General features: G+C 43.6%; 3 protein-coding genes and 1 long non-coding RNA gene across 16 annotated transcripts; 1 reads left to right on the forward strand and 3 right to left on the reverse strand.

The window, feature by feature from the left end:
- The first annotated feature begins 2,688 nt into the window (after positions 1–2,688).
- Positions 2,689–207,160, forward strand: PITPNM2 (phosphatidylinositol transfer protein membrane associated 2). Of its 7 annotated transcripts, none has more exons than XM_079956393.1 (27): positions 2,689–2,848; positions 8,375–8,477; positions 88,025–88,201; positions 115,808–116,022; positions 116,721–116,842; positions 119,893–120,126; positions 121,098–121,424; positions 132,658–132,753; positions 139,028–139,132; positions 141,324–141,394; positions 143,495–143,739; positions 149,681–149,870; positions 151,318–151,437; positions 153,718–153,929; positions 167,116–167,291; positions 168,717–168,887; positions 172,739–172,888; positions 180,237–180,401; positions 181,882–182,091; positions 186,970–187,118; positions 189,794–189,910; positions 191,400–191,516; positions 193,747–193,895; positions 194,053–194,202; positions 196,419–196,602; positions 199,725–199,853; positions 201,462–207,160. In XM_079956393.1, exons 3-27 carry the CDS (start codon positions 88,124–88,126, stop codon positions 201,807–201,809), a joined length of 4,230 nt encoding a protein of 1,409 aa, XP_079812519.1. In that variant the 5' UTR covers positions 2,689–2,848; positions 8,375–8,477; positions 88,025–88,123; the 3' UTR covers positions 201,810–207,160. The 7 variants fall into 7 exon arrangements, with proteins under 7 accessions (XP_079812519.1, XP_079812521.1, XP_079812522.1 ...); XM_079956395.1 differs by having other exon boundaries at positions 172,739–172,864; XM_079956396.1 differs by lacking the exon at positions 172,739–172,888 and having other exon boundaries at positions 2,692–2,848.
- LOC307204622 lies at positions 74,141–79,958 on the reverse strand. Its single transcript, XR_013833758.1, has 3 exons — positions 79,685–79,958; positions 77,287–77,396; positions 74,141–74,246 (listed from the first exon to the last, which is right to left on the reverse strand). It is a non-coding gene; the product is annotated as an uncharacterized lncRNA (long non-coding RNA).
- A 1,343-nt stretch (positions 207,161–208,503) lies between the features above and the next one.
- ARL6IP4 (ARF like GTPase 6 interacting protein 4) lies at positions 208,504–216,179 on the reverse strand. Of its 4 annotated transcripts, XM_079957158.1 has the most exons (6): positions 215,332–216,179; positions 213,872–214,100; positions 212,779–213,121; positions 212,342–212,459; positions 211,271–211,340; positions 208,504–210,706 (listed from the first exon to the last, which is right to left on the reverse strand). In XM_079957158.1, the coding sequence occupies exons 2-6, from the start codon at positions 214,085–214,087 to the stop codon at positions 210,650–210,652; spliced, it is 804 nt and encodes a 267-aa protein (XP_079813284.1). In that variant the 5' UTR covers positions 214,088–214,100; positions 215,332–216,179; the 3' UTR covers positions 208,504–210,649. The 4 variants fall into 4 exon arrangements, with proteins under 4 accessions (XP_079813284.1, XP_079813286.1, XP_079813283.1 ...); XM_079957160.1 differs by lacking the exon at positions 215,332–216,179 and having other exon boundaries at positions 213,884–215,041; XM_079957157.1 differs by lacking the exon at positions 215,332–216,179 and having other exon boundaries at positions 213,872–215,041.
- A 2,136-nt stretch (positions 216,180–218,315) lies between these two features.
- Positions 218,316–229,747, reverse strand: OGFOD2 (2-oxoglutarate and iron dependent oxygenase domain containing 2). 4 transcript variants are annotated; one of them, XM_079956913.1, is made up of 8 exons: positions 229,647–229,668; positions 228,321–228,556; positions 227,243–227,299; positions 226,001–226,111; positions 224,998–225,097; positions 223,904–224,028; positions 222,195–222,452; positions 218,316–220,385 (listed from the first exon to the last, which is right to left on the reverse strand). In XM_079956913.1, the coding sequence occupies exons 1-8, from the start codon at positions 229,651–229,653 to the stop codon at positions 220,110–220,112; spliced, it is 1,170 nt and encodes a 389-aa protein (XP_079813039.1). In that variant the 5' UTR covers positions 229,654–229,668; the 3' UTR covers positions 218,316–220,109. The 4 variants fall into 4 exon arrangements, with proteins under 4 accessions (XP_079813039.1, XP_079813042.1, XP_079813040.1 ...); XM_079956915.1 differs by having other exon boundaries at positions 220,210–220,380; positions 229,647–229,746; XM_079956916.1 differs by lacking the exon at positions 222,195–222,452 and having other exon boundaries at positions 229,647–229,747.
- Positions 229,748–239,901: the final 10,154 nt, after the last annotated feature.

Here is a 239,901-nt window from a genome sequence, read left to right on the forward strand (position 1 = left end):
TGTGCTAGTCCCAGGGGGAAGGTTACCGTTGGCGTAGTCAAAGTCTGGTCCTGGGTCACTGGTCTGGAAACAGTTCACAAGGAGCGAGGCGAGGTCTGAAGCAGGAAGCCGGGCGGGGACAGGAACACTGGAAGGTCAGGTCTGGGTCTGGGCAAGTGCAGGTACTCAATGACGTTGCTCCCGCAACCTGGGACCGGGCTGACTGGCCTTTATCTTCTCTGAGGCCAGGGGTGGTCCCGGCCCCCAGGAGCCCCGCCTCCTCTGGCCTTAAGGTGAGCACTCCTCCTGGGAGAAACCAGTTCCCTTCGCCTCTCTGCCCTTCGCCTCTGCAGTTCAGGAGAGGCTGAAGGGTTACTGGACCCAGGGGGAGACTCACCTGCAGGCACTGAGTCCTCAACCACCTCTGGAGCCAGAGCGGATTCACCTGGTGCCTGCTCCTGAGGATCCGGCACAGGTGCAGGCACTTCAGAATCAAGGCCCTGCCCCAGTTCAGCCGGCCCTGGAGGCGGGGACTCCTGTGCAGGCTGGGATTCCTCCGGTTCAGCCTCTGAATCGGATTCCCAGGCCATCACAATGTGTGTGTGTCTTATGCAAAAATCACGATGTGGGGAAAACCGTGAAGCCAGCCAATGCTTCTTTCGATTCCTGCAGCCGCTGTTAACTCTGCCAGCTCAGCTCTCCCCTGCCGCATGAAGGGGGCAGCGAATCACAAGAGAAGGCGCTGCAAAAATCACGATGTGGGGAAAACTGTGAAGCCAGCCAGTGCCTCTACATAGCTCCATCCTTATTTCAAGCACCATGATATATCGGTATATTGTGATGTGTTGCTGGTGATATATCACAATGTTGAATACCAGGTATCACCCAGCCCCAGTGGCGTAGCGTGGGGGGTGCAGGGGGGGCCGGCCGCACCGGGCGCAACATCTGGGGGTTAGGGAAATCCATGGGTTAGGGGGCGCAAATCCATGGGTTAGGGGGCGCAAATTACTTGCCTTGCCCCGGGTGCTGATAACCCACGCTACGCCACTGCCCAGCCCTGCTCCCTACTTGTAATTCCCAAGTGGAGGAGGAAGCTCTCTCTAATCTGTTGTTGAATCATAGAATTATAGAATAGAGCTGGAGGGTTCCCCAGGGTCATTAATCCAACCACCTTCAATGCTGGAGTCTCACCACTACTGATCTTGTCAGCCTGTGATAAACTGAGGAACCTCGTGGTACTCCAGAACACCCTTTGAAAGTCTCTAGACTGCCACCAAGTCTTGAGTAAAGGCTTCTTCAGACAACTTATTTATTCAGCCATCATTCTGATTTGCTTGTACAGAGCTTACACGGTGGTTAGACTGTGTTTAACTTTTACTGAGCATTAATTTTGTTTTGTTTATGGGGAGGTTATGTAACAATGAGAATCTCTTCAGATTTGCTTGCAATGTGTTTACACTTCCTGTTAATCATTAATTCACCCTACAATTTTAAGTGCATTTATTAAAAAGTGAATTTGTTACACTAGGGCAACAGAGTACTTTAATCCACTTTTTAAAAAAAATCATTGATTTTCCACTTGCAAATGAATTAGATATCTTAAAAAAGGAAAGAGAAAGAATAATATCAACAGTAACAACAAATTGGAGTACAGAGCCATCACAAAAAGAGGTGAAAATATAACCTGAAACCACCCCGTTGTGGTTCATTGCATGTATGGTAGTCAGATGAAAGTGTCATTCCACAGTGTTCCAACTGGCGGTTGGAAGCCATGCTCAATAGTTTGTGCATATTCAGTACAGGAAATCATTTTGCATTAAAAATTGTGTTTTTCTTCCCAAAGTGGTGCTCCCACATCTCATGACTGCCACTCTTGGTTCCTCTACTCCTCAATTCACTTTGCATTTAAAAGTGAACCTACCTAATTCATATTTTCCGAAACAGTGTGTGAACTGAAACTGCCATCTTTCAAAATTCACAATCTTGTGAATTTTACAACAGAATGCTCCCGTCAAGTTATATGTTCATAACTTTTAAATAAAAAAGCATAACCTATAATGATGTGTGCATATAGATGCACATATTAGTGAATATGGCATGCAAAACGTGTTATATTAGGGAAAATCACTTTGCAAAAATGTGCATGTAAACTAAAACTGCATACAAAATCGGTGTTTTAGGAGAAATTCACCCTAAAATGCTAATAAATGTTCTGAGGACTTTAAAAAAATAAACTAATATGGAAACCTAGAAAACTGAATTTAAGATTGAGAAACTGAGAGAAACCAAAACTTCCAGATTCACCTATACCTGACTTTAATCCATTAACTCACTTCATTAGAATCTCTACTTCATTTCAAAATGGTAGAATTGGAGGTTGGCAGGAGACTTGGTCTAAGCCCGGCCTGGTTGAATGTTCTTAGCTGAATGTTCTTTCAGACTGGCTCTGAATAAACAAAGCAATGTTGTGTAAGGGTAATGGAACAGAAGTGCATCACTTCAGCGCAGGAATTTTTAGTATACAGTTGAAAAGATTAAAACCTTTTCTGCAAGCTGTTGGTGAATCTAAAGAGCCAACAGAGATCTCTACAAATGTGAAGTGTCACCGGGCACAATCCACTGAGAACTTGAAGAGGAGCCGCTGTGAAGTGGCCGAGCACATGCTCTGCATGCAGAATCCCTGGCGTCTTCAGATAGAACAGGGGAATTAATACCTTTGTCTGAAACCCTGGAGAGCTGCTTTGACGCTTGGTGTGGGGATGACTGAACTGGAGGGATCATTGATCTGATCTGGCCTTGGGGAGCTTCCTGTGTTGCCTGGGTGCACGACCGCGAAAGGAATGGAAGCACATAGCTGATTTCAGTAGAGGTAGGAAAGTGTTATTTTTATGGTTTGTGACAAAGGATCTGCAAACTGCTCTGGCTGTTAATATGCAATCGGACACAGTTCAGGCTTTTGCTTTTAGCACTTTAAGTGCTAGAAAAACTTGAGATCAGGGTATCTAAGGGGCTGCCTCGCCCACCGTATCCCTGCCTGGCAACTGCGCTCCTCAGATGGTGCATGGCGGAGAGTACCGTATGCTCCAGAGATGAGCTTAGCCTGTGTTGAGAGTTCCTTCTCCAGCTCTCTGGAATCAGTTACCAGCCGAAATGAGACCAGTGTCTAGTGTGGTGATGTTTAGGCACCCACTGAAGACATTGTTTAACTTAGGAAGGCTTTCCTTGCAGTGTAACCCAGTCATTTGTGGGTTACATCTATTTTATATCTGATGAAATTGCTTTGTTGTTTTTAGAATTTGTATGGATGCCTTTTTGGTTTCTAGCATTTGTTGAACTGATTTTATTGTTCTTAGAGTTTCTGTTTGTGTGTTTTATTCTGTTTTTATTGTGTGCATTGCTTTGGTGGCTTTATGTTGTGAAGCAGACTATAAATTTGTGTACTGTTAATAATAATTAATAATAATAACAACTGCCACAACTTGAGAAGGAAAGGAGGACAGGCAATAGAAAGTGAGAAAATATCTGAGGTGCACTGACAGTGGTTTATTGGCCAATGTGTTTCCAAGCTTTGCAACTTTTCTTTAGTGGCAAGGAATACAATCTTTAATGCTATCTCAACCTTTAAAATAAGTATGGGATCAGCATGGGGTGCCCTTGGTCAGTAGGACCCACCCCTCTTGCCTCTACTAGCCCACCACTATATTATTATTTTTTCTGATGTTCAAATCAGTGGCTGCTTCTGGAGAGTTCAGTTTTAGTTTCTCACAATACCCCCTGACATAATGTTACAGAGGGACGCGGGTGGTGCTGGGGTCTAAACCACTAAGCCTCATGGGCTTGCAGTTCGGAAGGTCAGCTGTTCGAATATGCATGATGGGGTGAGCTCCCATTGCTCTGTCCCAGCTTCTGCCAACCTAGCAGTTCAAAAGCATGCCAGTGCAAGTAGATAAATGGGTGGCAGGAGGAAGGTAAGCGGTGTTTCCATACGCTCTGGCTTCCGTCATGGTGTTCTGTTGTGCCGGAAGCAGTTTAGCCACATGACCTGGAAAGCTGTCTGCAGACAAACACCGGCTCCCTCAGCCTGAAGTGAGATGTGCGCCGCAACTCCATAGTCACCTTTGACTGGACGTAACTGTCCAGGGGTCCTTTACCTTTTACCTTTACACCAGCGCATTATGTTAAATTTAAAATGGAGGCTTCACCAGATGCTAATCAGAGGACAGTTGGTAAAGACCATTGCTGCAACGGGGGCATTTTCCCCATGGTGCTCTCAACTTTTGAGTTGGCTTTGCTTTGAAATAATCTATAAACCAAGGAAGGAGGAAGGGCCAGAGAAGATTCTTTTCACTTCTTTAAAATTTATGCTGAAATTTGATTGATTTCCCATCACTCACTCACGTAAAACAAGGCCCTATTTACCCCTTACATGCCCTTCCTTCAAGTCACCTCCTACCTACACATGACGCACACATCATGCTTAACGTAGATTACTTTGGAGCAAGTTGCCATTGATCAATCATCACACTCCCACTCTACCGCCATGCCTCTCTGGTTTGGAAAGTCCCATTCAAGGTAGGGCAGATTAGTTCTCCCGTAGCGCAAGAGTGGGTAACCTGTAGTCCTTCAAACTCTCTTGGGCTCCAGCTTCCATTTGACACAGCCAACGTGGCCAGTGGTGAGGAGTAATGGGCACTGTAGCCCACCACTAACTGGGGGCCAACTGTTCCATATCCCCCACTATACCACATTTAAAACCCAGCCTTGCAGGTGAGTCCATAAACAGTTCTGACCTAGGGAGGGGCAAGAAAAAGAGCCCATTCTCTCCTAGTTTACCAAATCACACACGCCTGGTTTCCTTTAGCTCGCCACAGGCGATTGGGAGGGCGGTTATTTACATGTCTGCTTTAACGGCACAGTAGTCAGCACTAATTTGTTAAATCCCTTCCAGGACTTGGTTCTTTTGGAGTAAAATGTAATGTGGGGGGGAGGGGGAAACACATTAAAGCACTTTTCCCCCCCCAGAGAAGCAGGAGGCAGAACATGTTGGGAAACAGGTGGAGTTTATCACAAATGAGATAAAATTGGCACATTAACGCAGAAATAATCAGAGGTGCAAATAAAAGGTCTTAAACGGGAGCAGACTGGGAAGGAGGACTGTTTGCTGAGATCTGGGACTTTCACTGCAGCGCTTGATTATGCAATTTCTGTAGTACATAGAAGTTTGCTAGTTTACTTGTTGAGTTCAGAACATATAATTTTTATTGCAGAAGAGCAAAGAAAACGGGTTAGCCTTCAAAAATTTCCAAAACCGATGAACTTTTCTGGACAACTTAAGTCCTATTGACAAGGCATGATGTGAAACAAGATGCCAGTGGTGTCCCTTGTGTCTAAACCAATTTTGTGTGGCCTTCTGTGCAACCCAGTATGTTCCTTTCTTGAGAAGGGAAGATAGAACCTTGCTGGTGTCCAACTCTCATCAGCCCCAGTCAGCATGGGCAGTAGTCAGGAATGACGAGATTTCTAATCCCAACAACTGTGGCCTGTGACTAGTTTGACTTCATATTGATCAGCTAGTTACTACTGCTTTTGAATATAAAAACCCTCAAACTCTCAACTTCTAGTATATATTTTGGAAAGCTGTTGTCCTCTACGCATTTGGACACATTTTCAGATATTGAAACCCAATTTTTGCATTCAAGTTGTTGAGATCAAGGAGCAGGTTTTCATCTGTGTTTGGATAAAATTGGGCACCATTTTGAATCAAGATGGTGGACGGAACCTTTCCAAACTTCACTGATTTTTTTCGGGGGGGGGGCGTTTTTTATAATTCATGATCAACAGCAGGCACTTTCACACTAGTACTTGATACATGCATTTATCTTTCTGCAGTCCTGGAATTCTCAAATAAAATGTTAGTCAGTTTATTACTAAATTCTGCCAGCTACAGCCCTTCCCCAGACAAAATCTCTTTGTTTCTTTCTTCTCAAATTATACACCATATTTTTTGGTTCCCTCAGTGAAGTGTTATCAATATTTCCCCCCCCTCCCCTCTCTGGACTCCATCTGTACTATCTGAGTGGCTTTGCTAACAGGAAAAACACCCTTGCACTGACTTTGACTTGCAAAATATGACGCTTATGGGCGGGGCGGGGCAAGAACTCTCTTTTCCTGGTCTGTGTCCAAAGTCAGTTATTGTTATTTAGACCCTGTAGTATTGAATCACTCTTTCACTTTCAAAACAATCTGAAACATTTAGACAAAGGTATCAGACATGCATTGAACATAGTATTTGGACTTAGGCAAACCAGACTCTTTCTGCCTCTGCTACCCCTCCCCATGTCACAACACCAGTCATTGGAAGCTAGAATGAATAATACTAGCGTATCTTGCCTTTTTCAGAAAAACCACACAGGCATCATGCATTTGCAATGTTTCAAACATTCTCTAAACAGCAATATACAGATACTGTCTGTTGTCAATAAATATTTTTCAAACAGAAATCAGCATTCAGTCCTTCCTCGTGAATTGTTTACATTGTGGATTTTAAAAATCTTTCAGTTTGCACATTTACTCAGAACTCATTTTAAATAAAGCAGCATTAAAATCCAATAAACAACAAGCAGGCATAGGTAAAAAAAAGGGGACCAAAGTGCATGGTCTTTCCATGTATGTTTTTTTAAACTTGGTTCTTTGTTCTCTTATATACCGTACAGAGAAAAAAAAATAACCAATCAGAATTTGCACCGCTGGTCTGAAATAACTGCAATGTGCTTGTGTGGATGAGCTTTCTACACCCCCCCCCACTTCTAGAACAGGTGGTTCATCAATCTGCTGTAAACATAACTCCGTGTTTTTAAATTTCTGATTTCCTTTTTAATTCCTTCTTGTTGTTGTGTATTTTTTTTAAAGATGAACTTCATATACTTATGCCTTCAATTCACTGGGCTCTTTGTTTGCCAGGGGACCATGCAATGATTTAGTTTTTGAAATTGCAGGAGAGTTTTTATCATGTGCTAGGCTAACAGTGCAAATCCTCTACTCAGCAGTAAACCCCACTGAGTTCAGTGGGACTTGCTCCTCCGTATATGCATATAGGATTGAGGCTAAGGGCTCAAATTTTCCATAGTAAAATTGGGAGTCCTCGCAGTATCAATCTACACCAGCTGTAAAAATGTTTTATTGTCAGTGAAACAGCTGGGAAAACCAGACACACACACACAGTCACTCCCGTGTTTATGGCCTCAATATTGATTTGTTTCTGAAATATGTCATATATGGCAATGGAAATGTTAGGGTTTGGTTTTTAATTTTTTTTAAGACTATCTTTTTATTTAAATTTAATTTTGCTACATTAAATGCATCTCTCATGTAACAGTCTCATCTCTCATGTATCAGGTTGCATGCTACTGGTTTCAAATCCAGTTGCAAGGTGTCCTCCCAGACCAGTTTATATACATTCCACACAATCATATGGAAGGGCTGGCTGATGTTGCATGGGTGCAGGATCCCACCCTCATCTGTGGCTGACCCAGGGGACTGAGCCCATGTGCAGACCAGCTCTTACTGCAGGCTTGTATGAGTTGCATCTAGGTGACCTGTCAGAGAGGCTCCACAAAAATCAATCGTGAGTAGCCTGAGAGACAGAGAACACATACAGTTGGATAGGCAGAAATTACTATGGGCTACTTAGTTTGATGGACTTATTTGCATGGCTACCTTGGTTACCACCATTTGGTGTAGCAGCAGCAGCAGGTTTCTGGAACCCACCTTACTTTCTAGGGTTGTAAGTTTAAAATTTCTCTTACTACTGTGTTGCAACCTGCCCTGGGACCTTAGGATGAAGGGGAGGTAATAATAAATAATAGATGCACTGGAAAGCTAGTGACCGTGTGTGTGTGTGTGTGTGTGTGTGTGTGTGGTGGGGTATGTGGAGAATGACCAGGCATGGAGGTAGCCAGTCTATCTAACTTAACAGCTGCATGTTTAAAATGGTCTCTGCCGTGGAAGTGCGTTGGAGAAGTTTGTGTGGATGGAGACTGTCTGTTGATGTTGGACAGGGAGAAAGGAGCATGTGAGGGTGGCCACTGCCCTCTGCTGTCCCTTGCCTCCCCCCTCCCCGGTTAAATTTCCATGAGTTAGAGCGATGACGATGTTTCACAGCTTGGAGCGAGCCGAAATCCCCAAAGCACTCCTTTGGCCGCCTGCTGTCACGTATTGAATTTCTAACATACCAGGGGGAAGTCTGCCGAGCCTCTTGGATGATGCAGAGTTCAAAAGCCTCCCTAGCAGCCTCCTGCTTGTTTGTACAGGGGTGATTAGCCAATGCATTTGCTGCCTGCTCCTGATTTCCCTCCTGCTTGCTTGTTAAGCCCATGTTGCTTTGGCTTCCCTCTAGGAGATTGATGTTCAGGGACTGGTGCTGACATTCTCCACTGCCAATGCTGCCCTGAGCTCCTCCAGCATACGGACACATCAGGTGGTTGTCTTGTGCCCCCGAGGTAAGTTATGTGGCCGTACCTCAAGAAAGAGAAGATGTACATTCTCTGCCATCTGATTCCTTTGTTTCCCTCTCCCTCCAAATTCTAGCAAGGCTGTATTTCTGGCTGCATATTGTTTGTGCTTGGGGGGGGGGGGTTTACTTTCTGTACCCAGCTACAAGGATATACGAACTTTGTGACTGCATTAATCAGGTAAGGTAAACAAAATACTTACAATTTCTCCTTGTGTCATTTATTCAGCTTTTGCTGCTTGCAGGTCAGGACAGATTGTGACAAAGATTTTTTGTTGGCCCTCCTCCCCCTGATCACTGGAAATGTAATTTGGCTACCTTTCTGGCTTTTGAGACCTCAGCCCACCTGCTTTCATATTTTTACAGTCATAAGGGCGGGAAACGTTTTTTTTTAAAAGAATGAAAACGAAAGCTTTTACATCATGAAACTGTTCTGGGAACGCATTTTGGATTCTCCACTCATAAATTGCAGCATATGGACAGCCTTGCATGTATGAAAACAATATTCTGCTGTGTATAGTGCGGAAAAAGGTGGAATTATGCAACTGAGATGGGGCCTTTTCAGTAGTGGGCCATGCTTGTTGAATGTTATTTCCAGGGAGGCACGCCTGGTGCTGTTTTTAGGTTCCAGGCAAAGGCTTTTCTCTCTTTTGGGGCTTTTAGACCTCAATTTGAAAGGTGACATTGGGGCCTCGTTTAGTGTGATAGGATCTGTAAGTCCTGATCTGTTCAGCTGTGTTTTTAGAACTTCATTGGATGTTCTTATTTGGTTTCAGTGTGAGTCACTTTGGGTTGCTCTGTGAGAAAAGAGACCAAAAAAACAGAATAAGCAATTTCATTTAAATAAATACAATCCATATAAATTATGAAAATGTTATTTGTATATCTTGTTTTGTTTCTGCTGATTGTGGCAGGGGACAAAGATCTATGCAACACCTAGTTAGTTACCTTTATGCAAGAATTCCTATCCATCTATCTTCCTTAACCTCCTCTACCACTCCAGGGCTTCTGAGATTTCACTGGGAATAATAGAAGAGCTAGAAGGTTCTAGCAACACTTCCTATGGAGGGAGAGAGGGAGGAGGAATTTGATCTGCTTTTCACAGCAGGCTGATTCAATCAGATGCCCCCCAAACGTGCAAATCGCAACACAGCAACTACCTCTGCACTGCAAACTTATGTGGGTTTTGTGATGCAGCTTCAGTGCACAAGAAGTCTGCGCATAAATATGTATTATACTTGAAAGATGTGTATTTTGGGGCATGTTCTATGTTCTAAACATATGCATTTACATAAAATACATGTACAATTCAGATGTGGACTTTTCAGGTGTGTCTTCCCAAAAGATTAACAAATGCAGAGGATAGTTTTGGATGGAAAGGACATAAAACTGAGTGCCTTTGAAACTGAAATGGGATGGGATTACTTGCACGATCCATTCCCTCTTACGAGGTCCAGCATTCATATAGTCCCAGAGAGCCTTGGCAGGCACTTCTCCATGGCCCAGCCCCACAGAAACACTGTAACACCCATAGAAAGGAAACTTCAGGGCGGATGGACGGCACAATTCCTTGCCACCTCCAAGTTACCCCTCTGCTGGAGGCCAGCAGCACCCAGGGCAGAAGGAGTCTCTCAGTTTGTCTGAACCTCTCTACAAATGTCTGAACTCTGTGGAACTTGTCTGTCTGTGACGAAGTGGCTCTTTCTGCCATTCCAGCAACATGTGAAGTACTGTAGGTCTAAATATATCTCCCGAATGTGGTTAGTTTGGGGTTGCTTCCTTATCTGTCTCCTTTCTAGTGAAAACTCCTAGCTCTGCACATGATTCAGGCACCTCATGGGTAGAACTAAGGAGGAAAGAGTGGGTTGATGCCTGTGGGCTCCCAGCGCAGGGTTGACTGACTGCGTACTTCCTGTTATCAACAGAAGGCTCCAACTAACTTTGCTGGTTTTAAATTTATTCTTTTGCTCTTAATCTGGGATTCTCTTCTGTCTTTGAAAGCAGACGTCTGAAATGCCTCCCATGCTTGTAGTGGGTTGTTCATAGGAGAGAACAAATGCACTGTAGAAATGGTTATACAACTAAACATTAGAAAAAACATTTTGCCCCATCTGGGCTAGTGCTAAGAAGAAGATTCCCAAAGGATCTGTTTCCTCCTTCTTCTAAACCTTGAAGCTCCATTTCCCAAACAGATTTGTATGCTGTGAGAAGTTCTGGTGATTTTGCAAAAGATAGTCATGACAGGATTCAGTTGCTCAAAATGATTAGAGATGGGGATAAATTTGATTCAGTTTTCTTTGAAAGCTGAATTTATCAAATTGGCCCTTTCTGAAATAATATGAGAACCAAAACACAGCCATCCATCAAAATTGGCACTTATCTATGTGCCCTAATGGTGGCCAAGAGACTGATACTGATGAACTGGAAGAATAAAGATAGGATACCCTTTAATCAATGGACTGACAATATGACAACACTTGCAACTTAGGAATGGACTGCTTACAGATGTAGACTTTGTTTGGATAAATATGACAACATTTGCAATGAGTAGGATATTAATATCTATCTACATACATATTGGGACGTGGGTGGTGCTGTGGGTTAAACCACAGAGCCTAGGACTTGCCGATCAGAAGTTCATCGGTTCGAATCCCCGCGACGGGGTGAACTCCCATTGCTCGGTCCCTGCTCCTGCCAACCTAGCAGTTCGAAAGCACGTCAAAGTGCAAGTAGATAAAGAGGTACCACTCCGGTGGGAAGGTAAACGGTGTTTCCGTGCACTGCTCTGGCTCACCAGAAGCGGTTTAGTCATGCTGGCCACATGACCCAGAAGCTGTATGCCGGCTTCCTTGGCCAATAAAGTGAGATGAGCACCACAACCCCAGAGTCGGTCATGACCGGACCTAATGGTCAGGGGTCCCTTTACCCTCTACCTTTACATACATATTAGGTTAATAACACTATCAATTCATATTAGAATGTATGGGAGGATATTACATTTTGTGTGTGTGTGTGTGTGCGCACACACACACAGAGACACACACATCTTCGTTCTTTTTTCCCCTCTCACTTCCCCCTTTCCCCCCTGTATTTCTTTATAATTTAAATTATTTCAATAAAATATTAATATTATAGGAGAGCCACTCCATTCCCTTGATCATTTCAGCTGCCCTTTTCTGAACCTTATCCAACTCTAAATTGCATTCCACATGCACATTAGGCAAGCCTTGCCTTTTTTTTAACCTTTTGGTTTATATATAAGCATTAGGGAGGATATCAGCAGATTACCCATTCACACAGATTTGGCAAGAGATTTTGAGGCCAACAATCCGACCCTGCTGATTTAGAAAATGTCATACTGGTACATGTGGCCATCTGACTCACTGAATTTGGTGATTTGGTAGTTCATAACTACGTTCTCTGTGGGTTAAAGCCTCAGCGCCTAGGACTTGCCGATCGAAAGGTCGGCGGTTTGAATCCCTGCGGCGGGGTGCGCTCCCGCTGCTCGGTCCCAGCGCCTGCCAACCTAGCAGTTTGAAAGCACCTCCGGGTGCAAGTAGATAAATAGGGACCGCTTACCAGCGGGAAGGTAAACGGCGTTTCCGTGTGCGGCTCTGGCTTGCCAGAGCAGCGATGTCACGCTGGCCACGTGACCCGGAAGTGTCTCCGGACAGCGCTGGCCCCTGGCCTCTTAAGTGAGATGGGCGCACAACCCCAGAGTCTGTCAAGACTGGCCCGTACGGGCAGGGGTACCTTTACCTTTACCTTTAACTACGTTCTCTTAGGTATGTAATGGCTCCTTTCCTGATTCCAGGGTGGGTGGTGGTTGTGGCCTGTTGCGGGCTTTCCCTCTTTCCCTGGGGGCCAAAAGGCTCCCTGTGACGGCTGGCCCTTGGGTCCTCCCCTGGCTGACCACTGTGGATGGTGGGATAGCCCACCAACACCAAAATCTGAACTGCCCACTCAGGGGCATGCAAGGGAGGTGAAACTTAGGTGGTGGGCCAGAATGCAGATGCCTTCACTCTGGTCCTCTGCCTGACAATAAAAGCCAGCTGCACTCAAATCTCACATACCAAGAGCACTGACATGTCTTTTTGAATCACCTGGAAACAGAAAGCTACCGATACCTTCACTAGCCTTTGAGGTAAAGGTAAAGGTAAAGGTACCCCTGCCCGTACGGGCCAGTCTTGACAGACTCTGGGGTTGTGCGCCCATCTCACTTAAGAGGCCAGGGGCCAGCGCTGTCCGGAGACACTTCCGGGTCACGTGGCCAGCGTGACATCGCTGCTCTGGCGAGCCAGAGCCGCACACGGAAACGCCGTTTACCTTCCCGCTGGTAAGCGGTCCCTATTTATCTACTTGCACCCGGAGGTGCTTTCGAACTGCTAGGTTGGCAGGCGCTGGGACCGAGCAGCGGGAGCGCACCCCGCCGCAGGGATTCGAACCGCCGACCTTTCGATCGGCAAGCCCTAGGCGCTGAGGCTTTAACCCACAGCGCCACCTGCGTCCCCAGCCTTTGAGGTAAGCAACACAATTCTGACAACTCTTTGGGAAGTTCCAGGCATTGTCCTAAAAAGGGCTTTTGTGAAAAACATAAACTCCAAAGTCACTCTCATAAGGGTTATGTAACTGAGCAGAAGAGAGCCCTGGGCTCTGACATCACTACGGAGTGCCCCTCCACCCCCCCTCCCAGCAATGTGTAAAATATCACGGCCTCCGGATGTAAGAGCACGTTCTCTCTTGCTATTCCTGATCCAACAGGAAAACTTGGACAGCTCCTTCCCTTGCGGTTTGCTATGTTGTAAATAATATCTTGGCCGGGTCACACGTCCTGCCGCCCTTCGGATGTGGCGTCTCCAAGAAAGGGGGGGGGGGAAGGAATGTAAACAAAACAGTTTTTGGTTGTTGTGAAGGAAAAATGTCTCTCAGTATTGTGGAAAATTAGCGCTGGGATGGTTCTACCCTTATAGGGCTTAAAAAAAAAAAAAGCTACGGACTCATAAAGTTTGTGAAATTTTTGTTTTAAATAAAACTAATTGAATTTGAAAAGTACATAAGCCTACAAAGTTGCTAGTGCACATCATTTTCTTCTAATTGAGCCAGCCTGCAACAAGCTAAGTTGTGGTACTTCAGTCGTCTGCACATGAAAAGGATAGTCTTCTAAATTACAAAATATTTTTTGGGGTCTCCTTGTCAATTACAGGCCTATTTATAATCATTCAGGTTTTAGTAGCATCCAGATAGAGTTGTTGCATGGGTACTGATCAGGGACAATAGGCATTGTAGTCCGACAACTTCTGGATGGCCACAGGTGAGCTAACTTTGATTCTGTCCAGCATCCTGTATCTCACTGGTAGCCCACAGCAAAGGCATGAGAGCAGTCACCCTCTCTTGCCGATGCCTTTGAACATCAGTGACGTACTCCTTCTAAAAGTGGGCTTAAAGAAAGGATTTTTCAGGGGGTGGTGGGGAATAATTTTGGGAGAAAAACCAAACTGTTATAATAATTCCTCCAGAATGCAATCCTTCTCCTTAATAAAAATCAGAATACAGTGGTTCCTCAGGTTACATACGCTTCAGGTTACATACACTTCAGGTTACAGACTCTGCTAACCCATAAATCGTGCTTCAGGTTAAGAACTTTGCTTCAGGATGAGAACAGAAATCGTGCTCTGGCGGTGCGGTGGCAGCAGGAGGCCCCATTAGCTAAAGTGGTGCTTCAGGTTAAGAACAGTTTCAGGTTAAGTACAGACCTCCGGAATGAATTAAGTACTTAACCCGAGGGACCACTGTATCTTTGGAAATTTAAAAAAAGATTACAGAAGATTATTATCAGCATGAGCTAAAGAAGTCTGCCCTGTAGTCCTTGGTTGTTGACCAAAGGGGAGAAATGGTGACCCAGACCCACCCTGGCTAATTTCTATCAGCCATGAAAGGTTGATTGGATGGAGCCAGAGTGAGGTAAATGCTTTGTTATGTGATCCCGGGTGCCTTGAAGGATACGGTGATGTAGTCACTCTTGGGAAAAGCCATCGCCCTGAACCCAGAGATTTTATATTGACTAATGCCTGGCCTCCGGTTTTGAGGGCAGGAGGATTGAGAAGATGGGAGCAGTTCAGCTGCATATGCTCTAGGATTAAACTGATAGACCTAGTTTTGAGACAGTATCTGGCTTGTTTGCCCCAGTGGATGACCTTAGTCAAACATATTACATCAATGTTGAAAGATCTGCACTGGTTGCCCATTAGCTGCTGAACCAGTTGCCTTCTTTTTAAGGAATCATAGAAGGGTAGAGTTGGAAGGGATCCAAGGGTCATCTAGGCCAACCCCCTGCCATGTAGGAATCTCGGCTAAAGACTCCATGACAGATGGCCATCCAATCTCTGCTTGAAAACCTCCAAGGAAGGAGAATTCACAACCTCCCAAGGGAGACCGTTCCACTGTCCAACAGCTCTTACTGTCGGAATGTTTTTCAGTATATTTAGTCAGAATCTCATTTCTTGTAAGATTCATATCCTCCAGAGCAGGAGAAAACAAGCTTGCTCCATCTTCCATGTGAAGGCCCTTGAGATATTTGAAGATAGCTATCATATCTCTTCTCAGTCTCCTCTTTTGTAGGCTAAACATACCCAGTGCCTTCAACCATTCCTCATAAGGCTTGATTTCCAGAGCCTTAATCAGCTTGGTTGCCCTCCTCTGCACACCTTCCAGCTTGTCAACATTTTATTGAGAGCAGTACTTTTATTGTTTTCATGTGAACCGCTTGGAGCATTCTTTCAACCGTAAGCTGTGTAATAAGTAAGTAAAACAATCTTTTGTTTCTATAGAAACTCTCAAAGCCATTATTGCTTACTTCTTAATGTGGCCTCCGTAGTTCAAAGAAATTCATGACTTTCTCCTTTTTTGGTTCCTGGAAATGGGAGAGTCTTGGATTGATTACCTTCAGGTTTCGGAAACAGTTTGACCCCTGATGGCTATATATCAAATAAACAAAAATTCAAAATAGTGGGAATGATTGGTGAAAATAAGCTATTTTGTTGTAAGGAGGAAAGGTAGAGCAACTGCTTTTAAAATGAGAAGTGTTTTTTTGGGGAGGGGAACACTTTGACATTTTAAAGTTAGTTTCTAACCAGGGATAGGATTAGGATATGTCTCTAAATGGTATTCAAGCACACTGTAGTTTAAATGTCTGGGCTTTCTCCACCCTCCCCTAATCCTGATTCCTTAGAATTTAACCCCTCTGAAGGAAGCAAGGATGATGAACAGAGAATTTGCAAGACCCCAAGCAATAAATAAATCTACAGTTCCCAGTTTTCCTTTGGGAACAGCCATGAAGCCTTTCCAGCTAAGCCAGTTTTAAAAACTAGTTTGAAATGCAGAGATATCTTCAGATGGACACTATGTTGATACTGGTTGAGGGAACAGGAAAATGGAGCTCCCAGTTGCCAATAGTTTTGGGGTTTTATCTTGGCTTTTAGTTTTCTTTTGGTGGGTACAGTCAAATGTTGGGATTGTTGTGTTAGTTGTCCTGGTTATAATACTTCCCTTTACACTGCTGCTATGGAACCGTGGCTTTTTGCTCGCTATACTGCCTTGGCATGCTAAATTTCACCCAGGCCAGTGGGTTGTGGTGTGACACAACAGCAGATGTCACTAGGCATGTCACCCTCCCAAACCCTTTATGCCCACGTGAGGTTCCGTTCCCCCATTTTTCACGCATGAAAATGGCAGGAAGGAGCTGTATACTGGAGTACCACCCTGTGATTTGGGGGGGGGGCACGCGGTGGGGTGGTAAACAAAACAGATTTCGCCCCCCCTGAAGCAGTTAGTGTGACCATGAATGCTAAACTTGCACTAGATTTACCAGAGCTTCTTGTGTTGTATGAAAGATCACATAAAGCATGAAAATTATAATTTAAGGAAACATCATGAAAATGAAATTAATTGCTGTCAAAGTGGCTTCCTCTTCTACCTCTCCTCACGCACTGCTGTGCCCAAGTGGGCTTATCTGGCAGCTTTGCCGTTCATGCCACAGACCTGGGCCTGAGCTGCCATGATGTTTTCTCATGATGCCTCGGAACAACAATGCACTGGTAAAGGTAAAGGTAAAGGTACCCCTGCCCGTACGGGCCAGTCTTGACAGACTCTGGGGTTGTGCGCCCATCTCACTTAAGAGGCCAGGGGCCAGCGCTGTCCGGAGACACTTCCGGGTCACGTGGTAGGAGTGTGGAAAATTCAAATGGCAGCTTCGACCCAGCGACCTGGCACAGAGGGTCCAGGGCAGGTCTCAGTGCCATGGCAAACTACCAGTGCTTCAGAAGGTGCCAGAAGTATGGAGCTGGTATTTTATTTTTATTTTTTAAATTTCTATCCTGCCCTTCTCCCCAAAAGAGTCTAGGGCAGCAAACCACCAAGCAGCAAAAACCACACAATCAAATAAATAAACAAAAAGATCAAAAACATTTGAAAAAACATTAGCAATGTATTTAAAACATTAAGAATATAAGAAATGTTTAAAAAGAGTAGCATATCCTCACAGCTAATAATTTCAGTATTGCCAGGAACATGAACTCATGAGAGAGACTGCATCTGTCCCTACAGACTCTCTTGGGTGTTCAAATCAACAAAGAGGGGGCCCCTCGTGGTAGTTCTTCCTTCCTCAAAAGGTTTTTTTTTGGGGGGGGGGATCTGGAGGAAAGTCTTCTTTGTGGCAGCACCTAAACTGGGAATCCTCTGCCTACCAGAGAGTTGCCCATCTGGTAACTTCGTGATACAGCTGAAGACACATCTCTTTACCCTGGTCCTTGCCACGTGAGATATATATTTTTAGGGCCCACCCTATTTTTGTGGTTGTATTTTTTTGTAAGTTTTTAAACAGTTTTTAACGTTGCTGAAACCCACACTGAGACCTTAGGATGAAGGGCAAGTAATAAATGAAGATAGTAAAATAATAATAATAATGATGATGATGATTATTCTTGGGTGAACAAGAATGTTTCAAAATCCTATTTATTGATAAGTAATACTTAATATAGTTCAAACCAATGTTAGTGTTTTTTATACATTGTAAGTTTCGTTTTGGGTTGAATCCTTTTTCAATTTATCGTGTTGTTGACTTCCTTCTACCTCATTACGGTTTCAAAATCCCCCCCCCCCCCGTGTTAATAAGGGTTAGGGTTAATTTGTAAGGGAACTCTTGGCATCGAAACGAACACAAAAATGAACAAGTTGAGTCAGCTGTCACAGGATGCAGGTTCACCTCCACTGGCCTGCTTTCAGAGCTTCAGGTCTTTGCTTTGGAATGAAACAGTTTTTCTGAAGCAGCCTACAAGATTGAGTTGGACAACCAGTGTTGAAGGGTCAGTGTTTCCCGGCAGAAGGCATGGCTTCCAAGTATTGGGCCCCAGTACCATTATGTGGTGTATAAATTAATTCCTGATGGTGATGGGTATTTCAGAGGAGAGGTCCTCAGTCTCACATGCCCATCGGGTTCAAACAAAATGACACTCATCTATTTCCCCGCCTCTTGCATTCCACTCTTTAAATTCTGTTAAGGCAAGGAGAACCTGAAAATTGTGCATCCATCATTTTAAGTCATCTGGAAGCTGTTTGATTAAATAAATTCTTATTAAAAATAAAGAAATAAAAGAAATGATCTGTTCACTTTCTTCCAGCACACAGATGCTTTCAGGAAAATAAATTTCCTGAACGAGCCATTTGGACAGTCTCTGTGGACTTCAAGATCCACATCATTAATTTAATTTTGCTGCTTTCATTAAAATTATCTACAGTTTTTTATATATTATTGTTACAACATACAGTACAGGTGCACTTAAAGTAGGAAACCAAGGCCATCTGAAAAGCATTTGGGGAAAGTAATTTTGAGGAGACTCACTAATGGTTTTGAAAGACTCTTGGAAACGCGATATAAGGCAGGTCTGCATCAGCAGATGAAAAATGGAATGAGAGGAAAGAGCCCAATATTATCCCCAATCCCTCAATACTGTATGTCTGTAGCTGAGCAGCAGGAAGAAGAGGCATTAATTTTTAAGGAAAATCTTAAAATGAACAAGAACCTTGTATATAAACAATAATGGGGATGATGCATAAGCAAAATGCTTTTATCAGCTGCTAGCTCTTGAGTGCCCACTGCCTGTTTGCTGAAGGCCGGAGGCATAGCTTGGTATTTAAAAGATTTGTGGCATGATTCCATAGTCACAAATCTGCAAAAAATTGCATTTGCCAATTAATATGTATACAGGCAAATTTAGAATCTGACTCTGACCAAAGGCAAACCACCTAATTTCCCATTCAAAATTACCCCATAGTAGAATTTATATTTGCTTCCACCCCATACCAGATCATCCCAAACCAATTCCTATTCAGTTCAGTTAATTTCTCAACAGATCATCCTACTCCAAGACAATTCAATGACGCTTTGGTTAGCCCCATTCATTACTCCTAAAATTATCTCTAGATAAAGTCATGTTTACCCAGTAACTAAAGTCACTTCCACCCCGGTCTGTTCCCCACAAATTTAGTCTACAAAAGAACCTGGCAATAAAAATCACATTTAAGTCTTGTATTGGGAACAGAAGTAACATGGTGTTCCTGTGGTGTTTAAAGAAGAGCCATAGCTAAGTACTAGAGCATGTGCTTTGCACGCAACAGTCCCAGGTTCAATCCCCAGCACCTCTAGGTAAGGTAAAAGGTAAAGGACCCCTGGACGGTTCAGTCCAGTCAAAGGTGACTATGGAGTTGTGGCGCTCATCTCGCTTTCAGGCCGAGGGAGCCGGCGTTTGTCCACAGACAGCTTTCCGGGTCATGTGGCCAGCTGGACTAAACCGCTACTGGCGCAATGGAACACCGTGATGGAAACCAGAGTGCATGGAAACGCTGTTTACCTTCCTGCTGCAGTGGTACCTATTTATCTACTTGCACTGGGTTGCTTTTGAACTAGGTCGGGCTAGGAAAGAGTCCCTTTCTGAAACTCTGGAGAACTGCTGCCAATCTTCCTAGATGTTGCCCATTGGCCTCTGCCTGCTAGACAGCAGCTCCCACTGAGGACTTAGTAGGCGAGGGAGGTCCACTGAACTGCGGGAACCGTCTCAGCTTACAATGCTTGCTGTTTCATTCAAATGGCCAAACTGTGGCTTGTACCTGGAAAACCATGGTTTGATTGCTTTGGACCAAACAGCAAAATATGGTTTTCTCTAAATTTAGGATTAGTAGGAAGGAGCACATTAGCCAAAGACTCATTTAGATGGTCCTAAAATTTAGTTTGGTATTGCTTCTGAACAAGCTCATGGTATCTGTGACATGTGGATTGCAGGGGCTGGACTACATGGCACTTGGGGTTCCTTCCATCTCTAGAATTCAATGGTTCTATGAAGTGGGAAGGAGTGAAGTCTCTCTTAGATGTTAAGCACAAATCAGGACTCCTGCATCAGAAACAGAACAATCCCATTTGGTTACTGAAATGAGGCATGCAGCAAGGTTTTTTGAATCCTAGCCAAGCTAAATAGGCAGTCATTATAAGAGCAGGAAAGCACCCAAAATCTCGTTTAGATTCTTGCTCATCTTCATCTAAAAAGGAAATTAAGTGAATTTTGCAAAATTGAATATAATAAAGCAGTGAGGGGGCGTCTGCAGGATTCAGCTGCCCTTTTGGCTGTTGCTATTTAAGCCCATTTCTGCTTCTACCACATCCAGTGAACCATCTCCTTCTCCAATCCTCTCATGGCTTGTTTTGCTACAGCACCGACCACAATTACAAGATGTGCAGAAGATACTTCAGCATAAAAATTGAAATAAGCAGGGCTTGTGGATTTATTTTTTCCACATAAAAACACATTTGTGTGTGTGTCTGCAATTAGTCAAAATGCATTTTCTTTGCATTATTTATTGCCTGTGTTCCAGAAGCAGCAACAGTATATCTGTCCACAAGCAGACTGAGGAGATAAGTTCACCTCTTTAAATAAAAATTTTAACGACTAAACAATGTAATTTGCCTCCCACTGAAGTCAATAGCAAAACTACCATTAGCCATAATGGGGCTAAATTACACTCTAAATATATTTAATGAGCATTAAAGAAACCCATTCTCTATTCCCAGAGACTAGGGGAAAGTAACAATATTTTTAAAATTATAATGCAGCATTTATGCATAACAATGTCAACCTTTGGCTCTGTAGGTCAAAACTGCTTTGGAAGTGCTGTGCTGCCGGCTCTCATATTGCTGCCCTCCAGACCTCTCATGGATGAGGCACACAAAGAAGGGCCTCCGATGATGAACGAAGGGTCTGGGTCAGTTCATGTGGGGAGAAGTGGTCCTTGAGGTTCTGCGGTCCTGAGCTGTTTAAGGCTTTCTAGGTCAAAACCAGCATTTTGAATTGTGCTAGGAAACTAATTGGCAGCCAGTGAAGTCGGGTCAGGATTGGTGTTATATGCTCAAACCGTCTTGCCCCGGTGAGTAGTTTGGCCGCCGAATTCTTCACCAAGTTTAGGATCAGAGTTTTCCTTCTCCTAGAACACCTCCATAGTTGAACGTTTCGGAACTCGAACACCGAAAACCCGGAAGTAAATGCCTCAGTTTTTGAACACACCTCAGAAGTCGAACAGGAAACGTGACTTCCGTTTTGAATATTCCGTTTTGAGGCTTCCGCTTTCAGTTTTCGGTTTTTGAACGTTTCGGAACTCGAACGGACTTCATGGAACAAATTACATTCAAAAACCGAGGTACCAGTGTACCTTCCCAGGTTGTTGAGCCCCACCTGCCGCTCACTTCCCTCTACGGAAAGTGCAGAAACTGCCTTCTTGACCATTGGAGCCAATCTTGGTCTCGTCTTCTCTATCTGCCAGAGCCTGCCTTCACATGCAGGGAAGTCCTGCTTGCAGACTTCTCAAGCATCTCGTTGGCTGGTGTGAGAACAGGATCCTGGACTAGATGGGCTACTGGCCTGATCCTGCACACTCTTCCTATGTTCTTATGTCAGATATTTTGAGGTAGATCCTTACTCCAGTTTCCTTTTTGTAATATAAAAGATAAGTACGTTCAGACTTTTTGTTTAGAAACAGCGATCACATAAATGTTGGTTAAATTATTTCTCCCTGTTGCCACCCCCTCCCCTGTACTTCCAAACTCTTTTAAAAACTGTGTCGTGTCCAAATTTCATCCTCAAGCATATCTGATTTTCCATCAGTTGCCTGGGTAGAACTCCCATGAGGATGTTGGGGTTGTGAGGGCAAAGGAAGCAATAAAAGTCTTTTAATGGGAAGCGGGGAAAAACAGCAAGAGAAACAATATTGCTTTTTATTTCTGTCTGGTGAGGAGCGGATCGTTTCAGACTGTAGTCTATATGAGTGGAGATGGTGCACACCTGCCTGCCTCAGTTTTTAGTTTGATTGAAATTTTGTTCTGGCCTGCCCAATTTATGACCCACCAAGCCACTGACAAACTGTGGATGGTGTTAGGCTTCCAAGGGCTGAATCAACCAGTTTGTGTTATCCTGACTGGGGATAATAAAGGCAGATTTTCATGACTGAGCATAAAACAGACAAGTGAGTTTGGCTTGATGGATTGCACAAGCTGCCCATTTGTGTTTCGGCTAGTGGTAGAGAGGGTGGCATAGTGCAATGGGTAGGAGCTGTAGCCCCCACCGGCACTGTAAATAAAGCAGGATTATACCACTTTAAACAGTCACAGCACTATCCAAGGAATCCTGGGGACTGTGGTATGTAAAGTGTGCTGGGATTTGTTAGGAGACATCCCCCTCTACAATTCTAACCAATCCCTCTTCCTAAGGAACTTTGGGAATTGTAGTTCTGTGAGGGGGATAGGGATCTAACAACTCTCAGCATCCTTTACAAACTACACTTCCCAAAATTCTTTCTCATGATTGCTTACAGTGGCCTGGTGCTACTTTAAGTGTATAGTGCACCTGGCGCCTTAGAAACCTACTTGTGTGACAGGCCTGGCTCATATGCCATGGTAAGCCAAACTGTGTGTTATTGCAGATTAACATCATGGTTAAGGCAGAGACACCTTACTCACAGTCTCAGCTACCACCATGTTCGTTGCAGGGGGTTGGACTAGATGACCCTTGGGTCCCTTCCAATTCTGCTCTTGCCATGGAGGAGCAAAGTGGCCATGAGATTCTCTCTGGGAGCCTGCACATTCACACTCTTCCAGTAAGCCTTGGTTTGTACTACTGTGCTGTATGAACCAAGCCATATTGTGACTTTTGACTGTGACCCTAATGTTAACCCTAATGAAACTTCTATTTTAAAGCTATTTGTTTTATTATTATCTGCCCTCTTTCCCAGCAGTTTGGGGCTGTGGATGTGGTTCTCTCCCACCCCCCAGTTTATCTTTGGAACCACCGAATGGTCAAAGGCCTGGAAACAATGCCTTATGAGGAACGGCTAAGGGAGCTGGGCATGTTTAGCCTGGAGAAGAGGAGGTTAAGGGGTGATATGATAGCCATGTTCAAATATATAAAAGGATGTCACATAGAGGAGGGAGAAAGGTTGTTTTCTGCTGCTCCAGAGAAGCGGACACGGAGCAATGGTTCCAAACTACAAGAAAGAAGATTCCACCTAAACATTAGGAAGAACTTCCTGACAGTAAGAGCTGTTTGACAGTGGAATTTGCTGCCAAGGAGTGTGGTGGAGTCTCCTTCTTTGGAGGTCTTTAAGCAGAGGCTTGACAACCATATGTCAGGAGTGCTCTGATGGTGTTCCCTGCTTGGCAGGGGGTTGGACTCGATGGCCCTTGTGGTCTCTTCCAACTCTATGATTCTATGATTCTATGATTCTATGAGTGAGGTAGGCTTGGCTGACAAATGTGGGTGGGAAGCCAAGGTCACTCAGAGAGCTCTAGGGCTGAGTGAAAGTGGAAGCTGACACTATCGGGGTGCTGTATTCTCCACCCAATGAGTTCAAATCCCACACTTGTGGGGTGCTAGCTTCATGGTAAGATCAGAGTGAGAATCGTAGGCCTGATTCATACGCACCTTAGGACAAGCAGCTGCCTGTCTCTCTCTTCCAAGGCTTCGTTTCTCTCAGCTAAAGGTCACAATCTGCTTCTGGATTGCAGCCCAAAAAAGGTCTCTCCTTCTTTTGTTTGCAAACTGTGGTTGTTGGAGCTTGTCCAGCGTGATCTCAGTCCCTGCACCCACCCTGTTTCTGTCGCATGTACCAAGGGTTTCTTTTTCTGCTGAGTAAAGACATTAACCGCCCTGTTCCATTAGCGACAGAAGGAGGCTGGACTGTTGTCATTGTTTGAGCAGGAAGTACTGCTTCTTGGGTCTAATTCTCTCCTGCTCTGTCGGGGCTTCAACATTCTGTAATTCATGGCCTGAGGCAAGCGACACAGCCCGTTAAATTCATAGGAACAGAGGAAGTTGCCGTATACCGAGTCAGACTATTGTCCACTTCAGTATTGGCTACACTGGCTGGCAGCAGCTCTCCCATGTGCCATGCAGGGATCTCTCCCAGCCCTCTCTAGAAGGGCCAGAGAAGGAATCTGCATACTCGCCAACATTTTTTTCTGATGAAAATAGGGACAACCTAAGGAAAAGTGGGGCATTCTGGGATCAAATCAGAAACTGGCAGGGCCTCTGTAAATTCAGGACTGTCCCTGGAAAGTAGGGGCACTTGGGGGGTCTGAATCTGTGACCTCCTGCATTCAAGGCAGATGCCTTACTACTGAGCCACAGCCATTAGAATCATAGAACTGTAGAGTTGGACCACTTTTCTCAGGGAGGTGGAAGGGTTTTCCCAGGGATGGGGAGCTTTTGGCCCTCCAGATGTTGATGGACTTCAGCTTCCAACATCCCTGACCTTTAGTCATGCTGGCTGGAGCTGATGGGAGTTGAAGTCCAACAGCATCTGAAAGGCTACAAGTTCCTCATCACGGGATTGTTCTCTCTGCTCTCCCCTCCATCTATGCCATGGTCCCCACATGGGGGCACTTCCAGACTGTTGCAGTTTTTGGGTGGGATTCAATCACAAACTCACAAATTGGTGGGGATACAGGAGAGGGCCTTCTCCGTGGTGGCTGCTCCCAGACTCTGAAACCCTAGAGAAGCTAGACCGACTCCCTCCTTGTCCTTCCACTGACAGATGCAGACTTTCTTGTTCCAAAAGGCTTTGGGGAACTGACTACTTCTAATGAACGGGCTGGTGATGTGGCTGTTTTTATTGTCATTATTGGTATTTTTTTAATAGATTTTATATAGAGTACAGTGTTCCACAGGGCCTCTTTTAAAAGACTCGCCCTGTATATGTATATAGTTTTAATTCCATCAATTTTTAGTTGTTTTTTAAATGATTGTTTTTTCTACATTTTAGTGGTTCTTATTTTCATCTGTATCAGGGACGCAGGTGGCGCTGTGGGTTAAAGCCTCAGCGCCTAGGACTTGCCGATCGAAAGGTCGGCGGTTCGAATCCCTGCGGCGGGGTGCGCTCCCGCTGCTCGGTCCCAGCGCCTGCCAACCTAGCAGTTCAAAAGCACCTCCGGGTGCAAGTAGATAAATAGGGACCGCTTACCAGCGGGAAGGTAAACGGCGTTTCCGTGTGCGGCTCTGGCTCGCCAGAGCAGCGATGTCACGCTGGCCACGTGACCCGGAAGTGTCTCCAGACAGCGCTGGCCCCTGGCCTCTTAAGTGAGATGGGCGCACAACCCCAGAGTCTGTCAAGACTGGCCCGTACAGGCAGGGGTACCTTTACCTTTACCTTTATTTTCATCTGTAGATTGCCTTGAGTCCTGTCAGGGGGAAAAAGGCAGGGTATAAGTAGTAGTAGTAGTAGTAGTAGTAATAATAATAATAATAATAATAATAATAATAATAATATAAAACATGCACAAAGGTGGGAGTTTTTGTGATAAAGAAAGTGTTGGGAACTTGCATTGGAAAGTGTGGGGTAACAATTGCTTGACACTTCGTTGTCTAACTTCACTGGAAACAAATCAGGATGAATGCCCAATACGCAAGCTGTCTGGAAGAGATGTGAGAGTGAGTGTGCTGACGCCTCGGGACCTTTTCAGGCACTGAAGGGAATCCTTTCCCAGGAATGAGCTGACAACAGGAAACCTTGGGATTGACCAGGCCTAGCAGAAATGTTTTGACCCTCTCCTTCTCTCTTCTGCTGGCTAGCAGAGCCTCTGCTGTGTTTCAGTTTCAAGTGGAAACACTTACCGTAGATCCATCTCAATGCCCTTTGGTCTCTCTTGACTTTAAACTGTAAGCTGCTTGGGGCAGAACTCTGTGTCTTTTTGTGCTTGTACTGCAGAGCGCCATGCATGACATTGGCACGTTGTAAAATAACATCTGTGAAATCAATCATTTGTTATTTAAAGAGGGAAGTTTAAAACAACAACACCACCCGGGTAAAATAACCTTCCCATATACTTGAATTTTTCATTCTTATGTTCCAGTTTTGCTACTCTTTTCCTTTTCCCCCTTTTAATTTTTTTACTTTGTCCTCCCCATCCCTGTTTTTTTAATTGCGCTAGGAAATTCTTTAATTAAAAGTTTCATTCCCATTCTGGAACAATTTGATATTAATAATGCATAGCCTATTGAGAGTATGTAATTGCTCATGGTTTTATATCTATTGTTCCTTGAATTTTATATATATTTCCTCCAGAATTTTAGGAATTTTATCACTAAAGTCTTGCTCTCTGCTTCAGTGGGTCGGGTGCAGAAGTTATGCTAGCTTTTGGAAAATACTAACTTGTAACCTTGGGAATGCACACCCCTTCACCTTTCTGAGCCACACATCACCCTCTCTTTTCCCTTTTTGCCTTTTCAGTGGTGTTTGATTCAGTGCAAATCACGCTTAATGCTAACCATGACAGAGGGACTGGGTCAGGGCCTTAGTGCTGCATCAGTATGGAGAATAGGCTTGACATTAATCCCGCCCAAGAAGAACGTAAGGGTGTCGTAACCATATGTGGGTTTCAGTATTGTTGAGTAAGAGTGGGAGGTAGAGGTACTGGGTTGTGTCCAACTAACATTTATTCTGAAACAGACCTAAGTTATTTATGTCCATTAATGTCAATTTGTCTACTCTTAATATGAAGTGGTGAATGCGGTGGTCATGTGGGATGGTGAGCTGGGTGGTTGTGTGAATAGTGGGTTTTATGTTGGTTGGAAGTTTGTATCATGCTGCCTAATAGTTTTCACTAACCATGTGTTATTATGGTTATTGTGTATTTATATGATTAGATTTACCTTAATGTAAATTATCTGAAATTGTGGTTATTGCATCTCCGTGTATTTTAATTTTCCTTCCCGTAAACCATTTTGAAATTTCTGTGTTGCAAGTAGCCTATAATCGACTAGATGAGGATGACAATGCCTCTGAATGCTGAGAATCCCAAGAGGGTAGAATCATAGAATCATAGAGTTGGAAGAGACCACAAGGGCCATCGAGTCCAACCCCCTGCCAAGCAGGGAACACCATCAGAGCACTCCTGACATATGGTTGTCAAGCCTCTGCTTAAAGACCTCCAAAGAAGGAGACTCCACCACACTCCTTGGCAGCAAATTCCACTGTCAAACAGCTCTTACTGTCAGGAAGTTCTTCCTAATGTTTAATATTAATATTAATGTTTAATATTAAGATCTCAAAAAAAGGGTTACAAAAGTAATAAAAAGAGAAAAAAAAAGAAAAAGAAAAAAAGATACAAAATACAGAAAAAATGAAGACAATTAAAAATAAATCCCTCTTTCTATGTCTTACTTTTCATTTACTTGTTTCCTGACCTCCTCACACCTCCCTTTTTTGTAATCCAGTTCTAATGGTTAATTCAGCAAATCCTTTCCCTCTTTGTTTTTATCTTATTTCTTTATCTTAACATATTATAGCCTTATGTTTTCATCTATTATCAATCCATTTTTACATATACCTTTTTAACATTATTGCTAAAACCGCTTCTTTTCATTCCGACATCATTTTAACGCTCATTAATTTTACAATGTTTCTGTAGATAGTCTTTAAATTTCTCTTCTTTCTTGTAGTTTGGATCCATTGCTCCGTGTCCGCTTCTCTGGAGCAGCAGAAAACAACCTTTCTCCCTCCTCTATGTGACATCCTTTTATATATTTGAACATGGCTATCTCTTCACTGTGCAGCGAAGTGCTTGTCACGAGACAGGTGTTTACATTCCACAGTCTGTGCTGTTGGAGTTTCTCACGGGAAAGGAGACTGGATGTGACGTACACTGGTTTCCTGTTTTTCACTGTTCTCAGTGAGTGCTTCTCTCCGTGCTTTAGAGGAGAGAGGATGCTTTCTCTGCTCCGGCAGAGGCAAGATGTTTTTCTGTAATCTACCTGCTTTGAAATGTAAATAAAGCAATATAGAGTATGTGCACGTATTCCTCATCATTCCGCTGTGCACGGGACACTGCAAATATAACAATTTTTACATATTCCTTTTTAACATTATTGCTAAAACCGCTTCTTTTCATTCCGACATCATTTTAACGCTCATTAATTTTACAATGTTTCTGTAGATAGTCTTTAAATTTCTCTTCTTTCTTGTAGTTTGGATCCATTGCTCCGTGTCCGCTTCTCTGGAGCAGCAGAAAACAACCTTTCTCCCTCCTCTATGTGACATCCTTTTATATATTTGAACATGGCTATCATATCACCCCTTAACCTCCTCTTCTCCAGGCTAAACATGCCCAGCTCCCTTAGCCGTTCCTCATAAGGCATCGTTTCCAGGCCTTTGACCATTTTGGTTGCCCTCCTCTGGACACGTTCCAGTTTGTCAGTGTCCTTCTTGAACTGTGGTGCCCAGAACTGGACACAGTACTCCAGGTGAGGTCTGACCAGAGCAGAATACAGTGGCACTATTACTTCCCTTGATCTAGATGCTATACTCCTATTGATGCAGCCCAGAATTGCATTGGCTTTTTTAGCTGCCGCGTCACATTGTTGGCTCATGTCAAGTTTGTGGTCAACCAAGACTCCTAGATCCTTTTCACATGTACTGCTCTCAAGCCAGGTGTTTTGAACAGAGAGGCTGTTCTGCTCAGATCCTGCTTTCAGGCTTCTCAGAGGCATCTCGTCAGCCACTGTGAGAACAGGATACTGCACTATGATGGGCCAGGGGCTTGATCCAGCAAGCTCTTCTGATGTTCTTAGTAGTAGTAATAGTAAACAATATGCTGCTTTGGGATTGGCATTCACAGAGTGGCATTGCAGTGTGTGTGCGTGTGCGTGCGTGTGCATGTGCATGTGCACACGTATGTGTGAAAGGACAGACCTCTTCCAGCCCCCACCCACTACAATCCAATGCAAATCACCAATTGCAGAGATCTGATCTTGCGTCTGCAGCAGGGCTTGCTGTGGCCCAGAGGTGAGGGGTGGGGGGTGGGAGTTTGGGCTCAGAACCCTGCCTCTGATGAAACTTTAAAACACAGGCCCCGTGCTCCAAAATGTCATTTTTAAATTGCCCATGCATGTAAGAGAATTTTTGGGTTCAGAGCTGTCACTTCTGGAGGATGGAGAATATGAATATAGCTGCACTGCCACATCTGACGGAGGTAGAGGGGGAAGACCATCTGCGTGTTGTTGATCTGGTTATATATATCCCCCCCCCTTCCCCAACCTATTGTAATTAGCAGCACATTTGGGCTGAAGATGTTCTGAGCCGTGCACAGGCTGTTGAAGATGTTACACCTCCCTGCATCTTGCTAGCCCTAATCTTAGCTGCAGATGGCACAACGCATGCTAACATTCACCCACTCGGGTTTGCAGCTTCTGAAGGAATTGGCAGATCTGAAATCTTTCACACACGTATCCAGCTTGTCGTGCTGCTCAGCTTGGTGTACATGCTTGCAGGTGGCCCCGTGTCCTGCTGGCCTAGGACAATTTTTTGCACTGCTAGGCGTTTAATATTTAAGCAGTATCCTGCCATATTGGACAAGCCCCGACCCTCAGCTTTTTCAGAATACTGAGCTAAATTTATTATTGAACAGTTCATTAATTCTTTCTGTTTTTTATTGTAAATAAAGATCCTTTCTGTCTGGTAAGCTCTGACAAGAATCATTTCCAGTGAAAGAAAAGTGTTTACAGATGTTTAATCCCCCCCCCCAATGCAACAACCATTAGTGCAGATACTGGTAGGCAAGTGAGCTAGGAACTTTAGCGTTATTAATTTTAGTTGTAAAACTGCTTTAGGTGTGAGGAGGTAAAAAATTACAAGTGTTGCATTTACATTGATTGAATTCAAATCCTAATCCAATACTTTTAGTTCAGATGTCTATACTCCAAAACATGATTTCTGTTTCTGCCATCCAGGCAGATCATGGTTGGCTTCACTCCTTCCCTGCCAAATGATAGTCTCCAAGGGTGCCAACACCCCAAATTGTGATTTGTTGGTTCAGTTGCATCATCAAAGTACAGTTGGCCTGTACTGTATTATACAAGGCAGCTGAAAATCATGGTTGCAGAACCTTGTTTCATAGCCACTCACAAAGTATGGTGGTTTGGATGATGATGGTTCAGACATTATGACAGACCGTTTGGCATCATATCTGAACCATATTAATGGTTTTTCTGGTGTAAACTTGGACGGTTCACTAGTTCTGCTCACATGTCAAACCAAACCATGAACCATGGTTTATGAAGCTTGACCATGGTTTGGCAAGACATCCCAACTGACAAACCATAGCTTGTGGTTGCTTCATAACTAAGAATGGACAGGTGCATATTTCTGGACTGTGCCATTTTTATACGTGTTTCCTCCTGTTTCTGCATTAAGCTGCATTTTTAATTTATTTAATATATATTTTAAACCTATTTTCTCTTAAAGCACCCATTTCAAAAACTGCATTTTGATACCTTTTTTTGAGCTTAGAATTGGGTCAGAAAATTCAGAAAGCACTAAAGCCACTGGATAACTAAATTCTGACCTGTGCATTAGTCTGGGAAGTACAGGTCAGGTCAATTAATGTTGAAATTTGCAAATATCAAATTCTCCAAACACCCCTAATCTGAAGTGGGATTTGCAAACAGCACTTTGTGATACATATGGTTTGCTGTGATATTTATGTTGGCCAATTATTTCTCTCAGCCCTAGTTCCTTGTTGCAAAATGAGAACCAAAATAGGTACCCAGTTATAACTGAGGACATTTTTTTGCAGCTTTAATTAATGGGGGAAATACAGAATTTCAGCCTGTGTAACTTTCCTTCCCTCTGTGGTGCCTTGACATGGTAAGCTACACTGGCTGAAACTGCTGTTCTCCATGACTTTTCAAAGGCACAGCTGGCAGGGAGGCTGGACTTGCATAGTTGCTGTGAGACTGAAATACCGTATATAGTGGTTGAAATGGACTTTGTACTTAAAGCACTGCAGTCCTTATGGGGAGTCAAGAGACTGAACTGATGTAAAGGCCCCCTCCCCTTTGTAATCCCAGGGTGTCAAATCAAGAAAAACCAGTCCTAGTCGCCTTCTGTTTTATGTTCCAATTTTGTGTGCGTGTGCGAAGACAGCTCGTTTATTTTATTTAAGGCCTGAGTGTGTAGTCAGTTCTTAAAATTAACTAATGGGCTGTTGACTTGTCACCCTGTGAATAAAACCTCATTGCTTTGTAATTTGCTTGACAGGGTTCTGTCCTGTTGACAGTGTGCTCATTACAGGGAGAATATAACCCAGATGTTGGATCCCTGTTCTCTGTTTTGCATGTAGCTTTCTTTCATTTGTTCATCCTCTCTGTCTGTTAATCTGTTTATGGTGCAAATTGGTTCCCAGCCGCAGAGTCCCCCTTCCTGGCATGCCTAACTGCTGAGTGGAAAATGAATGGATACAACAACTGTCTGGGATTTAAATGGGCACAATTTTATTGATTTCAGATGTAGGAAGGTTTGGCATAGGCACTGGGCGTGTGTCCCTCTCAGCCCCCCTGCTGGAGGATCGAGGCATGACAGGTTCTGTTCAGGGGTGGACCCATCACAAAAGCAGGCTTTGGCTTTATGGACAGAGACTTCACTCCAGACCCCTCTAATGGGGTACCCTTTTAATGTCGCCACAGGGAACACGGGGTGGATGAAAGGCTATAGGATTCCACCCAAGGCCTAAACCGCCAGAGTTCTGACTAGTGCTGTGGAGAAGGCGAAACCTGCAGAGCTGGGAAATTCCTTCCCGGCTCCGAATATGGTAACCGCCAAAAGACCTCAGCAAAGTGCTCCTAGCTAAAAAGGAAAGGGTTAGAGCAGTACAGTGGTACCTCGGGTTACAGACGCTTCAGGTTACAGACTTGGCTAACCCAGAAATAGTTGCTGCTGTTGTTTAGTCGTGCCCGACTCTTCGTGACCCCCTGGACCAGAGCACGCCAGGCACTCCTGTCTTCCACTGCCTCCCGCAGTTTGGTCAAACTCATGCTGGTCGCTTCGAGAACACTGTCCAACCATCTCGTCCTCTGTCGTCTCCTTCTCCTTGTGCCCTCCATCTTTCCCAACATCAGGGTCTTTTCCAGGGAGTCTTCTCTTCTCCTGAGGTGGCCAAAGTCTTGGAGCCTCAGCTTCAGGATCTGTCCTTCCAGTGAGCACTCAGGGCTGATTTCCTTCAGAATGGATACGTTTGATCTTCTTGCAGTCCACGGGACTCTCAAGAGTCTCCTCCAGCACCATAATTCAAAACCAGAAATAGTACCTCAGATTAAGAACTTTGCTTCAGGATGAGAACAGAAATTGCATGGCGGCAGCGGGAAGCCCCATTAGCTAAAGTGGTACCTCAGGTTAAGAACAGTTTCAGGTTAAGAACGGACCTACAGAACAAATTAAGTTCTTAACCCGAGGTATCACTGTGATCAAGTATGAATGAAGGGAGGGGAAGGGTGGGTGACGCTCCCCACCGACTGGATGCTGTGCAGAGTGTTTGGCTGGGCTAAGTAAATGGCCAAGGCCCGTCCCCTCCAGGGCCGCTGCAGATTTGGCAGGAACCCGTGAGCCTCCGTGTCAGCTGGAGTGGTGGAAAGAACATTCCTTTTAAATATATATATATATATATATATATATATTAAGACTTACAAAAAAGAAAAAGAAGAAAAAAGAAAAAAAGAAAAAAACCAAGAAAGGGAAAAAATACAATACAATACAATATATGAACAATACAAAACACAACATTGACACATTAAACTAAACAAAACAAAGCAAAAACAATTTAAAAACATACATCATACCATTTCAGTACTCTATCTTTCATTCCCTTGTTTCATCGACCTCCTCTCACCTCCCTTTTTGTATTCCACTTCTATTAATTGTTTCAGCAATTCCTTTCCATCTTTCTCTATTTTCTATCATATAAATATCTTAACATATTTTTACCCTTATTTTCCATTAATACTATAATGCTTATTTATGCTTAACTCCTTATAACATTTCTACTAAAGCCACAAGATTTCATTCCAACATTTTCTAACACTCAATAATTTTACAATATTTCTATTTCTAAAAATAAACTTTAAACTTTTTCCAATCTTCTTCCACCATCTCTTCTCCCTGGTCTCGGATTCTGCCAGTCATTCGTCAATTCCATATAGTCCATCAACCTGGTGATCTTCTGTCCGAGGCTCTTAACTCTTTTCCAAGTCCCTTCTGCAAGTCTTCTTCATATTTATACATGCACTTTACTTTGTCTTCTACTGATCTTGTTCTTATTTTCCTTCCTTTGATTCTGAAGAGCAGATCTCGGGGAAGCTCCAACCTAGCAATGCTTTTATTCCTTCTCGACAGGTCAGCCAAATCTCCATGGTTAAATCTAAAATCCATAAGGTATTTCAGGACATGTTTCAAAATTCCTCCAAATCTAAAGGCCCCCACAGCTCCAATCTCCTCACGACCCAAGTCCAAATCCCAAAGGTCAGTAAATCCCTGCATGAAGGGATCTATCCAACTTTCCTTCTCCAGTCCAGGCAGGGCTCCGATCCTCAAAATCTGACTTTTTCTAAATTCAATCATAAAAGGCCTCAACTTATAGTCCTCAATTTGCCTCTGTAAGGCTGGGGCTCCTACTTGTATTACTTTAGGTTCAACAACAACAATTTTCTCCTTCGCCTTCTCGACAATTTGCCCTGTCAAAGTAGATGGAAAGAACATTCCTAAAATGGCACCATGCGTCCGGGTGAAAGGGGAGGTGTTGGGCTGCAACAGCCGCTCACTGGCAAGATGGTAAGCGGCCATTCCCAGCTCTGCTTTTGTTGAACAGATAACAAAATGTTTTATTAATATTGGGGGGGGGGCTTTGTATACTATCTCTGTGTCAAGATATGGCCACAGTCAATAAGTATCCAAAAGAACAAAAGAAACTATAAAATATCTACAATATATTTTGAAAAGCTTTTTGCCCTCTATGTATTGGACACCTCTTAAGATATTGTAACCAAAATATTCATGATAGTTCCCAAAGTCTAGGAGGAGCTTTTCATCTCTCTTTGGGAACTGTTGGACACCATTTTTAATAGAGATGGAGGACAGAACTTTTCAAAACTGCACTAATTTCAGGGGCAGACGGTCCCATTTCTGTCCTGAAGAGAAATGGGAAGCTGCTGCCCCCCGCCCCCCGCCCCCCGCCACGGAAGCTTTCCTTGCCTGGGTCTAGCAGCCGACAAAATGGTGGTGGCAGGTTCTCACGAGATCTCACTGGATGCCACTGCCACACCTTTTTTTCTGGCGGCAGAAGTGGCAGGGTGGGTGAGGCATCCGTGGGGCACCACCTCTTGTGGTTCCACTGGCCAAGGCAGCTACCTCATCCTGCCCTAAGGTGCAGGCCGGCCCTGACTGATTTTAATCACTGATTCCAAAAATTTTGAAAGTAATTTTTTGGTTTTGTAGAATTCGTAGAATTCCTGAGCAATGCTGGGATGTTATAAACAAAGGCATTACAGACAAATGTCGTGGCTTAAAACAGTTTAAATCCCCTCTAGTCATATTAAAACAGCAGCAATAGTTAATAAAGCAGCAGTAACTCAGGGTAAGAGGCAAGTTCCAAAAATCTGCTTGAAAGGTTCCTTCTTAGCTGTCAACTGAAAAGTGAGGAAAGATGGGGCCAGGTAGGTTTTGCTAGAAAAGCCGTTGCAAAGTCTGGTTGCCACAGCAGAAAAGGCCCTAACTTTCCTAGGGAGGCTGCCTTATCCCAGGTCAAACTATTTGTCCACCCAGTCGAGCATGGTCTACTCTGAGTCAGAGCAGCTCCATGAGGGCATTTTACTATTCTGTAAATTCAGTTCTCCCTGTATCATTTTGAGATTGTGCTCCCAGGAGCCTTCCTGTGTATGCCATCCAAGTTGTTGTTTTGCACAAATTTTGATCTTGTTTATTTTTTCTGCTGTTTTGATGTGTCATTTAGTCGTTGACCAGTTATGATTGTTGGATGCCACCCTGGGAAGTCATTTAATTGACTGAACCAACCAATATTCATCTTCCCCCTTCATTACACAAACACAGGGGATTGTTGTGGTGTCGAATGGGAGTCTGCACACTCTAGAATATGTCACAGAGTCCTCTGAATTGGAGCACAGCGTGACCTGCTTATTGAGCATTGATGCCGACTTGTTTGCAGGGAGGATAAATGCTGTTGGTTCAAAACCAGTATTACCTCACACTTCTGGGTTTTCCTGCGTCGCTTTCCTCACTGCGAAAAGTCAGATCTTTTGGGGAAGCAGGTTTGTTGCTCAAGACTTCTCAATCATGCATGCAAAACGCTGCTCTGCCACTGCGCCTTGGCCCTTTCCCAAGTGTGCAAGGGTTCTGCAAAAGACGCTTGGGGTTTATTGGCTGAGGGATTCATAGGGTTTCCTGGGGTTAGGAAGTTTGCCCTGTGGGAGAGCAGGAGTTACTGAAACTGCCACAAAGATAAGCTATGGCTGCAAGTATTAATTGAAGATCACACAGCAATTGCCTTTTCATTAGCTTACTTATTTGGCCTGGAGGAACAAGAATGGTCTGACGTCATTGTATGGAAACCTAAAATGCAATTTTGTGTTTCATTCTTTGTGATTCAAACGCAGGAGTGTGCAGGCAGTGTGTTTTGTCAAATATAACCATGCAAGCATGAAGTGGCCCACCCCAGGCTCCCTGCAGCATGCCTGTTCTTCCAGACCCTTCAAGTGTGCCTCCATTTTCCAGGGACAGTCCTGGATTTACAGAAGCCATCCCGGTTTCTGATTTTATCCTGAAATGTCCTGTTTTTCCTTAGGCAGTCCGTATTTTAATAGGAGAAATGTTGGAGGATATAGAGTTATGTGACCCCCAAGCCAAGGAAATAAGTAACTATACAACCTCTAGAAGACATTGGAAGGTAGCCCTGGATAGTTTTACTATGATTTATATATGTCGGAAGCTGCCCAGAGTGGCAGGGGCAACCCAGTCAGATGGGCAAGGTATTATTATTATTATTATTATTAATAATAATAATAATAATAATAGTAGTAGTAGTAGTAGTAGAAGAAGAAGAAGAAGAAATAATAATAGAATAGGACATTCCTATTTTCATCGGAGAAATGTTGGACAGAATGTTCTTCATTTTTGTGGTTGACTGCTTTGAGAAGGGAGAAGGAAGCCGTCCTCCACACCTATGCTTAGCAGCTTGCCAGCAAGTCTGCAGCTGCCCCAAAATTCAGTTCTGATGTGGCAGCTGGGGAAGGCTGGCTGATTCTCTTCATAAAGCCACTGGCCTCCCATGGACATGGAGCTGGCCACTGTGAGAATGGGATGTTGGACTCAATGGGCCACTGTGAGAACGGGATGTTGGACTCAATGGGCCACTGTGAGAACGGGATGCTGGCCTTTGGTCCAGTTTTCTTAAGCTCTGGAAGACGTAGACCTGTCTGCAGTTCGGTGGGTAGGGAGAAGAGCAAGTGACTCTTAGCTCTGGAAAATCAGATCCGTGCCCTTGGGTAAGGCTTCCCTGTGTCTGAGAGAGGCTGGGCTGGGCCTTGGCTGCTTAGGTATTCTCAGATTTCTGCTCTCCCTGCAGTGTGCTTATCTATCCCTCAGTGCCTCCCTTCCTCCTCCAGTTTGGTCCTTCTTAAGTTCTGCTGCAGTAGTTCCTTAAGCACACAGGATTCATTTGTGGGTATCACCACCTTTTTCAAAACAAAAAAAGATTCCTTCCAGTAGCACCTTAAAGACCAACTAAGTTAGTTCTTGGTATGAGCTTTCGCGTGCATGCACACTTCTTCAGATACACAGTTTATCAATTACCTTTTTCAGTTTATCAATTAGTACTGGGCTCCACCTTAGTACACTACCTGCCTGACCCTGGGGTGTTAAAAAAGGGTGGAGCAGGAGTGGTGGGGGCTGCCCCTTCTTGACTCTCCCCCAGTAAGATTAGGCTCCCACAGTGGATCAGAAATGAGCACCCTGATGTCTGGCTGTACCAAGAACAAACCTCCAATCTTTTTTTTTTTAAAAAAAGCTGGGTTATGTTTTGCTGTTGCTGATTTTATTTATTTAGTTATTTTACTTTAATACTGTGGTTGTTTTGCTCTATTTTTTAACCTTTTCACGCACTGGCTCGTTTTTAGTGGTTTATAACTTTTTATTATTAGCTGCCTAGAGACGTTGTTAAATGGAAGGTACGCAAATAAATAAAATAAAGCAATACCCACTTTCTTCCACACTATGTCTGATTGTAGAAATTTTGCCCTCCCTTTGTCATCTCCCCACTCCCACCATTTGCAAACTAGTAAAAAGTCCCATAGGTGAAAAAGCAAAAGGCGTCCTTTTGTCACGGGCAGTGCCAGTGCTCCAGACCTTTGCACCATTTGGGGCACTGTTTCATCCTTCCGGCCTCTTGTTCTTGCAGTCTGGGACTCTTTTTGTTTCTGACATTGCCTCTTTTGCTGCTGCAGAGTGGTGCCTTTGCAAGCCGCCTCAGAGTCTCGCTCTCCAAGGAGTACCTCTGTTCATTTTTTACAGCTCCCCGCTTCTCCATGGCAACATAGCTTAGTGTTCCCTGCAGAGCAGAGAATCCGTTTTATTTCCCGTGTCTTCCCCCCTTCCTTCCCTTCTTCCCTTCCCCTCCCTTCCCTTCCCTTCCCTTCCCCATCCCTTCTCTTCAACTGGGCTTTACTGTCCACGGACATGGATGTTTTGCTGGGCTTTGTCTGTCACCAGAGTGTGCAGTGATGAGACCGGTGGCCACAGCAGTTCAGCAAGGCTTCTTAGTGAAGGATGGCAGAACGAGGGAACGCTTTGGGAGCCAGGGTGAAAAAGAAACACGATCAAACACCGCTCTCAGGTTTTTTCCAAAAGGTAATTTGCAAATGCAGGGTGACAACACGGTTGGTTTTTGTCAGCTGGTAAAACTAAGCATCAGGGGTGGCACCCTTGCTTTCTCTCTTAAACCACTAGCAATTTTGATAATAAATATCTACACACCTGATTCAGAGGTGGAACAATAGGGAGGCAGGTTGGCCTTTCCAAGAGGAAATTTTTAATGGGCTAGTATTGTTCCAACCTGTCCGGCAGGTGAGTCATTGGTAACCAAGTGACTTGTACGTATTTTACTTCTCACTTATTGCTGCCTCGTAACAAAGGTGGCTCTTATTTGAACAGTTTATGGGGAAGACTGTGAAAATATAATATGGCTTAGGGCAAAAAAGTATTTTTACATGTTGGAGTAATTTGATAGCAACGTTGCTACCCTTGTAGTACAGGTTAGGTGTATATTGTTCATCCTGAGGGTTTGTTTTTCAGTAAGTGGGGATGGATGGATTTGCAGGTTTTTGACACAGTTGAGTATCAACTTGGGAGCAGCTAGCTGCAAAGAGCACCTATTGGGCAATGCCTCTAATATCACCAGTCCCTGGGGCCATGTTTAATGGTTTATATATGCTTGTGATTTCTCCTCTCCCCCAGGAAGGTGAAAATGGTAATGAATATGTGCCACTTGTAATACATTTATTATTATTTTATTTAGCTATAAATTTATTTATGGGCCTTATTTTTGGGTATATGCCTTAGAAGGCACTTAAATATAATAAGACACAAAATTGCATGTTACAAACAAGAAAAATGTACAAAAAAAGTTAGATAACAGTGTTGTTGTTTTAAAAACTGGCCAGTTAATCCAAGCATTAACAAAACAGCAAAGTGTCTAAAATATAATGAATTATATTAAAACATTTTAAAAACATTTTTAAAAAAAGCCTTCCACAGGTGGTTTGGGGGCGGCCATGGGAGAATGGGCCTTTTCTCTCCCATGTTAGGCCCATCAGGCATCAACCTTATACTCATTTTGATGCCAAGCAAATACATATTTTCCTGGATTGCATTGTTAAAACCATTTTTAATATGTTGATGTGATTTTATTGTATTTCTTACTTGGTTGTAAATAGCTGGAGGAATTTCATAAAGGTAAAGGTAAAGGTACCCCTGCCCGTACGGGCTAGTCTTGCCAGACTCTAGGGTTGTGCGCTCATCTCACTCTATAGGCCGGGAGCCAGCGCTGTCCGCAGACACTTCCGGGTCACGTGGCCAGCGTGACAAGCTGCATCTGGTGAGCCAGCGCAGCACACGGAACGCCGTTTACCTTCCCGCTGGTAAGCGGTTCCTATTTATCTACTTGCACCCGGGGGTGCTTTCGAACTGCTAGGTTGGCAGGCGCTGGGACTGAACGACAGGAGCGCACCCCACCGCAGGGATTCGAACCGCCGACCATGCGATCGGCAAGTCCTAGGCGCTGAGGTTTTACCCCCAGCGCCACCTGCGTCCCCGGAGGAATTTCATAATGGGATGCAATACATACATTCGATGAACCTAACCTAACCTCTGGATGACTTATTGCCCCATGGCTTATCGCTTGCTAATGTGTGTATAGCAACCTAGTGCATCTCACGCTGCTGTTCTGGTTGTTGTTGTTGGTAGTTTTTATTATTATGTGTCTCCAGGCCTTACTCTCTCAAAGGGGTTGTCAACATATTGCCCTCCAGTCGTTGTGGACTACAACTCCCATCAGCCCTGGGCCACTGGCCTTGCTGGGGTTGCTGGAAGTTGTGTTCCCCAGTATCTGAAGGGCATTGTGTTGGCTTCCCATGATATAGATGAAGAGGTCTTGCCACTTAGGTTAACCTTGAACCTAATTGGCCCTGTAAGTGCCTTTCCACAATGTGTCTGCCTTGGAGAAGTTTGTAGTAGCAATTCTCTTTGGCGGTGCTGTGGAATTGGGGTTTGTGACTTGCAGATGGGGAATGAGTAGTTGCGAGGAATCACAGTAGTCAGCCATCAATCAGGGTTGCCACTCACTTGGGTCTGCTGTAATTTTTCAGATGCCAGTGTATGACACAAGGGAGCGTGTTTGGGATGTATGGGAGTGGTGCTTGCAACTGAGATCTCTGGAACCAGGGAAGAAGCTTTGATGTTGATTGCACTGAGTAATATGAGTCATTTGTAATCTGGGTTGCTCAAAGAGTGTGGTTGGAACACAAGGCTGTTTGCTTCAGTCAAAACCCGGGAAGATCCAAAGGCCCTCTGATGTTTGACAGATGAGAACAGGAAAACAAGCTTGCAGAACCTCTCTTTTTGCACCGAACCAACTTCATCAGCACCCGCCCCCCAGCACTGCCGCCACACTCACACTTGCCTCTACTCAGTAGCAGTTTGCCATCTGTTGATTTAAGAGCCACAAAGAGTGTGTGTTTGTTTTTAGGGTTAAAGATGAATTGGGGGGGGGGGGGGGGGGAGCAAGTTTTCCTTTCTTAGCAACAGTTCAAAGCAGGCCTTTGAAAAGTAGTTCAAAGTATTTGCAGTGAGAGATGGGGGAATCCATCAGTTTTGGTTTCTCTCTCTTACTCACTTTGCCAGCCTTAAGTTCAGCACAATAGATTTTGCACATCAGTTTGTAACTTTTTTTAAAAAAAGAAGTCCTCATGAAAATTCATCAGCATTTTAGTATGCATTTTGTCTAATGTATGCATTTTTGTAAGCTATTTGCTCAGCTATAATCTGTATATTTATATGTTACTTTCACTAATATATTCTCGAAATTTACTATTTGTTTTTATCTTGCTCTTCAGCCAAAAGGCTCCCAGAGCAGCTTACTGACCAATAAAGAAAAAGAGCAGTTCCTCTCTCAAGGTTTTGGTCTAAAATACATGACACAAAAGTGATTGAAGGGATAGCTCAAGTTGGTAGAGCATCTTAGTATTGTGAGTTTGAGCCCCACTTTGGGTAAAAGTTTCCTGCCTTGCAGGGGGTTGGACTAGATGACCCTTGTGGTCCCTTCCGACTCTACAGTTCTATGAAGAGGAAAATGCTCCCTCTTTCCTCCCATCCCCTTTTCCTGATCAAGCCTGACTTGCCTGAAATCACTTGGCGCTCCTCATTGACTTACCTTACTCCTCCCAGTTTCACAAGTAGAGCTCAAAATACCCAGTTGCCTTTTTGGTCTGTTCATCTTCTAAGATAGTAATCTTCCAAGACATGAATTTGAAAGCATGGCCCTATAGTCATGGTGTTACTATTTTTTGTTTAGTTTCAGATAGAATTTTTAACTAACCCTTTCCTTTTACCTTTGCCTTTTTAAACCCTTTTTAAACCCTTCCACAGTGTGTGAAATACTGTATCCTTAAGTGTTTTTGGTTTTTTGTTAAGGTGGGGATTATTGCCCCTTCCCATCACAGGTGTATGCATGGGGGGGGGTGGCTGGGCCCGGGCCAAACCTAATATCTACGGTAAATAATAAAAAGTGGCTTTGCAGGTCCCTGCCCATGCTCAGTTGTAGCAGTGCATCGTGGTTAACAGGCTGCTTCTCTGCACCTTCCAGTCAGCTGCACCCTGTACCCCCAGCCATGCCCACCTCTATCCACAAGGCTGGCCCACCAGTGGGTAGGGGTGGCACCTTCCCAGTTTGCCTCAAGTGGCAAAATGGGATAGACTGCCTTGTTTGTCCAAGCCATGAGCATCGTGGTGCATACAGGCAGAAGAGGCATGGGAAAGCTGTTCTTGCAAGAATGGGAGCGCACTTTAGCTGGCTTGTGAGAACTGCCCACCACTTTTTGTGCAGAGAAGGGCTGCATTTATGGTGCGCTTGCATGTGGCAGCCCTGCATTGCTCATCACCTCGAGCAACAGGGCTCACCCCTCCAAGCAGACTTAAGGATGTGCTTGATTTGACGCACCTGAGCACCCCACAAGCCGTACACCCTGAGTGTTTTTGCCAGATTCCCTGGGTTTCACACCCTAATGGAATGTGCTGCTTATGCCTATGCTAACTATATAGCTTTGTATGAAAAAGGTAACATTGAGCAAGGTGGACCAGTGGTTTGACTCAGCATAAGGCCGTTTGTTCTTATCTATTCTCCTTCCACCGCAATCAGGTTTATTAGAACAAAAGCTTGAGAGGTGGAGACAGGAGAGCTGGCATAAAGCCCTTTGACCATTAAGTCCAGCTCTTGGGAAAACTCGCTTGGAGTGCTTTAATGCTCCAAGCACTCAAGTGTAGTTTGGTGCTCACCCAATTCCTTCCTTTAGGATTTTTTAAAAACCCACACAGAAAATTTGGCCTTTTCTTCAGTTGTAGCAAAATGAGGTGGGAATGAGGTGGTAGAAATTGTAGTATTTTAGACTGGAGATGGAAGGATTGCATTTTGCAAAACTCCCTTGTGGAAAAAAACTCTGGGATGTTAAAAAAGGCTAGCAGAGCAGGGAGCTGGCTGATTTAGGACTTTTCTCCTTGATAGACTAGTTCTGTATTTTCCAGGGTGACCTTGATTTTGCTTCTTGCTTTACCCGAGGAATATACAAAAATGGGGTCACTCACCAGCAGCCTGAAGTTTTACCATCCATCTTACCATCTCAGGGTTCTGTCTCTACATTTTGAAGCATGTGTATAAAACAACAAGTGCACCAAATGTCAGCTTCCTTGTCTGCATGAGGGTAGCTTAGCTGCTTCAGAGCACAATTAGAACCCACTTTTTAATTGATGTTGTTGTTGATGATTTACTATTTATATTCCGCTTTTCCAAAACAACAAAATGTTGCGCTCAGAGCAGTTGATAACGGCAGCGTTTAAAATTAACAAACATTACAGCCACCATAATACTTTTGAACATGCGCTAGCATATAAATAAAGCAAAAAGCAAATGCATCAATGCAATTCAATACAAACTCATAGTGATTTAAGGTATCAGAAATAGCTGCTGAGCAGCAGCCCTGTTCCAGTTGACATAAACCGGGAAGAGGCTTTTGCTCCAGTGCATCAGCACCAAGACCTTTCCTAGCAAGAATATAAGAAGAGCCTGCTTGCCAACCGGTTGGCATGCATATGTTTGGTATGACAAGGTTAAAGTGTATAAGGGTTTTAAAAATCATATTGTTAGGAAAGCACTATACAATGTTTGGATTCGGTATAAGGATTTATTGGAAAATAAAACTCCCAGGTGGCTTTCACCAATGGAGGCCAAGGAGGTAAAGAAACTTAATATGAGAACTAATTGGCCGAAATATTCTGAAATTTTAGAACAAGAAGGTGGTGAATTTAAACTACAAAGTTTTGAGAAAATAAAGTCCAAGGTACGGGATTGGCTCCATTATTTTCAAATAATGGAGGCCTACAAACAAGACAGGAAAATCGGTTTCCAGGTGGAGAAATCGAAATTAGAAACAGAACTGCTAGAACCCAATACTAAGAATGTATCAAGAATGTATCAAGAATGTATCAAGAATGTATAACTTGCTGTTGAAGTGGAATACAATAGATGAGACAGTGAAGCCAGCTATGATTAGATGGGCACAAGACATAGGTCATGACATTATGTTTGCTGACTGGGAGAAGTTATGGACCACTGGTATTAAATTTACGGCATGCAATGCCTTAAGAGAAAACATTATGAAAATGATTTATAGGTGGTACATGACTCCAGTCAAGCTTGCGAAGTTTTATCATCTGCCCAATAATAAATGTTGGAAGTGTAAAGAGACTGAAGGTACCTTCTTCCACCTTTGGTGGACCTGCCCAAAGATTAAGGCCTTCTGGGAAATGATTTATAATGAGATTAAGGAAGTACTTAAATGCACCTTTCATAAAAAACCAGAGGCATTTCTCTTGGGTATGGTCGGCCAATTGGTGCCGAGGAAGGACAAAAACTTTTTTTTGTACGCTACTACGGCAGCAAGGATTCTTCTAGCAAAGTATTGGAAGACACAAGAGCTACCCACGCTGGAGGAATGGCAGGCGAAAGTGATCGACTTTATGGGACTGGCAGAAATGACCGGCAGAATCCGTGACCAAGAGAAAGAGACTGTGGAGGAAGATTGGAAGAAGTTTAAAACATATCTTAAGAACTACCATAAAATTGAGGAGTGCTAAAATGTTAAGGGAGAGGAAGACGTAGAATTACAGCGGTAAATTTTGTTTGATTTAGGGTGAAAGTGAAAAGGGGAATGAATTTAAATTTAATTGGTTAAAAGGGTTGTTGAAAAATTGTTAAAAAAAAAAAAGGATGCAAAAAGGGGAAGGTATGGGGAAGTCCGAGAAAAGAGGCTTATGAAAATAAGGTTAAGAAATTATGATTTTATGTGTTTGTTTGTATGTTGTTTTTGTTGTGTTTTATAAAATTGGAAAACTAATAAAAATTTATATATTAAAAAAAAATATAAGAAGAGCCTGCTGGATAAGGCCAAAGGCCTATCTTGCCCAGGATCCAGTTCTCATAGTGGCTATCCAGAAGCCCAAAAGGAAACCTTCAAGCAGGATCCAAGAACAAGAGTTCTCTTCCCTCCTGTGGCTTCTTTGCAACTGGCATTCAGAAGCATTGCTGCCTCTGACAGTGAAAGTAGAACATAGCCATCCTGGCTAGTAGCCATTGATAGCCCTCTCCTCCTCCAAAGGTTTGTCTAATCCCCTTTAAAGCCGTCCAAGTTGGTGGCCATCACTGCCTCCTGTGGGAACGAGTTCGTAGTTTTACTATACCCTGAATGGGGGGATTATGGGGTTGTCTTTGTTTTTATTATGTATTTTGTGTTTTTTATATTGTGATTTTATGTTGTGAACTGCCCTGAGAGCTACAGGTATAGGGCGGTATATAAATTTAATAAACAATGTCTTTTCTCTAGTCTGTCCTGAATCTTCAACATTCAGTGTCACTGGAGGTCCACAAGTTCTATCCACTCTCTACCCAGCATGCATCATCTTACAAACTTCTGCCAAGTCACTTCTTGCACACCTTTTTTCTAAACTAAAAAAAAAAGTCTCAGATGCTTTAACCTTTCCTCAAAGGATAGGTTTTAGTCTTAGTTTTTAGTATTGATTTCTTTTTCACTTTTGAAGAGAGGAATCAAATCATTTCTATGTTGTTTTCAGAGGAGTGGGTCAACAGGTTCCATAAATGGGAGGAGAATTATTGTTGTTGTTTTTTAAAGTTTTTCTCTGATTTTTCCAATAATTGGTTGCACATTTAACTATTTGTTTATCATTTCCATACTCCAGTGGACTGTCATTTGAGGCCAAAGTGTCTGAAGCTGTTGCATGCTTCTATCACATTTTGTTAGTATGCAAACCCTCTTTTATGGTGATATTTCCATACTTAAGGCAGGGCCAGTGCAGTAAGGCATTGACATCCCCCTTTTGTCAACAGAGGTTGAGTAGGACAGAAGCAACTGGGTGGCAGGCTGTGGACTTAGTGGCTAAAACACGGTTTTCATGTAGACCTCCTGCTGAGTTAACTTGAACTCATTCATACAAAAACAGGGTATTTCCAGACAGGTGTTTATAGTGGGACAAATGCCTCAGGCATGAAAGGGTGTTTTTTGGGGGGTATTTTTTTGGTCACCCATATTCTGCTTCCCCCTTAATGCAGATTTATCCTATCCAGGGAAACTCAGACAAGTAAAAGAAAAAACTTCTGTTGCCAGTGACCTTCTTGCAAATATCTCAATAACCCGTTTGGAAAATCAGCCCTCCATGTGGAAGCACACTTGTAGACACATATAAAAATCATTCATGGGTTGCCTCCAGACTGTTAGCCTTTTCAGGAGTGATTCAAGTGCCCACTGGAAAAGTAAGGTAAAGGTAAAGGTACCCCTGCCCGTACGGGCCAGTCTTGACAGACTCTGGGGTTGTGCGCCCATCTCACTTAAGAGGCCAGGGGCCAGCGCTGTCCGGAGACACTTCCGGGTCACGTGGCCAGCGTGACATCGCTGCTCTGGCGAGCCAGAGCCGCACACGGAAACGCCGTTTACCTTCCCACTGGTAAGCGGTCCCTATTTATCTACTTGCACCCGGAGGTGCTTTCGAACTGCTAGGTTGGCAGGCGCTGGGACCGAGCAGCAGGAGCGCACCCCGCCGCAGGGATTCGAACCGCCGACCTTTCGATCGGCAAGCCCTAGGCGCTGAGGCTTTAACCCACAGCGCCACCTGCGTCCACTGGAAAAGTAGGTTTGTGCAATTAAAGTGGATTGAAGTGCTCTGTTGCCCTGGCACAACAATGTTTATTTTTTTTTAAAAAAAAAAAAACAGTCTGGCTTCTTGTGGTTGGGCAAGTGATGGGGAAACACTGAAATGTGTAGGATGAACAATGTATTAATGGGAAGGCACATAAACACCCCAGAGGCAAATCAGGATGAGTGCTCATTGTTACATAACGCCCCCTGCAAACAAATCAAATGCATTCTCAGTAAAGACCATATGAAGTCTGTCTTATTCTCTGCATAACATTTGTGCAAACAAATCAAGATAAATATCCAATAAACAGATTGTTGTTGTTTGCTTGTTATTATCTAAATTTCAATACTGCCCTTCACCCAAGGACCACAGGGAGGTTTACAGTATACAAACACAAAATGCATACCATAGTAAGAAACAAAAACAATACCCCACCATAATTTAAAAGGCCATAGATTGTTTAATTAGCCAAAGGCCTGGGTGAAGTTTTTGCTTGTTGCCTAATGATATTGATCATCTGGAGATGCCCATGGCCAGCCATTCCTGCCCATGCCTTTGTTTTGTTAGGGAGATAGAATAATAGAATCGCAGAGTATGAAGGGACCACAAGGATCATCTAGTCCAATGCTCTGCAGTGCAGGAATCTTTTCTCCAACGTGTTGCTCAGACACATGACCCTGAGATTAAGAGCCTCATGCTCTACTGACTGAGCTATTGGCTGGTGGTTTCTAAGTGGAAAAGGCTGCGGGAAAGACAATGCAGCTTCCACCCAGCTAAGGGGTGGGAACTGATCCTAAGGTATTAGTGTGAAAGAAATTGTATTTTTAAGTGGGGAGTAAAAGTTCTGGGAGCATCTGGTATATTTCTTTGTTTAACAAATGCTTTTCTAGCTGAGAGAGTGTCATACTTTGGTCCAATGTGCACGGAAGCAAGTGGTAAAACTGATCAAATGCCGAAAAGTTAGCCGGTGCCTAAATCTGAGGCCTTCTTTGAGCTTGGGGCGGTGGATCAGCCAACTGCTAGAAGTGTGGTTGCTGGTGGCCTGCAGCTCTGCTCTGCTCTTTTTGCTTTCTAAGTATACTGAGCGCTTCAAAATGCCAACTCAATACTGCTGCCCCTTGAACTTCTCACTGCTCATGCGATGATAACATGGTCCACAGGGGAGGAACGAGGGAGGTACTAGAATGGTGTGGTACCCATTTGCTGTGAGGGCTGCTTTAGAGAGAATCTTCCACTGGAGAGATGCTGGATCGTTCGCAGAGTTACCTGGCAGTTCAGTAAGAGAACTGGAGGAGGATCCTTTTGTAATGTGGGTTTTAAAAAAACCCAGCTGTCTTCTTGTAGATCCTTAAATGACTTGTTGCTTGGGAAAAGTAAATATAGCCAGGAGAGCAGATGGAGAGCTTTTTGCTGCAGCTTGAGAGTCGAGGTTTGTTAACAGACGTTTGTAACATGTTTTTTACTCTCTTTTTTGTATTTTTAAGTACTGATAAAGAAATGTTTGCTTTTTCATCTATTGTCACAATTTTTCTCTTCTTTTTAAATGTCTCTGCTAGATTGCAGTCTTAATACAGTCCCCCAACCCACCCCCAGAAATATAGAAAGCTGTTTTGTACCAATTGCTTCTTGCTCCATATTGCCAACACAGACTGGCAGTGACTCTCCCGGGTTTCAGACAGGGAGCCTCTCCCAGCCCTACCTGGAGACGCCAGCGGGGGACTGAACCCGGGACCTTCTGCATGCATTCAGGTCACATGTCCTACAGCTGAGCTACAGACCTCCCCGCTCTCCCATTCCCCCCCCCCTATTTCGATGGTAGAGTGCTTTCATTTTGGAAAGAGCATGTCTTCCAGTTTGCTTTCAGAAGCAAAGCAGGATTTGCGACCTCCCTCCTCCTGCCCCATGCACTTTCCTCTCACATCTGGCTTTTAAAACATACTTTTCTGATAAGTCATAAGTGAAATACTGTAAAGAGGTGTATTTGACAGTGATTTCAATTTAATGTCCAAAAGAAAATTGCATTAAATATTATGGTTCATAGTACAGGGGAACAATTATGCAGGGCTGATGTCAGGCTTCTCTTAATGGCCGCCGCGGTAATTCCTATGGGGCCCTTTGCTCATGTCCCCCCACCTTCAACTGAGAATTCTCTCAGAATCACGATTCTTTAAAAAAGGAGGAGAGAATGATAGACCTTCCTAGCTAGATTTACTGTCTGAACAGCTTTTCTGTGATTTTTTTCACCACATGTCCTGTCCCCCCCTTAGACCTACGGCACGTTGAGTGTTCAGTGTTATCAGCTGTCTCCTCTTCCATTAAGTGGGGTCTCACCAACCCCAATGCTTTTTTAGTGAAACTAACAATAAAAAGGAGAGGGAGGAGAAGCACTGCAGAAAAACCAATCTTTTTATGGTAGGAGAATCTGTGGAATAAGAAGCAGCACAGCACGTGGCTGAGCAAGATTTGTTTTTATATTTAAACACATTAAACATCAGTTTGGGGTCAGCTTGTGTGAGGGAAGTCTAAACAGAATATATGTCAGCAAAGGTTAAACTTCTGTGATGTTTTGAAGGTGGTTTGGGGGGCAGCGAACGACCAATTCCTGGAACCCATTGTTTAAAATGTATTTGTCATTATCAAGTTTTGTGGAAAGAAGCAGGTTTGATTAAATGAAATCTTCCCCCACCCCCAGTACTTATTTAACATTGAATAGCATGTCTGGCCATATGGGTTTTTAAAGGTCAGCTCTGAGGCTTCTGCTTCTGTGGTTCTCATTGTATCACTTCCCCAGTAGGGCAAATGCATGCATTGTAATTAGTTTCCTTCCTTTTCAGAGTTTTTCTCATACACACACAGGCACAGAGAAAAACATGCAGACTGCATGCACTGCAATAATCCATTGCTCTCTTTTTTTGGAGGGATTCTGTTTCACTTCTGCTGTTGAAAGTGTCAAAAAATCAAGGAAAATATGGGGTTCTTAGACAAACTGTTTCCTTTTAGCTGGTTTTTTGGTGGGTAAAATATTAAATGCATTCTTGCAACAGTTCTGCAAAGGGGATAAGCGCATTTTTCTAAAACTCCTTATTCACTTTTAGAACATGAGCCAGCCCAGAGATGAGTTAATAATGTCTCCCACTGGTGTTTCCCTGTTTCTGTGGATTAGAATTGTGGAAAGAATATCTACCTTAATAACTAATGACAGGAAGACAGGACTGTTTCTTCACTACGGGGTTTGGGGAGGGTCATCACTCTTCCTCAGCAGATTGAAGGAGGTTTATTACTGGAAGTCTGTCGGGTTGCAAATGGGCTGAGGGCTGCAAGCCTGGGCGTGTGTTAATGATTTTTTGGTTGTCTCTCCTTCTGCCCGGCAGTATTTTGGCTGGTGCTGTTCAGTCAGCCAGCAGGAAATGACCCTTCCTAGGACTGCATGAGCCACAGGGATGCAGTTCAGAATGCTGTCTTGCGTTACTTGGATATGGGTTTTAAAAAAAACATTGCTTCAGAAACCGGCAAAGGGCTTTCAGTAGTCAGTTGGATGGCAACTTGGTTGGATATTTAGCCTTGCATCTTCCAGGGAAGTTAATCAGAGTTAAAACAAGAAAGACTGTTGGGGGTTAAGGTGAGTAAACCAGATTTCTTTCTTGTCTGAATATGATCTAAAATGTATTGTGGTTGTTGTTTCTGCCATCCAGGTACAAATATAATGAAACAATGCAGGATACTGCCCCAAGGAACCTACAGTCTGAATTTTAGCAGTAAGAGAGACAAGGCTAAGAAAGTGTTGAATATCAGGGTTTCGCTGGGGATGGGTACTGTGGGGTTAAAGACTTGGGTTCTTCTTTTTTGAAATTCACCTCCCTTCTGAATTTTCACTTGCACTACCTTCTAGGCAGCAACTATTGGTTCCCTAGATGAACAGGCAGAGATTCTTGCATAGGCAGCTGTCTCTTGTGAATACTGTCTGTTGTTGCACGCAAAGATCTGTGGATTTTGATAGTAAATCCTACATCAGGATTAGGAGAGCAGGATGTCTGATTCTGCTCTGAAGAGTGATGTAGAGGGAAACAGGGAGAATGCAAAGCAAAACAAAACAGATGTTCTTCCTGAGCTCTCTTTCCCCTTTATGACATGGTCACAGGGCAACTTGCAAACTAAAAACACCATAAATGCATAAAAACACCAAACTAAACATTGGGGTGATGGGGGCAGTGATGGTGCAGTAAGAAACCCTTCTGGAGGGTCAGTGAGGGTTTCCTTCCAGGGTCTAGCCAAGTTTTTGGGTGGCAGAGAAGAAAGATATCTGCTTCCAGAATGAATTCTCCCTGGAAGTATGTTTCCCTCTCCAGATGCACCACATGGTTTAAGTCAAAAGCTTAATAAAAAGGGGGAGCTTTGAGAAGGGATGCAAAGGAGAGGGGGCTTTAACCAGTGCTATTTTTTTAGAAAAAGAGGTGCCAGAACTCACCATGAACGCCTCTCTTGTTCTCTTGTAATGGCAAAGGGCCCACCTGAGAAGTGCCGGAACTGAGTTCTGGGCTGTTCTGTCTAATGAAAAGCCCTTGTATTAACCTTTGTCAGTGCCTGTCTCTTTCCCCATTTGGCTCTCACAGCCAAACATCAGGAATTTTTAAACAAAGGATTGAGGATTGAAGTGATCATTTTGTGATATTATGGCAGTGGACAAAGCTGTATTGTAATTTTTGAATAAACGTTTTAATAAAAAACAAAGGAAAGGGGTGCATCAGGATGTTTTTGAAAACAATGAAGAGCTTGGTGGCACCTGAAACACTAGCTGAATTTTTGTGGTAGAAACTTTTGTAAATACCCTGAAGCGCCATAATATTCTTTATTCATTCTTTGCTCTGGCAAATTAATTTAGCTAACCCTCTGAAAACAGAGCATTGGATTACTACTTCAGAAGACTTAGATTAGTTTCTTTCTCTGCCACTGACTTCCTGCATGTGGACTTGGGCAAATCACTTACTGGTTTGTTAAGTGGCAAAACAAGGGAAGACGGGATTTAAAGCAGATTTCGGACCAGTGACTAACCATAGCCCTTGGCTTGAAAGGGTGGTGGGTCATAGTGCTTGCTGCACCGACAACTGTTGACTTTAGAGTCAGGTATATTAATTTTTTCAGCTAGGTTTTTTTGGGGTGGGAAATCAACACAAAATGGATAGTCTGGTCATCTCCGATAACTGACCTGTTTCCTTGCTTCAAAGGAAAGAACTGCGTTGTCTAAATAGATTTCTGATCTTCCATTTGGGAAGATGCCCAGAATTATTGATGGTATATATAGATGGTACATGACCCCAGTTAAACTTGCCAAAATATATCATGTGTCTGATAACAAATGCTGGAAGTGTAAAGGAAATGAAGGAACATTCTTTCACCTCTGGTGGACTTGCCCTAGAGTGAAGGTTTTCTGGGAAATGATTTATAATGAACTGAAAAAGGTATTTAAGTATACCTTCCTTAAGAAACCAGAGGCCTTTCTCTTGGGCATTGTTGGTCATAGTGTGCAAAAGAAGGATCGAACCTTTTTTATGTACGCTACAACAGCAGCAAGGATACTCATCGCTAAAAGCTGGAAAACTCAAGAATTACCCACACTGGAAGAATGGCAGATGCAACTGATAGACTATATGGAACTGGCGGAGATGACGGGCAGAATCCGAGACCTGGGAGAAGAACTGGTGGAGGAAGACTGGAAGAAATTCAAGGACTATCTACAAAAATATTGTAAATTGTATGATTGTTAAGAAAGATGTAAGATTAGCAAAAACATGGCTTCAACAAACTAGTTATAAAGAATATAAATTTAAATTCAATTGGAAGATGAAAAGATAAATTTGGGATAAGTAATATTTTATGATTAAGCTTCAATAAGAGTATGTTAAACCCCAAAATTTGAGATATCAAATATTGGAAAATTATATTATATGAATTAAATCAAGTTAATAATTTGCTGGTAAAATTTATGTTTAGAAAGCAGGAACAAGAGATGTGAGGAAGTCCAAAGTTGAGAATGAAATGTGGATAATGGAAAATATTATGTTATTATGTATGTTTTTTATTGGTTATACAAAATTTAATAAATATTATCAGAATTATTGATGGAAGGTCCCTTGTTACTGCCATAGAACTACGATTTCCCTGGGAGTAGGAAGAGCTATATAGGTGCTGCAGAAGACCAATCACATGAGGTCTGAAAAATAGGAAGGGGTGGGCTGAGCAGCCCTTCCCTAAATGAAGCTGCTGGTTATAAAGCTGATAGTTTAAAAATTAAGCAAGCTTTTGAGTTAAGCAGGACTCATGAGATTTGTGTTTCCTGGAAGAAGAGTTCAGTTGAGCTCCAAAGCTTGCAACCTATTAGTTAGTCCCAATAAATGAAGCAGCTGGGTTTCCAGCCTGACGTCATTGTTCTCGTAAGGGCAGCTTTTGCATAGAGAGCAGAGTGATGGCAGCGAAGGGCGACTGGCAGAAGTTCATAACTGCTACATTGCTTTGATCGGGGGAAAATTCTGGTCCGGCCTTTGCGATACAAGGGATAGTAAAAATATCTCTCGCAGCTAGAAGCGTATCTCTTGCTTATGACACATGATGGTTATTTTCGGCTCACTGGGGCTATTTTTATGCCTGATGCTTCTCCGTTTGAGTTTCTATGGAAACAGTGTTATTGGTATGGGTGCAGAACAGTGACCCTGGCAGATGTTGACTAAAGTGGAGGTCCCCCCCTTTCTTCGTCTCCCCCCCCCCCCCCGGGCATCTATTTGGGCTTGCGAGTTGCACAAAGCAACAGCTTCTTGTTGAATGCCTGTGGGGTGGGGGGGGGGGAGATGGGGACGTGGAACTGAGTCATTGCTGCATGTGCGGAGATGTTAATTTTTTATAGCAACTGCTGCCATAGCAACAAGGTGCTTCAATTATCAAAATTAAAATCATGAAAAGTTACCTGCGTCTCCATGAGACCTATTGTTGCATGTATTAATTATGTGAGCGATAATAATAGCAAAACACAATGATATTGTTGCTCTCTTCACACACCCTGAATTACAATGCTTAACACCTGGGGCATTTCAAGAGTACGGGGTCTGGGATCAAGACTAAAGTCCTTTATCTGAAGCTGCGCTTCAAGAGCGTGCTGGGAGTAGGGTGGGGCAGATCTGCTCATGTTGGTTTCTCTCACTTTCTAATTTTTTCCATTTCCACAGCAGTTTCAGAATATATCCCATTAAATCTATCAGCATTTTACTGTACATTTCTCCCAATTCATATGTTTTGTGCATAATACAACACATTTTTATAAATTGCTTCCCCCCCTAATTCAGTGGTGTATTTTTGTATGTTGTATGTCCCCCACCAATACGTGAGTTTTTATGCACACTTTACCCTCTTAAATGCATTTTTGTTCATGGAACTTGGCTGGAGATCAGCACTGGAAGGTTTGGAAAAGTCTGAATTTCAAAGGAGGCCTGCGTTTCTATTCATGTGCTGTTTCAGAAAGTGCAAATTCAGTAGGTTCGCTTTTAAACAGGAAAGAATTGAATTCATCTTCCATCCCAGCTGGGAGTCTCACTTGCCTAATACAGGTTAACTGGGTAGGGTTGAAGCCAGTTTGCTGTAAAGCTATTAAGAGCTTTTGGAAGAGAAGAGTGTCTGGATCTTGTTATTCCAAGAGCTCGTTGCGGTTTGGCTTTTCCTGTACCACTCTTACGGCTTCTCGACCCTGTACTTCCTTCTGCATCCCAGAACAGCAACCAGGCCCTGGGGAGAAAACAGGTGCCCTCATTTGCGTGAGCCTTGCACAAGAGAATTCCTGACACGTTGCCCTCAAATGTCTTCTCCTGACTAAATGGAACCTCATTGTACCAGAACAGGGTACCCCTAAATGCCAGTAGCTGGAGGACAATGAGGTGCGCCATGCTTGCACACTGCTAACACAACGTGATCGTTCAAATCTGCCGTGTGACTGACTGCGCTTGGGAGTACTGTGTACAGTTCTGGTCACCTCGCCTCAAAAAAGATACTGCAGAGCTGGAAAAGGTCCAGAAAAGGGCCACCAAAATGATAAAGAGGTTGGAGCAACTCCCTTTTGAGGAAAGGCTGAATCATTGGAGGCTTTTTAGTTTAGAGAAAAGCCAAGAGGAGACAATATAGATACCTATAAAGTTGTGTGTGGGGACATGGGTGGCGCTGTGGGTTAAACCACAGAACCTAGGGCTTGCCGATCAGAAGGTTGGCGGTTCGAATCCCTGCAACGGGGTGAGCTCCCGTTGCTCGGTCCCTGCTCCTGCCAACCTAGCAGTTCGAAAGCGCATCAAAGTGCAAGTAGATCAATAGGTACAGCTCCGGCGGGAAGGTAAACGGCGTTTCCGTGCGCTTCTCTGGTTCGCCAGAAGTGGCTTAGTCATGCTGGCCACATGACCCGGAAGCTGTACACCGGCTCCCTCGGCCAATAAAGCGAGATGGGCGCCACAACCCCAGAGTCGGCCACGACTGGACCTAATGGTCAGGGGTCCCTTTACCTTTACCTTAAAGTTGTGTGTGGTGTGTTGAAAGCTGTCAGAGAAAAGTGTTTCTCCCTTTCATAATGCTAGAACTCGAGGGCGTCTAGGGAAGCTGGAGGTTGGGAGAATTCAGGGCAGGTAAAAGGAAGCGAGAGATAAATGCAGTTATCCAGCCAAGTAAGAAAAGTAGTAGACAGTGGCGTAGCAAGGCCAGGTGGTACCCGGTGCGGAATTTTTTTTGTCACCCCCCACTCAATTGAAATTGAAATCTGTCAAAGAGAGCTGCGCAGGCGGTCGCAATGCAGATCCCACCTTCTCCCCCTCCCTCCCTCCACCCCCCCCGTCAAAGAGAGCCGTAAGATCTGGAGGGTGACAAAGGGAGAATGGACCTTTTCAGTGGTGACTCCCTGTTTGTGGGATGTTCTGGCACCATCATGATATAAAAATCATTTTTAACCAGGGCTTTGCCTCTTAATTATCTTTGGCCTTGAGTGGGTGGAATGTTTTAATCCTGCCTTTTAAAAATAGGATTTTCCTTTAGGGTCTTTATTTTTTCTTTTATGCTGGTTTCAATGTATGTGTTTGTATGTACATATATTGAAAGTTGCTTTGAATTACCTTGGTAAAAAAAGACCAATAAATTTTAATAATAATAATAGTAGTAGTAGTAGTATAAAATCACTATGTCTTTTTGAACAGAATGATACAGAGCACACTTAAATACTGTGCTAAGCTAACTATCCCAGAACCATGTACTCCCTCAAACTGGATTGTATGAAAATAAACTGAACATAACCTCATATGGGCCTGTTCTAAGAGCTGCATTGACTGCCAGTTCATTTCTGGGTCCAATTTATAGTACTCATGTTAGTGTTTTATTTTATTTTTTAATGAATATTTATTAGTATTTTTAAAAACAAGACAAAAACAAAAATAGACAAAAGGTAACAAAAAATACAAAAATCCAAAACTTACAGACAATTAAAAACACATAAAGTTTCAATTACTTATTTTCATTTAACTTGTTTCTCAGACCTCCTCACACCTCCCCTTCTTGTATTCCAATTTAAATTGTTAGCTCAGCAAGTCCTTATTGCTTATTTCTCAACTTTAACTTAATAATTTATTTTAACATGTTGTTATTTCACTTTTCCTCTTTTCTTCCATATTCTCAATTTATTTTTGCAAACCTTATTTTCATTTAATTTAAACCATTTTAAAAACCAATTTTTGGTTATCCAAACTTAAACATCAATATTTATACATCATCACTCATTCTTAAACATTTTTCTAAGGTCGACCAAAATTTCCCTTCCACGGCTTTCCCCATTTTCATACAAATAGCAAAACAAAAATAAAAACAGAACAAATTATAATTATATACCCTTTGGATTCCCAAACTCCACCCTCCCCCTTCCCGGTTTCAGTCCCCAACAAGTGTCCATCAGTCCCAATATACTGTTTAGCCTGGAGATCTCACATCCAAGGCTCTTAATTCTCTCTCAGTTCCTCTCTGCCGGTCTTTTTGATAGTCCTTAATGTTGGACCCCAAATCTCGGAGAGGCTCCGGCCCAAGAGGATCCATGTTTCTTCCAGCCAGGCCTCCATATTTAAAAGTAAGGCCTATGGGGTACTCCAAATCTTGTTTCATACTCCTATCAAGTCCAAATGTCCCCAAAGCTCCAACTTCCTTAACCAAATTTCTAATCCTTCGGTCTTCAGATCTCCACATAAGAAGATCTCTCAATTTTCCACTCTCCAATCCAGGCCAGACTTTCCACATCAGGTTTTTGTTTTGCTTTGTTTCCGTCATGTCAGGCCTCAAGTTGCAGTTCTCCTTTAACATCTGCGAAATTACTGCTCCTCCTTCCTTTTGTTCAGGGGCAGCATATGCCTCCTTCTCCATAATCTTCTCCATAATCTCAAAGCTCTCAAGTTTCTCTGTTGGTCCAATTGAATAGGCTTCCTGTTTCAAATCCTTATCAGTTTCAACAAGGTTGTTTACTGTTAAGTCCAGAGTTGTAACATTTGCAGCCAAAACATTGATTTGGCCTTGTAACTTTCCCAAGAGAATGAAAGCTCTGTCCAATTCAACCTGGATTTTCCCTCCTCCAGCCATTCTTGTAGTGTCCCTAAACCCCCTCTAGAGGGATTTTAGTTCCTTACTATTCCTTTCAACTCAAATCCAAAAATCAAGTTAGTTTGTTTCAGCCCTTCCTTATTTTCAACAAATTGTAACAAATTGTAACAAATATAACTAACAGAAGCAACAAAAACAAGTTCTCTTTTTCCGTCTTGACAGCTAACTTGACAGCTGTCAAACTCTTCAGAACTTCAACAACAGGCTCTCTCGCGGGACGCTCCCGGATCCGGGGTGTGTGTGTGAAACTTCAGCTCCCAAAATTAATTTTTTATCCTCCAGTAAAATTTCTTATAATGTCAAACCATGAAGTTAAAATCTTTTTACAAAAAGAAAAGAAAAGGTTCTCTCGACCTTAGTTAGCAGGTCCTTTGCTTTAAATTATTTACAAAGAGGGGGGGGCGACTTCCTTTTTAAACCTTCCCCGCTCGTTCCTAGTTCATCAAAAAATTTTCTTTAAAGTTCCAATTTCCGTACTACTCACGGGTTGTTGCTTTTAAGTCCAATTGTTCAAAGGAGAAAGTCAGCGCTCTCCAACAATGGCTTGCGGCTTCACTCCACAGGAGAAGCGGTCTACTCTCAGCACCGTGCCGCACCCTGTCCCCGTTTCGGAGCCTTTAAAAAGGCTCCTTCGCAGATTGGGGGGGGCGCAAATGGTGCCCGCCGAGTCACCAAGCTCACATGCTTCCGCGCCTGTGATTTTTAAAGGTCCCCGAGTCGCCACAACGGCAAGACCCGATCCTGCAGAGCCGATTCCCTCCGGAGCTCGGAGGGAATCCGCCATTAGCCAATGGTGCTAACCCGGAAGTCCCTCACGTTAGTGTTTTAAGCTCTAAATAACTTAGGACCCACATAGCTGAAAGATCTCCTTTTTCCCTGCAGAACTCACAGGTGTTAAGATCAGCAGAGGGGAAGCTCTTGGGAGTTTCACAGCCCTTGGAATTTTTTTTTTTTGGGGGGGGAGGCAGAAGATTGTATTCTCTGTAGAACCCCCTAAATTGTGGAATTCCCTCCTCACAGACTATTGAAGAACCTTTTCCCTTCCCTGCATCTTCCACGGTTGGATTTACATGGTTTGGCAGCTTACAGAGAACATCTTACGGAAGACGCTTTGGTGTATAAATGTGGGTGGCTGTTATGGAAGCTTCTTTCTCCTGCTCAAGGCAGGGCTGAACTTTCTGAGAAGCCTGGGCACAATAACTGCTAGGGGTGCACCCAGACGTAACATTTCTCTTCCTTCTAGGAAGTGAGCATGTTGAAACCCTTCAGGCCCAGAGCTGAGACCTGCAATTTGTAAGCAGAAAAGGTCCACCTGGCTTACCTGTAACTGGGCCAGACTATTTCAGGCTGCAGGACAAAGTTCCTGTGTTTGCGTCAATGCAAATATTTCCTCCACAGACAAATGTGGAGGGGGAAGCCTAGCTTAATATTCTCTCCTTTACATGCTGTTTTTGCAAGACTGCAACATTTTGATCTGCTTGATTGATTAAACGCTGCTTCTTCTTTTACTTAAAACGCCTCCCCAATTCATTAGTAACATTTTATTTGGAAAAAGAAATATATTTTCAATATAAGCACTGAATATGCCATGCACCTTCTCATTTGTTTGTTTGTTTGTTCAGTGGTCCTTGCCTGACACAGGACAGGATTTTCTGAAAGATGTTAAGAAGGCTTCCAGATCCTTCTGAAATTCTGCCCCTGTGGCACCTAATCCCCTTAGGCTCTTTTGAGAATCTCTGCTTTTAATTGGTAGGAGGCAAAACTAGGTCAGCTCCTGAGCTAAAGAAGTCAGACCTAAAATAGGTTTTGTACTGTTTCCCTTCCCCCTCTCCCTACCCCTTGAAGGTGACTTAAAGGCCCCAGCTGCACTGCTGGAGAACTTGGTTCAGTAGCGTGGGGTGGGTTGATCAAGAACCACAACTCATTTGTACCTTACTGCTTTTCTTTCTAAAGCCACAGCCCGCGCCAGCCCAGCTCTGCCTGCCAATTGCGTGGTTTTGCCTGGCTGGAATGGGTCTGTGGCCTGTGATGCTATCTCTTGCTGGCCTGGGTGCTGAATGGAGAGATGCTTGTGATGTGTGCATTCAGAAATCCCTGACTTTTGTGTGGCTGGAGTGTAACCTGCTTGCTCTACCTGCTTTTGTATTTGGCTTCACCCACCATTGTGACCCCAGAAGGTTGCCAATACGTGAATGAAGCCCTTGTTCTTCAAAAATTTCCCTATTCCTGATTTGTAGTATACTAGAAGCAAGCTCATCCTCCAGTTCTAGATCTCATGTTGTCATCCAAGCAGAAAAGGGGAAGAATTAGCAGGTTTGGGGAAATTTTCAAGGTTTGCTGATGTACTTAAAAATAAATAAAAATAAAAATAAATAAATTGGGGGTAACCCCCACTCCACCCCAAACAGCTCAGTGAGGGGACTGTGTATTCAGTGACTCTCTCTCTCTCTGTGTGTGTGTGTTTTGAAATGAAACAGAGTATGCTGAAAGATGACATGTCTGGCTAGCTGGCTGGAATCTTTGACAGGAACACTCCAAACTGCAACATTTTGTTGCAGGTCCCAACTATCACATAAAATTTATATAACCTACATTATAGAAAACCTGACTGCTGACTGTTCACTAACCTGGGCTGGATCTAGACCAGGCATAGGCAAACTCGTCCCTCCAGATGTTTTGGGACTACAACTCCCACCATCCCTAGCTAACAGGACCAGTGGTTAGGGATGATGGGAACTGTAGTCCCAAAACATCTGGAGGGCTGAGTTTGCCTATGCCTGATCTGAACACATCAAAGAAGTGTTTCAGTTTAAAGCGTTGTAAATTTAAACAGGGAAAACAGGTAGAGAAAAACAGGACTCCATGTCGCCATCTGGTGTCACAATGCTATACGGGTTAAGAACTTAATTCGTTCTGGAGGTCTGTTCTTAACCTGAAACTGTTCTTAACCTGAGGTACCACTTTAGCTAATGGGGCCTCCCACTGCTGCTGCGCTGCTTGAGCACAATTTCTGTTCTCATCCTGAAGCAAAGTTTTTAGCCCGAGGTATTATTTCTGGGTTAGCGGAGTCAGTAACCTGAAGTGTATGTAACCTGAAGTGTATGTAACCCGAGGTACCACTGGGGGATCTGCTGGAGGTTCCCGCTCCTCTGAAATGTGATAGAACTGCTGCCTTGATCTCGTGGTGTTCAGAAATCTTCAAGAGCCTTGGATCACAGATCTTGGACATTAAAATAAGACTCAAAATGAGCCCTGTCAAGGACTGTGCGAAAGTGCCCTCAAGGACGGGCAGAAATGAAGGGTGCAGTGATGGGTTCTTGACATCCAATGAAGCAAAATGACAGAAAATTTGGGACATAGACAGACAAGTGCACAAAAGTATGAATTTGTCTACTACGAAATGTAATGATGGCTGCTAGTATAGATGGCTTTAAAGGGGGGTTGGACAAATTCATGGAGGATAAAACTATCAGTGGCTATGTGTCATGATGGCTGTTTGGGGTAGGATCAGCAGGCTTTCTGCCCAACCTGGTTAATCAGGAGGCTTCCTTATAAAGGTAAAGGTAAAGGGACCCCTGACCATTAGATCCAGTCATGACCGACTCTGGGGTTGCGGCGCTCATCTTGCTTTATTGGCTGAGGGAGTCAGTGTACAGCTTCCGGGTCATGTGGCCAGCATGACTAAGCCGCTTCTGGCGAACCAGAACAGCACACGGAAACGCTGTTTACCTTCCTGCCTGAGCGGTACCTATTGATCTACTTGCACTTTGACGTGCTTTCGAACTGCTAGGTTGGCAGGAGCTGGGACCAAGCAACGGGAGCTCACCCCGTCACAGGGATTCGAACCGCCGACCTTCTGATCGGCAAGTCCTAGGTTCTGTGGTTTAACCCACAGCGCCACCTGCGTCCCTCTAGGCTTTCTTATACTGCTTGCCAATTGCAAAGACCATGCTGCATACCTGTATAGATTCTTTTTGTCTGTGAGGATGCACAGTTCATGGTAGGTCATTCCAGTACAGTCTTAGTCCCATCACGGGATCCCAGGTCAAATCCACAGTCCCTGAGAGCTGCTTTTTTGAAAGGCAAGGATGAAAAGCACTCAAGAAACAGTCCCTGGTGCGTTCCTTTTTTTCCAGCTGTTCAAATACCTCAGCTGTGACGCCAGCTGCTTCAGGTGGGTTAGGATCAGTGCACGGGATTTTCACCCGACGGCAGGAAGAAACAATTACCATGTCTTACTTGCCTGCCATCTTTCAGTGTGATGAAATTAAATTAATTATGGATGGAGTCTTAAACTGACACAGTTCAATGAGTGTACTGTGGAGATAAGATTATTGTAAATGGCAACTACTATATTATCTGATCTTGGCTGTACTGAACTGCATGCTTCAGAACTGCTTGTGAGTTTGCTCTCAAAGAGGTGATGGTGGCCAACTTGATGGAACACTATCACTGGATTAATTAACTCTCTCCTTTCTACATGCATTTATTTTATATACAGTATTTGAGTGCCTGCCCATAATATAAAATTCTCTGGGGAGTCTTAAAATAATTGAATATAAAACCTACGTGAATACAAATAAGATAAAACCGCAGCAGGTGTTGGGCTGGTGACCTCACAGCTTGACATGCGCCTCAGGAAGCTCTGGCTTTGGCAGGTAACGGCAAAGGAAGCCAATAGTCTAGGATCAGGTTGGGTGATTATCCCTGAACACCCCCCCCCCCATAAAAGCTTCCTGGTCAGGATTTCCCTACTAAAAATGGAGATCTGCTCTTGTGTGCTACAAGCTACCCTTCCTTGCCTCCTTTCTTCTGTCCTGGATTTAGCTGTGCAGGAGGAGTGGGCTGGGGTCGTTGTACAAGGCCTTTGCAGCGTTTGCTCCCAGAAAGAATACAGTATTTCTCTGGATGGAACGAGGCTGAAGAACAAAACGTTGCTTCCTGTTTTCTCTTTCTTAGTCTACTTGGCAGAAAATTAAGAGCAACTGTAAAGCTATCCTTTAAACACACACACACACACACACACACACACACAGAGAGAGAGAGAGAGAGCTAATTAAAAGCGGAGGGGGATATCCCATCAACAATCAACTGCTGAAATCAAGGCAAATGCATCTGATAGAAGCAGCCTTTATAACGCGCAACACTTCTAGAATATACTGCTAGGAACCTTTTTTTATATGCTCTGAGCTGTTGCTCTAGCAATTTTTCAATTTTATGTTGTGCAATTAAGCTGCAAAGTCAAATGAATGCTAGATTGATGACTTGCTGGCTCATGTTTATCCTCCCATAGCCGTCTTCATTTCATTCTTAGTCTTCCCCCTCCTGTGCTTCTCGCATGCAGCTCTGACAGCTCTGAATACTGGAACTCAACCACTCACAGCTCAAACACTTTTGGAAAGACCATTTCTTTTGCGATGCTGTAGACAGGCGGTGAGGCAGTGAGCCAGCTTGGCAGCAAAAGGAGCTACTGGAAGCCTGTTCAGCCGGGAAGGTTCAAGTCTCCACCCTGGATCCGACTCATGGTCCACCCAGCTCCATCTGCAAGAGTATCTGGCAAGGCCAAATGGCCCCAGAGCTCATGGGAACTGGGTCCTGACCCACGTTTCAAAACCTGTGGGTGTTGTGGGCTCTGAACACACACTAAAATTTCTTCCTCTGAACATGGCCCGCCCAAGTGTGTCTCCAACAGTCGCAAACCAGAAATGCACAAGCATAGCATGATCATTATTTTTATTTACAAAATCACGTTTGTATTGCTTTTCTGCCCTGCCAAAGCCCCCAAAGCAGCTTACATAAAAGAAGAAAGCCAAACATTGCCAAGCAGCAAAATTTAAAAATAAATTACTGAAATGAAAAAAGGAGTAGGGTTAGTTTTTCCTTTTAAAAAAGATTTCAATCATATATTAACAACCATCAAAAGCCATGCATAATAATTATGCTTTCACAGCCTGCCCTAAATGTCATCAGGGAAAGGTCTAATATCACGTCAAAGACCGGCAGGGCTCTGAGGAGTGGGTGGAAGAGGTAGTAGACCGAGGGGAAGCAGGTAGCAATTTATGAGTCAGGAGTTGGAGGATGGGGAGGGGTCTGAGCATTGGAGATGGGGGGGGGGAGTGCAGGATGCAGGGGAGAAGCCGGAGTTGGAGAAGGGACAGGATGTGCCGGGAGCAGAGGAAGAGACGCTGCCTGAAGGGAGGGAGCTGGCAGAATCTCCTCCCCCCGCTGCCCCCCAGGACCAGGAGGGGCTTGAAGAGGCAAGCACAGCAAGAACATTTGGGTAGGAGAAGTCACAGGTTGCTTGCGTCGTGCCTTCAGGCGAGGGTACTCAAGCTTGTGTTTGGGCGTGGCCACACCATTGCTGCAACCATCTGGCACAGAGCGCAAGGCCGGGGAAGGGGCGACAGCTATCTAGCCATCAGAAGTACATGTGTGCGTATTTAGGGCACCTCAGGAGCTACAGTATGTTTGTGCTTTGTCAATAATTACCGGCTGTTTGTCCTCCCTCGGCTGTGCTCAGAACACCTCTTTTGGGAGGCAATTGTGGAACTGGGATGCAGCCGCGGAAAAGGCCCTGTCTCCTGTTCCCATCACCCAATGCTTTTGAATCAGTCTTATCTCTTTATTGCAGCCAGTGGCCAATATTCAGAAAGAATATATAAAATAATGCCATGCCAGCCAAAGCAGAATACTATAGCAATAAAAAGAACTAATATCATACTATAAAATGCCAGGCATAGGAAGCAAAATTTTAAGTTTGCTAAATTTAACCCCTGGTGAGTTTTACATGCAGCAGCACAATATTCAGCTGCCCTGGAAGAAAGAGATGGATGTGTATTAGCATAGCAGGCATTCAGCTGTCCTGGGAATTACCGTAAAAAAGGTGGTGGTCTTTTAGATATCCTGCAGCTTCTGACATGGAGGTTCCATTTAGCCCTGGTGACTGATGGGCACTTGCTGCGTTTTATATCACTTTGCCTAGTCATAAATGCTTGCTTTCCATAGGCGTTATGTGGCAGGAGACCACACACTACTGGTGGGGATGGATGCTAAGTGTGGTCAATGGATGTGCAAATTGCATAAGAGGATCCTCCTGTTTGAGCAGGTCAAAGGCACCTTCCTCCTGACAGTGGTCAGCCTGGTGTCCCTGGAAAGCTCTCAGACAGGCCATGAAGGCAACATTTTGGTCCCCCTCAGCAACTGGTGTGCTGTGGTATATTGCCTCTGAACCTGGAGGCTCCATTGGGCTCTCTTCCTCCTCCTCCTTGAATGTGTCTGAGGTGATGGCCACTGGCATGCCTCAGGAGGGTGAGTTCCACAAAGGGATGTTGTGTTATGTGAAGAAGGCTATTCCCTTGTTCATCTTGAATCTCTGCCGGTAGATTCCCATAAAGTTCTGGCCTTATGAAAGAGGAAGAAAAACTTCTCTCCATCCAGCTTCCCAACACAATATGTCAATTATATAAATCTCCATCAGCCCTTCGCCTCTGAACTAATAAGTCCCCGAAGCATTAGCCTTTCCTCACAGAGAAGAGGCTTCAATTCCCCCACTTCGTCATTTTGCACAGCTTTCCAGCTCTGAAATTTCCTTCAGGAAATGGGGATGAGGTTGTCATAAAGCCAGAGGGTTGATTTACCTCTTTTTTTGCAGCCCCTATATACCCCGGCCTCGGCTCCAGTGCCTGACGTGACCAATTTTGTCTAGACTTCAACTCTCAGTAGTGACATTTCACAAAACTGCAAGATAATGACCATGTGCCTACTATCTATATCTGCACAGCTCTCCTTGAACAAAATAAATAAATTATTTGTCTTCTGTTAAGGCATGTGATAAAAGCCTGGCTTGGATGCTCTCACTTTAGGGTTGAACCACATGAACCTCAAACAGGACTAGAGTCAGCACCCAGAATCCTCAAGCCCCAGCATCCTAAGTCTTCCCCCGTGGCTCCCTTTGATGGGCAACTACAAACCACCATTTTAAATTTCCTAGAGTGCCTGGCAGCATGCAGTGTGGTATTGCTCTGGGTATTCTGGGAAATTTAAATTGGCAGTTGTCTGGTGCCAAATGACCCCTTGGTACCCAGGAAAGAGTGTTGCAGCCACTGTGCTAGGAGTTCTGTTGTCATGCCAGGCACCAACCCCACCAGATTTTAACATGATCCAATCCTCAAACACTTCTGTGATTGTGTGTGCATATGATTATGCATCTGCCTTGAACCAATGTGCAACGATGGACAGACTATGCAAGTCGCTTAAACAAAGTGCCTCTTTCAGCTTTCCTGCTGGCTCAGTCATTTCAAAGGCTTCCCCTCAGGCAGGAAATTTGGGGTGAGGGGACAGCGGAGGGGTGGAATATCTTGGACAACTGCCCAAGTCATGCTGCTCTTTGGTCCTCACCACCATCAAGCTCAATGGCAAGTATTAGGGCCTTCCAAAATGGCTACCAGAAGATCAGGTTTCCTAGAGCTGTTCCCTCTGGCAGGCACCATTTTGTTTTCTTTGGCTGTTCAGGATTTGGAGGTTGGACACAGGTGGGGATGTGAAGCTGCTGGTGCTGGTGTTGAATGAGCCTTTTCTCTCCAGGCAGCTCACAGAGCCAAAGGCTGGCCACGCTGGGCAGGATTCAGAATAATTGGGTGACTGACAACCCTGATCTGAAAGGGAGAGAAGAATGCCTTGAGGGCCAGGAAAAGAAAAGAAGGAATAAATAATCTCAGGCAAAACCCTTCCACAATCAAATAACACCAAGCGCCTGTCTGCTAATACGTTTACGGCATCTCTGCAAATGCTGACTGGCTGCTGTGTCTCTCTCTGGGGGGCTGTTGGTGCCGCTGCCTTGTCTTTCGCTTGCCGTCATCACCCTCCTAAAAGAAAGCTGGTGGAGCTAGACAGCTGTGCCTCCCAGATGTCAGGCCAATGGAGAAGAATACGTAGATGGCGTGCAGCAGTCTAATTACTGGATTTCTTGCTGATCTCCCTCCACCCTGCCTCCCCCCCCATAAGGATCCAGAATAACTTCTGGCAGATGGGAACCTGGCAAACTGTTCCACCCCTGCTCCCCTGTTTCCTCTTTATTTCAGGCAGATTGTAGCATGCCTTGGAAGATTATTGAAGGGGTATGTTAGCAACTCCATGTTCTTTCTCTGAGTGGACAGGCTAATACATCTTGTTTTTTCCTTTTTTGTAGCATGAACATAGGAAGAAGTCCGCTCACCTTCATCGGTGGGCGGTGTTGCGGCCAGGCCTCTGATCACATAAGTGATACGGTGAGTGGCTGGCCAGATAGCTCGGTTGCCGGTTGATTGACCATAGCTGGCAGTCTTTCATGGGCATTTCGCTGGCGGTGGGCCCAACTGGCCAATGGGAACACTTGGTCCCACTCCCAGGCATAGATATATGGTGGCCTGCCCATCAGCCTTCCTTGCTTTTCTTCCCCATATCTTCCACCATCCCTCCCTTGATTTTATGCCTTTTACTTGCTTCGACCTTGCTATGGACCAAGTCGGCCACCATTTTGGGGGCTTTTTCCGTTTGGCAAATTGGCACCAGCTATTTGGTTTTCTCCTACCTCGTAGCAATCGTCACAACTTTGTAAGATGGTTAGGCATTGGGAAACATAGCCCTTGGCTTGGGGCCAATTTGATTCCCTCCCCCTTTCTTTTTTCTTTTTCCTTTCTCCTCCTATGATGAGGCTGCATTTTAATATTTTATTGTTTCAATATTTTAATGTTGTATTTTAATCTTGTTTTTAAGTTGTATTCATTCTTTTTTTTTATAAATAATTTTTATTAATAACATCAGCAGACAAAATAAAACATAACCAAATACATTGATTCACATCATTTTCATAACTTATTTCTCTTTTGGACTTCCCTCAGCTGTCCCGTAAATCATCCATAATCATAATTTTAGTTACACATTTCTCAAATTCATATTGACATTATTTATCTCTTTTTTTTTTCCTAATCCCTTTAGACAATATTTCTTACTTTTTTACAGAGCTTCTTTAAATCCCTTAAGCGTCATCTGTCCTTCACTTAAATGTTCCAGATATTCCACAAATTTCCCCCAGTCCTCGATGAACTTTTGGTCTCTTAAGTATCTGATCTTCCCTGTCAATTTATCTAACTCTGCGTAATCTAGCAATTTCATTCTCCACTCTTCCACGGTCGGTATTTCTTGCTGTTTCCATTTCTGGGCCAGTAACACTCTTGCAGCTGTGATTGCATATCGATAGAATTTACAATCTTTCCTTTTTATCTCCTTTCCTACTATCCCTAACAGAAAGACTTCTGGCTTCTTTACAAATGTGTATTTTAAGATCTTCTTTAACTCGTTGTATATTTTTTCCCAGAAGTCTTTCACTTTCTTACATTCCCACCACATGTGGTAGAAAGTACCCTCCTTATCCCTACACTTCCAGGAAGTGGAAGTGGAAGTTTAAGTTGTATTCATTCAACTTGTTTTTATTATTGCTTGTTAGCTGCCCTGAGCCCGGCCTTGGCTGGGGAGGGCGGGGTATAAATAATAATAATTTTTATTATTATTGGTCAGAGGGGAGGCTGTAGCCTCTGCCTGCCCCTCCTTGGAAAAGGGTATCCTGTTAAAAGGATCTGGGAGGCGTGGCTTCTGTCCGATGCCCAGACAGGGGCTGGTGCCATACCACTCCTCCAACAGGGAACCCACGGAGGGGTACCCCTAATTGATACAGGACATAGGGCATCCTCCCAAGATGTGTTTTACCCTTACGTGCACTCCCAGCAGATGGACTGGAGTGACATAGCAACACTCTACCCCCACCAAACCATTTTCTACTGTAACCGATAAAAGTTGTGGCCATATTCAAGTCAAAGACCCAATATGCTGTTGTCCAGTGTGGTTATTCATTTTCCTAGGGAACTGTGGAGTCATGGGGTCTTGGCATGCAACCTGCGGCATCCTTTTCCCAAAGTGGCCAACCACATGTTCTTCAAAGGCAGAGCAGGAGCTGAGTGCCACAACCCCTTCCCACAGTTGTTCCACAGAGACTGGTATTCTGTATGCCTCTGATCCTGGAGGCGGAATACAGCCATCTCAACTTGTAGCCGTCTCTCCACCTCCTTGGTCTTCGGGGTCATGGAGTCCAAGGTCAGGTGCTTGATTTGCTAGGTGATCTCAGAGCGTTCTGTGGCAGCCACTTTCTTATCGTGGTTCACCTCGATCAGCTCTGCCCAGTTCCCAGTATCCCTTGTTAATTGATGTTAATTAAAACCCTTTCAAAGCTGCCCAAAATAGTGGCCCTTGCTACATCTCGAGGTTTAACTGCAGTTTAACCATGTGCTATTTTGTGTGACCCTTATAGTATGATGAAAGAGGGAAATCCACTTTCTCTGCATTATGCATAATTTTATACACCTATGTCATTTCCCCCATTTTACCTGCCTTTTCCCCTAAACTAAAAAAGCCCCAAATGAGGCGTTTGCTGTGTGTTCCTCTTTAATGGAGAATTTGCTTCTCTGCCTCCAAAAACTGGACACGGAGCCCTATCTGGGGTAGCCCCCTCACTCCTCAGCAGGATCTTGCCCTCTGGTTGTACTTTATGCATTCCAAACCCCAACGACTATGTTCCTGTCGTTGGATGGGAATTGCATATGATGAGATGCAGGGAGAGTTGGTAGGGAAAAGCAGGGAGGCGAGTGTGTTTGTACTCCCAGTTTGTTTAATAAATTTCTACGTCTAGTTCATTCTACCCCCCCCCCCCCGCCTCCCACACAATACTTTGTTAGACCACCCTCACATTCTTGAGCAGGTGGCTTGAATATTCCTCCTTTTCCTTTTATTTTAAATAGAAAGGGGAAATGCATTGTAGTATATTTGTTTTGAGAGCTCTATAAACTAGAGGGATTACACAGGTTTTGCCAACCCCCAAAATTGCCAGAACCTATTTTAAGCAAAACTTGTGCTCTTGTTTTGACATTCAATGTAGCATTATTAATGTGGGGCCTGACTTATTTTGCAAGGGTCTTGGGGGTTGGAAACTGGCACAGTGGTTTCCTAATCCCAAGAAGGGCTGTAATCAAACTATAGTCTCCTTTCCCTCAAGTTCTGAACCCCCCCCCCCTTTTAGCATTAGCCAGCCAAAAATAACACACACACACACACACACACACACACACACACACCCCACAGCTGCCAATTTGTTCCTAAACTGGGGTTTGAGGATTTGATGTCTTAAGAATTCATGCTGACTTGCTTGGGTTACTAATGCTAAGCGACTGGCCTGGATTTCAAGTTAATTACATTTGATATCATGCTATGATTTGCAAGGAGCACACATCACAAATCTGTCTCTGGTGGAGGCTGCCTAGTTCTGGGGGAACAATCCCAGCTCTTGCCAGGTCTGAATTTTAAACAAAAAATGGGCATCTAGACCTTTGCAACTGTTGTGTGGTTGCTGAAGAAAGTGACAGAACTACATTTCCCTCTCATAACATTTAGTAATACTAATATAAATTGTGTATCAGGCTGTCACCTGAATGAAAAAAATCAATTTAATTGATTGATTAAGCCTGCATACATTTACATATGATGAAAACAATAATTTTGAAGTGGGGGAAGCATACTTTGAGTTTGGAGGTGCTGGGTTCGTCCCTTAGGTGGGAATGACTCTTCTGTGTGAATAGGGAGGCTGGAGAAATTTGATTTTTGGCATTCAAAGGCAACCCTACCTAATTTTCACTTTGCAAAACAATAAATGAACTGAAACACAGCCACCCTTTGAAGTTCTCACCTCTCTGAATTTTGCAGAGCAGTTCTCCAGCCAAGTAAGGTTTACAAAAATGCACATACTATGGTAAAATCTGCATTAAAATGCATATAGTAGTGAAAAAGCATACAAAAATGAAATGGCTTTGCAAAAATGTGTATTTGGGACAAAATTGTGCTACCAAAATGTTTATATTTGGAAAAATTCACATTAAGTTGCTGATGAATTTTCATGAAGTATTTGTACTAATTTGCTTTTTGAAAGTGTGATGTCCAACTTAACCAAGGATACCTTCAAACCTTTCCTTGAAATCTGTCTGGCCCAGGCTCAAAAGCAACAATCACCTCTGGGCAAGGAGGCAGGAAACCTTTTACAAAGTATGCCCCCCCCACCCACTGCTGCCCATCCAACTGCTCCACTCACTTTTGTGTGGCTTATAGGCTCTGTTTTGGTGTCCTCAAATTGCCTCACTTTCCTGTGGTTCCCTAGTCCAGTAATAGGGCTGCTTTGCTTTGGGTGCAGTCATTTGCATCTACAGTTTCTATATTTGGATTCTTTTCTCTTTCTGATTCGTCACTGTGCATGTGCCTTTCCCCTCCAGACAGTTTGTTTATGCAAAAAGAAAAGGAAAAAGGAATATACACAGCCAGTACTTCACTAGATGTCCAGAATAGTTCTACCTTTGTGTTTCCTCATCATGCAAAGCTGAACTATTTTTTAAATTGGGATGGGGAAGTAGGAGAGTCCTTTAGCGAATACAAGTCTAATGGAGAGGGGAATGCTCTGCTTGTGTGTAAAAACCAGTTTTGTCGAAGGTGTAGGCAGCTCAGTGATGCATCATGGACAGTCCCTGCTTTTTAACACAACTCAGCTTTTTTTGTAGTCAATTATTAGTCATGTGGGTAAAATTAATCTGTTGGGTTGGCCTGCTTCATTCTGCTGCGACTCATCCCTTCCCAGACCTTCAAGATGAGCTCTCTCCCAGTCTCCAGCCTTCCTGTACTGGGGAAATAGACCCTTCTGTGGCCATTTGCTTCTTCCAGCAACATTGCTCAGCACCAGTGTTTGGGGGGCTCTTTGATGACTCATGTTGATAAAGCAGTTGCATTTTTTAAAATACTTGTGAATAATCCAACTATTAGGGCAGATGGTAAAGTCAAGGCAGCTACCTAAATGTGCTTTGAAAAAACTGCTTGCTGCTTGCTTCTGTATAAAGTGAATTTCCAGCATTGAAAGAGCTTTCTGCAAATTTATATTCCACTGGGAAGACAGATGATATTTTTGAAGAGACTTGAGAATGGTTTGGGAGTAAGAGAGATGTCGCTTCCCACTTCTGCACATATTCATCACATTTGGTCAAACAAATTTTGCAGGTTTTTTCAAAGAAAGTATAAACCTACAATGCCTGTTTGTGCAATGCGTCAGTAGGATGAATATACACACTATGGGCAGAGATTTGTTTCAGCTCTCTAAAACACCTCCAGCCTATATAAATCATAGACTGCATCTGCACTATATAGCACTCTCCCAAAGCATCCTGGGCAGTGTAGTTTGTTAAGGGTGGTGAGAGTTGCTAGGAGACCCCCTATTCTATTCACTGAGCTATAGTTCCCAGAATTCCCTGGGAAGAGGGATTGACTATTAAACTATTCTGACTGTCTTGGGTATAATAGTGGTATAATAGTGCTTTCAATATGAGGTGCACATGTGGCCATAGTGTCTTGTCCAGCCTTTGCATACCTGGTGATGTTCTGAACTATAATTTCCATCAGTCCCAGCCAGTAAGGAAAGCTAAAAAATGGCAGACTGTGTCTCCTTTGTCCTTTTCACCACCATCACACATGCATATCTAGGTCCCATCATCCTTAGTGGGGTGAGGTGGGGTGTTGCCCCCCCCCCTTTCTTGGATCAGTTTTTACTAGTCAGAATATTCCGACTGCAGGACATGATTCATGTAAATCAGAGCTGACATGTCTTCCTTTAGAAATAAGCAAACTTGCTTCTAAACACAATACTTTCTCTTGTGTTTAGTTAAAGGCCGACTTTCTGCCTGCTTTTCAGTCTATGCTGTTGTTGATAGTCTGTCTGGAGAGTCAGATGGGAAAATACTTTTTGTTGAGACAACGCTGTTTGGCATCAGTCACCAGCCGTGGCTAGGCAGGGGGAAGAACCAGGCTGCAGTTGTGTGCTCAAGTCATTGCCACAGCTCTGTCAACAGTACCCTGCTAGGCATAGAGATCGTTTCGAGATAAATGAACGAAAGTCCCTCACAGCCAGCCAGCCAGCCGTTTTTGATTAAACCCCTCCCCTGCGCTCATCATTAATGGGGAACGAAACTAGTTGAGACCTTGTCAAACCTCTGAGGATGGTTTTGGATGTACCACCTTTCTTCATCTAGGCACGTTTTAAAGGATTTTTGGTTTGGCAGAGAGCCTGCAGAATTTCTATTACCTGCTAAGTCCGCTTGGTTTGTTATCCAGTGATTAATGGAGAGAGGCCGTTGGAAGAGGAGGTTTTCCCAAGGCTGCGTCCAGATCAATGTTCTCATTGTGTGTGGTTTTATTTATTTCTTTTTCACCTCTGTACTAATTTATAAGCCTATCCTTGTTCATCCTTCCTTCCGCAAATAATCAAGACACAACCCCCCAAACTATATTAAAAAATACAGGCATAATTAAATGACAAATACAAACAGCAGATAAAAACTCATTAAAAAGCACAGTTCACTAAAATTAACCAAATGCAGGTTGAAATAAAGAAGTCCTTAAAGTCTTCCTAAAAGCCTGCAAAGAGGAAGCCATATGTACTTGTCGGGGGAGGTTATTCCAGAGATGTGGAGCCACCACAGTAAAGGCCCTGTGCCTTGTTCTCTCTCATCTACAAGAAAGAAGATTCCACCTAAACATTAGGAAGATCTTCCTGACAGTAAGAACTGTTCGACAGTGAAATTTGCTGCCAAGGAGTGTGGTGGAGTCTCCTTCTTTGGAGGTCTTTAAGCAGAGGCTTGACAACCATATGTCAGGAGTGCTCTGATGGTGTTTCCTGCTTGGCAGGGGGTTGGACTCGATGGCCCTTGTGGTCTCTTCCAACTCTATGATTCTATGATTCTATGATCTGGCGGCTCTCAATGATGGACCAGAGAGCAGGATCACTGATGCTGAACTTTAAGTTGAGCAGGCTTGTATGGGTGGCGGCAGATAACCTGGTCCCAAATGGTTTAGAGGTTTAAAGGCTAATATGAGCATCTTCAGTGAATGAAAGAAAGAAGGATGAGCTCACCCTAATGGGGAGGGGAGGGTGCGCTGTGTATCTGTACAGATTCTTCATAACCTCTTCCATGTTTCAGCTGAGCTTAGATGCACCAATTTCAGGCAGAACTAGATGTTCCTAGAAAGATAGAGCTACTCCTGCTCTGTGTCTCTAGTCACGTCCAGTCTGGCCCTGGAGCCATGCTGGTTCCTTAGCCATTTGCATGCCTGATAGGGCAACAGTGAAACTGTCTGAGACTTAAATAAAAAATACAGGTTTTTGGGTGGGAGAGAAGCGCTGTTTCTTAATTTCGAGCAAGGCAGAAGACAAGCAGACACACCCTTGCAGATGCATGCTTTGACCTCTCTGCATCTATGTTTTCAGATGAATGTGCCTTGTTTTGTACAGCAACCAGAAGCAGAGCGTCATGTTGTCTCAGTCCTCACAATGCCTCTTGCCTTGCTTCACAGCCTGAACATATTCTGGAATCCTATAAATTATTTAGAAGCTATTAGAGTCTGGATTTCATGCCAGTGCTGGTGTAGATAGTGATTTGCAGCAGTGGTGACACCAAATCATGGTTTACAAAACAAAGAAAGCGGGGGGGGGGGGGGGGGAGAGAGAGAGAGAGAGAGAGAGAGAGAGAGAGAGAGAGAGAGAGAAAGAGAGAAGTTGAACACACCGTTGAAAAGGAAATGAGGAATCTGCAGGATCTGAAACCATATTAGAAACTGATTTGGAAGTCTGGTCTCAGTTGCTACGAGATGCTTCTTTTCGTTTTCACTTGATCATTTTTGAATGCTTTTATTCTCAATAGTTCTTCTTGAGACAAACTGGGAGAAGTGTTGTGTTGCTAATCTGTTAATGTCAGGCATGAAGACACAGATATTAAACATTTAGACCACTGCAGCGAAATTGGGCCCTTGCATTGAAGCACCAATTAAATTATGTGAGCATTCATTACCCTCAGTGATTTAATAATTGGAGCGGTCTCTTCCCCACATTTATTTTGCCTAGCTGAGAAATCAGTCTTGAAGGGTGCTGGGCAAAGCAAATTAAACAAACAAACAAAGAAACACCACCCTCTAAATCAGAGTTAGCCAACTCAGTGTCATCCAGATGTTTTGCAAATCCCAGCACCCCTGACCATTAGCCATGTTGGCTGGAGGGCACCACGTTGACTACTCCTGCTATAAACCTCCAGAAGCATATTTCTGAAGATTCTAATTCATACAAAGCCTTTCACGTGATACTGTTGACAGAAAGCTTTACCTAGTGAAGATTCAAAAGTTATTACAGGCTTGTACAGTGGTATCTCAGGTTACATACGCTTCAGGTTACAAATGCTTCAGGTTACACACTCCGCTAACCCAGAAATAGTACCTTGGGTTAAGAACTTTACTTCAGGATGAGAACAGTAATAGTGCAGCAGTAGGAGGCCCCATTAGCTAAAGTGGTGCTTCAGGTTAAGAACAGTTTCAGGTTAAGAACGGACCTCCGGAACGAATTAAGTACTTAACCCGAGGTACCACTGTAAACAGACACTTTCCTGGGTGAGTAATAACTTCCTCAAGGTGACCACATAGGGATGAGAATTGATCCCTTTAAAACTCTGGTCTTTTCCTGAAAACTTTGATCAGCCTCGGAATCTACAGAATTCTCTTATCTGTGTTCCGTGCACATCCATTTTTCTTCTTAGTGCTTTTTCAGAGCAACCTCAGACAAAGGGAAATAATAGGTATAATAAGTAGTCACTTTGCACCTGTTGACAATTAAAAGGCTATTATTGGCTGCATAATGCTTTTCTGTCTTGCATCTCCAAGAGAAAAGACAGCCAAAATATCCTTTCCCTATTATATATAGAGACAGAAGGGAAAACATATGTTATAGTATGTACTTTCTTTTTCTAATTGTACACCATTTGCACTGTTACAAGACATGTTTTTAGCAGTGTGCTATTGCTTCTTTTGGCTTTCTTGACTAAAAAAATAAACTCAACACGATAAGTTTTGCCACCAAACTGAAGTTTTTAGAAGTGTTTGTTTGGGAGAAACAACACAACAACATTTCCATGCCTATGATCTTGAAAAAATGGTAGCAGTGTCAATCAGTGTCCTCTTTACTTTACACTCTAAGCCAAACTTTGCCTTAACAAGACCATGCAAGCTGAGCTAAGTGTGTTGTCCGAACCAAGACCTGTGGTTAAGCTTTCTCCCCAGTATCCATGAGCCAAAGCCAAGGTTTGCTCATGGTAGGCTATGGTTCCTAGGTTGCTAAAAGGGTTTTCTTTTTCTTTTTCAGAGAAAAATAATTACATGATGAAGGTTTCCTAAACAAAGCCATATACAGCACAAGTTTCTCTATGTGGTGTTTTTGGGACATCAGAATAGTTTGGACAACAAGAGTTCATATAAAAAGAGAATGATATTAGTGAAGAAGAAGAGCAGAGAGCCACAAACATCTTTCTTCTTTTCAAAGACTGGGAAGTGTCAAGTGATAGCTTGACAGCCCTTTTCAAATGCCCACAATGGACACAGAACAGGTGGACCATGGAGGGTGTTCAGCATTTTGGTGGTGTTCAGACTGATCGCTTACCCAAATATAATGCATCAAAGTATACAGTTTTCACAAATATGTGGATTTCTGTGCAGACCATACCCCCAGTATATGCATTTCTGTAGTTATTTGCTTGGCTGGTGAACTGCATTGCAAAATTCAGAGAAGGGCGAATTTCAAAGGATGGGTGTGTTTTGATTTGCATATTGTTTTGGAAAGTGCTGCCTCCCCAAAGATACCTTTGGCAGGTGTGTGGATGGTGGTGATAGAGGAGAAACAATGGACGTAATAATGGGGTTGGCTGAGGAAACCCCTAGACAGAACGTTTCCTGTTATTTCAGGAACAATTAATCTTGTTTAAAAGTCTACCAAAGGCCAAACTCATAACACCGAAGCCTCAGTTATAAATTGGCGTTTCTGAGAAATTCATATATCTTTCCAGTTCTCCACAGCTGGCCCTTGAAAAATCTAATCTTCCAAGGATCCATTATTGTATAACAGTAATTTTGGCAATTATTTGATTGTCAGGCTCGCCATCTCATAGCTGCCAACGCACCCTCTTCAAATATGTCCTTTTGAGTTTTTGCAGTGTCTATTTCCAGCAGATTCCTTCCCTGCTGCTTTGTTGTGGACTATTTTCAGCTCTCCCTACCTTCCTTCTTTTTCAGTGTTGTTCACGTATATATTTAACTAGGTATTTTTAGCTTCATGTTTCAGAAGGGCGTGGGTCAGGAGTACGATAGAGAAAGAGAATGATGGAGAGAAAAGAGAAGAGGAAGGTGGAGACAGGGAAGTTCAAAGGGAAAGAATTAGGGCATGTGAACAGATTCTAAGACCCTCCAGACTGTGTGGTTTTTTAAAAAAACATGGTGTATTCTGCAACATGTTCCTGACCCCTAACAGTGTGTTAGTATTGGATTTATAATGGACCACACATAATTCTGTTTTATTAGTTGTTCTGAGATGCTTCCCCAGTGTTACTGCATTACTGCCGCCTGGAATGCTGTAACAGAACAAAAGCAGGACAAAAAAGCACCAACAACCCCAGCACATTTGCCATATGAAAAGTTACACAATTTCAGCAGGAAGCTGCGGAATGTGTGATTTTTCTAAACATTACTTGACTGGAGAACGCAGAGAAGTGAACAGTTTGAAGGATGGCTGCATTTCGGTTTGCATACTGTTTCCAAAAGTGCAGATTGGGTGCGTTTGTCATTAAACGTCAACTGACTATGTCACAGGCAGCAAAAAGGTTTGGATTGGCTATGCTACTAGTGCATCCCATTCCCGTTGTAGGAAAATGTGTGGACTTCTTTAAAGCAGCTATTCTGTGTGGAGATTAAATCTTATTTGATTATCCTCACTGCTCACCAACCCGATTCGTGACTGTGTCGCTTATATAAAGCAGGCTTGGAACACCCATCACTCGGTTTTTGTTTCATTTCTTTTCTCAGGCATGGAATAACTCTCTCTGTTAATTTTCTAGTGGCTATTTAGCTGCAACGTTTGCTGCCATTAAAGTTTTAAAATGCCAATGTGGAGCTGGGAACATTACAAGGGGAGTGTGTGCGGCTGCCACATTTAATATGGCAGAAAAGGCCAAAATTCAATATTCTTTTTCCATTAATGTTGGTGGAAGAAATAAGAGTCTTGTTTGTGGGTTTCAATTAAAAACTGGTTTTTAGGAATGTATTTCTTTTTCTCTTCTGCTGCAAGTAGGTATTTGACTGCCCTGTGACCTGTAGCGAGATTTAATAGCTACAGCATGGCTGTATGGCATATGGCCCGTGTCCATCCTTCTGCTGTAATTGATGTTGGCCTCCTAATGAGCTCTTAAATTCAGAAGGTGACGTCAGACTTCATCTAACAGCACAAAAAAGATTAAGACCCATAAATGCATTTGCTTCTTTTAGTGTTCTCTTGAAGCAGTGATTCTTGTGTCTAACCAATTGCACTTTGTAGGTTTCAGTCTCTTTGTGTAGTTTTTCAATGTTTTCTCCTGTTATTAGACCTCCCTACAATTTCCTAATTCTCTGTGCAGGGGTTACTAATTGGATTGAGAAAATGTTCCTGGATGGTGACGTTGGATTCACACAGATTGCTGTGAAACAGTGCAAAGCATCGGGGCCAAGTCAAATGGCGTTGTTCCCTTCTGTACCTTAATGGCCCAGAGTTTTTCCTCAGCTGGACATGTGCTCACCCTGCCTCACCCTTTGCTGGCTTTCGCTAAAATTCTTTGCAACTCAGAGAAACATCTTCACATTTTTGATAGCAGATTCAGAGATCAGGGGCCACATACCAGTACTACATCTGTAATGCATTTCATCACTTCTTTTGAGTCAAACAAGGGTTTTTGTTTTTAATACAGAGTGAGTTTTCAGTAACGCAACACAATGCAAATGTAACAGCTCCAGCCTCCAACTGTTTTTCAAACACCAGCCCCTCAGCCTGTTCCATTCTAATTTCATAGCAGGGTTGACAATGAAACACACCATTCTACAGTGCAGGGCAGTGTGTATACTCCCTCTCTCTCTCTCGTGTGTGTGTGTGTGTGTGTGTGTGTGTGTGTGCGCATGCATTTCGGTACACATGATTTGACTGGAGAACTGCATGGCAGAGTTTGAAGGATTTTGAAAGACAATCAATCGCCCTTTGGTTCATGTACTTGTTTTGTAAAGTGCAAATTTAGGAAGTTTGCCTTTAAATGTGAACTGAATTGAATTTATCCCCCATCGCCAACACAGAAACACCTCTCACCATCTGCAGAGCCTTATGCTAGGACCAAGAATGCCACCAAGGGCACTCAGAAGGATTATACCAAGGCAGCACTAAAAATTCAGGTTGGCACCCCCACACATCATGATTCACAATATAGTGCCAGATCAAAAATTATGAAACCAATATCACAATATGCACGTCAAACCAGTTTGGGGTGATATATTGATATATATCCCAACCCTAAACATTCACCATCTTCCAATCTTTGAAAAGCAGACAGCTGTTTATGGCTCTCCGTTCTTCTTCTTCTTCTTGATGAACTCTTGATTATCCAAACTACTCTGATGTCCCAACAGCAACATATACAGGCAACAACACATTAATGCGTGTTCAAATCATACGTGACTGCGCGCGCACACACACACACAAACACACACACATCACTGCGAATCTGGAAGTGGCACTTAAAGGGGCAAAAACAGTCCCAAAAGAGCATGGAAACAGCAAAAATGGTGTGAAAACAGCGCCTAGCAATCCCACAAGTCATTGCAAGTGCAATCCCAGGAGCCTTTGAGGCCTGTTGAAAGTTGGGAGTTTGAGCAAGGAAGTTTGGAGGGAGTCTGGTAAGTGCTGCTGGTTTTTAAAAGGGGTTTTCAAGCATTTGCAGGCTTTCTGCAGGCTTTTTCAAGGGTGTTTGCAATATATATATGCTATTTCACTTAAATGTGTGGTGCCTCGGAACGTAACCCCTGCCTAAATGGGGAGTTTTTTGTTTTGCCTTGTTTAGGAAACCTTCATAATGTATTGTTTTTTCTCTGTTAATTATTACACCATCTCTTCCAATAGTGCTGATAGTTGCGCTTCTTGTGTGCATGTAAGGGAAAGAGAAAGACTGTAAAATGCTTCATCCTCTCTTCCTGTACTTTCTCTTCTCCTGTACTAGAATCTGTTTGCTAAGTTTGAAAAAGTGGTTATAATCCTTGTGATTCATCAACTTGCTCCTTTGAAATTTGACTCTTCTGTCTGTTACAATCAATGAGCTTTCATAATAAAAATATTCAATATTAATTTGATTATTCAAAGGACTCCACATACATTAAGTCAGCAATCCTTAAAACATATTCCCCAGGTAGGAGGAGAAAAGCTGCTACTAGTAATGATGCTGAGCTAGCTGGACCAAGGGCCTGATTCTATCTACTGTATGAATTTGTGGCAGAGGTGAGAAATGAACCAGGGACTTGTTGACTCATAGATTTCAGATGTGGAAGCTCTATGCCCAGTTAGAACATACTGAGAAACAATGATTTAATGTTATGCGCACAGACCTCAGGCTTGTGCTGTCTCCCATCTTTTCCTCTGATCAAGCCTGTTTCACCATAGTTTATGAAGCTGGCTTGTTTCAATGCATAATAGCTAAGATTAACCAGAGCTTAGGGCTGTGACACAATGCTTAACTTTAGTTGACAGAAATGGGAAGTGAAATCTTCTATTCAATTTAACTGTAGTTAAAACTAACCACAGTTTATCCAGGTTCAAGCGCAATGCTTAACTGCTGTTATTCTAAACTAGAAAAAAATGGTTCTTGGCCACACCGGAGGAGGAGAGGGGAGAAGAGGGTGCTGACATGTAAAGCTTGCTGCAGCTCATTCCTGGAACGACAAACCACCAAATGGTTTATTGCCTGAATAAAGCTATTGTCATGAGTGCTAAAATATATGAATAAAGTGTTAAAATAGAACTAGGGATCGGGGATAAATTAATTCAGTTAATATTTTAATGCAAACCTGTGTAAAAGAGCTATGTAGAGAAGCCAAAATGGACAGAAACAAAAAATGACAAATCCAGCTATTTGTATGGACAACATAGCATTATATACATACATGTATTGAATATACAAGGCTGGTCTGTACATCTTGTGTGATAAAATGCAGTTCACCTCTTGTGCAGAGCAGCTCAGCAAAAGGGTTGGTGAATGTTATGATTTTGCTGTCTGCTTGAGACTGCAGAATCAGGGAGGTTGTCAAAATCTTGGCAGATTGCAGCTGGTCACTGATGGGCTGCATTTGACTTGGTAGATAACAACTTGTGCAGGCCTGGCTTGAATCAAGGTTAATCCCTGGCCACTTTAAGTGAAGTGCCTCTGTCTGCAAGGGTGACTTTCATACCTGGTATGATCTTTTGTGTCAGACTTGGGAATGTTGGTGCCCGATTGTGCTGATTCACGTAATTGAACATTGGGCATAGCCAAGAACTATAAATTACTAATTTGGCAGTAATGGAAGTATTTGGAAGTCCTAGTTGTCCTATTGGCAGCTTTCCTATTAATGTATATTACTTAGGGTTTATTGCTGAGTACTGTTGTTTCCAGCTTTTATTTCGTCTTAATCATTTGTGTGATGCTATTTTGAGAGAAATCAATGATTTCATGAGTTAGGAACACTAATGTAGCTAACAGACTTAGGGCCCTCTGATGCCGCTGAGGTATTGTTTTTCCACAGGTCAGCTGCACTCATAATTTAAAGGGTTATTTCACTTAATGTAGCATTATGTTCCCCTTAAAAATGCCTGCCCTCGTAACACACTACTGCATTTACTCAGAGTAAAGGAAATTTACTTACAAGACCCTATGTCTCCATGACAGTCCCTTTAATGAGTAGTTTCCCTCTGCCCATTACTTTTAGAGGGGATTATGCCTCTTTAGTTAGTGGCTTCCTGTTTACTTTTGTGATTGTGGCATTTATGAATTGGCCTTTAATTTGTCAGTTCCTGCTCCCTGTGAGAGTTGTTGGTGGCAGGGATTTTAGTCTTAGTTTCTTGCAGCCAGAGCACAATTTCTCATTAATTTTATCTTTTAAGATTGCAAAATGAAGATGGACGCTCCTGAATTTCTGTGGGGAATATAGTATTATATTAAGTGTGATATGCAGCCACTGTCTTAATTCTGTTACCAGCTGATTGTGGAAAAGCAACTCCTGAGCTTGGGTAAGCTGTGGTGAGGAAGCAGCTGCAAACAACTCATTCCAGGGCAGGCTTCCTCAACCTCGGCCCTCCAGATGTTTTGAGACTATAACTCCTCTGTCATCTCTGACCACTGGTCCTACTAGCTAGAGATGATGGGAACTGTAGTCCAACAACACCTGGGGACCCAGGTTTGAGAAACATTGATAAAGCCTTATGATCAGTATGAGGAGAAGTTAATTGAATTGAATTGCTGTAGATTGCTGCAATCTGCTGCCTGTTTTGGTGCAAATTTCTTTTCAATTTTTTTAGCACCCTCTCTACCAAAGCTAATACAGAATCCCACTTCTCTTGCTTCCACAAGTTGTGCTCATTGCAGGGTTTCCCCCCTCTAAGTCAAAAGCTTAGCCTTTTTTTGCTATTGAAAATGGGTACAATAAAAGCTGTTGGACTAGTTCATGAGTAATGGCAAGCCATGGTTTGACTGACCTTGAGCTTGTGTCTTCCCCTCTTCCTCTTGTGTGTTTCGATTCTCTCCCTGATCTCCAAACCATGGTTTGCTGTTATATTCCAACTCACCAAACTATGGGAGCCCTCTAAAGCAGAATTGGAAGTTGTGCTTTGGAGGATGAGTTCAAACTGTAGTTTGCTGATTGAGACGGGATTGCAAGCTGTGGTTTGTCCAAACCTAGGAGTCAGAAAGGGAATTGGGGCAGAGATAGAGAAGATGTGTGAATTTAAGACCCAACAGCCAAATAAGGCCACGGTCAGGCTGAAAACAAACCATGTTTTGCCTGCATTGGTGTTTTGAAAGTGATGTGATGGAGGTGAGTACATGTAGTTCTTTTGTCTCGGTCTTGTCTGTAGTTGCACAGGAGATTAAGTTTTTTTTAAAACACTACAAAAAAACCTAGCCCAACCTGATGTGGTGGGCAGAAGGTGGATCTTGATGATTTGCAGTACATCAGCAAGGGTTTCTGAATCCCAATTGTTTAACAGCAACATATTTTTTTTCTAAATTAGGATGTTGGAATCCCTGGCCTGCTGCAACTCAGTTGTAGATTTGTGCTTTTTTGTACATCCCGTTAACTCAGGAGGGCAATAGACTCTGCCTCCTGGGCCTTTGTTGCACTTCCCCTTGGCTGGTGGGTCTCAGGATCCTAATGAGAAAACAAAGTACCCGGTAGATTTCACAAGCCTGACATTCTGCTATTGTCTGTGATTGTGAGTTGAGCAGCACACCCTATCAACGTGCACCTTAAACATTCTGGAAAAAACCCTTCTAATATTAGCCTGACCTTTGAATTACACAGGTGAGAGAATTATATATAGAGCTTTTATTTTCCCCCTTCAGTACTTCCCTCTCTCAGCTTGGCCTCTTGGTCTTACATTTAAGACTTTGTTAGTGCCTTTTATGATCGTTAACTTCTTATTCTCTAATTATAGGATTTCATTCCAAGCTTCCCGCAAGCTTTCTTTTACAGCCCCTAAAGGGGCTCCATTTATACACACCCTAAATGGTGGGGGGTTTAACGCCTGTTTTCATTCTGAAGCACAATTTAGCACTTTGGTTCACCATGTCTGTCTGAGAAATTACCTGTGTCACTTCATTATAAGTGTAATATTTTTCCTGCCCCAGACCCATGGTTCCTGTGGCTTTTATTGCTTTTAAGTTGATGGCCTATTGTTCTTTCCTCCACTTTTTTTTAAATGCCCTTTAAAGGTCCAAATGCCCCCCTGCCCCCAAAAGAAAATGTTTGAATTGCTTCCATAGTAGGATGAGACCACTTTAATTAAATCTTCAGAAATACAGTAAACATATTTCCTAAGGGCTGTAAACTATTTCCCCCCCGTTTGGGCTTGTGGGCCCACAATGTGTGAGGAATTTGATTCATGCCCATTTTGCCTACAAATATTATTGGTATGTTTGAGAATATTAATTAAGAGCATCTTAATGAGATTATCCTTACCCTGTTCTGGAATGTTCTCTTGGTGGATTAGCCTGTCAAATAAATTATGTGGGTCAGCGTGGAAGGTTATAAACATATTCTGACATGTATTTTTCCTGTTATTTTTTAGGATTTTTATTGCTTAATTGTATGCATATTTTTGGTGGTGACTGTATTTTTTTATAGTTTTGATATGGTCTGTGGACTAATTCTATTCTATTCCTGGAGGTTTAGTCTGTCAGATAAATTCTGTGGGTCAGTTTGTCAGGGGAAGGAAGTTGCTCTGAGAGACCTGCTTTCCTGGCGGGTCAGTCACACCAGGGAAATTTCCTCTGGGATTTCTGATGGTAGGTAGAACAGCAATTTAAAAGCAGTAAAAAGGCACGAAACAAGGTCTTGAAAACAAGAGGGGAAGAGTTGTTTATCATGCAGTGCTAGACAGCTAATTTATTTAGAGCTTCTGAGGGAGACAAGATAGGCTTGTTTTATTACCACTTTAATGAAAAAGACTTGGAGCCAGTGTTACGGTTGCCACGGGGATGCCACTAAAAATGGCGTCTCCCTGGTGTGCAAACTCTGTCCAGCGGTGACATTGGTCAAGTACTCCCCACACACTCCTCTTCAGTTTGATACCCCACAGTCGAGACAGCACACCTGATTATTTGCAACTATTACCACAGAGTTGGTTTGGGCGGCATCCATGGAGCAACGATAATACATACTCCAGCCCTTGGAGTGTTTATAATACTGGAAGAAGTTCCTTACTGATGATCCTGTTCTGTTTTATTCTGTTGTTGGCTTTTACTGTGTTTTAGCTGACTTTCATTTTTTTTTTGCGAGTCAGTTTGAGAGCTTTTCTGGGGACCAAAAACATGCCCTGTAAACAAACAAACAAACAAACACAAACGTAAAACCTTAGCCCTCAGCTCTTCAAATATGAAAAACTGAGGTGGGAAAAAAGTTTTGCTTTGCTTTGCGCTCTCATCTCAAAAATGGTCAAGGGCCTGCACACTTCCCTATGTACACCATTTTCCACCTGACCTTGTTTTCTTTTCTTGTGGGAGTGACCACATAGTGACTTCCCCCCTTCCAGTTTTCATGCCATAAATACTTTTGGTGGATTAGGCAGCGGGATGTATTGGTTTATCTTTATGTGAACTGTTGGCTCCTTTCCTGGACAGCCAATTCTGAGGGTGGTGGAACTACCATTAGAGCCCCCAGGAAGGTCCATAAGGACGGAGGTGTTATCTACAGTGGTGCCCCGCAAGACAAATGCCTTGCAAGACGAAAAACCCGCTAGACGAAAGGGTTTTCCGTTTTGGAGGTGCTTCGCAAGACGAATTTCCCTATGGGCTTGTTTCGCAAGACGAAAACGTCTTGCGAGTTTTTTCGACTTCCCCCCTTTCCCCCCCTTTTTCTAAGCCACTAAGCCGCTTATCCGCTAAGCCGCTTATCCGCTACGCCGCTAAAAGCCGCTAATCCGCTAATCCGCTAAGCCGCTAATGGGCTTGCTTCGCAAGACAAAAAAACCGCTAGACGAAGAGACTCGCGGAACGGATTCTTTTCGTCTTGCGAGACACCACCGTATATCTGTCTGTCTGTCTGTCTGTCTGTCTGTCTGTCTGTCTGTCAATAACCAGTAGAGAAGAAGGAAGGAGGAGGTCTTCCAGATACTTTGGGTAATTTCCTCTGCCTTCTTGCTCAGAATCAAGGCCCTGTGTTCCTATGAAGTACTGTGAGCTGTCAGCAAGTGCTGGTTTCTTCTGTGAGCTGCAAGTACTTAGCACTTGGCAAAGGTGCTGAAACAAATGGGGGTAGGGAAGAGGGTGGGGGGAAGGAGAGGCGAACACTTTTCTCCCCAGATGATGCGCTCCATTACTGACTTGTCACTTTGAGTGGGATTGTAGCCTTCTGAGGCTAATGCGATTAACCGTGAAGGCTGGTGTGTAACAATCTGATCTTTGCCTATTTCATGGCTGCTACTGTGACATGGAAAGTTATGAAGGAACTATACTTGGGAACAGATCAAATGGCATAGGACAAAAGCACAGGGCTATACTGAGACTTTTGTTTATGCAGTTACATCATGTACATCTCGCACCCTAACAGAGGGCCCCTCCAGGCATCCTTTTCATTGTTCGTTCATGATTATTTCTTCTCACGATCCTTTCAACATTGTTTGCAAAGGCTGGGGTTGGACGCACTGTTTTATTTTCAATCAGTGCATGCCCTATAGCTTCTTGCTGAAATCCTGTAACATCATACCACAAATGTTTGAGAGGATGGGTTCCTTCTCCCACTTTTCTTAAGTCCTTAAGCACATTCTCCTGTCCTGCAGATTATATAAGCATGCCCAACAACATTTGATTAATCCACTAATGGCAAATCTACCAGCTAAATCTGCTCAATTCTATGCCAAGTTTCTACTAGACAATAAGATTCAAGTTGTGATTTTGGCCGTTGCCAAGTTTCTGTCTGAGGTGGTCAGGATCAATTTGTATTAGACAAAAGTCAGAAACTAGCATAGTCTTATGATCTGTCCTAGTAGTTTGTGTGCTTTTAATGTATTTTAAATGCACTGAATTTCGTACTGTTGGTCCTTGGAATGCAATAAAGAATTGTTGTTGATAATGAATAGTCAGGTGGATTGTAGATGTTACAGTGTAATGTGAAAACAGACGTGTGGAATTTGATTCACTTTGTGACTTCCCAAAAGCTGAAGCTGTTGCTTTGCACACCTCAGCTTACCCTTCATTCCTCAAACAGGTGACCTCCTTAAGAGAGAGGATGCCATTATCAAGCATAACACTTTGATAAAAGCTTTCAGGGATTTAATTTTTTAAAAAGCCTTTTCACACCATCTACCAAGAGGAGATGCACAGAAAACCCTTTACAGCTAAGCCTGTGAAGTTCAGTGAGGCGATTGATCATTGATCATTGTTTTGGTGGTGCATCAAGGCACCTCTGCAGTGACGAACCATGGCTTTGGGTAAGCTGGTCTATGGCAGTGGTTTTCAAACTTTCTGCCATTGTGAGACCCTTTTAAAATCAAATATAATCAGCATTTGCTGCTTTTGTTTTCAGTCCTCAAACTAAACTTAACAATATGTAATTGACGATTCCCCCTCCCCATTTGCACTGACATGAATGGTTCAGAATAATGCAATTAATTACATAGCATTATGCCACAGCAGACAATTATTTGACATTATGCGAAACAAACAATGCTGTTTTTGTTGGAAGATGCCCTGCAGTGGAATAGAAACAGTGCTCTGCATGTGATGAATATGGGGCAGAATGGAAATCAATGCTTTCTTACATTTCAGCATACGTTTCAAGTGGAATACTAACCAAACCTATTGGGTCTCTTCCTCACCCCTCATGAACTGAGGATGTACGCTGCAAAATTTCAGCATTAATCTACAGGTGTGCATTGCAGGGAAAGATTGATGGTGGTGGGTGAGTTACTTTATTGGAAAAGCTTGACCACCACTACTGAGTCTCTCAAAAAGATTCCAAGGAATCCTGGTGTTGCCTGCTACTAACTTCCCTCCAGGTTACCCCAAACTCCATGCCTTTTTACATGAGGGTTGGACAGAAGAAAGCACTCAGGAGTTGCTTAGTACTGAGGCCACATACCTCTAAATCTTTTAAGTTGTGTATGGGTCTCTGTACAGTGGTACCTCTGGTTACGTACTTATTTCTTTCCGGAGGTCCGTTCTTAACCTGAAACTGTTCTTAACCTGAGGTACCACTTTAGCTAATGGGGCTTCCTGCTGCTGCTGCCGCACTGCCAGAACACGATTTCTGTTCTCATCCTGAAGCAAAGTTCTTAACCCGAAGTACTATTTCTGGGTTAGCAGACTCTGTAACCTGAAGCGAATGTAACCTGAGGTACCACTGTATATGATGTGCTGGAAGAGAGTGAACCCAAACAAAATTAATCTAGATTATACACATTTGCACGCTTCTGCTTCAGCTGTCCAAGGGGAGGAAAAAGGAACTATGAATAAAAGTACTGCTTAGTTCTTCTCCTTTTCTCACCAGCAGCTTCTACATGTTTTGAGGTTTTAATTCATATCCGTAAGGACTAGAAACTTGCAGAGGAAAGCTAAAAATTTGAGAATTTGATTTCCCCCCACACACAAACAATTTATGGATTGGCCTGCCCAGGACAGCGCCAGACTCTTTTTTTTTTTAAAGTTTTTATTAAGAGTTTTGTTAATACAATAGAGAAAAGACAGAATAAACAGATGATAGACAAAAAACAACAACAAACAAACAAACATAAAATTTAACATCTTGTAGTACCCATCTTTTCTTCATCCTTTGGACTTCCTCACATCTCCCGCTCTTGCGTTCCACATTTATAAAATTTTAGCCAGCAACTTATCACCATGTTTCAATTCTTATTATACACATTTCTAATGTTTTGTCCCTAACTTTGAATATTTTTATCTAGGTCTTAAAACCTAATTTTAACACAATATTTATTCAAAATTTATTTTTCTCATGAAGTTCACTCATTCTCATAGTCTTATCAACTAACTTTATGGGCCCTGTTATTTTCAAATCTCTCATCCTTCTTAACACTCATATAATTTACAATGTTTTTGCAGATAGTCCTTAAATTTCTTCCAATCCTCTTCCACGTCTTGCTCTCCCAGGTGACAGCGCCAGACTCTAAATACATAGATCCCCCTTTAATGGTGTTCGGTGGTTTCCTTCCCTCTATTTTGACTTCTCAACAACATTATGAAGTGGGTTAGGCTGAGAGTGAGGGACCAGTAAGCTTCGTGGGTGAGTGGGTCTACCAAGACCTAGTCCAACATCTTAACCTGTGAGTAGCCAATATCGTGTCTTCCAAATGTTGCTGAACTACATCTCCCAGCATCCCCATCCATTGGTTATGTTGACTGGGACTGATGGGAGTTAGTGTCTAAGAAGCACTGAACAGGCTATCCCTGTTCTAACATTTTACACCACACTGGCTCTCACTGTGCACTTCTCTCCCCACAACACAAATTTACTTTCTTGCATTGTGACTAAGGACTGATGAGATCTGATCTTGTGTGTGTGTGTGTGTGTGTGTGTCCCTACTTTGGGAAACACGTAATTTGGAATTTATCTCAGATCTCTGTCAGTGTTGTGTAATGGTTCTAGCCCTGTGATTTATTAGGAAATAAATCTGTTGTTTTGGGCTGCATTCCAAAGTGTAATTCAGGAAGTACTTACCCTTTGATTAATGACAAGTTTTTAAAAAGAACTTCATTCACAAAATTAAATGCACCTCTCTTTCTGTTTTCATTTCAGGGGGCATCGATGCATGAACTTACTGTTATGTAAGCAGCCTCCAGGAAGCACCTCTGGCTTGCATTTCTGACCAGACCAAAGGGCTGCTTGGATTTCAAGATGCTTATAAAAGAGTATCGCATTCCACTTCCGATGAGTGTGGATGAATATAGGATTGCCCAGCTGTACATGATACAGGTTGGTTCACACAGTTGTTGACATGCTGTCCCAGAATAACAGATTATATGGTAAAACCATAAATGGCGTGAATTTTCTTTGAGCCAGTGTGTAATCAGTGGAATGCCAGCTCCTGAGGTACGCAGAAATCTCTCTTACCTCTTGGCGAGGGTGATTAACTGAGTGCATAAATTGATGAATGACTTTAAAAATAACCCATGAAAGTGGCATGTTTAGCACACAGTTTCTCATGGAGTTTTGTCCGTTTTTGCATTTCTATAAGATGTTTAAATATGTTTTGAAATGTTTAAATGCTGCTAAGCACTCTGTAGTGATGCTACAGAGAGGAAGCTATGAAAAAAATAACGGGAGGCTCACAAACTTGTAAAGTGAGAAGGTGGGGAGAGATACAGACTCAGTAGCTTGTGTTGGTAGGGATAGATGAATCAGTTTATTTCCATCCTGCATCATTTCCTCCTATTTAAAAACTGGTCTGTGCCATCCCAGTTATGTATATATTAAAAAATAATAGAACAGAATCATAGAGTTGGATGTGACCCTGAGGGTCATCTAGTCCAACCCCCTGCAGTGCAGGGATATGCAGCTCTCCCTTACAGGGATCAGACCTGCAACTTTGGTGTTAACAGCACCACATAGTTCTACAAAAATTTAAAATCATATACTGGTGAGGTGTCCAAGGACTACCCTCCTTCTTTTCTAACATTTAGCACCTGCTTGGATTTGCTGGTAACTTCACTGTGTCCATGCAGTCAAGAAATATTTTTAAATGGTCCCATGAAGTGGTTTGTTTCCAGACACAATTCAAAGTGCTGGTTATGATCCTTTATGGCTTAGATCTAAGCTATCGGAAAGACTGTATTCCCTCGTATGAGCGTTCTCAGACTTTGAAATCTTTGAGTGAGGCCCTTCTATTGGCCCCGTCACCCTCACAGGCACACTTGGTGGGGACAAAGGAGAGGGCCTTCTTAGTGTTTGCTCTCAGACTTTGAAACTCCCGCCCTAGAGAAGTTAGACTGGCTCCCTCCTTGCTGTCTTTCAGCTGGCAGGTTTTTCAAGATGGACTGCTGTTAATGAGGGGGCTGGTGCTGTGAGTGAGTGAGTGAGTGAGTGAGTGAGTGAGTGTAAATCATTGTTCCCTCCCATATTTTTAGCTGTCCTTTTATCTGTAAGTTGCCTTGAGTCCCTGTCAGGGAGAAAGGTGGGGTATAAATAAAGATAGAAAAATAGTAACGGTTATAATGTGCAGTCCCTTCCTGAGGAGAACAAGTTGGCTGCCCCCCTCTGCCTGTAGGGACAAACATTTTTTCCATGCAATGTCCTTGTAAAAAACATTTTGGTGGTTGGATTTGACTGGCTTGCAGCATGCCAGTTGGCTAATAGCTATGCACATGTGTTATAGACCTTTGTAAGGCTAATCCTAGCCTTAGGCATACTTAAGGCTTGTTTGCTCAATTAAAATTTAGAGGTTATTATCCTGAGGTAGCGCCTTCTGCCAACACAAACCACTAATTCTGGGGTGTTCCAGTTACACAGCCTTTCTGATTACCTTGCATTATTTAGTTGACTGTCTTTCTTCATGCAATTATGAGAATTCCACCCACACAAATTTCAACTGCCAGTGTTCACATGAGCCTTAATTTGGGCTTGGAGAGAAACAAGGCCAGAGCCTCCTGATATTTCCCTGAAGCGGACTGCAGTCCACAAAATGTTACGCTACAGTGAAATTTATTGGTCTTTAAGGTGCCACAAGGCTTGCACACTACTGGAAATCCGCTTACCTCTCTTGAGGTGTGGCGGCATTGCGGCCGGTGACACCTCTCCCAATGCATCCCAAGGTGGCTGTCTCTGCCAGACGATCCTGGCTGTTGGGGTGCCAGAAAGGTTCGCACATGGCAGGAGGTTTGAATGTAGCCTGCCTGCCAAAGTGGCCAATGGCAGGCAGGCTTAGGGGTGGGCATTCCTGAAGGGGCAGAACTGAGCTGCAGGCTTCACTCAGGTCCACTCTTTGGGTATTTAAACAGGTCTGCCTTGGCACACAGATTGTCACTGGATCTTCCACCCTCCCTTTGTATTCTGCTCTCTATATTTGTCAATTTGTGTATGTTTTTGACCTTGCTGTGGACTAAGTTAGTTGCTGTATTCAGGGCTGGGTAGGAATTTCCCCCTCAGAGTAATAGGCCTACCTCAGCTGTGGGCAATTTAGGCATTGGGTAAGCCTTAGTCATGGTTGGAGGGGAGGTTACAAGCCTCTGCCTGCTGCTCCAAGAGAAGGGGTTTCCCGTTAAAGGGATCCTGGAGGAGGTGCTTCTGTCCAGATGCCCAGGTAGTGGCTAAGGCAGTAGTCCTAATAACCTCAAGGTGGTGATCAAGGGGCTCAGATTATGATTGCTGGGTCCGGTACTTTGCATGTGGGGAGAAGCAGCCCTTGAGGTATTGGGATCCTGAGCTGCATAAGTTGTTTTCTGTCAAAACCAGCACTTTGAATTTAGCCTAGAAACTAATTGATAGCCAGTGCAGTCATCTTAGAATTAGTGTTATATGCTCAGACGGTTCTGCCCCAATCCATAATCTGGCTGCTGAGTTCTGCACCTGCAGAAGTTTCTGAAACATCTTCAAAGTTGCATTATGTATAACACATTACAGCAGTCCAGCATAGACTTTTAGACTGTCTCTGTCCCTATAGGGCAGGCTTCCTCAACCTCGGCCCTCCAGATGTTTTTGGCCTACAACTCCCATGATCCCTAGCTAGCAGGACTAGTGGTCAGGGATGATGGGAATTATAGTCTCAAAACATGTGGAGGACTGAGGTTGAGGAAGCCTGCTATAGGGGATCAGCTGAGCCACCAGGCAAAGATTATGGAAGGCACTCTGCTACTGAGGCCACTTGAGCCTTAGTGACAATAATGGATCCAGAGGTATTCCTAAGCTATGTACCTTCTCCTTCAGAAGGAGTGTAATGCCATCCATAGTAGTCCACATCTGCACCATCTGGTCTAGGAAACGACCTACTAACAGTGTCTCAGTCATTTCTGAATTAGGCTTCAGTTTATTGGCTCTCATGCATTCCATAACCAAGGCAAAACATCAATCTAGCACATCCACTGACACACTTGAACATGTAAAGAAGTGTCACCAGCATTTTTGCTGACAGCGTACTCAAAAACTGCTAATGATTCCACTCATAGATAGATATAAACAGCATGGGAGATAGTAATGAATCCTGTGAGACCCCACATTGAAGGCACATGGGACTAGGCACAAGCCCTGTCATCTGAAAATGACCGGAACTACCACAAAGCAGTGCTGTCCACTCTCAGACAGCCATTCCAGAAGAAAACCATGGTCAATGGTATTGAAAGCTGCTGAGAGATCAAGGAGAATTAAAAAGGGCAAATACACACCCTGCCTCTCTCCCAACAGAGATCATCATGCAGGGTGACCAAGGCAGCTTCCATGCCCAAACTGGGTCGAAACCCCGACAGAAATGGATCTAAAAAACAGTTGTCCAATCAGGGGAGATTAGCAGCTGGCTGGTAATTACTTTGATTTTCTGAATCCAGGAAGGATTTCTTAAGGAGTGGTCTTACCACTGCCTCTTTTAAGCTGGAAGGGGCCACCGCCTTGCATTAATCACCTCCCTGGCTCAGCTGGCTGTCCCCTCAGTACTAGTTTTTTCAGCTCTGAGGTTCAAAGGTCAAGAGTACTGGTGGTTCCCCAGACCAAACCAAACACCTTTTCCATGCCCTCAAGCCTTACTAACTCATCTAACACAGCAGGACTAGACAGTGCTTTGGACACCTCTTGAAACTCATCTGCTAGAGTAGTAGAGACAAGGTCAGGGGATGTAAGCAATTTTTTCTTCAAAATGCTTTGTTAACCAAGTTCCTTGGGGCCTTTCCCTTGAAGTGCACAATGGGTGGAGGGCCATAAAGAAGTATGGAATTGGTCCTCTGTTCTGTATCACTTTGCTGTTTCTGTTCTAGGGGGTGTGTGCAATGAATCATCTTGTGTCTCTCACTTTCATGCATCGTTTCTCCTCCTGGAATCCCCTGCTGAGGTTTCAAGTGCCCGAAAGCTGAGGCTGGATTAATTGTAACCTGTGAAGTGCTTGTCACTGCCCTCCCCCACCACTCCCCAATTCTTTCCCCCTAGAGCTTTCATCACCTTGGCTGCCTGTTGTCCTGGTGGTTTGGCATTCTGCAATGAACACATAACAGCTTCCATCAATTAGAATTAATTTTACATTACAGCAGTGGACTTAATGTACCCTGGATTTGCTTGCAGATCAGCAGATGTGAACTTGACTTTGTTGTCTTTATTAGATTTTAGACTCCATCAATACCAACGTTTTCCCATCAGGTGCCTTCTTAGTACAAATGCAGTGTTAGAGAATTCGGTTTGGTAGCATTTTCGCCCTCATTTTCAGTGGAGCATTATGGACACTTGTTTGTGGTTTATTGTTTTCTTAACCTACAAGCCACACTTGGAAACTGAATTTGAACTTTAAGACAGTTTATAATTTAAAACAGTATTAAATATCAGAATAGTTAAAATACTAAAATTACTAAATAAAACACAATAAATTAAAAAATAGAACCAGTAACAGAGTGAAATATTTAAATTAACCAAGAGCTTGTAAAAGAAGAATGAGCTTCCCCTACTGCCACACTGCTGATGCTTTAGAATTGTAAAAAGGAGTAGTTTATAATGCAGTTGTATGTGAGATTCCCTTTTCATCATTTATTTTCATGGGAAGAAAGGGCATGCCTTCATCAGGAAGCAGGAATAGCCTTTGTTTCATTCAAGGTGGTCGGGCACACAATGCCGTTTGTTCATCACTTCCTCTTACCTTCCAGTTGAAGGCAGCCATTTGGGTACAATCCATTTCTAATACTGTCACTCAGAGATGTGAGAACAGAGTGATTCTGCCTATCTGCAAATGTCAGCTTTCAAACAGCAACAAGAAGTGCAGGGTGCATGTTGTTAGTCTTGCCTTTTCTTCTCTTTTCTGTCTTTATGATCACTTTATCATGGCACTCATTGTAGCTGATATGAATCTAAGAATGGTTTATTATTTTTGTGGGGTTTTAATTTTTTTTTTCATTTTCACATTCTACAAATATTTTAACAAAACAAGAAAAAACCCACAAAATCTCAACAAAATTAGTCTGCATTTCTTTCGACTTCCCTCCCCTCCTTTCTGCAGTTACTTAGTTTGTATATTTTTATTACTGCATATCCAATTCAAAGCTGTTTACTATTTCCCCCTTACCTTCTCATTTAATTAATTCTTACTGCATGAGTTTATGTCAATCCTGCTAATGTTTTAAGATATTTACAACATATCTTCAGATAATCAATAAATATTCCCAGTTAGATTTTTGTGGGTTCTTGGCAAGGAGGCCTTAACTGTGTTGGGGAGATAGTGGTGGAAGCAGTATGTGTGCCCAGCCTTCATTGTTCCTGGCAACTGTATGGATTGGCACAGCAGTGCTGCTTGAAGCATCGTCTGTGTGTTTGCCACAGAGACTGGGCATATTTAAACAGTATTATCTCATGCCTTCAGTGGAGGTGCCCACGAAGAAACATGGGATAGTTGCCTCTCTGGAGTGGGTGTCTTCAAGCCCTCTGTATATTTGGCCAATTACTCTTTTTCCTTTGCCTCTTTTAGAATCAACCTTTTAGGACATTGTACCCAAATTTTGCATGATAGTTCTTGATATTAAGGAGCAGGGTTTTTCTCTCTCTCTTAAGTTTGATACAGTTGGATGCGATTTTGAATTAAGATAGACTGAACATTTCAAAACTGTTCTAATTTTAACCACTGATTTCAAAACTTCACCAGCTTTTTTCTCATGTAATGGGCAGAAGCTTCCTAGTAGTTCATATTAGCCCCTCCCCTTTTAAGGAGCATTACCTTATAAGTTAAAGCCTCTTCTAATTGATATCCTAGGAAACAGATGAGCTGTTTCTCCAGGACCCATTTCTAGTCCTTATGTACCTACTATGAGAAAGTGGTGGAATCATGATTGATGGAGTGTTCCTCTTTTGTAGCAGCTTAAGTTGGGAGGAGGGAATACATGCAGGCAGTTTCTTTCAAGTCTTTCGCATAAAACATTCTGCTACCTTGTCTGCATTCTTCAAAGAGTAGAATGGACCTGAGCATGCTTCAGGTTTTATTTGTTGCTACTCCAGACACTAACAAACTCCAGTAAAAGTTGTCTGGGCTCAAGTAGGCCGTGCTCTAAATGTCCAGCTACTTCCAAAGTTTGCATCCCCTTCCATAATATCTCATAGCCTAGTATTTTCACGATATTCTGCATTTTTCTGCCCCTGCTCCACACATTTGGATGCCAGTGCCTACAGAGTGGGAAAACCTGAGGCAGTGTAAGGTCAGGACATGAAACAAATTCCACTAACTATCGTATTTTTCGCCCTATAGGACGCACTTTTTTCCCCTCCAAAAATGAAGGGGAAATCTGTGTGCATCCTATGGGGCGAATGCAGGCTTTCGCTGAAGCCTGGAGAGTGAGAGGGGTCGGTGCGCACCGGCTCTCCAGGCTTCAGGAAGCTATCAGCAAGCCTGGGGAGCCCGCGGGAGTTCCCGCAGGGCTCCCTAGGCTGCGGATAGCAGCCTGCTGCACAGAGCGCAGGGCGCGCTGAAGCAGAGCGCCCCACGCTTCGGGCAGAAATCCGCAGCCTAGGGAGCCCTGCGGGAATTCCCCCCCCTTTATTTCCCCCTCTCCCCAAAAAAACTAGGTGCGTCCTATGGGCTGGTGCGTCCTATGGGACGAAAAATACGGTAGGTGTGACCAATGCAGCAGCATACAAACGTTTTTGGATTTCAACTCCTTTCAGTCCCAGCCAGCACAGTCAATGACCAACATCACTTGGAGATAGGGATGGGGGAGACATATGATTCATTGTGCATTCAAAGCTAGATTTATCAAGCATTCGCTTTTCAAAACAATATGAAAATTGAAACACAATCACCCTTCAAAATTTGCACTTTTTCAAATTATTTGATGCATTTTTCCAACCAAACAATGCTTACAAAAGTGCATGTATAGGGGAAAATGTCCTTGGAAATGAATAAATGACTGGGGAAAAGCATATTAGGAGATATCTCTTTCAAAATGTGTTCTTCAGACAAAAAAATATTTATTAGGAGAAATTTTATGAGGATTCTTTTTTAAGTTCACAAATTGCTACATAAATCTGGAGAACTGAATGTAAGGTCGGAGAAATGAGAAATGGAGAGAATTGAAATTGGCTGATCTAGCTATCCCTATCTAGAGGGTTCTATGTTAGTTTTCCCTGTATTTGACAAGGGGCGGGGAGCAGGACGCACAATTGTCATTTCCTGTGGTAACAGCATGTTAAGGGGATAATGGCTAACATTTGCTTTCTCCCTCTGTCTCCTTCCCATCTTTATTCCTATAATGACGGCTATGTTGTTATCAACCTATTCCAGTCATAATTGTGGTAACAACAATGGCAAAAGCCACGGGTGAGATGTGGCTAAGTTTGAAAGCTTTTACTTGGCTAATGGATGCACTTACTTCATCTTTGTATTTAGACATTTAATGCATCCCAGCAGCAGCAGCCCAGACTGGCAGTGTCCTGATACAAACTAAATTGAGGCAAAATGCATTACAAAGTAATATATTTTAAAATAGGTATTAAAACTGTGGTGGAGAGATAGCTCAGTTGACAGAGCATGAGGCCCTCAATCTCAGGGTCATGGGTTCAAGCCCTACGTTGGGCAAAAGATTCCCACATTGCAAGGGGTTGGACTAGATTACCCCCCCCCCTGTGGTCCCTTCCAATCCTACAATTCTATGAACCTACAATTCCTTGAAAACACACGCTTTGAAATGTGCTAGTAAAAAAATCTTTCCTTATCGAAACAAGCAAAAAATCCAAATTACCCAGTGAGTGCTGCTGCTCTTGATACACTGCAGTCTTGCTTAGGGGATACCTTTCCCATGGCAAAAAATAATTGCCCTCTTGAGGGGTTAAATTAGCATAGTGAGAAAAAGAGCATTATCACTAGGGACTGCTGTTGGGAATACATTACTCTCTTATAACTTTGTATAGTTTACATAGAAATATGACAAACCTATTGCAAAATAGGGGAAGGGAAGGTTGATGTGGATTTGGGGAGTTGGATTTGCTTTGCCTATGTGTTAGATTTTTGAAAGAGAAATATATATTTCACATTAGCATTCCTATCCTAAATAGTTTTTCTCAGAATTCCTGCTGATTTTGCTGGAGTTAACTTTCAAATAGACATGCCTAGGATTGTGGCTCTGCTTCTATCTAGCATCTATCTATCTATCATCTATCTATATCTATCTATCTATCTATCTATCTATCTATCTATCTATCTATCTATCTATCTATCTATCTATCATCTATCTATCTATCTATCTATCTACCTACAGTGGGACCTTGGAAGCCGAACAGAATCCTTTAGACTTCCAAAATGTTTGGGAGCCAAGCCGCGTAAGCCGCGTCGAACATTTGGGCTCTAAGGAACGTTCGCAAACTGGAACACTCACTTCTCAGTTCGCAGCATTTAGGAGCCAAAATGTTCAACTCGCAAGGCGTTTGGGATGCAAGGTACAACTGTGATACGGAAACTGTATTTTTCCAGTAACCACAATGGGCTTAGTTCCATGTCTTGGGAGACTGGGGTTGGTGGGAGTGCTCCTCGCCCTCCGACACTGCCTGTGCTGCTTCATTTGTCAGATGAAGTGAGAGTCCCTGGGCCATAATAACACTTAAAGATCAAAGCTCCATCTATCTCAGTGTTGTATGCAAGCACTGACTGCTAGTGATTCTCCAGGGCACCGGTTTTCAACCAGTGTGCCATGGCACTTTGAATGATGGTCAGGGGTGCCATGTGAAACACTGGTCTCTGTCCCTCTTTCCTTCCCTCCCTTCCGCTGATGCCTTCTCGCATTTCTGCCTCCCAAAGGCTTGTGTAGCTGTTTGTTGCAGCCGCCCTGACTACAAGCTTCCCAGGTGAATGGTGCCTCTGGGGCTGGTTGGGGGGTATTGGTTGCCAGGAGCTGAGGTGGCCTTTGGGTAAGCAAGCAAGCAAGCAAGCAAGTGGGCGAGGGACCCCAGTCCACCAGCCTTTGCTGTTGGGAATGGACAGACAAATGTCCAGGCCACTGTGTGGCAGTGTGAGGAGGCACCTCTCTTTGGGGTGGGGCAGCCCAGAGACCAGGGAAAGCAGCAGCAGTTGCCTGGAGGTCTCTCAGGGACAGGAGGCTGAAGAAACACTCCACAAGAGAGGGTGCTTGAAAAAGGGTAAGAATCTGCCAGCTCTGCAGACAAGGAGTGACATAACTGGGCTCCTGAGCCCCACGGGGTGCTGCAGAAAGAATGTCAAGGGAGCCATGGACTCAAAAAGGTTGAAAAGCTCTGCTCCAGGGTTTTAGACAGGGATCCTTTTTCGCTCTATCTGGAGATGCTGGGGATTGAATTTGGAACCTTCTGCATGCAAATGTTATGCTCTGCTGTTGAACCACAGCCCTTTGCTTCCACGAAAACTTAGGTAACCATAAATCTGCTTGCTATTTAAGAACCCCATTTATGTCGGATGGAAACTCTATTTGACCAAAGATGATAGTGGCACAGAAGTGAGTGTGCCAAGCATGAGCAATGATGGCTCCCTTAGTGCACCTGCAGATCCCTGAAGCAATGAGCATCTGTCTCCAGCCTTTGAAAATGTGTTTGCATTTCCTCTCTTAGCATTTGGTGGTTGACACTTACTTGGAAAGTTCATCACTTTTTCTTGCATGTGTGTGTGTGTGTGTGTGTGTGTGTGTGTGTGTGTTTTCTTTTTTGAATGCTGATCAAGAAGCAATTGATCTTTTGGTATGCTTGGCCATCTGGAGAATGCACATTTTTCTTTTCTGTCTTAGAACACAGCGGGAGCTATATAATTAGGGCTAGTCATCTTTTTCAAAGAATCGGATACAAATTCCCGTGAATCTCTGCTTTAAAAAAATTTAAATCAGGCATACCCGAAAGGTTCATAGGCATTTAAGTGCTCTATTTATTTCAGTGGGGTGTAGTGGCCAACCAACTACACAATGCCTTTGTAAGAGGATCCCAATGCCTTCTGCAAAAACAAATCATGTGTTTACGAGGGAGAATTGGTTGGATAGTAATCTGAAGCAGAGAAATGGAGGGCAGAAGGGTCAAGTATCTTTCCTCCCACCCCCCACAGCTGCTTCTTTGCTCCAAATCTCTCTCTCCCCCCCCCAAAGCAGCTTCTCATTTTTTCATTTCTCTCTGTTTCATCCAGTGACTACTAGGGATGTCAGATCATTCTCATGAAAATGGAAACATGAGTAGAAATTGCCAAAACTTGTATTTTGTGACCCATGTCTGGAATGGAAATCAAGCCATTGTTGCTTTCAGCCTGCAAACAAAACATAATTGATTACATTTCCCCATCTCCATTTGCATTGCATTTCTTTTGCATTTGAATGAATGGGGTGGAATAATGTAATGACATTGACATTTGTGTAATTAATTATGCAATTTACATAGGTTATGTAATTTCACCGCAGAGTGACAATGACAAACGATGTAATTTTTGATGGAAGACAAACAGCAGCAGAAAAGTGACAGTGCTGCGTGTGACTACAGTAGAGACTTGAACGCCTTGTGAAGACCCAGTAACAGCTGCGTAGAGCAAAGAAGCACAAGCTGCTAAATAAAACACTCTTGTGTTTTAGAAGCTAAGAGCTTCAGTGTATCAGATGGCTGCTTCTTCTTCCTTCATGGCTTCCACAGGTCTCAGTTATGTGACTAGAGGTCCAAAGGCATTGCTGTGAGTGGGAAAAGCAGAAGCCTGGTTGCTACTGAATAAGCTGAGGGAGGCAGGCAAGCAGGCAGGTACGCTGAGGAAGAGGTACAAGCAGGTTGACAGCAGCTTTGTCTTTGCTCAGGAGATGAGCTGCTCAGGCTGAGGCCAAAGCCTGAGGTGTTAAGAAACTCAGTTGACCCCTTGGGTTCACGGTTAATGAGCTGCAGTAACACCTTCTAGCCATTTACTTTGGTGGTGGCCAAGTGCAGCAGAGAGCAAATCAGACTTTTTCTTCTGGCGACACAACGCTATTCAGGTCTGGCTGGCCATAGTATCCAGATTGAAACCCCCTTGGTATCTTATTCTCAACCCCAGAACCGTTCTGAAAGCCAGGGCTCAGTCTGGAGTATAAGGAATTATACAAAGAAGACAGGGCTGCTGAGCATATGCATGCCCATTCGGGTGAGGATTGTTTCTCTGTCAGAGCAGCGCCAGCCTGCCCATGGGGCAAGGTGAGGCGACCTCCTCAGGTGACAGGATCAACAGGGGCAGCATCCTGATGCACATCCTCATTATTTTTTGAATTTATTTATTCAAGGTCTCAGGGCGGTTCTTACTCCCTTGTTCCTGATGTAGATCTTCACTCACCCCTTCTTCCCTGGCTGGGGGCACCATTTTGCAGTTCTCCTCAGGTGCCAAAATGTATTGCCAAAATCCCCAACGTTAGAGGATGTAGCTTCCTATTGTTCTTGACACATGACGTGCAACTTTACAGAAATAAAGATTTGGGCCTCCAGCTGTGTCCCCTTTCTCCTGTCCACTGCTGCCAATCATTTACTAATACAGTGGTACCTCAGGTTACATACACTTCAGGTTACATACACTTCAGGTTACAGACTCCGCTAACCCAGAAATAGTGCTTCAAAGTTAAGAAATTTGCTTCAGGATAAGAACAGAAATCGGGCTCCGGCAGCGCAGCAGCAGCAGGAGGCCCCATTAGCTAAAGTGGTGCTTCAGGTTAAGAACAGTTTCAGGTTAAGTACGGACCTTTGGAACGAATTAAGTACTTAACCTGAGGTACCACTGTACATCTTTTCCAGATACCATATTTCCCTATGGGGGGTGGGGAAGAATCAAAATTTCACAACTATCCATTTGCTTTTCTGTAAGATAAATGTCTGGGTATTTTAAGGATTTGCATAATTTATGTTGCACATACAATCAGGCCCCTTTGGCCACAGGATGCTAGTTTGTTGTCATTTTTATACCGATAGCCTTGCCTGCACTGCATCGCTATATCTACCTGAGTGCTCCTTGTTTGTATTCTGCCTGCATCCCTACAACTGTCTTGGAGCTGCCCGAGTTCTGCTGGTATTGATCTTGGTTCTCAGTTTTCCAGGAAATCCAGTCCAAGGCTCTCATCCTGGGCATTGGCCCATGCCCCTTTGCACAGCTGCTCTTTATTTTGTGTGTGTGTAGAGATACAGCAAGGTCTGGGCAAATGGCTTCCTCTCCTAACAGCTGTGTGTGGCGCGTGTGTGTGTGTGTGTGTGTGGAATATGTCCTTGTAAGGTATCCAGATGAATAGCACCGTATTATGTGACCATCTGTTATGGGCAGGCTGAAAAAGAGCAATCCCTGACGGTTGTTATTAGCAAGCTACGTCCCCCACTCTCTCATACACACTTTACACATGTCTGTGCCTAGCTGACTGTCCCCAGACAATACACAATGCAGCTTAGTTTCCATTGGCCGGACTTGCCCCAAACCATCTGCCCAAGTTGTGATACGGGGAGAATAAGTCACGTGGGCTGGGACCAAAAGAGCCGTCATAGTTGCAAAGGTTGCATGGATTGCGCAGCAGATGCACTAGTAACAAGCCTTTTGTGACCACCATAAAATCATAGATTTGGAAAGTAATTGGAAGGCTGCCAACTGCAACGTAAATAGAGTCTGTCCACTGACCAAGCTCTACATATCTATGGCTATCAGTTGGTTGCTAGATTTTACAACCTGACTCTCCCTCTCAATCTACTTTGTATCTGTGTTGCAGACAAAATACTTTTTCATAAAGTAAGTGATTAATATACTGAATTTACTGCCAGAAAATGTGGCAATAGCTTAAATTGATTTAAAAGAGAATTGGTGAATTTTATATAGGGCATGGATCTTTCACTGGACTAGTGGTATTTTGTTTCTTTAATGGTGTTTTATTGCACTGTAAACCATATACCGGTATTTGTTTTAATATGCTGTTCACTGTTTGTTGGGGGGGATTGGGGCTGAAAAACAGCATGTAAATAAACCATAATAATAATACTCTTAATCAGTGCTTTTTGTGTGTGACAGTACTCACTAGTTTAGAGTATTGTCACCTCTCTTTTTCTTTCCATGACAGTCATTCTGTACTGGCACCCACAGCACTTTTATCAAGATATGAGTACCAGAACCTCATTTTTTTTACCAAAAAAGCACTGCTTTTAAAAAAAGAATGTGAGTCAACAGACATGTACATGCTTTCCCCCTCTGCCCAGAGTCAGAGATTACCTTTGGGAATCTGTGAGTCATTCCTCTATTTTTCTGGCCTGCACACTGAACCCAGTGTATTAACAATGGGATCCCCCCCCCCCCAGGTTTTTGTCAGCCAGGTGGTTTAACTGGGCTGGCCACACTGGATTTCACTTGTAACTAGTAGAAAGGGCATCAAAAGCTGCATTAACAGAGAACACCACATTATTTGAAAAATAAATAAATAAGCAAGCTGTTGGAAATTTTCAGCATTCATTTTAATAACCACCACCACCACCACAAAATGGACTTATTTTCAAGTTAACACCTAATTGAGCCAAAGTTAACCCCAAAGTTAACTCAGCCTCATTTTGTTTGTTTTTATTCAACTGATTTTAATCTGTCTGAAGATTCTGGAAACATATATAGAGAAAAGGTACATTTTAATACATATAACAATATTGTAGCCATGGTAGAGATATGTTGGATTTATCTATAACAGTATCAAAGGGAATTCTGACATTATTTTTCAAGAGTCATCTGTTTAAGCATACTACTGTTGTGTAACTGCTATAACTTTTTAAAATTGTAGCCAGGTTAGTCTAAAATCCCTAAGGGCTAAGCCCTTTCTCAAGTTTATCCCCTGTTTTTACTAAGTGACCTCCTTGTATTAATTACATTTTCTAAAGTAATATATCATACATGGATCAAATGGAATCCAACTTATTTTTGTGTGTCGTATGTAAAAAAATATATGTTTTGACTCAAATGACGTACACAGATCTTGTGTGTGGTAGCCAGTGACATCATTCAGTTTGTTATTAGTGCTAGCAATTTATGTGCTACGCAGAAAACTGACCAAGGCTGGCCTGAACCAAATCCATTGGGTTGCTGATGCAAATCCATTGCTATGGAAACAGATGCTGGAGCTTAAGGCTGCTTCTGTCTATAACGGGATGCTGGCTGGATAACTAAAACAAAAACAGGCTGGGGGGGCAGTAAACCTTAAATGTAGATGAATATGATAACTAGCAGACAAACAAGGAAATCCCCTTTAACGATTCTTTTTATTTTGAGCTATAAGCATTGTTTTAAATTCTGATCAGTATCTTTCTGCATTAGTGATGATGAATGGTAAAGAGATGGAGTGCAATGAAACAAACCTTGAATTAGCTTTCGAAGGCAATAGAAGTGAATACTTTTGTATATTGTATTTTATTTAGGTTTCTGGTTTTCTCTGTTCTTACACTCAGGGAAGACTACATAATGTACAATATGTATATAAAAACAAATTGGGTTGTGTCCAGTGCTAGTCTTCTTCAGTATAGATTCATGGAAAAGAATGCATGGAAAAGTTAGTCTTGTCTGCTAATTTCACTGGGTCTGCTTTGAATAGAGCTAACATTAGATGCAACCTGTAATGGGATGTGGGGTTGCTTGTGCGTAAGCCGCAAATTGCTCCAAGCTGAGTAGTTTGGTCAAACTTTTCCCTGGCTGGACAGCCCTTCCTCCGTGGCTGTCTCAATCACTGGCAGAATCCGTCAGTGGGCGTTTCCTGAACTTTTTCCAACATAAAAGCTCTTTGACACCAAGTCTCCGCCTAGCCTCCCTGCGCGGAAGCTTTCTGCGCAGAGTGGGCGTCCCAAGCGGAGGCTCTGTGCTCTCCCCGCTGGTCTCGCTGGAACAGTCTCGGAGCCCTCCCTCCGAAGCTCCCTCAACCTCCCCTTTCTTCCTAGCGTAACGCCTATCTCCTTCCCCAGCGGAAGTGAGCTCTCTCTCCCTACTGGGTCCTTCTCCTGCATCGCTGCTGCGCCTTACCTCCTCTCCTGTCTCCGATGGCAGTTCCCTGACACAACCCAACATACGTAGGTAAATAAAGGTAAAGGATCCCTGGACAGTTAAGTCCAGTCTAAGGTGACTATGGGGTGCAGCGCTCATCTCACTTTCAGGCCGAGGGAGCCAGCATTTTTCCACAGACAGCTTTCTAGGTCATGTGGCCAGCAGGACTAAACCACTTCTGGCACAACAGAACACAGTGATGGAAGCCAGAGCGCACAGAAACACCATTTACCTTCCTGCTGCAGCAGTACCTATTTATCTACTTGAACTAGTATGCTTTCAAACTGTTAGGTTGGCAGGAAGTGGGGCAGAGCAACAGGAGCTCACCCCATCGTGCAGATTCGAACTGCCGACCTTTGATCAGCAAGCCCAAGAGGCTTAGTGGTTTAGACCACAGCGCCTTTACCTTTACCAACCCAATATATTTCTATGTTACAAATAGAACATGCAACAATAGTTGAATATAGGCTGTTGTGGCTTGTACAAATAAGGCAGCTTCCTTTGTTCCCTTTTCTACCTTCAAGTTACCCTGTTTTAACTTCACAAGAACTCTTTGTGAATTAGTCAGAGAGATAGAGAGGGAATTAATCGCCTTAGGAACATAGGAAGCTGCTTTTTGCTGTGCCAGACTGTTAGTCCACCAAGTTTAGTACTGTCTACATTGATTAGCAGTAACTCTCCTCTCAGGCAGATCTTTCCTAGCCCCTTCTGAAAGTACCAAGGATTGAACCCAGGCCCATTTTCGAGCAACAAGGCAAAAACCACCCAGTGGGGATGTGTTTTATGTCTAAGTGGGGATCTGAACTCCAGACTCCCTGAGCCTCCAGTGTTTTATCCACTGCTAGACCACACTGGCTTTAGCTAATATCCTGGTGGTGTTCCATAGGGGAGGTACATACAGTATCTTGGCTGCATAGTTCATGGACCAGTGAACTGACTTAGTATAAGAGGTGTATCCTATGTTCCAGTGTTGTGACTTATTTAACATGCATATTTATTACATATGACTACTTGTTTGTAACAATAGTCTGTGAATTGACTTGGAATACAGGTGTTCCTAGGAAATAATTGCAGATGGTCCAAAATATGGAGAGGATAAACCTGCTCCAATCCTCCCTCAGTAGTGCCCTCACTTTGATAACTCTGGAGCACTTGAAGTACTGAAAAATGGTGTGACATAAAGATAGTTGGTCTTGTTATTGTCTCTATACCCGCATCAGAAAGCAGACAGCACTGTAGATGTATTGCTCCTAATGAATTGCATGTCAGATTGAATGATTCAAAAGAAGTGGTTAATGATACCCAGGTCTTACTCACATCATGGAAACAGACAGCCCAGGATAAAACAGGTACTCGTATATGCGTGCAAATGACTGCTGCCACACAAGTAGGAGTTATTGTTATCTAAGAGAGCTTGCAATGTAAAAACCAATTGAAAATCAACTGTGTCTTAGTTGCATGTAGTTCAGTCAATAAGTGTCAGTAGCATTCTGTTTTTAAGATTTTACTTAATTACATCTCCCAGCACAAGAAGCTGCAAGCCTAGCTGTCTGTTGTCATCCCATTTATTCGTGCCTCTCAAATGCTGCTAGACTTCACAAATCTTACTGTTGCAACAGGCACATACTGACTGGAGTGTTTGAGGCTGGCTGGTTGCTGTTTCCTTTTGCTCACACCAGCATTTCAGACAATTACAATACATTGAACAACCATCTATCTATCCAGGAGAGGCAGCTCTAAATGGGAGAGGAAAGGAGGAGACTATTATTTCAATCTATCCTACTTTCCTTCAGTTTTCTGCTTTAATAGCAATCAGCAACTTCCTGGTATTGCTCAGGAATTCTGAGAAACTAACAAATCAATGCAGTTTTGACATCAGTGGTTAAAATCAGTGCAATTTTGAAATGTTCTGTCTTTCAAGCCTTATTGAGTCAAAAGGTCCCCAGTTGTATCCAAACATAGATAAACCTCCTCCTTGATCTCGGGAACCATGCAAAACTTGATTATGATATTTTAAGAGATGTCCATATGCATAGCCAACAGACAAGCAACTTTCCAAAATATATGGCAGAAGATTATGTGATGCTACTGTCCATACCTCATAGGATTCTATTACATGTATATCTGCACTTCAAGAGCCTGATCTGAAAATACATATACAATCACCTTGCTCAAGCGGAGCAGGTCTGGGTCTGGTCAGTACTTGGAATGGAGATTGCTTGGAAATGCCATGTTTGCTGCCTTAATTCTGCAATGGAAGAAAGAGGGTTTTCAGGTGCAGGAAGTGTTCAGCCAGCACAGGGCAGGACAAGGGAGATAAATAAGACACAGGACATTGGTATTGGGTTAAAATAGGCCACAACTTTATTGACTACAGATGTAAGTAGGCTTTGGTGAAGGCATTGGGTGTGTATCCTGGGTCAACCAGCCCGCATGCTGATTGATTAATTGGCTGGGTCGGTCCTGGATTAAGGGGCCATCCTATGACCTATACCCAGCAGGGCAATCCCACCATGGCCGCCATTTTGGAGGGTTGCTATGGCCCATTATCCCCTTTGTGGGCTCCCGGATAGAGATATACACACCCCATACTTCTTTAGTATGGTACTCATTAGGCTAAGGACCCAACCCAATGCCTTATTTGCTACCTGAGTAGACCTCCCTGAGGCAGTGCAGTATACTTGTATATTAGTTCCATTGGATCCCAAATAGATAATTCTGGAATATCTGAACAAAATGGGTGTAAAATAAGAAAGTGAATTTATTAGCCATTTGTTAATTGAAGCAAGGTGAGTATTGGCAGGAATTGGAAACAAATACTGGAACATTATTAGTTAAAAAGTTAACAACATTCAATAGAAGCAGAATAAGAGAGACTGAAAACTTAGATGTGTTAATAACACCCCCCCCCCCGCCCACCCAATTCTGGAGTAAAACCAGAAGCACTACACAGCAGTGTTGGATTCCATCCCTAGTTGCAGGGCATACTATCAGTTCATGGGCTCCAGATTTGGAAAGCACCCTACTGATAACGTGCCTTAGAATGCGTCCAGATTTTTTTGCAATAGACAGGGTGGGACTGGTGGCAAATGTGCAGCAGATGAGTCTGTGTGGGAAGAGTTCTCTGAGCAGGTTATAGGTTGGAAGTTTTCAGTGGCCAAAATGAGACTCCTAGAACCTCAGTGGTGAGGAGAGACTCTTCATGTTATGAGGCACTTTTTTTCCTATTGTTCTCTCCTCTCCGCTCCCCCTCCCATGGCAGAACTGTGTTCTGTAATAAACACAAATTTGCCTATTATAGTAGACAGCAATTTATGGTACCCTGTCAACTCATTCACTTACACTGCAATTACTCAATGACAAAACATGATGATTGCATGTAAATATACAAAAGGGAAATGACTGGGGCTATAGAGAAGTGAAGCATCAAGGGAAAATATTTAGAAGCAGTACAAAGTTGGGTAGAAGACAGGTAGATAGTCATGGCTTTATGAATTTTATTACCAATTTGACCTGGCACAAGGAAAATTCTTACGTTTACTATGATAAAGGTTATACTTGTGTTCTGAAATGAACCTTAGAAGCTGGGCAGATAGTACCTTGGAGGGCAGATCTACTCCATACATTTAAAGCACACCCAATATACATTAAAAGCACATGCTTCCCCCAAAGAATCCTGGGAACTGTAGGTTCCTCTCACTTAGTTTCAGTTCCCTGGACCCTTAGCAAACTACAGTTCCCATGATTCTTTGGGGAAAGTCAGGTGTGTTGGATGTTCTTCAAATGCATGGTGTGGGTCTGTGCACAAAGAAATGGAGCAAGGGTGAATCCAAAATGTCACAGAAGAGAACAGTCCAATTTAGAAGTTCAAAACATGGGGGAGCAGCACTTCTTAGTAAGAATTCAAGGTCAATATAGCAGATAACAAAGTGAGCATGAGTTAGCCATGTGCTAGTCATGTGCTGCTGTAGCTCACAAGGCCAAAGCAATCTGAAGTTGTGTCAACAGGAACATTGTTTCCATTATGTGCTAAAAACAATAGTACTGCCCTTATGCTCAGAATTCTTGCTCAGAAGTACAGAACAGTTATTTCCAAACAACTTTCATTGACTCTTTGGTTATTAATGAATGCCATACACCAAGAAGGATATTGACAGATGGCAAAGGATGTGTAGCACCATTAACTTCTTAACAAAACTCACAATTTTGATGGAGAATATAGCTTTAGCCCTTAGACAGGGATGTGGGTGGCTATAAGCAGCATTGGTGGCCTCAGGGGCACCCGCCCCTCCCCCAGTTTTCTAGGCCTCAATATTCCATGATGATGTGTACACACTGTGAAATGTGCTCATGTCACTCTCACACACCTCGTGGTGTGCTCACATCGTCACATTACATGTGCATGCACAGCATGCAGCGCCTGCCCCCTCAATCGCGGGGGCAAGCCAGCGTACCTGGTTGCCATATTCACTTAGTTGAAAGGCCAACACAATGAGAAAGCAGCTGAAAATACATAGGCAGGGACTGAGGCTGGGTACCATGCAGAAGCAGCAGCTTTTGAAGCAGCTGGCTACTAGCAGACTTTCTAAGTGACAGAGCTGAGCCTTGTTGGCAACAGCTGGCAATTTGAGGAAGGGAGACAGGTAGGAAACTGGCAGTCCAGAGGTCAATGCTAACAGGCTTTGTACGAACAGTACTATCATACCTTGGGTTACAGACACTTCAGGTGGCGTGTTTTCGGGTTGCACACCGCGCCGAACCCGGAAGTACCAGAATGGGTTACTTCCGGGTTTTGGTGCTCGCGCATGTGCAGAATCACAACCTGTGCATGCGCAGACGCGGCACTGCTGGTTGTGAATGCTGTGGGTTACGAATGTGCCTCCCGCACGGGTCATGTTCGCAACCCGAGTGTCCACTGTACATTTAAAGCACATCCCCTTCCACAAAGAATCCTGGAAATGGTAGTTTACCTCTCACAGAGCTATAATTCCCAGAACCCTTAAACTACAGGATTATATGGCAAGGAGGTTACTTCAAATGTGCTTTAAATGTATGATGTGTATGCAGGCATTATGAATTCTTTCTGCTCTGAGGGAAAGATAGTGGTCTCTCCCTTTGCCTACTAGCTAACTCTCTTCCATTGGAATCAACAAGGCTGTAAAAAGTTTTTTATCTTTGGATTGACACCTTACTCAGGGGTGTCTTGCCCATAGAGGCAAGTGGCACCAGGGCACGAAGTTCTGGAGGGCGGCATGGAAGAGGCAGAGGCTGGATACAGCGCCTCACAGCATCAGCTCACTGCCCTCACCCATCTCTGGGAAGCGGGGGCGGTGGGGGGGCGGTGGGAGGAATCTTTGCACCACGGTGCCAGATATACTTAAGACGGCCTTGACCTTGCTTATGCTTCTTACACCGCAAGGACTTTCTTAGCAAACAGCCTTTATGTTGTTGTGACTTGGCTATTTATAAGCAACAGGTTTTATTTCGTGAGTATATTGCTGTCAGACTTTGGATTATATATCGGCGCAAGGCTGCAAGCCTTTCATTTGAAGCAAAATACATCTCAGCGATCCATGGAAACAAAAGTGCTGAGCTGATTGTAAATGTTGTCTAACTTGACTACCTTTGAAAGGTTGCTCTGTACGTTGTAATCTACAGTAAACGGGAGAACAATTATTTTCATCTGGTTTAAAATCTAGGCAAATGCCTGGCTCAGCTATTATCTCCCCGGGTTTGTGCAGCTCTCTTTTCTTACTACATTTATGTGCATTTTAATCCTAGGTTTCCCAAGTGACTTCCCTTCCCCTTTCATTTCTCCCTTGCTTTGTCTTTTGATTGGAAGCCTGCAAACAAAGCTAGCATTTCCATTTTACAGGGTAGTTCAGGTTTCCTGATTTTATTTTCCCATCAGCCCTGTGACGTAGGTTTAGGTTTGATATAGTGAGCAGCGAGATTCATAGTTGAGAAGGGATTGAACTCAGACTTCTCTATTCCAATAAACAATATCTTCTAACGTGTATTCCTCTTTATCTCCCCTCCCCTGAATACATTTCAAATCTGCAACAACATGCAATCATTCCACCCATAATGATATAAATGCAGCTGTTTTCAGAAGTGTCCTTAACCAGTTTGATGAAACCACAAAAATGTGGTGGTTGTGTGGAAAGAGCCATCTATTTCTTTAAAAGCTGGTTCTCTGCCTATATTTGCCACTGTTGATTCTTCTTTTAATCGCTACAATCAAATGTCTATAATTTATTGTTTTGCAACACCATTAGCTATATTCCAGCAGCTGTGGTAGTTTAGATGTTCAAACTCAACCTAATTTAATAAAAGTAACAATATATTATTTATTTATTATAAACTACAAAGGTATGATAAAGCTAATACTATACTTCAATTTATTAGTGCTCCGTTAAGACTTATATTTGTTGTAATAAGGTTACTATCTCTTTAGTTGACAGTTGCACAGGTTTGCATAAGGCTACCAGATAAAACTTAGTTCCTGATCCTATTTAATTTAAAAGCCAATTACCTTTAGTCCCTTTTCCCAGTTAATCTTGGGGAAATGGCTGCAACGCGTTATATGTGGCACTGTCTCTGAAGATGGTTCAGAAATATCAGGTGCAGCAGACTTGGGCTGCCAGGTTACTCACCGGGCAAGATGGTTTAAGCATATAATGCCAATTCTGGCCCGACTGCAGAGGCTGCTCGTTAGTTTCTGGGCTCAATTCAAAGTGCTGGTTTTGATCTATAAAGCCTTAAACAACTCAGGACCTCAAGGACTGCCTCTCGCCATATGAACTACTGCAGTCCCTGTGATCATCATCTGAGGCTCTTCTTTATGTATCTCCCCCATGAGAGGTCCATTTTCATCCCAAAATTGGGACGCTAGGAGGGGCATGCCTTCTGGTCCAGCACTTTTGCGATCGTCAGCAGAGTTGTGCCAGAGCGCTGGACTAGAAGACACTTTGGCGTGCCCCTGCTGATGTTTGCCAGAGCGCTGGACTGGAAGGCACTCTGACACTCATCAGCAGGGTCATGCCAGCTCTGGTGCAACCCTGCTGACTTGTTCCAGAGTGCCAGAGCATATTTTGGTCCAGTGCAAATAATGGGACATTCCAGGATCCAAACAGAAGCCAGGATTAGCTTCTGTGATCTGGAGTGCCCCTCTTAAAATGGGACATTTGGTGGGTATGGAGGTCCAGGGGGTGGCAACATGAGAATGGGCTTTTTCTGCAGTGGCTCCCCACTTGTAGAATGCTCTCCCCAGGGACACCTTTGTTGCATATCTTTAGGTGCCAGGCGAAAACATTCCACAGGCTCCCACACAGAGAACATCTCCAATAAAGTCATATTTGTGAGAGAATTTGGAAGTGCTTGTTACAGAATACTCGGGGAAGTTATTATACCCTACTAAATCTCTCTACAGAAATTGTGTCGCATAAAAGTAAAGGTAGCCATGTTGGCCCTTAAGAAAATTTCCAAAATTCAGACAACCAAAATGTCACAAAACAGTGTGCAAGTATTTGAGTACTACTGTGTGGAAACATCCTGGAAAGCTGTAATTGGCATCCATATAAATTCTTTATTGTGCTTCTGCAATATACCAGAATAACAGGGGCCATTAGAACCCCCTTAGTGACTTGTCTATTTAATTGAGGCTCCCTCATTGACCTGCATATTTAGTTGGAGGAAAGGCTGAAGTGGATCCAAAAGACTATGACACAATCTGTTTTTGTTCAGCTGTTTGTGGCTTTTCATTTTCTGTTGTGAAGAGCTGGTGATACCAACAGGGATGTGTGATGCTTCAATGACATCCACCAGAATTGTTTTTCCATAACTGCTTACATGAGGTCATGTGCTATGTCCCATTCCATGTTTATTCCCAGAGATTTATTTTAATAAGAGCCTTTAAGTAACTGCCATTCTTGCTAATCATAGCGCATCTGCTCCTCTGGGCTCCCCGTTACAAGTAATTTAATGCTATTATTTTAGCCAGGATAGATCTGTGTCACCATCTGCCCTAGAAATTTTTTGATGGGCACTGGGAGGATGACTGGATTTTCCCTTATAATTAGAGTAGGTAGGCACAACAAAAAATTAGATGTAACTTACCTCTAACATTTCCAAACTGGATTTGCAGGTTGATGAAACCTTTCCCCTCAGGATGTTTCAAGAAAGACACATCCTCTTGTCTCTCAACTTTGTGCTAGCTTTCTGTCTTTTTTATTACCATGAAGGGTCAACAGGAGTGGCAGAGCCAAGGCATGTATCCACCTGTAAGGACTCCATTTGTAGGAAAGCTGCTTTCGTCCTAGAAGCAAGAGAGGGCACTCCACATACAAGCCATGTCTTCCTCTAGGTGGGGCAACATCTGATGGCAGCAGCTAGGGATGCCAGGACTCAGGGCAGCAAAGTTATGGATTATGGTGAATTTTAGGGAGCAACTTGACATAACATGAGAGAACCATGATTAGGGTTCTTATGGTGGTGGTGTTTTAAATTCATAGTAGCTGGTGGAATCACAGATCACAGTACTGAAAGGGGTGTGACTTGATTATTTTATATGAAACATTTTTCCAATTAATAGCAAGCCCCCCGGCGCTATGTGCTCCATGGAGGTAAACTTACAGATACTGTGCTAGGGTTACCAGACATCCCCGTTTCCCAGGGACAGTCCCCAGATTTGCAAATCTGTCCCTGGATGAATTCCATCCCCAGAATGTCCCTGGATTTCATTCATTGTCCCCGGGAAATGTGATAGCGGCAGCAGAGGCGGAGCAAGGCAAGTGCAGCGTGCTCCTGACGAGGGTGACACTCGTTGTGTCACGCACGCTGTTGCCCCCGTACTCCCAGCTGGAGGAGGGAGGCAGGCAGGAGAGAGGATGAGCTGCATGGGGCTTTACCGGCACTGCCGGCAAAGCGGAGCTCACCCCCCTTCCCCCAGGCTCGGGGTACACTTGGGAGTCGGGGGGTGCCGGCGCTCCTGGCTGATGATCCCGCTGATCCCGATCCGAGCCAGGCAGAGCCTGGGAGTTCTCTCTTCACCATCAGAAGGCTCTTCTTTTTTATTTTTTGCCTCCTCCTCTTCTGCCTGCAGCAGCTGCTGATTGGCGCCTCCTGAGTCCCAAAGACAGATGCATTCTGAGCAGTTTCTGTCTTCCATGACTCTTTTTAAAAAAGTCAGAAGAGAGTATGGGGGAGATTGGGTGGTGGGGTAAGTCCTGCGCCCTCCGTTCAAGTTGCAGAAGGGAATCAGGGGTTGGCTGGCACTGCTGAGTAAAGCCTTGGTTTGCTGGGAGGGGAGCTTGCACTCTGAAACCCCAGCTGCAAGCATTCTGGCCTGCTGGAAATAAGTAAAATTAATCTTGGATCCCGAAAAGGGCTTTGGAAACAGAGTGCATAGTAGTAGGTTAGAGGAAGTTGTCTGGGAATTTGGGGTTCTGGGGTTTCTCAAGAGTGGGGAGATACCTCTGCAGAGGACATGTGGCCTTGTGGTTAGCGCAAGGGCACCTTATCATCCATTGTTCAGGAAGTAGCAGTGGGGTGAGAAGGGGACAGCTCTGCAGAACTGGAGCAGAATCCTCAATTCAGGAGGGCATCATGGGTAGGAATGGGCGCAGCAATAAAACTGCTGGCACGTTTGCAAAGCTAAGCAGGGTCTGGTATGGTTTCACATTGGATGGGAGACCTTGTATTGAGATTCCTGCACTGCAGAGGGTTAAACTAGATGACCCTCAGGGGTCCCTTCCAACTCTAGAATTATGCGATTCTTTTATCATGAGATGAGTGTGACTGGAAAAAAATATGTGTATAACTGTGTATTCTGAGAAAACAGAGAATACCCATGAGAGGGCCTCTTGGGAAGGATCTTGGGGCTCTGCTAACAACTTATGTGGATGGATGTCAGTGTAATATCTGTGGGAGGAGGCAATTATGAATTTTAGCAATAAAAAATATAGTATACTTTTATATGTCAAATCAGCAGAATTTCCATTTCACAGCTATCCAGCAGGTCTACAAAAGCCAACTCAAGCTGAAATTGTTGTGTTGGTGGAAGCAGTGCCATAATTACTGGGGGAGAGTGGCTAGCTGGGTTTTTTGCCCCAGATAGAGACTCCGGGAGGGGTGTCATTCAGGCCCCTTGCCTATGTGTGTATGTACACAAATGTGTGTGCCAAACTGGGTCTTTGACCCAGGTGAAATAAAGTCTACATTCGCCCCTGGATGGAAGCGGTGCTTCTAAATGACAGGAATATAATATTACACCAGGGCAAAACTTCTAAGGGCCTGTCCATAGCTCGACTTAGTGTTGATTGTGAACCCCTTGTGCCTCCATTGTTGTTGTTGTTTAGTCGTTTAGTCGTGTCCGACTCTTCGTGACCCCATGGACCAGAGCACGCCAGGCACTTCTGTCTTCCACTGCCTCCCACAGTTTGGTCAGACTCATGTTTGTAGCTTCGAAGACACTATCCAACCATCTCGTCCTCTGTCGTCCCCTCTCCTTGTGCCCTCCATCTTTCCCAACATCAGGGTCTTTTCCAGGGAGTCTTCTCTTCTCAGGAGGTGGCCAAAGTATTGGAGCCTCAGCTTCACAATCTGTCGTTCCAGTGAGCACTCAGGGCTGATTTCCTTAAGAATGGATACGTTTGATCTTCTTGCAGTCCATGGGACTCTCAAAAGTCTCCTCCAGCACCATAATTCAAAAGCATCAATTCTTCGGCAATCAGCCTTCTTGATGGTCCAGCTCTCACTTCCATACATCACTACTGGGAAAACCATAACTTTTACTATACGGACCTTTGTTGGCAAGGTGATGTCTCTACTTTTTAATTATGGATAATAAAGCATGATTTTTTTTTTAAAGGGGGTTCCCTGGATCCATTGAAAAAAATCTGGTAACGATATACTATGCAGATATGTGTAAATTCACCTAGTTGGTATTTAGAAAACGGAGCAGAGGGGGAGAGTTTAATTAACCTCCCCCAGCTCCACAGTCACTATCTGAATGGATGCTTTAAAAAAGAAATATCTACTCATCTGGGACTCCAGATGGGTGGCCATTGCCACATGGCACAGTTGTGGTGGGTCCATGGAGGCCACCATCTTCTGTCAGGCCCGCAGGTGAGGGCAGGCAGTGCCCACTCAGCCAATCTGAGGCAGGGGCTGGGGGCTGGGAGCAGCCCATCCCCAGCCTATTTAAGGGTCTGTTAACCTGGGATTTTCCACCCACCCAGTCTTTAGGGGCCCACTGGGGGGGGGGGAGCTGGCAAATTGCCTATGGACCTTGCTGTGGTTTATTCAGTCACCGTATTCAGGGCCAGGGAGGATATTTCTCCTGCAAGCAAATTGGCTGCCTTGCAGGTTTTCACCTACCTCATAGCAACCACCACAACTTGTGCAGATAAGGCACTGGGGTGGATTCTTAGTCACAAGGGGTGACTCCGTTAGAGGGGTCCAGGAGGGGTGACTGTGTCTGGGAGTCCCAACGATGGCCTGTGCAGGATTGTGGCATCCAATCCATGTTGGAGGCGACTCCCCAGCACAGGTTTGATCCCACCAGGTTCCTATCAGGTAGCAGGTGGGCTGCCAGATGCCCAGTGCCTTAGCCAAACCTACTCTTTCCTGTAACCAATAAAGTTGTAGCCTAATTCAACCCAACACCAGTCTCCTGTGTCATTCTTGCGGCTCTCCCTTCACCTGACATGGCCATTATGTGTCTGTGCCGGCAAAACCCTGGGAGACAGGAGATCACCAATATCTCAGGTAGTTTCTCCCTTATTCAGCCACCCCTTTGGCACCTGATATTTCATGAGGCAGCACTTTGTAGCCTACCTTTGCAGCCCTAAGAGCTAGAAATTTGCATTCTTAAGTAAAATATCCTCAGAAATCAGAATTGCCAGAGCTCTTTTACAATCAATCCTTCTTCTCAGGGTACTCTGGAAACACTAACATTTTGAGGGCAATATGGATCTCCTGACTCCACCCCCCAAAAAAAAGGTCCCACCACTTTTGCAGGACATGAATGGTCATTTTAAAATGTGGAGAAGCAATATTCAACCTTACTCTAATGCACACACATTTACCCATAAACAAAAAACAAACAAACCCAGATCCTCGCCCCAAGGAGCTTACAATGTTGGCAATGGAAAGAGAACAGAGATGGTCAAAAGTAGGACTAACAGTGGATGGGTGTGAACAAATACAGTTACAGTATGTATAACTAAATGCTTGTTGCAGGTGGGGATGAAGATGGAGGCGGGCGAGGAGGCGCAGCTAAACCAAGAGGTCTGTCTTGGTGATATGGCTAACTAAACAGCTCTGAAGATTTTGATTTACCACTGTGGTACCTGATGGCAGGTCTCGAATGATTCAGCAAGGGGCAATGTTGAATCTGCTCACCCTGTTTTATTTTGTAATTTCAGAAAAAGAGCCGAGAAGAGACATGTGGTGAAGGCAGTGGTGTAGAGATTTTGGAAAACAGACCATATACAGATGGTCCTGGTGGCAATGGGCAGTATACCCACAAAGTATACCATATTGGTATGCATATCCCCAGTTGGTTTCGGTCTATACTGCCAAAGGCAGCTTTAAGAGTTGAGGAGGAGTCATGGAATGCGTATCCTTATACAAGGACAAGGTACTACCTCTTATAAGAGCTTTTCATTTCTGTAGCTCACTTAACAGTTGACATTGGCTTGTATTAACAACAGCTCTGTGTGGTAGATAGGCCACAAAAAGTCCCATTTTGTAAAATGGAGATTTGAAGATAACAGGTAAAATAAACACCCTCCTTGTTGTTGTTTTAATTAACCTTCACCACACATGGATTCAAGGGCATGTGCACGTGTTGATATTTGGCTCATGCTAAAGGAGTTGTCTAACTTTGCCACAGGTAGCAGTGGTGCCTGAGAACTTCAATTTTTTGCATTTTAATGAGAAATTATCTAATTTGCACTTCTCAAACCAATGTGTGATTCAAAACTCAATTGTTCTTCAAAATTCTCACTTCTTTTAATTTTGTTGTGCAGTTCTCCACCAAATATTGTGTATAAAATGCTCTTTTGGGGAAAAGTATGCACAAAAGTATATACATTAATTAAAGTAGTATATTGTCTAAAATAATATATTTTTGCCAAGTTAGCAAACGCTGGATGTTCATCTTAGGAAAACTAAGATGCTAATGAAATCTGTGCTACATTGTAAGTCATTGAGGCTCCCCCCCTCTCTTCTGGAAGAAAAGCACCTGTATTTATGTGGGTGTTCACATTATTTTTTGAAGCACTTTGGTGTGAAGAAGCTTTAGGTTAAGCTTCCCTGATGCTATTTCTTTCTCAGGTATACGTGCCCATTTGTGGAGAAATTCTCTATTGATATTGAAACCTATTACATATCTGACTCAGGAGAGCAAGCCAACGTCTTCAACCTTTCCCCTGCAGAGAAAAGGCAGACCGTTCTTGGTGAGTATTTTCTTCCCACTCCCAATCTTTCATTCTGCCTAACAGTTGCTTGTGTGTGCATGTAAACAACTATAGTGTTAATTATTTGTATGGTGAGCCCTTTATATGTTTGAAGATGGCTATCTCCTCTCAGTCTCTCCTTTTCCAGACTCAGCATATCCAACTCCCTCAACCATTCCTCATAAGACTTGCTTTCAGACCCTTTATCATGGCTCCCAGAACTGAACACAGGACTCCCAGGTGTGGTCTGAGCAAGGCAGAATAGGGCAGGAGTATGACTTCTGTTGATGCAGCCTAGAATAGCATTAGCTTTTTTTGCTGCTGCATCACACTCTTGACTCATGTTAAGTGTGTGATCTACTAAGACCCCTGGATCCTTTTCATATGTACTACTGATAAGCCAGATGTTTTATATTTGTGCAGCTGATTCTTCCTGACTAAATGACCTTAATTTTGTCCCTGTTGAAATACATTTTGTTAGTGTGGGCCCAGTTCTCCAATCTATTAAGGAGAAGCTCATCTTGAATTCTGTCTTTTGTTGCATTAGCTACCCCTCCCAGTTTGGTGTCATCTGCAAAACTGATGAGCATTCCCTCAATTCCTTCATATAAGTTGTTTATTTTTTAAAAAAGAAATGAACAGCAATGGGCCTAGGATGGAACCCTGCAGTTTTTATGTGTTTGACTCATGAAGTTCTATTTTTATATGGAATATATGGATAAAATGCAAAAGAATACTTTCCAAAAATGTGTTTATTAGGATAAATAGCATTAAAATGCTGAAGAATTTGGATTGATGAGGAGTGCTCAGGAGGGCCAGGGACAGAGGTCAGGGAACTGCATTCATCCCCTAAGCCTGAGGTTTCTCATCCCTAGATTGAGCAATTGTTTAATTCAGCGCAGGGCATATTATAGTGCCAATGTGCATGGTGCTTTAGCATATGCAAAAAGCAAGCTGCTGCCCTGAGGGGCATACACATCAAATTCTACAGTGGAAAGTTGGGAGAGATAGATGGAAATGCCGAGAGAGAGGATGAGGTGACAGGGAATAAACATGTTTGTCACCATCTGAATGTTAATGTTCCCACATTCTGGACATTCACTGTGTGCCATCCATACATATAAAAGTCATATTCCTCATTACTAGGTGACAAAGGTTCCATTATTGAGTGTCAGAACACAGATTTGGGAACTAGGGAATATGCACTTCATCTCTGGGCAATTTCTTAAGGATTGCATTCTGGACCACCAAGAAAATAGAGTGAAGCTGGTGTTTGTTCCTGGGTCTCAAACACATGGTGTGTGAGTGTGCCGGTGACAGCAGATATCTTAATTAGTTTTGGCTGCAGTCTCTGCCACACCAAGACCAGAACTTGCTGGCTGAGGCAGAGAGGAAGCACAGGGTCCGGTGATGTCAGTGAACTGCTTTGACTTGTCCAGCGTCAATATTTGGGAGGGCTGGTGCTTTTGCTTGGAGACTTGTAAATCCTCCTGAACTGTATCTCAATCTTTAAAGCATTCCTGCACATAATCAGGCAAAAGCTTGCTTTGGGGGATAGTGTTTGAACAGCCAGTACTCACCCAAATATCATTCCCTCTGTTTCCAAAGTTCTGAAGTGAGTGTGGAGCCTCACCATCCACACAGAAGCAGGCTTCAGGGAAGCCCAAGATGATGGCAAAGGCGAGTCTCTGGAGCCAGCTTATTGACTGCATCTCCTTGTAAAGAACACCTGATTAGCACTAGTGTAGCAATAACACCTCAGTCGTCCATGCACAGTTGATGGTGATGGATGTGTCATTCGGAACCCACAGACCAGTTAATTCTCTGAGAAAATTAACTGAAATGCTGAGACGTTTTTCAACCTGAATTTTAAATGTACCCCTGACACCAGTTTCTGCATAAAGGTTTATTTAAGAGGATAGTTAATTAGTTCTACTACATTTGTATGAAACCTCTTCCCTTTGTTTAAGTGTTTGTTAAATAACTCTCAAGGCTTAAAAAGGCAGAAAATGTGAGCTGCAGGAAGACTGTGGTGGAGCATTAGCAAACAAAACAGTGTGTCTGCACTGTCTGTGGGGCTGCCAGCTGCTTTGTGTCTAATGCAGAAAATTTAGATGCTTCCCTTCCTTCTGTTAAATCAGGCATGAGGGAACCTGTTGAACTTCAGCCCCATCCTCCCCTGACCATTGGCTGTGATGGCTGGGACTGATGGAGTCTAGTAATAGCTGAAGGACCAAGGGTTCGCCACACCTACAGTAAATAATAAGGTCATATTCACACTGTACATTTAAGGTACTCTTATACCACTTTAACAGTCATTACTTCCCACAAAGAAGCAGTTCCCAAGCTGTTCTATACAACCTTCACCAACCTGATGCCTTACAGATGTTTTGGACTCCAGCTCTCACCAGCCCCAACCAGCATGCTCAAAGGCCAAGAACAACATCTGGAGAGCACCAAGTTGGGGACAGCTGATGTAGCCAATACTACAGTAGATGGATCGATAGTCTGACTAAGGCAGCTTCTGATATTTCTAAATCCTAAATTTCAACCTGCTGTTAATGTCCTACAAGTCCTGACCTATATGAATGATTCTTGGTGCACATGAGCAACAACATGTTGTTTTTGGTCTGTTTGACCTTCATACTGTAGAAACTTGTGGAACTCCAGTTTAAATCGTCTGTGTTCTACAACCACATTAGAAAATGGTCAATTGATATTGATGTAGCCAATTTGTTTGTTCTATGATTTAAACCTCTGAGACATAGCATTTTTCAGAAGAGATGTTGTGGTCAAATCGTACAGAGAATTCTCTGATTGCCTGCTTCACACACACACACACACACACACACACATATCTGGAGTAAAGTTTCTCTTTGAGACTTATTCAGAGAAAGGAAACACCAGCCTCTGACTCACTTGTGTAAAGTGTTTAAATACCAGTTGTTTAAGTCTAAACAGTTATCAAAACAAAACAAAGCTTTGATGAAATCATGTTTAGAGTTCCATGCACTTCAATGTTTTTGTTTAAACTACTTTTCTGGACTTAGATCCCATTGATATTGTTAAAGATCCCATCCCTCCACACGAATACAAATCAGAAGAAGATCCAAAGCTATATAAATCCGTGAAGACCACAAGGGGTCCTCTGTCAGAAGACTGGATCAAAGAGCACAAGAACAGCCCTGGGAGATACCCGATGATGTGTGCATACAAGCTGTGCAAGGTGGAATTCAGATATTGGGGGATGCAGTCTAAAATAGAGCGCTTCATTCATGATGTTGGTAAGTTTTTAACTCCTTGAGCTCTGCTCAGCATATTTGCTCCTGGCTCATCCATTAAGAGGCTGACATTATGGAAGAATCTTGAAAAGCTGCTTAAGGCTGATGGGAATTGAACTCAATTTGGAGGGCCACTGTGTTTGTTTTCCCTGGGCTCACCCATAGACCACACCTTCCTACCAAAGGCTGGTGTTAGGAGGGTCTGGCAGGACTTGGCCCCAGAGCCAGACCAGAGCTAAGCCCAAGAACAAAGTTCCAGTTAAATCTGCATGAACTGGTTCAGGGCATGATCTGAAGGCACATGACATGGCAGCCTTATGGAAACTAAGTTGTTTCTGGTCAGTGCTTGGATGGGAGAATGCAAGGACTGGCCAAATACATTTTGTTGCCTGAGATTAAAGATAAGTTGAAACACACACCCATTCCACATACAGCCAGGCTAGCAATTTAACTTTATTTCAACATTGGTGATAAGACACCTTTGTGCACCACACCTGAGGGCAGCATCTAGCTTACACATACAAGGCAGGCTCTGGCTTCTAACACATTTCCGCTGCCCCACACACCCCAGCACCCAGCACTGGGAGTGGCCATCTCACTCTGCCTAATGGTAGGGCCAGCCCTGGAGACTGCATTGCAACTTTATGTCCTCAAATACATCAAAGAGTCCTTGCAGAACCCCAGGGGGGAAAAGCCAAGGCTAGAACTCTAGGCCATATATTGAGCAGAGGTCTAGCTTACAGAATGTTATGGAGGCATTCAAGATTTATTAAGAAAAACATAAACCTTCCTAAGTCCAGAATTCCAGGAGGGGAGATCTGGGTATGTACATGAATCAGCGCCCAAGTGTAGCACTGAAGCTTTTGTTGATCAACAATGGGTTGAAATGTGGTGATGCCCCCTAATGTGTGTTCTTATTAGCTAGATCAGTGGCTTGCTGAAAATTTTTGTGTCTCCCTGTCTCCAACCCCAAGGCTTGCGGAAGGTGATGGTTCGGGCCCACAGGCAAGCTTGGTGCTGGCAGGATGAATGGTACGGGCTTACCATTGAGGACATCCGGCAGCTGGAAAAGGAGGCACAACTGATGCTGGCGCAGAAGATGGCCCAGTTCAGCTGCAATGAGAGTGAGCTGGAGCAGCACCTTCCCAAAGACCCTCTGGATGAGAATGATACGGAAACAAAGGCCATATCTCCATCCACCGAGGCGGTGGACACTGCTAGCAATATCGGTGAAGCCTTGCCAGGGAGAGTGCTGACCAAGCAGTGGTCGACGTCTTCCAAGTCCTCTTCAAAAAGAGGAGGTGAGTCACACCCACCTGGTTAGTTTCAAAAGGAACAGAGTATGTAGCTGACAACTTCTGAAGGTTGATGTACAGAGTCATAGCGTTTGGTTGTGGCATAAAGCTGAAAGAGTGATGCAGTGCAGTGCCACAGCACCTGCTTGTGTGTTGTGGTGGGTGGGGTGCTAGAAGCTGTCACACTCCAGCCTCTATCCACCACCAAAATGAGCCGAGGGCCACCACCGGCTAATTCCCTCTCTGTAAGGTGTTAATGGCTGGTTTCCTGTTAGAGGAAGCATTATGGAATCGTCCTGACTATTACAGTTCCTTTCCTCCAAATCCCTCAGCATTGATTTGTATGTTCATTTCTGCCTGGTGTGTGCTTTGTTGTGAAACTTGATTGGTTGGAGAACTTCATCGAAAAATTCAGATAAGTGCAAATTATGTAGAATGGCTGTGTTTCAGTTTTCATATTGTTTGGAAAGTACAGATTTGATAAATTTGGCTTTAAATGAGAGCTGAATCAGTTTCTTCCAATCACTAATTGCTAGCCACTCACCCCCTCAAATTACTGCAGTTTGTTGGGAAGCAATTGACTACCGACCCTGTTTTCCTTCAGTGGAGATATGCTTTATATAGTGACCCTGGAAGAGATAGGATTTGATCCCACAATTCCAAGATCCAAGCCCAGCTCTGATGAAACCAATAGGCCATGCTCTCCAAAGTATACCTGCTTCTGAGGACCCAGATAGGACATTTGCTTTAACCAAGTCTGGGTTTATCCCAACCCAAAACGAACATTCTTGCATTCCTGATGTGCTCTTCAAACAGTGAATGGAAGACGTTTCCATGTGGACATGCCACAGGAATAGCCCTCGTAGAGCATAGCAGGCATTGTTGAGAGAGTTTCCTTTTAGTTCGGTAGAAGCTGATTCTATTCTGAAGAAATGTTATACTCCCTGACTGACATCAGAATGAATTCTTTATAGGTTTACAACCTAGAGGTGTTTCGTTCCTTTGAAAATCTACAGGCCAAGAAAATGTTCCAGTGGGTCAGGTTCCCTTCTTTGTTGGTGTTCTTTTCCAGCCATCCTTCATTGTGAGACGGTAGTGGATTTGGGTCCTCTCCCTCCCCTCCCCCCCCCCCCCCGATATGGACTGTATAATAGAGCTATCATGGTCTATAGTGTACAGTTGGTTCTTTTGCCTGTCTGCTAAAGATCTGGTCAAACAAATCTTTTAAACACTGCAAAAAAGCACAAACCGTATGAAGGAGGAGTATAACAGGGTGAATGTCCAGACTGTGGACAATCATGGCACTGAATCAGGGGTGGGGAACCTGTGGCCCTCCAGATGTCATTGGACACCAGTTCTCATTAGTCACAGATCAGAATGCTGGAAAAAATAATTCAGGAAGAATTTAAAGCTGATCCTATAACATCTGCACTTTCTGAAACAATATACAATGGTGCCCCGCAAGACGAATGCCTCGCAAGACGAAAAACCCGCTAGACGAAAGGGTTTACCGTTTTTCAAGGCGCTTCGCAAGACGAATTTCCCTATGGGCTTGCTTCGCAAGACGAAAACGTCTTGTGAGTCTTGCAAGTTTTTTCCCTTCCCCCCCTTTTTCTAAGCCACTAATAGCTGCTAAGCCGCTAAGCCACTAATAGGGATGCTTCGCAAGACGAAAAAACCGCTAGACGAAGAGACTCACGGAACGGATTATTTTCGTCTCGCGAGGCACCACTGTACAAACTGAAAAGCACCTATCCTTCAACATTCACGCTGTAATTCCCCAAACAATGTTCAAAAAAGTCATATATTAGAGGACAGTTGTGCATGAAAATGAAGATATTATTTGAAATAACATTCAAAAATGCATTATATTGGGGAAAATTGCTTGCAAAAACATGTCCATTAGTCAGAATTACATATAAAAATGTGTTTATTAGGAAGGTTTTGGACTAAAATGCTGAGGAATTTTTATGAGGAATTTACAAAAAAAGAATTTGCAAATTGTAGAGAACTGGATTTGAGACTGTGAAAATGAGACACCGAGAAAACCAAAATGTACAGATCCTTAGTCCCAGCCATCATGGCCAATGGTGAGGGATGATAACCTAAAAATATCTGGAGGGTCACAAGTTTCTCATACTTGCTCTATAGCTATCACTTTTTGAAACCAGTCTTTTTTCCACCACTAGAACACAGAGGAATCCAGATATGCCAAGTGCTTTTTTTAGGGTTGCTTTGTTTTGTCAGCCAAAGTCAATTTGTTTGTCCAAAGAAGTGTCCCTGGTTAGTCAGGCAACTGACATTAATGTTTTCAAGCTTATTTTGCATTCCAGTACTTATAAAAACTGTAGGTGGCAAGCGCTGTCTTAGAAGGGGCATTCTGTGATATGAGACATAATGGGGAATGCCTCTTCTAAGATGTGATGAAGATAAAACTAAAATATACTTCTTATCACAAAGGACATTGGAAGAGCCCTGCTGGATCAGGCCAAGGGCCCATCGTCCAGTCCTCCCTTCTCACAGTGTCCAACCAGGTGCCCACGGGAAGACTGAATGCAAGCAGAAATGGAGGGCAACAGCTCTTGGCTTTCTTTAGAACTGCTGTGTTCCCCCCCCCCCCTTATGTGCAAATGTATGCAGATTTAATCAATTAATTGATTAACCTACTAACATGATTCATCAGCTAAGATTACTTTAATTGTGTGACAGCCATAGCTTCATGGCATCCGGGTTTTGTCAGGGCACATTCTCTATCTGGCAAGAGGAGCAGGGTTGTACACTGGAAAGTGTGGGTGATGGGTAGGAGCAATAGAAATGCTTAGCGATTTACCAGGCATGGAAACTTCCGCTGTGGCATGACTGCCTCAAGCGATGTGCTTTTCCTGGACGTGTGCTTGTCTAATGTGAAATGCTAGACATAAAACAAGCGACACTCATCCAAGAGGCTCTGTTATTGCTTGAATCCTTTAATCCCCTGTTCTTTGGAATCCAGTGACCATAGCAAAGGTACCGCACCATGTTTATACATTAAGGTGTTTCCACTATCAACACCCCTCCCATTTCTCTCTCCAAGGATTATAAATTAATAAAATGGAGCTCAAACTGCGTTGCAAACCTGGTCTTGCAAGGGAGCATTTCTGTGCTCACTGGAGGGGGAGAAAGAGACAATTTAAAGATGAGATAGGATCCTGAGTCAACTGGAGCCTTCTCCCATCCCAATGTGTGATTGGAATGAATCGTCCCTTAGAGAAGGCCATACTAATCTACAGTGGATTTGTGGGACAACTTTTCTTCCACTGCCTCATCATATCGCCCTGATTTGGAAAAAAGAGCTGTTGTTTTGCTCTTAGGATGCTTCTCTGTGCTTAGTTCTAGAATGGGGGGGGGGGGAGTAATTTGTTCCATTCCACTTTTAAAATCAGTTTTAGGTTAGTGCTCCTGATACAAAGATCTTTGTGCACCACAGAGGACTGCAATTGCACACAAGGGCGACTGCACACTCATCTGTGGTGCTGAGTCCAGGAACAACACATTTAAAAGGTGGAGCTCTGGCTCAGCATTTTTGAGAAGCACTGGCTTTGGTACCCAGCGGTCAATCATTTTTCACAGTTGCATGCATGCAGAAAACTGCATGGAATCTCATACGCACAGAGCAGGATGTTCACTACAGGACTGCCTTCCAACCCACTCCCAGAAGGCCCAGCGATCCTCCACCTGACTCTCGGCAGAGCTAAGCCATGAGCATATCCAACACACCCCTCTGCATCGTGGCCTTGTTGCTAGCCAGGCTCCCCCATCAGACTGGATCTGGCCAGTGAGAGAAGCGAATTGCAGTGAGTCAAGTTAGGGAAGCACATCATGAGAGTCTTTTTAATCTCCTCCTCAGCTTTTTTAGGAGATGGCCACACATTTGCATGCATGACCACCAAGGGAGCTGCTCCTCAAGTTTCCTGCTGATACAGATGAGATGAAAGCGGCTTCTTTTGTCTCCTGCATGAGGGCTCGATCAGTCTTCTGCTGTGTAAGCGAGACCCCTGGTGTAAGCGGGGACCCTTGTCGCATGCACGCCTGTATTATTATCTGTTCTATTTTTAGCAGCTGTTATGCGAGGGCCATTGACGTCAGTCCAGTGTGGTTTAGCTGTGTGCTGTCAATCACTTGGCTCCCTTATTCCTAAAGGAATGGGGTGGAATAGTCAGGGGTGACAGAGTGAATGCTGAAGCCATAATTAGCTACGCAGTTGATCCAGTGGTGGGGTGGGAGTGTTACAGCAGTGGCCTTTCTACATGACAATTAGTAAAAGTAGAATCCAAAGCCATTGGAACCAGACAGAGGGCCTTCTCGGTAGTGGCGCCTGCCTGCACTGTGTCAAGGAAATAAGCAGCTATCCTATTTTTAAAAGTCATCTGAAGGCAGCCCTGTTTAGGGAAGTTTTTAATATTAATATTTAATGCTGTATTGTTTTTAACACTCGATTGGGAGCCGCCCAGAGTAGCTGGGGAAACTCAGCCAGATGGGTGGGGTATAAATAATATAATATATTATTGTTGTTATTATTATTATTATTATTATTATTATTATTATTATTATCATCATCCCAGCACGTGTGGCTGCCTTCTGGTGGTACAATAATAAATGGGTTTTTCTTGCTGGTATGTCATTTAACGCAAACCACTACATGTCTTCTGGGTGGCTCCATGTGAGTTTAAAACGCTAAAAGCTATTTGGCTGCCTTTATTAGATTATATGTGGTTGTAGCATTTAGTGTGGATTCTCTAGTGTCTGTTACCCAGCAATGCCAACCTTCACTAAGTGGGGATAAAGGAAAAGGGGAACAAAACCAGGGTTTCCTCAGGGGAGTGCTGAGGTCAGATAAGGGCTCTGGCGAAATGTCCAGCAGCACAATAGCACTGCCATCCTTGGGGCCAAACTATAAGTGTTATGTCAATAGGGGTGGATGAGAAATTCTGTTTTGCTTGCATTTTAATCAGAAATAATCTAATCTGTACTTCTCGGATCAATATGCAAACCAAAACATAGCTATCGTTCAAAATTTGCTCTTCTCTGAATTTTGCAATGCAGTTCTCCAACCAAATAGTATGTATAAAACTGCAAATATTGGAGGGGGTGGATTTAAAATGTTCATATTCTTCTTCTTCTTCTTATCAAACCTTTATTAGGCATTTTGCAGGTAAAACCATAAAAAGAAAATAACCTATAAAAGCCTTGAGATATATATAAAAAGGCAGGAGTTGGCTACATACATATATAAATATATACATATAGAATCAGTAGTTTTCCTTGTTAACCTGCTCCTTGGAGGACTGCTGCCAAAAACTCGGCTACCCCCGCCGTTACCCTTTGGTCAGCGTCGGATAGGTAGAGTCCCACACATTCAGCTTGCTGGGGTTCCAGACCACCCGAAAGGGGGGACAGCACGCGTTGACGGAGCGTACTGTACAATGGGCAATGAAAGAGGATATGCTCTACAGTGTCCGGGACATTCATAGAACATCTGCAGAATCTCTTGCTTCTGGGAATGTTTTGATATCTTCCCCAGACAAATGCTGAGGGAAAAACATTCAAACGGGCCAGCATAAAAGCCCTACGTTGGGCTGGGATTATTAATTTAGAGACGTAATTGGCTCTGCAATCTAAGATATTTAAATCATAGAATCTGGGGGAGCAAATTTTGTTTACAGCTGCCATAATATGTTGTCTCTCGACATCCTTTAGTCTAGTTAGGATATTATGGAGAATGTATTGCTCATTAGAATTGTACAGGAGCTCCAGCTCGATGCCCAAAGATTCAATTTTTTTTTCGAGGTGCTGATACCATCTTGATTTATAAGGGTCTTTGAGCAAATCAGCGAGCAGACTTGATGGAGGGCAGCGAAAATGGCAGCGTAACCAATACTTTATTGAGGTGGACCATGCCCAGTATTCCATTGTGTGTATGCCTATTTCTGCACACATTGTTTCATATTTGATCATAGGAGGGAGTCCAAGAATACGTCTCAGAAAGCTGGAGTGAATCTTTTTTAAATCACTGTTATATGCTTGGACCCATAGCGGGATACCATAGAATATCTGGGATTGCACTTTTGCTTGAAATATCTGATTGGCCGCAGGAATAAATTGATTACCTTTCTGATAATAAAAACAGGCAACTGCTGATGAGATGCACTTTGCCTGTTTTATGGCATTTGTGCGATGGGTTGCCCACCCTAAGTTGCTCTGGAATAAGATTCCCAGATATCTATGGATTTTCACTTGTTGGATTTCTTGCCCTCTTATTTTCCATTTCTCTAATTTCCAACCATTCGAGAAGACCAAAATTTTTGTCTTCTCATAATTTATAGAGAGTTTGTTACATTCGCAGTAAAGGATCAGTGAGGATATAAGACGTTTCAGACCCAAGCTCGTTAGTGATAGTAAGACAGCATCGTCTGCGTATAATAGGAGAGGAACTGGTTTCTGATTGAGTTTAGGGGCATGTGATTCTATTTTTTGAAGGTAATCTGGCAAGTCTGATAAAAATAAATTAAATAGAAAGGGGGCAAGAATACACCCTTGTTTTACCCCTTTCGAGTTTGGGATGTCTGAGGAAAGGTGACCTTTGGTGTTAAGTTTGACTTGACAGGTATTGGAAGAGTGTAGATTTTGCATTAGAATCAATAAGCGCTGATCAATTTTTAATTCTGTGAGTTTCCTCCACAACTTTGGGCGGTCAATTGAGTCGAATGCACCACGAAAATCTACAAAAGCAGCATATATCTTAGATTGCCTTTGGGATCTGTATTTTTCAACCAGATGCATAAGTGTAAGACAGTGGTCTAGAGTAGAGCAACCTTTGGAGAAACCTATTTGTTCTTTCCCTGGTAAATTTAGATTTTTCATCCAGGTAAGAAGTTTAGATAAGAGGTGCTTAGCGTAGATTTTCCCTATCACTGATAGTAGGCTTATCGGTCTATAATTCCTTGGTTCTTTTGGGTCGCCATTTTTAAAGATTGGAATAATTATTGATCTTAACCATATCTCAGGTATGGTCCCATATTTATCTATAAGAGTAAACAATTGAGCTAAGGGTTCTGCCCACCAATCTATATAGGTCTTAAATAGTTCTATTGGTAGACCGTCTGGCCCAGGAGATTTCCCCGATTTGAAGTTTTTAACTATCTCTCTAATTTCCTCTTCCTCTACCCTTGGCCACTCCTGGAGTTTATTAATTTTATTTTTAATGGTTTCATTTCCTTTAAGTTCACCGTGTAGATTGTTAAATACAGATGTAAAGTATTGGGACCATTTGGATTCTGCAATTGGTGGCAGAGTTAGTTGATTTTCGGCTTTCAGTCCTCCGTACACTAGGCTCCAGAACGCTTTGTTGTTTTTACTCTGAATTGAGTCGAATAATTGTAGCCATTTTTGGGTTGCGTATTTCTGTTTCTTTTCGGCCAGAATATAATGGTATTTTCTTTTTTCATCAAGATAGGAGGGCTCTAGTTTAGTGCGATTATTTTTAAATGTTTGGCGCAGTTTTCTTTTTAGCTGGAAACATTCATCATCAAACCAAGGGCTAGCGCTATGTTTAAGTTCCCAAACTTTAGGTGGAGTACTAAGCTCTACAAACATTTGGAAGATTTCATTATAAATTTTAGGAATATCACAGTAGAAATTAGTGGTCTTTAGGTTGAATAATACTTGTTTTCTCAGGTTAGCTGTAAGTTTATGCCCCACTTCTGCACTCATTTCCTGGGACCATTTTAATTGGGTCATTTGTTTGTATTGAGAAGGTTCTATGATATTATGCTTAGTTATTTTGGTTTCGTCCTTTAATATGAACCAAATGTTCATATTAGTGCAAATAACATACAGAAATGCTTTATATTAGGTCAAATTGCTTGCAAAAGTGTGTATTGGTCAAAACAGTGTAAAAAAATGTGTACGTTGGGAGAAATTCACATTAAAATGCTGAAGAATACACAAATTGCTGCAGAGATGTGGAGAACTGAATTTAACTATGGAAGCATCAGAAACTAGGAAAGTGAAACGAAAGATTTCTCAATATTCCTACAAGCCAGTGCTTGCTTTTTATTTTTATTACTCCTGATGGGTTTGGAGTTGGTTTATTTTGGTGTGGTTTTTATTGAAAGCTGTTTCAGAGGTAGCCATCAGGAGTAGGAAAAGGAGATGCTAGCCCTTTCCTTCCGTCCATTTGTCCACTCAAAACCACACTCAAGCTGGTTCCGTCCCTGCAGGGAGAAAGTTATAGGGCTCCCACAGAGAGGGTAATTTTGAGTGGACTGACAGCAGAAGGCAATTAAGCTTTCTTTAACCACTGGAGCTGCCCACTGCTCTTCTGCTCCTGATTGTAGCAGCCAAATTTGCCTTTCCATAAAACAGCTAACTGCCGGGGGGGTGGGGGCACAACTAAGTAGCACCCAAGATGTCAGGGGCAGTGTAAGAGAATGCTTGGTTTGCTTCTTCTGTTTTAATTGGACCACTGGGAATGCTTTGCCTGAGGAGAGTTTCCAAAATCCTGGAGGAGAAACACTCCATGGTGGCCAGTGAGCACTTTTCATGGGTGGCACAAACTGCACAGCAACCCCCACAGAGGTCACTTTAAGTTGCACATGCCTGTTCTTTTTTTTTTTTTTATAAAATTTTTATTAGATTTTCACATTTTATACACACACACAAAACGAAAACAAAAACAAAAACAAAACATATATAATTTCATATTCTTACTTTCTTTACCCTCTTTCCCTGACTTCCCCCCACCCCCTCTTCATACATCCCAATTCCAATAATTAATTCAGCAAGTTCTTATCTCTCATCTTTAACATATTATTATTATTTTGGAACTTAGCTCTTTTTACTTATCCACATTTAACTTATCCAATTCTATTATAAACATTAAATCCTTTTTCTAAGGTCGACCTAATTTCCCTTCCAAGAATTTCTCCCTTCATATATTAATTAGTTATATGTCATAATGGCCAAATACAAAAATCATAAAATTTTGAAATTCTATTCTCCCCTCCCTCCCTACCCCGGTTTCCATCCCTTCCCAAGCAGATGTCCACAAAAACAGTTCCTAGCCCGGATTCCTCACATCCGAGGCCTTCAAGTCTCTGTCAGTCTCTCTCTGCCGATTTTGTTGGTAACCCTTTTTGTTGGTCCTCAGGTCTCGAAGGAGTTCTGTCGCAATCACATCAAATTTTCTTCCATCCAAAATACTTAAAAGCAGTTGCTGCAAAAGGTCAACTGATCTCTCATAATCAAAGAGGAAGTCCCAATCATATTTCTTTATTCTTTTAGATTCCAGTATTCCAGGGACTCCAGGGACTTCCTCCTTCATCTTTCTCATCTTTCGCGGATTTGTAATCCGAAGATCTTCTTCTTTATTTCCTGACAATATAGGCTTCTGATTGGTATTTTCCTGTAATTTTTTCACTCCTTCCTTCCTCTCCACCAATTCCAAAGGCGTCTCTTCTGGTTCAGCTGCAGATTCCTTATCAGTCAAATCCTTTATGCATTCAGCAGAGTTGTTTGTTTTAGAGTTCAAGGTCATAAGTTCTTTATTCATAGCCGTACTCTGCTCTTGCAGGATTCCCACGAGAAAAAACATTTTTTCTATCTCTGCCAGTAATTTTCCCTCTGCAGCCATTGTAATGTCTCTAGTTCCCCCTAGGGGGATTCCAATTACTTAATAGTCCTTTTTCCAACAGTCCGTTACTTTGTTGTTTATAGCTACGTTGTTTCCAACCACCTCAATTCAAATGCAACACTTTTAATTCAGAGAGTCATTAAATAACAAAGTTCTTAACTTTAGCCGCCAGTTTGACAGCTCCTTTGACAGCTGTCAAACTCCTTATTCTTTTTCCTCCGGCTCACACACAGGACGCTCCCGGGTTGGGGGGGGGTTTACACAAAAACTTCCAAAATTCCTCACTTTCTCTCCAGCACAAGACTTCTTCTGTCAAATTCTTGGAAGTATCTTTTATCTGACACCAAAAACAGTACTCTCCACCTTAGTTCTCCGATCCTTGCTTTAGATCGTTTGTAGGTAGGGGGGGTGCGGACTTCCCTTTAGCACATCCCCCGGTTGTACCGAATTCAAAGGTATAAATTTTAAAGTCCAGGTTCCATTCTACTCACGGGTTATTCTTTTTCCAGTCCGAATTTTGGGGAAAAAGTCAGCGCTCTCCGGCCATGGCTGCGCGGCTTCGCTCCACTGAAGTAGCGGTCTACTCACAGCACCACGCCGCTCCCCGTACCCTCTCCGTAGCCTTTAAAAAGGCTCTTCGTGGGTCGGGGAAGGCGCTTAAAGGTGCCCGCCGAGTCACCAAGTCCGCAGGCTTCCGCGCCTGCGGTTTCTAAGGGTCCCCGCGTCGCCGGCGCGGTAAGACCCGTCCTCAGCAGAGCCGATTCCCTCTGGAGCTCGGAGGGAATCCGCCATTAGCCGATCGCGCTAACCCGGAAGTCCCTCATGCCTGTTCATCTCTTTTGCATCTCACTGTGTGGAGAAACCACCTTGCCTTTTGCCACTAAAATGTGGTGATTCAAAGAGAGTGCTCTTCACCTGGTTGCATGCCACTACCAACAAACAGCTTGGTTCATAGAGGCAACTGCCACAGAAAGCCATAAAATACAGCCTCAGTCAAGACTCAACAGCTGGAGTTGAAAGTGTAAATACTTTGACATGTGGTCTAACATCAGTCCCAGCATTGCCCTTTCCCTTCTCTCCTGTCTTTTTATTTTTCAATATTCAGTGTGAGGAAGAGTCTTTTGTGACTCAAAAGCTTGCAGATACCATTGTGAATATCTGCTTTCCTGATAAAAGATATTTCTTTTGCGGTCCTTGTGATTTTTGAGGAAAAGACCATGTATAATCAGGCAGCTTCCTTTTTTAAATTGCAAACCTGTAAAACAGAAATGATTTTACACATCCTTCCGATGCTTATAAATAGATAGCTGCTCTTTGGAAACAGCAGCGGAGGCTTGCAGACTGCTGTGGCGTCTCAGCGATGGGTTTTAAAAATCATAAACTATGCAGGACTAAGGGAGGAAAGTTTGATATCACACTGGCATCATTGGGTCTGCTGTGTGCCCCACTTAGGGGACACATTTCCACCAAGACCACCGAAGTGTGCCTCTGCCACAGAGGGCATGATAGAACCTCCCTTGCTTTTTCCTGAGCATCGCTGATTGCACAAATCCATTCTGTTTCTCCTAGCAAGCCCCTCGCGCCATAGCATATCGGAGTGGAGAATGCAGAGCATTGCAAGAGATTCAGACGAGAGCTCCGACGACGAATTCTTTGATGCACACGGTAGGTGGGGCATAGAAAGAGCAGCTGCTAAGCTGTGCTAACGGGTTTGTGAGTGCCATGGTGTATATGTGCAGCCATTTGCATGAGAGAGAAGCTGTCCTTTCTCTGATGAAGCTGTGTCACTTCAGCATCGCTCCAGATGGAAGGCCTGGACTTTCCTCACTCCACCCTTTCTATGTTATTGTGGACACTTTTCAGGTTCATCCAGATGCATCTTTTGAGTTTAGACTTGCATTTGTTTACTAGCTGAAGTGACCCATTCATCCGCACCCACCCTCCCCACCCCTGGTGGTAAAAATGTAGTAAAATGTTTCTTTAATCATTAATAATTTGCTGCCCGTTAATGGTGCCCCAAAGTCTGTTCCCTGAAGTGAGTTAATCTACCATACCTAATGATTTACCACAGCTATGACGTGCTTGCAGCCTATGAAACACTATGTTTCCCTGGGAGTGATAGTGTGGGGAAGGGAGGAAGGAGGGTATGCAGCAAGACAGACAGACAGACAGACAGACAGAAAAGGTGTGGCTGTAATAAACAGCTTGTCTGCTTCAGTGTAACTTGATGTCGCCTTGTTGTTGGCTTAGATAGAGGACAAGGAATATTATTTTTTAGAGATAGTGTTGTCCGGTATAGTCATTAGACTATTTGGAGCAGGAAGGCATGGATTCAGATCTCCTCAGTTAGGTGGCCTTGGATCAACTGCTGTCTCTCCTCCTTAGCATCACTTTCTTTGTAAAAGTGCCTGAAACAGTGGCTGCTGTACAATAACAGTTAAAAACTATAAGATCCTGCCAGGAAGCTTGCAGTCTGAAAGTGTCAGCCTAAGCATGCCTCTTAGAATTGTCGTAAGGATACAAAAGATAACCCCATAGATTCCTACTGAAGCTCTTCGGAACAATAAGGGCTGGATCTAGACACATCAAAGAAGAATTTCAGTAAAATGTGTTGTAAATTTAAACAGGGAAAACAGGTACTGTATAGAAAAATGGGGCTCCTCATCGCCATCTGATGGCACAATGTTGTATCGCACATACAACGCATATAAATCACAATCTAGTTGAGTCCAAGGTATAAGTGTAAAAGTGTAAACCAAATGTAGTTCAATAAGTTGGGTTGTTATATAGCTTTCATATTTTGTTGGTTCATATTGACTGAAGGGTTGTTGTTGTTTTACATTCTTTACCTGCTTTTGGATGAAGGTTGTCTCCTTAACACATGTTTTCTCCAAGGGTATTTCCAAACCAGCCCCACTGCCACAAGGTGCAATGATGGCAACCAGCTTAGCTGGCTTTAATAATGGAAATACAGTAGATTGTTTTTATGCTATAAATGTATTTATATTTAAGTTTTTAATGTGTTGTAAGTCACTTGGAGACCTTCAGGTAACAAGCAACTAAAAGGTCTTATTATTTTTACTGTTCTTCTTCTTCTTCTTCTTCTTCTTCTTGTTATTCAGAGACAGTGTGTCACTGAATACCAGATGCTGGAGAACAACAGCAGGAGAATGCTGTTGCCTTCATGCCCTGCTTCTAGTCTTTGCAGAGGCATTTGATGGGTCCTTGGGTGAAACAGGTTGCCAGAATGCATGGCCCTTTGGTTTGAACCAATAGGACTCCTCTTGTGTTTTTTTTGTTCACTGCTCTGCAAGCACTGCATTTGTCTTTGCCCTAAGATGTCCCTGGATGAAGTCCACCACTCTTCTATACTTGAGTGGGATTCTTGAGAGCAGGGAAGTCTTGTTTTTGAGTTTCTACCCTTCAGAACTTCTTGATCATGATACAGCAGGCACATCTCTTGAACTAGCAAAACTGAACCAACGAGAGCCTCTTCAGAGCCTCTTCAGTGAAACCACATATCATTGCTCAATAGCATTCTCATGTCGAGACAACTGATTATCCTAATGTTTTGGACTCCCCCACCTCAACTGTTTGGATAAATGTAATTGTAATTTATATTTGCAAGGGAACATTCTATGTTCTAATTGGTCTGGAATACTTCCAGAATGTTCAGATAATCATAGGTTTAGTATAGCATTATAGTGACACAGAGTAACGTTCTTACTTCTGTTCTGTCAACCACTTTTTTCACTTGAAAATGCTTTACAGATTTTAACAACCTGATCCCGTGCATATTTAGCTGGAAGTAAGCCCTGATGAATTCAGTGGAACTCCTCAGCAATTGTGCATGGGATTTTGCTTTTTTAAAAAACATCCCAGGCACTCTTGATAGGTACATTGAAGGAAGGTTTTCAGTTCTATACTCAGTTCTATACTGCTCTCAAAAGCAGAGGGGCCCTGTTCTCAATGCATGGGCCATGTTTATTCCCATTTGAGGTGATTTGAGATTGAGATGTTGGAGGAATGTGAGTGACTTGCCTGTGACTGCCCAACATTGAATTGGCTCGGACGTAAGCCTCAGTATTTCTCCAAAAGTTGTGAAATAGCTTCATCTGCTCCCTAGCTAATGTAACGTAAACACTGAAAAAGGCTCTCTCCCACCCAGCCTCCCTCTCTTTAACCCAGCTACCCACTCTTCCTCCAACCCCCCTCCCTGTGGAACCCACTTCCTGGCCAATGGCAGCAGCACCCCAGTCACAGGGAGAAGGAACAAGAGAGGTCTTGCTGAATATAGTTTTGTGGTTTAAAATCCAAACCAGAGAAGAATTCAGGGTTCCTAATGCAGAACTCTTCTTTGAGATGAGCATTACAAGCCGTGGAAATACATGTAACATGCTGAAGGCTGTCTTGTGACTTCTCACACCCTGTATAGAATAAGGCAGTGTTCTTGAATTTTGGTTCTCCCAGTTGCTGTTGGGTTACAACAACCATCATCTCCATCCAGCTTAGCCAATTGTCAGGGATGATGAAAATTGTAGTCCAACAACATCAGGGGACCCAAGGTTGAAGAACAATGGGATATGGATTTGAACATGATTCCTGCATTCTGCAACATGTCGTTGACATAATAATAGTGCATTTAAAAAAAAGGTAAAGGACCCCTGACAGTTAAGTCCAGTCACGAACGACTCTGAGGTTGCGGCGCTCATCTCGCTTTACTGGCCAAGGGAGCCAACGCTTGTCTTCAGACAGTTTTTCCGGGTGATGTGCCAGGATGACTAAGCCGCTTCTGCCAAAACCACAGCAGCACACGGAAATACCGTTTACCTTCCCGCCAGAGCAGTACCTATTTATCTATTTGCACTTTGACATGCTTTCGAATTGCTAGGTTGGCAGGAGCTGGGACTGAGCAACGGGAGCTCATCCCGTCACGGGGATTCAAATCGCCGACCTTCCAATCAGCAAGCGCTAGGCTCAGTGGTTTAGACCACAGCACCACCCGCTTCCCTAATAGTGCATTAGTGGTAGATTTATACTAGACTGTCTACACATCATTCTGCTTTATTAGTTATTCTGCAAAGCTTCCTCAATTTTATTGCATTATTACTTTTTGGAGGGACACTCTTGCACTATGTGTGGTGTGGGGATGGGATGGGACTGGAACACCTGGGGTATGAAAAGTTACAGGATTCCAGTAGGAAGGCATACACTTAGTGCAAACCAAACAGTAAGTCCACCCCAAAACATTTGCAGGTGCAAACAGTATTGAAAGTGAGATTATGCATAACTGTCTCAATACCTTCACGAGCACAAATGATCATGAAAGCACAATATGAAGGATGTATCGAGGGGGCCCAAGTGGAGGTAGATTAACATGGGCTTGAGGGGAGGGGTGCATTTAAAACCACCTTTCCTCCCTTAAGTGTAGGCTGTCACAGCAATGACAGGTATAGGAGCCTGATAGTTTATATTTCCTGCACATTCCCCTATGCAGATCATAACAGCCATTGTATTTAATAAAGTGACTCTATTTTAAACCCACACCTTTGTGCCTTATCTAATTATTTCTAGTCCCCTAATGCAACTTTACAAGATCATGTACTCCATACCCATGAATCCAGCATTATTATAGACCCTGCAACTCCCTCTTTGTGTATGGCACTTCCAGGCTGTCACAGTTATGCAGATGGAATTCTTTCATGTGACAGGAAATTCAGGATGTGCAATTAAAGCTTATTTGGTGCTCTTGTGCTACCAACTCTTTGTTTGTTAAAAAACAAAAACAAAAAACCAACACAGACTTTTTGCAATAAGGAAAGTGATGGGGAAATGCACTGGGAATTGTAGAATAACATTTGCTTGAGGCAATGTAGTCTTACCTCCCTGCAAACAAATCAAACGAATGCTGAATAAGTAGCCAGTCTTGTCTCATCAGGATGAATGCTCAATAAACAGGTCTCCTGGAAGTGATCCACAAGGGGCTTCAATTGCCCAAGCCTCTGAAGTTGTTTCTGGGGAATATAATAGGTCCCCAAAAAGACCCCAGAGGAGCCAGGCATAACTGCCCTATAAGGCATCTTAATGTAGATGTCTGTTTCTGAAGTTGAGTAAAGATGGGAGGGGGTAGCCCCTTTACACTTAGGAGGTCACATGCAAAATCCATTGTGTACTGTTTCCATGAGCTTCTTGAAAGAAAGTGGGCACATAACAAATAATATCCTAGCCATATTCTAGCTGTTTTTATTAGCAGCATGAGGATTGCATTATCTTCTCACAAAAGGATCTTGATCATATATATTATATGAATATATATATATTGCAAGACTTCTCACATGTTCTCAGTTGCTGGCAAAGTATGACAAACCAAATTATTAACACTGAATAACTGTTCCATAAAAATGCAAATAATGGGAGCAAGAAGCCATTCAGTGATCATGGTAAGCAGCAGTGAGAGAGCTGTAATTAAGCCTTCTAAGCAACTGGGTTCAATATTTAGATAAAGTAGCAGGGACAAGCCTGGAATGTAAATTCACTCCTCTTCGCTCTTTACGGTTTTGACAATGCATACTCCCCGCACCCTGTGCATGACATTCAACAGATGCACCAGCTTTGTTGGATTAATTGGTGCAATACTTTCATTAATTGCAGATTAGAAATATGCACGTTGTTAATCATAGCCGTGAGAAGGGTGATTGACACCAGTGTACTGATGTAGGCAAGCTTTATCATCTTTTCATTGAACCCTGTTCTGACTATTTAATGATTTATCTTTGGCATTATCCCAGAGAAAGAGTTATTTTCCCCAGTGCAAAGACTTCAGCAGTTGCTTGCATTTGTAATCTTTATTTTAGCTGGTTAATTAATTGGTAAACAGGAAGAGAGTTCAATTGTCTAGTTTCTCTTTCAGCAGTCAATAGCCTTGTTGGAGGTGCAATCCATTTATCTATTCTCCATGTGCACAGTTGCTATCAGGTGTATTATAAGGACAACAGGAACATAGGGATCTGCCTTAAATTAAGTCAGACTATCGGTTTATCTAGCTCGGTGTTGTCTAAAACCTCCTTCCCCAACCTGATGCTCTTCAGATATTGTTGGACTGCAACTCCCATCCTCCTTGATTATTGGCTGTGCTGGTTGGGGCTGATGGGAATTGGAGCCAAATCAGTTTTCATCAGAATCTGAAGCTCCATGTGTGAAGCTACTGGCTGTGCTCAGGAGCAGGGCTACCTGTGTTCCAAGGCTTGAAAGGCCACCTGTCACTTCCACCTCGCATTCCCGCCTCCAAACCTGTTCCAGAAAGGCACAGTACCCTCGGTAAACTGGTAGGTAGGAGAGTCCCCGTAGAGACCAATGCTTTATTTTAAATGCCCCATGCCACCCCCACCCCCCATCTCGCCACCATTTGCCCCCTCACACCTCTGCCTGCCGCTGTTGTGACTTCGGGTTCATCCACACTTTTACTTGTCTTGCTGCTTTCCCCTAGAAAAACCTGCTCATTACTCTTTTTCTTTTCAATTTTTAATTTTAAAATGCAGTAAAATGGCTACATACAAATTAATAAAACAGAAAATACAGCACAAAGCAATACATAGTGTAACAATAGCAGTTCCAAAGCAGCTCAAAAAACCACTCCCAACATTAACCATAGTTAAGATTCTGCTTTGTCAATACATGGTTTAAAGCGATTGCCCTTAAATTCTCTGTTAACGCCTGTTTGTGTTTGAAACTGATAAGGCTTTTTTCTGTGATTTATTTTTGAAAGCCTCTGATTTCCCTGCCTTATGAACTGCTGTGGATTTTCTTACCACCAGCTCTCCATGTCTGCCCTTCTAGCCTCCAGCTGTTAAGAGCTGGCACAGTGTTAACAAAGACCACATGACACCATATTCTATGTCTGTATTTATGAACCTAATTGTTCTCTTCTCTCTCTTTAAAGAGGACTTGTCTGAGAATGAAGAGGTGTTCCCAAAAGAAATTACCAAATGGAGTTCAAACGATCTCATGGATAAGATCGAAACCCCAGAATCTGAAGAAGTACCAGGTAATTTTTGTGTGTGGAATGGGATGCAGCTGAGAGTATTGTACATTTATTCCACTGAATGGCTGTACTCTTAGGTGAATAATAGAAGACGGGTCCTTTAATAATGATAATAATAATTTTATTATTTGTATCCCACCCATCTGACTGGGTTGCTCCTGTCACTCTGGGCGGCTTCCAATGTATACAAAAACATTTCTCTAATTAAAACATGTTAGCTTAGCCATCTTAGCCAAGTCCAGTTATTTTTCAGCCATTCTTCTATAGTGAATGAGGCTGTTACCTTCCCAGGGTTTTTGGGGTGGTGGTGGAGGGGGACAGGTAGAAAACCAGAGTAAGCCTGCAGTGTAATTGTGCACTCTTGGAGCCTGTCCATGCTTCCATTTGTCCTGCACTTACTTAGAATTTGCACTGAAACAATAGAACTGGTCCAAAAGCTTTTCATTTATATCCAGACACAGAAACGCAACATGCCCCCCGCTTTTTACCATTGTATCAGAACAAACAAAAGTCTACTTAAAATCCAAATAGAAATTAATTCCCCTTCTTTTTTTCTTTCTTTTTTTACTCCTGAACAGAGAAACACATACTTTCCCTTGTGTCTATTCTTTATTGGTTGTCAGGTCCATTCCCTCAGGAAGTGATAGTGGAACTCTTAGCTGATAAACATCTACAAATTATACATCTGGTATCCAAGTTTGCTCTGGCAGCTAAGAAGCTTCGTTCCAGTTCTGATAATGCAGTGTAATTTTAAATTTTTATGCTGTAAACTTTGTGCTATAGACTTTTATGATGTAGATTTTTATAGACATTTGATGTGTGATTTGCCATCTTTGTTTATTGTGAAGGTCTTTGGGTATATATAAAAAAACTGAACGATAAACACTTTTCCTTGTGGCACAATGTTGTGGGTGTTCCACTTTCCCCTCCACACCTTCTGTCTCCACCCATACCTTTCTGTGCTCATACAGGCATTGTGATCAGCTAGGTATATGTGAGCGAAAGCAGTTTCCCTTTTTCCCTTTCCAGTGCCAATGTGTGTTGGATGTGCAACCACAATGCAAGCATTGGGAATGATGGGGGAATGTGCATCATCCAAATTAACCCCCTTCTTTCACTGCAGGGGCAGTCAGTGCCTTGTGCTACTGCCACCTCGAGTATTCTACATTATGGGCTGTATGAGTGGTCTTTCTTTAATGGCAATTAAAGTACAGTCTTGGGACGCGGGTGGCGCTGTGGGTTAAACCACAGAGCCTAGGGCTTACCAATCAGAAGGTCGGCGGTTCGAATCCCCACGATGGGGTGAGCTCCCGTTGCTCGGTCCCTGCTCCTGCCAACCTAGCAGTTCGAAAGCACATTAAAGTGCAAGTAGATAAATAGGTACTGCTCCAGTGGAAAGGTAAACAGCGTTTCCATGTGCTGCTCTTATTCACCAGAAGCAGCTTAGTCATGCTGGCCACATAACCTGGAAGCTGTACACTGGCTCCCACAGCCAGTAAGTGAGATGAGCACTGCAACCTCAGTCGTCCGCGACTGGACCTAATGTCAGGGGTCCCTTTACCTTTAAAGTACAGTCTATTTTTCACTTGTTGCACACCCCTTTGGGGGTTCCAGAAAACATGTTGTGTGCAAGTGCACAGGAACACAATGGACTGAAAAAAGCAACAGAAAAGGAGGGCATGTGCAGCTGCACTGAGTGCAAGGGGACAGAGAAAGTGGTGGGGAAGAAGGAAGAAAAGTGGACCATTGCAATTGACAGGATAGTGCTCATTTTCAGGGATGCCTCCTTGAAAAGTGTGGAGTGAGGCGTTTGCTAATCTGCAATGCAACAAGTTGAAAAAAATGGGATAAATTTGGATAGTCACTTAATAAGCCCTGCCCCCAACCTGTCTTCTCAATCTAGGTAACAATGGAAGATCCTTCACAAGAAAAAGCTTTAAAAACTTTTGAAATTCACATGTCCTCCTGTTACATCTGTTCATAGGTTTGGCCATTTTGTGACCTTGTTCTATGCAGATTTTCCAAAATGAAGAGTTGGGAGCAATCCCCACCATGTCTCTCTCCCCTTTCCCCATATCAGCAAACATAGTGGCAGATACCCCTTCACATACTAAACCTTGGGAAGTATTAAAATGTCTCATGGTCTGTGGAGGAAAGAACCCAAACTCATATGACCATACGTCTTTCCTTCTAGACGATCCATGTCTTGAATCAGCAGCAGAGTACCATGTTGGATCCAGCGTGGAAAGGCTAAGCATCATTGAGGTACAGTGTCTAAATAAATTCCCTTTTCTGGGTTATATTTTTTAAAGGTGCAGCTTTTATGTGTGTTCTATATCCACGTTTGTCCCTCTGAGAGGAAACACTCCATACCTACAGCTGTAATCTGGCAACAAAATCTGGAATCTACCTGAAGCCTGTGGCCAGATATGACTCTTGAATTGATCTAACCACAGTGCAATTGACACTTTTGCCTGGTTTCCCCTGCAAGGAAAAGAAACATTCCTTACCCTTTTTGTATCATATATCACTTGCAGTCTGCCTCTTGGTGGTGGTAGGGATCTATTAGGGAACACATTAAACCCTCACTCCTGCCCCTCCCCCCCCGCACACATATACATTGCTGCATTACCATGGGGACGTGCTCCACATTCTTGAAGCTGCTGGTTCATGCCAATTTTATTACAGAACTTTACAACATTATACATAGGATATAAATTGTTCCTGCCCTCAGAGTAGTAGCCACTGAGTACTGTGATCTCTAAGAATTTCAGACACTGGCCACCCCTGATTTGATGGAAAAGCACAAGAAACTGATAGTGGGCGTATGCACACTCTGGTTTACTCTGCATGCTGCACATGCCCACCGCAGGTCTGGGAAGTGGTTATGTACGGCGTTATCCATAATTTGTATCTAGCCTGTTGTTAGGAAATACTGCATTTTGATGCATTTCCCCCTTAAACCAGCTCCTGTCTAAATTGCTGGGAAAGAGAACGACCTAGCTGCTCTTTCAGCCAGCAGTGTGTACACAGCCAGTGTCTTCATTGAAAACCTATTTCTTTACCCTGGGCAAGTTTAGAAGGAATTCTAGGGATCCATCAGCAATAGAGGTAGTGCTGGATCCAGGGTGGATTCAATGAAAACCCCCAAATCCGGCAATGGGCTGCTTTCTTTTTCTGTCAGGGTTGTCCTGCAGGCTCCGCTTTGACAATGGGTTTTTGAAGTAAACCTCAGTGCAGAGAAGTTGTTGCCTCCTCTGTTCTTAAGGCCATTGACTTCCTAGGAGATGAAAACATACCAGCCTGATAACCTAATTTTTAAAATTTAAACTTTATTGAATTTCATAATCAACTTGCAATGCCATTGCCCTTTTCGTCTTCCCTCCTGGCAATAACATTGTGTTGCATGAGAACGTCAGCTTTTATGGTGCGCTGATGCTTAATTATAAAGGAGAGTAAACGTGCAGAATCACAGTGTACAATTAAGGCAGAGGGATACATCAAACAGAACATAAAAGCAATCAGGAATTGAAAGAGGTCCAGGAAATTCATGTTTTGTGTAACTGTTCCAGCTTATCCCTTTGTTTATATATCATCATCTCACATACTGCAAGTGCAGTCATTTAGCGTGTCCAAACATCTACTGTTGGTGCTGCTGGATTCTTCCAGTAATAACAAGGGCTTTGACTATTTCAACTACCCTGCTTATCTATAATATTGTACAGTCTAAAAGTTTCTGGTCAATTGATAATTAATTGTTCTGCAGCAGGAGAGCCAGCGTGGTGTAGTGGTTAAGAGTGGTAGACTCGTAATCTGGTGAACGGGTTCGCGTCTCCGCTCCTCCACATGCAGCTGCTGGGTGACCTTGGGCTAGTCACAAGTCTCTCAGCCTCACTCACCTCACAGGGTGTTTGTTGTGGGGGAGGAAGGGAAAGGAGAATGTTAGCCGCTTTGAGACTCCTTCGAGTAGTGATAAAGCGGGATATCAAATCCAAACTCTTCTTCTTCTTCAGGAAGCACTTAAGAGAAGAAGAAGAAGAAGAAGAAGTGTTTATTGGGTTTTCAATACAACAGTGTGCAGACAAGGCTAACAATAAAGAAACAATGAATAATGATTTTGTGGGGCACAGTATTGCAGTTATTATGCAGACATCATAATAAAATAGATTCCACAAAGGGACATTTGGGAAGCAAGAGTCACAGGGTAACAAGGTAGCCTCACCATATAGAGGCGTATGTCCCTGGGGGCCTAAGTAATGCTCTGTTTTTATTTATGAAGCATATTTAAAAATGGAAGTGCCTTTGATCCTCAAAACCATATCTGCCTTTATAAACTAGCATTGTGTTTCTTGTTTTCTCTTTCAGGATGAGGTTGTGCCTCCACTAGTGCAGCCAAGCAAGATCCATGTCCTGCTCTTGGTGCTTCATGGAGGCAACATTTTGGATACAGGAAGTGGTGACCAGAGCTCTAAGCAAGGGGATGTCAACACCATAGCCACCGCCTTTGACACTGTCATTAGGGTCCATTACCCAGCGGCCCTTGGGCGCATAGCCATCAGATTGGTCCCTTGCCCAGCCATCTGCTCTGAAGCATTTTCACTTGTCTCTAAGTGAGTTACTGAGTTTTCTTAAAGGGGCTGGGAAAGAGGAAGAGGGAGGGAGAACAAAGATGGATCTATGCTGCACATTTATACCAATTTCAGTAGTTATTCCTTCCTCCCAGGATATCCTGCTGAGAACCATGAATTATAAAGGAAATGTGAAATAAATATAAAATTATGAGGATTGTGGAGGGAGCGGGGGGAAGTCCAAAAGAATTTGGCATTATAGTGTATGCGAATGTTTTATTTAAATCTGTAAAAGAATTTTTTTCTAAAAAATTAATAATAATAATAAAAAAAGAATATGCGAGTTGGGCTAGACATCTCAAACAGAGTTTGCAGCATCTCACCTGGAATCACTAGAGGAAACCATGACTATTAAGCTTTAGAAAACTCATCTTTTTTTGTTGTGTAGATGTACCATTAGCTGCATCTGTGATTTGGCAGAGAGGCTTCCTCATTCTGTGTCTGACTGTTCTGTCTCTTCCAGACAGACCCTTTTTTACACTGCAGCTGCAGAGGCCCCCTTTGGACCAATTACGCTGCAATTCACATGGCACAGTTCCATAGGGGACATGAGAAATCTGTGAATCAATCAAGTTAGTCTAGACAGAGTCAACTGCTTGCTTCTTAGAAAGAGGAAATGTTGACAGCTGTGTGAAAGCACTATTGTGGTCCAGCCCTTGTCCTTCAGCCTGAGTCCAGCAGCCTAGGTACCATATCTATCCAGCCTCAGCCCCAAACCTGAGGCTCCCAAGCCAGACCTAGCATCTTCATCTCCAAGGGCCTCACATGCCAAGCTGCTCAGCACTGTAAGCATCATGTCCAGTGACATCTAACAGAGAGAGGTGAGAGAGCGTCTGGTTCCAGGGCAGAGAGCTGGCCCTTTAAAGAACTCCAGCAAATAGGTGGGGCATAGGAAAGGCAGTCAGCCGAGGTGTAGTGGTATGGGCTTGCAGGGGGTCAACAACCCGTTACTATTTCTACATCAGGGTCCTGGTAGACTCCATGTGTCCTAGAGCCATCCAGTCAGCATCAAAAGGGAGCTTTATAGCCACTGAGAAGAACTTTTTTCTCCCTTTTTGCTGTTCGAAGCCAGAGTGAAAGAAGGTGAGTTAGCTGCTGAGAATCAGCTCATAGCGTCACTCTGGAGAAGGTGTGTTTGACAAATGCATAGGAGTTGTCCTGTGTACTCCAAAGCTAAGCATTTAGGAACACTGAAAACACAGCATGCTTTAGTTGCAAAAGAATGGTGTGCAAGTTCTGTTACATACGAACTTCAAGGAAAAAACAGTTTAAGTCTCTCTGGGAAAAATTATTAGAGCACTCCAAATAATTTGCTGGTGTATGTGCACAGAAAATAGTAGACCTAGTTGAAAGGTAGCACAATCCAAATTATTGTTATTGTTGCATAATCTTAGAAGGTTGTATAATCTTAGAAGGGGCATGGCTGTGACTGTCATGAAGGGACCATGCATTTTTGAAATTTGCCACTGCACTACTAGCAGTCAGGTACCATATAAGCCAGGGATGGAGAATCTCCTCTTGATGCCAACACCCCACTTGCCCCATAAGCTTGGCCCATTGTCAGGAATGACCTGGAGGACCACAAATACACCACCACTAAAGTTCAGCTTGCTTCCAGGACTTGTTGAAACAAGTTGTCTCTTCCCTAGGACCTGTCCAGGGTCCTGAAGCACCTTTTTCTGACCATTCTTGGTTCCTGATTCTGGTTGCTGGCCTTTGGGGTTGATACATAGCCTCTGCCTCTCAACCCCTGCTCTTGCTATTTACTCTAGATCTCTGCCAGACCTTTGTCCATGCTCCAGTACAAACTCATACTCACCTAGACTTACTCTTTACCTCTTTGTCTTCCTGTCACCTATGGTCTAATGGATGCCATTCATGTGAGTTGTAGGCATATTGGAAAATTTCAACAAAAACAGATATCGCCCATGTTCACTTATTTGTCCCGTGACCAGAATGCAAATCAATAAGTTGTTGCTTTCAGTCTGCAAATGATACATAATTGAGTATATCATTCCTCCCCCACTTTGTATTGAAATTAATGGGATGGAATAACATGACAAGCAAGATGAATAATGTAGTATTTGACCGCAGCAGAATGGAAACAGTGCTGATTGCAGTGAAGACAGGACAGAACTGAAGATGATGCCTTCTTATGTCCCTGGCTGGCCGTATTTCAAAAATCATATGCAGCTCTTTTTAAAATGACTTTTCTGTCTCCTGCTGAAGTCAACAGCGGGAGTATAGCTGAAATATTGGTATGTCTCTGCCAGTGAGTTTTATTACATGGTGATTGAGTAATAGCCTTGTGAGCCATGCAGAGCTATTTCACTCACCTCCTGAGCCATCCCCTTGGTCCTCTCAATAAGCTTCCAGCCTGAAATATCAGTATTACACAAGCGGAACTGTAGCAAAACCAAAACCAAGCATCCTCATAAGTCAGTGTGTTTCGTATGCTGTCGGTGGGTTCCTATTGCTGTCTTGTTGGGCTGTGTATGTTATAAAGGGGAGCCATACTAGGGTGAAGGCATCCTCTTCTATTTGTCCCCGTGTCAGTTTCAGTCTATTGGTTAGCTTTTCTATGGTTGTTTCCCAAACAATTTGCTACCATTGGACCATGTTCACTCCTGACAGGTCTCTCGAGTGTCTGGCTATGAGGCTTCTGGCTGCTGAGAGTAGGTGGGATATAAGTTCTTTATAATGTGAGTGGTCATTAACAAAGAAAATCTTTAATAAAATTATTTTATATATATCAGTGTGTTTAGGAACACAGCCTGTGTAGGCCCATTTTCTCAATTCATAATGCCAACAAGGTCCATTCTCCTGGCGTGAAGAGCTCACACTATTAATTATCTGCTAAGCTATCCATTCTTGATCTCATGCATGACTGTAATGAATGTAATGACATTGTACTTGGAGAGCTGCAATTGATTTGTTCAAACTAATCAGGTGAAGGTTTAAATGTGGATTTGTAGAGTTGTGTGGCAAGCAAGAGGCCCTTGGATAATAGCTGTCACTGTGACTTCAGGTATGAGAGGGGGGAAAGTCATTCTTGAGCCCTGGAAGATTTCCCTTAGCTGATGAAAGTGTAGTTTGATAGAGGGATTGATTTTTAACCTCCTACTGGCTGTGGTTGGAGAGAGAGAGAGGGAGGGAGGCGGAAAGAGGTCTCTTGCAATCTTGACTCATGCAGGGGTTAGTTGTCATGAGGTTCATCTGCACAGCAAGTTAAATTATTTCTGATTTGGTTCAATGCTTAAAAGATAATTTGTCTCATCGTCTGCTTCTTAACAACATTTCAGTATTATAAGCTCAAAGTGTGCCCTTCTATAAGGATGTTTTCCAGGAATGGCACATAATTCCTTCCCTATTGAGGCCTCATTTCTGTCATTTAATGGGCCAGGCAAAAGCATTTCTGTTTCCCAGGCATTTGGGGTTTCTTTAACTTAGAGCAGTTTGCTTTTATGCCCTTTTTGAAAGGGCTGTTACTAAAGGTAAAAAAGGTAAAGGGCCCCTGGACGGTTAAGTCCAGTCAAGGGTGACTATGGGGTTGCAGTGCTCATCTCGCTGTCAGACCGAGGGAGCCGGCGTTTGTCCACAGACAGCTTTCTTGGTCATGTGGCCAGCAGAACTAACCGCTTCTGGAACACGGAGGACCGTGACGAGTGCCAGAGTGCACGGAAACGCCGTTTACCTTCCTACTGCAGTGGTACCTATTTATCTACTTGCACTGGCATGCTTTTGAACTGCTAGGTTGGCAGGAGATGGGACAGAGCAACAGGAGCTCACCCCGTCGCAGGGATTCAAACCACCGACCTTCCGATCAGCAAGCCCCAGAGGCTCAGTGGTTTAGTGGTTTAGTGTGTGCACTTTATTTTAAATTTCTACTTTTTAAATTTCATACTGTTCTGCTGGCTGCCCTGAGAATATACATTCAACATGGGTTCAACATGCAGCATACAAATTATTTAAGTAAGTCCTAAGAGCTCGCTTCTCAATCACAGCTCTGGCTTCACTCATTGGCTAAAACCGTTGACACACGGGAGCAGTCAGCTGGATCAAGTCACAGAAATTTCCCTTCATAGCTTCCTTTTTAGGAGGGCTTTTTTTCCCATGAAAGCTCAGAGTCTGGGGTCCCTGCCTGCAGGCACCAATGAAGTCTTTGTGGGTGCTGCATTAGAACCCCTGGCTTAGGTCACCTGAAGCCCTAGAAAGCTGGTAGGGCTTGAGCGTTCATTGGCCCTGCCCTCTGGGAGAGCTCTTTAAAGGAATTTCATGTTTCCTGCATGCTTGTGAAATAAACGAGGCTGCAGGGAATGGTCCTCAGACTCTGAGGGTGGTGGAAGAGCCACATCCCTCAGGCAGGGGCAGTGCAGAGCAGGATGTTGAGGGCTCCCCCTTGAGTGTGGGGCAAGTGGTGCATCCTGTGAATCAGAGTCCCCCTTTGGGCCTACACTGGGATCCTGAAGCAGAGGGTAAAGCAAGTCTCAAATATCTTGTTCATCTGGATAGCATCTCTGCTAAAAGCAGCTTGAAAATGAATTTTGATTGTTGTCTGTAACATTACAAACAGTGCGCACACACGCACGCACGCACACACACACACACCACCCAGGGCAATTGGGGGGAAAGTTATAAGTTGAAGGATGTATATGTGCATAAATGTGCCCTTGAAATTGTTTTCTAAATCAACTTACAGAGCCTAAGACTAAGGGATGACTCACTCACATTTGCTTCTTGCTCTTATGTCCGGGAGCTCTGGGCAGTGTACAGATGTTTGTTTTTAAATTGTGAGGTACATTTCACAGAGAAAATAAACAGTGTGAGTGGCCTCAGCTCAACCAGCAAGCTTTGCAGCTGAGTGAGGAATTTGAACCCAAGTCTAGCATTCTGTGCCCTAAACCACATTGATTCTTTTGGTGCAGAATATGAAGAAGCAAAAAAGTACATGCTGCTTTGTAGTAAATGGGAATATGCAGAGAAGATGGTAAATTAGAGTTTTCTCTCAAAAACTAAGCTAAGCATCTTCTTCCAATGTGTATGCATGTGACTGGTGGAAAGTGGAAGTAAGGGAACTACCCTTAAATGTTTTTAGATGTCCTTGCTTTCTAAATGCTTTAGAGATGTTTTTGTTTTATTTTTAATTATATTGTTCTGCTACTTTGCCACCCTGGGCTCCTTTAAGAGAAAGAGCAGAACAGAAAATGTATTTATTTATTTATGAATCCCTTCCCATGAGGCCTCCTAAAACAATTTACAATGGCATAAAACCATATATAGAGCAATTACATATATAAAAACAATTTAAAACAACAACAGGTGTATATAATCCATTCAAATACAGATACCAGGTGGGATAAAATCTCCACGTTGGAGGTTTGTTGAAAGAGGAATATCTTCAACAGGCAAAGGACAATAGAGAAGGCAGTGCCAAAAGGCAGGTATTGCTTCTACACTAAAAGTCTGATTACTACTTCACATGTAGCTGCCTTCTGATTTTGCTGAGTGGTTTTATAGTACTGAACCTTTTGGAATTTTGTCTATATGCTAATGAAGGTTTGAGATTGAGATTGAAATTTGTAGCTGCCCCCCTGCTAGGATGGTGGATAGAGGATTCCCCCTTCTGCATATTTCAGTGATCAGTTGGGTACATAGCATGTGAGACAATATATTATAATAATAGCAATAATAATACCGTGCAGTCCCATTGCTGTGCATCTCTACAAGTTCCCATATATTATGATGATGAATAAATTTATTAGTCACTTTTCTTTTTACTAAAGTAGCTCAAAGCAGCAATATTAGCAACCAGCATGGCTTTGGCTGACCCATGCAACATAGATTAGTTTCTGTTCCAGAGGTTTCACTGCTCCATAATGCCCACAGAAAGGAAAAGTCCTTAACTATCTCTCTTCTTTTTTAGCCTCAGTCCTTACAGTTATGATGAAGGCTGCCTTTCCAATAGCCAGGATCACATTCCACTCGCAGCACTTCCTCTGCTGGCCACATCGTCCCCACAGTACCAGGAGGCAGTTGCCACGGTGATCCTGAGAGCCAATCAGGTGTACAGCGAGTTCATCAAATCCCAGGAAGGCGCCTCATTCAGTGGCCAGGTTAGTATGTTGCCTTGGTTGGTGGCAGTGAACTGGAGAGCAAGCAGAAAGCTTTTCTGTATTTTGTTTTTTGGTGTGAAAGTTTATAAAACAAAACGTCCCAATTAACACAGGAGAATTAAATAGAAATAAAATTCTATATTAAGTCTATCACTTGATTAAATAATTCTTAGTTGATTACGCAATGAATTTTAATAGATTAATCAAGTTGAATACATCTGCATATTTTGGGGTGTAAGTAAAGCAGTAGCTCTAGAGAAAAGGAGGGAAATCATTTGTTTTTCCAACGTTAAATCAGCAGGCAATATCTCCAAAGAGGCACTTCGTCTTAAATCACAGGTGGGGAACCATTTTTAACCCCAGGGGTGCATTTTCTTCTGAGAGCCCAAGGCCCACATGCCAGTGGCCAGAGGCAAAACTTGGCAGAGCAACCGAAGTTACTTGTATCTTTTGTACAGCATGCTAGTTTGTACGCATGCTCAGCACCCCTCTCAGCCTCCACACGGACAGGCAAGAGTGTGTTCCAGGGCACATTTCAGACAGGCAAAAACACTCAGCGTAGGATGCAGGGCTGTGGGAGCAGTGAACTGGGGAGAGTTCTGATGGCCAGTGAGAGAGGGGCTGAAGAGCCACGTTTGGTTCCAAGGCTTCTGATCAATTGAAAAGAACACTTCCATTATTATTATTATTATTATTATTATTATTATTATTATTATTTTGTTATTGTTCCCTCGCCCATCTGGCTAGGTTTCCCCCACCAGTCTTTTTACCTTTCCTTTACCACAGGTGACAGCTGTCTGTATGAGTGCTGGGGAGGAGTGAGCAAAATATATGGATCTGTGTGATTTGTGCTGCAGTGTTGTATAAATTGAATAAATTCTACACCAGCCTTCCCCAGACTGGTGCCCTCTGAGCTACAGCTGTGTACATGTTACTATTTACTCCAGCTACAATGTGTTCCCACCACTGGTGTTTAAAGCTGAGTACACATGGTGTTAGCCACAGTTCATATATGTATATCCTGTATTTGACACATTTCCCTTCTAACCAGCTTGCATCCAATTGGAAAATGCAAGCCATGGTTAAGTTGAAGTGCATACACTTCAGACAGCTGTTGCACATGTGCAGATGCCAGCTGCGTTGAATAGTAAAGTTGAAGGGAGTTGAAGGCGTGGGCAAACAAATGAGGTAATGCATGTTAAGTGACGACACCCCACCCTCTCCCTGGTGTGTACAGCAAGTGCAAATGAAATTTGAAACTCACTGGTAGAGAGGGACGGACTGACGACCTTGCTGCGTTTTAAGCTGCTAACATATGCATAACCCGGAGGTCCCAACTGTCCCAGCTGGCAGGGAGATCACTGGGAAACTTCTAAATCCTGGAATTTGAACAACGAATTTTCCTTGTAAAAGAGCAGTGAATGGGTTTTTGTTTTCCCTTGCCCAGGTGTGTTTGGTTGGGGACTGCGTAGGAGGGATCCTGGCCTTTGACGCTCTGTGCTACAGCAACCAAATCATGTCAGAGAGTCAGAACAGTAGCCGGCGTGGGAGCGTTGTAAGTGTTCAGGTAAAGGCATACACCCACCCACAGTGCTCCATTCTGGGACGGCAAGGAAGTTCACTGTTCACCGCAGAAGAATACTGAACGTTTATTTATATGGTGCGTTTCAAGGGTGCTCTGCCTGTGCTGTCTCAATAATCCCATCAGCCTCCCTCCATTCCAGAAAAGAGGCAGAGACACTGCTTCATTTTTTCTTCTCCTGCAGCATCAGTCTGCCGGTCCAAGGGACACCTGACCGACACTGTGCTCTACACCTTCAGTGTGGACGCAGTAAACCCTGTCAGTATTCTGTTGTACTTTACTACCTGTTTCACACACAGGGCATGTTAAAAGTACAAAAACACTTCCACTGAGTGAAATGCTAGTCTGTGTCACCACCATCTCTGGCCTCAAGTACAGTCCTCTTCTGTTGCCTCACATAATTCAGTGCTCCCCTGTTCTCTCATTCATCTGAGCATCTGACGCCTTTCCTTAAATCCCTTGACTTCCTATCCATTTCCAGATCCCACACAGGCTTGTCTTTATCTTCAAAGACTTCCATTGCTTTCTCCTTGCTCTAGCTTCTTGGGCCCTTGCCTCCTGACACACTTCTGCCTGTTACGTTCACACATCCACAGCGGCGGAGCTTCATGCTCCTGCACCAGGGGCTGATGCACGTCCTGGGGGGCGGGGCGCATGTCCGGGGGGGGGTATGCCATCTGCAGGGGCGGGCGGGGAGAAGCCACGAGGGCACCCTGGGGGTTGCGCTCCCCCCGCAGTCCTCGTCCTCCGCCAGTGCACATCCATAGCCTCCATCCTCAGCCATCTGAAGGACTTCGGCTCCATTAAACAGTGTCAGCGCTTTCTCTCTTGTTGCTCATGTATCTGGAACCACCTCCCAAATCCCTTCTGTGCTGCTGCCACCCCTCTTAAAGCCACTCCTCCAAACACGCCTTTTCCATGAGGCCTTTGGCATAACCTCCACATCCTCAAGCTCCACTGCAGGGGTAGCCAAGGTAGTACTCTCCAAATGCTGTTGAACTACAGTTCCCAAAATCCCTGATGGGAGTTGGGAGCACAGCATCATCTGGAGGGTGCCTTGTTTGCTATCCCTGCCCCACTATAACTAAGGTTGCATACACACTGTATATTTGAAGCACTGATCCCTCCCCCAAAGAATCCTGGGAACTGTAGTTTGTTAAGGGCGCTAGGAATTATAGTTTTGTGAATTCTTTGGGGAAATTCGTGGGCTTTAAATGTATGGTGTGTTCACAGCCTAAGACAAACCATGTGTAACTGAAATAATTGTACCATCTGATTCTTCCTTTGCCTCCCCTTCCTTCTTGTTCCTCTATTGTTTCCCCTGTGTTGAATTTTAGATTGAAAGCTCCTTTGGGCACTGTGAAGTATCATGCCCACTCTCTTAATTACATCATCATCATCATCATCATAATTTACTACATTCTTAGTTGCTTTATGCAAAAAAGAAAATCTCAACAAGGTAAAATATGAATGGACAGAATCAGTTAAAATCCGGAAGAAGCATAATGGTGTATAATACAAAATTCTTAAAATACTCATTGAACAAAACAATGAAAAGAACAGGTCCTACGCCACCTGACTGAAGGATGAACACTGTGGATGAGGCCTAGTTAATCTCCCAGAGGCCTGGTCCCTAAAAACTGGTGGATGGTGGCACCAGGCGTGTTTCCCTAGGGAGAGCATTCCACATATGAGGTTGGGGGGACACCACTGAAAAGTCACATTGTCATATGGCAACCTTCTGCCCATCCCTTGGGTGAAACACGTGGCGAAGGGCCCGTAATGAAGCCTGCAGGGTTTCTAAGGGGAGAGAAGGATTGAGATCTGTCATAGCACTAGAACTCCAGGACATCCAATGAAGCTGAACGTTGTAAAATGCGGGATAGATAAAGGACAGTATTTCTTCATGCAGCACCTAGTTAAAACTATGGAACTCCCTGCCTCAGGAGACAGTGGTGACACCAACTTGAATGACTTTTACAAGAGTCAGCAGGCCCTTATGTTCTTATAGCGACAGTGTATTAATGATGTTGATGATGATGATGATGATTACACTAAAGCTAATTACTTTGATGGCTGGGTCACTGGCCCACAACAGTTTGAGGAGCTTGGGGGTCAAACACTGACATCCGGCAAGCCCAGCGACAGCCCACGGGGCACATCTTTGGGCTGAGGGTCTTCTGTGCTTGCTTTCCGGTGGAGTGTCAACGCGATTGCCCTTTGTCAGGGCTCTGACGCCTAGGCCTTGTGCCCTTCAAATTCCAGGACACTGACCTCTTGTCTCCTGGAATCATTGTGAACAACAGCTACTGCTCAGGGGGCTCCAGCCTGGAAGCCAGCCGCCACCTCAGCCGGAGCAACATTGACATCCCTCGCAGCAACGGGGAGGAGTCCAGGAAGCAGCTGCCGCGGAAGAGGAGCGACTCGTCGACTTACGAAGTGGACACCATCAGGCAGCACCAGGCCTTCCTCTCCAGGTAGGTTTGCCACGGGAGGGAAGAGTGGCTGATTGGGACTGTTGCCAATAGAATGTGCTTCATAGTATGGTTAAAATTTTCATTTTCAGATTAATGGATGCTTCTGTACATTCTTGTGTATATGTAAACCAGGTACAGTGGTACCTCGGGTTAAGTACTTAATTCGTTCCGGAGGTCCATTCTTAACCTGAAACGGTTCTTAACCTGAAGCACCACTTTAGCTAACGGGGCCTCCTGCTGCCACCGCGCTGCTAGAGCACGATTTCTGTTCCCATCCTGAAGCAAAGTTCTTAACCTGAGGTACTATTTCTGGGTTAGCAGAGTCTGTAACCTGAAGCATCTGTAACCTGAAGCGAATGTAACCCAAGGTACCACTGTACAGTGGTGCCCCGCAAGACGAATGCCTCGCAAGACGGAAAACCCGCTAGACGAAAGGGTTTTCCGTTTTGGAGGTGCTTCGCAAAACGAATTTCCTATGGGCTTGCTTCGCAAGATGAAAATGTCTTGCGAGTTCCTGCGGGGTTTTTTTCCTCCCCCCCCCCTTTTTCTAAGCCGCTTATCTGCTTATCCGCTAAACCGATAAGCCGCTAAAAGCCGCTAATAGCGCTAAGCCGCTAAGCCGCCAATGGGCTTGCTTCGCAAGACGAAAAAACTGCTAGACGAAGAGACTCGCGGAACGGATTAATTTCGTCTTGCGAGGCACCACTGTATAGAGGAACTTTTGGCCTTCCAGTCATTCCTGGACTACAACTCCCATCAGCTCCAGCAAGCTTGATTCAGTGGTTCAGCAACATCTGGTGGGCCAAAGGTTCCCCACGCCTGGCATGTAAATAACCACCTCTTTAGGGCCAAGCTGCATGTAACATAGGAGATCCGTGATGAGATAGGGACACAGGAAGCTACCTTTATGGTTCATTTAACCCAGGAGAGCTTGGCTTTCTGGGGGTCTGAGACTGAGAAGGCTATGAACTTTTTTGACAGGAGATGCATGGGGTTGAACCTAGAACCTTTTATAGGTGAAGCATTCAGCTGTAGTCCCCTTCCCGTGATGACCCCTCCCCCCCAGCAAAAAAACCCAAACCATTTTGGAAGCAAGTGTTTAACTTTTTCTGATCTAAGTTGCTCTTCCCCAAAAGGGAGAAAAGGGAGAGAGGAAAAAAATACTGAGTGGTCTTGAGCAATTCCCTATCTATCAGCCTCAATCTCTAATCTGTGAAATGGGAGTAGCTATGATCTGCCTTACAAGGTTGCAGAAGAACAGCTCTCTGTAAAAGAAATTTAAATGACACCATGCTGAAAGTTCCAGGGATTGTGAGATGCTGTGTCCCACGTATTTGCTAAGCCTTTTTTTAGAACACGTGAACCTTGGTGGGAGGAGAGGGGAACTCACCAAAAGCTTAACATGCAAACAAGCCTCACCCACAAATACTTTCAAGCATAGCTGCTGTGAAATTTGTGTTGTCGACTGTGCCCAGCCTATGCCCATAAAACTCTTCTCTCCAACCATGAAGTCATATATTTTATTTATCCCACGTATTTTCTGCAGGGAAAAAGTACCTCTTGGTAATATTAAAAAGATTTAGTGGATTCTGCAGCTTCTGTTTGTATTGCTCTTGGCACTAAACAATTGTTGTCTTAACCAGTTCTCCAAACCTTGGAGGGAGTGGGGAATTACATCTCCTTTGCCTCCAGACCATTTCATGGTTATTAACTCTGCGTGTTGCTCTGTAAATCATGCAGATGGGGCTTCTGGTTGTTTGGAATTTTACACTACACTGAACAGAGGCTGTGGCCCATGAAAAGGAGGAAATTCCCACCTGCCCTTAGGAGATTTGGGACCTATCTAGTAGGAGACCTGAAACAGTGGGCATTTTTAAAGTCAGATGTGCTCAGCCACTAAGGGCATACTTAAGAAGCTGCTGGGAGGCAATAGTTCTTTCAGACTTTTTTACCTTTAGGAAACCTGTTGTGTTGATCCCTTGAGCATCAGTGAAGAAAATTCCTGCATGTCGCAGGGGACTCTGGGGAAGGTAGTAGGTCAAATGCTCATTTCTTTTTAAAAAAAAATAAATAATATTTATTACCTTTTCCAACAATTTAAACACTACAAAAAATAAAAACCATACAGTACAGTACAATACAATACAATACAATACAATACAATACAATACAATACAATACAAAAAACCCAAAAAAACTATACATTAACAAAATACTAACATTAAACTAACAAAACAAACACAATTTAAAACACACAAATAATTTCAATATCTTATCTTTCATTTTTTTTAAAATAATTTTTATTGATTTCCAAATTTTTAACATACACAAAAACAACATAAAAACAAACACAAAAAATCATATTTTCTTAACCTTATTTCCCTAAACCTCTTTTCCCGGACTTCCCCATACCTTCCCCTTTTTGCATCCTTAATTTTGAACAATTGTTCAGCAACCCTTTTTAGCCAATTAAATATAAGTTCATTCTCCTTTTCAATTCCACCCTAAAATCAAACACAAATTACCGCTGCAATTCTACGTCTTCCTTTCCCTCAGCATTTTAGCACTCCTCAATTTTATAATAGTTCTTAAGATACATCTTAAACTTCTTCCAATCTTCTTCCACAGTCTCTTTCTCTTGGTCGCGGATTCTGCCGGTCATTTCTGCCAGTCCCATAAAATCGATCACTTTCGCCTGCCATTCCTCCAGCGTGGGTAGCTCTTGCGTCTTCCAATACTTTGCTAGAAGAGTCCTTGCTGCCGTAGTAGCGTACAAAAAGAAATTCCTATCCTTCTTCGGCACCAACTGGCCGACCATACCCAAGAGAAATGCCTCTGGTTTCTTGTTAAAGGTGCACTTAAGCACTTTCTTAATCTCATTATAAATCATTTCCCAGAAGGCCTTAATCTTTGGGCAGGTCCACCAAAGGTGGAAAAAGGTACCTTCAGTCTCTCTACATTTCCAACATTTGTTATTGGGCAAATGGTAAATCTTCGCAAGCTTGACTGGGGTCATGTACCACCTGTAAATCATTTTCATAATGTTTTCTCGTAAGGCATTACATGCCGTAAATTTAATACCTGTGGTCCATAACTGCTCCCAGTCAGCAAACATAATGTCATGACCTATGTCCTGTGCCCATTTAACCATAGCTGATTTCACTGTCTCATCTATTGTATTCCACTTCAACGGCAAGTTATACATTCTTGATAAATTCTTAGTATTGGGTTCTAACAGTTCTGTTTCTAGTTTCGATTTCTCCACCTGGAAACCAATTTTCCTGTCTTGTTTGTAAGCCTCCATTATTTGAAAATAATGGAGCCAATCTCGTACCTTGGACTTTATTTTCTCATAACTTTGTAATTTAAGTTCACCACCTTCTTGTTCTAAAATTTCAGAATATTTCGGCCAATTTGTTCTCATATTAAGTTTCTTTACCTCCTTGGCCTCCATAGGTGAAAGCCACCTGGGAGTTTTATTTTCCAATAAATCTTTATACCGAATCCACACGTTATATAGTGCTTTCTTAACAATATGATTTTTAAAACCCTTATACACTTTAACCTTGTCATACCAAATATATGCATGCCAACCGAAGTTATTATCAAATCCTTCCAAGTCTAAAATGTCTGCGTTTTCAAGAAGTAGCCAATCTTTTAACCAGCAGAAAGCTGCCGATTCGTAGTAGAGTCTTAAGTCCGGCAGGGCAAACCCCCCTCTTTCTTTAGAATCAGTAAGTATCTTGAACTTAATTCTGGGCTTTTTGCCCTGCCAGACAAATTTAGATATATCTTTCTGCCACTTCTTGAAACAGTCCAGTTTATCAACAATTTGTAGTGTCTGAAACAAGAATAACATTCTAGGCAATACATTCATTTTAATTACTGCAATTCGACCTAACAAGGAAAGCTTCAGGTTTGACCATGTTTCTAAATCTTTCTTTATCTCAGTCCAGCACTTATCATAATTGTCCTTAAATAAATTTACATTCTTAGATGTCATGTTAATCCCCAGGTATTTTACACTCTTTGCCACCACTAACCCAGTTTCCTCTTGGAATCTCTCTCTTTCAACATTTGTTAAGTTTTTTTCCAGTACCTTGGTTTTTTGTTTGTTCAACTTAAATCCTGCGACCTGGCCAAATACTTGAATTAGTTCTAGAGCTCTTTTGGTACTAGTGTCTGGCTCTTGCAGGGTCAATACTAAGTCATCTGCAAAGGCCTTCAATTTGTAGTGTCTGGCTCCGACCTGAATCCCTTTTACCAGCTGGTCCCCCCTAATCATATTTAACAGAACCTCCAGGACCGATATAAAAAGTAATGGGGATATTGGGCACCCCTGACATGTCCCTTTTTCTATAGGTAGTTCATCCATAACCACATTATTTACAATTAGCTTTGCCTTTTGCTCAGAATAAATTGCACTTATACCATTTTCAAACTTTTGGCCTACCCCCATCCCATGGAGATTCTTCTTCATAAATTTCCAAGATATATTGTCAAAGGCTTTCTCCGCGTCCACAAAAATTAAAACTGCCTTTGTGTTAATATTCACTGTCAACATTTCTATAATGTCAATTATATTCCTTACATTGGTAGATATATGTCTACCCGGGAGAAAGCCTGCCTGATCTTTATGGATCTCCTCCACCAGCACCTTCTTCAATCTTTTTGCCAAAATGTCTGCAAAAATTTTATAATCCACATTAAGTAATGATATAGGGCGGTAGTTCTTGATCTGTTTTTTATCAGCCTCAGTCTTTGGTATAAGTGTAATGAAAGCTTCTTTCCGCGTCTCTGGTGCCCTTTTCCCCTCTAAAATCTCGTTACAAACCTCCTTAAGCGGCTGTATTATCCAGTCCTTCAAGGCTTTGTAGTATCTGGAGGTTAATCCATCTGGCCCTGGAGATTTCCCCAATTGCATATCTTGAATGGCACCCTCAATTTCTTGTTCAGTTATTTTCTCATTTAGAAGCCGCATACTTTGTTGCGAAATTTTTTGTAATCCATATTTCTTGAGAAATTCTTCCATTTCTCTTTCGTTTTCCGGCCCTTGTGCATAGAGTCTTCTGAAATAACTCTGAAAGCAATTGCTGATCTCATTTGGTTTCGAGATATTCTTTCCATCTACCTCCAAACTTGTGACTGTGTTCAATTTCTGTCTCTTCTTCAATTGCCATGATAGGAGTTTTCCACATTTATCTGCCGATTCGAATGTCTTTTGTCTCATTCGCTTAATTTTCCATTCAATCTCCTGATTCATCAATTCCATATATTGCTTCTGATACAGTTTAATTTCTCTCAAAATCTCATGTGACTTTGGGTTAGATCTCAATTTCTTTTCACTGTCTTTTATCTTTTCCAAAATTTTATCTTTCTTCTCCTGCTGTTTCCTCCTTTTTAAGGAATTCTGTTGTATCAGGAAACCCCTCATCACGGCCTTGCTTGCGTCCCAGATCACTCATTTCTCAATATCTTATCATTCATTCCCTTATTTCCGCGACCTCCTCACACCTCCCTTTTTGTATTCCACTTCTATTAATTTTTTCAGCAATTCCTTTCCATCTTCCTCTATTTTTAATCCTATAATTATCTTAACACATTCTAACCTTATTTTCCCTTATTTTACTCTATTAATCTATTTATCCTTAATTCCTTATAACATTTCTACTAAAGCCATATAACTTCATTCCAACATTTTTCTAACATTCATTAATTTTACAGTATTTCCGTAAATAGTCTTTAAACTTTTTCCAGTCTTCTTCCACCGACTCTTCTCCCTGGTCTCAGATTCTGCCAGTCATTTCCGCCAATTCCATGTAGTCCATCAACTTCATCTGCCATTCTTCCCGGGTGGGTAGATCTTGTGTCTACCAATATTTTGCGATGAGTATTCTTGCTGCTGTTGTTGCATACATAAAAGATGTTCTATCCTTCTTTGGCACCAGTTGGCCAACCATGCCCAGGAGAAAGGCCTCTGGTTTCTTCAGGAAGGTATATTTAAATACCTTTTTCATTTCGTTATAAATCATCTCCCAGAATGTCTTAATCCTTGGGCATGTCCACCAAAGGTGAAAGAATGTACCTTCAATCTCATTACATTTCCAACATTTATTATTGGGCAAATGGTAAATTTTTGCAAGCTTGACTGGTGTCATGTACCACCTGTAAATCATTTTCATTAAGTTTTCTCTTAGGGCATTACATGCCGTAAATTTCATACCTGTGGTCCATAACTGTTCCCAGTCAGCCATCATTATGTTATGTCCAACATCTTGTGCCCATTTAATCATAACTGATTTCACCATTTCATCCTGAGTGTTCCATCTCAGCAACAAGTTATACATTCTTGACAAATGCTTAATTTTTTGATCAAACAATTCTGTTTTCAATTTTGATTTTTCCACCTGGAAGCCAACTTTTTTGTCTGAATTATATGCCTGCATTATTTGGTAATAATGAAGCCAATCTCGCACTTTATTTTTCAATTTTTCAAAGCTCTGCGATTTTATTCTGTCTCCATCTTGTTCGAAAATTTCCCAATATTTCGGCCATTTGGCCTCCATATTGAGTTTTTTCTGTGCCTTCGCTTCCATTGGTGACAACCATCTTGGGGTTTTCTTTTCTAACAAATCCTTATATCTTATCCAAACATTAAACAATGCTTTTCTAACAATGTGATTTTTAAACGCTTTATGTGCTTTTACCTTATCATACCACAAATATGCATGCCAGCCAAATACATTATTAAAACCTTCTAAATCCAACACGTCAGTGTTTTCAAGAAGCAGCCATTCTCTCAGCCAGCAAAAAGCAGCTGATTCATAATATAGTTTAAGGTCTGGCAGGGCAAATCCACCTCTTTCTTTAGCATCGTTTAATATCTTAAATTTTATTCGAGGCTTCTTGCCCTGCCAGACAAATCTAGAAATATCTTTCTGCCACTTCTTGAAACAATCCATCTTATCCAAAATTTGCAATGTTTGAAACAAAAACAACATCCTTGGCAGCACATTCATTTTTATCACAGCAATTCGGCCTAACAATGATAACTTCAAATTTGTCCATATTTCTAAATCCTTTTTCACTTCAGTCCAACATTTTTCATAATTATCTTTAAATAAATTCACATTTTTGGCTGTCATATTAACCCCTAAATATTTCACTTTCTTAACCAATGTTAATCCTGTCTCCTCCTGAAACTTTTCTCTCTCATTCACAGTTAATTTTTTCTCTTAAACCTTAGTTTTCATCTTGTTCAACTTAAAGCCTGCTACCTGTCCAAATTCTTGAATCAGTTCCAATACCCTTTTAGTACTAGATTCTGGCTCCTGTAAAGTCAACACTAAGTCATCAGCAAATGCTTTCAGTTTGTACTGTTTAACTCCCACTTGTATACCTTTAACCTCTTGGTCCTTTCTAATCATATTTAACAAAACCTCAAGGACTGATATAAAGAGCAATGGAGAGATTGGGCAACCTTGTTGTGTCCCTTTCTCAATCTTGAATTCTTCTGTCACCACATTGTTCACAATTAGTTTTGCCTTTTGTTCTGAGTAAATTGCACCTATACCATTTTCAAAACCTTGGCCTACCCCCATCCCCTGTAGATTCTTCTTCATAAAACTCCATGAGATGTTGTCAAAGGCTTTCTCTGCATCCACAAATATCAAAACTGCCTTGGTATTGATATTCACTTGTAATTTTTCTAGAATATTAATTATATTCCTCGTGTTATCAGACAAGTGTCTGCCCGGGAGAAAGCCCGCTTGGTCTTTATGGATTTCTTCTACTAGAACCTTTTTTAGTCTTTTAGCCAAGATGTCTGCAAAATTTTTGTAATCCACATTGAGCAGCGATATGGGGCGGTAGTTCTTAAGCTGTGTCTTTTCAGTCTCTGTTTTTGGTATAAGTGTAATATAAGCTTCCTTCCACGACTCTGGTGCCTTTCTCCCTTCCAAAATTTCGTTACAGACTTCCTTCAATGGCTGTATTAGCCATTCTTTCAAAGATCTGTAATATCTTGAAGTCAAACCATCTGGTCCTGGAGATTTACCTAATTGCATATTCTGGATGGCCCCTTCCACCTCCTGATCCGTTATTTTATAATTCAACATTAGCTGTTTTTCCGGATAAATTTTGTGTAGTCCGTTTATTTTCAGAAATTGATCAATGTCTATTTCTTTCTGCTTCTCCTGTGTATAGAGTTGTTTGAAATATCTCTGAAAACACTTCCTGATCTCCACTGGGTTCTGTATATTCTTTCCTTCCACATCCAAATTCGTAATAGTATTTAGTTTTTGTCTTTTTTTCATTTGCCAGGCCAATATTTTTCCACACTTATTTGCCGATTCAAATGTCTTTTGCCTCATCTGTTTGATATTCCATTCTATTTCCTGATTCATCAGCTTTGTATATTGTACTTGGTATAACTTTATCTCTTTCAGAATCTCCTGTGACTTTGGTTTTGCTCTCAGTTTCTTCTCTCCTTCCTCTATTTCCCAAGATTTTATCCTTTTTTTCATTCTGAGTTCTCTTCTTAATTGCATTCTGTTGTATTAGGAATCCCCTCATAACCGCTTTGCTTGCGTCCCAAATTACTCTTTTTTCCACTGTAGTATTCATATTTATTTCAAAATAGTCTCTTAGAGTTTTTTGGGCCTTCTTGGTCACCTCTTCATTCCTAAACAAGGTATCGTTCATCCTCCATCTAAAGGAACCAGTTGGCATCAATTTCATTTCCATCTTCACAGCATTATGGTCAGAACAGGTTTTGGGGCAGATCTCCACTTTACTGATCTTCGGAACCAATCCCCTAGTTACCCAAATTTGATCAATTCATGTCCATGTCATTTTAGCCTCGGAGAAGAAAGTTCCCTCTCTTCCCATCGGGTTCTTCACTCTCCAGATGTCAACTAAATCCATATTATTAGTCATGTCAAAGAAAGTTTTAGGTAGTCTGCCATCTTTGTTGACTACCTGTCTCTGTGCCTTGTCCATATTTGTAGACACCACTCCATTCATATCTCCCATCAGGATCATGTTGTAGTCCATATAATCCATCAAAGACTCATGTAGCTTCTTAAAGAACTCCGATTTGCCTTCATTTGGCGCATAAATACCTACAATTAGGAATTTCTCTCCTTGTGATTGAATTTCAATTGCAATAAATCCTCCTTGGTCATCTTTAAATATGAATTTCGGTGATAGGCTCTCCTTTGCATAAAGGACCACTCCTCTTTTTTTAACTATCTGATGAAATAAATTCTTGGCCCAATCTTTTATTACTCAATATCTTCCTATCTAGCCTTATCACATGTGTTTCTTGTAAACAAATCAAGTCCAAATGTTATTTTTTCAATAAATGAAAGACTCTCCACCTTTTTTCCAAGGAATTCAGTCCATTCTCATTCCAGCTCGAAATCTGCAACGCCATCATGTATTTACGCTGATATTCCTCCAACTGCACCCAGTGCTTGTTCTTCTTCTGTTGGTGGTGGTGGTGGCACGTTCACTGGCAAATCCAGTCCAAAGGATAGTGTTGATATATCCAATATTCCCCTATTTGGTGATCCTCTATCCAATGCTCTTTGCTCTGATCCTCTATCTGGTGATCTTCTATCCGTTGCTCTTGACTCTTTTCCAAGTCCTTTCTGCAGATCTTCTTCGTATTTATCCAAAAACTTTACTTTATCGTCTACTGATCTTATTTTTATTTTCCTTCCTTTGAAGCTGAAAGATAGACCTTGGGGAAACCCCCACCTAAAGATAATTTTGTTCCTTTTCAGCAGGGCAACCAGATCTCTGTAGTTATACCTTAGATCCAGAAGATATTTCGGGATGTCTTTAAAAATTTCCACTCTTGACCGTTGTACTTCTAGGTTCTTCTGATAATGCCAGCCCAAAATTCTATCTCTCTCTTCTTTCGTTCGAAGGGTAATCAAGCAATCTCTTATTCTGTTCTTCTCTTTTTTCCCTCCTCTTCCAAGTCTAAAAGCCCTCACAATTCTAAACTCTCCTTGGCCCAAGTCCAAGTCCCAGAAGTCAGCAAATTCCAGTGTGAGAAAATCTGTCAAACTTTCCTTCTCAAATTCAGGTAGGGCTCTGATCCTCAGATTCGTCTGTTTTTCTTTAAGTTCAATCATAGCAGGCATCAGCTTATGTTCCTCAAGTTGCCTCTGTAGGGCTGGGACTCTCTCTGCCTCAAGTTCTGTTACTTTACATTCAGCAGCAACAGCTTTCTCCTTGGATTCTTCCGCAGTCTGCCGTATCAAAATAGATTCCTGTATCAATTTCTGGATAGCTTCTGTGTTGATATTCACCTTTTGTCCCAGATTATTTATACTTTCTGTATTTAAGTCAATTTAAGTAGTTGCAGCATCCACTTTCACATTTATCCACTTGATCTTAGCCAAAAGGCCGAGAAGCGATCACTTTCACATTTATCGCATCTGTTTTCTTGTTAAGCTGTTCCAATGAATCATTTATCTTACTTAATGCAATCGCCAAGGCTTCTTCTGTCAACATTCCTCTTGATTTTGAGTGAACTGATATGGAAGCAGCCGCAGAAGGAGCAGGGAGACCTGGTGTTGAGCCTCTCCTGGGTTGCTGCAAAGTCCTCCCAGACCTTAATGTTTTTTCTGTGGTTTGCTGGTCTGTTTTTTCCTTTCCATTTGCCATAACACTTAAAAATTCAAGGTCAGTCCCAGAGTCTCACAATTTTTTATCTTGCAGCTGGAAATTCCCCTAGCCCAGCTCAAAAAACAACCAATTTCAAAAACTTCCACTAGGGGGAAACAGTTTCTATTTATATTAATCAATATATCAGTCAATAGTGTCCCCTTTTAAGCACAGTTCAAGAAATCCAAAGTTAGTATCAATTTTCAGTTACTTTTACTCCTTTTTAAAAAACAACCGGAGACAGTAGAAACAATGTATTTCACTTGTAGCTAACTGTCAAAAAACGTTCTAAGCGCTGTCAGTGTATATTCCAAAAGACATCAGTCCTGCTAGCAGCCCATTTCCAGGGTCTGAGCGGCGGTATTTTAACACTCTTCACTCTCTCCTGCAGGCGTATTTAGTCCTCAACTTCCCCCCCTCTTCTCCTGCCTCCAAGGGGGGGATTTAATGTTCTTTACAGATGGAAATTCAGTCTTTTACAATAGGCTTTCCAAGACTTCAGCTTGCAGCCTCATTGCTTCAGTCTATTTACAAAAGGGGAAGGCGGACTTCCTGTATTGAAACTCCCCATTACGATATCAAATTAAACTTTTAAAAATCCAGTTCTCCCGCCTCAGCTCTACTCACGGGTAGTTACTTTAAAGCCAAATTGTCCACAGGAAAAAGTCAGCGCTCTCCGGCAACAGCTATGTGGCTTCGCTCCGTGGAAGAAGCAGTCGATTCGAAGCGCCGCTCACCTCACGTCGCTCCGGACCCCTGAAACCGGGTTTCCCCGCGAGTAAGGGAGGCGCAAAAGGTGCCCGCCGAATCCCACACTCACAGGCTTCTCCCGCCTGTGATTTTTTGCGGGTCTCCGCCTTCGCCGTGGCGGCCAGACCCAATTCCCACGGGGCAAATTCCTCCCGATCAGAGGAATTCCGCCATTACCGGAGGCACCAACCCGGAAGTCGGCCTCAAATGCACTTTTCATGGAGTACACTGGCTGGGTCTTCTCAATTGTCCCATGTGCAAAGGAGGAGCACTGTAGAATATCCCTGATTCTCTCCTGCATCTGTACATTGCAAGGGAAGATTGGTGGCAGTGGGCAAGTTGTCTTTCAACTCAGTAGCTTTGTGCATTGTCAGTAACCTGCTACCACAGCACTCTGGGGTGCCCGACAGAACAGTTTGGAAGCCACTTTATTAAAGCACAAGTTTCCAGCAGCCTGCAGCAGAGTGGCAAAGGCAGCAGTGGTTTGTGGCATTCCTGGCGGATGGGAGACCCAGCTGAGACCCAGCTATGTCACAGAGGCAGAAGTGCTTGATCAAAAGTCCTGCTATAACTCTGTTAATGTGAAGGGGAGTGATTTGCTCTCCTGACCTTGGTGGGCTGTGGGCAGGATGCGTAGTGTGACATATAATCGATCATATGAGCTGCACAAGGCTTCATATTACACGTGCTATAAATCTGTGAGTTGATGCATATACATTTTGAGCTGGTCGATGAGACAGAGGCAGCATGCAAAGATGCAAGACTCCCTTCCTACCAATTGTGATCTTTCTATTTCTCTTTCCTCTCTTATTGTTTCTTTTCTTTTTCTTTTCTCCTTGTTTAATCCCTTAACACTTGTGTCTCAACAACTTCTTTGAGGAAGAAATAGGTAAGCACCATTCACAGCTTTCCATAATGTAGAGAAATCTAGAACATTGGAGGACCACATGTGGGGAAAAAGGGGGACTCTTGGGCTCTAATCCTCTGCATATTTACTTGGGAGCAAGCAGCAATAAACACATTGGCATTGACTTTCAAGTAAGCATGCAGAGGAATATACAGTAGAATACATTTTAAAAAGATAATGTTATTTTGGACCAACTGACTGCTTAGATGTTCTGCAAACTTTCAAACCTACTATGATTCCCCCCCCCCCCACCATGAATGTCAGGAGAAATGAAAACAGCTTTTCTCCAAAATGTTTAGACTGGGGTGGAGGGTGGAGACAGTACAGTTCAAAGGGTTATAAATGAATGGAAAAGCTAGTTGGGCCACATAGTACATCATTTTTATGTCTCTTACATTCTGTGGGATCAATATGGCTGCAACACCTGGTGTTTATATGAACAAACAGTGATACTTCCCTTCATGACGTCTGGAAAGAGGACTGAGGTGTTTTTTGTTTTTTGTTTTTAAAGCAGCCTGGGTACCATGTTTCATTTTGTTTTGCTGTTTTGCTGCTAGAAACAACTTCACAGCGAATCCTACATGATGTACAGCATCTTGCATAATGTTGGCACAAAATAATTCTTACATTGTGTTAAATGTTCTTCCACCAATTTAAGTGTCCGCAGTCCAGCACTGAATCTACAGTTGTCCAAACAAACATGTTTCCTTATGAGCATCATCCTGTGTGTTCAGAACTCTTAAGAACAGCATGCAACATTAACCACAGCATGATACGCATCCATGGTTGTCTGTCTTGTAGTTTTGCTTTCTTCGCTGTTGCTTACAGTCTGTTTTCACCTCTCTCCAGTTTACATTCTAGCGCTCTAAAAAACTATGCGGGATCAAGGACATCAAGCAGTTCCACTGTGCTGGATGGAGGAAATCTTGGGAAATTTGAGTTTGAGATCACAGACTTCTTCCTGTTTGGATCTCCTTTGGGGCTGGTCCTCGCATTGCGAAAAACCGTCATTCCAACTCTTGACAGTAAGTTTTCGTGTTGGGTAAAGGGGTATTTCAAAATGCTTGCAAAATATTTGTACATACTTGTAAAATAATTGTTAAAAGGTTTTGTGAGCAAAGACGCAAATATGGAAAACTCAAACTATAAAGCAGACAAATGTACGGTTTTTAGAGCGGTGAAGTTATTTTGGAAGCACTGTAACTACTTCCGATTGTATCTTTTTCTCTCTGTGGCTGAGTTCTGAAGAATAATGAGCTGTGTAAATGTTCAGCAAACCTGCTTTGGCTAGTGTCCATGATGTCACCATGGCACCCACCTCAAACCCTTGAGCATCTCAACTCTTCAAAGTGCTTCCATTTTAAAAGGGTGATAAATGAGATATGGCACTTAAAAATTATTCTAAGGCAGGCAGTTTGCATAAATAATGAGGGGCGGTGGAGTAAGATTGATTACCAACCCTGAGTTTGCTTGGTGGAACATAGACTTCTTGTGCAAATTGCTAAGCCAGACCTACACCATAAGTGCAGAATCCACTGGGAATTCTCTTTCAGTGTTAGGTCCATCTTCATGGGAACATATGGCACTGCCTTATACTGACATTGACTGGCAGTGGCTTCCAGGGCTTCCAAGCCCTGCCTGGAGGTGCTGGAATTGAATCCAGGAGCTGCTGCATGCAAAGCAGATGGTCTCCCAGTGGGATACAACCCTTCCCCTCCGTAATAAGCAACTGTTTGATTTATTAAATGAAATGTTGGTTATGCAGTTACTTCATAATGCTTTAGGACTATGCAATAAACAGTATGACCAGGGCTTAGTAAAAACTGTGCACATAAATATCAGCTGACTTAAATATTACTTACATGTTGTGATTTGACAAGCTGACCAATAATACTTTGTTTTTATTTACTTAGCAAAAAAAAATTCTGTATTGCCAACATTAAGAAAAATATTGTGTCAGTAAGCAGCATCATAGTGTCTATGTCCAGGGAATACACAGGCATACCTCATTTCATTGCACCTCGCTTTACTGTGTTTCACAGATATTTCTCCTTACGAGGATGTGGGTGCAATTGCAGGCAGTCTGGCTGCTTCCAGGGGAAGGAATCCCACTGCCCCTCTTCTGGCCATGGGAGTGGAGGGCTGAAGCTGGATTTTTCCCTTCCCTCCCTGGCAGCCAGGGGTGGGGGGCAGTCTGACTTAAAAGACTACAGTATAGTGTAATCATAACTTTTCTATGCACTGGGAAACAAAAAAAAGTTGTGTGGCTCTCTTTATTGCAATATTCGCTTTATTGCGGTGATCTGGAACCGAACTCGCAATATCTTTGAGGTATGCCTGCATAAACAGCCAATGTTGTCAATGTGGTGAGATCAGCAGTAAGATGGTAGTCTCCAGCTTTAATATCTTGTCTGTATCTTCCACCGCACCTTCCCCTCTCTATTGCTCAGTCTTCCAGTTGAGACCAGCCTGTCAGCAAGTCTATAACCTGTTCCACCCTGCAGACCCGTCGGCCTCACGCTTGGAACCTCTTCTGGAAAAGAAGTTCCACATTTTACCACCCTTTAATGTCCCACGCTACCAGAGGTTTCCTCTCGGTGATGGCAATTCGGCCCTCCTGGGTAAGTCAGCTTTTTGATTCCAAAAGCCAAAAGGCATCTATGGCCACACTGAAGTGATAAGCCACTTCGGCATTCAGGTTGCGGAGGCACATGAGTGAAAATCCTTCCACGTAGAAAGCCAGTGAGTCAGGAAGAAGGTTGGGCTAAGACCTCCCTTCCCTCCAACATCTAGTTTTCCAAGTGGAGGGGATTTTAGTGTATTGAAAAAGTATTTAATCATGGGCACCCTTGTCTGCTGTTTGAAGTGGTATACCTCATGCACTGGTTTCTCACCTCTGGAAGAACTCAGTCTAAGATGGAACACACAGTTACGGAGACCAACAGGCATTTTGGTTGTAGGAGCAGTGTTTGAGTTAGCATTAGAGCTGCTGGGTTGAATATGCCTGGCTCTAGGCCACCTCACTGGATTCTGCAGACCCGCCTTCTTACCCAAGAAGTGTGTGATCTGGCTTTGTTGACTCAGTGCTGAGGGAGGGGCACTTTGCAAAGTTCAGAGCTCCTCCCCTCTCCCACCATGAGCCCACAGGTATAGAGCAAAAGAATCCCAGCTGATGCAGGGTGGGTGGGTGTGTTTTCGCTACAAGTTTAAGCCTCTCCCAAACCTATTTTGCTGACATGAGTCATGATAATTTCCCAACCAAGTAGCCTGAGAAATGTGGTTTTGAGATGGAGATAAGATAGAGTTGCTAGCACCCTCCCAAACTACAATTCCAATAGTTTTTTGGGGGAAAACATTTACATTTTTCAATGTGTTCTGTTGCTTGTTGGAGTCCTTCCAGATTGGGTTGTTTGGTTCTTTTGCGGCTGTATTCTGCACCAATAATTATTGATGCAATAACAGTGCTTTAATGGTGGACTGTATCTGATGGTCTTCACATTATTCCACTCATCTTAGCTGTTCTGTGATGCTCCCCGAACCTTACCACATTGCTGCCTGCTGGAGGAGCAGGACAAATAATAAACTGGAACATTTGTGGTATAAAAAGCCCTAAGTCTCAGAGGTCTACCTTTTTCATCATGACCCAGTCCCACTGGAATCTCTTCATATTTAGCAACAACCCCCCCCCCATATATATATATATATATATATATATATATATATATATATATATTCTCTGCACTACTGAAATCTAGAAATGTGCCTTGTTGAGCAAGGAGAGTGGGTGATTCTGATACCTTGAACTTTACTTAGAAGTAAAGTGCATTGATGTCTATTGAATTTTTTCCAAGTGAGCATGCTTTAGTTCATAACCCAAAGACACCAAAATTGCATGCCACCATGTGCCCTAATTTTGTTCCACATGGCACAGGCAAGTACAGATGTGAATAACCCTGACTTGAACATTCCTTGTGGTCTAAGTATATGTGATGTCAGCAGATCTATGTTACAGAATTCTGGTCGCAGCTGAACAGGTATATAAGAGTTTGAAGTCATTTCATGTGGAGGAGCGTGTGAAAGAGGGTGCTGAACCCTTTCCCCACACCACACTCCCACCCCCTTGAAACTACTCCCCATCCCTTGTTTGTCTCCCATTTAAACTCTGACTGGGGAAAAGCCTCACTAGGGGCTAATAACAGTAATAATAATTAAGAATGATTTATTATTTTTATTTATATGCAACCCATCTGACTGGGTTGCTCCAGCCACTTTGGGCAGCTTCCAACAAATTATAAAGCCATAATAAAATATCAAACATTAAAAACTTCCCTGTACAGGACTGCCTTCAGATATCTTCTGATTGGGGGGGGGGCGTTCCACAGGGCAGGCATGACTATCAAGAATGTCCTCTGCTTAGTTCCCTGTAACCTCACTTCTCACACTGAGGGAACTACCAGAAGGCCCTCGAAGCTGGATCCCAGTGTCTAGGCCTAACAACGGTGGTGGAGACGCTTCATCAGGTACAGAGCCTTAGCCAACTAAGACTTTTAAAGGTCATCATCAACACTATGAATCGTGCTTGGAAACATATTGGGAGCCAATGTAGATTGTTTAGGACAGGTGTTATATGGTCCCTGTGACTGCTCTCAGTCACCAGTCTGGCAGCCCCATTCTGGATTAGTTGTAGTTTCCAAATCACCTTCAAAGGTATCCCCACGCAGAGTGCATTGCAGTAGACCATGTGAGAGATAACCGGAACGTCTACCACTCTGGCAAGACAGTACACAGGCAGATACCTCAGCCTGCATACCAGATGGAGCTGTTAGACAGCTGCCCTGGACACAAAATTAACCTGCCCCTCCATGGACAGCTGTGAATACAAAATGACCCCCAGCCTGTGCGCCTGGTCTTTGGGGGCACAGTTACCCCATTCAGGTCCAGGGAGTCCCCCCACCTGCCCACCCACTGTCCCCTAGAAACAGTACTTCTGTTGGGGTTCAGCCTCAATCCATTGATCACCATCCACCCCCCAGACACCTCCAGACACCCACACAGGAAGTTCACTGCCTTCAGTGGTTCCAATTTAAATGAAAGGTAGAGCTGGGTATCATCCACATGTTGGTGAACACCCAGCCCAACCCCCCAATGATCTCTTCCAGTGGTTTCATATGATGAAAAGCATGGGGGAGAGGACAGAGTCCCGAGGCACCCCACAAGTGAGCACCCAGAGGACCAAACACTCATCCCTCACCACTAGTTTCTTGACATGCCCCAGGAGGAAGAAGTGGAACCACTGCATAACAGTGCCCCTAACTCCCAGCCCTCTTAGACAGTCCAGGAGGATACTGTAGTCGATAGTATCAGAAGCTGCTGAGAGATGCAGCAGACCTAGCAAACAGCTTTCACCTCTGTCCCTACCTAGCCTGCAAGAGATCATTGAACAGCACAACCAAGGCAGTTTCAGTCCTATGGTGGGACCTGAAACCCGATTGGAAGAGGTCCAAATAGTCTGCATCCTCCAGATGTGCCTGGAGTTGTTCCATGACCACCCACTCAATCACCTTGCCCAGGAATGGAATATTTGAGACTTGGTGATAATTGGCCATGGTGGCCAGTTCCAAAGATGTTTTTTTAAGAGGCAGTTCAATAACCACCTCTTTAAGGGGTTCCAGGAAGACTCACCCACACTCTACCACTCCACAGAGCCCATTGCCCAGCCCTTTCTGGCTCGCTTTTGTGGGCCAGGATGGGCAAGGGTCAATAAGACTCATTCAAGCAGCCTGGCCAGGTTGAAATTGATCCCATGAACGTGACAGAGTGCTGGCACCCTCCCACCCCAGCCCTGCCCCACTGTGAAGTCTGCCTCCTTCCAAATTTGAGCGATTTTATCTGCAAATGACTTTGCTTTGTCTGCTTATTCATACTTCCTCTTGTCCTGCTCTTTTCCCCAGGGAAAACTGCTCTTTAGTGCTCAATTGAAGCAAACAGCAATCAGGTTTTCCATGGGCTGCCATTTATTCCAGTTTAGAGCTAAAGAGCAGGTTTCCCTGGGAATGGAGCAGGACAAGGGGGAAACCGCTTGGACCCATGCCTAGAAAAGTGGATCAAGCAGAAAACTGCTTGGAAGTGTGCTTTCTAGGCACAGGACAAGCAGAAATGTGAGCAAGCCCTAGGTGAAGTAGGTATGAAAAGGTGCTGAAATCTCTTATTTCTGGCAGGGAGAAGTGGTTCAGCACCCCTTCCTGATTCTCCGCTGTAAGCCACTAGCACCCCACCCTCTTAACACCTGTTCAGAGCTGACCACCATCACATCTACCTTAGAGCCCTTGGTTTTCTTTCCTGTGTCTGAATTCCTTTAGGCAAGGTCCTGAGCTGTTGTTGACATCAATTGTGAGGTCTCTTGTTGTTACACTTTCTGTGGTTTGTTGTTGTTGTTTTGCCCCTATTTGTTTTCTTCCTCATCTGCTTCTAGTTGAAACAGTCCAGAGCAACCCTGTCCTCCTCGTAGAAAGCAGCCCACTGGTTGCTCTCCAGAACCACGACAGCTTCATGGAAACCAGTATCCCTGTTCCCATCCTGAATTGGCAAGATATTTCCAGTAAAAATTCTGGATTTGCTGAGTGTGTGTAACGTGCCCTTCTCCCTCCCCATACTGTCTTGTGACATATATTCTTGGGATTGTGGGTGATGCTTGATAAACAGCTGGTTCCCCGCCCCTAAGGATCATGAAAGCTTTCCCTACTGCCTCAGTGGCCAGGTTGATTCCCCCAGGACAAAATTAGCAGAGGCAGGGACGGTATTCTTTCAGAGGACCAACTACCTGTACAGAATGTTGGAGTTACACAGAATTTTTCAGATATGGTGCACACAGCAGAAATGGGAAATAAGCAAATACAAAAACAGGTAGCAATTTTATGTTTAAAATTGGGAGTAATATTCCCTGCCCCTTTTTAATTTTTTATTTTGGACACTGGTACCTGAAGAAGAACTCTGTGTTGCTCAAAAGTTCACCTCCAGCACCTTTAGCATTAGTGCATAGGCACTACATCATCATGGGACGCAGGTGGCGCTGTGGGTTAAAGCCTCAGTGCCTAGGACTTGCCGATCGAAAGGTCGGCGGTTCGAATCCCTGCGGCGGGGTGCGCTCCCGCTGCTCGGTCCCAGCGCCTGCCAACCTAGCAGTTCGAAAGCACCTCCGGGTGCAAGTAGATAAATAGGGACCGCTTACCAGCGGGAAGGTAAACGGCGTTTCCGTGTGCGGCTCTGGCTCGCCAGAGCAGCGATGTCACGCTGGCCACGTGACCCGGAAGTGTCTCCGGACAGCGCTGGCCCCTGGCCTCTTAAGTGAGATGGGCGCACAACCCCAGAGTCTGTCAAGACTGGCCCCTACGGGCAGGGGTACCTTTACCTTTACCTTTACTACATCATCTGTTTGGTATACCTCCCTTTCTGATAAGTGACAAGCAAGCAAAGCAACCCTCTTTTCTCCCCTTGGCCACGCATGCCTGATTCTGCAGGGGTGGAGGTACACACTGTGCGCAAGGTGATGCCCACTGAGCCGAGAAGAACCAATTCACACCTCCACCTCTGCTTGGAGAGTTTTAAAAAATCCTTTGCTTGCATTCAGCCTAGCTCACGCAGACAAGCTTGTCCAAGGTGCTCAACACAAATGTATAGGCTTGCAGTTTTTCATGCTGCCGCTCAGTCCACTTTGGAGGGGTTTGCGTGTGGTTAGGTGCAAAGTTGCAGACTGATGTTCACAGTGATGAGACATTTTCTATCTGGGCAGGAGGAACCAAGTGACCCACTGCAAGAGGCAAGGGAGGTCGTGTGATGCTACAACAGCAAAAAAGGAGAAGGTGAAAATCCCAGTGACTCAGCATTTAGCTGACTCATTATCCAGCCTGCAGTGCTAGCGGAAGGAAGAGATTCCTCTCTGCACTCCTAGTTCATTTCCACTGCTAGGTCTAGGAACTGAGAATTCGTGACTTTGCGTTAAATGTTTCTGATTAGGGTGGCCATCTGCCCTACTTTACACAGGACAGTTCTCTATTTGAAGGGCTTGCCTGCCCAATCCAGCTCAAAGATAAAGAGCCCTAAGAAGGGAGAGCAGCAGAGGGAACCTTGAAGTTGCCCATCAAAAAAATAGCAGCACTGTCTTCTCTACTAGGATGCAGTGGTACTTTAGTCACTATTTCTGAATTTGCATCTGTATATATAAATTAGCATATACAAATTTTATCCACCTGGCATTGGATTCCAAGTGTTCCCCCTGCTGTTTAGGATATGAAGTGCATGCTTTGTGTTCCGTAGAAGTTTAAACTCCCTGAAGGGCTCTCTGGTGGTGGTCATCCAGCATCCCTTTTATAGCACAGGAAGGGGTTGGCAATATCCACTTCCCCCACACCTCTCCTGTGCTATTAAAATCCCTGTAAAATTGCACTGCTTGCTTATGCGATATGTACCGTATCTACTCTAGGGGGCCGAGGTGTGGAGTTCCTCTGCCAAGCAATGCATGCAAAAATGAATATAGCTAGGATAAAATAGGAACAAAATGTGCATTTATTTGTGAAAATAGCATACAAAATGCATTGTTTTGGGAGAAATTGCCTTGCAAAAATGCATATATCAGAAGAAATTCATACTAAAATGCAGATTAATTTGCATGAAGACTTTTTAAAAATCATAAACCACTGTGGAAATGTGGGGAACTCAACTTAAAAGTGGAAAATAAGAAAGAGAGATTGAAATTGGCAGATTTGTCCTTCCCTAGGCAGCTCCTGCTCCTGTGGAAGTCTAAAAGCAGAAGGAAGTTCCCTGCACCCTCACTGGAACTCCCTTTGTAGGAACTTCTTTCATGTCCTGAAATATGCTCAGTTTCCAAATATGCTCAGCATTAAGTTTAGACACCAATCATGTGCAGGATTCAACGTTTATGTGGGAAAGCTTTCAAGACCTTGGTGCCTCTAATGGCTTCTGCTTCCAAAATCGAGTTTCCTTTTGTTGCTGATTTTCTGCCTGGCTGCATTTCTTTTCAAATTTTGCATCAAAGGGGTGTTTGCAAGATCGCGGTTGACTTGTGAAAATAATTGGAGTGGATCGTTCCTCCTTCATACTTATTTTCAAAACTGTGCAAATCACAGTTTTTACGAAGCAAGGTAAAGACCTCCAACTAAGACCTGATGCTTACAGAGGATGCATGGTGGTCGTTGACCAATAACATCTAATAATTTATCATCTGATGGGATTTTAAATTAGTACCATTTTATCTGCTGTTTCTACTGACTGCTTTTGTTTTTATAGAGTTTATATGGTTTTAAAATCTTTATTGACTTCCAAAACAGCACGGAACTCGTCCATTTGTGTACTGAAGGGCAGTATATCAATTTAGAAATAAACAGTGAAAGATTATGCATGCTGTGATGTCATTGCAAATTTCAGTGCCTGTTAAAAACATTCCTGTTTAGACAAGCCTACACAGATGCTTAGAAAGTTGAGGTAATCTTAATCTGTTTTAGTATTTTAATTTTTGTATGTTTTAAAGTAAGGTTGTAAACTTTTCTTGATTTTGGTATTTTATCTTTTGTAAACAACTTTGAGGGGTGGTGTTTTTTTTGTTTTTTGTTTTTTGCCAAGGGGTGTATAAATTTTAGGAAAATAAAAAAATGAAAACATCCTTCCCACTTCTAAAAGCCACAGATGGTTATAGGCCAAAAGTGTGGTTACCGAGGAAGGTTTTTGCCTGCCGCCTAAATATATATAATAATGGCAGCTGGCCAAGAGGGAGCCACTGCAGAATAGGCCCAAGACTGAGAATGTGTGAGATGGAGATGGAGAATGCAGCAGTCTGGTTCTTCTCTTAAGCTAAGACTCAGGAACATAGGAAGCTGCTGTATGCTAGGTCAGACCATTGGTCCTCCAGCTCAGATTTTTCCACATTGACTGGAAGCAGTTTGCCAGGATTTCAGGCAGGGATTATTCCCAGGCCTACCTGGAGATACTAGGGATTGAACTGGGACCCTCTGCAGCCAAAACAGATTATTCCACCCCTAAACTACACAGTCGTCCCCCTGCAAGACAGTCTCCCATGCCCTTTTCACCCTAGCTCTACGAACACTGTTTGTATTTAAGAGCATAAGGCAAAGCTGCTGAATGCCCATCTCTTCCAGCATCCTGTTCTCACAGTGGACAACCAGATGCTTGTGGGAAGCCTGCAAGCCGAACATCAACACTCTGCCCACCTGTGGTTACCAGCAACTGGTATTGGCTCTATCAGATTCACACAGTGCCATCTAGTGGTAGGAGGGGCAACAATTTCTTATGGGTTTGGATTTTTATGTCTACATCTTACCTCTGTGGATTTGTGGGCCACGTCATATACCATTAGCTGCAAGAGTTTTGTTTCTTTGCCACTGTATTTTTGAATTACACAATCTTTCTTACCTGTGTTAACTTACTAACTTGAGGTCAGAAGTTTTGATGTACCAGAGTGGACCGTCCTGGAAAAGAGATGCAGGAATGAGGAAGGTCGCCCAATACTGGGGACAGACGGCTGGAGAAACATGACGTAAAAAGCCAGACTGTTAGGAGCCATGCTATTTCTCTGGAGCTATAAAATCGATTCCATGCCCTCACCTCAGACACCTGTGATGTCTCTACACAAATGTGCAAAGCGTGGGAAACAAGCAAGAAGAACTAAATTTCTTAATACAGGATGACAAATATGACCTAATAGGCATTACTGAAAACTGGTGGGATGTGACTTGTGACTGGAATGTAGAAATTGAGAGGTAAAACCTGCTCAAAAGAAAGGAGGAGTAGCAGCAGTCCTTTTTTCTGGGGGGGGGACGCTGGGTTATGCATACCCCTAAACATTTTGTGAATCTTTGTACTTTTGTCCTTCTACTGTATTTATTTTCCCTGATTTGAACTATAAAATGGTGTTTTCTTGAGTCAAAATGAGAGTACCCCTGAACATTTTTTTTAGGGAAAAAAGAACTGAGTAGCAGCATTATATGCAAAGGATGTACCGTATTTTTCGCCCTATAGGACGCACCGTCCCATAAGGCGACCTAGTTTTTTGGGGGGGGAAATAAAGGGGAAAAAATTATTTTCCCCCCAGGTGCGGGGCGGGGGAGGCCCGCCTGAGCTTCCCCCGACCCCAGCCCCCAAACAGGCAGCTCTCTGCAAGCTGTGGGAGCCCAGCGCTGGCTCCCGCTGCTTGCTGAGAGGTCCGCGAAGCCCGGACGCGCTGAGCTCAGTGCGCGCAGGCTTCAGCACGCAAGCAACTCTCCGCAAGCAGCGGGAGCGCTCCCGCTGCTTGCTGAGAGGTCCGTGAAGCCTGGACGCGCTGAGCTCAGCGCGCGCAGGCTTCAGCACGCAGGCAACTCTCCACAAGCAGCAGGAGCACTCCCGCTGCTTGCGGAGAGGTCCGCGAAGCCTGGACGCGCTGAGCTCAGCGCGCGCAGGCTTCAGCACGCAGGCAGCTCTCCGCAACCAGCGGGAGCGCTCCCGCTGCTTGCGGAGAGGTCCGTGAAGCCTGGAGAGCGAGAGGGGTCGGTGTGCACCGACCCCTCTTGCTCTCCAGGCTTCACCGAAAGCCTGCATTCACCCCATAGGACGCACACACATTTCCCCTTCATTTTTGGAGGGGAAAAAGTGCGTCCTATAGGGCGAAAAATACGGTATATAGTTGGGAAGAGATCCATGGCCTGGGGCATGGAAGGAAGAATATATGGGTAAAATATATAAGAGAGGGAAAGAACAGTGACCTTGCTGCGGGTGTCTGCTACAGACCTTCAAGCCTTACTGAGGACTTGGATTATGCCTTCCTAGAGCAGATTACCAAACAGTCAAAAAGGAGTGATATAGGAGACCTCAACTATCCCGATATCTGCTGGAAGCAACAAGGGGATCATCTCATCTTGGACCTGGTCCTCCCCAACAGGGAGGAACTGATTGATGAAGTGGATGTACTGGGAACTTTGGGAGGAAGTGATCATGTCCTCTTGGGTTCCATTATACAGAGGCAAGGGAAAGCTGAGTGTAGTCAGACACACATTCTGGACTTTAAGAAGGCTGGTTTGAAAAAGCTTGAGGAACTATTGTGTGAAGTCCCATGGTCAGAAATATTCAAAGTGAAGGGAGTTCAAGATGGATAGGAGTTTTTTAACAGTGAAATACTGAATGCACAAAGGCTGTCAATTCCAACAAGAAAGAAAAGTGGAAGGCACCTAAAGAAACCAGTGTGGCTACATAAGGAGCTTACAGATGAGCTGAGGTTTTAAGAAGGTGATATGTAAGAAATGAGAAATCATGAAGGAAGAGTATACAGAAGTAGGCAGCGGATGCAAGGTCTGGTGGGCCAAAGCTCAGAATGAACTCAGACTTGCAAGATAGTTAGGTTAAAAATAATAGAAAAGGTTTCTTCAGCTAGGTTCAAAGCAAGAGGAAGAACAAATTGAGAAGATGGAGAAGACAGAGGTGGGTGACAGAGAAGGCAGAACTGCTGAACATCCACTGAAAGGGAAAGCAGTGCCTATCCTGGTGATAAAATAATACATGATGCAAAGAGAGAGCTGCAGCCCAATATAGGAAAAGAGGTGGTAATAGAACACCTGGCTGGTTTAACGGAATTGAAATCTCCAGTGCCTGATGTAATCTCAGAGCTTCTGTCTGTAATTCTTGAGAATTTTTGGAGAACAAGTGGGGTCCTTGGGGTAGAGGCAAATGTTGCCCCTATCTTAAAAAGGGGGGGGGGGAGAAGACCCAGGTAGCTATCAGCTAGGAAGCTTGCCATCAGGCAAGTACCTTCACTATATTCTTTTCAGAGCCTGTCCAGACATGTAGGAGTTACAGATATTTCATTTCGTTTTAGCTAACATTGATTTTAATATTTTAAATAATTTTGTATACCAGTTTTTAAATAATTTATTGATAATTTCAAAGTTTATTTTACATTTTCCTAAACTGCTTAGAGGTCTTCCTACAACCAAGCACTATATAAATTGTGTTAGATAAATAAAATAAAATTTAAAGTCATTTCTGATTTTGTAATTGGCTTTTAACTGATTTTATCTCTGGATAATTCTTGAGTATTGTATTTTAATTAAGCAGTATATAAATTGTCTAAATAAACAAATATTTCCCAGCCAATACCACACCACTCCTTTTTACAATGGCTGAGCAACTCAGCTGCATTGCAAAGGTTTCTAGGATATATTATGGGACGGGGTAGCCCACATGGTACCCTCCAGGTGTTGCTGGGTTTCAGCTCCTGTCCTCCCTGATCACTGGCCTTGCTGGCTGCTGGAGCTGCTGGTAATTGTAGCCCAACAACATCTAGAGGACATCTCATTGGCTATCCCTATTCTAGAGTATAGATTCAATTCACATGATCTTGGGAGTTCCATGTATGAACTTCGAATGCATCCTAGTTATAATTTGCACCCAAAACTCAAATGCAGCTGATGAGTAATGACAGGCAAAATGTATTTCACGGACACTTGTCTGCCATTAATGATGTTTGAATGGAAGAATCCCTAGGGAGCTTCTGAAAGACCCTCTGCCCCGATTTCCCAGAAACACAGTTTGTATATACATTGCTCTGTGCAAGCGGTGTATATTGGTGTGAGCCCATCCAATAGGCAACTCAGGTTCTTTCAGTCACATATTTCTGTTTTCTTCCGAGGCAATTATTTTGTTTATGGCTACAGAGCTGCTGGACCCTTTTTATGCTTATTTGTGCTGGTGTTGGTTTAATTTTCCAATCTGGGTGCTGTTGAAATGCTTATTCCATCTAACCAACTTTGAAAGATTTGATTTGACATCAGTTGCGGTGTTTTCTGCCTTTTCTTTGTGTGTTTTGCATGTTTTGCTTGATTTTATTTGATTTTTGCACCCTGTTCATCTCACCATGCTCTATGTCCGTTTGGTCTAATATTTTTGATTTCCCTGTTTCGTCTCCGTAGCGGATGTTGTTCAGTCTCATGGTGGCGTCTTCATGGAAAGTGCATCCCCTTCGGCTCCCATTTCAGCCCCCCAATTCAGGGGCTTCCGGAGAGCCAGCGAGGCCAGCATTGCCAGCCAGGTCTCGGGAATGGCAGACAGTTACACTGCTTCCAACATAGCCAACAGTAAGTGTTCCTCCCCCCTGGAAATGTCGTCCTTTCCCACTAGCTTCCCCACACCAGGGCTCTGAGCAGCTTGAAGGATTGACCGATGTCCTGTCCTGCTCCATTCTTGTCACTGAGATTCTGGGGTCTCTAAACTGCAGGCCTAAAAGAACAAGCATTCTCATCTGAAAAGAAGGAGGGTCTGGGCTGCAATCTGGTTTCACTTCAGTGCTCCTTCAGTTCTTTTAATACTTATTTATTCAAAGTGCTGCGCATGCATCATCTGATTGAAATCCTCACACCATCCCTGTAAGGTAAGTCAGTGTTGTTCTCCTCCATATTGCAAATGGAGAGATTGGGAGTGAGCTAGAGTGTCTTGCCTAAGGCCACGTCATCCGGACACAGGCTTGCTGATTCATAGCTCAGGTTTCTCTAGCCATTATTTCTACACCAGCTCTTTGCATCTCAGGGATCAGAAGCTGGAGCTGTTCCACATCTGAAACACATTGTCAGGGAACTGACATCAGAACGAGAGGTGGAGGCAAGGCTCCAAAACGATGCAGGAGAGGGGACCAGCAGGGGGGAAGGAATTCAGCGTAACACCAGTAGAGAAGAGAAGGAGATGGAGGATTTGGAGACAGGGCTCCAAGACCCTTCACCAGAGACTAGTGGGGAGAGCGCTGAGACGCCTCTGCCTTCCCCTTACTTGCGCAGACGAGTTCCGCGTAGGAAAAGTAGGAGGAGACTTGACGTCAAACAGCTCTTATGCTGGAAGAGGTTCAAGAAACGCCCACTGACGGATTCTGCAAGCGACTGACCGGCCACGGAGTGTGGGCTGTCAGCCAAGGCATAGTGAGCCAGGCAATCCAACCGAAATTGAAGGCAACTTACGCACAAGTAACCCCTTACAACCATTACACACATAACCATTACACACATATATACAAACACTCTCTCACACACACTCACAGAGGTACACATGTAATACTTTCTAAGGTTGTCACCTCATTGAAGACACCTTAGTTGATAATACTATGGGTTTGAATTAATTAGTTGCAGAGTTAAATATTTCTTATGGTTATGACTAAAACGCTTTTAGTTTTTTAAGGAAAGAAAAAAGTCTGTCGATAAACTTCTCCATCCTACCTGCAAGCAGCATTTGAGGCAACGGCGGGGGTTGGGGGCAGTTGGGGAAGGAAACGACATGGATGCTTAGATCATTGGTGTGGATGATGGTGCCAGGAAGAGCCACAGGTTGCTGGGAGCAGAGCTAGAGGTTCCACTGCCCCCTTCCACACACTTTGCCCCTTGATGTGTATGGTGTCTGTAGGGGAGGGGATTATAGCTGTTGCTTAAGCAGCCGGTGCTTTTCCTTCATAGCCCCATCACACCATCAAAGGACAAAAATTAAGTTTCATTCTTTGCATGGGTTGTGTTTTAACAGGTGTGTGTTTTGTTTTTGTTTTGTCTTCCCCCCTATCGTTTTAAATGTTCCTTTTAGAAAACAAACATCATCTCACCCATTCCAGGGGGTTTAGCCTTCTAGCCCTGCTTGCCCTCCCACACAAGGCCCCCACCCAACCCTCGCCCAAAAGGCATAGGGCACCTAAACCTGAAATTTCCCAGAACCCCTTAGGAAGAAGGGTTGGGAGCTCCTCCCATTGGGAAGTGGATGCCATTCTACAGATCCCGGACCTGGACATCGACAAAGGTATTCTGGAGAGAGACAAGGGGAGCAAGATGCATCACTGACTAACCTCCTCTGTCACTCTCTCCAGAGCCAAATGGGTCTGCTTTTCATGGGACTCCTCCACCATCTTGGCATAGTTTAAACAACACTTGCTTCCACTCTGCTTTGATGACTAACTTTCTTGCCTCTATCAGCCACCTGCCTCTGTAGTGCACACTCTGATTAATTTTAAAATCCTCTACAGCACTTGTAGTACTGTTGCTGCTGTTTCTTAGGAGGAAGCAGCTATTCTTGACTGTCCTGTTTGGAGGATCCCAAAATCACAGCTGCAGGCCATAAATGCTTTGAACTGCAAATAGAAAGCTGGAACACCTCCACTTATGAGATGGCTTTGGCCTGGGAGTAGAAGTAATTGCAAGTTTGTTTCGATAACTACTCCTCTCTTATGTCAGAATCTGGGGGGAAAGAAGTCTTTTTTGGCAGGGTTTTCCAGAAGTTTTGGTTTTCTTGCTGGTCTGGTACAACACAATCTGTTCTATGATGGACATTTGTGGTAAAGCAAATAAATAAATTTGAGAAATCCAGCAGGACAATTGAACCTATGCTGTCAGAATGGCAATTTATGACCTCCATGCAACTAAATGGCAGTTCTCCTAACAGGACAATGTTTGGTTTCCTCCTTTTGCCTTTGCACTGAAATTCTATAGCAAGGAGTCTAGAGAGGATCTGCTGTGGGAATTGGTGAGATGAGGGGCATCCTTCTCAACAATACACTTCCTGCCTTTTCTTTTGACACTCAGCAGCTTTTGAGATGCTGTTGTTGATTTAGAAATTTGTAAGGGAATGTGGGTTTTAAAAATGAAATGGTAAGTTTGCAGGTGCTAAGGTGCCACAGAAATGGTAAGTTTGCAGGTGCTAAGGTGCCTCAGTGGTGGTCTCCTGACACATAGCTATAATGATAAGACAGGTAAGTGACAGACTGAAGTACAATTTCGGCTTTTGTTCCTAAAGAACTTTGGTGCCCAGTTTAATATGTGGTTTGAACCCAGCTACCTCTGTTCCAGAGGCCATGACAGGCTTTCTGTGCTGGCTGAGGCTGATGGGAAGTTGTAGGCCAAAACATCTGAAGGGCACCAATTTGGGGGAAGCATAAAATGTTCTGAAACTTCTAAGAATCAACAATTAATTCCTTCTCTCTTACTATGCGACATGGCCATACTACAAATCTATAGTAGTTTCATACTTGTTTAACTGCCGTGGCTTCCCACAAAGAATCCTAGGAATCACACTTGTGCTGACAAGACTGAGAATGCTGTGCTACAAGTGAGATCTGCAACCAAATGCTGCAGCATGGAGTTCAGAGGGCCAGCCAGCAGCCTCCTCTTCTAGGATACGTTGTTCTCTCCCCCCCCCCCACCCTGACTTTCTCCTTTCTTTACAGTTCTCCACCCCATAGGCAGCACTGGCTATGTTCATCCTCACTGGGATGTTGGAAGTAGGGGCTCGCCCCAAGAGTTTCCTCTTCTGCAAACATCAGGGTTCCCCTGATAATGTTGATACCTTCCTCTGGTATGTGAGTGGTGCCAGTTTGATTACATAAAGATCAGCACTTCCCTCAGAATGTGGCTGACAGGAAGATTGATTGAGCCTGACACCAGCACCACCCTGCCCTTCACAGCAGTTTGAGTTTCCAGGGTTTCTTGTGAGAGAGGCAGGGTTTTTTTTGAAGCAAATGCATAGTGAAGAATACCAGTGAAGAATCCTCTTGAGGTATCCTCGAAGGGACACCGCAGTCCCCCACCCCTGCTTCAGGGTTTTTTGGAAGATGCCATGGCAATTTAACTGATATGAAACCTGATATGAATCCTGAGAAGTGGAGTTTGTTATGGTTGCCGAGAGTTGTCAGGAGAGCTTCAGGAAAAATGCAGAGAGCAAAATCAACCCCAGTATATGGCGTTTATTGACCTGAATAAGGCCTTTGACACTGTACTGCCCTGTGGACTGTCCTTCTGAAAATCGGCTGCCCAGATAAATTTTTGAACATCCTTCGGCTCCTCCACGATAACAAGGCGGCAACAATCACAGATAACAATGGCTCTCAAAATGAACCATTCACAGTGGGATCTACGTAGTGTGTGCACACTCAGAGGATGATATCCAAACCATCCTAAATATCTTCACAGAAGCTTATGAAAAGCTTGGTCTATCGCTCAATATCTAAAAAACCAAAGTGCTCCACCAATAAGCACAAAACAACCCCTCTGCAGCGCCACAAATCCAACTTAATGGTGTAACACTGGAAAGTGTCAATCACTTTTCCTACCGGGGGCCACCAGGTGGCGCATTGGAAGATGGCCGACAATAACATCTCTCTGACCCATACGAGGTAATTAAGAGGCTGCTATGGGAAGTATGCAGTCTTCCTACCCCCCAAGGAGATGGGGGGCTGCCTTGCCAGCGGTGTCCACAATGCACCCCCGGATCCGAGAGTCAGGGGTGCCGGTCACTTGGCACGAGCCCTCGATGAAGTCAGCTCTTCCTGATGCCGATTCCAATCAGCGCGCGCTGGTTAGCTTCAGCTTGGAATTATAATTGGAAATATATAATTGGAATGAAGCTGAAGCACTTACATCAAGCAAAGTTCGAGAGATAAGGCTGCTGATTAATGCATCTCTGTGTTTGGAGCGACGGGAGGAGACAGATAAATCAAGCGATGAACCACCATTACGAGACTGGTATGTGCGGAGCGAAAAAGAGGGGGGTGGAGGAAAAAACTTTTATTTTCTTTGCCTCATGTGAGTATTTATAAACCTCCACCCCAAGAGAGACGAATCGTCGCCTTTTACTAATCACAAGCAAGAATTTAAGAGCTGTGTGGAGTGAATTATTGATTGAAGAGAGGACTGGTAAATATGGAGTGCAGAAGGAAAATTCTAGGACGCAGTTGTTAATGGCGTCTTGCTAAGACAGGCTTGTTGAAGAAAGACAAGGGGAGGAGGACCAGGGTCATTGGAATGTAAATGATGGATTGAATGTGATAACCTGGCAGAGCCCCTTTGTGATATATGTGGCAAGCTTGGGAAAATTAATAGGACGGACCGAGGATAAATTTTTGAAGAAGGGGAGTAATGGCGGCTGTCCTTATAAGATATGACCTTTGGAGTGTGTAAAATCCACGCAGATGTTGTTTGTTCTTAACCTGCTTGCGAAGATTATCAGAGATTGCAAAGAAAGGAATACATGATAACAACAAGAAGATGAAGAAGTAATAAAAAGACTATCTGGACAGAGCTGGATAGAATCGTTTGATAAAAGCAGTAACAGAAGTGATGTTTTGATTCTTGTTCGGAGCTTGATGTAAGGGTACCTCCAACAAAATTTAAAAATCTGGCTGTATAATTTGGAAGTAATATGATTTAGAAATAATGTGATTGGATTGGCCTGTTAATAAAAATTATGTTTAAAAAAAAATCACTTTTCCTACCTGGGCCGTTACCTTTCCACAAGGGCCAGTATTGATGCCGAGATCCAGCATCGCCTGAGCTCTGCGAGTGCAGCTTTCTCCCGATAGAAGCGCAGAGTGTTTGAGTGCGCAGGGAAACCAAAATACTCATTTACAAAGCTATTGTACTACCAACATTACTGTACACTTGTGAAACATGGACCACTTATAAACGCCATTTCCAGCTCTTTGAAAAATTCCATCAACCAACTGTCCTCAGGAATAAAGGTAAAGGTAAAGGTAGCCCTGCCCTTACGGGCCAGTCTTGCCAGACTCTGGGGTTGTGCGCCCATCTCACTTAAGAGGCCAGGGGCCAGCGCTGTCTGGAGACACTTCCGGGTCACGTGGCCAGCGTGACATCGCTGCTCTGGCGAGCCAGAGCCGCTCACGGAAACGCCGTTTACCTTCCCGCTGGTAAGCGGTCCCTATTTATCTACTTGCACCCGGAGGTGCTTTCGAACTGCTAGGTTGGCAGGCGCTGGGACCGAGCAGCGGGAGCGCACCCCGCCGCAGGGATTCGAACTGCCGACCTTTCGATCGGCAAGTCCTAGGCGCTGAGGCTTTAACCCACAGCGCCACCTGCGTCCCTCGTCCTCAGGAATACAGGTGAACTAATGCCAGTGTACTGCAAAAAGCAAAGATCACCAGTTGATTCTTTAGCATCAACTTCGTTGGACTGGTCATGTTATTTGGATGCCTGATTACCGTCTTCCAAAGCAACCACTCTATTCCCAACTCAAGAATGGAAAGTGAAATACCAGTGGATAACAAAGGCAAACCTAAAATAATGTAACATAAGCACTGAAAACTGGGAAACACTGGCCTGCAAATGCTCCAGTTGGAGAACAGCCTTTACCAGCCTTTACCAAAGGTGTCATGGACTTTGAAGAAGCTTGAACTCCGGGCAAAAAGGAGAAAGAGGAAGGCACGTTTGGCAAACCCTTACTATGTTCAACTCCTGCTTGGAAACCAGTGTCCCCACTGTGGAAGGATGTGTGGATCCAGAATTGTCCTCCACAGCCACAGACTCACTGTTAAGACCGTGTTCATGGAAGACAATCTTCTCGGCTACGAGTGATCACCAAAGAAGAAGATGACTCCCTTCACAGAGCTACAATTCCCAGGATTCCCTGGGAAGAGGAATGAATTATTAAACCAGATTACACTTCCCAGGGTTCTTTAGGGGAAGCGATGACTGTGTCAAGCAGTGTGACACTGCTTTAGTTGTATAGTGGAGATGGGGCCAAAGTTGTTACACCCAGAAAGAGAGTTTCCTGACATTTTAGTTGGGAAAGCAATGGGCCTGAAATGTAGACTTGAATTATTTTTTACTTTTCTTTTCCATGAAAGGAATAATTCAAATGTTGGGGTTTTGTCTCCTTTTGTTTTGTTCCCAGTTGCTGCCAAATGGTGGGGAACGAAAAGAATAGACTATGCTCTCTATTGCCCCGATGCCCTCACCGCCTTCCCTACGGTGGCCTTACCGCACCTCTTCCATGCAAGCTACTGGGAGTCAACAGATGTGGTTTCCTTCCTCCTCAGGCAGGTCAGTCCTATTTGGTTTGCAAATCTCCAGCATACACAGGGACTGTGCTCATACTCCCATTTACAGTGTACGCACTGTGCTTCCAGGTCCCAGTCTTTAATCCATGTTCACACAACATTATCCAAAACACTACTCTTTGGTGTACTGTTTCTTAAGCCTGCTTTGCACCAGTTTGGAGCCTTTAAGTTCCTAGTCCATCTCTAGCCAAGCCGTAGGGTAAAGGCATCCCCTCCCTGTCAACATCCTCTGTTGTGTACACAAACAGAAATTAATTTGACACGAATGAAACCCTGCTGATGTGAGCAGCCAGTGGGATAGAGCAGTGAAACTATTTCACTGCGTTCTAATGTGAACACACCCTCAGTCCTCTGTTAGTATTAAATTGCAGAGGGAAATCACAGTTATTCAAGGAAACTGGACACAGCTAATTTATCATCAATTTTGCTTTGCATTTTTACAAACTGAAAATATCTGATGCAAAGCTCCAGATATAATGAATGACTCTCCCTCTTAATAAATGTAACTTATGATACCCTTGGCAAAGTGTTCATATTTCTAGTGCTCATGATGGTAGTGGGGGGGGACTGTGGGGGCTTTGACTTAAGTATTTGTGAGCATGTGTGTGATGTGACATCTTCTAGCCTTCTTGCCTGCATACCCCTCCCCTCACAAACTTTCTGTTAGTTTCAACTTTTCAGTATCATAACAAAAAATAATTGGAACAAAAATTCTGTAAAAGCAAAACCTCTAAGACTGGCTAACTAAAATAAAGCGTGCAGTTTAAATGCATGAATGTTTTGCATAGTTTAGGCCAGTTCATGAAATTCATTACTTTTAAGCTGCAATCCTATACGCATTCGGCTAGGAGTAAGTCCCCCTGAATTCAGCAGGCCTGGTTTCAGAAAAGCCTTGTATAGGATTGCACTGTTCGTGGAGTTTTCTAGGCGCTTGCCATCCTCAATATGATAGAATCAGGAAAAGGGGCAAGAGGATAGATTGGTCTCTGAAACACTTTTCTACCAGAATCCTGGAGCCAGAGTTGCCTTAGTTAGATTGCTGAATCTGCTGGAATCTTATGTCATCCCAGGAAGTGTCTGGTGCTGCAGAAGCTGAGCCAAGAGGTCAGTGGATCTGGAAGCAATGTGTGATAATAATGCATTTCTGAAGAAAAGATTTCCCCAGAGCAGGGAGAAAAGGGTTGGGATGCCATCAGAATGAGTACACAGCTTTAGCACGAGGACAGCAGACTAAATGATGACAAAGGATTGCATCCATTCCCCCAGTAGGAGAAAGCTTTTCCTGCTATAGGAATAAAACATTTGCAGAATGTGACAGACATGGCTGCACACAACTTCACTGTACTAGAAACACACATACATACTTCTCATCCTGGAGTGAGCTGCAAGAAAGGGATGGGTGAGTTTTGCAAGTTTTTCAGCAAATCAGGGAAAAGCTGAGTATGATGGGTTCCTATAGACTAGCACTTGTGATGTCACCAGCATGCTTTCCTCTATCCCTAAAGCAGTTGTCAAACTGTTTTTTTTTAATGTTCATAAACTTATATACATTTTTAACAGAAGGATAGGCATAAAAGTATACATACTTTGTTTTAAAATAATTTTTTAAGTATCTCTACTCCCTAAAACAAGTGGAGAGACATTAAGATTCAGAGACCTGATCCAGCATTCAATTTGCAAGAAGCATTACGAACGGAAGGAAGGCAGTTTTGGAAGCTGCTGCGAATGACCATAGTTGAGGGCATCAGCCACCACTGGGGTGCCACCCCCTGCTAAATACAACAGGAAGAGCCAAACAGACTTTCTCCAGCAGATGAGGTCAGCAGCAGCAGCAGCTTCCAAGAGTGGCCATGTCTGTGGAGCTGATAGGTAGTGCCTGCGTCAGGCAAAAACTGTGACTGTGTTGGTGTTTCTGGTGTAGGACAGAGTGACAGTTGTGACAGCTGAAAGTAATCAGGATTGGACATTGGATGAGTCTAAAAAATAATTGGTCTTTCAACTGACCAAATGTCACCAGATGTGCTAAAGTGTAATGTTAATTATATCAGCACAGTGACATCAAAGACACTTCAGAGTGTTGCTTGTTGCCATTAATAATTCATTTAGCACTTTCAATACGCAAATGGAAACTCCAGCCGCAATTGAAAGTGTTCTCCTGACCACTTCAATTCTGCCCATCTCTTAATTGTTTTAAATACCATCTGTCCACACTCACCCCATGGCTCTGTTTTAATTAATCTAGAATAACTACCAGTTCTTTAAAAATAAAAATGGCAGAGGGAAAACGTAGGAGTACAAAAAACCAAACCTTTCCTTTTAAATAAGTGCAGAACCCCAGCTTGTGCCGGTCAGTTGTGCAACATGTGCAAAGCACCTGGCCCCCAATAATGGAACAAAGGGCATTCAGAAACAGATATGGGTGCAAACAGGCTGCAACTTACGCAAAAACAGGCTACAACAAGTTTGCAGGATTGGCTAGGCATAGGGCAAGAACTGGATATTGGAGAGCCCATCTGGTGATAACAGAATTGTCCAGTGATTTCAGCTGCTCCAGTGACTTCTGCTGCCACCAGAGCTAGGCATCTTCCACTTGGCAAACAGAGTGTAGTAGATCCCTGCACTTTGTGGAAATCCCTGATCAGGCTATGCTTTCCTCAGGTGATGAGGCACGAGAACGCCAGCATCCTGGAGCTGGATGGGAAGGAGGTCTCTGTCTTTACTCCTTCTAAGCCCAGGGAGAAGTGGCTTCGCAAGAGGACCCACGTGAAGCTAAGGGTAAGGACAGTCTTCCCTTGTTTTTGAAAAATTTAATTTTATTCTATATTGAAAGCAATATGCACTCCATTTGGCCAGTCCAAGGGTTTCATTAACACGAGTTAATTCACTGGCTTCACTGAGGAACACCTTCCCCCTCTAAGTCATTGCTCCATGGCTTTCTAGCAAATTGCATCTGGCATTGATTGTGTCACCATGAAAAAAAGACAGTCGCTTGTGAAACTTGTTACTGAGCATGAAACAATTTTATTTGTTTTATTTGTAAATGGTTCCTCTTCCTCCACTTTTTAATCCTCAGTCTCAACAACCCTGTTTGGCTGAGAGTTAGGAACTGATGCAAGGACACCCAGTGAGGTTCTTGACTTGAGCTGGTGCTTGAACCTGGGTCTCCCCAGTCCTTGTCTGACACCCCCACATACGTCTTGCTGTCTAGTTTAACCATCAACCATATGCTTGTACCTCAGTGATAGAGCACATACTTTGCATCCAAAAGATTCCTGATTCAATTCTGCATCTCCAGGTGTATGTAAGGAAGACTCCTGTCTGAAACCCTCAAGAGCACCTCCTAGTCCATATAAACAGTACTGAGGTAGATGGGCCAATGGTCCAACTCTGTAAAAGGCATAAGAAGTCCTATAAGATATGTGGAAATGAGGTCTCCTTGGCTGCCACTTAACAATTTCAGTTGCCATTCATGCACTCCCAAGCCACTCATGCATAGGCAGGATTTGAAATAGGGACATTGGCGCCATCCTGTTCTTCCCCTCTGTGTTTCTTCTTCTCTTCTCCTGTTGATGGGTGAGTGATTTGCAGCCTGTCTTGCTTCTCAAAGCATTCCACATATTGTACTCCAATATTTCCAATAACTGATTGGCATCCAATTTTAACATTTTACGTGTTTTTTATTGTATGGCTTTATGTGCACTTGTTGTAAACCACTTCGATTTTTTAAAATGAAATATGTAAATACATAAACATTTTACAAATAAATATTTGTCATTGTTGTTATTTTAAATGTTTATGCCCTGCCTTCTAGAACAGTGTCTTCCTTAACTATTTGTTCTCTGCACCATGCACATTGGTGGGTCTACATAAGTAAATAAATAAATGATTGTGATGCTGTGGTAAAGACACAGCACCCTCAGGCTGGTAGGTGATAGACCTAACTTGCAGAAAGGACAGGCTTTGAATCATAGTGTTGTAGAGCTGGCAGGGACCTTCAGGGTAATCTAGTATAGACCCCTGCAAGTCAGGAATCTCAATAAAGTGTTCATGACAGATGGCATCCCACCCTCTGCTTAAAAGCCTCCAAAGAAGGAGAGTCCAGCACCTTCCAAGGGAGTCCTTTCCACTGTCAAACAGCCCTTGCCATCAGAAAGTCCTTCCTGATGTTTAGTCAGAATCTCTTTTCTTGTAACTTGAATCCATTGTTTTGGCTCCTCACCCTCCAGAGCAGGAAAAAACAAGCTTGTTTTTCTTTTCTTCATAGAACGTCACAGCCAATCACCGAATAAATGATGCTATTGCCAATGAGGACGGACCCCAGGTGTTAACTGGAAGGTTTATGTATGGCCCCTTGGACATGGTCACACTCACAGGAGAAAAGGTATTGTTTGTTACAGATCTAATCGGATCCCTTTAAAACAAAGAAGAAAATAAATGTTCCATTTATGTTTCTACAATAACTTTTTGGTCAGAGTATAAATCTTAAACGCCCAACTTGCAGTTAGATTTAATGTCTGGATCAACTGAAACTGAAATGTACTTGGTGCTATTCAGCATAATCAGAACCTGAAGCCTGATCATCATCACCACACACACACACACACACACACACACACACACACACACACACGATGACCTGAATCCAAGAGGTCCATTGTCAAATGAGGTCATGCTGGCTTGGAGTGGTGAGAATTGTAATCTAAGACATCCACAAGGCACCAAGTTACTATGTAGTGGTGCTATGTAATACTCTCTCTATCAATTAACTGGGTCTGCTTCTGTCCGCTCAGAAACTTGATTTGTGACTTCATGTAAGGGCATTTTTGCAAGTGCTACAGAGAAGGTGCTTTTGCCTCTGATGTGGGCATAGCAAATATTGTTATTAGGAATTGTGGTTTTTTAAATATTTTTTAATTAAATTTTCCAACATACATTTATAATATCCAATCTGAATTTGTCACATATTTTCCCTTTTTGACTTCCTTCAACCTCTCTGACAATCATCCATTATTCAAATTTTTAAAAACGCATTTCCTAATTTTATATTGCATTTTATAAACCTTCACCTCTTAGTTTTCATCAATACAATAGTCCTCTAACATTCACAGAGCTTCTTGAAATCCCACTAGCGTTATTTGCTCATCATATACACATTTCAGATAATCTGTAAATTTTCCCCAGTCTTCGATGAACTTTTGATCTCATATATATCTGATCTTTCCTGTTAGTTTATCCAGTTCTGCATAATCCATCAATTTCATTCTCCATTCTTCGAGCGTCGGCAATTGTTCCTGTTTCCATTTTTGGGCCAGTAGTATTCTCGCTGCTGTTCCTGCATATTGAAAAAGTTTACAATCCTTTCTATTTATTTCATTTCCTAGTATACCTGAAAGAAAAGCCTCTGTTTTCTTAACAAACGTATATTCCAAAATCTTTTTCATCTCATTGTATATCATTTCCCAGAAGCCCTTCACCTTCTTACAATCCCATGTTATTAGGAATTGTTGCTGTCATCCTTTTTCTTCTCTGTAGTTCCCATGTTTACTCAAGCCAGGATCCACTATTCAAATTCTCTTTTTATTAGAAGAAATTGTTTAGGAATGTCAAATGTTTAGTGGTTCCAAACAATCCCCCCCCCCCCCGACAACTTTAAAATCGTTGAGGTTCTTAGCAGACCACCTCATTGTTTTTCTGTCTCTTATAGCAACTGCAGTGTGCTGTGCTAGATGCTGTTTGATTTTTAATCACATTTGTATTGTTTCTTTTATTGCTTATATTGTATTTTCTTGCATTACAGTTCAAATTCCATAAATTAAAATTGTATGTATTCTTCACCAACTACCTGAGAACCACTAATGGTCCACAGACCACAGTTTGAGAAGCCCTGTCTTCATTGTAGGATAAAACGAGCACCTTTTCTGCATTGTACTTGGCAGGAATGGTGGCATGTATATATTTATTTATTATAATTGGCGTCCTGATTTTTCACCAAAGGCGCACACTCAGCCTTGCTTCAGGGTGTTTGAAATTAGTCTTGAGGCTAATATTGGAAGGGGTTATAAGAGAGAGTAGAGAGGAGAGAGTAACACCCTCAGTGTTCAGGGTGCTCTGCAGAGTAACCTAAGCGTTAGATAAATGTCAAATGTCCCCAAGGAGTTCACTGTCTTTATTTCAAAAATGGAAGAGACATAGCTTAAACCACGGTATACAACTGATCCACCCCCCTCATTATAACTGCCCTGAGATCTACAGGTATAGGGCAGTATACATTTTCCCCCCTGTGTACTGCCCTGACATCTTAGGATGAAGGGTGGTATATAAATATAATTAATAAATTAATAATAAATTAATAAATTTAACAAATTATTATTTTTATTATAGTCTGTTATGATTGGCAGTGACTTTCGTAAGAACTCAGGCACTGGAAGTTATTCCTGGCCCTGCTACCTAAGATACTTTTAATGCTGTGTGCAGACAGTAAAGAAGATAGTAGACAAAGAATGAATGTCCTGAAACCTTGAAATCAGAACAAGATAATTTGCTAGATTGTTACTTGCTACGCATGTTCATGATTCCACATACTTCTCCTCCCAATTTCCTTTGTGCCGTAGGTGGATATTCATATCATGACACAACCCCCATCAGGAGAATGGGCTTACTTTGACACAGAAGTCACCAACAGCAGCGGTAGGATTTCCTACATTATCCCCGAAAACAGGCGGCTAGGCATTGGCGTGTATCCTGTCAAGATGGTGGTCAGGTAAGTTTTGCTGCAGGATGTTTGGCTTCTGCATCCCTTTATAAGTAACTTGAACTTGGAGCTACAATGTTTGAGGGCAAGGGACTGACCCGAACATGTTTGCTCCCTGATCAGTCTCTTAACTAACTCAGTACCTCCCTTTTCCCTTTTCCTTTAGAGGCGACCACACGTATGCCGACAGCTACATCACTGTTCTGCCCAGGGGGACTGAGTTTGTGGTCTTCAGCATCGACGGTTCCTTTGCAGCCAGTGTTTCAATCATGGGCAGTGACCCCAAAGTCAGAGCTGGAGCAGTTGATGTAGTACGGTATGAAGGATTTGGAAATGCTTTGTGTCTGCAGTTGTGCTTTGGAGTGCAAAATTATGAAAATATCCCCTTTCATTTTTAAAAGGGAAGCTGCTGGCCCTCAGGGTTTCAGGGAGAAACCTTAATTATAGCATATGCTTTTGTGAGCCAGAGTCCATTAGAGTCATGAAGTATTTGTCCTGAGGACTTGATATATACATAAAATAGGGGGTTGGAATCCAGACAGTGACAATTCACAAAACTGTGTTAGCAGTAACATAAATATTCTGGCATTAGTGGGCTAATTATTGTATATTGGATTGTTCTCTCCTCCTTTGCCACATATTAAAGAGCTACTTTTGTTTCGTGGCACAAATAAATACTCTGAAATCTAGGGCTCCTGTCTAGAACTGTTTGCATGATCTGTCCACTATGTGGGCTTCCCCTCCCCTTTCACTTCCCAGCCCCTTCTCCTTCTCCTTCTAATTTGTCTTTTTTCTTATTTCTTTACTCATTTTTACTCTTGGCTTTGATTGCATATGTTTGATCTTCTTAGTGATATTGTGAATTGACATGCTGCTTTTTTACCTTTATTGTTCATGTTTTGTTACTTGTATTGTTACAAAACCTCTAAAAGAACCAATAAACTATGAATAAAAAAACCACACCAACATACAGAGTGATAAAAATCTGATCCCAGTCCAAGCCACAAATGTTAAAATTGAACCTCTTGATAAATTCTAATTCATCAGTTTCACAGTTTGCAGTCTTCTTTTGAAGTTCCTTTATTTGAGAATTGTCATCTTATGGCAGCAAATGTTCATCTGCTTTTTAAAAAACATTGCCTTTCTGATGCAAAATAGAATTCTTCTTGAAAAGATATCTCATGACACACACACACGTGCATGCACGCGCACACGCACACATATGGCATGATTTTATTTCTTGTACAGGGTCATTCACTGCCATCAGTATATGCAAATGTCTTATTTAAGACTATATACAACCTTTATTCTCAATAATGAAGGAAATCACAGGTGGAGAATTTTCAAAACTTTAGTATTTGTAAAGGGAAATTTAGTGTGAGTTAATGCTTATTTATACCTTTGGATCTGCACTGAACCTTTGTACTTCTCTCCTTCCAAGCTGTGATTCTTTATGGCTTACATTTTTTATTCTTTGTTGTTGTTTTCTTGTTGTTTGTTTGTTTGTTTTTGCTTTCCCCCTCTGTTAATAATAAAAGAGTAGGGGGGTTAAAATAGCATCCTTTGTTCCAGGGGTGTAGCTTCTTCATAGCACATCCCTGTTCCAAGGCCCCTTTTCTGTGGCCTGAGACTCTTAGAGGTAATGGTTCCCCCCCCCAAAGTTTCTTGGGGTTCCAAAATTCATTTCCTGGTCCTTTTAGTTGCACATACAAAAAGATCTGAGAACACAAAATGGGAAAAGATGTGATTGGATAGTAGGTTACAAATGTCCTAAATGAATTTAGCAAATATATCAAATTTAAGAATGAAAGACTAGGATAATATGTTTACAAAAGGTATTTGTGGGGATAGAAGATCAAGCATTTATTTCTCATGTATTTGTTACACAGTGCTGTGCAAGGGAATAAATATTGCAGAAATTTCTATTGATCACTTAGCTTCACATATAGCAGCTTCAGCAGGCCGGCAAAATCCTCTCTATATTTGTGGACAGCTAAGATTCCATTTCCATCTCAGTTGTTAGTAGAAAAGAAAAGAAAAGAAAAGAAAAGAAAAGAAAAGAAAAGAAAAGAAAGGGCATGTTCTCTCTTGTGCTAAGGGACTTATTTCCCAGGACTTAGGGAGCGGCCGCTGCTGGGTGGGGGAAGGGCCTTGGGTCAGTGACAGGTAGAGCACCTGTGTTGCAGGCAGAAGCTCCCAGGTTCATTCTCTGAAATCTCGATTTAGGTCTGGGAGTTTCCCGGCCTAACTCAACATAAGGCAGCTTCTTGTGTTGGTTATAAGTTGGGGGGAAGTACAAACAAAACACCTATTGGCAACAATTGGAGAGTTTTCCTTTGAAATCATCTCGTCAGAAGCATTTTTAATACAATTAGGCTCGTGAATGTGCCAAGATGGTTCAGGACTACAGCAGCAGGCAAATGGTTAAAGCCCTTCCCACTCCCCCTTGCCAGATCCCCAGCCGGTAATATGCTGCATACATGCTCCCTCCCTCCTGTTCTTATTAATTGTTTTCTCCCTTCCCCTTCTTAGGCACTGGCAAGACCTTGGCTACCTCATTATCTACGTCACGGGCCGGCCGGACATGCAGAAGCAACGGGTGGTTGCCTGGTTAGCACAGCACAACTTCCCCCATGGGATCGTCTCGTTCTGCGATGGTCTGGTTCACGACCCACTGCGGCACAAAGCCAACTTCCTGAAGTCCCTACTCACAGACGTAAGCAAGCAGGGTTCATTCTCACTCTCTTTCTCAGCAGGTTTAAGGAGAACTTCTCAAAGGCCCAGAGGCTGTGTCTATCCAAACAGTGCATGGAAATATCTGTGGGTAGTGTGGGGAGGTGTCATCCTGAACAAACTAAGTATCCAACAGATATTGGAAGATTTTTGGTGATGTTCCAGGTACTGGCCAGTTGTTAGCGAAGTCACTTAAATACAGCAAACAGAGTCCAGAAAGAAAAGAAACTGATAATACTTTGGGGAATAGAAAACCCCCGGAATATCATATGAGGAGAAATAGAGAGGTGTTCTGTCTTTCTTAGTGGCTAAGCTCTAGTCCATAACAGGAATATTTACTAATGCAGAGGAGAATTCCCTCGGAACTAATCAGCTGATCAGAACCTCTTGAACATCTAACAAACACAGTTTTGACAAACTCGGTTCACTGAGCTTCAATTTTTAACCATAGTTCATAGAATTGTAGAGTTGGAAGGGATTACAAGGGTCACCCCTGACAATCATGGTTTTCTCTAATAAAAGAAAAATATACAGATGGAATTTAGACAATCAGGAGATTGAACAAGTGACATGCTTTAAATACCTAGGAGTTATATTCCAAGCATCAAGGAAGAAGACTGCCCACATAAATTACAGTTCCTCTACAGCACAAAAAAGTACAACAGCAATCCTAAGATACCACCGCACAACGGGAGGAAATTTTATTCCTGCTACAATTAAACTGTTCGTTGCAAAACCAACAGCACAAATACTATACGGCGCACCACTCATCTCCCTCTCTAATCTAGACCCATATGAAAAGATACAATCAGGCTTCCTTAGATCACTCCTGCAAACACCTAAATGCGTCCCAAATGCCGCCCTACGACTGGAAGCGGGCTTATACAGCATTAAAGCCAAAGTATGGATAAGAACCTTATGCACTTAGCTAAGACTTAACAATTCACCGGTTGGACTACTTTCCCTGATGTCTCTTGACAAATTCCAATCTAGTTGGAGGAAGGGCATTCTCAGAAAATTGGCCACATATGGTCTCTCCCCAGAGTATTTATTAAGCTTAGAAAGGGGAAGGGCCAAGAACATAATCAAAGAAAGACTTAGGGACATAGAAGTCCAAAATGATTTTAATCAACTTCCGATAACCTATAAACCCCTGTACAATTCCCAAAGGCCCCATCTAGCAAACTATCTCAAAGTTCTAGACAACGCAAAACACCGATGGGCATTTTCTAGGGCCCGCTTTAACGCTCTCCCTTCAGCTCTTCTAGAGGGAAGATACAACAAAATACCGATCGAACAAAGATTATGTCCCTGTAACAGCAACGAAATCGAAACCATCGGACATGTCATCTTATACTGCCCTTTATATCGAGACTCAAGAAAGGAGCTGATCGAACCGATTCTGAGGAAAATACCCCGTAGTACAGATAACACCTATATCAGACATCTCTTAGCCGATAAAAAGCCCGAAATTAACAGGCCTGTGGCAAAGTACTGTTACATTGCAACAAGAATAAGACGAGCAATGATGTCAGCAACGGAGTTCAAATTATAAACATCGAAGGAACGATAATAAACAGTAGCAACATTCGAAGTTAATTTTTAAAACCTTAAAAGACGAAACCTGGTCATAAATATAAGCACCAATTCTGTGAATTGGCCATATTTCCACTGTTATTTGTAGCACAATACTGTTTATAATGCCGTATTTCTTTTATAAACTGCTTTCTGGTCATTGACCGTATTAAAGATATTATTATTATAATGCAGGAGTCTCAACAGAAGCATCCATGACTGATGGCCATCCAACCTCTTCATTACATTCACCTGAGACATTTTAACTAGGGATGCAGGAGCATCCATTCATTTTCCCCAAAAGGTGCTGTGGGTGGTGTATGTTCCAAGTGAGCATGTGCGAAATCCCTCCAAAAGCACTGAGCCTCTCCTCCCCCTCTCTCTTCCCCTGCCAGTAGACAAAGAAACTTCCCTTTGGGCAGGCAAGGAAGAAGCAGAGGTGGCGGCTGCAGGCTGTGGTGCCGTTGCCCAGTTAGGCGATGTTAGACTCCAAGTCAGAGGCTCTTTGGTAATAGAAATAGGAAAATGTGTCAGGTTCAAGTTTCTCTCTGTTTCTCATTTTTCCATTCTTCACTTCTCAACAATGCCACATCAGTTTGCAACTTTTTAAAAAGAAGCCTGATGAAAATTCATAATTTTAGTGCAGATTTCTCTTTCAGTATACAGTGGTACCTCTGGTTGCACATAGGATCCGTTCCGGAGCTCCGGTCAGATCCCGAGGAATTCGCAACCGGAGGTGCTGCTTCTGCGCATGCATGCGGCGCGGTAGAGCGCTTCTGCACATGCATGCGGAGCAAAACCCGGAAAAATACTTCCGGGTTTGCTGTGTTCACATCCTGAAGGATACGCAACCAGAGGTGTGCGTATGCAGAGGTACCACTGTACACATTTTAATGCAGTTTTGTCTGATGTACACAAAGCAGTTTTATAATAACATTTTTGCATGAGATTTTATAATATACACATTTTTATGCAGCTTTTATTATAAGCACATTACTTTTATCTTATTTATTTATCTATTTTCATATGCCGCTATTCATAAAAAAAATCAGAGTGGTTTACAACATGTATACTTGGCCAGACTGCTCATCTTGCTAGGTGAAGCCCTGGAATGATGCCCCCAAACCCTGCCCAAAGTGGCACCACTTCTGGGCAGGCTGTGACCAAGACCCCTCGCTGTGCCCTTCCCAGATGGAAGGCCCTGAAGCAGCAGCTGCTGCTGGCACCGCTGCCTTCCTCCTGGCCCAGTTTAAGTTACTGGGGGAAATTGGGGCTGGTGGGCTTGCAGGATCAGGGTGAACCTCGCGAACACCAGTCCTGCTTTTGAGCATTCAAGGAGGGTGTTTGCCTTCCTGAGCACTTCTGCTCAAATGCATCCTCTTAACATTACAACCTTTTCCCAAGGCATCCTACAAAAGATGCTACATTGCCACATCTTTGTGTGAAAACCAAGGGTCTGGTGCTGTTCCAGAGGGTACATTTCCCTCCCAGTTGCCAATGATTTGCCTTTTCTTGCCCCGCACCCTGCAGCTTGACATGAAGATCCATGCAGCTTATGGATCCACCAAGGATGTCTCGGTCTACACCTCCATCAGCCTGCCGCCTATGCAGATCTACATTGTTGGGCGGCCAACCAAGAAGTTACAGAACCATTGTCAGGTAACCTCAGAATTCAGATGCTTTCACAAGGGATAGATAAGTGCCTGTATGATGAAGCTGGGGGTGCAGCCTGTCCAAACCCTGCAGCTGTGCCGCTCAGGTGCCTGGGGTAGCACCTGTACCTGGAGGCAGGACAAGGAGAGCCAGAGCAGGGCGTGCTGCACGGAGCCTCCAAGGAGTCTGCCCACTGCCTCCCCCTCAGCTGTAGGCCAGCTGAGGGGGAGGCAGTGAGCAGACGCAAGCCGAACACTGCCATTTTGGGCAGCACAGAGCCTGCAGGCTCCTGAGCCACCACGTCACTCCCAGCTCAGGTGTGCTGCAGGCCCCACGGTCAGTGCCGCCCCCGTGGTGTGGTCGCCAAGTGCCCATGCACCCCCCCCAGCTATGCCTCTGGTGCCACTTCTGTGTCAGTGGGGCTCACGAGAAGTGGCTCTGAAGAGGTACCCAGAGAAGATGTAGAGGGGGGTGGCATTTTGGAGCACCAGCAGACTAGCACAGATCTTACCTTTATGGTGCCGTATTTCTTGGCATGGAGGAGAGGAATGGTGGGAAGAAAGCCAAGCATCTCCTGAGGTAGTTGCAGAAGTGGCTGTAGCTCAGAGGTAGAGCATCTGCTCTGCATACAGAAAATCCCAGCTTCTTCAGTCTCCAGCATCTTCATGTGGGGCTGGGAGAGACCCCTGCCTAAAACCCTGGAGGGCCTCCGCCAGTCAGCCATACTGAGCTAAATGCACCAAATGCTGACTCCATATAAGGTATCTGCCTCATCTATGGAGAGACAAAAACGGACCCAGTCAGGGGATGCGCAGGAAAAGCAGGCAAGTAGCCCAGTAGGCCTGGAACAAGATGGGAAGTCATTGGATAAGGGAGAAGCAGCAAGCCTGGCTATGTGCCTTTCTGAAAACAGGAGAATATTTCAGTCCAAATTTTCAGGGGATCAATGTTACATTTGTACTATCAAGATTTACCAGTGTGCTTTAAGAGATTTTTAAATTTTTTGATTTGGGTCTTTTAATAGCATGGTCCAAGCTTAGGTGATGGAGAAAACTGAGTACGCAGATCTTGTACACTTCCTTGGAATCCATTTTATGAAACACAGTTTAGACATATATTATATTAAATAAAATACATATATACACAAAGTGTATCAAAGATGAATAATGGCCATTGCAGAAACAGCATTAATATGTTTAGCAAATTTGTTTATTTGGGTTGACATTTAGATGGCTTTTTGCTGAATCCTGGTGCACATACAAGTAAGTTGGTTGCCTATATTGTTTTGCCAGCTGCTGAGGAGATTTTTGTGCCTGCTTCTCGATTTTTGAACTAGTGTGTCAGAGAGACTTCTCCTTGACACTTGGCAGGAAGGCAGAGATGGAGGGGTTCACACATTCCACTTACCCCGCTTCAGCAGTGAGAACCACATCCTGTATGGCAGATTATTCTCTGGGTCTGGCAACCTGAGATAAATTTGTCACTTGGCAAACAGTTGCCTTGGCAGCATCTGAAATGGCAGCTGTGAAATTGCATTTGGCAATGAAACCAGACTGAAGTTTTGGACTGCAGATGTCTTCCAAAAATAAGTTTTCATTTTAATTAAATTTGCAGTTCATTACCGAGGGATACGCAGCCCACCTGGCCCAGCTGGAATACACCCATCGCTCCCGCCCCGCCAAGAACACCACCCGGATGGCTCTTCGGAAAGGCAGCTTTGGCCTCCCGGGCCAAACGGAATTCCTGCGCAAGAGGAACCACTTACTGCGCACCATCTCCTCTCAGCCGGCCACGGCAGGCAGCGCAAGCAGTGGCTACAGGCCGGAGCGAACCCAGAGTCAGTCAGAGAGTGACCGGGAGAGGGAGAGGGAGCGCAGCCAGAGGAGCATGAGCCTTGCCACAGGGTGCTGGGGCCGGAGCACAGCCTCCAGACTGGAGCCGGGGGGCCTGGGGCAGAAGTAGAGCAGCCGGACGGCAGCAGCAGGAGGCAATCGTGCATGGCAGCAGCAGCGGAGGTGAAACAACCGAGGCCTGTGGTGTGGGGTAGTGGGGCAAACATGGTGCTACTCATTGCCAGAGAGGCAGTCATAACTTTATGAGGCGATAACAGACTGGTTTCCCCCCCCCCCATGCAAAACACACAGGCCTTGGTGACGGGGGCACTGGGTTTTTGCAGAGCACTGTGCAAACAGGAACAAGAAAACTGCCTTTTCAAGCAGAGGGGCATCAGGAAGGGGAAGATGAATACTTTGGCAGCTTCTGGGTGCAGCTTTTTCCTGCCCCCCTCCTTCTTACCCAGGTTTGGTGATTGTAAATATGTGCCTCCTCAGCTTCTTAGCCATCAGTCAAAGATGCAACGGAGGGTGGGAGCGTCCCAGTGCCATGTGCGGGCAGAACTGGTGGAGTCAGGCGGGGGAGCCACGACTGTGGACTTGTTCTGCTATCTGAAGTGAAGGGAGCTGCATCCTGCCACCGCTTTGAAATAAGTTGCTCCACTTCTGGAATCTGGAGAGACTCGGGTTGGACACAGGGAAGAGTTCAAGACAAGCAAAGGATGCTTAGAACACACTCCTATTCTGCTAGGAAGCAAAGTCATGTTGGCAATGGCTAATTCAAGGCATCTTTGGTGCGAGAAGCATGGGATCCGATTAGCAGTTTGTTTTATTTGGGTACAATTTCCTATGATTATTTTTAAGTGAACATCTTAAAAAAGGAGGGAAAACAAAAAACAGATTTTGGAAACTGGTGGATTGTACTAATGCAGAGAAAGGATTTTATCTGCTGCTTTCTGCTCCTTGGTGTGTGAGGGAGGGGGCAGGGTGAAAGAAGTTGGGCAGTTATCCAGTTACTACTTTGTACTTTTGGAAAGTACCAACAGTTAGTTTCAAGCATCTAGGAAACAAATAGCAGAGTGCTATTTTTGCTCAGCCTAAAAAAAGCGAAGTCCAAATTCTTCCCCACTCCGCCCACTTTTCTTCTGCCTCTTGACCAGAAGGGGGTCCGTCCTTCTTTCCAACTTTTGCAGTGGCTTTCAGCGGAGGATGTAAATTTTGCTTTTCTTTTTAACTATAGTTATGCAACTGTAAAACCTCATTGTTTTTATTTGTTTTGCACTGATAATTTTTAGAAAGGAGGCCTATTACTATTTTATGAAGCTACACCCTCCCTATTTATAGCGCATGACAGTCAAATGTTGCTAAGCCAGGATGCATCTACCCAAATGCAAACATGCACACACACACAGGGCTTTTCCCCGCCAACAAGGTAAGGAGATTTAAAAAGAACAAGTGCAACAAATTGAGAGGTACAAACCAAGGGAATGCGATTTTTAAAAGGAGAGGATAGACATATCTTAAATTTCCCTAACTACTCTCTGTACAGGAGTTGCGGGTTTGATGGTTTGGGTTTGCTGCAAAGTTCTGTGAAGTACATTTGCGAGCTCTGCCCCGAGTTCTAAAGAACGTGCTTGGTTTACAACACCTTATAGTAGCTGTTTGAGAATGGGGACAAATTGCACAAGGGAACATAGGCCCACAAGGAAGGATCTGCAAAATTTCCCTAGCCACCATCATGCCACCTCACCCTGCAGATTCAGTTTCTAGCTGTTGCAGAACGCGGTTAGCCCGAGATAATGGACTAGTTCTCCAAGAGTTGGGGTTGCCCTTTCTTGCCTATAGCTTCTGGCATTTTTTATATTTGCACAGGTGTGCTTCTTTGTTCAGTGTTCCACTTTATACGTAAAACATTCCCCCCCCCCACCCAGACCAACATCTCTTTCATTTTTTCTTCTTTTCAATACCAAGACTCGGCAGCACTGTGAATTACAGCCTCTTTCCAAGCCACGAGGCTCAACAACTCACCCGGACGTGTAAAAAGCTACTTTGCTACATGGGTTTCAACACCAAATTTAAAATGGTGTGCTCCATCCATATGAATGTGATTGTCCAAAAGGGGTAAAATCCATTTATTTATCCATGGAAACTGCTGCTCTTTTCAAATGAAGCTTGCAACTCCCAACATTTCTTAAATGGTTGATGATGAGCCATACTGCAAGATTATAAGCCTCTTGTCTCAGATGAAGTCAACAAGAAAATTTTGGCGAGTTTTTACTACTTTTTTTAAAAAAAAAACCCAAGCACTATTGACTTCCCTTTCTCCTCAGCCTAGATCTTTGCAAATATACATCAAAAAAAATGAGTGGGTGGGTGTGTTTGACATGCAGAATCCACATGGATTGCATTATAGCTCTTTGCTAGCTCAGTATCATCTGACCATCATCGCAAAAACAGACTAGGCGGCCACATGATCTGGATTTGTGTTTCATTGATTTGGCCTCCCCCCTGAACAGTCAAGACATGACATGTACATTATTCAAACTTTGAGACGTTCAGTGGCTCCTTTTTAGTGTGTGTGTGAGTGTGTGAGAGTAGACAGTGTAAAGGAAAAAAACAAATGCCTGGATGTAAAATGCCTGGATACGGGTTGGGGAGGAAGTGGGTGATATATATATATATATATATATATATATATATATATATATATGCAGTGAAAGTAATTTATTTTATGTACGAAACCTTTGTCTGGAGGGAAATAAACCTTCAGGTTTTGTTAACATTTCAAGACCCAGCTTCCCCTCCCCCTTGTTTTCAGGCATAATTTACAACAGACTCATTTTATGGACCAAGTTCAAACTGTCCAAGGATGCTAAAAGAAATCTTCTCATTGCCTCTCACCAATCCATATTTGAAACAAATGATCCGTAAGAGGGACAGTCATTCCTGTGTACACCCCGCCCCCCCCCTTGGCCGGGCATCTCCTCTCTTCCAGCCATTCTCCCTGTTTCTTTTCAAGGTGGTTGTTTTGTGTGTGTAAGGGGATGGGGGTGGTTCTTCATCCTTCTTTGCGATTGTAATAATTTTGAATTAAGTGAGTGGCGAGCAAGTGACATTATGGCTGGAGGCTTTTTTCATTTTTTTTTAAGCTCCCCAGGATGCCATCATTCTGGTCCATGACTTATGTATGTATGTATACCCCTCGTGTGTTGTCCTTGATGTTGAAAGCTGAACTTGCTACTCTGGCATTAAACAAACAATAGCAATAGCTTCATTAAAAAGTAGTGTGGCTCCCTCTGGAATGAATCTGGAGAGCAGCATTCGCCATCCCAGTTGGAAATGCAAAGACTGAGTTGTGGAATTCGAAGCCATCTGTATTTAATGCTGTAGCCTCAGTGATTGTCTTTCCTTGAGATCAGTGCCCCAGATGCAGTTTATACCTTAAGGGCCAGTAAGTGTCTATTATGAGGCTGTGTCTCTGTGGCACTTTCTGACAGCTCAATGGAGTGGGGAGGCAGGAATGCCCCTGGAAAGGGCAGGTCTGCTATCTCCTGCTGTGGGAACCTCAGGTGTGCAGACTTACCGCTCAAGAGTCTTCTCAGCCTGGTGAATGGATGAGTGGTCAGGGAGAACAGTTTCAGTACATTGCGTATATTAGAGCCACCTGGATGTGCCTAGGACTCAGCCAGTATGACGATCAGCCTTTCCCAACCTGAGACCTTCCAGATGTTTTTAGCTGCAAGGCCCAGCCAGCCAAGGAACAGGTAAAACTTGCACTTTTTGTCTTGGGATCACATAACTTCTGTTTGTTGTTGTCTTTGAAGTATGTTTTGCAAGTAATTTGGACTCTGAAGTGGTTTCCTCTTTTCAAAGACAGGGATACATATTGGGGTGATATGTGAGGAAAGGAGTGGTCAAGAGATCAGGAACTCCCCCCCCCTGCAAATATTTAGAAGAGCTTGCACCAGCAACCTGGCGTTTGGGTGGCATTTAGAATTCCCATGAGATCAAGTGCTCTGTCCACATCTCCCATCCTCCTGCCATAAGCCAAGGAACTTTGCACAATGCAGTGCTGTATGGTTTACATCATGGATTCACACTGCACAATTGGCTCTGCCTTGGCACAGAACAAGAATTTTGCTGAGTTTGGGTCTATTTTTTAACATAGACTTAATTTACTCTTTTCAGATGTTCCATATCAACAGACCTTGCGTTTGGGGGAAAGTTTTGCAGGTGCTGAATTTGGTGAATTTGGTAATTTGGTGCTGAAGTGTTTAAACTTGGCTAAAAATGTTTAAAGGCATCACATGGGACTAAACTTTCATTTCTTTTAAGCCAAAAAAGGCAAGCTTCTCATCCATATGGCTGCAGATGGGTGGGGGAAAGCCTAATGCTCTGAAAAGCCAAGTTGGGTGTGGAGTTTAGTAAAGCTTACCTCTGCACAACCCCCAAGTTTGCCAGAGCATGCTAAATTTTGGAAAGCTCCTAAAATGTTTGCAGTCTGAGAAAACAAATCAAACAAAAGCACAAACATAGGTTCTAGATGGCATTCCTATGACACAATCCTATACATAATTACCCAGACGTAATTACCATTGTGTTCTGTGGCCTTGCTCCACATTACTCCCTGGTAAGTGTGTTTAGGATTGAAGCCTTAGATATTCAAACATTACAAAAGGGCACTGACAACACCAGCCTGCTGGAATGAAGCAGATCTAGATGGCAGGGAGTCTACCTAAGAACCCCATAAATACCACCCAGAATTCCATTCAAAGAAAATTAGTAAATGTACAAAACAATCAGTGGTTTGATGGGAAAAGAGGCCCAACCTGTTGTATACATTCTTCCCAAACAATATAGCTTCCCTGTAATTCGCACTGGGGCCGGATTGTTCGCATCTTTTGACAAACCAACTTTAATTTTGATGAACGTTTTGTATCTTAGAGCTAGCTGAAGGGAAGTTGTCTGCCAAAGGCAGGGTGGGGAGTGACGTCAGTTACAAACAAAACCCTCCTCCTCCGAGACAGTTTTATCCCGGGCTTTGCTGGAGTCATCCCTCTCATTCAGGCATTTACCACCATTGCTGCAGTTTTTCCTGTTAGTTCCAAACGCATTACGGTTTTGTCTCCCTCTCCTTCATCACTGAGACCCCACCCCACACTTCCTTCTCCTCCGTGACTGTTGCTCTGTATTCAACAATGTTCATTCTGTTGAATGGTGGGCGGAGGGCAGGTTTCTCAAAGATTTGGCTGGAGGGGCAGCACTCCAAGAACGTTCCCTATGGAAAGGTCACAAGGGCAAATCAGCCCAGAGTCCAGCTACCTGCGTTTGTGTCTGCATGATCCTGTCTGTCTCCTTGCTCTTGTATGTGAGGACCACCCTCTTCCTTGCTGGTCCTGCCGCCTCGTCCTGCCACCTGGTTGTGCTTTGTATATGGTTATCCCTTGTACGTTAACACCAATTAAAAGAAACGGGAAGGCTCTCTTGCTGTGTCTGCTTCTTTGCAAAGTCCACAAAAGGCATAAAGCTTCAATGCGACTTGCTTTCAGAGCCCAAGAAAGTAGCCCTGAAGCATCAGACCAAATCCCAGCATTCTGTCTTTATAACAGCCAGATTTCCGGGGGAAATCCGCAATCGGGACACCATGGCAATGGGCTTCCCTTCTTGTTGTTTGTCTCCAGATACTAAGGCACAAAGAGCCTCTCTACACAGCAATGACATTAAGCCCAGGGGCAAGGAACCTTTTCCAGCCTGGGAGCCACATTCTCTTTTGAGCAACCTTCTGAGGGCCACATGCAAAAGTGGGTGGAGCCATATGAATTTTACCTTTATACATTTGTTTCTACATACCCATAACACCCCTATCTCTCCTCCAAACAGGCAAGAGAGATTTCCAGTGTTGTAAGGCATCAGGCCTTGGGAAAATCAGGGTTCACGTCCCCACTGAGTTATGAAGCTCACTAGGTGACCTTAGGCCAGTCACTGCCTCTCAGCCTAACCTACCTCACAGGGCTGTTGTGGAGTTCAGATACAGAGCTGGAGGACCATGTACACCATCCTGAGTTCCTTGGAGAAAGTGGGATATAAATGTGATAGCAACATAAATATTCAGGGGGCAAAGCAAGACCACTGAGAAGAGGAATGGCCTGAAGATTCAGTGTGTGTGGCCTGGCTCAATTTCTGAGGGCCAGTTGATGAGACCTGGATTCATATTTGGCCTCCAGACCTGAAGTTCATCATCATTCCTGCACTAAGCTATTATGGCTAAGAGTTACAGTAATATTTTGGTGCCCTGCAAGATATTCATGCAACATCCAACTAGTATGCCATGGAGAAAGCTTGAAATGCATTTAAATTAGAGCTGCTTGTCAGTAGGGATCAATTTCTGCCCAGTGTCAGGTTAGCAGATGTTCATTAATAAGTCGGTTCTGTCTTGTTTCCATAAGCAAAAACACAATTGTGCCGCACATTTATCCTAAAATGAGCATTTTGTATTGCACTGCATATTTTAACCTAAAATAGAAATTTTATATGCTTTTTGAGCACAGAGCAGTATTGAAAAAAAATGGAGAAGTGCAAAAATTATAACTGCAATCCAATCTGTTTATCAGTCTGCCAAGTATGAATTGGTCCAGTTCTCTGGTGTCCCCACTTGTCAGGGAGGAGAAAGAGCAAGCCAGAGGAAGCATCTCAGGTGCAAATCCCCCTTTCCGCCAGGAGGTTCAGAAGCTGGGTTGGGCGAGTCCCAACTTCTCAGCACTACCTATTTTACGGAGCTGTTATGCCGTATGTGCAATATGGATGCATTTATACCCCACTCTGAATCGCTGAAGCAAAGCAGGAAAGCTTTATTCGGTCTTATGTGCATGACTTTGGTTACATGTGGCTGAGTCGGCAGTTCTTCTTGGTTCAGTGGAACAACCCTGTTCCCAGAACAGCACAAACCCATAATAAACAGATGATACCCTAAAACAGACAAGATAGGGAAGGCTGTTATAATGAACAGGCCTGGTATTACCTGCATCAACAAGCCTGTGTAAGTTGATGACATGACATTTATTACTTGGACAAACCTGGTTGCTACCGGTTAAATAGGAGTGCTGTGATTTTGCAAAACAAAGACCACACCCTTAAAGGGCACAATCCAGGTAAAGTGAAGCATTTTTTAAATCCTTCTGTTAGTTTTGATGAAAAAGAGTGAAAGCAACAATTCATTGGCTTGGCTCTTCTTTGGAGGAATAAGGCCAAAGTGTGAATTATTCTTCAGCACTGGGTAAATAATTAACAGGATATAAGTAAAATGAATTTCACACAAACATGCCTGACTAACGTTTGTTTGATTACCAAAAGTTGGTGAGCAAACAACCACGTCCAGCTCCTACACCATCTTGTCTCAGGAGACCTGCTTATCAGTTCCCTTACCATACCTCTAAGGAAAGGGGTGGGTGTGAGGTCTAGCACCCCAGCAACGACACTGCTGCTCTAAGGGTTGCTGGCAGAATCAGCAGGCTTCTCCTGCCCCGCCCCCCCCGGACATTTTTGGCATTGTAGCCTCTCTCATGGCCCCCCCTTTAATCAATTGCTTGTGCCAGTAACATGCACACTTTAAACCTCTGCAACAATCCTACCATAGTGTTGCCCTGAGAACAGAGATTTAAACCTCTCCACCTAGCCCAGTGCTTCATTAAGGAAATAACCATCATAGTGATGATGTTTTGTGTACCTGTGTGATTGTGTGTGTAGTGTGTCACAGGATGACATCCTGAAAGGATGACATGCTTGCCAATTGCATAGCTGTTGGCACAAGGACACACAAGGGCCCTCTAGCAAGGAAGCAAATTGTGTGGCACCCTTAAAGGGTCAAGGCTTTGAATTTCTGGTGAACACAGCAGGTGTCAGCACTTTTCAGAATCCAGAGCTTAATGCATCCTATCTAGCTAACGCTGCAGCAGAAAAGTGTTACCATGTGGACCTGTTAAGGAAGCCTCAATGCATTCCTGTTCCTATATTAGGTAGGTGTAAGTGTGAAGTTGGAAACCGGAACAGCCTGAAGGGCGATCCAGATCTCACCACTAAGGTGTCCTTCTGCCCTTAAGCAGAGGCTGCGTTGTGTCAGGCTACAGCACAAGAAAAGGTGAGGTAGCAGCAGAACATGGCTGACCAGCCACCTTGCCAAGCCCCACACCTGAGCAGATGCTGCTCAGCCAGAGATGCTAGAGGTGGGGCACAGCAAGAGTGGACCTGTGTGAGAACTGCATGCCCTTACCCTGCTCTAACTCTTCCCAGCAGAACCCAAGAGCATGAAACTCCCTCAGCCTTGAGCAGGAGGAGGTAGGTTGCAGCTGCTGCTGGTGCTCCTCCCACTGCCTTCTTAGGACAGCGGATTTAGAGATGCACCCTAGCTGCTTCCTCGCCCCTTGATGTTGATGTTTCAGAGCCTGGACACCATGAAGCCCGCTGGGAAGTAGCTGGGCTGAGCTTTAGAAAAAAGTCCCCTCCCACACAGGATAGAGGCAAGCAGGATCAAAACCAGAAGCCTCCAGCCCACTTTGCACTTGGTCCATCTGCCTTGGAGGCAGGCAGAGCGGTAAAAGATACCCACAGCATTTGTTGTCAGACTTCCGTCGCTTCCTTTCCCGTGACCTGGGTCTTCTGCTTTTGCTCACTTCCCTTTTGCTTTGGGATAATTATTTTCACTGTTTTTCACTAAGGGAGGTGCCTTGATGAGGAAACAAGCTGGAGGCAGCAATTGGAGAGCCTCACAGGGGAGAACTGCAAAACAGAAGGATTTGTACTAGGAGCGGATGAATCTGGGCATCTTCCTGCCCCAGCAGTTCTCAGTCCTGATGGCACTGGCATGCAAATTCCATGGGGACGGGTGTTGGGTGTGGGGAGTGCAGTGCCTGGTTTCGGCAAAGCTTCTGCAGCTGGGAATAAAACCATAAACCATCTCTGAAGACCATCCTGTTATCACTGCAGCATCCCCGTCCTCGCCTGGAAGGAAAGGCCATCTCCCCGCGTGGCTTGCTGTGAACAAAGGTAGATGCATTAAAGGTCTGCAAATCGTATCAGTTTTTGGTGCAATTTCTGAAGTTCTATTCTTTTAAGGGGAACAGCATCAATGTCCCCACACTCTGCAGGCTTCTAAGGAAGGAAGGAAGGAAGTTCTCATCTAGGATATGAAAAAGTCTTGATCTACAAACTGATGGAAACAAAGGCAAAGAGGACCTACATGGGAAAGTCTCAGCAACCCAAATGTCAGCTTATTCTCTCTTTTAGCAATAAAACTGCTAGCATATTTCCAAAGCTAAGCAGGGTCTGGTATGGTTTCAAATTGGATGGGGGACTGCATGTTGAGATTCTTGCATTGCAGGGGGTTGGGCTAGATAACCCTCAGGATCCCTTCCAACTCTACAGTTCTGTGATTCTATGACACTGAAGTCGGTGGAACCACTTTAGGGGAATTAATAAGCCACTGAACAGTTATAAACAAAACCCAGCCTACAAAGCCCAGCCTTGTCCTCTAAATACTCAAGTCTACAGTTGCCAGATTACATCCGTTAGATTTTGCAATAATAAACAGCCACATACCTTGTTAATTTCTTTATGCCTCTCCTTAGTAACAATCTCCTCAAGGACCTCGCCATCACCTTTAATAAGTCTGGAATTGAAACTCAGATTGTAGTCCTGGCCAACTTGCACAAACAGTTGATGTCTATATGCCCTTCCTATCAACAGAGGGGGCCATAGCTCCCTGCTTTGCATGCAGAAGGTCCTGACTCAACCCCCAACTACATCTCCAGGAAGGGATGGGAATGTCCTGTGCCCCAAACACTGGAGAGCCTCTGCCAGTCAGTGTAGACAATACTGGGCCAAGAGGACCAGTGGTCTGGCCAGTATGAAGCTGCCTCCCATAGTTAAGAATGTGAGAATGTAGGGATCGCCTTGCTGCAATGGGGCCAGCCACAAAGAATGCCAACTCAGCTGCAACAGAAAAAGCAAATTCCAAGCTGGAGCTTATGAGGGGTAGGATTAAAAGCAGGGCTGTATTCAACAAAGTTCTACTCAGAGAAGAACCATAACTGTCACATTTCAAATGGTCTTCTCTGAGTATGACTAAGGCTGTATACAATCCACAGCTACCAGTTTCATGATGCACTTCTCCCTGTCTGTGGCGCAGCCACACTTGGACCAAACCGCAAAGGGATCCTGTGAACGGTGCAGAAAAGGGGACACGACATAACCGCAAGTTTGGAGCACCTTCCCTACATTAGGGGCTTTTAAGTTTAGAAAGGAAAGGTTCATAAGCTGAAGAACATGGCTTGTTGTGCCCACTCGGTTATCACAGTCCAGTTCCCCATTTGTAAGATGGGAACAACAGTGACTGAGCACATGGTGATGTTGCAAGGGGAAAATAAAAGAAAGTGTAAATGCTCTGTGCGTGGTGCTTTTAAAATGATACTATTAATTGGGGTCAGCATTTGCAAAAATAAACTGCCAATGAAGGAACTTAAGAACAGAAAATACAAAGAGCTCTGTAAAGAAACTGAACTATGTGGTTGTTTCAGAGGAAAATGCAGATGCAGGAGAGAAAACCCAGAGGGTCTACATAAATTTAACTTAGTGACAATCTTCTAGTGACAACCCCCCCCCACAACACACCTTGTTCTTCCTGTTTCAGGGTCAACGACTCTCCTTATCACACTCTGCCGTGCGTCCCACTCCTCTTTCGTCATGGGCTTCATTGCTTGGATGCGGGATTTCTGCTCGTCTGTCAGGGCTGAGAGGCAGACCCAAGTCAGAAAACAGTGGTCTCACCAATAGCTCTGGTATTACCACTGGTAGGGAGAGCATTTTTGTTGTTCAATCCCACAGAAAAAAGGCTCCTCCAGTGTGTTCAAAAATCACTGCACTATCAGTTAAAAGTACAAATAGCTTAGTAATGATTTTTTTAAAATCCATCTAGTAATAAACAAACTTACAGAAAATGGATCTAATTAAGGTCACTATTGCAAAACTGCAACATTCATTTTGCCACTTATTAACCAACAGTGTTGTTATTGTTTTCCAATCCTACCTTGCCTGGAGGAGGATCTTACCTGGCCCGGAGTCTCCCAGGGTCTCTTTCTGCCACTGGTCCAGGGAAGGGCCAGGGAGTGCTTCCCCCTTTGTTGCTCCCTCTTTCTCCCTCCCCTTTGATTTATTCTTTGCTTTCTTCTTGGTTTTCCTCTTCCTCTTCTTCTTTTGCTTTTTATCTTTCTCTTTGCTTAGCTTCTTCTTGCTCTGCTTCCTCCTTTTGCGGTTGGATTCATCGTCGCCTGACACATCTGGAGAGGAATCAGAAGAGGAGGATGATCCAGAAGATAAGGAGCTGGTCTCGGAGGAGGAGCTGCTGCTGCTGCTGCCTCTTCTCCTTTTCTTCTTCTTCTCCTTCTCCTTTTTCTTCTTCTTTTTCACTGGAACCCAGCATCAATCAGAAGTCACCAGGGAATATCTATCATGTTGCAATACATCACCAGAACTGTTACCCAAAGGGAGAAAAAAACTGAGGGAATTCTCTTTTCCAGCCCTGGACAGAACCCAGAACTGGAACTTGTTGATTGGCTTAATTGCTGTGGCTTCACCTCCAAGAATAACCTAGGTGTTGTAACTGGGGTTGGGGAGGCAACTAGTCTAGTGTCTCCAGGGGATTCTTTGCCTGGGGTTGGGGCAGCCAAGACATATTTCTAACCCATTCATATGGTTTGAATCTGTTGCAAAGATGTGGCTCTGAAGTCAGTGCCCAACAAATGATATAATCAGAGGCACTGATTTTAAGACACACCTGGATGTTACAAAAGGCAGCTGTTAGTGTGCAGCCATCGCTTGCTTGAGGGACAAAGCTTAAGAAGGCAGTTTCAAGCCCTGGTGGTTCTGGTGGGAAGTTCTATGAAAGCAAAAGCAGTGATAATTTAAAAAAACAACAACAACCACAGGAGAAATACTCTGCTCTGCAGGCTGCATTCTACACAAGTGTCTCATCCTAAGCAAACAAGGGGACCATGGTGGAGGGTGTGGGGAGCAGCCTCCATGACCAGAAAGTGACAATAGCTCCCCCAGCAAACTGCACTACTGGCCAACACTGGCAAATTCTACCCCATTGAGAGATCGGAGTTCTGCGTTTCTTAGGCCATTGCTTCAGAAGCAGCTGACACCCTCTCCCACATCCTTACCTTCTTTGCTGGAGGCTGAGCCCATCCGGACCCTTGGGGGCTCAGATCCTCTTTTGCCGGCAGGAGACAAACTCCTCAACCTCCCCTGGGATTCTCTGCTGCTCTTCCTCCTTTCCTCCTCCTCCACATCTCGCCTGCTCTGGGAGACGCTTCGGCTCCTGCTCCGAAACCTTTTCCTCGCCTGGCTGTGAGCCATCCTACTCTCAGGTCTGTTCCAAACAATGAGATCTATTTACTTGCTTGGCTACCTATGACCACCCTGCCCTTGAAGATCACACTCAGTCTTACTCAAGTTTCAAACCAGCCAGAAGTAAATGTCCATTCAGAAAGGTCATGGTTAGGGAAATTTGATCTTGCAAGGTTTGCAAAATAGCAGCATCCCATCCATGTTGCTAGTCAGAGCCAAGGACTGCACTTTGGCCTATTCAGATGGGAAGCCACGGCATGTAGTCATCTAATCCTTCCTTAGGCATTGGGGCTACAGGTTACTGCAAGACCCTGAAAGTTCTATAGGTCAATTCTATGCCAAGCGGTTCATTCTTTAAAATGAAAGGAGGGAGAGGCTGTGACCCTCCAGAAGCTCCTAGACTACAACTCCCACCATCCCTGACCACGCTGGCTGGGGCTGATGGGAGCTGGTGTCCAACAACAACTGGAGGCTCACATCCCTGCCCTACATCCCAACACAATATCTTTGCTAGCCTTTCATGTGCCACAATGGGGGTCAGGTTTTTTTGTTTTTCAAGCTTGGCAACCTTCCTCAGATTAAAGCAGCCTTGGAGCTCAGCAGCCAGGGCTGTTTCTCTCAGGGCAACAACTTCTCCCCTCAGTTGACTAGAGGAAATGTAAAAATAAAATAACCACAATAATTCATTCATCATTAGCATTGGATAATTTCTAGTGCACAACCCTCTTTTTCGTAACTCAAGAGCAGCTTGATTTTATTGTCTTCTTTAAACTGGCTGTTGCCGTTTCAGTTTGTCGTTTTATTTGGCTGTAGTAGGTTTGCCTGATCTTCTTCTTCTTCATTATAACTGTACTTTTTATTCCCTACTACTTTGTAAGTCGCTTTGGGCTGCCTTGGGCAAAATTAAGTGACTAACAAATCTTAATAATAATAATAAGCCACTCCGGGAACACAAATCGGTGTCAACGTTGCTCTGTACTATTCGTGCATCTACATATCTGCGCGCGCACACACTTCGGCCCCTTTAACACCCAGCCGCGCGTTGACCCTTTTAAGAAAACCCGCGCGGTTTCTGCTGTCCTTCAAAGCCTTTCCACCCAATCCCGGCGCTCCGTCTCCCCCGCCCTCTTTCTAAGCCCCGCCCCGCCGCCTGCCAGATAAGGGCTCCGTCAGGCAGCCAACGCGCATGCGCACTGGATGCCTACTCGCAAGATCTTGGCGGAACTAATTTCGCCCCGTCCCGCCGGACTCACCGAGCCGGGTCAGGGCCTCACCCCGAGGAAACACGGCGCGCGGAGCAGCGTCGTTGCAGAGGCTGGGCCTCTATGGCTGGGCTGCGCCTCCGCAGCCCCGGAAACCGAGCGGGGCCCCCAGCAACTCTTTCGAGTTTCCTCGGCCACTTCCTGTCTGCGCCACGTCCGTCGCCATGAAGTGTCCGGCGGGGAACACTGAGGCCGAGCATCTTGGTTCCCAGCCTCCCGAAAACCCCGTACCTGAAGCGGCGCTGGGTTGTTGGGCTCCAGCTCCCATCGGCCCCGGGAGCGAGTGGCGGGAGGTCAGGCCAACATCTGGAGGGTGCCGAGTGGCCCAGGGGGATCCCTGCAACCAAAAAAATCGGGGGAAGCGGAGGCAAAGAGCGAGGATCCCCGTTTTCTTTCTTCCAATTTTTAAGGGAAAAAATTATCCTTTTGTGTTCTGTACGTGTTTGTTCAAAAATATCCAAAGTGGCGTTCAAGAACAATAATCATAAAAAGAAGCAAAAAATAAAATAAAATGGTAAACCACTTTGTGGGATCAGTTTAAATCAGAAGGTGGAGCGTGCATCTTTTAAAATAAATATTATTAAAAATGCAGCAGTATAATCCATATTTTTAACAATTGGCAAAACATGCATTTAGTAGTTACTTATTACATTTTTATCCCACCTTTTCATCACAGAACTCAAGGCAACACATTTTTTATCCTCACAGCAATACTGTAAGGTAGGTTAGGCTGAGCATAGCCCAGAATCTGGCAGCAGACTTGAGTCAGTAGCGGTTCAAGCCTGGATTTGAACGCTAAATAAGCAAACAAAACAAAACCTGCCCCATCTCTGTTTAACACTGTGATAGGAATTTTATGGTCTTAGATATATGGCAACGTTCATAACCACACGTACATAGATCAGCACAGGAAAGCAAACCTGGAACCATTTTGATTCCTAAACTGAGCAAATGTTTCTCTGCATGGTCAAAATGGAAAAGCCTCCCCATTGTCTCTTCCTTCACAAATCCTGTCTTAATCTGTGTTTGAATAAAGGTGTGAGCCTGTGACCTGGCCCAGGAAATAAGTATTTTACCACTACAAAAGAATGGCCAGGCTCCCCAGGAAATCCAATCAAGTAACCTGCCAGACAGGAGATAAACAAGGACAAGAGAAAAACAACATTTAAATTTCTGTGATGTAGGTGGGATGTATCTGAGGGGTGGTCTTAGGTTACACCCCTTCTGTGATGAATGCATAATGTTTCTGGGGGTGGTCTTGATCTAGAGGATGGGAATTTCAAAAGTCTTTATAAGGCCTTGCACGCCATTGTTCTGGGTCCTCCTCTCCTGCGTGTGAGGGGAGTACCCTGTTGCAACAGATCAATAAAGATCCAGCTTACTAGCTGCTTTGCTTCTCAATATTCTCTGGTTGGCCTCTGTTATTTTCTCCTACCAATAGGGAACCTATGTAAGGACTCTATATGGGCTCTTGGATACCCATAAGGGAAAGGGCATATTTTTATTTACAACAAACACTCTTAACCACAAAGGCTTTACTATAATGATTTTGTACAGTACACTCTAAGGTACAGTATGTCTACTATTGAGTTCAATAGGGCTTCCTCCCAGGAAAGTGTATATAGGATTGCAACCTTTAATTAGTCCAGCTCTTATACGAACAGTGAATATTTGGGTCCTGCTTCTTCAGTTTCCTTATTTCTTCCACACAAAACGCAACAAAATAGAATTTATATTCTGTACCACTATTATCTTACCCTTGACTTTAATGAAAATATGCTATAACTTCCATGCATGTCAAACTGTACCCCAGTGGGTTGGTGAAAGAACTCTGTATTATTGTTGAAAACAGGCATATTAGCAATTGTCATGGGGATTTGTCTACAAATATAATGGCCAGATGTGATTTTGACAGAATAGAGCTGGACAAAAATATAATTGACTATTATTTATTGACAAGTTTTATATGACTTATTGTATGTTAGGATTATCTCTCCAGCTGCTGCAGGGAGGGCGATTCAGGAGTGTTGCTGTCACTTAAAAAATAAAATGAAATTCTTTGCAACCTGCTTTGGTCTTTCTAGCATAGCTAAAAAATACAACAGAATTTTGTTGGCACCTTGGTCCCCCCCCCTTTGCCTAACGAGCTCAGATTACAGCTGCTCTCCCCCCTCCTCTCTGCCTTCCGCTGCTAAGGGTTCTCTCCCTCTGCCTGCTTCTTCTCCTCCTGTCAGCATCTGAGCTTTGCTGACAAGAAGTGACTGCCGCGGCATTCCCTCGCAGGATGGCATGGGCAGGGGAAGGGTTTATATACTGGGTAGTAGATTGCAGCCTGGTCTATTGCTGTAATTTTATGGATCAATGGTCTCGCTAGATAGTGAAATTTATGTAAAATTGCTGTTTTAGGGGTTGTTTTTCATCATTGGATTTAATCCGTTTTCCTTTACTTTCTATGGGAAAGCATGCCTTGGTTTAAGAACGCTTTGGTTTAAGACCGGACTCCAGAACGGATTAACCAAGGAACCACAGTAAGGCATTATTTAATGGTACTAAGAGCCATTATAAAATTGGTGAATTAATTGAAAGGTAAAAAAAATTGCTTAGAAACATAAAGAGTAGCTTCCTATTTAAAAGGTCAGTCTATTGACGCTTATATAGTGGGACCTTGGCTTAAGAACAGCTTTGTTTATGAACAACTTGGATTAAGAACGCTGCAAACCCGGAAGTAGGTGTTTTGGTTTGTGAACTTTGCCTTGCATGCAGAACATGTTTCGCTTCCTGTTGAGTGTGTTCCATTTGTAAATTGAGTCCCCTGCTGCTATGGGAAAGCACATCTTGGTTTAAGAACGCTTTGGTTTCAGAACGGACTTCCGGAACAGATTAAGTTCGAAAACCAAGGTACAACTGTATATTGAAATAAGTGTGTTGAATCAAAAGTCTTAACAAAACATCCTTAAGCAATGAAAAGGCAACAATTATTTCATTTCCTACACCCTTTATTTTACACCACTGTAATGATTTTGACAGAATAGAGCTGGACAAAAATATAATTGACTCAGAACACCGACATTTCAAAACACACAACCATTCTCTCATCCCACTCACAGGGAAATGAATGGTGTTGGGAGATTTTTTTGCCTCCTTTCATCAGGTTACTTTTGCATTAATAACTGCAGATTAATTTTCAGAGTGGACATTTGATTGCCTCTAGAGGCATGCACCAAGCAAAGACAGCTGTGAGCTGGCCTCTGAATTGGAAATTGTATGAAATTAGTTTGCTGGGAAATCAAGGTAGACAGTTGGAAATGAATTAAAAATAAAATGATGTTTTTTAAGGTTAGAGATAATTGCAATTGTAAGAGCTATCAGCTTGATAGGAGGTGGAGGGGAGAGTAAGAGATTATTACTGACCCTTTCACGTGGTGACTGTCAACTGTAAGTCACAGAAGACATCTGGCCATCAACATAGGCTCCAATCCTCATGTAGCACACTGTTGGCTACAATGCACCCCCTGCAACCACCTTTCCCTGGAACCCAGCAAAGAGCTCCTTAACTCCCTTTCTCACCATGCACATGATAGACTTCTGTTTCCCATTTTGCACTTCCAGCGCTTGTTGCTGCCTGCATCTTGTCTAACTTGAGCCCCTCCAAAATATGGCAAATTCAAAATGAATTGTACACCAGGAATTTAGCTCCAGCATAATTGGCAAGCGAAGTAAGTTGGCATCATCTTCCTAGTCAGCAACCTGTGGTCTGTAGGTCTGTTTGCTCTAGCCACAGCCCCACTTTTTATTTCATGTAGTTGCACTGATGCAAGGCTGGAAGAAGTCTCTCAGTGATTTGCAGCAGTTGGAACACCCACCCCAGCCAATTGAGATCCTTCTTGCTGCTCTCAGCACTATTGCCAACTCGCCTTTCGGTGTCTGAACCACCACCTGCTTTTTCTTATTCTTTAAGCTACAGAAAAACTAGGGCAATGCAGCCAGCAGCTGCTGATTTTGATTTGCTGCCTTTGTGCAAAACAGGAGAGGCCTCGTGATTTTTACCTGTGTTTCAGCTTGCATGACTCGGGTGGATAAAAAGGGGATGCAGAGTTGTACAGGGGAGGGCTTACTTTCAAAAACAGAAAAAGTCCTCCCTAAAAGGGTAGCTTTGTTTGCTTTAGCTCTGGTGACAACTGCATTACAATAGTTCAGACAGGAAAATCCACAGCCTGGTTAGAATGATAATGAAATTGGCTCCTGCCTTTTTGAAACTGCCGAACTGCCATGTTTTCAGATAAGTCCACAAGTCAAGTCCACCATACAAGAATGCCCCTCACTCCCATGTTTAGGTGTGACTCTGCCTGGCCTCAGGGGAGGGGGCAGGAAGTCACCCCTATAGGAATAGGCCTCCATGTAGGCTTGACGATATGGTAGCCAGGCCCACAGATTTGCTTTCCTGCTCCTGTTGACAAATACCTGCTACTGTGTGCCACCTATACTGCAAAACAGACACCTGTCTTTTAGGGATAAATGCTGGTTTTTACAATCTGTGATCACAAGCATAGTGTTTTGATTAGCTGTTGTGGCATCTGCTTCTGCATAACCTTTTCAGTTACCTTTTCAGAGTGTGTTCAATGCCTTTAACGTATGACTTTAATGTATGACACATTCTCTCAGCTTGGCCTACAGAAAACAGCTTGGGGGCTACTGCCAGTATTGTCATCAGCCCCTCTAGCAACGTCTTCAGTGAAATCAAGGCACAGGATTTGCCGCACATCACCTCCCTAGGTTAAGGCGCACACATCCAGAGTCTCAGGCTGTACATTTTCAGAATTCCTGGTGAACCCATCTCCAAATCCCTCTGCCTGCACCAATTCAGGCTCTCTGTTGCACATGGGGCAAAGATGATTCCGGACAATGGACGATCGCATCCAGATAATCAGGTTCCAGCGCTCCCCAGAGGCGATAGGCAGCGCCCCATGAATTTGTCCTCCCCGGTGGAACAAGCCATGGAAGGGAACATGTTCAACTTCGATGTACTTTGGCACTGGGTTGCTGTCCTTGAAAAGAAATAAGAAAGGCCACATGTTATTATTATTTAGAATCATAGAACTGAAGAGTTGGGATTCTGAGGGTCATCTACTCCAACCCCTGCAATGCAGGAATCGCAAATAAAGCATTATGACGGGAGGCTGTCTGATGTCTGCTTGGAAACCACCACCTTCCAAGGGAGTCCATCCCACTGTCAAACAGCTCCAGTTGCAACATTCACACTTTTATAAATCAGGTGATCAATGCAGCATATTTAGTACTTGAGGAACTGTCTGACTGAACTTATTATAACCCTTTCATGGCAATTTCAATCTTCACTGTTTTTCAGTTGGCTGAAGTCCAGCCGTTCTCCCCTTCAAGACAATCCAGACCAGCAGTAGTCTCCCTAACTCCACATAGAAGTAGTAGTAGTAGTAGTCGTCGTCGTTGAAATTGTATTACCTGCCCTTCACCCAAAGGTCCTAGGGCGGGTTACAGCAATGAAGGCACAATATTGCAAACAGTTTAAAACAGCTTTAAATTACAAAAATACACATTTAGGTGGCAAAAGAACTTGCTGAATGCTTCATCCTGAAGGCCCCAGATGTGCCTCTCTGGGGAGGGAGTTCCACAGGTTAAAGTCAAAGAGTTCAAGAGAAGCAGAGAAGGGGGTGCTGGATACTGACCCCACCCCTGCCGCTTCCGTTGGGAAAGGGCGTGGTTTAAGCAGCCCGGTCGCCCCGCCCATGCCCATTGTGCCCCGCCCCTTTCCCTGCAAGGGTCCAGGTGAGTGCAAAAAGCCTTGGGGTGCAGCAGGCATTTTGGGGTGGGGGCTGTGGGAGGGTGCAATGCCAGTGGGATGATGGAGGGGGAGATAGCTGGCTTCTTTGTAAGAAGAAAAACATACAGAAAGCATGTCCAATGTCCGTTTTGGGGGACTAATCCAGCCCGCTGGTTGGTTTAAATCCGGCCCCTGTGGCAGTATATTTCCTGGGGTAAAATCCACAACTTCGATCCTAAAAAAAGGTTAACAACTCTGGTTGGCCGTTTGGTCAGCCCTCACGGCCCTTCACTTCATCAAATCTGGCCCTCTTTGAAAAAGGTTTGGACACCACTGACTTAGGGGTTCCACAGAGAGGGCTGTCTTCCAGGCCACTGCTTGTTAGCAGCTGCCTCTGTGACTCATGATGGTCCAGTAAAATGAGACTGCTTTGGGTAAAAGCATATCAGACAAGTAGAAGGATTTCTTCACATCTTTTGACATGAGAAACTCACTGCTGCAAGCTGTGGATATGGTGGGTGGCTTAGGTGTTTTTGAAAAGACCTGGTATATCCCAAAGTTCATCAGCCCCAGGGATGGTCAGGAATGAATGAATTCAGCAACATCCAGAGGGCCACACATTCATCACTATTGGATTAAATGGAACCTTAGACCAAAGTCTATTGAGGTTAGCATTACTTATTCAATAGGGACCACTCTGCCTCTGGAAATTCCCTAGGAGGGCAAGAGAGGGAGGCAGCATGTTTCTCTGTTGTTTAACCCCAGCAGCCAATAAGCAGAGTTATACTGCCACTATACATGGAAGTTCCATGTAACTGTCATGGGCTTGTGCATAGCCAACATGGTGCGTTCTGGGTATTCTTGGAATCCACCTCCCATCAGCCCCAGGCAGTTATCAGGGATTATGAGAGTTGGGGTCCAACACACTGGTTTACCCCATCTTTTCTGTTTAAAGTCATTAACACATCTTGTGGCAGTGAACTGCGTATGTTTCTTACAAATTCTGTGAAATAATAGGCATAATAAAGTGAAAGTAAGCCATTAAAAGAAGAGGCACCTTTCTGAAGTCAGCAAAATAGAGGTTGCCCTCAGTGAACTCTTTCCCCAGGGAAATGTTGAGAGTCACTTCCGCATTGTCATAGTGGGAACTCAAATCCAGGTCTTCCTGCAAAGCATATTTCACCACAAAGGCCTTATGGCTATCCAAACAGCCTCCCCCACAGTCTGGGTAAAGCAAAGCTGTGAGGGGTTGCAGGTATTTTTCACGCAGAGAGGTGATGAAAGTTTCATCCAAGCCAAGTTCGTTTAAGAGAACCTGCAGTGGGTCATATATAAAAGAAAGATATGAAGAAAGAGTTAAAGGGGAACCAAACAGAATGCAAAATAAATATTTTTTTGCAGAAGGGTCAGGGCATTTTGCAGTGGTCAGGTTCTTGCGATGGCTAAAAACTGTCCTCCATTTTCTAACATGCTACATTCTCTCAATTTGGATAGTAAAGATTTGCTTCTTTGCCCAGTAAGGACTTTAAGATCAACAAATCATAGAATTGGAAGGAACCAGAAGGGTCATCTAGTCCAACCCTCTGCAATGCAGAAATATTTTGCCCAGCATGGGGTTTGAACCCACAACCCTAAGATCAAGGCTCTCATGCTCTACTGACATAACTATCCCCGCAGAGGAATGGAACCTGGTTCCACTGTCCTTTTAAATGTGTTGTGGGAGGGGATTATTGGCCTGTTTTCGTTCTTATTTTTATTATGTATTTTGTGTCTTTTATATTGCAGTTTTATCTTGTGAACCGCCCTGAGATCTATGGATGAAGAGCAGTATACAATTTTAATAATTAATAATATAATAGTAATAATATATAAATTCATTATAATATGGGGTGAGTCTAGGTAAGCATAATAATAACCTTAGAACCCACCTAGCACTTTGTTTGTCTGTTTGTTTGTTAATTAGAATGTACAAAATGCCGAAAAAAGAAATACATAGACAAACAAAAAGTAAACTACAACTTACACATATAATAATCGAACCCAACCCTGTGACAACCCATCACCTCCTCCCCAACTTCCCTCCACCCCATCTTGACTTCTGTATATTTTAGATTGGATGGTATACATTGCAATCTTTTAAGGTATTACCTTTTATTTCGTTTCTAACACGTTTTATTAATGATTTTTGTTTCACTTTACTCTTTTAATCTAAGCATATCAACACGTTCCTTTTGGAACAGTGTTTATCCATATATTCTTCAAAACATTGCCATTCTTGTCTAAGTTTTTGGTTTGATTGCATTCTTATGTAAGCAGTTAGCTTTGCCATTTTCATGAATTCGCTTAGTTTGTATAGCCAGTCGGCTTTTGAAGGTATTGTCTCACTCTTCTATTTACTGGCAAATACAATCCTGGCAGCTGCTGTGGCATATAAGAAAATTCCTTTCTTATTTTGCGGTATATCAGACCTAGTAGATATGCCTCTGGTTTCTTTTGTAAAGACACTTTTAACACCTTCTTTAAGTTCTTCATGAATCATACCCCAGCATGCCTTAGATTTTTTGCAAGTCCACCAGGCATCAAACAATGTCCCTTCTTCTCACCTAGCACTTTGGAGGGCTCAAACTACTTGATTATCTTCTTGTGATCCTTACAGTGATCTATACTACAAGACTGTAATTGCTATTAACCCCATTACTACAGATGGGGGGATTGCCACAAGAAAGCAACTTGTCTAACAGTACAATCCTAAATAGTGACTCTTACCCCATAATTATTCATAGAGTTGGGCCTCCCTTTGGGTAGCTCAGATTGTTCAAAGTTCTCTAGCTCCTCAATGAAAGCTTGACAGAATTCTTTGGCAAACACTGGCAGTCGGTAGATTCTCTTATCTGTTGTGGGGAAGATGGAAAATAAAATCGGAAGAAGATAGCACATAGCCACTTGCTTAATCACCTGTAGTGGAAGAAAATCTCCTCCTGGCGACCAGAATGGGAAGGGGGGGGGGTTGTAAGTGCAAAGAAAAGCTGGTTCTCTGTTCTTCTTTAATGGGTAGGGGCGCTGGCTTGGTGGAAGAGACCATGTTTTGCATGCAGAAGGCCCCAGGCATCTCTGGTTAAAACTAGTGCTTTTTTCTGAGACTACTCAAAGCACCAGCACCATTTTTCTAGAAGAAAACCACTGGTTAAAAGTGTGGCACTGATTGTAACAACTTCATGGTGGATACCAGTACTTTTTTTCCTAGAAGAAAAGCACTGGTTAAAATGATTATAATTGGAAAGTCTGGGGTAGACACACCTCTTTGCCCAGGACTGTGGAGAGCCTTTGCCAGTCAAAACAGAGTGCACTAGGCTAGATCATCTATGTTAAGAAGAACAGAACATAAGAAGAGCTCCGCTGGATCAGGTTAGTGGCCCGTCTAATTGAGCACAGTGGACAAGCAAATGTATGGGAAGCTGAATGCAACAATAATCTCCCCACTTGTTATTTCCAGCAGCTGGCATTCAGAGACATGCTACCCCCAACTGTGGAGACAGACCATGTTGTTATTTTCAGAACTGGAACCTTCTGAAGTAAAAACCAGTAAAAAAAAAAAGTCTGCATCTTTTCAAACCGAAACCAAAGAGGCCACTTAGACAACATGGGGCATGCAGTCATTTCCTTTTGCAGAATAGGAAACAGCCTTTTAAAAGCCAGCACCTTCTGGGCATATTTTTAAACGTGAAGGTAATATGTATACCACTAATTCCCTCAAAGAATACAAACTGCACATATGCTTAACCTATATTTAAAAAATAATTAATATGGGCAGCCCCTTACCATGTACACATATTGCTGATAAATTAACTCAGTCTCCCCACCTGATATAGATTCCACACGGTCCAAGAGGCCTTGAAGATCAGCACCTTCCGATGTGGAGTATCTGACCATTTCTAAAAATTCTGGTGCAAGAAATGATTCCTAGCATTGGAAGAGGAGAGGAGGGTGGAAAACAATTATTTTCACACACACACAAGCTACTTCTATTTAACCTGTTTTTAATGTGCTTCAACTTTAATTTTGTTCTTGGACAGAGTGAATAATGGCGGCTGGCGCAGAATTAACCATGAGGAGGAGGAGGAGTGGGGTTGCAAAGGTGTGCACCTCTCTTTACATGACACTCTACCCCGCCCAGGACAAATTCCCAAAAGTGGGTGCAAGTTCCATGCAGGGCTGAGTAAGATTAGCACTGTGTGCCTTGTAGAAGAATTGCTTTTGGACAACTCTTGTGACAACTCTTTTTCTTATTTGTGCTGCTAAAAGTACAGGCAGAGTCTTGTCCACTCCCCAGTGAGGAAGCTCCTTCCCAGAGGAATGGTGTCAGCTGAAAATGGGCTGCTACTCAGCAACTATTTCTAATGAACAATTCTGAATTCTGAATCTGCACTGTTTTTTTGATATTTTTTTTGCTAAACTGTTTTGGTTTTGCTTTGCTGATATATTAGCCTTTGTAGATATTATTAAATGGAGGGAAAGTGTGATTTTTTTCTCAATGTTTTGTTGTCGTTTTAAGCTGCATTGAGAATAAACCTTGCTACTGAAAAAGCAGCATACAAATATTAAATCAAAATTTACCCCTCTCCATTAACTGTGCCCCATTAACCACAGTATATCAACACCAACATTAGCCAGTGTGTTAAGAGTATGCAGGTCCCATTTTATCCAGTGGTCGCTAACCATCTTCAAGTCTGCACCAACTTGCAGGAGTATAGACTCTGACCCTACTGCTAAACTGTTGTACGGAAATGTCACCAGAGTAGAGGCCATTCCTAAAATATCTCTAGCTATGGACTTGCATGCAGATAGAAGAAACAAGTTATTTACCTGTAAAGTATACAGTTGAGGATGCTTTGGCTTGTAGTTCTGGGAAATTATTGCTTTCCTTTCCCTAGAGCGGGACTCTAATTCCTTTCTCCTCTGGACTTCTTTTTCAACCTAGGAAAATTCATTCTGAAGCTGAAAGGCTGTAACTCAGTGTAGAATACCTGATTTACATGCAAAGAGTTCTAAGCTCAATAGCTCAATGCCTAGTCAGTCAATGTAAACCAGAGGTGAGGAGGGGAACCTTTTTCAGCCCATGGGCAACCCTCTTGAGACCACATATCAGTCATGGGCCAGACCAGAGGCAAAACTGAGTGGAGAAGTGGGTGCGAATCACACAAGAAGCTGCATTCCAGCCATGCAAAAGTCAGAGGTTTACATACAGGAGTACAGGAGTGGCCACCTCTCAAGAGACTGTGATCTATTCACAGAGTTAAAAACTGGCAGTGATCTACCCCCTTTTGGGGGGTTCAGGTCAAAGGTTGAGATTTTTAGGGAGGAGGAAAAGTTGTTGAGCTTCTTTGAGGGGAGCCAGTGATCTACCAGTGATCTACCACAGACGTCCAGTAATCTACCAGTAGATCACGATTTACCTGTTGGACGTGCCTGGATATACACCTTTCCATCTAGGCCCCCAGCCTATGGGTTCTGAACCTCTGGTGTAGACAGTAGGGAGTTAGGTGGACCAAAGGTCTGATTCAGTACAAGGCAGCTTATGGAGATGTATCACTCTGGTCTTTACCATGTTTGGGTGGATAGGTCCAGGCTCCATATTTAAGCAACAGAAATGCCAGGGCTGTGTAATCAATATTATTTATATATGTTTAGCCCACCTCTGTGCGCTTTTATTCAGAAGCAAACCATATGAGTTCTATAGAGTTCATCAGGTCCCTGTGTATAGGACTGCAGTCTACAGAGCACTCTGAAACCTGGATTATGTCACTGGAATATTCTGCATATCAGTGCAAAGGCTGTCTCTGGCTGTTGACATATTTACTACAAAGCCAATCCTGAGACCATATGTAACTGTTTTTACCCACTTCCTCTGGAGAGAAGAGCTGAGAACCTGACCTGTATCACCGACTACCTGGGGCCAGAAGCAGCAGCTCTCCCCCTGCCTCCATTACACATCTGTGTGAATTTTAATTGGTAGCTATTGGTAGCCAAATCTGGTTGAAAAGCACAGCATAAAGTATAGCATGTACACAAGATCAGACTGTTAGTTCTCAAAGCCAGGTACAGTACCTCCTGGATTACTGCCTCAAATTCTTCCACGCTTCTGCAGCCCCGTTGTCTTAATACCTGTAGGATAGAGAGATGCTGAGTTTATATGTGTGACACATGTTTTTGTTTTCTACATTACAGTCCCAGTCCTTCCACACTAATGCCGCTATGGTCTAGACAAGCATGGGACTGTCCCTGAAATTAACCCACAAGACTTACATAAGCCAGAGGGAAGACCTCTTTCTGTACCTCTCCAGATACAGTAGGGTTTTTTGTTTTAAAAGGCACACCAGTCTGAATAAAATTAAAGCAACAGTAGTCTCTGATGTGTACCCATTTTTTGCACTTAAACACTGTTGGAGAAGGCTTTATATGCTCACTCAGAAGTGAACCCTATTTAGCTTAATAGGACTTCCTATACGATTAAAGCCCAATACTCCTCTTTCTTTTAACCTAGACGTAAGCCCTGTGGATACATTTCTTTACTATGGCCATTTCAACATAGGGAGTTGCTTACTATTACTTGCTATTGTATTTGCTTCATTCTGAGAACTTTTTTAAAACTCTAAAACACAGTGCTGTAACTGTAAGCAGCTCTGCAGTACAATCCTAAACGTGTTTACTTTTTAGTCTGGAAAAAAGTTCACTGGGATCAGAGGGATTTACTCCCTAAAGTGTGCGAATTGAGACTGCCATCCTCTCCCCACGTACCTGGGAGCAGTGGCGTAGCGTGGGTTGTCAGCACCCGGGGCAAGGCAAGTAATTTGCGCTCCCTAACCCGTGGATTTGCGCCCCCTAACCCGTGGATTTGCCCTAACCCCAGATGTTGCGCCCGGTGCGGCCGGCCCCCCCCCTGCACCCCCCACGCTACGCCACTGCCTGGGAGTAAGCCTCATTGGATCCAATGCGGCTTACTTCTGAGTAGACACGGTTAGCATTACATTGTTAGAAGTCAGGTAATATGCGTACTATCCCCCCGCCCCTGCTTTCGTTGCGTGTAGGGAATTATGACTCCAATCCGGACTAACGATGGGAGAGGAGGGTGCGCGTGTATAAAGTCTCCGCTCTCCGGAAAACGTCCACGGCGCTATGGATTTACCGGTCCATAATCCCTCCGCAGCTGCTCTGGATCCCCGTGGTAGCGGAGGTGAAGCCCGTACCGCGGCACGAACAGGTTGTCGGTGAAGAAGCAAGCGCAGGCCAGGAACGGCCCTGGCCTCGGCCGCATACCGCTGGGCTCCATGATTCCAGCCGGACTCCGAAGAGGAAAGGAACAGATCTCCAGGGGCAACGAGTCCGTCGGCGAAAACGCCCCGGTAGGAAACGAGCGCTCTCCTTAAGGGAGCGTCGACAAATTACACTGAGACTTGTAGGAAGGAAGAATGAATGAAACCTGCTACTACATCGCCCCAAACCCAGGTTATCTGTTTCCCCACAGTAGCCTATCGGGCGCCCTCAGAAAGCGCACAGGCAGGACATGAAGGCAATAGAGCCGTATGGCACAGCAGTTTTGTTCCCCACTGTGGGGTAGGCTATGCCTGCATATGGAGGTTCCATTTCTATACTGTCACGTGGCTAGTAAGAATTAAAAAAGAGCTCTGCCAGATCAGAACTGAGGTCCGCAGAGCCCAGCAACTTGTCTACCTCAGTGGCTGACCAGTTGACCAAGAGGCAATAGACCTCTTTTTCTTTTGTTGCTCTCCCTGACTGTCACTCAGAAGGACACTGCCTCTGAACATGGCGATGCTCCTTATGGCTGTGGTGGCCAGTGACAGCTGAATTATTGTGTTAAAAAACCACCTAATGACCACGACAGCATATTGTGATAGTCAGTTTCACTGAGCAATGTACAAGCATGCAAACATTTAAGAGGTAGAAGCAAAAGAACATTTCCCTCCAGTCATATGCATATATATCTCAGGGTAACACTTCATGCATCTAGTGTAGTGGTCCAGAAATGCTTATGCCTTAATAAATTTGTTAAGGCACCACAAGATTCTCTCTTGTTTTTTGGCAAGGGGATTCCCTTTCCCCTTAACCTGATCCGATTGAGGCTACCCTTTCTTTCTTTCTTTCAAGTGTTTAAATTTATTTTTAATTTGCAAACATAGCAACTAAGCAGCGGTACCATCATCAGCCTACCTTAACAATAAGAATATTTCATCAGTTATAATATAACATATAAATTAATATAAGCAGTCAATTTGTCCAAGCACGTATCCAGATACGACTGATAATTACAAGCCAGGCATTCCAATGCAGAAAGGGCAGTAAGATCTGCAGACCACTGAGTAGTGGCAACTACAAAGGCTTGCAGGCTCCACTTAGTCCAAGACTACTCTTGAGTAAGAGGTTTGAAGGGGCTGCCACTGTTTGCATCTGTTAGGCTTCTTCTGCTGAATGCAACATGCAAAGCTTTTCTCACCTGTCATGTAGGGAACAACTGTACCTGTTGGATCTCTGCCTGTCATACAGCTGTTAAAGGCACAGGAGCCCTGACCCAGTGCAGGGAGTGGCATAGATTGGCAACCTTATTTAAGGGCATTTGAACATTTGGAGCAAGCAACCTTCCGTCCTTTTCCTTTGTGGCAAACAATTAACTTGTTCGTTTCCTGAAGGAGTGTCTGGATCCCTGACAGCTGTGGGCGGCGGGGGGGGGGGGGCGGGTCCAGGCTGAGCCCCTGGAGAGGTACAGGCAGGTTTACAAATATCTGTATAAGGGAAGGTATCCCAGGCACCTCACAGCCCTGCAAAAAAGGAGCCTGTGGAGGAGACACGCCATGAAGTCTGAAGTGGGATGTAGGAGGACAGAAGCCTTGAAGGTTTCCTGAGATTCCTGCATTGCAGGGGCTGGACTAGATGACCCTCAGGATGCCTTCCAACCTGCAGTTCAGCATGGGCAGGGGTAGCGATAGGCCTTGTGATGCAGGCGGGCGTTTTCAGACGGCCCCTTGAGCCGCGTTCTGGCTTCGCCTGGGCTCGAAGGTGTTGTGTCTCCTTGAAACAAGTCCGGGTTGCTGCCTTCCCAGCTGGGGGACTGGGTCCCTGATCTACCGGGCTGAGCTGCGGCTGAGAGGAGCCTCCTGGCCGTGGACTCGAGCCAGTCCTGACCTGGGGCTGATGCCCGGGACATGTCCCAGCCCCCAGCATGGACTCTGCTTTGCAAGTGGCCGAGGAGGAAGTGGTGGAGTCCTGCAGCCCCACCAGCAAATTCGAGGACATTTTCCGCTTGCTGTCCGAGGGCTGCTTCCCCCACAGTTTCTGCTCCATCAAAAGGAAAAACCTGAAGCGCTACGCTCAGAAATTCATTGTGGAAGGTAACGCGGGGGAGGGGGCAGAGCAGAAGACCAAACAAACAAACAAGGCTTTTCTTGCATGCGCATCCCCAGCGAGGCTCCTGTCCCTGGATGGCTGCTGTTTTTAAAAGAGCTGCTTCAAGACATTTTAAATGTCCAGCTTCGCCCGAGCAGCGGGGATGAGTCCTGACCAGTTTCTATTGAAACTGAATCTAGACTATCCAAAGCTATCCAGGTTCCCATGCGGATTTACTTTCCTGACCAACCACCCTCTCTTTAAGCTTGAAGGCTTTAATAGGAGGGAATGGGGACCTCTAAAGATGCAGTGATTCAAAACCACTGTACCATTGATGTCACTGTGCACGTTTTATGTGCACGTTTTATGAGTTGCTTTTCCATGAAATTGCAAAGTGTACACAATTTTGCACACATTAACTTGGAAGCAATTCCCCTTGGGCTCAATGGAGCTTGCTTGCTTACTCCCCAGTAAGTGTGTTTAGGATTGCAGCCTTAACAGCTTTGAATTCCCTCAATAGAGTTGGAAATGGAAAGAGATTAATTCCTAAAAAGGTAGGTGCCGTAGGTCCAAGTAGCCTCCCAAAAGCCCCCATCTCTTGTGTCCATCAGCCTAACTGACCTTCCTAGTGGGCATACAAGGAGAGCCTCTGTGACTCATCTTGGAGCTCTGGGAAGTACAGAGACAACAGAACTTCAGGTGGCCTTCTCCCAAACATGCATTTTGAATGAATAGGAAACAAGTGCAGCTGGTACAGAATCTTGTAATTTCTTTTGAACCAAGGATAGCCAATTAGTGGCCTGCTGGAGTACAGCTACCATCATCCCCAATCATTGGACATGTTGGCAGAGGCTGTTGGGAGTTGTAGTCCAATGAAGTTTTGAGGGCACCATGTTGGGTATCCCTTCAAGCATTTAGCCTATACAAGTATCTGGACTCCTACATTTTGCTGCATTTGGAACTCTTTAAAGGCAGCCCCAGGTGGAGCACATTATAGTAGTCCAGCTGGTATGTAAGCAGAGCATGAATAATGGAGGCAAGATCTGTTGCTTCCAGAGAGGTTGTAGATGGTGTACCAGCCTAAGCTGACAAAAGGCACACTTGTGCTTCTACAGATAGAGCCAACTCCAGAAGGACACAGCAACCTATGAACCTGATCTCTCAGAGGGCGTTTTAGCCCATCCAGAACCAATTGCATGACCCCATCTTAACTGCAAGGCTTTTCTGTCATCCTCCCACAGGGGGCTGCCTCTATTATGTGGGTCCAAAGAAAGAGGAAAAACGTGAAGTCGTGGTTGATCCAGAGAGGCGGCGGCAGGTCTTCCTTGAAAGCCACTTCTCCGAGATTGGGAACCATCTTGGACAGAAGAAGACAGTGCACCGGATTCAGAGCAGATACTACTGGCTGGGCATTGTCAAGGACGTGGTGGACTGGGTAAATAATGTTCAGAAAACCTCCCAGAGTTTTCTGGAAGTAAAAGGAGCTGGGCTATATTTGTTTCCTTGTCAGATTTTACCTTCATTTACTGTTCTTGTGCTAGCAAAGTGGTTGGCATGGTCTGGCTGGGAACACCATTACCTCTCCAAAATCCTAGGCACCTATTGATTTCTTTCCCTCTCTGTCCTCCTCCCCTGCCCCATTCCCAGATCAAGATGTGTGAAACCTGCCAAAACACAGAGCATAACAAGAGTCTGTTGAAGAAAACCCGGCCTGTCAAAGTGGAGTCGCCTTGGGAAGTTCTAGGACTTGATGTCTATGGTATGTGCTTGTGGTGGGGGATCTGTATGCACATCTGCACTGTGGTAGGGTTGGCATATGTCTGGAATTTCCCAGACATATCCAGAATACTGCAGTTGGCAGCAGCGTCCGGGCAGAAATCAGCAAAAATGTCCGGGAAAATCCAGACCTATGGGAACCCATGAGGGCAGTGATGTTTTTGCCCATTTGGTATAATAATAGCTCAACAACTTTGCCGGAAAAAAGCTGTCCGGATTTGTCACTGTTTGAAATATGGCAACCCTACACTACAGGGCTATGGAAATGCCCGTCATGGGACCATAGGAAGCTGCCTTTATGCCAGGGATAGAGAAGCTGCAGCCCTCAGACAATGTTGGATGCCAACTCCCATCAGTCCCAGACAGCCAGGCTGGGGTTTGATGTGGGCCCCCGTCCTACCTGGCCTAGTGGTGGTTGTCCACTCCAACTGATGGCGTGTCTCCATGGTTTCTTCCAGCCTCATACCTGAGGTCCTTTTAGCTAGAGATGTCAGAGACTGAACCAGGGGCCTTCTCAATGCAACACAGCTGCATCACTACTCAGTTGTGCCCGTCGCCTTCATATCAGATTCTGGTCCCAGTTTCTCACTCTTAAGTGCCTTTTCTGCTAAGCCATCTTTGTTAAAGGCTCTAGTTTTCTCTGTTCCTTCTTTCTCAACACCCCCCTGCTCCCGCCCAGCACTCTTATCCTGGATTTTCAGGAAAGAGGTGCAGCATTGAGTTCTCCTGGATCCTTGGCTGGCTTTGAGGATGTCTCATGAATATAGCATGAACCTTGGGCAAGTGAGGGATCAGGCAATACATCTCTCTACAGAGACACATTGCACCCTTCATGGCAGGGGTGGGCAAACCCTTTCAGCCTGAGGGCTACATTCCCTCCAAGACACATGCCAATGGTGGGTGTGGCCAAAGGCAAGGAGTAGGCGGAGTAACAGATGTTAATTTTACCTTTGTCCAGTATAGGTTATATTCCAGCCATGCAAAAGTCAGAGGTTTCGACATCTCTGCACCCTCCATCCAGGCAAGCAAGAGGCTTTAGCACACTTCAAGGACACATTCCAGCCACACAAAAGAGAACGATGTGGAGCATAGCCAAGGGGAGGGCCAGATAAGAGATGGCTACCGGATGGCGCTGTGGGTTAAACCACAAAGCCTAGGACTTGCTGATCAGAAGGCTGGCGGTTTGAATCCCCGCGACGGGGTGAGCTCCCGTTGCTCAGTCCCTGCTCCTGCCAACCTAGCAATTCGAAAGCACGAAGTGCAAGTAGATAAATAGATACCGCTCCGGCGGGAAGGTAAACGGCGTTTCCATGTGCTGCTCTGGTTCGCCAGAAGCGGCTTAGTCATTCTGGCCACATGACCCGGAAGCTGTACGCCGGCTCCCTCGGCCAATAAAGCGAGATGAGCGCCACAACCCCAGAGTTGTCACAACTGGACCTAATGGTCAGGGGTTCCTTTAACTTTACCTTTTTAGAGGGCCTGACATTTCCCCACCCCTCAGTCATGGGACTCTGCTCAGTACATGCCAGTTCATTCAGCCTTGGGGCCTATTTCCTTCACTGTGATGCTGAGATGTGGTTGCCATTCCAGCTGGCCTCTATTATCATTCTTATTAGTTTGTGCACAGTCTCTTTGATTGATGGGGTGTGTTTCTGTGAACTTTATCTGAATGGACTAGGAGAGGAGATAGCAACCGTTTGCAAAACCTTTGAAGTTTCAGCAAAATGGTGCATGTTATAAGCCAAAGACCATAGCCTTAATTTTGAACCTAAACCAAGAGTAGTGCAAAGGTGTGGGGCAAGGTGTGGCATACGTGCAGGGGGAGGAGGCTGGGCTTTTGTCATGGGACCTCCAAAGTGATGGTGCCCCCTCAGTCACTAACCTCTCTGCAGCAGCACCTGCCCTCTGTGATGCCAGCATGACAACTGACTGACTGTTTTGGATTTGATGTTCCTAGGACCTTTCCCAGAGTCTGTCCAGGGCAAGACGCACATCCTCGCCGTAACTGATTACTATACGAAGTGGGTTGAGGCCATCCCTCTGCAGAAGAGGGACGCTCTGTGTGTGGCCAAAGGCCTCGCCTCCTTATTCTACAGGTGTGCTCCATTTGTGCTGATTTTTAGTTTGATGTAGGTGATAATCATAGAATCATAGAATCATAGAACCATAGAGTTGGAAGAGACCACAAGGGCCATCGAGTCCAACCCCCTGCCAAGCAGGAAACAATAAGTGGGCTGAATAGCAAAATACTCACTATTAAGACAGGTAGGAGAGGGCCAGGATGTTGCAGGATCTCCTCAGGACGTGTGTGTGTGTGTGTGTGTGTGTGTGTGTGTGTGTGTGCATGAGAGAGAGAGAGAGAGAGAAAAGAATCAGAATCAACCCATTTTCTGCACATGCCTGCTTCAGGCAGGTCAGGGATCCTGTTCTGGAGGTGCTATTTATTTATTATTTGTACAGTTCACACCTTAAAATGCACTGGCCTTTGCCAACTTGCTGCCTTCCAGGTTATTTGGGCTGCAACTCTCATCTTCCTTAGTTGGCATGGTCATGTGGTGCCAGGACTGATGGGAATTGTAGTTCAAAATATCTGGAGGGCACCATGCTGCTGGCGGCTGAGATACGCCACAAACGTCAATCAGAAAGCTTAAAACCAGCATGACAAGATAACCTTTATGATCTGTTCAGTATTGTATTTGTGAATGGTTTTTATGTTGGTTATCTTTTTGTTATTATTTCCACCCCTTTGTGTGCAAAAGCAGCATCTTAAAGCCTGCTGGATTAGCGCAAGAGCAAGGAGCAAGAGCCTGTGACCCACTAGATGTTGCTGGACTACAATTCCCATCATCCCTGACCATTGGCCATCCTGGCTGCACCAACTGATGGAAGTTGTAGTCCAACAGCATCTGGAAGACGACAGGTTCCACATTCCTAGATGAGAGCGTTTCATAGGAAGCAAATGTTTCAATCCTATTTATAGAAACCCCAATCAAGCCTCTGTACTGTATGCCAGTACAAAACTCTGTGTCTTGTATTACTGTTGCTATTGATGTATTTTGTATGCCTTTTATTAATTAGGTTCGGGGCATCCAAGAATATTTTCTGCAGCTTGAGCTGGGACTTCTGTGAAGAGGTAGGTCAGATGCCAGCTGGTGTGTTTTGTAAGAGCATGAAGGCCATTCCTGTTTTCAGGAAACCCAGAGTAAAGGAAAAGTTTCAAGGGGATAAAACTCAACCATAAAAAACTATGTAAGAGCAACTGCTCTCTGATGTTTTAATTTATGTTTTTAAATTTTGTATGTTGTTTTATTTTTACAAAGCCACTTTGAGACATGGGAAAAGCAGGCTGCAATTTTTAAAAATGAATATTTAATATAATAAAGTATTTAACACGTTTTCAAGTTCTTATTTTAAAAAAGCATTGTAGCTGCAAAAATTAAAAACAAGCATCTTGATGCATCACTAGAATGAACATTCACGTAAGGCAAGGTTTGGTGTTGTTTTTCACTAGAATAAACAGGCATGGAGGACTTTTGGCCACAGTGTTTCTTTGTCACCACTGCCAGTTTCACTTGTAAATATATTGAAAATAAACACACTGAGCCTCTCAGCCCAATATAGTAAAACAACCGTGGCATAACACCATGTCACCACTTCAAAACAATTCTCATACTGATAGCAAGGGGAAAGAGCAAAAAATAGAAGCCTTTACACATCCACCTTCATAGCTGCAAGAAGACACACTAGAGCAGGGATGGGAAACTTCTGGCTTTCCAGATGTTTGGGGCTCTAACTACCATCATCTCCAGCCAGCATGGTGAATAATTAAGAATGAGCCATCAGTATATAGAAACTTAAGTTAAACATTTAAGTTAATCTCAAACCCTCCAAATGTCCAGATAGGCATCCACACATGAAATACATTCAGCTGCAGCCAGGACCATGATGTTCTCCAACCATTGCATAGTGGATGGTTAGCATTTATCCTTCCAGCTAGAAGTACAGTGGTGCCCCGCAAGACGAATGCCTCGCAAGACGGAAAACCCGCTAGACGAAAGGGTTTTCCGTTTTGGAGGTGCTTCGCAAAACAAATTTCCTATAGGCTTGCTTCGCAAGACGAAAATGTCTTGCGAGTTCCTGCGGGTTTTTTCCCCTCCCCCCCCTTTTTCTAAGCCGCTAAGCCGCTTATCAGCTGATCCGCTAAGCCGCTTAACAGCTGATCCGCTAAGCCGTTTATCAGCTGATCTGCTAAGCCGCTTATCAGCTGATCCGGTAAGCCGCTAAGCTGCTTAACAGCTGATCCGCTAAGCCGCTAAGCCGCTTATCAGCTGATCCGCTAAGCCGCTAATAGCGCTAATCTGCTAAGCTGCTAATGGGCTTGCTTCGCAAGACGAAAAAAACGCAAGACGAAGAGACTCGCGGAACGGATTCTTTTCGTCTTGTGAGGCACCACTGTATAAGTCTCTTAGCAACCAGAAGGGATGGTGGAAGTTGGAGACAAAAATAAATGGAGGGCCACAGGATCCCCACATCTTGACATTTATATAATTATGTATCATACCCCCAACTTGGCTGGTGCTCTTTTTCAGGAAACCAAAATTTATTTAAGGCATTTATATACCATAGAATCATTGGCATTTCTAAGCAATGTCTTTATAATTTCTAAGTGATGAAACTTTTATTAAATTTATTTGTTTGCAAACCTCAGAGTGAATACAGAGTTCAAACCTGGGCTGAAATATTTTCTAGGTACAGAAAACTAAAGCAAGCCCTGGATATGTGCACCCAGCTTTAAGTGGTTTTCATTCTGCCTGCAGGTGACCAGAATTTTATCAGAAAGATGGAACATCTCCCAGATTCTGACCCCAGTCAACTGCACAGTCCTGGACAGTCGGACCAATGAGCTTTTGAAATCCTCCCTCTGCAATGTTGTGAACGAGAAACCAAGCGAGTGGGATGAATCTCTTGACCCGATTCTGTTTGATTTCCGTACGTCTGTCAGCTCTGTGACCAAGTACACCCCCTTTTTCCTCCTGTATAACAGATACGTCTGCCTGTCCTCAGAGGTAACTCTCTGTTTGAAAGTAAAATCCAGAAAACTGCTTCAAGCGAGGTTTAACGGGGGGCAGGGGTCATGGAGAGAATCGGCACGCCTAGATAAGAACCCCTGCTTCATCAGATGTGTGAAATATGTGGAACGGGATTGATTATTTAATTTCTATACCATTTAATATATTTTAAAATTCTCTTAAGTGGTGTACAGAAATCCTGAAGCAACAATAGATAACTTACAAAAGTGAAAGAATGTCTATATTTGTGTTGCTCTGTGTTCAAGGCAGCCTCAGCAACTGGCAATTTTGGGCCAAGTCTGATGCCGCGCACACAGCTACTGATACTGATAATCTTATGTAATTTGATGGTCAGTGTCTGCAAAAGCTCCTTTGGCTCAGCTGCAGCCCCACCCATGACACAATTTATTTATCAGTATGTTATTTGTTATTTATTAAATGTATATCCCTTCCTGCCCCCTGAAGGAGCTCAGAGCAGCAAACACAAATGAAGTAACACTTAAAACGTCTGGTAACAATTCCAGTACAAATGCAGACTGGGAAAGCTCTCCCCTTAAAAGGCTTATTGGAAAGGGAAGGTCTTCAGTAGATGCTGAAAAGGTGATGCCAGGCTAGTACGTAATGGGGGAGAATTCCATGACGCTAAAAGCCTGGTTCTTGTATTGTGCAGAACAAACCTCCTGATAAGGTGGAATTTGCAGAGGGCCTCTCTACTGCAGAACGCAGTGGCCACAGGTGGGTGTAGCACAGCCAAAATGGATTCCTGGGTCAAATGGGGAGGCCAGATTAGGCCCCCACAGGTCAGCAGTTCCCCACCTCTGTGCAGTGAACTTAAGAACGAACCCTGCTGGATCAAGCCAAAGGTTTCTCCAGTGGACAGCTCCCCCCAGACCAGAGTGGTCCACTGTGCGGCTTGAGGGCTGTGGCCCTCAAGGCCTTTTTTGGTGGCCCTTGGCAACATTTAATACCCCCAAGCCCTGATGCTGCCTTCCTAAAGCTGGGTAAGCCAGGCGCTGTGCTTTGGGAAGAAGGAGTGAGGAACAGCAAACAGTGGGTTTTCCCAGGGAGGACGGTGAGACAAAGAACAGCAACCCTTGCCTAGAAATCATGGGACAAAGAAGTGTGGATGAGCCCTGTGTCTATAGGAGTCTTTTCAGCCCCTCCTGGAGATGCCAGGGACCTTTTGCAAATGCAGCAGGTGCTCTATCATTGAGCACTTAACCAGCTCATTCTGCTACACCTCTTAAAGCCAGCCTGAGTCTTGCCAACCGACTGTAAAAACAATAAATTAGTGATACAAAGCATTCCAAATATTACAGCTCTTGGCCAAAGGCCACCACAGTCAAATAAAACAGCAGCAGCAACAGTGGCATCAAATCCTAACTGAAGGCCATTTTGGGGGGGGTGTATTAGCAGGGGGCTGTCAGCCAGATGCCACAGTGTTGAGTCATTTGCCAGCTTGGGTTCCAAATCCCCCCCCCGCCCCCCACATCTCACCTTCATTCTTCCTAGGCTGAATGCATCAAGGACTCCTCCAAAGAGCAAGGTGTTAGTCCCTTCCAAACCAGCGTCCTCCCGTCATTTACCGCAGCTGTTCAGGAGCAACAGAATGCAGTGAAAGAGATTGTAAGTGCCTTGGCTGCCAGATATTCACCGCATTTGCATGTAAGAGGGGTGCCTACCATTAGTCCAAATTCACACTAGGCTAATATCAACAGTGGGTGTGGCCACCACATAGTCTTGCACACACTTTTGTGCAGTGCGAACACACACACACACACACACACACACACACACACACACACACACGTCTTACAAAGCACACAGCCCCTCTCCCTCCTGATCTGTGCAATGATTGTCCCTTCCAACTCTTATTATTCTATGATCTGGTGACAGAGGAGGGACAATTTGCATTCCTATCAGGGCCCCTTGCTCCAATGTTTACTTTACTTTGCAAAATAAAATAAAATGCCACCAAAATTGGCGAAGGAGGTGACTTAAGGGGGCAGAAAAATTTGCTTGATCAGATGTGTTTGTCTCCAGCTCCCATCAACCCTAACCATTGATCTGTGCCCTCTCCCTCCTGATCTGTGCAATGATTGTCCCTTCCAACTCTTATTATTCTATGATCTGGTGACAGAGGAGGGACAATTTGCATTCCTATCAGGGCCCCTTGCTCCAATGTTTACTTTACTTTGCAAAATAAAATAAAATGCCACCAAAATTGGCGAAGGAGGTGACTTAAGGGGGCAGAAAAATTTGCTTGATCAGATGTGTTTGTCTCCAGCTCCCATCAACCCTAACCATTGGCTGTGTTAGCTGAAATTGATGGGGGCTGGAGTCCCAAACACCCAATGTGGCATGGTGAGTGGAGATGGTGATATTTTGTTCTGATTCCCACTGCTGGGAATATGAATTTCTATTTCTATTTAAAACACTCCCTTTTTAAATAATCGCAGTCAACATTTTTACGTTCCTGCCTACTCTGTTCTCCCATCCACCATCCTGTTCAGCTCTTGGAAC

Source organism: Podarcis cretensis (genome assembly GCF_951804945.1).
Source record: "Podarcis cretensis genome assembly, chromosome: 16".
NCBI classification, from domain to species: Eukaryota; Metazoa; Chordata; class Lepidosauria; order Squamata; family Lacertidae; genus Podarcis; species Podarcis cretensis.

Excerpts from the sequence above, each read along its gene's own strand:
- OGFOD2 (XM_079956914.1), bottom strand. The coding sequence starts at position 229,740 with ATGCCACTCCCTGCACTGGGTCAGGGCTCCTGTGCCTTTAACAGCTGT. Across the intron at positions 225,098-226,000 it reads CTCAACTGTATACTTTACAG|GAATCATTTCTTGCACCAGA; the intron begins GTAAATAACTTG and ends TTCCAATGCTAG. Across the intron at positions 222,453-223,903 it reads ACTCTATGAATAATTATGGG|GTTCTCTTAAACGAACTTGG; the intron begins GTAAGAGTCACT and ends GACCCACTGCAG.
- ARL6IP4 (XM_079957158.1), bottom strand. The coding sequence starts at position 214,087 with ATGGCTCACAGCCAGGCGAGGAAAAGGTTTCGGAGCAGGAGCCGAAGC. Across the intron at positions 213,122-213,871 it reads GTAAGGATGTGGGAGAGGGT|AAAAAGGAGAAGGAGAAGAA; the intron begins GTCAGCTGCTTC and ends AAAAAGAAGAAG. Across the intron at positions 210,707-211,270 it reads GGCATAAAGAAATTAACAAG|CAAGCCACGCGGGGAGATGG; the intron begins GTATGTGGCTGT and ends CTTTGTTCACAG.
- PITPNM2 (XM_079956393.1), top strand. The coding sequence starts at position 88,124 with ATGCTTATAAAAGAGTATCGCATTCCACTTCCGATGAGTGTGGATGAA. Across the intron at positions 194,203-196,418 it reads GGAGCAGTTGATGTAGTACG|GCACTGGCAAGACCTTGGCT; the intron begins GTATGAAGGATT and ends TCCCCTTCTTAG. Across the intron at positions 199,854-201,461 it reads AGTTACAGAACCATTGTCAG|TTCATTACCGAGGGATACGC; the intron begins GTAACCTCAGAA and ends TTAAATTTGCAG.